The 283,835-nt window shown below is 40.1% G+C and overlaps 21 protein-coding genes and 1 long non-coding RNA gene across 44 annotated transcripts; 13 read left to right on the plus strand and 9 right to left on the minus strand.

The window, feature by feature from the left end:
* Positions 1-2,170: 2,170 nt before the first annotated feature.
* Positions 2,171-4,017, minus strand: mrm1 (mitochondrial rRNA methyltransferase 1 homolog (S. cerevisiae)). Its single transcript, XM_026178034.2, has one exon. The coding sequence runs from the start codon at positions 3,843-3,845 to the stop codon at positions 2,706-2,708; it is 1,140 nt and encodes a 379-aa protein (XP_026033819.1). The 5' UTR covers positions 3,846-4,017; the 3' UTR covers positions 2,171-2,705.
* Positions 4,018-4,642: 625 nt separating this feature from the next.
* chmp2a (charged multivesicular body protein 2A) lies at positions 4,643-8,766 on the plus strand. Its single transcript, XM_026178035.2, has 6 exons — positions 4,643-4,869; positions 6,057-6,224; positions 6,307-6,486; positions 6,590-6,720; positions 7,748-7,809; positions 7,891-8,766. Exons 2-6 carry the CDS (start codon positions 6,057-6,059, stop codon positions 8,010-8,012), a joined length of 663 nt encoding a protein of 220 aa, XP_026033820.1. The 5' UTR covers positions 4,643-4,869; the 3' UTR covers positions 8,013-8,766.
* Positions 8,767-10,489: 1,723 nt separating this feature from the next.
* msl1b (MSL complex subunit 1b) lies at positions 10,490-16,655 on the minus strand. Of its 2 annotated transcripts, none has more exons than XM_026178038.2 (9): positions 16,517-16,655; positions 15,325-15,996; positions 15,023-15,219; positions 14,385-14,698; positions 14,174-14,238; positions 14,005-14,072; positions 13,391-13,515; positions 13,232-13,304; positions 10,490-12,183 (listed from the first exon to the last, which is right to left on the minus strand). In XM_026178038.2, exons 2-9 carry the CDS (start codon positions 15,919-15,921, stop codon positions 12,093-12,095), a joined length of 1,530 nt encoding a protein of 509 aa, XP_026033823.2. In that variant the 5' UTR covers positions 15,922-15,996; positions 16,517-16,655; the 3' UTR covers positions 10,490-12,092. The 2 variants fall into 2 exon arrangements, with proteins under 2 accessions (XP_026033823.2, XP_026033822.2); XM_026178037.2 differs by having other exon boundaries at positions 14,343-14,698.
* A 6,513-nt stretch (positions 16,656-23,168) lies between these two features.
* On the plus strand, positions 23,169-29,071 carry LOC145430271 (uncharacterized). Of its 3 annotated transcripts, XM_080305003.1 has the most exons (8): positions 23,221-23,396; positions 23,548-23,703; positions 23,789-23,881; positions 24,692-24,806; positions 26,231-26,310; positions 28,287-28,418; positions 28,503-28,593; positions 28,884-29,071. In XM_080305003.1, exons 1-6 carry the CDS (start codon positions 23,358-23,360, stop codon positions 28,287-28,289), a joined length of 486 nt encoding a protein of 161 aa, XP_080161129.1. In that variant the 5' UTR covers positions 23,221-23,357; the 3' UTR covers positions 28,290-28,418; positions 28,503-28,593; positions 28,884-29,071. The 3 variants fall into 3 exon arrangements, with proteins under 3 accessions (XP_080161130.1, XP_080161129.1, XP_080161128.1); XM_080305004.1 differs by lacking the exons at positions 26,231-26,310; positions 28,287-28,418; positions 28,503-28,593; positions 28,884-29,071 and having other exon boundaries at positions 23,169-23,288; positions 24,692-25,411; XM_080305002.1 differs by lacking the exons at positions 26,231-26,310; positions 28,287-28,418; positions 28,503-28,593; positions 28,884-29,071 and having other exon boundaries at positions 23,232-23,396; positions 24,692-25,411.
* A 747-nt stretch (positions 29,072-29,818) lies between these two features.
* On the plus strand, positions 29,819-33,763 carry snf8 (SNF8 subunit of ESCRT-II). Its single transcript, XM_026178054.2, has 9 exons — positions 29,819-29,960; positions 30,130-30,201; positions 30,603-30,653; positions 31,158-31,296; positions 31,656-31,760; positions 32,225-32,297; positions 32,442-32,583; positions 32,992-33,066; positions 33,268-33,763. The coding sequence occupies exons 2-9, from the start codon at positions 30,151-30,153 to the stop codon at positions 33,403-33,405; spliced, it is 774 nt and encodes a 257-aa protein (XP_026033839.1). The 5' UTR covers positions 29,819-29,960; positions 30,130-30,150; the 3' UTR covers positions 33,406-33,763.
* Positions 33,707-49,407, minus strand: calcoco2 (calcium binding and coiled-coil domain 2). The gene is made up of 15 exons (XM_026178044.2): positions 49,275-49,407; positions 44,840-45,023; positions 44,647-44,749; positions 43,837-43,997; positions 39,018-39,143; positions 38,782-38,907; positions 38,614-38,706; positions 37,697-37,794; positions 37,552-37,621; positions 37,091-37,255; positions 36,811-36,999; positions 36,135-36,272; positions 35,910-36,039; positions 35,523-35,539; positions 33,707-35,224 (listed from the first exon to the last, which is right to left on the minus strand). Exons 2-15 carry the CDS (start codon positions 45,008-45,010, stop codon positions 35,069-35,071), a joined length of 1,743 nt encoding a protein of 580 aa, XP_026033829.2. The 5' UTR covers positions 45,011-45,023; positions 49,275-49,407; the 3' UTR covers positions 33,707-35,068.
* On the plus strand, positions 47,712-70,931 carry ttll6 (tubulin tyrosine ligase-like family, member 6). Of its 3 annotated transcripts, none has more exons than XM_080304999.1 (17): positions 47,712-47,854; positions 49,948-50,099; positions 53,428-53,604; positions 55,903-55,941; positions 56,776-56,894; positions 58,082-58,212; positions 58,605-58,761; positions 58,851-58,994; positions 59,299-59,384; positions 59,474-59,699; positions 60,597-60,775; positions 60,874-61,062; positions 67,640-67,799; positions 68,073-68,372; positions 68,468-68,524; positions 69,311-69,449; positions 70,084-70,931. In XM_080304999.1, the coding sequence occupies exons 3-17, from the start codon at positions 53,457-53,459 to the stop codon at positions 70,320-70,322; spliced, it is 2,313 nt and encodes a 770-aa protein (XP_080161125.1). In that variant the 5' UTR covers positions 47,712-47,854; positions 49,948-50,099; positions 53,428-53,456; the 3' UTR covers positions 70,323-70,931. The 3 variants fall into 3 exon arrangements, with proteins under 3 accessions (XP_080161125.1, XP_080161126.1, XP_026033828.1); XM_080305000.1 differs by having other exon boundaries at positions 58,082-58,197; XM_026178043.2 differs by lacking the exon at positions 47,712-47,854 and having other exon boundaries at positions 50,037-50,099; positions 53,428-53,605; positions 55,901-55,941.
* Positions 69,678-72,393, minus strand: LOC113028071 (uncharacterized). The gene is made up of 2 exons (XR_013910738.1): positions 72,211-72,393; positions 69,678-70,418 (listed from the first exon to the last, which is right to left on the minus strand). It is a non-coding gene; the product is annotated as an uncharacterized LOC113028071 (long non-coding RNA).
* A 254-nt stretch (positions 72,394-72,647) lies between these two features.
* Positions 72,648-77,301, plus strand: hoxb6b (homeobox B6b). Its single transcript, XM_026178055.2, has 3 exons — positions 72,648-72,905; positions 75,188-75,584; positions 76,410-77,301. Exons 1-3 carry the CDS (start codon positions 72,792-72,794, stop codon positions 76,664-76,666), a joined length of 768 nt encoding a protein of 255 aa, XP_026033840.1. The 5' UTR covers positions 72,648-72,791; the 3' UTR covers positions 76,667-77,301.
* Positions 77,302-77,777: 476 nt separating this feature from the next.
* hoxb5b (homeobox B5b) lies at positions 77,778-80,056 on the plus strand. Its single transcript, XM_026178053.2, has 2 exons — positions 77,778-78,576; positions 79,013-80,056. Exons 1-2 carry the CDS (start codon positions 77,943-77,945, stop codon positions 79,258-79,260), a joined length of 882 nt encoding a protein of 293 aa, XP_026033838.1. The 5' UTR covers positions 77,778-77,942; the 3' UTR covers positions 79,261-80,056.
* A 5,614-nt stretch (positions 80,057-85,670) lies between these two features.
* LOC113028066 (homeobox protein Hox-D3) lies at positions 85,671-92,351 on the plus strand. Of its 3 annotated transcripts, none has more exons than XM_026178052.2 (3): positions 85,671-85,824; positions 90,093-90,467; positions 91,606-92,351. In XM_026178052.2, the coding sequence occupies exons 2-3, from the start codon at positions 90,209-90,211 to the stop codon at positions 92,199-92,201; spliced, it is 855 nt and encodes a 284-aa protein (XP_026033837.1). In that variant the 5' UTR covers positions 85,671-85,824; positions 90,093-90,208; the 3' UTR covers positions 92,202-92,351. The 3 variants fall into 3 exon arrangements, with proteins under 3 accessions (XP_026033837.1, XP_026033836.1, XP_026033834.1); XM_026178051.2 differs by lacking the exon at positions 85,671-85,824 and adding an exon at positions 88,907-89,105; XM_026178049.2 differs by lacking the exon at positions 85,671-85,824 and having other exon boundaries at positions 89,885-90,467.
* Positions 92,352-93,342: 991 nt separating this feature from the next.
* Positions 93,343-95,047, plus strand: hoxb1b (homeobox B1b). Of its 2 annotated transcripts, none has more exons than XM_080305001.1 (2): positions 93,343-94,042; positions 94,300-95,047. In XM_080305001.1, the coding sequence occupies exons 1-2, from the start codon at positions 93,484-93,486 to the stop codon at positions 94,596-94,598; spliced, it is 858 nt and encodes a 285-aa protein (XP_080161127.1). In that variant the 5' UTR covers positions 93,343-93,483; the 3' UTR covers positions 94,599-95,047. The 2 variants fall into 2 exon arrangements, with proteins under 2 accessions (XP_080161127.1, XP_026034319.1); XM_026178534.2 differs by having other exon boundaries at positions 93,345-94,042; positions 94,297-95,047.
* Positions 95,048-101,337: 6,290 nt separating this feature from the next.
* Positions 101,338-140,645, plus strand: skap1 (src kinase associated phosphoprotein 1). 5 transcript variants are annotated; one of them, XM_026178057.2, is made up of 15 exons: positions 101,338-101,473; positions 103,113-103,241; positions 103,414-103,466; positions 106,035-106,140; positions 106,696-106,721; positions 106,854-106,970; positions 122,718-122,798; positions 122,921-123,004; positions 123,099-123,223; positions 124,786-124,849; positions 126,274-126,462; positions 131,392-131,445; positions 131,549-131,658; positions 139,012-139,114; positions 139,455-140,645. In XM_026178057.2, the coding sequence occupies exons 3-14, from the start codon at positions 103,427-103,429 to the stop codon at positions 139,102-139,104; spliced, it is 1,089 nt and encodes a 362-aa protein (XP_026033842.1). In that variant the 5' UTR covers positions 101,338-101,473; positions 103,113-103,241; positions 103,414-103,426; the 3' UTR covers positions 139,105-139,114; positions 139,455-140,645. The 5 variants fall into 5 exon arrangements, with proteins under 5 accessions (XP_026033842.1, XP_080161133.1, XP_080161134.1 ...); XM_080305007.1 differs by having other exon boundaries at positions 139,012-139,122; positions 139,455-139,594; XM_080305008.1 differs by lacking the exons at positions 139,012-139,114; positions 139,455-140,645 and adding an exon at positions 133,811-134,044.
* Positions 140,646-142,374: 1,729 nt separating this feature from the next.
* Positions 142,375-153,319, minus strand: snx11 (sorting nexin 11). Its single transcript, XM_026178058.2, has 7 exons — positions 153,097-153,319; positions 151,101-151,140; positions 150,768-150,854; positions 147,718-147,818; positions 146,256-146,351; positions 145,930-146,154; positions 142,375-144,015 (listed from the first exon to the last, which is right to left on the minus strand). Exons 2-7 carry the CDS (start codon positions 151,122-151,124, stop codon positions 142,827-142,829), a joined length of 1,722 nt encoding a protein of 573 aa, XP_026033843.1. The 5' UTR covers positions 151,125-151,140; positions 153,097-153,319; the 3' UTR covers positions 142,375-142,826.
* Positions 153,320-155,790: 2,471 nt separating this feature from the next.
* On the plus strand, positions 155,791-162,296 carry cbx1b (chromobox homolog 1b (HP1 beta homolog Drosophila)). 4 transcript variants are annotated; one of them, XM_026178061.2, is made up of 6 exons: positions 155,791-155,906; positions 157,896-157,977; positions 158,218-158,374; positions 160,272-160,425; positions 161,435-161,529; positions 161,628-162,296. In XM_026178061.2, the coding sequence occupies exons 2-6, from the start codon at positions 157,923-157,925 to the stop codon at positions 161,767-161,769; spliced, it is 603 nt and encodes a 200-aa protein (XP_026033846.1). In that variant the 5' UTR covers positions 155,791-155,906; positions 157,896-157,922; the 3' UTR covers positions 161,770-162,296. The 4 variants fall into 4 exon arrangements, with proteins under 4 accessions (XP_026033846.1, XP_026033845.1, XP_026033844.1 ...); XM_026178060.2 differs by having other exon boundaries at positions 155,807-156,023; XM_026178059.2 differs by having other exon boundaries at positions 155,808-156,034.
* A 4,134-nt stretch (positions 162,297-166,430) lies between these two features.
* Positions 166,431-174,554, minus strand: nfe2l1b (nfe2 like bZIP transcription factor 1b). The gene is made up of 6 exons (XM_026178062.2): positions 174,391-174,554; positions 172,592-173,418; positions 171,247-171,468; positions 168,633-168,722; positions 168,034-168,192; positions 166,431-167,881 (listed from the first exon to the last, which is right to left on the minus strand). Exons 2-6 carry the CDS (start codon positions 173,147-173,149, stop codon positions 166,502-166,504), a joined length of 2,409 nt encoding a protein of 802 aa, XP_026033847.1. The 5' UTR covers positions 173,150-173,418; positions 174,391-174,554; the 3' UTR covers positions 166,431-166,501.
* Positions 174,555-176,824: 2,270 nt separating this feature from the next.
* On the minus strand, positions 176,825-187,568 carry cdk5rap3 (CDK5 regulatory subunit associated protein 3). The gene is made up of 14 exons (XM_026178065.2): positions 187,385-187,568; positions 187,065-187,113; positions 186,780-186,911; positions 186,085-186,185; positions 185,936-185,984; positions 184,238-184,416; positions 183,852-183,988; positions 182,924-183,068; positions 182,595-182,702; positions 181,334-181,415; positions 181,135-181,223; positions 178,441-178,646; positions 177,209-177,380; positions 176,825-176,965 (listed from the first exon to the last, which is right to left on the minus strand). Exons 1-14 carry the CDS (start codon positions 187,388-187,390, stop codon positions 176,900-176,902), a joined length of 1,521 nt encoding a protein of 506 aa, XP_026033850.1. The 5' UTR covers positions 187,391-187,568; the 3' UTR covers positions 176,825-176,899.
* A 2,234-nt stretch (positions 187,569-189,802) lies between these two features.
* Positions 189,803-198,149, plus strand: prr15lb (proline rich 15 like b). The gene is made up of 2 exons (XM_026178484.2): positions 189,803-190,061; positions 196,103-198,149. The coding sequence occupies exon 2, from the start codon at positions 196,130-196,132 to the stop codon at positions 196,460-196,462; it is 333 nt and encodes a 110-aa protein (XP_026034269.1). The 5' UTR covers positions 189,803-190,061; positions 196,103-196,129; the 3' UTR covers positions 196,463-198,149.
* A 378-nt stretch (positions 198,150-198,527) lies between these two features.
* Positions 198,528-203,173, minus strand: pnpo (pyridoxamine 5'-phosphate oxidase). Its single transcript, XM_026178069.2, has 7 exons — positions 202,762-203,173; positions 201,435-201,559; positions 201,251-201,350; positions 200,233-200,286; positions 200,002-200,130; positions 199,850-199,920; positions 198,528-199,745 (listed from the first exon to the last, which is right to left on the minus strand). The coding sequence occupies exons 1-7, from the start codon at positions 203,023-203,025 to the stop codon at positions 199,580-199,582; spliced, it is 909 nt and encodes a 302-aa protein (XP_026033854.2). The 5' UTR covers positions 203,026-203,173; the 3' UTR covers positions 198,528-199,579.
* On the plus strand, positions 203,133-207,048 carry mrpl10 (mitochondrial ribosomal protein L10). Its single transcript, XM_026178070.2, has 5 exons — positions 203,133-203,475; positions 203,686-203,855; positions 205,056-205,220; positions 205,814-205,958; positions 206,535-207,048. The coding sequence occupies exons 1-5, from the start codon at positions 203,436-203,438 to the stop codon at positions 206,771-206,773; spliced, it is 759 nt and encodes a 252-aa protein (XP_026033855.1). The 5' UTR covers positions 203,133-203,435; the 3' UTR covers positions 206,774-207,048.
* A 1,013-nt stretch (positions 207,049-208,061) lies between these two features.
* On the plus strand, positions 208,062-228,156 carry osbpl7 (oxysterol binding protein-like 7). 8 transcript variants are annotated; one of them, XM_080305015.1, is made up of 22 exons: positions 208,062-208,276; positions 212,713-212,913; positions 213,344-213,487; positions 213,580-213,633; positions 213,789-214,055; positions 214,152-214,275; positions 215,240-215,358; positions 215,451-215,549; positions 215,729-215,752; positions 217,588-217,738; positions 217,891-217,997; positions 218,106-218,319; positions 218,585-218,731; positions 218,835-218,971; positions 219,525-219,662; positions 220,526-220,589; positions 220,731-220,809; positions 222,748-222,892; positions 222,965-223,115; positions 223,347-223,473; positions 224,994-225,116; positions 226,542-228,156. In XM_080305015.1, exons 2-22 carry the CDS (start codon positions 212,782-212,784, stop codon positions 226,648-226,650), a joined length of 2,655 nt encoding a protein of 884 aa, XP_080161141.1. In that variant the 5' UTR covers positions 208,062-208,276; positions 212,713-212,781; the 3' UTR covers positions 226,651-228,156. The 8 variants fall into 8 exon arrangements, with proteins under 8 accessions (XP_080161141.1, XP_080161142.1, XP_080161136.1 ...); XM_080305016.1 differs by having other exon boundaries at positions 215,451-215,540; XM_080305017.1 differs by having other exon boundaries at positions 208,063-208,276; positions 218,106-218,274.
* Positions 228,157-239,892: 11,736 nt separating this feature from the next.
* On the minus strand, positions 239,893-257,632 carry tbx21 (T-box transcription factor 21). Its single transcript, XM_026178071.2, has 6 exons — positions 256,787-257,632; positions 245,305-245,459; positions 242,574-242,695; positions 242,073-242,231; positions 241,382-241,443; positions 239,893-241,062 (listed from the first exon to the last, which is right to left on the minus strand). The coding sequence occupies exons 1-6, from the start codon at positions 257,332-257,334 to the stop codon at positions 240,243-240,245; spliced, it is 1,866 nt and encodes a 621-aa protein (XP_026033856.1). The 5' UTR covers positions 257,335-257,632; the 3' UTR covers positions 239,893-240,242.
* Positions 257,633-283,835: the final 26,203 nt, after the last annotated feature.

Genomic DNA, 283,835 nt, shown 5'->3' on the forward strand with positions numbered 1-283,835 from the left:
TTACCAAACTAAGTTTGACCTCTTAAGAGTGAGGATTGGTTTGGATGTAAATAGCTGTTATAGTGAAAGCTTGGAAAGCTTTTAGCTTTCTGGAAAAAATGTGGATCTTGGTGCAGTCCAAAAGGACTTAATTACCACCTGATGAAAAGTATCATTTAGGCACAGGTCGAACCTCCTGAGTAAATCACTGATGTGTGTAACTGATATGAAAGCCATTATATGAAAATAATAATAAAAAAATACTTTATTTATATAAAAATCTAGGAAATGACTGTGTCAGAGATGTCTGACAGCAGTCAGAATATGAAAAATTAACTTTTATGTATCTGTTTTGTTCTAGCTTTCATTATATTCTCTTCAAATGCTATTTTCTTTGCTAGATAATGAAAGTTGGTTTGTATTTGCAGTTTTAGTTGTAAAGGTTTAAACAAAAAAAATTCGTATATTTCCACAAACTTTTTATTTTTTCATTAATTTGTAAATGTCACTTTAAGTTTTCAGTTTCTACAAAAAAACGAAAAGTGTTTTTTAAATGGAGATCTTATCTCAGTAACATGACCAAAAGTATGTAGACATCTCCTACTGTCTTTCCTTTATTCTTAGGATTCTTGTTAATAGAAGTGTAAGAACTGCTTGTTTTTCCTGATAGTAAAGAAGAAGACAACACTCATGGGAACACACCTGTCACAGGAGATGAGCAAAACTATGAGCTTACAATCTGACAACCAATAAAAATTGTGCATTTGCCCTGGGCTTCAGTAAATAGTTTTACAGTTTGGTGAGGAAGAACCTGACAAGCTTGCATGGAGCCCTGACGTCACCCTTATTCATGCCTCCAAGATAAACTAAAGCAGCAGATGTGATCGACACCTTATCAGCCAGTATCAGTGCTGCACGTCACTGATGGTCTTGTGACTGATAAATTCCCCGCTGCTGTGATCATATGTTCACAAACCTTTGGACACGTAGTGTTTGATGTGAAGCGTAACCGCAGTCTTCTTTCCTCAGCGGACAGTCGGCATGTCTCAGCAGGAAAAGCACTGGTTTATTAATCAGGGCTGCATTCCACTTAGGGGAGGTCCTCCTACTGTGCTGTGCATGTCTACTCATTGTCATGGTGTACTGGGGCAGTAAATGCATATGAGTCATTATGGTGTCACTTATTCCACAGGTGTTTCTTTTCTTTGGTCAAGGGTCAACATGTGTACAATAAATAACGTGTAAGGCGAAGACAAAAGACAGCAGATAAAGAGAAAATTGAAATCAGTTGACTTAAAATGTAAGTTATATGCTGAAACATATATATATACATACATATATACATATGCACATTTTTGGAGGAATAGTCCGAAAAGTTATCTGCCATTCCCTACCCGCCACTTATCCAACCTAAAGTAGCGGGTAGGGGTTGGAACCTATCTGTTGTGATGGGAGACACCTCTGAGGTGGATGAGAATCTTGTGGGATACACAAGCAGCTGCTGGCCAACCAATCAGAGATAGCGGTGATTGCAAAAGAGCAGAAGACAGCAGCTGTGATAGATTGGGCAATAGCAGCTGACAGTAGCATTAGATAGAAGGGATATGAGATAATCAAGAATTCCCAGTGGCTCAAGGAACAACTGGAAGGTAAAATCAAAGCGTCCCACTGGTAACAGGAGCTGGAATCATGGCTCCAACAGTCTCTGGGAACAACATCAGAGGTCTCTGTTCAGGATGGTGCAGCCGAACCATCAAATCCTCAAACATCCAGGCCTCTGGAGGAGGACCAAAACTTAAACAAGAAACACTGTGTTACCAAATATTTTTTTGCAAATGCAGAAGAATCATAATTAGATTTACTGTATCATCACACAACCAAGGGTCTGTGAGGAGGACAGCAACATTTGTGAGGGGGATAAAAGAAACCTTGTGTGGAGCAAAACACAGTAAAAGTGTAGCTGTCACGCTTGGTCCTCATGCTTCAATTGTGCAATCAAAAGTTCCTCAAACTGACATGTGGAGGACATTTTGCACCTTGAAACTTTGGCGTACCCAAATCCATGTTTGATTATACAGAAACCTACCTTAAAATGTGAGCAAAAGACATAAAAATAATAGACACTACACAGTCCTGATGCTGGGCGACCAGGACGTACTCCGGTACTGAATCAAAACACACATGGATAAGGTTTGAAAATGTGGACGTTTACCTATGTTTAGTTTATTTATATAGCACATTTAATTGCAACAGTAGCGTTGACTAAAGTGCTGTACAAAGATACAAATTACACAGTAAGATGACTTAAAACATTGATATCAAGTAACAAGTATCAAATAACATCAATGCCAAATAACAGATAGCAGAGAAAATATAGTCAACAAATCCCAGGAAACAATCACGCAGAGACTTGGCTCAGAGCCTGTTGGTTTCCACTGACAACATCAATCTTGAAAATAGGCAATAAATAAATAATGTGTATTTATTTTAAAGGCTACGTAACTTCTTGAAACAGGTGGGTTGTGTTTTTTGTTTCCAGCAAATGCTACTCAGTCCTGTTTTCAGGAATAGTCGTTTTTAGACACAACAGCGGAGAAGAGTATGAGGGCTCTGGTTTGGTCTTCTATGAATTTGTACTCAAGATTACACTGAACTATTTATTCCTGTGGTTGGTTGTGTTGTCAGTGACCTTGCATCTTCATTTGGGAGGCTATTTGAGGTGGCTGTCATGTGGTCGAGCTCCTGGAGGACAGCAAAGAGTGCAGCAGGATGCCTGTGGCTACAGAAACGTTGAGAGACTCGATGCCAGGCACCAGCTCCCTGCCCGCTGGGATGGTGAGAAGTGTCTGACACGTGGAGAGCAGCTCCTTGGAGAGTCCTTCTCCTTCTCCTCCCATCAGCAGCAACGTGGGTTTGGTCATTTTAAAGTCTGAACACTTGGTGATGGGCATCTGCGACACTTCTGCTTCCTGTCCCACTGTGCCAACCACCTGCCAGCCCTGCTCCATCTTCAGCTTCAACATCTCTGCAAGGTTTTCATATCCATACACCCCCATCACCTCCATAATGCCCGAGCTCGCCTTGCTGACCACTGGAGACAGCGGGCAGGTGTAGCGAAGACTGCTGGCGACTCTGTCCACCCCGAGGAAATAAGCAGAGCGCAGGATGGCGCCGAGGTTCATGGGGTCGTGGATTCTCTCCAGAACGAGCCACAGTGGAGCATCTTTCCTGCTGGGTGCAGAGTCCTCGGTGAGGTAGCTCAGGGGACTGGCAAGCAGGCACACTCCCTGATGGACTCCCCCATTGGACATCTTGTCCAGCTCCTTCCTGCTGACCCGATGGACTCGAACTCCTCGCAGATGAGCCTCCTCGCACACCTTCAACACAGACGCCCTGTGAGAGGCCTCGCCATCTTTTACAAACAGCTTACGGACCCTCCTCCTTCCCTGAGTGAGAGCCAAGAAGCAGGGAGCAACGCCAAAAACAACCTCGCAGTCCTTAGATTTGGCTTCAGGTGCAGGTTTCTGCTTCACCTGCCTCTCCCTCTCTGCAGGGAAATCTTCCAAGCACAGTTTCCTGAGTTCAGGTGACACTCTGAAGTCATCTCCCCTCATCTGCTTCTGCAGCAGTGAGATCTCACTTTTAAACACTTTTCTTTGAGTTGACCCCTCATGCTCCTGCCCTTCTGCAGGCTTGTGCTGGACCCTGGAGCGCCCCCTCGCTACAGGGCTGACCTTGCTGTCCTTTGGGTTCAGGTGTGAAGCTGTTACGTAGTAAAAGGCAACCTGGGAGGCTGATAAAGGTGCGTGAAATCTTCTGTTCAATACAAGCAGCAACCTGTGCTGATTTGCAATAAATCCAGCCATATTTATACAAGGGGCAGCCTCTGCACTGGAGAAACTCGAATCAGCTTCCCGAGAAGTCCATCAATCCACAGATGTGTCAGAGACCTTCACTGATAATCTGTCACGATGAGTTAAAGAACCAACTTCCTATCTCAGCAGACATGCTTGTAGCCTTTACGCACATGTGCAATCCAGTCTCAGCAAGCAGCGGATATTATGACCTGACGTGGAGTCATTTACCCTACAAAATAAAAGCCTGAGACTGCTAGTCTGATGACAGGCGTCACCCAAAGCTGGAAATGTATGGAATTAAAATAATACATTTCGCATAAATAACATTTTTCTTACGGGGTCAAGTCTGACATGTACTTTTGTTGCTGTTGTAATATTTAGTTTCATTTTCGTACTGGTCATTAAACGTCTATTTCTATGGATAAACTGTTATTTAATTACTTTTCTGTTGTATTATCTATTTGGTTTTATTTGTATAATTTTATCGTTATTGCATGTTTTGCTTTGCTTTAATTTTAATCAGTATATTTTTCTATATGTTTTATTTCCCAACTTCCCAACTGTGACAAATATTTTTAAAAAGACAAAAATCAAAAAGAAAGAATTAGGGTGGGGCCAATAGCTTTATCACAGCACTGTATGGCTGTAAGATTCCTTTGTTACAGCTTGTTACAGCTTCCTTTGTTAAGAATTAAGTTAAACGCAAAAAATAAATAAATTAAATAAATAACAATAGCTTGTAGCTATCTTTTTAGCTAGCTTTACTGTATAAGAGTTCTCTAGCTTTTATTTTGAAATGTATGTCTGTCTTTCTCGGTGTCGACTGTCGGCACGTGACAAATGTGACGCCATGGTAAAACTGACGTCTGCCTGGGTGTGCGCGATGGCGTAATTTCCGGGAAGTAAAAGTCTAGCAACACGGAAGCGTAGGAAAGAAAACAAATAACCGTTTAAATTTGTTTCGAGCAGAAGTCTTAGCTGACGCCTCTTCGCGCCGTGTTCGCCGTCTGGACCCCCGTCTCCACCGCACACGGTGAGATTTAACCGCCGGCCTCACGCTGTGGTGGGGTTACCTGTTGGTTTTTGTTGCCCTGCCAGAGGGGGAGAACAACCGAGCTAAACAAGGCTGGATTTAGACTTCAGGCCTTTGGTCACATAACTGACTGCTGAGTAACCGTTCAGTAAACAGGGGCTCGTGACAGCCTGAGACGGCCTTAGAAACACGTTTATATGTGTAGAAAATGTCGCTGTAAATTTGTTTAGAGTGGGGGTTTTATTTGTACGGAAGGCAGAGAAGTTCAAATACAAACCCCCCTCCTCGTATTCTCACATCCACCAAATGACCAAATGTCAGGCATTTATTTATCAATTTATTGACACAGTAATGATGAAAAGCGATTTTAATAATTAATAATGTGTTTGTAAGCCAATGGAGTGAGCTCAGGTTTGAGTTAGGATTATGATGTCTGATATTTCAGGCTTAAAATAACCATTTATGTCCACTGTTATCGGTGTAAGTTTTAGTATTTTTAATTTTAATTATTTATATATTTACTTGGGGGTGGGGTGGGGGGGACTGGTGATCAGAATACACACCACAATATAAACACAGGAGTTTTTGAAGGGAGCTGATTCATAGTCATGTGGTCATCTCAGGTCTCAGGAAATGTGGAACAAAGCCTCACCAGGCTCACCGAGACTAAAACTGCAGACTGCATTGTCCATATTTTCATGTAATTTCAGTCTGCGTTTATCAAAATTTCAGTTACTTTTATTTTTCTCCATTCTAATTTTAAATTTTTATTAATCTTTTGTTTTTGTTACCTGTTTTTGTTATCTTGACCCACATGGATTTATTTTAACTCCATGTGTGACAGAGAAGCTCATCAGAGAAGAAAGGGAAATCCTTGACATTTTTTGTTTTGTGGAAGACTGTTACCTGTTGACCAACTGATTGATTAATCGAATAATGAACCAGATAAAAACGATTTAAAGGCACTGGCGTATTCGATAACCTATAGATAGATAGATAGATAGATAGATAGATTAATCTCACTTTATAACTGAAGGTAGAGGGTACTTTCAATGGTTCCTGTTGTTTCTTACTCAATCACCACATCATATGGCTACTGATCCCAGAGGACTGCAGGAATATAAAAAAGGAGCCATAACTGATATTTGTTTGATCAAATTTGATCCTCTGCTTATATCCACATCCAGATGGATTTCCTGTTTGGAAGGAGGAAGACTCCGGAGGAGATGCTGAGGCAGAATCAGCGGGCACTCAACCGAGCCATGCGAGAACTGGACCGGGAGCGAATGAAGCTGGAGCAGCAGGAGAAGAAGATTATCGCTGACATCAAGAAAATGGCCAAACAGGGGCAAATGGTGAGGCCGTGGGGCTTGTGAGCAGAGTTTCGTTTGTACCGGAAGAATGTTCACAGTGATTTTATCGTTTCGGTCTTTGCAGGACGCCGTCAAGATCATGGCCAAAGATTTAGTGCGCACTAGGCGCTACGTTAAGAAGTTCATCATGATGAAAGCCAACATTCAGGCGGTCAGCCTGAAGATACAGACACTGAAGTCCAACAACAGTATGGCGCAGGCGATGAAAGGCGTCACCAAAGCCATGGCCACCATGAACAGACAGGTCCGATAACCAGCAAACATTCTGTGATCCAGCTTTTAAAAAATAGTAATGCACCGTGCTCAACGTGCTGACAGACTCTCATTTATTCATCCCATCCCCACAGCTGAAACTGCCTCAGATCCAAAAGATCATGATGGAGTTTGAGCGACAGAGTGAAATCATGGACATGAAGGAAGAGATGATGAACGACGCCATCGACGACGCCATGGGAGACGAGGATGATGAGGAGGAGAGGTGAGGGATTCTCAGAGCATCGGAACATGACCAGACCAAAGTACTGAGCTGTTCAGTCTCTTAATCTTGGATCTCAGGTGTTTTCAGTCTCAATGCTACAGGTGTATAAATCAATCACCCAGGCCTGTGATTTATTTTTTACAAATATTTGTGAAACAAAGAGCTCAATGATTTCCAGCGTGGTACTGTAATAGGATGCCAGCATGGCACCAAGTCATGTGTTTAGGAACCAGAGAAACTCAACTAAAAAATGAAGCTACAGAGCGGGTCTAGAAGTTGCCAACGTTCTGCTGAGTTCATAACTGTAGAGCTCCAAACTTCCTCTAGCATTAACATCAGCACATAAACTGTGGATGTGGAGCTTCCTGACAATGGATTTCCAAGGCCAGGAAGCTCCTGTATTTGAGATCTTTTATTAAATTTTTAAAACATTAGAAACAAAACTAATAAAATATGAGAAAGGTGTAATATTGGACAACTATCGTTTGGAATAAACAGTTTAAAAGAAGGGTGCTAGTATATCAACAGCAGTATAGTACAGCATTTAAATCAAAGTATAAGATAAATTATGTGGAAGTAGAACCTTTGCATCTTTTAATTTCATCATATTTCCCATCATCTTTCGCAGCTGTGTAAAAATGAAGCTACAATAAGCAATTTAGCTGCTAATTTACATCCGTAGTGCCCGCCCCGACAGGTAGCATGAAACGAAGCTGACAGATATACAACAGAACACACTTACGGACAAAAGACAAATATGAGCTAAAAGTGATCACAGATCTGGTGTGTTTGAGATCTAGAACACTCTTTTATTCTATTACTTTTTTTTTTTAAGTTTTGTTTGTTTGTTTTTTATTGACAGTAGTGAGATACCCTCTCTGGTGGCCCTGCTGTCCTTTGATTTGATTAGATGATTTATTAAACAGTCTTCTTTAAAATCATTTAAAGAAGAAGTTTATCTGGCACCCAATATCAATACGACTGGCAGACTTCTGATTTACTCTCCATGTCTGTGCTTCCTACACAGCGACGCCATTGTGTCCCAAGTGCTGGATGAGCTGGGTCTGAACCTGTCCGATGAACTGTCAAGTAAGAAAAAAAAAAAACCCTTTTACGTTTTTTTCTTTGACTCTCTGGATATTTTCTTTTAACGCCCCGTGTTTATTTCAGGCTTGCCGAGCACTGGCGGAAGCCTGTCGGTGGCAGGAGGGAAGAAGGCGGAGCCTCAGGCGACCCTGGCCGACGCAGACGCAGACCTGGAGGAGCGTCTGAATAACCTTCGGAGAGATTGAGCGCTGTGGCGAAGCCTTTAATACAAACATACTCGAATCTCTGAGTCTAGATTCTATTGGAAGTAGAGCCAGCGGTACGCTGGTTTGTTGCAGCAGAACTCGGGTGTATGACAAAGGTGTATGGCTTTCTGTTTGAGGTGTTTTCTCATTATGTGTAATATGTATTTTATCCAAAAAAAAAAAAGCAAAAGGGTCATTATCCTTCATAGGTTTGGCAAATTGTTGCCTCATTTACGACTTTGCCAAATGACACAAGCTGACTTTATGTCACAGTCTGTAAATACTAACTCCTCCAGGCATGACGTTTTCACAAATTAAATTAACACTAATTATAAAACTGTTTAAGGAAATCCAAACGAAAGCTGGTAATATCACAAAAAATGACATTTTATATGGGTGACGTGAAGTTTTTCTTTTTTTTTTTGTACATGAGGCTGTTTTGGTGTTTGTATCACCATAATCATAATAATAATAATACACTTGTAGCCTTTTTTGTTTAGTAGATGGAATCTGCGGTTTGTCAGGGTTTACCTGAAGATGCTGTGCAGGAAGTTGAAATATCTGCATCTTTTGCAGCTGCATTCACAGATTTTACAGATTATATTTGGAAAGAAAGGTGAGGTCAGCTGACTTGGCACTCTTAAGATTTATTTCACCAAAATGTTAATAAAGAGTCAGTGGTGTTTATTTTTGACAAACTGTCCTGTTTTTTTTTTTTCTCTATTCAATAAACATTTTTTCCAGATTTAAATAACTGGCTGTGTGATCAGAGTGTTATTTTTAGCAGATTCTACCTGAACATCTCAGACAAAATTCCAGGGGAAAGATAAACTTCTTAATGTGAATTAAATCACAGCTGTTATTCGTTTATTTCAATTATTCAGTTTTCTGAAAAACTGCTTGAGATAGGTTTTCAATATCTGCTACTAAGGTTCTATGAACATGTGTAGTTAGTTTAGAGAACTGAGAAGAAGTCTGAAGTCTTGAGTCACGCATCATTTCTTTATATTTTCCTCAGCCATAAAAGGCTGATGGGGTATGTGCGTCACCCCACTGGGACACATTAATTTGTGAAGGCGATAACTCGAGAAGGAAGTCACTTAGGATTTTCAAATTGATACCACAGGTGCATCTACTACAAATCTTGGACAAGTTCGAATCTCACTGAGCTTGATGGCAAGGACAGAAAAGGCTTTCTGAAAATTACGTGAATGTGATAACTTGAGAACAAGGCAATGTAGGATTTTGAAACTGATACTATAAGTGTGTCTGCTGTGACATTGAGAGGCAGCACTGGTGGTTGCCAGTATTTTTTAAGGTGTTCTTCAGCACCAGTTCTCCAGGCCTTTCTCGATGTCTTTTAAAGTTTTTCTTTGGACATTGGCTGCTTTTTCACTCATTTTCCATCCAGTCCTTGTACCTGATCAATTGCAGAGGAATGTTTCTTCCTATGTTCACCCACTTAACACTGACCTATGAACCATGCAAGCATAAAAAAAGTCTCCTGATTCAGTGTTTACACAAAACACACAACAAAGAACCAGTTTTAAGTTGTATATTTAGGTACTTTGTTACTAGCAGTCATAAGATCAAAGACTTTGGTCCCATTTCTTTAGCTGAATCTACAAAGTACCAGAAACAACAGTTTGAGTGATATAAAATTTTATACCAACAAGGTGATTCCCAAAGAGCTACCAGCTGAAAACCTGGCATATCTGGGCATGGTGTGCAGCGTGTCTGTAAGAACAATGAGGAAAGTGGACAAGCGGTGCACAAAAGATGAAGTGGAAGGCCTAAAAATATCTGGCAGATAAAGGGAAAAGTCCACCTGATGCCAGACCTGAGAAATGACTCTGACCCTTCAGTTGATCCATCTACTCCAAGGGAGAAAAGGCAGATTACACAAGAACTGGGCTCAAAATCAGCAGGTCGTCTTACAGAGCGATTTTAAATATCTGAAGTTTTAGTCCAGACTGAGGTACAACTGTGAGTCTACAGTCATCTCTGAAACATGGTGGAGGCTCTGTGGTGGTTTGGGGATGAATTTCAGACAGTGGCGTTATAGATCTTGTGAAAATTGATGGAATTAAAAAAAGTACGGTCATTTTTTGATCCATGCAATATCATCTAGAACAGCTTCATTTGTAAGCATGACAATCATCCCAAACACACTGCTGGTGCAGTAAAAGGACCAGCCAGGGGTGGGATGATCATGAGAACGAACAGCCCAAAACTACATGGGAGGAGCTTGTTAATGACCTGTTAACACCTGGAAATTTTCAGTTATACTTCCTCTCTACTCCAGTCATCAGGATCACAGGCACAGATAAAGGAGATGAGGCTGAAGTTGTACACAGTTAAATCTAAACAGTTTTTGTGCTATGTATGGAAAAAATAGCTTTATGTATTTTTCATAAACAACCTCCTAGTGTACATTTGTACCCACTTCATCCCTATCAAATAACCACATCCACATATGATAGACATATTCATTTTATTCCAAAAAAAGTTTTACTTTCAAAACTGTCAATTTGTCAACTTACAATCATAGAACGATATTGATGTACTCAACACTTCCAACATTAAATAATAAAAAAATAACAGCAATGTTTTATGTACATTTGTTTCTGAAAGCTATGTACAGAAAAACAACAGGAAAAAACAAAAAACAAAAACTGACTTTGTATTTCCAGAATGTGCCGCATATGCAGGTGCACACTGAGCAGCTGAAAAAAATTGAAGCTGCAGAAAGCTGTTGCATCAAATGTAGAAGAGGCTGAGAGAACACAGCGAAGAGGAAAACCTGCAGAAACCAAACACTGCGACTGTGACTGAGATGAACTCGCAGAGGGAGAGATTAACTGGCAGCGTGTTAAAGAGCGCGCACAGACTACAGCTAGAAAGCTTCATTTTCTAAAACGGCTCCCGTGAACGTCAGGAGTCTGATGCGTACACCTAAATCGTATATTTACTGGACACAAGCTTTTTTTCTTTTTTTTTATTGGAAACAAAAGAGAAAAATCAAGATCAAAAATCAAACTTTGTTATTATCAGATCGGCCGAACTGAGCGGCCAAAGGTCATGCTTTCAAGACAGTATTTTTGTAGCCCAATGAGCAGAGATTATTCTCCATTTTGGGGCAAAGCCATGCTAATACCTTTTTATTTTTTATCATTTGGAAACAGCTAAAGAGAGTCCATGCATCTCACATAAAAAAAGGAACTAACAGAAACAAAACCAAAAAAAACAAAACAAGAACAAAAAAAGGGGACAGGTTACTGAATTCGACGCCAAGTTTACCACCCGAATAATTTCCTGTACCTTTGTTCTCAAACCCAATCATCTGATTGTTTACATTTTTCACCTTACACTGGATTGGCTCGATTATTTTATATATATATATGCATATATATGAAATCATGCTGGCTCAAAACTCCCAATAATCACACCTAACATCGATAAAATCTTAATGCAGTCGTGTGCAATCGATATAGGCAATACACAGCACGACATTGATGCGGGGAGAACAGGCGCGGTGACACGACCCAAGCGAAAAGGATGCAGCTGCATTGCTCGCGAAGCTCTATTTTCAGTCAAAGTGGCTTTAAATCGTTCCCTCTACACGTATGCACAAAGATTAGAGCTCCTCAGCTTGTCCCTTAATACTACCGACCCCATATAACACGACAGAAACACCACATCTGTTTGATTAAGTCTACGGGTCTTTTTTACGTCTGTGGTGCAGATCCACCAAAAAAGTATCAGGACATGCATGTAACTCTTGGTAAATGTGTAATTATGAACAGCTGCTGACTTGAGGGCTGTAATCTTCTGGCATGGAGGGCTCAGCCTCTCTTTTAAGAGACCGAAAACATCAAGGACACCCTGCCCTGCAGATATCGTCCATCCTTTACCAAAACTCAGGAGAGCAAAAGCAACAGTGACAGTTAAACAAAGCGACTAGTGATGCGACTCCCTGCCACACCAGCAAATTTTTTTGTTTTGTTTTTTTTAATCTGGGTGTGGAGCATCATCATAATCATCTTCTTCTCCCACCACTGCTGCTGTTTTTTAAGGGCTTCACTTCCTGCAGGTCCGGTGAGGCGTGTGTTTCTTGGGAACCTCAATGCGGCACCGGCTGCGGTCATCCAGCCAAGGCAGCTCAAAGTTCCTGGAGAGAAAACAACGGACAGTCGACCCTCAGTTCAAGAGTAAAGACGAGTGAAAATAACTGGAATGCTCCTGCTGCTTTTTCTCATTTTATATCATATATATGCTACACACACAGAGTTACAATGACAGATGCTGATATTAAAAACAGCTTCAGGTTCTTATAAAAGCATCGGCGTATACCAAAACTTCAAACCTTTTGTTTACGAAGGCCAGACAATATAGTGGTAAAACTACAATATTTATTAGAGACTAAATGTTGAAAAGATGAGATATGTGAGTGAATTGCACATAAAACAGATGCTTAATGGCCTTATCAACATACCATCACTGAATAATAATATTAAACCCTCTGGTGTCTGTTCATTTTTCACTGGAGTGGGGTGAGTGGTGTCCTTTAGCAGCTTTATTAAAATATAATTTATTTATTTAAAGTTTGTTTGTTTTGTTTATAATAATTATTTAACTCCTGGCTCAAAGGGAGCTTGTTTCAAACTGATGGGCTGCACCAAAGCACCGTATAAGATAAGGATATGTAACTGTTAATCATCAAAGCTACTGTGATAGTCCAAGGACAAAAAAAAAATATGGACTGCATTAGGTTCCATTTAAATCATTTTATCCCAGCTTTAAATGAATACAGGCCTGCAATAAATTACAGAAGAAATACAGCAGGGGAAGAGGTGGACTGTGAAAATGGCCTTAACTTCATTTGATGTTTTGTCTTAAATGAAACTCAGACTACACAAAGATTTTAGCTATGATGTTTGTTCAGTTAGAGGCAAATTTCTGTTACCATGTGAGCCAAACAGGCAGGTTGAACAGCAGGTGAGTGGGGCTGCTGTGCTCACTCAACCATATTAAGGATATATGACCCTACTGACACAGAAGCAAAGTAGTGCCTGAGCTTTAACCTCACAGAGAGCACTTGTACATATGCTGAGCTTGTTATTGGAAGCTTTGGCCATATTTAAAGATAATCCACCAATATTATTAACAGTTTGTATATTAATAAAGGAAAAGCCCAAAACAAAAAACTTTTAACTTACTGTTGTGAGAGTTTAGGCAGAGGCCGACCAAATGCAACCACAGGCAAGAAGGGAGTGATCACTATACTTTCAACTGGAAGAGAATTAAGAATTAAAATTAAGAATGAAAATCTCCTGGTTTGATTTAAGAATTACACTGCTCTAATACTGAAGATGTACCATCTTCGGTGTCGGGATAGAAGGACGACAACTCCGGCTCGGTCTCCTGGACAACTTTCTTCCTGTTCATGCGCTGCTGCAGACGCTGGAACATGCGCTGCTCTCTGATTCGCTGGATATCCCATCTAGAAACACGCAGGATTCGTTTACATGACAGGAAAAGTAAAGAGTGAGAGACAGGTGGTAGTGGGGCTGCTCAATTATGGCAAAAAATAAATAAATACATTAAAAAAAAAAAAAAATCACTATTTTGGTATGCAGATTGACATTATTTAATTTGATTTATATAAGCATTAAAAGCTCAACATCGCTGATAATATCACACCTTCAGCTTTCATTCATTAAAATGGGGTGGGGGATACTTTGGCATTCTTCAACAATGAGAGCAGAACAGACCTTGATGTTTATTCATACTCTGGTCTTTAATATTTAAATCCAGGGCTCAGTTTAGACCAAGTCTCCGAAAATACTCATCAAAACTATTTAATAATCAAAATTTAGATAAAATTTATCCAATACAGGTTGTTGCAGTTTACTCCAGCACCCATACCGCTCAACACTCAAGAAATGCATTTGTTAAAATGTTAAACCAAGTTTAAGTCAGCGACCGGTACCTTTTCCTCCTCTTCTCATCCAACTCGAGCTTTGAGTGACGTTTCAAAAACACGCCGTCGTCTAGCGGCTTGAGGGGAAACAGAAGTGAATTGTGAGTTAAAAATTCATTTGGATCTGATGTGAGTTCATTTTAGGAGGTACAAGTTTCTTTTCAGATGCATCTCTCACCTCAGGGGGATTAAAGGAGGAGTCTTCATTCAGCGGCTCTATTATATTTTCCCTCCAAGATGGGACTAGGAGGTGAACAGAAGCAGGGAGAAGAGTTTATTCATAGATATTTTGTTCAGGACACTTTGAAGGATAAAGTGATTGAAGGTGGGATATAGGTTAGGCTTACAAACAATCAGCATATCATGTACTACATGAGGAGTCCACTCACTGGCCACCTCTTCCTCCTTTTTCGGGGAAGTCTCACGCAGGGGGGACAGAGGAGGTTGGTTCCAGCAACACAGATACATCTCTGTCGTTGACATGAAGGGGAGATCCTCCATCTGGCAGCTCAGTTCAGCCTCCTCTTTGCAAAGGAGCAAACCGTCCCTTTCTGCCCTCGTGGGAACAGTCTTCTCTGGGGTTTCCTTGCTGCGTAGCTCTCTCTGATTAGGAGAGCCAGGCTCAATTTCGGGCTTCTGCGGGCTCAACTTGGCACTTTTACCTCGAGATTTTTGCCCTTTTGTATCACCAAAGCAAGATTTCCTAAAAATGAAAGACATAAAATGGAAATTGGCCTTTGGAAATGCAAGTGGTCTACATACAGTGCAGGCAACAAGTCTTCGGCATCTTATCTAACAGTATCAATTCCCCATTATTTCTGGATATTTAGGAAATAAATAATGGCAGTTTCCCTTTGGAGGACGGTTAAAATCTTTTTGGTCTTTCGTATGCAGAAAAATGTCACCTCATTTTCCTTTAATAACGTGGACAAAGTCTGAATAGACCAAATTATACAGAACATTTTTTCACTTTATTATGTGGAACAGGAACAAACACTTGTGCTGCCTCTGCTGGCGTTTATTGTACCTTTTATGACCTTTGCCACCCCGACTGAAGATGAGTGGCGTGGCTGGGTCAGGCTGTGGACTCTCGAGCTCCAGATCCCACATGTCCTCTTTGTCAGGGGTCCATGGCTCCAAGGGCTGGAAAAGGCGCTTATCACGGGGTGGGTCCTTCCTTGTGAGCTGAAGGCGGCGCTCCATTCGCTCAATACGTGCAAGCAGCTGCAAAAGAAGGAAGACATGAGTGTGGAAAAAAGCAACATTTCTGGGATAAAGAAGGAAAAAGTGACAGAAAACACATTAAGACGGGCCAAGACTTTAACGTACCGTCTCTTTGTCTGCTTTGAGCTCATCTATCTCCTTGTCCTTGGACTGGAGCTGTTGTTGCTGTTGTTCAATGAGGTCCAGCTGGAGGAGGAGAATCTGACGGAGGCAGTTGGCCTGTGTGTGAGGGTTGGCAGGGGTCTTCCTGATGTTCCTCCACTTACCCTCAGATGAGAGTTCGATGGATGCGGTGCCAAGCACTCCAGGTACAACCCCTTTCGCACTTTCATCAGCACCGGCATCCTTTGAGTTATTGTTCACAGGCATCTGAGGGTTTTCCATATTGTCAACAGAGAGGGGTTTACCTTTCACCGGGGTTCCCTCACCCCCCATTGGTCTGACAGGGGACAGTACCCCCACAGGTTTAGTGTCTCCTTGAACTACCTCTGCAACAGTGGCAGCGAGGGCAACCTTGCTTGTCATGTAATTCTGGTCTAAGTCCTTTGATTTGATTGGGATCTCGCCCCTCTGCACGTCTTGAACATCTATAACAAAGTCGCAGGACTCCCTCTTGAGGCTCACGGGGCTAACGGTGACGACCCCGGCATCAGCGTGCTGCCTGAATCGCGTGTTTGGATACAGCGTGGACCTCAGAGTCATGGCGAACACAACGACGACTTTTCATCCTGAGATTCAACCAGCAGCAACTTCACATGTGAACTCGAAGCTACTGTCCTGCAAAAACAAAGGACAAATTCATCCGTCTGGCTCCTCCTGTGTGTTTATTTCATAGAGTACACAGTCTTTGCGCTTGGGGTAAAAAACATACACGGGCTTGTAACGGTTGGACAAATCAAAGAGGACTACACGGTTAAACTGTATGATTTGGGGGCACATTTTACAAAAAAAAATGCTCGCCGGGTTTGAAAACTGAAGCTAAGCTATACTAGCACAGCAGTGCAAACACAGACACCCTGATTTGGTAACAAACTCGGGCGTTTGATGGGAATTTGACCCATTAATAATGCACCTGGGTCGACATTTCAGTGTGGAGGCTTCAAACAAGGACTCGGGAGTGGCTGTGTAGGACACTGGCATCAGCCATCTCCTCCATTTTGGTTCTCGCGGAATCACGAAAAAACAATAACAGCTAGCTAGGTGGCTAACGCTAACCGGTTAGTTAAACGGACAAACCGCGCGCCCGCAGAGGGCCGGCTGTAACGTACGCATTGTGATATTCATAATTCACACGTACCTGCTTTTTACCAACACGCTTTTATACGTTTTCAGCTTACATCGACTATTATTCAAGTCCACCTGCAACTGTCTTCACGTTCCCTCCTCAAGACTTGTTTTAAAGCGCTGACTACTGCGCATGCGTAATTTGTTGGATGGCCATTTCTTATGTTTTGGAGGTTTCCATCGGAAGGGCACCAGTAGGGGGCGCGAGAAAGCACAACGACGCTTTATACATGCATTAAACCAACATTAGATAATGAAATGGCGACATTTCGAGACCATTGTTAAACATTTTTCAAGTAAGTCGTTATAGACGCCGAGTATGTATTATTTGGAAGTGCATTTAGTCAAAGAGTAACTACTCCCTTTAGAGCTGCCTGAAAAGTCCCCCTGGATATTTAAAAAATGCAACCGAGTGAAGCAACCGGAAACAACGACTGAAGGGGCGTGTTCTAGTGTTACGTTGTTGTCACGTAAGAGGTCAACGTGTTACCTCCGTGGTTGGACGTCAATTTTTCAACTTTGAGCTGATAGAAACACTATGGACTTACATGAGAACTGTCTTTTGTTAAAAACTATAAATAAATAATTCATTTTAAATGTAAATTACAAAATAAATATAGATTACAGTTGAACACCATTTTAACCATTGTTTCTAACAGACAAAGGCTATTACTTCGAGGTTCAAATATGTAAAATACATAAGAAATTCCTGTCAGCAGATAGGCTGCTTTTTGCAAACGGACATCATACAGAGCAAAGAGTAGAAAAAATGTCTAAAACAGAGCTTTCAGAGTACTCTGAAGCCGGAGTTTTTGACCCACATGATTACCTACACAATTCGGCTTTTACACCACTCTGCATTAGTTATTATTAATCTCTGGCTCTCTTCCACAGCATTTCTTTGTCCTGTCTTCCTCCTCTCACCCCTAACTGGTCGCACTAGTTGGCTGCCCCTTTCCTGAGCCTTGTTCTGCTGGAGGTTTCTTCCTGTTAAAGAGGAGTTTTTCCTTCCCACTGCTGCCAAAGCACTTGCTCACAGGAAATTGTCTGATTTTTGTGTTTTTTTTTCTGTTTTCTCTGTATTATTGTAGCATCTGTACCTTACAATATAAAGTGCCTCGAGGCAACTGTTCTTGTGATTTGGCATTATAGAAACAAAATTTAAATGAAACTGAATTAACTATCTTAATATTTGAAAGCATCCACCCTATATATGATAGTAATGGGTCTTCTTTAAGCTATAATTTCAGTGTCACTGTGTGAGGGTTGCAATAGCTGAGGCTAAGGTGTTTTGTGAGAGGAGCAGTAGGTGTCATTACTTTGGAGAAAGTGCACTCAAAAAACAGATTCAGGTCCTCCTTTCAAAGAACACATGCAAATTATGTTAGTTGTTCACAAATGCAATTAAAAAATACCAAATTAATTTAATTTTCTTTGTGTAAACCTAAAATTATTCAAAACCAGCAGAGGCTGATTCTGAACACAAAATGAATGAGTTTGTTGGGGCACTGGGGGTAGGAGGAGTACATTTTTGCACTTAAGTATTTGTAAAGTCAAAGAAATAAATTCAAGCCCCTCTTTAAGCTTAAACATTATTTTTAATCTCATTCAACGCAAATGTAGCACTCCAGCGTTACTGCAATTATTATTCGTGTGGTGAACCTAAATTATTTTCTCTCAAAGCAGTCTTTGTCACAAGAACACAAAGTTATTGAGTTACACAACGGTCCGCCTTCTTTGAAAATTTTGCGCTCTTTCAGGATCACCTAAATGAATGCAGCTGCTCTTCGCCTCTCTGTACTTTTTGGATAAAACTACACCTTCAGGTAAGGTAACATATTATTTTTTCATATATCCAATTGTGTATTCCTTTATCAGCTAAATCTATGGCAATGCTGTTTATCACTTGTGTCAAGCCAGCCTCCAATTCGAGACTTGCAGTCAAGCCAGCCTCCAGTTTGTTTTACGTTCCCTGTGTATTCAAAGTATTACGGGAATGGATGTGGAAACCGGATTTCAAAATAAAAGCCAACTTCGAGTGAATTAACAGATATGTTAAGAACATAATAACATATAATTTAGGCTTTTTTTTTTTTTTTACAAACTCTAATGTTAGATCTATATGACACAGCCTTGTACCCTAATTGTGCCCTGTCACTATCAAGGCCATCTTATTTTGGATTTCAAAGTAAAAGCCCTGTGAATCTTCATTTTTGAACTACTCTTTCAATGACTTAATAATGCTCTTAAAAGCAAAAGTCGTATTTCCAAATACTATTTGAACTTTATATCAACACTTTCCAACCACAGTCTTTTTACAGTGATACCATATCAATATCAAGTCAGTCTGATTTTGCCTTTCATAGTAATGGCCCTTTGAAATTGTCCATAATTGACTTAATCTTCTAACGATTCAAAATGCTCTAAAATGAAAAATTCTTGTTTCCACAGGGTAATTCCACCTTAGATCAACAGTATACAGCCCCACAGTGATACCATATCAATATCAAGTCATTCTGATTATGCCTTCCAAAATAAAAGCCTTTTAAAATTGTCCATAATTGACCTAACTTTCAGTGATTTCAAAATGTTTTAAAATGGAAATTTCCTGTTTCCACAGGGTAATTCCACTCCAGATCAACAGTATACAACCTCACGATGTTACCATATCAATATCAAAACATTCTGATATTGCTTTAAAAAATAAAAGCATTTTCAAACTGCCCATATCTGAGTTGCTCCTGGAACAATTTCAAAATGCTCTAAAATGGCACATTCCTGTTTCCACAGGGTAATTCCACTTTAGATCAACAGTATACAGCCCCACAGTGATACCATATCAATATCAAGTCATTCTGATTTTGCTCTCAAAAATAAAAGCCTTTTCAAATTGTCCATAATTGACCTAACTTTCAGTGATTTCAAAATGCTCTAAAAAGGAAAATTCCTGTTTCCACAGGGTAATTCCACCTTAGATCAACAGTATACAGCCCCACAGTGATACCATATCAATATCAAGTCATTCTGATTATGCCTTCCAAAATAAAAGACTTTTTAAATTGTCCATAATTGACCTAACTTTCAGTGATTTCAAAATGCTCTAAAATGGAAATTTCCTGTTTCCACAGGGTAATTCCACTTTAGATCAACAGTATACAGCCCCACAGTGATACCATATTAATATCAAGTCATTCTGATTTTGCCTTCCAAAGTAAAAGCCTTTTCAAATTGCCAAGATACGACCTACTCTTTTAAAGATTTCAAAATGCTCTAAAAGTGAAAATTGCTGTTTCCACGGGATAATTTCACTTTAGGTCAACAGTATACAACCTCACGATGTTACCATATCAATTTCAAGTAATTCTGATTATGCCTTCCAAAATAATGGCCTGTTGAAAATGCCCATAATTTACCTAACTTTCAGTGATTTCAGAATGCTCTAAAAAGGAAGATTTCAGTTTCCACAGGGTAATTCCACTTTAGATCAACAGTATACAAGAATTGAATCATAAAGATGATGTAAAAGGAAGCTGAAATTGCCACTAGGTTGTAATTGATAGTATGTTTATATTTTAAGTCTGTGGAAAGATGTCATTCTAAATAAAGAAATTACAAAACAGCTTGCAAACCAACCATGACATCTTTCCACAGACTTAAAATATAATCTTTATGATTCAATTCTGTCATAATCAATTGAGTCTGATTTTGCTTTTCAAAATGAAAACCCAATATGTGTTGAAACAGCAATTTTCATTTTTAAAACATTCTGAAATAATTGAAAGAGTATATCACATATGGACAAATTCGACGGGCCATTAATTTGAAAGGCGAAATCAGACCAACATGAAATTTACATGGTTTTACTGTCGGGTTGGATACTGTTGATCTAAAGTGGAATTATCCTGTGGAAACAGCATCTTTCAATTTAAGAGCATTTTGAAATCGTTAAACGAGTAGGTCGTCTACCGGCAATTTGAAAATACTTTTATTTTGGAAGGCAAAATCAGAGTGACTTGATCTTAACATCGTATCTCTGTGGGGTTGTATACTGTTGATTTAAAGTGAAATTATTCTGTGGAAACAGAAAATTTCCTTTTTAGAGCATTCCGAAATCACTGAAAGTTAGGTAAGTTATTGGCATTTTCAACAGGCCATTATTTTGGAAGGCAAAATCAGAATGACTTGAAATTGAAGTAGTACCATGGTGTGGATGTACACTTTTGATCTAACATGGATTCATCCTGTGGAAAGAGCAAGTTTCGTTTTTAGAGCGTTCTGAATTCTTTAAAAGAGTAGGCCGTATATCGGCAATTTGAAAAGTCTTTTATTTTGGAAGGCAACATCAGACTGATTTGATATTGATATGGTATCACTGTGGGGTTGGATACTATTGATCTAAAGTGGAATTATGCTGTGGAAACAGCAATTTTCCATCTTAGAGCATTTTGAATTCGCTCCAAGAGTAAGTGATATATGGGCAAATTGAAAAAGCTTTTATTTTGAAAAGCAAAATCAGACTGACTTGAAATTGACATGGTAACATCGTGAGGTTGTATACTGTTGATCTAAAGTGGAATTACCCTGTGGAAACTGAAATCTTCCTTTTTAGAGCATTCTGAAATCACTGAAAGTTAGGTAAATTATGGGCATTTTCAACAGGCCATTATTTTGGAAGGCATAATCAGAATTACTTGAAATTGATATGGTAACATCGTGAGGTTGTATACTGTTGACCTAAAGTGAAATTATCCCGTGGAAACAGCAATTTTCACTTTTAGAGCATTTTGAAATCTTTAAAAGAGTAGGTCGTATCTTGGCAATTTGAAAAGTCTTTTATTTTGGAAGGCAAAATCAGAATGACTTGATATTAATATGGTATCACTGTGGGGCTGTATACTGTTGATCTGGAGTAGAATTATCCTGTGGAAACAGGAAATTTCCATTTTAGAGCATTTTGAAATCACTGAAAGTTAGGTCAATTGTGGACAATTTGAAAAGGCTTTTACTTTGGAAGGCAAAATCAGAATGACTTGATATTAATATGGTATCACTGTGGGGCTGTATACTGTTGATCTAAAGTGGAATTACCCTGTGGAAACAGGAAATTTCCATTTTAGAGCATTTTGAAATCACTGAAAGTTAGGTCAATTATGGACAATTTAAAAAGTCTTTTATTTTGGAAGGCATAATCAGAATGACTTGATATTGATATGGTATCACTGTGGGGCTGTATACTGTTGATCTAAGGTGGAATTACCCTGTGGAAACAGGAATTTTCCTTTTTAGAGCATTTTGAAATCACTGAAAGTTAGGTCAATTATGGACAATTTGAAAAGGCTTTTATTTTTGAGAGCAAAATCAGAATGACTTGATATTGATATGGTATCACTGTGGGGCTGTATACTGTTGATCTAAAGTGGAATTACCCTGTGGAAACAGGAATGTGCCATTTTAGAGCATTTTGAAATTGTTCCAGGAGCAACTCAGATATGGGCAGTTTGAAAATGCTTTTATTTTTTAAAGCAATATCAGAATGTTTTGATATTGATATGGTAACATCATGAGGTTGTATACTGTTGATCTGGAGTGGAATTACCCTGTGGAAACAGGAAATTTCCATTTTAAAACATTTTGAAATCACTGAAAGTTAGGTCAATTATGGACAATTTAAAAAGGCTTTTATTTTGGAAGGCATAATCAGAATGACTTGATATTGATATGGTATCACTGTGGGGCTGTATACTGTTGATCTAAGGTGGAATTACCCTGTGGAAACAAGAATTTTTCATTTTAGAGCATTTTGAATCGTTAGAAGATTAAGTCAATTATGGACAATTTCAAAGGGCCATTACTATGAAAGGCAAAATCAGACTGACTTGATATTGATATGGTATCACTGTAAAAAGACTGTGGTTGGAAAGTGTTGATATAAAGTTCAAATAGTATTTGGAAATACGACTTTTGCTTTTAAGAGCATTATTAAGTCATTGAAAGAGTAGTTCAAAAATGAAGATTCACAGGGCTTTTACTTTGAAATCCAAAATAAGATGGCCTTGATAGTGACAGGGCACAATTAGGGTACAAGGCTGTGTCATATAGATCTAACATTAGAGTTTGTAAAAAAAAAAAAGCCTAAATTATATGTTATTATGTTCTTAACATATCTGTTAATTCACTCGAAGTTGGCTTTTATTTTGAAATCCGGTTTCCACATCCATTCCCGTAATACTTTGAATACACAGGGAACGTAAAACAAACTGGAGGCTGGCTTGACTGCAAGTCTCCAATTGGAGGCTGGCTTGACACCAGTTATTTATCATAGAAGCTTGTAACAGTTGTTTTTTGAACTTTTGGTGGTGCTACCATTCTCTTCTCTGCTTGAATACTATTTTTTTTTGACAATATAGCCAGGTCTTTTCAAAAGTGCCTTGTTTTAGAGGAGAAATTGTGTAGCTGCCAACTTTTAAGTCGGAGCGTGTGCTAGCTTATTAGCAGCTAGCCATTGTGCTCAATGAAAGATGATGTCCTATAGCTAACTTCTTTCTTACTGTTTTCTTTTTATAATCTAAAAATATGGTATTCTGTGTTTATTATTATATGCCATTTTCTAGTAGAAAGTATCGTTTTGAGATGTCTTTAAAAGCACTACATAGTTTACTGAGGGTGCTACCAAAAGCGAACCATGTGGCCGGAAGAGTAACTGCAGGCAGCACAATGCGCACTCCCATGACGTTCAAACCTATTTCTTATTATAAAAGATTTCGGCTACGTCCACACTTACACAGGTATTTTTGAAAACGGAGATTTTCCGTTTTCGTTTTAAAAAATAATCCCGTCCACAGGTAAACGCAAAAATGAAGGAAAACGCTGCTAGGAACATGCCAAAGCAACAGGTGGCGATATATTCCTAAACTCAGCTAAAAACAGTTTAGGTCTTGACAAACTTCACTGATGGTTCAAATGTTTAGCAACTTTCAGTGTGTTGATTCAGCAGTCTGTATTTAAACTTCTAGTTTACTATATTTATGTATGTTTTATTTCCAGGTGAATGCAGAGTTCCTGCAGATCACTACAAAACCCCTGCAGGCGAAGTTCTTGGCTCAGCTGGACAATTTAACAGACAAGCTGATGCAAATTTTTCAGGGGAGCAAAGGAGCAAAGGGCCAAAAGATCAAGGATATCATGGCGATCAGTAGTTTGGTCGGTACTAATGATAAACCCATCAATTAAATGCAATCAATCAATTCCATTTTTTTCACCCTTTTTTTTTCCACCCTTGCATTAGTATGATGACATCGACATAAAGAGGGAGCATACTCTTAAAAGCCTGGTGATCTACTTTAATGAAGATCCAGACCTACTGTTCAAGGAGTATCTGGTACGCTTATCACACTTTCTTTTCTAGATTCAATTTGAGTTAGGTTCATCGCACACAAAATCCTCATATATTCAAAAGAGACAATATAATTGTGAAATATGTATTATTCTTAATAGTCATTGTTGAAACTTGCACTGGAGAGCACTTTTTAAGGGGACGGTTTCAGCAAAAATTCAATTGTTCATTCTTTTGGTGCTGCCATGTAGGTATCTACTGCCTCTATAAACACAGTAAATGTGGACAAAACATTCATCCATTTTCTGTCAGTGTTTCAATTCAGTTTATTTATATAGCGGTATATCACAACAACAGTCATCTCAAGGCACTTCAGAAAGTAAACACTCCAATGGAGTTCAGTTTATTATGCCAATTAGTAAAAAGTCTTCATTATAAGGAACACAGCAGATTGCATCAAGACACTAACTAGTGTCACTGCCATTACAGCAATCTCCTGGTTTCAGGAATAATGTGCATAAAACAAGCTGTTTCAAAAGGTTCCCAATTGTGATGGAATAAGGGAAATTGACCCAGCCCCCACACACACACACACACACACACACACACACACACACTGATAGACACTGGAGGAGCTGCTGCTCTATATCAAGCCCCTCCCAAAGGGAGGTACATAATACCTGAACCCAAACTATTGATAGGAAACAGATTGACGGGTTTTATTTATGTTTGGAGTGTTTATAGAGGCGGTAGAGACCTATGTTTCAGCACAAAATGATACAAAAGCTGAGTTTTGCATAATATGTCCCCTTCCAAGTGACAGAGCCCTTAAACCTGAAACAACCTGTTTTTCAGACCTCCTCCACTGAGGATGAACGGTTGAGGTCCACTGCAGCAACTGTCATGGGTATTTACACCATCAGAAGAGAAGGGATTCAGGAGCCAGAGGATGTTGGAGTTGTCACTGAAGGTACTACAGTTATGAACAACCTCGGTAGTGTCATCATGGCATTCATCGTCCTCTTTGGACTGATTTATGCACTTGATCTGAGCTATCCAAATGACCACAAGTACACGTTTGAGTTCTGTCAGAAGATTTTGATGAATCTGGATGGACAAAGGCTCAGTACAAAGATGCAGCAAATGAAAATGAAGATGTTTGCTTAGGCAAACAAGACCCAGCACAAAAGTTGATTTTGGCCTTTTTATATCTTTTGTTCAAACTGTGACCTTTTTTCCTTTCTTTTTTTTGGCCAAATGGAAGTTGTCTATTTTTGTCTGCTGTTCTGTTGTGAGTGATGTGACCTTTAATCTGTACTACTATAGATGGATGAAAGGACTGGGGATTTAGCTCAGAAAAAGTTTCATGGTTGTAACCACCATTTTCTTTTTGATTGCTTTTGGGATTTGCAAAGGTAATAGAAAAATGTTGACAAGTTTTGTGTCTTCCAGTGTTTTAAAGTTGGTCTTCCCGTTCTTATAAGCTTGTAAATGTTTACATGTAATTGGTTTTGGAGAAGTATAGTTGAAAGATTTTTTTTTATTAAAATACCTCCCCCTATGGTAACAGAAAAATGTTCTTCATGAAAACACACACACACACACACACACACACACACACACACACACACACACACATATATATATATATATATATATATATATATATATATATATATATATATATATATATACATATGTATGTATACATATGTATGTGTGTATATATATATACACACATACATGTGTGTGTATATATATATATATATATATATTCAATTTAATTGAATTGTCATGATGTATGTAGATTAGGTTGGACCAAAATAGATGTATTACGTGGAAAACCTGCCATCAGTCCAATTGAGTTCATCCAATGACTTATTTTTTTGAGTGTGTCATAGAGCAGAGGTTTCGCATTTTACGATAAGCATCAGTCAAACATCTTCACCGTATTTTCAACATGCTTTAATTTTCGCATTGCCACTTTTTCATTAGTTTAATGGCCCACGCATTTTCCCATTTAAAGTTTATTACGTCCCTCTTTATCAGTAGTCACCTGTGTGTGTATGTGTTTCATTAATGACTTAATGTGTTGGAACTAAACTGTTTTTGTAGCTTTGGCTCATATTATCTCAGTGAAAACTATATAAAAGCCCATTTTCTGAAAGCAACACATCGTAGTAAGCAGTCTACAAATTTCTCTGGAAATTTTTCCCCTCTGCCTGCTTTAAAGACGTTTTATTCAAAGGTGAGAAAATATACTTGAATGGATTTCATGTAACTGCTCACACACTTGGTTTGAGCTGCAGAATATGCTCACCTTTCCTCCAGGTTGCTTAAAGTTGTTGAACTAAGTGTGGACCTTTCTCCAACAATCTCTGTTTTTGCTTTCAGGTCATCATGAAGGCTTTGTTGTTCAAACTTCTGATCATCTGCCTGCTGGGAGCCCTGCATGCAAAACCAGAAGAGATGGCGTAAGTCTCATTGTATGCTTTACATGCTTGTTTCCCCTGAATATACTGAGTGATAATTGGATTTAACGGCAATATTTATAAGACAAGGCGGCTCAAAATTCCAATGATTTTAAAACTTTTTTACTTGCATTTACTTTATATATTTAATTTTAGAGAATTTTATAACATTGAATGCTTATAAATTAAACTTTGGAGTGAACTGTAGACTGTGTACAGTCTACTGTTTTGCTGTATTTGAACCCCACTGTTCTATAGGACAGTGAGGTTCAGATACAGCAAAACTCATATTTAGCTTGACTTAAAATGTAAAAGTTGGGATTAATAAAAGCAAAAAAGATATGATTATAAAATTGTAAAAATATTCATATATGTTTGTGTTTGCAGAGGAAAATAAATGTAAAGGCTTATAGTGGGGGATTATTTATCACAATATAGTGCATGGCAGGTCACAGCTGTGAAGACAAATCTTAAATGTTAGAAAATATTCTGAAAAAAAACCATCTTAAATTGGAATTTATACTTTTAATTGACTTGTGGGTTAAACATTTTAATGAATACAGTCTGAACGTGACAGTATGGGGTAGAAATGGGTTACTGTGGGGGGTACTTCAATCACAAAAGATTGGAAACCTTGCCTCAGTGCAGCAGGAAGTCCTTTTATCTGCATAATGAGCTTGAATTTAATATAATTATTTAAATGGCTTCCAAACTTTTCTCCGTGTGCTTAGCTGACTATTTTTCCCCCAGTATGTCAACACAATTTATAATAGCGTGACTCCTTAAATACATAATAATAAGTACTTTATACCACATTTTATTATATCTTTGATAATTCAGTTAAAATCAGTTCAGATTTATTTATATAGTGCGAAATCACACGAACAGTTTCCTCAAGGTGCTTTGAATTGTAAGGTAAAAACCTCACAATAATACAAGAAAAATGGAGAAAACCTAACAATCATATGACAAGGAAGCTATCAGGGTCCATATTCTGCTGCTATAATACAGTACACTGTAATAATGTGGCTGATGTGGACAAGTTAAATGGCTAATTGGTTAAAACTACAATTTTTATGATTAGTTGAGCTGCTTATTAATCAAATCTACAAAAAGGAAAATCCTCTGCTTCTTGGATGTGAGGATTTGACTCTTGGTCAGATAGAATTACACGTCTGGAAATCTTTTCATCATTTTCTTTAATTTTAGCAATCAAAAGGTTGAACAAATAACCAAAAAAATATAACAATAACAAAAGTCACCTTGAGAGGCCAAATAGTGTGAGACAAAGATCCTGCAATATTAGAGAAAAAGCAGGCGATCCCCTGTGAGCAGAGCTTGGTGACAGCGGGGAAGAAGAATGTGTATCCCAAACTGGGGAAATTCACTTGTTTGAGCAGCAGAAGGATCAGGAAGTGAATTGCAGATATATTAGAAAAATAAATATGTTTCTACTAAGCACAAATGGTTGTATGTATATATATATATATATATATATAGATATATATATATATATATATATATATATAGGGAGAAGCTCTGTTTGGATTATAAGTAGAGGTGGGCAGATCGATCCAAATATCGATCATACCAGTGCTAGTACTGGTATTGGACTGATACTAGCACGAGAGGATCGACACTGTCGCGTCTATTTTATTTATAGCCTACAGCCCAGTTAAACAACAGAAGTTGACCCAAAGGGATTTAGAGACAGGCAGATTTACAGGTCTCTAAAAACAAAAACAGCTTCAAAGTACATGACAAGCTGAAAGGTGTTACTGGTATCAGCAACACTGACTATGTATTTACTCGCTATCGGTTCGATACCAAAATTTCCAGTATCACAAAGCACTAATAATAAGATACTATTAAGTCTTTAAGATATGACAGGATCTGACCACTATTGAGTGTGAGGAGAGGGAATAAGAGGGTCAAAGAAATAATCTGATTTTTATATTTGTGTCTTTGTTGCCTCTCAGTGAAGACGAGCAGAACCCGAGGAAGAGGTACGCTGAGTCTACCATCGCCAGCGAATTCAGCAAAATCATGGATTCAATGGTGCAGAAAAACTTTATCAAGTTCTTGCTCAGCCAAAGGCAGAAGAAAACCAAGTGAGTCAGTGAATGAAGCACCAGATTAAAAGCAGAACAAAAGAACAGATTTATTTGATTGAAAGGTATTTTCTGTTCTCTCAGGCCTGCTGATGCTGGGAAGGATTTAGAGGAACATCAGTACAACGACTTGCTGAAGCTCAGCCTGCAGGAGAAGCAGGGGAGAAACATTTAGGTGTGCTTAAACTTATTCACGTGCAGAGGCACTACCTGTATTCTTTTCAAATGATGATGTGGCACAGACAATTTGAATATCTGGTTAGAAATAAGCATAATTCTATAATAAACATAACAAGGCTCAATGTCCCAGAGCCTCGTGTCTTCATGAGGACACAGGGCTCTGGGACATTTGAAGCAGCGTTTTCTCTCTATTTTGTGATAGACCAATGAATTAATTAAAAATCAAATCCAAAATCAATTTACTTTGCTGTGTTTAATATAAATAATCTGTCACACTGTTCTCAGGTTGTGAGGATCCAGAAGGATGCAGTGGCACTGTGGAGACCTCATCTCAACTCTTCTTCATCTTTAACTCTGTGATGGACAATCTGTAGGTCTACTAGTGTAAAACTGTGAATATTTGTCCCGTGCAAAAGCTCTATTTGTGTAATGCAGTCTTCACATAAATGAATAAAATTATTATCTAAAAATCACTGAATCACTGAATTGTACTTCTCAGAGTCTTTGAACCTGAAATGCTGGAGATACTATAACTATAACCATAACTATAACACCTATATAACAACTATAACTGTTTCAACTCCGTTTCAAAATAATTGTAGTCCTAAATCAATCAACACACTACTAATATCACGCTGTAACTCTTTACACTGCAAAACCTGTCACCTAACACCTGCTGATTGTTTTTTCCCCCCACGTTATTCAATAAATTTTATTTTTTCTGTTTTATTAAATGTCATATATTTTATTTTCTATGTTCATTAAAACATCATTAAAAATAAATATGTGTGTGTGAACTTGAAATAAAGCTGGTAATCTGTACGGTGTATTCTTTCTACATATCATTATATTGTATTGCTTTTAGAGTTTTACTTATTTAGGCTCCTTATTTTTTTATTATTATTATTTTGTTATTTAATTAAGCTTATTTTTAATTTTGTGTTTTATGTTGTTCAGATATATGTCTATATAGCTGCTTCTTTAATTTCTCTAATGCTATTTTTAAGGTTTTGTCTGCTGTAACAGCCAGAAATTCTTAATTTATAAGAATTTCTAATAAATAAAGTTAATTCTTCAAACATATAATATAAAGGGATCTCATGATGCAAAAAAGCAATTATTATTTGCTGATGAGGATAATTTTGATAATATATTCATAATAACTTTAAACGGATTAACGGCAACAAGCTGCTATATCCTCCCCAACACCAGGGGGCAGTGTTCAGTACACTGTTCAGCTGTTTACTTCCTTGTAAACAAAATGGAAGCAGTTGCAATCATTTAGCGTGAAACATCCCAGAAAAAACCCAGAAAACTTCACTTTTCAGCCGTTAAAATCGACAGGAGTTACAGATCGGTGATGTAAGAGCTAAATTTGTTCTTTGAGGTGAAATCAGGAAGAATTTATGAGCGACAATGCGTTAAATTAGGATTCGTTTAGCTTAGGTTAAGATTTTTACCTTAAATTGTGCAGAGGAGTCATTTTTGTGCCATAACCTCGTAGTTTCGAGTTTTAACCTTCCTCTTACAGTTTGGGACAAACATCACCAAAATGCGGAGAGGTGTCGGCGCCGGGGCGATCGCCAAAAAGAAGCTGGCTGAGGTAACGCTGTAACTCAAAGCGGTGATTCAAGAGGAGTTATTGCCTCACATTAGCCATATGTGTATTATCTTTATTCCAGCTGGCAGGAGGTATTTAAAAGCCAACGTGAGCCGCAGATATTTTTTATTGCCGTGGTTTAATTTTAGCAGAATACATCTGCAAAAGCCATTTACTGCTGCTTCATCATTTAGTAATGATGATACCAGGAATTAGTTTGTAATATGCAGGTTAATGTGGGCAAAAGTATCATAAATATCTCTAAATAATGTCAGCCTTTATTTAAATGCACTTGGTAAGCAGTTAACCCGTATTTACACACATTAAAACCGCCTGCCAATGATGAGTGTAGAAACTGGAGCAACATTTTTCTTATCTCACTTGTACTTTTTTTGTTTGTTAAGGCCAAATACAAAGAAAGAGGAAATGTTCTGGCTGAGGATCAAATAGTGCAGGTGAGTTTCTGTGAGTTTTGTCTGCGAAGTGAAACCATTGTCCGTAAATTAAACCATGAATTGTGTGATTATTTGTTTTCACCCTTGTGTTAAATTTAGTATAATTATTTATCTTACTGGCTTACTGACACACTCCTTTAATGCAAATTGGTGGCCTCAAATAGCAATAAATGCACTTAATTTATTCTAGATTGTCGCCTTTTGCTTACTGATTAATCAAAACATATATAATAATAATACTAAATAGTTTCTATTCTTTCCATTGAAAAGTTTTGCTTTGTCTTTTTTAATTTAATATTTTTGTTTTGGAGTTTTTGTTTCATTAAAATCAGATGGTATTGTAATTGGTTCAGATTCTGTGACCTTGTGGTGAGCTATTTTTTAATGTTTCAAAAATAAAATATTTTGAATAGGAAATTTGTTATCAGTACCAATAAATTATGAAAATAAGTCCCAATTGAAGCCCCAGTTTTACAACTGAACATTTTTTCCCTTTTTTGCTAGATGTCCAAGCAGCTAGAAACTTTCAAGACCCACCTGGAAGAATTTGCCAGCAAACATAAACAAGAGATCCGCAAGAACCCACAGTTCAGGGTCCAGTTTCAGGAAATGTGTGCCACCATCGGTGTTGACCCGCTTGCATGTGAGAATGATTTGGGATATAATCAGCATATGTTTTGGCATATTAGTGGCATTAGAAATAAATAAATAAATAAATAAATAAAGGGACTGGATGGGGATCCATTCAGAGAATATGGTCAGAACTTTAGAGATCAAAGTTGTAAATCTGAATGAAAAAAAAGTGAAGTTCACGATACAAAACTTGGAAAATTGTGTTCTTTTTCTACATAGACCCAAATTAATTCACTTTACAAGTTAAATTTGGAAAAAAAATCATGCTGTATGAGAGCAAAATTTTCAGGCTGTTTCAGGTCTGTTTTCTTCTGCTTATCCAAGTGACGTAACCTTTTCTGTGCTGTTTTTATTTTTTGTTTTCCACAGCTGGTAAAGGGTTTTGGTCTGAGATGCTCGGAGTTGGTGACTTCTACTATGAACTCGGTGTGCAGATCATTGAAGTGTGCCTTGCCCTGAAACATAGAAACGGAGGTTTGTATGCAGAGTAGCTGTGAATAGTCCCCCAAAAAACGTTTTTCTCAGCCTCAGTAGAAAACATAAGGTCAAGGAAATATCTGAAAGAGAACTTTTAAGGACTGAGAGAATCAGACTGCACTTACACAAGACTCCTTAATTATGTTGGGCCTGCTTTCATAAAGGCTAGTTCAGTGTATCCTCTGCTAAATGCGGTAAATAAGAAACACAGAAGCACCTTTTCCTAGTATTTAGAGGATTCTTATTACAGCTGCAGATACTCCTGGGTCACTCAGTTAGGACCCTTCCTATTCAACAGTAACCTGCATCTTTATTTACCTGCAGCAGTCTGCTGGCATTAATATCTTAGACATCAGAGGTAACAGTGAATTGCAGAAAATCAAATCATGAACTGAATCCGGTAATTATAACCCAGCTCTGAAATCACTAAATAAAGTCCCAATGTGTGTGTTTTCTTTCAGGGCTGATTACTCTGGATGAGCTCCATCAGAGAGTACTGAAAGGACGCGGTAAATACGCTCAGGAGGTTAGCCAGTAAGTATAACCAACCGAACGTGTTGTATAGTATAGAAACATGTGCTACTGATCGACATAAAATGCCTTAAAGATGTTTATTTTTGGATTATTTAATGCCTGGACATCAACTTTAAATCACGTGGCTGAATATGTGCTTCCCAGGGATGACTTGGTCAGAGCCATAAAGAAACTGAAGGTGATGGGGAATGGGTTTGGGATGATTCCCGTTGGTGGTTCTTACTTGGTTCAGTCAGTCCCGGCTGAGCTCAACATGGACCACACTGTGGTTCTTCAGCTGGCCGAGGTAAGACGAAGCCAGAGTTCAGCATAAAGCAATCAGCAGCCTTGAAAAATAATCAAGTGCTTGTTTTTACACCATCCTAAGGACTTCTTGTACTTTATCCTCCATCCTGAGGCCTTTATTACATTTTGGTTGTGTAACTTTCATGCCATTACATAATTCTTTTGGACAAACTCTACTTTGTTGCATAGTCCCATTTTTTTTATTTCCATGAAGGCAGTCCGCGAATGTGATGCAGTAAAATAAACTTCGAGCCTTTATTTTATTGCCACCATGTATTGAAGGATCACAGTAGGGAGAGGTAAAAGGACAATGTTGAGGATTTTGTGTCTGAGATAAGGGCTTTTATTCTGAAAGGTGAGATCCCAGCTGTTTCTGGTGCTCTAATGTCAGTCTTCTTTTTGTTTGCAGAAAAAGGGATACGTCACAGTGAGTGAGATCAAGGACAGTCTAAAATGGGAGAAGGAGCGAGCGTGTCACGTGCTGGTGAGTACACAGGTCACTTTAACTGTGTGAAAGCAGCCAGGATGGAGATTATATATCAAGGTCTGTGAGGAGCAGGGTACAGCCTGGCCATTGGCTGTTTCTTAATCATCCTTTAATCCTGCGCTACTTCAAACCGATCCGCTGTTTTCTTTTATTTGGGTTCTAAAATAACTGTTTCACTCTCCTTTGTCCTTTTCCCAGGATCACCTGCTGAAGGAAGGCCTGGCTTGGCTGGACTCTCAGGCAGCTGGAGAGGCACAGTACTGGCTGCCAGCGCTCTTCTCTGAGCTGACTTCCCGTGACGTCACACCGGAGGAGGCCAATCAGATGACACCTTAAGCTGTGGGAGGCCCCGGACCTGCAGCTTGAGGCTTGTTGGTAAACAAAATGTGCCCTGTGGGAGGAAGGTGGCTCATGTGACGGAGTTGGCTGAGGCTCTGGAGCTGGCGTGCAGCATGGACTCCCTCTGAGATCAGATTTTGGACATGTGGAGGGGAAACTTTCCAAAGAGTGCACTAATATTACCGCAGAGTCAGTGAAAGGGAGCTCCAGCCCACGGCAGAAGAATTCGGCTTATATTATCAAGGTTTTTGGGTGATTAGAAGAAAGTTCTTCCAAATGTATAAACGAGATAATTCTGTTTTGTTGCACATTTTTTATTATTCTGCAATAAAATGCACTTACATTTATTACTTGATATGACTTTTGACTCAAACTTGTTACATGTTCAAATCATCAGAAACCTGGTTAAATGACTTTGTTATAACTGATCATAATTTCCTCTTACAGATAAGTGCAAAGATAAATGAATAACTCCGGATAATATATTTAATATTTCATCAAGTTTCGATATTAACCTAAAATGCTATATTCATCAACTTCAAGGATCATTTAATAAAATCACACATTTTTCTGATGGCTATATTCAAAAGTAAAAACTTTAAAACTGACTTTCAATGTGAGAAACTAAAGACTACTAAGATTGAGACAAAGATGGGATCTTAAACTGCTAGTGGGGTCATTTTTTTTAAGATTATATCACATCCTGCTTGTGCTGGAAAGAAAAACAGCTTTTTTTTTTTTTTTTTTTTTTTTTTTTAAATCCTCCCCGATGATGTTCAGGTCAGGTAAACTAAGGTTTTATCATCTCTTCAGCAAATATGACAGAGTGGAGTCTTTATCTTAACTATACTTCTTCCGTTATACATGACTGATAATCTTTCCTGATTTCAGAAACTTAGGAGAACAAAAACGACATACTCTGATAGCACAATGTTAGGGTGACCAATGAGACCACTATCTGCCTCGAGGCTTCTGCAGCAGTGAAGCATCACATTATGATTACTGATTAGAGGACCGTTACAATACAGTTAAAGCCTATAATATTAAGAAACTTGAATTTCCACACAACTTTCCAATTTCTTCACCAAACCAGTGCCTGTGGAAAAACTTAAGAAAAGTGGGGGGAGAAGTAGACTCAAATTTGTGGTGCGAAACATTACATGTTTTGCATGTGGCAGGGGTTCAACATCAGTGTTTGTGTCCCTAAATATCTCCCATATTCATAATGTTTAGGATTTATTCACTAACCAGCCTTTAAATTCATGTGAAACCACCACGGGTGTGTCTTTATAACGCGTGTGTGTGTGTGTGAATTTTTCAGCGTGCATTCAGAAGTTTGCATGTCCTAAGTAGGTTTTAATGAGGCGTTTGACTGTAGTCTAGTTTAACTGACTTGTTTGACACTTCGTGTGTTAATACCAGCAGCAGAGCCAAATATCTGTGTGTGTGCGCATGTGCCAAAATGTAAGCAGAGAAGTTGTGCCGTCTACTTTTACGTTTTTATATTTAAATGCAATAACATAGGCCGCGAAGGATTATGTAACACAGGCAGGTTTCCAGTGTCTGCAGGCCAACATGTTGAAGCCAAGAAGTTACTTTTAAATGTATAACCACCCATCTCTTAAGACTTATTCAAACCACGCTGCTGCCGCTCTCTCTCCTAATGGCTGTAGACGTGATCTTCAAACGTGGCCTGGTCCATGTCGTCACAGATCATCGTGCAGAAGGGGCAGACGCGGTGACACTGCTCGTGCTGATCCAGTTCGTCCTGGGTGATGCCGGGGAAGCTCTCGCGGCAGTGACGACACACCAGCGACTGAAATGGAGACGGCAGCACATCAGGGGTCGTAATGGAATAGCGAGCGGATTAAGTTTTAAATCCGCTTCAAAAATAAACCCTAAACAGCCGAGTCACTCGAGGGAGGGGCGCTTTTCTCATTAATGTGTTTTGGAGGGGAGAGATGCCACGGGAGTCACTCTGTGGCAGCTTTAGTCAAGATATCTGCACCAAGGCTATCAGGAAAAAATAAATCCTAAACCAAAACCACTGTAGGTGTGAAGCTGGACTGAATTAAATATAAAAACTTAAATAAAAAGGAAAGTATTTGACTCACCTCCTCGTCCTCTGGTCCTGCAATGAGACAGAAGAAAAGCAGTGAGCGCCATATAAGGGGAATTTTTCACCTACACAGTGATACGAATCTTTAAATGAAAGCACGTTACAGGCATGAAATAAGTGCAGTTTTGCAAGATTGTTAAGAACTGCAACCAAAACAGAGTTTCATGATTTCATGCACACATGTCCTGTACACATGAAATTTTGAGTGCTTGGAAATGCTCGACAATTAACGGGAAGAACCACACTCCAAGTCGCCCCTCAGTACTTCGAGGGGCTGTAACATCAAGGTAAAAGTTTGTGTAAATAGCTAAATATACTAAATTTAGTATTTTCTTCAGATTTGGTAGGTTTTAGACAGTACATGTGTGAGACAGTTTCCCACCTATGGTTTCATAAACGTGGGTTGAAGCAGGTGGTGCGTCGTCATCTGGCTGCAAGTACAAAGGTTCTGCAGGAGTCGTAGGGGGTTCTGTGTAAAGTCTGCGCAGGTCCTGAATAGTTTCTTTGAGAGTCTGGCAAAATAAACACAGTTGAGGTGTCAACATTTTTTTTAAAGTGATTCTGAGTCTGAACATCTACCGAGTAGAGCCAGCGTTATTGTGTGTACCTGGTTTTCTCGAGCAAGCTCCTCCTTCTCTTGTGTCAGGAGTGTGAGCTGATTGTCTTTCCGATTTATGGTCGACTCCCTTTCATCTATGGCGATGTTCTTATCTGCCAACACTTCATTAACTTCAAGGATTTGCAGCTGAAAAATCAAAGAAAACCAAGTTCAATTTTCAGAAACGTCCAACAGACAAACTGCAGGTCAAAAATTCCAAAATGATAATAAACCACAGAATTAAAACACCTTAAGTCTAAAGAATTTCCAGCCTGTGTCGAACCCGCTGAGAACTTTAATGAGGTCCAATCCAAAAGGTGTCATATAGAGTCAAGTTCAGGGGCTCTTGGGGTTTGATATTTGCACATTTCTCACAAAGTATCAGATCAGCTAAATATTAAAAAAATAATAAGCTGAATTTTTAGTCTGTACCTTTATATTATATCATGAGTTTAGGCACTTAATTTCATGCACTCTGGACAGTAGCTCAGAGTTCAATATGCACATGATAAATATAGCATCATTTAATTTTCTCAGCTTTTCTTCTGTTTTTATTTAGTTATATTTATTTTAATGATTATCAGCTGATTTTTCTTGCTTGTTCTGATTTAGGTGGAGCTTGAGCAGGAAAAAAGAAAACCCAAAACAGATAAGAATTAAATCTTAAAATTTCACATCGATTCACCTCAAATTTGCTGCTCTTCCGTTTTTCGCCATCCAATGCTTTGCACACGCTCTCCAGCTGATCCCGGATTTGTTGCATCTCCGCCTCCAAATACTCATTACGTCTCTTGGCATTTCTGGTCTCCTCCTTTTCAGCTGCCAGCTTGGCCTGAGTCTCCTGTAGCTGTCTGGTAAGAGTCTGACACTGAAACTAAGAAGGAGACGCATCTTTAAGACATGAAATTAGGTACTTTTTAGGAGGTTACGATCCCCCTTTTTTTTTTTTTTAAACCTGTTCGCACCTTTAGGTCATCCGAAGGGCTCTGCTGAGTCTCCTGCACTGAAAGCCTCCTCTGTAAGTCCTGGTTCTCTCTCTGCATTTTGTCCACGTTGTAGGTGAGGCTCTGCAGTCTTTGCAGCTCTGCAGCGAGCCTCTCTTTCTCTTTCCTGCTGCTCTGAAGGTCCACCTGCCAGCATGCAATATATATTTTTGTATTTTTCTGGTTCCAAATAAATGACAACTGAATGAATGAACTCTCAGGCCAGCCCATTTAAAATGATCACAGCAGTACATAAAGTTAACTAAATGGTAAAATGGTAAATGGCCTGTATTTACATAGCGCTTTACTAGTCCCTAAGGACCCCAAAGCGCTTTACATATCCAGTCATCCACCCATTCACACACACATTCACACACTGGTGATGGCAAGCTACATTGTAGCCACAGCCACCCTGGGGCGCACTGACAGAGGTAAAGATTTACCTCGATGAGCTGGATGCCGTCCTTTGCTTTAAACAGCTCCCGTTCACCTTCTCTGACCTTTGTATTCAGCCTAAAACGCACAGATTTGAGCATCAGTAAGCAGATGCGTTCTAAAAGTTTTGGTTTGAAGTAGAAAATGACTCACTTGGAGATCTCCTCACTCTGGGCCTCAATCGCCTCCTTCAGCTTCTCACGCTCGTCTTTCAGCTGGTTGATCTTCTGCACAGCTCGATCGTATTTCTCCTGTAAAACAAGGAAGAGGTTTGTGGTGTGGGTGTGGTCTCTGGCCAGCTGCAGAGGAGGGGTGACGCAGTGAGCTCCCGGGGCGGCGCAGGGGCGGGGTGAACAGGTGTGCTGGGATCTGACAGTTATTGTGTCTCTATATGTTGGCAATGACAGTCGGAGGAGGGAAGCGGACGTGACAGCAGAGAGAGAGCGGGAGTGTCTATGTCCCAGTAAAAACCACAGTATTAAATAAAAGTTCTGCTGTCATCATATTCGCTCCAGCTTATGTTTCTTGGATCCAACGTTACAAGGTTACTGTAAGATTCAGATCAGCAGTCATAGGAGAAGGGTTCACTTGACATGTGAAACTGAGATTGAAAATGATGAAAATGGGAAAAAAGGAAAGAAAAACAACAATTTTACAAAACTATGACTGTGGTATCAAGATTTTTTATATCTGCCATTAGAGTGAAGTGTGGCAGTTTAAAAAAAAAAAAAAAAAGAAAAAAGTTTGTTTGCACACATAATTTGCACAAACACGGCTTGCATTGAGCAAACTGGCTCTACAGACGTCTTTATTTACTTTAAATTTAACCGGGAAATCACACTGAGACCTTTACAACTCAAAGCATATTAAAAATGCAACATAAACATCAAATATTACAGCTTATCACTTCAAATCCAGCATAACGCGATTTTCCTTTCAGCACTTTGGGAGCTGGACAGTGGATTAGTCCACATACAGCCCAGAACCAAACATCGGTGGTGTTCAAAGCTCCCACTTAACAAAGCTCACTTACTTTAGACCGTCTAACAGTGAGACAGAATCCATCTTACCTCGCTCGTTCTCGATGAACTCCGCTCCCTCCTCTCAGTGACGCTGTCCTGCTGTATCTCCATCTGCTTCGTCATCTGGATCACCATCTCCTCCTAACGTCAAACATAAGTTTTTACACAGATGTCAAAGTGCTGAATTTAGATGTAAAATGTCAAGCGAGGGCAAACCTTCAAGCTGTCATTTTCTTTCAGCTGCTGCTGCAAAGAGCTTCTCAGGTTTTTAATCTGTTGCTTGGTTTGATCCAGTTCAGTGGCCAGTTCGGCGTTTTCTTTCTCTTTTTGCTCATTCTGCCCCTGTGAGAGAATCAATAACACTGAGTCAGCTTACCAAAGTTCAGCTTACACTTTACCATTTTCTCTGTTGCACAAGACAAATGGCAGAGTGGAAAATAAGATAAGTGGACCTTTAAGCCGGCAGCTTGCTGCTGCTCCCTCAGCAGAGCACTCTTCAAGGTTTCATTTTCAGCTCTTATCTGATCCAGCTCTTTCTGCATTTCAGCTTTTTCGCGTAAGCTCTGCTCAACTTGGTCCTGGAAAAAGGAAAAACCAAATATGTCAATAAAAAGCTCTGTTTACTTTTCAGACACTGCGACCTGCTCTCATGTGTTATTGAAGAGACAAAAGTCAGAAGCAAGCACTGCATTTAACCCCTCTGAAGTATTAGAAGTATAATGGCGAGCAAAGACCTCTCAGGGATCACAGATACTTTTTTTTGGCTAAAAACAAACATCTTCAGAAGCTCTTCAATAGCCCAGATGCTCACTGACACGTGACTGCGAACAGTGTTTGTGATCTATTACGCTCACTGCAGAACTAAGCACTAAAGACCTAACCCTCTACGGACACTGAAAACAGTGGAATAAAATATTACAGAATCTGACAAAGTATAAAGACTGAATGTACACAGGGTTGAAAGGGGTGCAGGTGGAGATAAGGTGGGGAAGACGCTCACACAGGCGAGAATTCAGACAGGCAAAGATGAGACTTGGGGTAGGGGAAAACAAACAAACAAAAAAAAAAAAAAAACCACAACATCAAGGAATTAGGGGAAAAGACAAGTCAATTCACAGGAGGAAAGCAAGGCAAAACAATCATCAAAATAGACCGGAAGTGGAGTGAAGACAGGGGATACAGAGACAAAACAGAGGTGGACAAAGTCAAGAAAACCCTTCAAACAGCAGGAAAATGTGAACACATGAAAATATGAACACATGAAAAGGTCTAGGGGATGAGGGGAAGTAACAAAAAGGTTGAAAAAGGAGAGAAAGAGGTAAAACGGTTAAAAGGTTTTATTAACATTCCAACAAAACTCAGAGACGGTCAAGCTGCTGTCACCATTAAAAAAAAAGAAAAAGTAAACACAACTCAGTAGTTGGTCAAAACCCTGAAAAAATTAAGCAAAACAGAAGGTTAATCACCAAACCCACTCCTCTTCACTGAGCAGGAGTCAAGCCACACACACACACACACACACACACACACACACACACACACACACCAAAAACTTAAATCAAAGCCTGATAACTTTTATTCTCCGACTCCTTTTGCAATAACTTAATAAGATCCAATTTCAATAACCACATTTCCCTGAATTATGTTTCCCTATCAACAATAGTGTAGAATTCAATCCTGTATGTCCAAATCTCATTCTTGACACCACCTCCTCCTCCTCCTCCTCCTCCTCTCGCCTACTCCGTCCTGTGGCTCTCCTTTCTCCTACCCCCCTTGGAATTTTATAGAACCACCTTCCCCTCTTTTCTTCTTTGTTTTTGCCATCTAGCCCTCATTTCTAACTTTAAAATACTCTGAATCCGCTTGAACAAAACTCACCGCCAGATGATCTATCCTATGATAAGTGGCTTCCTTTGCCAACCTATCTGCTTCTTCATTCCCCCTCGCCCCATAGTGAGCCGGGACCCATACAAACACTACTAACAGACCCATCATATGTATTCTGAAAAGACTTTGCCGAATCTCTATTAAAATATCTGATCGACCTTCTGAATGACCGCTCTATGGACTGACCAAGGATGCTCTTGAATCTGAACAAATAATTGCTTTCAGTGGCCTCATCTCTTCCGCCCACTGAACCGCTAATAGAATTGCTATCATTTCTCCTGTAAACACAGACAAGCCATCATTTATTCTCTTCCCAATTTCTACCATAAAATCCAGAATCACCACTTCTACCCCCACTTGACTAGCTGGATTCGCATCTGTATATACTTGCACATACCCATAATACTGTTCAATGTAACCCTGAACTGAATGGGAGTACAGACCACCTGCCTATCCTTACTCTTCTTGTCCAATAATACAAAATCTACTACTGCTTCAGGAAGTATCCATGGAGGGATTGCAGGCCACGGCACTCGTTGACATGACTAACTGATCCAAATTAAATTCGCTAGCTCTCTCCCCCCCCCCCCCCCCCCCCCCCACCCCCACCCATCCAAAGCTCTTTAATTCCCTCCTTTCTCCCAGCAAGGTTTAAATACTTCTAGTGTAGGGTGATCCTGCCCCTGTAAATTTGCCCAATAATTCAATCCAAGATGTTCTCTCCTCAATCCTAGTGGCATCTCCCTCATCTCCATCTGCAAGGCTACAGTAGGCGTTGTTTTAAATGCCCCTGTACAAAGTCTTAACACCTGATACCAAATAACATCTGATTTCCCAAGAGTAGTGTCTGCTACCGAATTACATGCCACACAACCACAATCTAACATTGACCTCACCAACCCAGTGTATATGGCCCCCAAGGATTCGCTATTCGCTTCCCAATCCCTCCAAACTAAACACCTCAAAATATTTAAAACTTTTACACTTACCCACCAATTCCTGAATGTGTGCACCCCAAGTTACCCTCCCAGCCAACCACAAACCCAGAAACTTAAACTTCCTCACTCTTTCTAATTCCACGCCATATAGCTTCACCCAACTTCCTCACTAACCCCTTTGAAGCCCCACTTATACGACCACTCTTCAACTTTACCAACTGCTTCCTGCAGCTTCTTTACAATAAATTCTACATTCCTCTCTCTCCTCCATAAGGCTCCATCAAAAAGTGAACATCCCACCCCACGCTCTATATCATTAAACACATCATGAATCATTAGAGAAAATAACAAGGGACTCACTATGCTCCCTGAGGAGTCCCATTCTCTACAGAAAACCTCTCCTGAATAACTCTGTCATGTGAAGGCTGTGTGCAGGCAGGAAAAAGACCCAAAATCCAGACTCACGGAAACAAAAGGTGAACTTAAATACAGATTTAATGCTGGATGGCAAAACAAAAAACTGGCTGAACTAGAATACAAAATAAACTAATGCGGCAGCCTGGGAAACAGACCATACAGTACAATATGATGGTAGATTGCGACACTGACACAGAAACACAGGGCTTAAATACACAGAGGAGGCAATCAAAAGATGAGACAGGAGGGAAACACAGCTGGGACAAAACAGGGCTGACGAGACAAAGGAAGCAAAACTAGACGCATTAACATGAGATACGGACTTTCAAAGTAAAACAGGAAACACAGACTGAACTTATAGACACAGACTCACAAGCAGGCACTGTAACAGAGACGTGGGGCAGGCACAGACACTGACTGGACACAGAATAGATGGAGTATGGAACCAAACTTAAGAACTACAAAATCACACACCAAGAAGAACTGGGGGAAAAAATAGAAATGTAAAACAGAAACCAAATCCTTCACAAAAATAAACTAAGAAGAGAAACCAAATAAAGGGTACAAAACAGAAACCACTGGGTCAAAGACCCAGGAACCCTAACACTTTCCAATTCTCACTTGTATTTGCGTACCCTTTAAAAAAAATCCAAAATCCACCTATACATCCACCCCCTAACACCCAATTTATGGATTTTAATTAACAAACCTTCTCTCCACATCATATCATTAGCTTTCTCCATATTGAAAAACACTGCCACCGCACACACTTTATTTATCTGAGCCCTCCTAATTTCATGCTCCAAACACAATACTGGATCCATAGTACTTCTCCCTCTTCTAAATCCACTTTGATAGTTAGATAAATCCTCTACTTTCTACATAATATATTAATCTTACATTTATCATTCTCTCTATAACTTTACATATATGTGATGGTAAAGCTATCGGTCTATAGTTACCTGGCTTGGTTCTGGCCTAGAGCTCACCTATCCCTGGCCTTAAGTACCTCTAACTGCTGATGGGAGTCAGCTGTACCAAACGGACGGCACCTAGGCAGGGGGGCGAGAGACCACACCCACTCCAGGACAATGTCAGGAAGAGACCCTGCTAGGGCCGTAAGTCTTTTTAAAGGCTTTGTTATTAGAATGTATAACTTGTTTTTACCAGCTTAGACAGCAAAGCTTGTAATGCTTTCACTTTGAGTCTGTGTATGCATCATCATAACAAAGCACCTACTGCAGCAGAAAATGCCACAGAACTGGTTTAAATACTTCTGACGCGTTCATACTGCACGTTGGGCGTCTGTGGCTGGATTTTGTCAGTGTGACGGCGTTCCAGATGAGTCTTTTACATTTGTGAGGCTATGAAGGCGCTTTGAAGCTTGAAGAAGTAATTTGAAAGGTGGCGAGTGTATGTGGGCAAAAGGCTTTCTTTTTTTCATGCCGTTTTAAATTTTTGATTCATTAACGTGGCATATGAGGCGTCTTTATTTGCTGTACAGTCACAAAACTGAGCTCCATATTTTAAGATGGTTTTAAGGTGGTCCTGTTTTTTTTGTCTTGCAGCTTCATTTCTGGATGTCAGAAAACTTCCTACAGCTTAGTTACTCCAAATATAGGTACTTTTAGCTTTGTTATTTCCCACAGCAGATGGATTCACAAAGATTTGGAATAGCACTTGTGAACCTCTGAGGCTGTAAACCTCTTTTATTTGGCCTTACATACCTGACCTGCAGCTAGGAAATTAAAACAGGCCCTTCAACATCAAGCTCCGCCCACCATCTGGGTGTGATCTGTAACTCTGAGCTTTGCTTTGACATACATATCAACAAGGTGACGTTGCCATGCTTTCACCAAGTGAAAAATATTGCACAATTTATGCATCTTTTTCCTTGTCGTCATCTGCTGTAATACCCTCTAATCAGAGTCTCGAAACCTATCTCCAGCTTGTTCAACACCACATCACTCCTCACTACATTATCCTGGCTACCCTGCCGCTTCCTTTATGTCAGGTTTAAATCACTTACCTGTGTTGTGATAACCAGCAGGTCGTCGTCTGGGCTGATCTCCAGGCTTTGCTCCGCAGGGCTTCTGAAACAGAAAGGAGTGCTGGCTCCTCGTACCTGACCGGTGCTGTCGACGTAGCAGAACTGGTAGAACTCGATCTCATCTTTGGGCAGGTAGTAATCTGAAGGAAACGGATAACGAGATCTTGATGTCATGATGACTCAAAAACTCTCACTGCTCTTTGAAACGTTTATTATTTTGTTTCTCAATCAATAAAATGCTAAAAAATGTAAACAGATCCATATTACATTTTAAACTCCCCCAATAAACTGAACACACAAAAACCCTGAAGATGCCAGAATGATAGATTTGTTTTTACATGTTCTTGTAAAATTGGCTAAAAATGGTTTCTGATTGACAAGTTCAAAAAAAATCTAATATCAAGAAAAGTTTCATTATTATGAAAATAAGGCTCTCTAAAAGCTTAGATTTTGGTTATATAACATATTGACTTTCTTGTGTGCAAAACATGGGGTACTTTCACCTCTTTGAGTCATAAAATATGTGGATACTTTATTGTAAATCTGAAAAACCAGTGATGGATTGTTTGAGCTTCTGCCATTTTAACTGGACAAAAAACAAAAAGAAAAATAGGATTCTGTGGGTGAAACCTGGATATAATCATATCTGTCTGTGCAGATCATTGACACAGCAGCTCAGGAAAAACAGATTTAATCCTAAACTGTTTGCATTTAAGACACAACTAGGGTGTACACTACAAACACAGCCAAACACATTCACCTGGAAACAGAAGTGAAAGCATTTCTTACCCTTAAAGAAAGCTTGCCTTGTCACTGTCTGTTCCCCAACTACATCTATACATGGTTCCACCCACACAAAGGTATGATAATCCTTTGTTGTGGTCCACCCCACCTGGAAAAGGGTAGAAAAGCTTAAGAAGGACATTCTTTGATTTAACATTTATAAAAAAAAAAAGTTGAGGATTTAATTGATCCAACCCACCTTAAAGATGCCCACCCAGTCCCTAGGGTTGGGCTGGAAGGCCGCAGTGAGGGTGTAGCTGCAGGTGACGTGGGTGGACGGTGGGTATGACTGAGGGATGTCGATGAACACCACCTGGGAGAAGGTGCGCGCCAAGTGGTCTGCTACCTCTGTAGCAGTGTTGCTCTCCATGCTGAGATGCACTCTGCCAGAAAACATATAAAGGTCGATGATGAAACATTTCAGGACGCTGACAGATGAGAACAGGTACAGCAAGCTCTCGGTGTCAGGACAGAAAGCAGCAGCGGTGTTACAGGCCTCCTCCTGATGTTGTTGCTTATTTGCTTTTGCGCACTTACCATTGTTCTATTCTTTGACTGCTTACGCTCCAAAAACGATCTGAAAATCAACTTTCCTACAACTAAAATGACTTAAATGCTATTTTTAAGACATCCCCCTTGTCAGCCGATGACCTCAAATGTGTTTTATAAACTTTTGAAGGCCGTAAACTCACGATAGATCATTAAAAAAAAAAGAAAGAAGAAGAAATCGAAAGCAAAACAGCCTAAAAGACCGCACCCTGGACTTAACCGACGTCTTCCACGCATACAAGATAAAAACTACAACAGAAACTCTTCTAATAATCCTAAAATCGCAGTCAGATGTTCGGCTAAACACATGAAACTCACATATTTTCTGTCAGTACCTCGCTCCGACGTCTGCTGCTCAGGGAACTACCAGCTGAGTGCTGCCTTCACATGCTCGTCGGATATTTGTTTTGCATGCACGTAAACGTTACAAACCTCAGTGACGCAGAAGGGGCTTTTTTCGGGCATGTCACGTAAGAGCTGAAAACAATCTTTTAAAACCTCATGCCTGGGGGGGAAACTCAGAAAAACTTTTAAAGCTCTTTGCAGATGTCAGATATGAATGATTGTTATATTTGTGTAGTCCTGAGAACCTGAATAGTGCTTTAAAAAAACAACATTTATTTAAACAATACATTTTAAACATTGTTTTAACCCTTCCCTTCAGTTTTTCATATTTTGTAATTTGTACCTCCTCCAGGCTTTCTGAAGGTCGTTCAAATTGGATGCTTTTGCCCGATTTTAGTCCAGTCCTCGTACTTGATCATTCCTCATTTAGAGGAATGTTTTGTTTATTAACCCACTTAACACTGACCTATAACTCATTCAAGCTTGAAAGAAGCATGTAGCTGAAGTGATGAAACCATGTTGTCTACACATAACAGAAAACTGAGCAAAGAACCAATTTTAAACTGTATCTTTAGGCACTTTGTTACCATCGCAGAAACACATAATTTCTTGATATTTCTTTAGTGTGAGCTATGAAAAATACCAAAGATAACACAGTTTAACAGGTGTAAAATAGTACTTGTGCATCGACAAGATGCATATCTTATTGTAGTTTTCTCTATGTCCCTTAATTTGAGGAACGTGGAAAAGTGGAGGGTAAAGGAGACATAGCAGGTCTACACAAAAAAGATCTTTCTGACCTTTCAGTTGATTCATCTACTATTTACCGAATCCTCATCAGAAATGGTCTCAGTGTAAGGATGGCTGTCAAGAAGTCGTGCTTAATAAAGGGAAAGTGGGAGGAAGGGCAGAGGCATGCCAAATTACACCAGAGCTGGACTGAAATTCAGTGTTGACAGGTCTGATGAATCTGAACTTGAAATTAATGGACACAACCATTTGTAATACACAGTGGATGCTCTGTTTGGCGGTGGTGTTGGGATTTTGTCATCATTGTTGGAATTATGAATGCAAAGAAACAAGGTCAGATTTTGACTCACCATACAATACCATCTGGAAAGTGTCTGATTGGCAATAGTTTTATTTTTCAGCATGTCAATGGTCCCAAACACACAGCCAATGCAGTAAGACCATACAAGGAATGAAAAAAAATCACAGAGTGGAACACCATCACTCATGGACTGGCCTCCATGATTCATGGCGCCCGGACCTCAGCATTATTGAAGCAGTGTGTGATCATTCCAACAGAGAACAGAGCTAAAGACAGCCAACATCCAAAGAAGAGCGTTGAATGTCCTTCAAGACATCTCGAAAAATATTCCTGAAGACTCCTTAAAGAAATTACAAGAAAGCTGCATAAGTGTGTCAAACTGTGTGTGTATGTATGTATGTATAAATATAAATAAGTTATTCTTTTATAAGGTTGCAAGTTAAGATGAATAAAAACTACGGGCAGAATGCAATAAAATTCAAAATACAAAACTACCGAAACAGTAAGACATATAACTTATAGTCAGTATGCACAAAGGCTTGGACCTCTTGTTTCAGATTATCTGTGAAGGCATTCTAATGATGGCTGCATCTTGGGAAATGTAGTCCAATTTTAACACTTTGCTTACAACTAGAGATGGAAACACAAGAGGGAGCCAGGCTCTTTTTCTGTAGTTATGACTTTAAAACCTGCAAGACTCCCAACATTTTTTACTAGCTCTTGTCATACTTTTTTTTAAGAATTCAGTGGGTTTTCTTTTTAGCTTTTGCCACACTGAAATGTCTGTCTTTTACAAAATAACATCTCCTTCAAAATCCTTTTTTGCACATCTCTTTTTAAAAAACAATTTATTCGCTTTGAATACCTAAAACGATTAGGAATATACCGAAAATCTTCTATTATGTATTGTGACTGAAAACTTTTCTCTGAGTTCTGCAATAAAAACAACAACAAAAGAAAGCAAAACAAAGATTCCCAGTATTTCACGCATGGGATACGTGGTGCACCTGTTGATGCAGTTTTCCTCATCGGTGAAACAAACAACCAATCAGAAACGAGAACTCTCACACCCCGACTTGTGATTGGCTAAAAGTCTTAACAGGGTTTTCGTCTTCTTCTCGACTTCATTCATGTTTACATTTGTAGGTTATAGGGCTCCTCGGTCCTCCCAGCCAAGACCAAGAGCACGACACGCCAGCAACATTAACAATACGGAAGGCTGCTCGTTTAGTGTTACTCACCGATAACAAGAGGATACCACATCCATCGGTAAATTCACATTTTGTTTCCTTTTTAAAGCTTTTTAAAGCTGACCGAGCTGGGGAGAGGTCGGCGTTCTGTTGCCATAGAAACAACACGTCTAGCGTCAAGCTGTGCGGTCAGTTTTCTTTGCTAGACGTTTGCTTGATTTTAAAAGCACAGATAAACTTCTTTTGTTTTTGTTTTTTACTGCACTGGGAGAAACACTCGCAACCTATCACTGAAATTTAAATTTAGAGACGTTTTTGCTTAAAAATGGCTTGAGGATGGCTCCGAAAAGAGAAGCTCTGTAAGTCTGTGCCTCCTTTCTGCGTGAGCTTATCTTCACATTTCAAGTTAGCACCTCAACACCGTGGGTAGCTTAAATTAGAGAATAAACTTGATAACATACAATACTGTACCTTAAAGAAAATGTCCACCAATGCATTTTCTTTTGAATACTTTTTACTTTTGAAAAAAATAATAATAATAATAATAATTTGCGCCCTTTGTTTCATGCTAACCTTCAAAAAATACTTTCTAAACGTTACTGTTCCCGATCCACGCTTCTTTGCTACAAGTATAATCTAGGTGACATTTGCCAGTGGCAGTGCAGCATTTAAATGGTAATTGAAGGAATCAAAATAGTTACATTTGATGTAATGAAGCAAAACAAAAATATCTGTATCTGCAAAAAGAAGCTAAAGAAGATGCAAAATTAACACAAACGACTAAAATTTAATTATAACTAAAAAAGAAACCACAACAAGATTAGACAGCCTAAAAGGAAGTGCAAAATAAACATAAATAGCTTCAAAGAGAACAGGAACTGACTAAAAGTTACTATAAAGAGTTTGGCGTGTACTTGGTCAAAATATATATAGTCCTTATCAAAGCCACATTACAAAAGTGCTTTACAGGAGCAGCATACTACAGCAAGCATTGTGGGGAAACAGTTTGAGGACTAATCAGCTGTATGAAAAATGTACAGAAATTGTTTAGGGAATAAAAGATGGAACTTAGAAAGAAGTGACTGGCTTTTTTGATTTGATTTTCAGATTGTTCCAGAGACTCTTACTCTCATTTAATACATAGGTCAAATCCAGCCCAGTGGATGGACATTGGTTTTTACTGAACATTGTGTGGGTTATTGCTAGTTTTGCAGGCCCTTTTACTGACAAACTGAAGTAATATGTTTCTGATAAGGAATCGCCCTAAAGCTTTTCATTGTGATAACAGCAGGCTGACTGAATATGGAAAAACTCTTTATCCTTTTTGTATTGTAAATGTATGGGCCATAATTTATGTATATGTATTTCTTTGGTTTTATTGATCCACTAAAATTGGTTCCATGTGGCAAACAAACAAGCAGCTCGTCACCCCTGCATTAAACTATAATTTCCCATGAGGCTCACACACACACACACACACACACATATCAGTTAAATACCTTGAACAGCATGTGCAGTCACGACTCGTCAGTTCAGTCGCTTGAAGCTTAGCAGTAGATCTTTAAAGCATCATAACAAAGGCAGGACATAGATAAGTGAGTGTGGAAGGGAGTAAGATGTCAGCTGATTATTAATTAATGTTGATTGACTGATTAATCAAGGCGTCTGATCAGTGCCAGCTTGTAGCCTCACCAGATTTTGTGCTACTCTGTCACCTCATCATTATTGTCCAGGCCCGTTATGTCTAATTAAGACATGTTCAGTAGCAAGGTACAGTGTCGCGTTTCTACTTTTTATTCTTCTTTGCCAAATGTTTGGCCTACATCTTCTCTTCTGTCTTCATGCTCCGGCTGAAGGTGCTTCGTTTCAGCTTGGCCAGGAAGATCGATGTCCAGCCTGTTCACTTACACCACACACTGCTGCAGCTCTTTTCAGCACAGATTTAAATTTAACAAGTCGAGGCGTTGAAAAGCACCTCTCCTATTTCACCGAACAAATGTCAGGGATTATACCTCTCCACTTGCTCCCCACTAAGATCTCTCAATCTTTTCAGGAGGGATTGGGTTTTTTATTTTTTGTCCCCACTGTTTCTAATTGGTCACCAGATCCACTGCTTGAGTCAAACTAAGTAAGTCAATCTGAGCTGATGATACAAATCTGCTTTTTTTTAAGGCTCCAGAGGTACAGAGATGTGGCTCACCTGTTTGCTTGTTGAGGAGTGTGGCAGTGTCTTACGAAGCTCTTGAAGCTGAGATCCGTGATTCAAAGAGGTGTGGACAAAGGGGGAGCAACACCCTCTAATATCGATGACTTCACCAGTGCAGGTAAGTAAGAACTTTATCAAAGGATGATGAGACACTATTGAGCTGTCAGTTTATCAGATACACTAGCATAGAACTGAAAACGGTCAAATGCAACAGGTTTTGAGTGCTAAAAGCCCAAATATTAGTTGTCATTCAACAGAACCACAAACTTCACCTTAGAAATGACAAAAACTCAGCAGATTGTGTCAAGATATGTCCAATCATAATCAGGAAAGGCAAACTGGGGCGGTAGATTGCCACTCTCAAGGCTTCAGGTCTATGTCAGGGTGACGGACAGAATCATATGTCCCTTGGACAATCCTTGGATTCACGATTGCAGTTTTGTCCCAGCCCTATCTCCTCTCAGGGCTGTCTGAGGGCACATAAGAGTTTGCCCAACCCATCTATGTGAGTTTTGTAGGAAAAGACATTCGACCACATGCCTCTTTGTGGGTTGTAGTTTTCATGAGGTATTCAACCCCTGTTCCACCACAGTAAGAGCTTGGTTTGGATTAAATAAATCAGACTCATTACTGTAGATGTTGGACTTCACCAGGGCTTCCCTTTTTCAACAATTCTGTTCATAATTTTAGGATAGAATAGGTGCAGCCAAAGGTTGGAGGGTCTTGGGGTTTTATACAACGATGTTCTGTTGGTTTCATAGAGCAACAACCTGCAGCTTGTGCTGGGGTGGTTTATGAATTGGCTGGGATGAGAATTAACACCTCCATGTGCTAACAGGATGGAGTGTCCACTACAGGGCTAGAAGGAGTTTATGCTTCCAGTAGAGGAGTTTAAGTATCTCAGGGTTTCGTTCACAAGCGAGAGGAGATGAAAGCAGGAAGCTGACAGATGGAATGACACATTTGCAGTAATACAGATAATGTACTGATCTTATGTGATAGAGAAAAGTCAGAACGTGAAAGCAAAGCTGTCGACTTACTGGTCAGTCAAGGTCTGGGTCGACACACGACATAGTGGAGAGATTATGTCTCTCAGCTGGCCAGGGGATTACTTGGTATCCCCTCAGGAGAGCTGGAGGAGGTGGCTAAGGAGAGGCAGGTCTGGGTCTTTGTTCAGTCTGCTGCCCTCATGACCTGGATAAGTGTCAAAGTGTCTGAAAATGGATGGATGGCTGGATGGATGCACACGTGAATTATCCCAATACTGCTGAATTAAACTGGGTTAGTTTGAGTTACCATTCACCACCGAAATCAGTCAAGTGACAGAGTTCCTCTTTGAATCTTTTTGAACTGTTAGCAGTTTGTAGACTTGGATTTATTAGCTTGTGCAAATGATATAGACTTAATTTTGCATTTTTAATTAATTGAACTGAATTGAATTTACTTTATTTAAACAACTTGATACAATTGAGAAAGGGTTTTGCAGCCTGGTGCATGTGTATATGTGAAAAAATCCATATGAAGTTGTATGTATGTTTTTTTTTTCTATGTATACTTTTTCTCATTTGCATTGCAGTACCTGCTTTTGTTGAACACTGAAGGAGAGCCTTGGAGAAATCCTTCACGGGGCTGTAACTGAATCTGGGCTGAGGTCAGTGGGGTGTTTCAAGCCAGTGTAAAGCTCACAGTTCAGGGTCAGGATTATCCAGATCATTGGATCCGAGTGCTGTTACCTGGCACCGTAACCTCCCACTGTGTGTACCTGTGGTGTCCCTTTTTAATGCCACCAACCTGCAGTATTCTGTCACGATCATTACCAGGAGTTCACTTGAACTCACCTTGACCCTGTAAGACACCAGACAAGAGTCAGAGGCGAACGGCTGAGACGCTGCTGTGACAGTGACTCAGTTTAGGTCAGAATGCAGAAAGATGTTTACAGAAGAACACGTAAATAACCCGAGTTAAGACCTGTACATTGTCTTTGTGTATTTCACACAAAGCCACACTAATAGGATAGAATTATCCACGCTAAATGAATCGTATATTGTATACTGAGGACTAATTATAGACAACAGAGGTGTGTACTATGAACCAAGTTCAACATAGTAAGGCTTTCTTTTCATTGGCTTTCTTGACAAAAACAAGTCAGAGATAAGAGGTTATCAACAGTGTGTACTCCTCCTGACTGTTTCAAAATTGTGATTAAAGTCATAAAAACGACAATCCTTTTGCTATCAGGATGCGTCAGAACACTCTTCCTTGAAGAGATAAGCTTTTCAGAGTCAGTAAGTTTAAATCACCTCTGATTGTCTGATTTTAGTCTTATATTTTTAATCTTTATGTTTTGTAGTTTGTTTGTTTTTTTTAATATATGTGAATTGACATTTGGCTGTCTGGTTAAGTCTAAACTATCCTGCTTTCCGCTTCCTTCAAAGCAAGTTGTAAACCCCTTTAAATGTACTGCAGGAATAAAGTAAATTATTATTATTATTATTATTATTATTATTATCTTTTTTATTGTTATTTTAGATATAATGAAAAAACATTCAAAATGTTTGCTGATTGCTTTTAATTAGTAGTAGTAGTAGTAAATAATTTTCCTCTAAAAGTTATGTTTCTATGCAGCCTCTTTGCTTTTATTAAATTTCCCCCATATATCTCAGTTCAGGATTCTCTGAGTGCCATGTCTCTCTGCTTATACTTGCAGTGATACCTGCTACTTATATAAAATTACAAATAACTTGTGTGATGTTTATCTGGAAGAGTGTATTGGTGATCATTTCAGTGTGGTCATTTAGTAAAAGTGCTTTTAGGCTCGACAGTTTCCTGTCAAAAAACTTGATGATCAGGGTGATCGAGACAGCGAATGGTGCTTTGTGCTGCCTTTCTACTCCCAGTCGAAGGCAGGATGTTGTTGAGGAGATAAACTGTATAATATAAAAAGATAAATCTGTCACTTCAACAGGGAAAATGGGGAAGGGATACTACTAAAAGACAACATCTGAAGAATGAATAGACTGAGATATTTTCACTGGTGTCCATGTATTGCTTCCTTACACCACTTATGTGTATTTTTAATTTACGTTATAAAAAGCAGTAAAAGTAAAAAAGTGTCACACTTTAGCACTTCTGCTTGGTATTAGGATCATTTCCCCTCACTGTGGCTGTAGTATTACCCACTCCCTGTATCTGTACTGCCACAATAACCCTTGAATGCCAGCCTGTGACAGCACGCTGACAGCCAGAGCACTCACCTGATGAGAGAGATGGAAACAGAAACATGATTCCACGCGTGCACTTACAGCATGTAGTTTGTTCTATTTGATTGAATTTCATTGTGTGGCTGTATGGCACATACCATTCAGAATGAGAGATATGAGTGTTGGAAAATTGATCATTTTTCTGTTTGTGTCACAATTTCATGAAGTTTTTGGCATGCCTTGCAGGTCAGCTGAGCACATGTTTCTCATTCAGGATGGGTCTACCTCTGGACAGCCCAGAAAGAAACACCGACACACATAAATGTGAGCAGCGGGGTGAGGGAGAGGAGAGCGAAAGCCAAACTGAATCTTACAAATGCATGCCGCAACCCGTCAACAAGCAGAGAAGGAAAAGCAAGAAGAGGTACTTTACTGCAAGAGCTCGTCCATACGATGGCAATTCTGAAAAAGTTTGAACGCTGTATAAAATGTGAATGCAAGCAAAATGCAATGTTTTGCAAAGATCATAAACCTGTATTTTATTCACAAAAGAACATGAACTGAGAAAATGTGCCATTTTTTTTATAAAAATATTAGCGCTTTCTGAATTTGATGGCAGCAACATGTCTCAAAAAAGTTGGTAAGGGGCAACAAAAGGCTCAAATATATTCTTAAATTGGTAATCTTTCCAGAATTAAAATATTTATTGAATTTAATTACTATAATTAAAACAAAAGAGAGAAACTATAAATTAAAAATTAATCTAATATGTATACAGGTCATAAAATGATACCTTTGAAATGTTGGGTTAATTCTTTTCAAAGTTTTGTTAAGTGGGTGTAACTCACTATTCTGTAAAATTGGCTGCTTTGGCTCCTCCAACCAGACAAAATTCTTTCAAAAGAGTGTGTCCATTATTCAAATTGCACTTCCAACCTTACATGGGTTGATCGTGAACCTATGAGTTTTTAAGATGAGAAAAGTAATAATTAAGAAATGTCAACTTGGTAACTGAAGTTAAATGTTAATTTCCTTATTTTTGTCATGTGTTAATGTGTAGCTGCAGGGTGCAGACTCAGAGGCAGGACTGCACTCAAAACAGCTTTTAATACAAAAATACCAAAACTCAGACTACACAGAAATTAATTATATGGACAATATATGCACAGGAAGGAATCAGGGCAGAGAGGAAACACCTGGGCAACACGGGTGAAGAGAATCTAACTGATGAGAGACACATGAGAAAAGGGACTATCAAAAATAAGACATGAGGCCCAGACAAGACGCACAAACTTGACACAGGAACAGAGTAACAGAACACAGAGACATGACTGAAAGAGGACACAAGACTAATCTGAGAGAACAGACAACCACAGAGCACAGAGAGAGATCACAGATGAAGATAACCCAATATTACAAACTAAACAAAGAAGATAAACAGATACACACTATGACCTTGACATGAAACTGGACACAGACCAAAGGCAAACAAATACAGAGACAAAGACTGACTACTCACAGATACAGAACAAGGGTGACACAAGAGTGAAACTAACACTGATACAGAACTAAGGACCGGAAATATAAATAGCAAAACTTGGAAGTACAAGGAAAGCAACATTAAACTATAAAGACAACATGCCATGGAACAAGAAAAAATCCAAAAATAAACCAAAAAACATAAAACACATCACCTAAAAACCTAGGATGCTAACAGTTTTGAGTGTGGAGTAATTTAGAAGGATGTCACGTGAACTCAATATAAGTATTTGATGCCAAAAAGAAACATTTTACAAGTAATTAGCTTAATTAGCAACAAGTTGTTAACATGATGGGGCTGTAGAGAGAGGCTCACCTCAAAAAAGCGTGATTATAAATTGTGATACAGATATCAGGATATTGTTACGGTCAAAATCAACATTAGATGCCTGTGTGATCTTTGAGCCCTCAGGTGGCACGGCCTTAAAAACAGGCATGGTTTTGTCATTGAAATACACAGACTACACAGGCTCAGGGACACTTCCAGAAAACACTGTCTGTGAACACAGTTCACCGTATCATCCATGAATGGGATTAATCCATATGCTACCTATGTCCATTTAATTCTGGATCCCTTTTTGTAATCACCCAGCTGTGCTTGAATTAGAATATCCCCAGAAATGTGCTCTTAGATTTCCTTCCATCTTACTTTGTAATTTGAGTTGCAACAGCAAAATAGAGCCCCTAATTGTGCCAGAGTATAATAATCTTTTAATCACAGTAATGTAAGCTCTCCCTTTCTCTTTGCCAGTATAAGAGTTTGAAATCTTATTCTGGGTTTTTCCCTTGCCAACTGTAGCACAATAATAATTTCTCCCATTTACTGAACTGTTTGTCATTTATTTCTGTTGAGAGTGTTTGAAATAGATATAACATGTTTGATATGTTTTCAGTGTTCTATTGTGAATAAAATATGTATTTATGAGATTTGCATATCATTGCACTCTGTTTTCATTTACATTTTACACAGCATCAGTTTATCTGGGGTTGTACTTTTGCTGTTATCTCCCTTTGCAGGTATATTAACTGCCAAGCACCCTGTCAGTTATGATTCTATAACTCGTCCTGGAGGCTCTTAAGGTCTCTTTTCTCACTTATCCTCATCGTTCAGGAGAGCAAAACGAGGCACTGTGCAGCACAGCAGATGTCTGTCCCTCTTTCTGTCTCTCTTGTCTTTCAGATGACTGTGGATCAACCTCACCAACTGCAAATATGAAAGTGGTACGTCTGCTAGAGATCACTAAATCATGTATGTCCAATTTTAAGTTGTTTCTAGCTAGACAAGGCTGAATACAAATACTACAGATGTCAAATAGATAAAAGCATGTGGACAGTGCTTTTTCCATTTGGATCTCTGCTGTAAATCCTTATTTTCATCATATATACAGTATTATAGAGATGTATGATCATATTGAGCGTGGGCAAGTTTCAAATAATGAAGTCACAATGCACTAAAAGCTCACCCTGATTTCATCATTGAGTGTTTAGTGTTTAATGTTTCAGACAGCTCTAAACACTCAGTTTCATATTTTATATTCCTCCTCTCAGCGTGAGCAGGGAAACTTCAAATCTGCTATTTACGAGGGGCAGCCAATCAGAACAATCATGGCTGAAAGGTTTCAGGAAGTTGATTAACTGAGGGGTCACACAAGGCTCGATATAAAATAAATATATAAAATCCCAAATGTGAAATGTGAAATATTCACATGATTACTTAACAGACTTTGTAAAACACATCAAATTCACACAATACAAAACAAAAAGGTTCAGTAACAGATAAAGCATCTAATAACTGCACAGTAAAATACCACCAATAATCCAGTCCTACTTTTAAAACTGCCAGGAATAAAAAAAACAAAACAAAACAACAACATCTAAATAATAACGGTAATTTTTATAAAGTTTGTCTCACTCTATGTATTTCATTTTAAAAAAAACAGCTTCTTTTTTTTTACAATACACTTTAAAACACTGTACAAGCAGAGAGGGGCCTCTGGTTGCCTGTGGGAAACAGATGGAGCGCTGTTAAGATGCTAAATGCTTGATTTGTCACAGTGTGGCGAGCTGCTCGTAGATACGGCCTCAGAGAGGCGATGGACGGTGAAGATTGGACGCTGTTCTGGACCGACTGCTCAGTGTCTCTAGACCGTGTTAAGGACATGAAGCGTTACCAGGTAATCAATGCACCTAACTAACCTAACACCTCCATCACTGCCATCATCAGAAAAGATTATTGATGCTTCATTTGATTATTTATTGATTAAATGTGTGATTGTATTTGTGAAGCGGAAAATTCATCAGTTTCTTCAAACTATGACATTTTTCTAAATATCTTTACCAATGAAATGATGATGTACATGTCCTTTTTCAGTCCATGCTTTCAATTTGCCATCATACTGGGTAATTCGATGCAGTCAGCCTGACTCTCTTTGACCATGAGTAATTTATTAAAGTAGATTTGTTCGAGATCCTATCTATCTATCATACATTAGCTAGCCTACATTAATATTATTTAGGTTTCTCTTGTGTTGTCAAAACACTTCTGGCCTGTTGCAGCATGGATATTACACCACTGGAGTTGTGCGCTGGTGTCTAGCACTGGGACTTTGGTAGCGGTTGTGGGGTGGGAGCTCTGTGTATCAGACTTGTTTAAAAGATGTAACTAACTACTGTGATATCACCCAGTGTTTAGTGAAGTCTTGAGCTGAGTGTTTTTACCATCAACAGCGTGGTGTTTTTAAACCAGATGTTACAAAAAGCCATGGACATCTACGAGCTACTTTGGGTTGTTCCTCTATTTACAGGGGGTCACCGCAGTAGGTCACTCTGCATGTTTGATTTTCTAGATTTTTTTTATTTATTTATTTTTTCTTCCTGGTTGGGTTTTGCGTCTCCGTTTGGGAAACCTTTCACTTGTTTAAACCCATCCCAAAAAGAGCGATGAGGCCAAGGACTGTCTTCTCATAGACTTCTGTTCATCTTGAGCTGTTTGCAGTGCGAGTCATCACTCCCTGCTGGCTGTTAGAAATAATGCAGGTTTAAGGCACTTCTGCACAGGGTTCACTATTCAGGCTCTGGAGCTACATCTACTGCATCTGCTACACTGTTAGGTGTGTTCTTCTGTTGCTCAGTTGGGATCGGGGGAATTTGAAGTCTAGATCACAGATGTGGGCTCTTTGCCATGTTCCTCTTGATATTTCTGAGCAATATGTCTGAAAGCAACAGCAACATAAATGCCAGGACCTGAAATTCCAAGCAGAACACTCCATGATCAGTTCTTGTGATTTTAAATTGGTGACTGATTGTTTAATATATATTGTAGGCGACTGTCCTGTAATGCCGTGTAAACCTGTCTTTGCAGAAAATAAACCATTTCCCGGGGATGAGCGAGATCTGCCGCAAGGATTCTCTGGCCAGAAACATGAACCGCATGCTGAAGCTCTTTCCCAAAGATTACAACATCTTCCCCAGAACATGGTGCCTTCCTGCAGAGTCAGTCTGCACTTTCCACTCTGTTTTATTTCCTCCCAAAATCTATCTACCACATTTTTGAAAACTACAAAATAAAAATAAGAAAGACAAAAAACCCTCTAGTGCACAAATTCAACAAAACAAACAAAAACAGAAACAGGAGTTTTGTTTTTTTAATTATTATTCTGGCTCTAAATCTTCCACGTATTTTAAAAAGGATCACTAAACCTTTTCAAACACCTCTTATGTAACCTTCAGTATTAATATAATTCTTTCTCATCCAGTGCGTGACGTTAGATCTGTGAGGTTCCCCCCCCCCCCCCCCCCCCCCCCAAAACAATGTTGTTAATATTTAGGAATTAAAAAGATAATAGGTTCACTCATCTGTGTTCATCCCCTCTATCTCACTGCAGTTACAGCGACTTCCATGCTTACACCAGGGCCAAAAAACACAAGACGTATATCTGTAAGCCTGACACCGGTTGTCAAGGCAAAGGCATCTTCATCACCAAATCCAGTAAAGACATCAAACCTGGAGAACATATGATCTGCCAGGTTTACATCTCCAGGGTGAGCAAACGGGTGCAACGCATAAAACACCTGCAACAAAATGCACAGTGTATGATGCTTTTTCTGTTCTTTATAAATGACCTCTTCAGCCTTTCATCATTGATGGGTACAAGTTTGACCTGCGTGTCTACGTGCTCGTGACGTCATGTGACCCATTCAGCATTTTCATGTTCAAGGAGGGCCTGGCTCGCTTCTGCACCACAAAGTACAGTGAACCAATGCTCAGCAATGTGGTAAGAACTGTTAAAGATGGACTGACCGGTGCCTGGGCTGACTTATAGAGACACACTTATTTAGGTCCAGTTAACTCTGCATATATCTCTGGAAGTAAATCTATGGAGAATTTTCAGAATAAAAGCCCCAAGTTAGTGATAGGAATTTGGCAGAATAGTTAAAATGGTCAGTTTATCTGTTTGTTTTTGTTTTTTTTATATTTTGTATCATATTTTATTTTATTTTGATTTTATTGATTGTTGTATACGTGTTCCTGTGAGTTTAATTACTTAAATAAATAGTAACTAGTCTCTCTAACATTAGGATGACGTGTGTATGCATCTCACCAACTATTCCATCAACAAGCACAGCGAGAATTTTGTCCGTGATGAGGATTCTGGGAGCAAACGGTGAATACTGCTCACACTGAAGATGGTGCATGATGCGGTACATCGCCAACGCTCTTTAAAGAATCCGTGTTCATTGTTGTTCCGTTCAGAAAGCTGTCCGCCCTGAACAAGCTCCTGGAGTCCATGAACTACAGCACAGAGAAGATGTGGAGCGACATCGAGGACGTGATCATAAAGACTCTGATCTCGGCCCATCCCATACTCAAGCATAACTACCAAACGTGTTTCCCCAACCACACCACCGGCAGCGCATGCTTTGAGATCCTAGGCTTCGATGTACTGTTGGATCACCGGCTCAAACCCTGGGTGTTGGAGGTGACAGACCAGTTACACAATACTGTAAAACAAGCATATATGTGATTGTTACTCATTCAGCCTCACTTTCTCATGTTCTGGAAAGCCGTATGATTCTTGACTGAAAGGTTAGAAAAACATTATGGTCTATTTTCTCTGTCAGCTATCTCCAGGTCTTTACTGAAGCTTTATTCCATTAACTAAAATATAAGCCTAATGGAAATATTCTGCATGTGTTGTACCAAATATACCATTAATTTGTTGTCTTTGGGTCTTTGGTAGCCTGATTCATGGACATGTTTTAATCCACAAATCAATACAGTCTCTCAAGTAGTCTATTGGGATGCTTTTGGGTTTTTTACTACTCATATTATTTTCTTTAAAAGTCTGTCTTTTGACAAAATAGCCTTTATTTATTTTTAAATAAAGGCTATTAATCCCAGCTTTAATCCCAGCCCATTCTTCAATGGTCTCTCTCCCAAGCTTCTTGAGATTTGTTTGTCTTCTGGGGACAGACCTTGGTCTTAAGTTCACTTCACAGATTTTCAATGTGATTCAAGGCTTTTTTCCAGGCCAGTCAATAACATTCCCTTTGGTCTTCTGAAGGTAGTTCTTTACCAGATGAATGCCGGGACACGTATAAATGACACAAACACATCTGATCCCAAACAAATAATAACAGTCAAATTCTGTAATTAAAGAAAAAATAAAAGTTAGGGTATGTTTGTATTTTTGAAACAACAACTGGGTGTGAGGTCGACATTTGCATTGTGCCCTTTATAAATCTTATAGATCTTGAATTACAAAAAAGTTGGGTAAACATGAATTGGTGAATGGATTAAGTTAGCTTGAATTCAGCCAAATTTGTTCAGACCTGTGTGTGTGTGTGTGTGTGTGTCTGAATATATTTATGTCCAGGTGAATCACTCCCCAAGTTTTACCACTGACTCCCAGCTGGACCGCGAGGTGAAGGATGCTTTGCTGTACGACACTCTGGTTCTCATCAACCTGAGCGCTTGCGATCGTCGTAAGATTACTAAAGAGGAGAGACGCAAGGTGAAGGAAAGGCTGCAGCAGCACCGCTCCAGAGAGGCCAGGTACGGTGAACAGATATGGTGTGAAGTTTTCCCAAGGTCACACACACCACACATCTGTAGTGAAGGTTAGTGTTTCCGTGTGTGTATTTTATCGGCAGGTCAGAGGAGCTGCGTCAGTGCCAGGCAGCCACGGTGAAGCAGATGGAGAGGTACGAGGCCAAACACCTGGGAGGCTTCAAGAGGATTTATCCCAGAGAGGGAGGGGAGAAATACGACAAGTACTTTAAACACAGCAGCTCGCTCTTCCACGAGACGGCGGCATCAAAGGCCAGAGAGGAGTGTGCCAGGTACCTCCAGCGTGCTGTCAGTACACTCACAGACCGTTTCTGAAGTCATCCACACAGACACAAAGAAATAAGTAAAATAAAAAAGAAAGCAGAGGGAACACTCCAGTGCAGGGAGAACTGAATTATTCTGCCTAGTTTCCATATAAATACAGACACTTGGGTAATAATAATAATTTTTATTCATACAGCACTTCTAACATTTATGCAGGAGAACTAAATTAACATCTCTGCTGTTATTTAAAGGGATAGTACAGTGAGAAGACTTTATAAAATAATATTTATCATAAAAAGACCACAAAGATCGCAAAAAACTTAAATTTCTAGCTTAACCTGTGCGAGGTAATAATTTCTCATCTTGTGACAAGTGGTAGAAAAACTTAGCTGATTAGCAAGATGGATGATAAAATGAACATAATAAATAGGAAAATATAAATAATTGGGATTTATCATAAATCTTTTTAATCACTGTATGTGTGACGATGTCCGTGCAAAGTTTTTGTTCAGACTGGCTCGCTCAGTAACGAGGTATTAGGTTACATACAGGCATAGATGCATATAGGCTACAATCATTATAACAAGATATTTACTCCTTACAACTGATAAATTTTTATTAATAATTTACATTAAAAAATGCAAAAAGAATCTGGATCAAGTTTTTGTAATGTGAAGATCCAAATCATAATAAGTTTAATATTTTGTGATTTTGAATTCTTTGCTGGTAGATTTTTATGAGCTCTGTGAATTTTAATTTACATTTCAAGATGTAATCTTACAAATTGCTTGACTGATAAATAAAAACACTTACATTAAATACAAATATTAAATATTTTTGCAAATGTGTTTGCTGATTGGTAATAAAACACTGGACAAATATTCAAATATGCAGTGTGCTTACTTACTAAAATCTAAATTAAAGATAAATTGTGATTTATTTATTTATTTTTTTTTCCAATGAAGGAAAAGGAATAGACGACATTTTAAATATTTTATTTGGAATGTTGCCTAAAAAATGCATAGCAATTCATTTATCTATTTTCCGCACTATAAGGCACACTTAAAATCCTTGAATTTTCTCAAAAATCGGCAGTGCACCTTATAATCTGGTGGCCTTCTCTATGAATTCTGGCTGTGTTTACTGACCTCGAAACGATTTTATGTGGTACACGGCGCTCAAAAATCTGTCAAAAAATGTTTTAGGACTTTGCTAAGCTATGAAGCCTGATGGATTGTCTGAGCGTTATGGGTACTGTAGTCAGGAGCCTTGCGACTCATAGTAATCTGGGTCCAAAACTCAGTCGCGTCAGGCCCCAAACGAACACTGTGTAAATTATTTTATCTTTAATAAAAATGATCAGTGTCGCTGCTTTACCAGGTGTAACAATTAAGTTTAACATCCAGGCATCCATGAAAACAGAATTTATTAAATTTAACGGAGTTAGAAGTTAGCAGGAAGGTAGCAGAAAGTTAGCTCGCTAGTTACCTAAACATGTTACCAAGCATGTTCTGACTGAGAGATTTCTGGGCAAAAATAAAACGTACAGCTCTGCTATCACTTCCAACATGAATGAAAACAGAAAACTAAACAGCAGTGACGTTTGTAGGGTTACTGAAGTTGGACTAGCTGGTATATAATGCTGTGCTAGTGATCGCTAGCGACACAGCTATGTTAGCATATCAAAGCATAACACAGTGAACCTGGAGAATGAATGCTAACTTTTTTCCACTTGCTATAAGTTCCCGGTGTTTGTTTGTTTTGACAAATGCAATCACTTGGAAAATTGCTGTATACCAAATTTCAGTAGGGGAGAACAACTGAGATAATCCAGCCACAATATGAGGTTAGTCATTAATGTAAAATAAGATAACCTTTATTAGTCCCACACATGGGAAAATTTGTTTTGTTACAGCAGAAAGTGGACAGTGCAAAATTACATAGCAAAAATTAGAAAAACACTGGAACAACATATACTGTTGTTCCAGTGTTTATAGAGCAGCTACCAGAGAATTCAACATTAATGAATCAATGGTATGGAAGTGGAAGAAGCAAGAGGAATTAGTTGAGTAATGTTTGACTTATCTGACTGTTTTGTTTTGTTTAATGCGCTTTATAATCCGGCTTGCCTTATGTATGAAAACGGACCCGTTTGTCGACAGTGCACAGATCCCGTGCGCCTTATGGTCCGAAAAATACGGTACTATGATTGCAGTTCATTTAAAGAATTTTTAAATAATCAAATGAAAATCTTATAACATGAGACTAAAATGTGCCCCTAAGTGGTTCTCTGGTGACCTTTTTAAGAAAAATGTGACTGCATTTACATAAACATAACCTTTTAAGAATGTAGCTTCATATATTTTTGTAGCTTGCATCAAAGTATTTAAACCCAAGTTTTCAGAGTTCAGTGTGAGTAATGAGATACAGCTATTGTTAGAAAGTCGTGTATTTAAATGCAAGTAGAACTAAAGAACAAGACATCAGTGATTTAAAAAAAATAAAATAAAAACAGCAGACTGTGATAGGTGGATGAAAAAACATGCACATAAGTAGTATCACTAATAATTAAGCACAGACTAAACTGTACTACAGTACAAAAATACAGTACAGTACGAAGACTAGTAAAAGAAAAATGCGATTATTGTTTTCAGTTTTCTTAGTAGATGTTTCACATAGGTCTTAAAATATTCCAGATTCCAGGATCTGTGGAAGCCAGTTCAGGTGGTTGTGATCCTCAAATCATGACCTTGTTCTAAATCCAATCATTTTTATTGATGATGATGATGATGATGATGATGATGATGATGATGATGATGATAATAATAATAATAATAATAATAATAATAATAATAACAACAATATATGAATCAATAATGCAAATATGTTCTTCCAAATGTGGATTAATTTTGCCTTTTTAAAAGTGGAAAATATTCGTGTTCTGTATATAGACACAAATCAGTCAATCTATTACATACAGGTTGTCATGGCACCAAAATTGAAAGACAGCTAGAGAAAGTAATGACAAAGTGCTCAAAGTTTTTTCTGAGACTATTAATGCAATTGGGTCCTAGTTTCTATTAATTTTGGTTCCCTATTGTATTACTTGTTTTTTTTGTTTACTTATAAATTAGTTTAGTTGTATAAGTTCCCTTCTTGTTCCCCAAGTCTCTTCTCTGTGTTTTTTTTTTTTTTCTCCTTTTGTGTCTGCTTTGTGAAGTCAGTTGTGTCTTTGTGTTTATCTTTTTGTGTGTTTGTCTCAGTTTTAGGTTTCCTCTTTTATTTTTCTAGTCCCTTGTCTTACGTGCATTGTGTGAAGTTTTGTTTCCCTTTGTTGCATTATTAGATTCTGTTCACCTGTGTCTTTTTTACCCCAGATGTTTCCTCTCTCTTTACCTCATCTGTGTTTGTCTGTAAGTCCTCAGTTTTACTCAGTTCTTTGCCATGTCCTCCTTATCCCATGTGTTCCCCCTGGCGACTCCGTTGTGAATCCCTCGCCGCTGCTCTACATTAGTGTGTATTCTGTATTTTTGTCCTCAGCACTTCCTTCCTTAGGTCACATCTCTGTCTTAGGAGCGTTTGGGTCTGTCTCTTACCTCCCGTACAGATAATCCATGAAAGGCTGATGCAGAAAAAAGTTGAGGCCATCTCAGTTTTGATTTGTCGCTCCTGGAAATGATACGTAGCCAGTCGCTTCTTTGCCGGTAGTGTGATCACACTCAGCTGTACATGCAGACATGCCTCGGGGTGATTTAATATGTGCAAACATTATGGAATAATTGAACAAATTGAAGGATTTAAACCTGTCCTAATAAAACAGAATTTAATAGTGCGTAATCCTGCCACCAAATTATGTGCAGTCATGGAATAAATTTCCCTTTAAGACACTGATGACACTCCGCTGCATGTGCCTGTAATTCTCACGTTATTAAATTAAAAGGCCCCTGTGTCTGCCATGAAAAACTGGGTGTCACATCGTTTCCTGCTACTAACTATGATTAGCCAACAGTTTAGATAGCAGTTTGATCAAATAGTAGAGATTCTGGACAACTATGATTTCTCAAAGGGCAAGTGTTTGTCGTCGTGTTCGATCCTGCTCTCTGCTGTGATCGTCACATCGAAGACCACCTGTTTCCACCTACACGCTTAAATCTGCTCTGCTGTGTGCTCACTTTCATGCAGACTTCTCAGATATTTCCTAAAACAGTCTTCACTTGTCTTCATGACAGTTTAGTTGTTTTTGTACAGCAATGCCATGGTCTTTTTAGTGCAGTTTTCTGGTTTCTGTTTTTGTTAATACGCTCAGTCCCATATTTATCTCTCTACGATAGATACACCTTCAGCTTTCTTTGTATTTCTTGAGCTCTCAGCGAAGGCGGTCGCACTTTCTCCTCTCCTCCTCACCCTTATCTTCCCTGCTTCGTCTCTATGTCCTTGTCTTGTCTTGTGTGAATTTACTTTCCCTGGAACAGTCTCTCACTGTCGTTCTCTAAACCTAAAAGAGAATTATGGATTTGATCAACTGGTCTCTGAGTGCTATTGACACCCTTAATGAGAAGTCGGGGCTCGGGAGAGCCTGAGTGCCCTGGAGGGACTTTCCCTGCCGGTTACACGATGGACGGGTGGAGAACTGGAGGACCGTGTGCCTGGCGGGACTGTCGATCGAGGACGCTGAAGATATCTACCTATTCGGAACCATGATAACAGGGTTCATGCTGATCGGCGTTGGCTTAGCCCTGGTTTATCAGAGAAATAAGAAAGCGGAACCGGCTGTTCAAACCCCCACAAGGCTGTCCGCTGGATTCGAAGCGACGGGACGAGGTGCGACCTCTCACAACGAACGTAATATGGTCAACACCTTGGAGACGCTTACAGCTGCTGTGAAGGCTCAAAACAACACCATTGAGCGTATGAGGGGAAACATCAGAGAGAGGCCTGCTCAAAATGACACCCTTGAGCGACAGTTGGAAAACATCGCGGAACGGATCACTGCAGTTGTGAGGTCTCAGAATCAAAAGACTGACAACACCACGGAACAGAAGTTTAATACCATCATGGGGAGGCTCGCAGCTCTTCAACTGGAGATCGAGAGACCAGCCTCGGAGTGCTAGAATTGGAGCTGCTCACAAAGGAGAAATCAACAATATTCAACATTTGGACACCACGGCCCCAGCTGCAGGCCCAAGGCTGGAGCCCACCAAAACAACTCCCTGATAACGACTGTGTGATGACTATTCTTCCCGCCCCATGAAGGACACCTGGATTGGCTGGAGGACTGTTTACTTAGCCTGATAGGCCGAAGGACACTGTCTCAGCTAAACTATGGACACGCGCACACACACACACACTTACACTGATAAGCACTCACTCATCCCCCTCCCTTTCCAACGCCTTCGATGCTTGTGCCCTACCGGGGATGATAGCAGTCAACTGGACCAGCACAGATGCTGCAGGACCGGATGCGCTGTCTACGCCGGCTCTCTCTTACCCTTTACCCGCCCCTGTTGCTTGTCTCGTGTTTCTATGGTGTATTGATAGTCATGTGCTTTTGTGCTGAGGTGTTTTTTCTTTTATCAAACTGTTCTCCCACTAGGAGCTCAGTCTGAGTGGAGTTTTTTTTTTTCTCCTCCTCTTACCTCATGTAGTGTATTTTCGTTGTTTTTTTCCTATCAGCCTACCTTCTGACATGTCTGCCCAATGTGATGTTTGTGTAAAGTTGGTCAGAAGGTTCCTTTGTGAGTGCGCATGCGCCATTAGCGTGCTGCCTGCTGTAACCCCTAATTTCCCTCGGGATGAATAAAGGATTCTGATTCTGATTTTGGGTTACTATTCCAGCCGTGTCTCCATGTGAGTTTTTCACCTCTGTGTGTGGTTTGGTTCTTTTGTTATTTGGTGTTTTATTTTGGTAGTCATCATTTGTCATCTGTGCTTTGTATTTTTATTCCTCCCTTGTGATTGTGTTAATTAAGTTCCTGTTTCCTGCATTTCATGATAAAAAGGAACCAAATGCACAATATATATAAATATAAATAAAGCAAAACATTAATGGCTGATTCCACCTAAAAACTAATTTAAAAGTTGAAAACAAACATTCTGTCTTTTTATTTATTTATTTTTTAACAAAATAAAAATGGAAGATGAGGAAACTAAAATGTAGAGACAACAGAGTGCATCATGGAGACAGCAGGAAAATGTGAACAGGCAAAAATCTGTTTCAAAATAAAATACAAGACGGGAAACCAAAATAAGTTGTTCTCTGCATTAAAAAAAGAAAAAGAAAACAAACTAATAATAATACAATTATAAGTAAATGTGGATGAGACTTATCAGATTTAACTGGTTATTTTACAGAAGTGATCACTGGAGTTTAAGTTTTTATTTATTTATTCAAATTAAGATTAATGGACTTGCAGAAGGATCCGAGTTTCTTTTTCTACACTCAATATTTGTCCTCTGTGGGTTTTTAAAAAAAACAAACATCTAAAACAAGAGTACCATAATAAAGCTAAAAAAGTGATTTAATTTGTTTAAATACTTTAAATTATTCTCAAAGTGGTTCTGAAATGTGTGCTTTTATTCTTTTAGGCAACAGCTGCAGGAGCTGCGTCTGAAGCAGGAGCAGAATGAGCACTACCAAAGGAGAGGCCGGAGGAGAGACTCGCAGGGGGAGACTGCAGGGGAAGGAGTCAAACCACGAAGGGCCCCATCAGCCCCGACCCCCATTTCTAACTGCGACCCAGCATTGGTGAGGCTGTGTTTGAAGATGCAGTACCCAAATGTAACCACAAGAGGGAGACACAGCTTCAGTCCGTGATGAATGGCTTTGACTCTGGCTGGTCTTTCTGTCAGAGTATTCTTTAGATTATCTAAATAATATTCTTGATCATTTTATTCAGTTTTAAATAAACAGATTTTATTTTCAGTACAGCAAACCAATGATATTCTCATATATTTTAAAAACCTGCATATACATCTTAGCAATAAAAACTATTTGATTTAAATGTTCTTTCCCCTCCAGCCTCCTGTGTCCGGCCTGTCAGCAGCTCCGGAGTCTGCAGAGGTCCAAGAAGAGGAGCAGGAGCATCTGGATAAGGAGGAGGAGGAGGAGAAGGTGGTGGAAGAGAGGGAGGAGGAGAAAAAAGTGGTATTAATAGGCGACCACGAGCAGCTCGGCGTGCTGTACCAGAGGCAAAAACTATTGCAGGACCTCGGGGTGGTGAGCCAGATCCAGCAGCTGCTGCAGGGCCACAGAGAGGGAGGGGGAGCAAACGACTTCTGCTCCCAGCAGCAGAGAAATCATCAAAGGCAACACAGGAAGGTAAGGCCTGACCACCAGTCCATGCAAAATAAACCATTTCTCATTTATTGTGAGTATTATTAACTGACAGTTGCCATCATCCTTTTTTATTTCAGTTGGATTCACTGACACATTTTTGTCAAAGGACTAAAGAGCAGGACATACCTGTGCAGGTACTCTCCAGCCAAATGAATCCACTGCTCTTCTTTCTTTATTTTAAATCAGTGCTCATAATCTTAAGAAATTAATCATGTCAGCTGCCCTGTCTCTTTAACTTTCAACTTTAATAGGTGGTCAGCCTTTCTTCCTCAGTCTTAATAGAGAATTAAAGGAAAAAGAACATTTTCTATGATTGTTTTGTAGCTTCTCATTCCTCACCAGGACTGCAACAGCACTTATTTTCACTGCTTATTTTCAGTTTTTATTTTAAAGATTAATTTATTTGTCAGTGTATTAAAATATTAAAAAGAACACTTTTAGTTTATTATTATATATGATTAAAACCCCCAGCAAATTATCATTTATGAACAGCCTGAACCAGTGAAAACGTTTTATTTTTACTCTTATAATAATTAATAGTTGATTAAAATCCATGATAATTAATGTTGTTTTGAGCAACAAGTTGATTTAATCCGTTATTCTTTGCATGTCTGTTTGTAACACATAGTGTTATTCAGGCTTTGCTCTGGATTTTGAGTTGAAGAAACATTTTCCTCAGCATGCAAAGCTCAGGTTGTTTGTAAATTTGATGGTTTTTACCTCTGAAAGTGATGAAATCCAAAACACATCAGCGTCAGCGGTTCAGCAGCGGTTTGAATATATAAACAGCCAAAAATAATCATCAGAGGAGAATGAATGAAGTGGGTTAACAGTTCATAACCCTGACTGATAATTCACTGTGCTGAATAATCATTATGGCACAGAATCTAAACGGCATCGTTTTATCGCTGTGTTCGCAGCAGCTCGGGTCCGTCATGACTCAGCAGCGTTTCCTCCGGCCCACTGTGCACCGCAGCTGCCCGAACGGCGAGTCCAAGAGCCACGGCAGAGCGGGAGAAATACGCCGGATCGTCAGCCCCCAGCAGGCGTCCTGGCCAGGTAACCATACTGAGATCTCAGGTCAGCCACAGAGAGGTAACGCTGGTTCATTTTCAGCCTAACAGCCAGCTTCTGCAGGCTTTTCTCTCCAGCTCCTGCTTCCTGTTTACTAAGGAGGCTTTGGTACGACTGTAACACTGGAGATGTATAAATAATACTGAATTTAATGTCTTTTCCCCTCCTGCTGTTTTCTGTTTTCCGAAACATGAACATCACTTGAAGAAAATGTAGAAATACATTTTTTTTTAATCACCAAAAATGCATAAAAAATTAAAATACACGGGAGAAGTGTTTAAATCTACATAAAATTACCATCTACCATTAAAATTACCATGAAAATATTAAAACATTTATTTACTGTGTCCCATTTTGGGTTGTTTTTTTTTTAAACATTTTTATAAATAAATAATCAGGCTGTGCTATTAGTTTAGGAAAAAATCTGTTGATATTATTTCATTTGCAATAATTTCCACACACACATAATTAAAACATCAGAAAACACAATGGGCTCTTGTGGAAATGGTAATAGCATTTATACAGAGATTTCTTTCTTTTTTTTTATATATTAACTATTCAGAGTGGGGTGTGTGTGTGTGTGTGTGTGTGTGTGTGTGTGTGTGTGTGTTTGTCTCAGACTTCTTCTTTCTTCTGTTTTCAGTCAGCGACTCTCTGAGCAGCTTCTACACCGACGCCCGGTCCCGTCCTGGCATCCCGACCATAAACTGCATCTCCAAAGGAGGCCCTCGATGCACCAACGACGTGTCCCACGACCCCGACGCCCTGCGCAGCCTGCTCGTCATCTCCACGTGCGTCCCGCTGCTCCGGAGGCCTGGCTTCCCTCACAGAGCGACCCAGCACGGTAAAGGGCAGTGAGGGCAGCGGGACCGCCGACCTCACGAAGCCCCTCCGAGTCCAGACCTGCAGCTCTCACCTCACACTGAAGCTGCTCCACAGAGAAATACAAAGAGCCTTGAAGAGAGAAAATTCAGAAATACACAATGCCTTTGATAAACATGGATGTTTGTATATAGCTTTTATACCTGCAAACCAGCTGCCTGCCACTGAATGAGCTCCAGCTCAGTATTTTTTTTAAATACTGACTCTTTGTACTCAGATTTATCCATTAAATCTAACCTGATGCATAAATCTGAGATAGATGTTTAATATTTTTGCTCTGAGGATGAATTATTTCAAACAGAGTGCCAAAATAAAAGCATGCTGGGTTAACATGATATTGAAATCTTTTACTCTGGAAGAAAAAAATGTGATTCTAATAAACTCACTGATTTATATGAACACAAACTGGCTCAGCTAAACTGAAACTATTAAAGGTTCATTATTTAATATTAAATTTAGTTTGAAAAGCTTCACACTGGGGGACATTAAGGATAAAAGCCAGCTGCTCTCATGTTTGTGCAGTCAAGTATTGAAAATAACTTTATTTGCGCTGATGATCAATAAAATGTCTTTTTTTTCAAGTGATTTAGTTTAATCGTCTTTATTGTCACTTTCTGCAAAAAATAAGATTAAAAAAATCTACTTTTTAAAAGTAATAAATATTCTTTCTGTGATTACATTTTAACACATTTTTTTCTAAATAGTTTTAAATTTCTTTTTGATGGTGATTGCCTCCTTTCGTCTCGACGGCTTTCAGATAAGAGGCCATAAAGTTTTACAGCTTCTCTGGATCCGGTTTCTTTGTAGCTGGCTGAGAGCAAGGTACCAATAAACTAAAAAAAAGAAAAAGATCAAATGCGTTGAGAAATTATTCGATATTATTTTAAAATGTGAGGAAGTGTTTTCATTACTGATAAATATAAATATTTAGTATCGAGTCCACTTGCATTATAAAGCGCCTGAGCTGTTTTCTGCAAGCTCCTGTGAAACTCGGGGGTTTACAGACGAATTTAATTAATTATAATTATATTTATCTTTTAAAAAAAATTAAAATCTGGGGGGTAAATTTAGGAGTCAATAAAGGATTAAACTATGGCCTAAATAAGACGGTACCTGTGGAAGTGTTGGGTTTTTTTGTTTGTTTTTTTTGTTTTTTATTTTAGACTTTAATGAAATGAAAACGTTAATTCATATGTTTTAACATTTTGTGTTTAAATCTTAGCCTAAATTTTAATGAAAAGGCGCTATTATATTGGACTTTGCGTCTCTTTGAGGGAGAAAAATGAAAGCGATGGGGAGAATGTTTTGTATTTCAGGAATTTATGGTTTTATTGCGTCTATAAATGTCGGAAATCCTCTCTGTCAGTGTAAAACACCAGAATACCGACTGAAAGAATACTTTAAAAAAACAACAACAAATCAAATCGGAAATGACTCATTAGAAACAACAAGAAAAAAAGATGAATACGTTTTTAAGGCCCAAACGAGGGAAAGTTTCATTCTGAAGTTGGGCTGTTTCAAGTTTTTCTGACCTTAAAATCCGCCTCAGGATGGCAGTTAAGCTCATTCCCATCTTTGGCCAATTTGATCTGGAGGAATTTCTCCACATTTGGAGAGATTATAATAGTCTTAATGCAAATAATCTTCACGCCTGGAGCCTTTTTATTTTAGAAAAATAAGAAGACTCAATCACCCGCGTCTGCGGTTTGGAGATTACATGATTATTTTTTCCTGAAAGTGACACATTTGACAAAATGCAGGAGGAAGGACTGGAGCCAGATTCACTTCCTGTTATTCGATTTGAATTTTTGGGTACGCGAATAAGACCACTGCCGTGGTTAGAGATCAATAAGAAGCTACAAACCTTTCTCCAACCAGATGGATCAGAACCGAGAGCGCATCCTTCCCCGCAGACCACCCTCACACCTCCACATCTTGACCCGTTTCTACCATATTGACGCAAAATTTAAACATTTCATTCTTTGGGAGAAAATAAAGATGGCGGTGAGGAAAGCGCGTCCAAAGCACAAAAACGGCCGCTGTTTATGAAAATTTACAACTTTGCCTTGGAAGTTTACGACTCGCCTGGCTCGGGGATTGGTTGCTGAGGGGTCATGTGGACAGCAGGAATGGGAACTTATTTCCCATGAGGTTATATTGCAGCTGCTGTTTTCCAACCGCTCGTTCACTTAACACTTACTAACACAAGCTTTTTCTGGGCTCTTTGCATGTGCAGTGAGCGTTTGGAGTGTTGGTAAGAACAGCCGCTCGCGGTTTCGTGCGTAATTCCCCCCCTCTCCCTAAAAAAAAAAACAAAAAGTAGGCGATGGAGGCTCTGCGCAATTCCTGCGCCGTGCGCGCCTCGTTAATGTGGCTGTACTTGTGTGGCTTTATGTTCGTGAAAATGAGGGATCACCACACTCCTGGAATAGTGGGATTACTTTCATGAAATCACTTAAGCAAAGTGGGGATTTTTTTTTCTTTGTGGGGCTGACAGGAAGCGAAGAGGAGCTGCTGCGGAGTGGCACCCACACTGGAAATGACGGATTATCAACAAAGGTAAGGGCACCATGTTTCTGATATTCCTGCTGGTGCTGCTGCTGCTGCTGCTTCACTGTCACTGCAGGCCTGATGTTTACAAAGCTGGAAACGGGGAGATCTGTCTTTAAGAAAGGGAAATTACCCTCTCCAAAGCATTTTATTATTCCGCTTGCGCTGTTTGTGCTATTCACAACCAGTTGCTGCACTCTCTGTTTAACCCCTGAGGTGCTGCAATTCCTTCACACGCCAAATATTTTCCCTAAAATGGTGAAAAAAGACTCTTTTGCCGAGTCTGAGGCCTGCTGGCGACTGGTGTTGTATAACCAGGTGGCTTCAGGCCAGGCAAGCTTGACTTTGATGATGATGATGGTGATGGTAAAGGGCCTGTGCTACAGCTGAGTCATGTTTTTCTTGGGGGTAAAAAACAAAAAGATCTCCGGCTACACGTTTTTCACTCTGCTGATTGATTTATTCGGATTATTGTAATTCTTTTTTGTGCTTTTATTCTGAAGAAATCGATTTATGCTGATATTGCGCACCGTGTCCTAGTTGTATCTTTTCGCCTTTCTGCTTTTCCCCCCTCACATTTTTGATGTAGCTTTAAACAAATATTCGCTCTGATGCATCCTCGTCCTGATTTTGCACAAAACGCGGAGTCAATAATCACCGCTCTTCTCTTTTATCGATTTATTTTCTATTTCCGGCGCCTCTGCAGGGTGTTCTGCGTCCTTTTTGATGCTGGGAGTTTATGGCTGAGGCCATAACGTGACGGGAAAACACGGGATTGCCTCTTTGTTAGTCAGTGTTTCTCCAAATGTCCAGCAGCTGTCCAGCACCGGGCTGCAGGGACTGCGGCCTGGCGGAGAGGCGCCAATCCAGCTAAAGATTAAGATTTGATTTCATCTCAATTCTGATCGAAATATTAAAATATAAAATGTTTTCAAAGCAGACATGACGCAAACAGAAAATCTGTGGACCAAGGGCGCAAAATCAAAGACAAGAGGCGGATTATTCATTCCTGATTATTATTATTTTCCCTCCGTCTATGAAGCTCTTATACAATTTATGTGTTTTATACTCACGTTAGAATACTTTTAAAACTGCTTTTTTTCTGGGTTTTATTCAGAGTTATTGGCTTTTTTTTTTTAAAGGGAAACTAACTGAACAGAAGGAAATAGAATAATTTATTATAAATGCATTTTCCTTCCTTTTTGAACGAAATTCTGCAAACTTTACATTTCGAAAAGCGACTTAGCTTCAGAATGGAAGCAAAATTTGTATTTTATTAATTATAACAATCAATCAATACGAGTTAAATGATGGACAGAGAAGAAAAACACAGAAGACTAATAACAGTCGCCTTAATTTCCCTCCTCGTTTGCTCTTAAATACAAATTAGTTCATGGGTGAAAACAAAGAAACGAAAAGCAGGCTCCAGGCACCTGAGACGTCTTTCAACCCTTCATACTTACCAGTTTTTTTTTCTAAGTGTGAAATTGTTGTCCACTTCATCATGGTGTGTTAACGTGATGATGATGATGATGATTATGATGATCCTGAGTGCCGGCGCGTGTCCTCCCCGCTGCTCTCTGCACGTCTTCGTGGACTTCAGTCAGTCAGGGTTGAATCAGGATGAGGTCTCACCTTCGAAGAGTGAAATATATGCATCACTGACGCAGGTTTCTTGCGTCCATGTGGATCAGTTGGTGCTCGTTTTAAAGGGTTTACTGGCAGAAGAGTTTTATTCCAGACTTTGTTGGCTTTAGTGAATTATTAAAGGAGATGGAAGTGAAGGTTAGAGGCTGAGCGAGACTCAGGCTGTGCGTAAATGTTTTGCTTTTTTGCACCGTGTGTTTGTGTGTGACAGAGTGTGGGAGAGAGGGGGCTGGATTGCATGAAACAGGGGTTATATTTAGGCTTTAAAAAAAGTATAAATATATTTCTATGAGTCTTAGCGTCTGTGTGAGCGTGTGCGCGAGCGACAAGCTCGAGCGCTTCATTTCGATTCACCGGGGACTCCTGCGCGCAACAAGAGCCCCCCATGGGTGCAATAGTGCAAGCACAGACGGCGGTGATTGGCCAGAGGTTGATCAGATGGTACACTTCCCCTCTGTATTCAGTGGCACCTCACAACCCCCCCTTTCAGCAAAAACCAAATCTCCGATAAAGTAATGGCAAAACCACTTGGACTATAAAAGACAACAAATCATATTCCTCCGGAGTATATACACCCCGTTGTCCACCCAATGAGTTCCTATTTTGTTAACTCAACTTTTCCCGTGTCTCTGCCGGGAGGACAGGACTCTCTCCTGGGTCAGATACCGCTTTATTCCTCGGGATACACCGATCCGTTAAGACACTACTCCAACGCGGCCACATATGGAGCAGCCAACATGCAGGAGAAGGTTTACCCGGCGTCTTACTACCAGCAGACGGGCGCAGCGGCCGCGGCCATCTACGGCCGGGCCGGCGGCGGAGCGCCCTGCGACTACAATCCGGTCGGGACTTTCTACAAGGACGCGGAGGGCTCGTGCGCTTTCTCGAGCCGCGAGGACCAGCCGCTGTTTGTCACTCAGGAGCATCAGCAGCGCAAAGCGGAGTGCCCGGAGCAAGCTGTCAGCATGAGCAGCAGCATCGACGACAAGTCGTCCACGCTGATCTACCCGTGGATGCAGAGGATGAACGCCTGCTCCGCCGGTGAGTACTCACGGCCGTTAGAAGAGGCTACCTGCCAGGTGTGGAAAGCCTTTCAGATCATTGCGAGCAGCACAGCGCGCGGAGACAGAGCCGAGCGGGAAGTTTGTGTTTTTGGCGATTGCACACGGAGATTCGTGCGCCTTCGGGGCTTTTGGCTACTACTACATCATCAGCACAACACAGGCACGGGCTGCATACTCGCGCGCACACACACACATTCACTACATTGCGCGCACGCACACGCACGAACTCAGTGGGCCTACACCACCCGAGCTTCAACCCAAGAGCTCCCAGCTCGCGTCACATGGCCCCTTTTTGGATTTTTTAACGCGCCTTTTGGCTAAAAAACTTAATTTAACGTCCCAAACACGAACAAAAAAATATGAATTTCACTGCAAATTAAAGGAGAAAACAAGCCTGCCTCTGACTGCACGTGCACAATGCGTGCTTTAGATGACACAAGAGAGCCAGTGCATCATTTATTACACAGAGACTGCGCTGTACTAATGACACTTTTCTGAAAGGCTTACTGTAACAGGCGCCATGTGGGAAGTTTAAGAGATATAATGGGACTACTATCGTAATATCACATATATATGTGAACATTTTTTTTAAACAAGATAAATCTGCACCTACAGAAAGGAGAAAATATAAAATAAAAACATACATTTTGATTTTTTTCGGACTTTTGCGCAGAACGGTTTTATTTTGTTTATTTGTATTTACTTAATTATTTAATTTGGATGCATCACTGCACACAGTGAGTGCGTTTTCCTCCCACACTTAACATTTAATTATTAACACATGACTTCATTTTCATTGCAGGCCCGTTTGGCAGCAGCGGCCGCAGGGGCCGACAGACCTACACCCGCTACCAGACTCTGGAGCTGGAGAAGGAGTTCCACTTTAACCGCTACCTGACCAGGAGGCGCCGGATAGAGATCTCCCACGCCCTGTGCCTGACGGAGAGACAGATCAAAATCTGGTTTCAGAACCGCAGGATGAAGTGGAAAAAGGAGAACAAACTCCTCAACCCCTCAAAGACGCCCGAGGAGGAGGAACAGGCGGAGAAAAAGAGCTAAAAGGACACTTAAAATAAAATAAAATAAAATAAAAGGCATGTGTGTGTGTATGTGCACACTCCTGACATAAAAAAACAATGTATTATTCCTTTGTAGATACAAAGTGCTGCCAAATCACATGTTAGAGACGTGTAGAGTTTATTCCAGTATCTGCACAGTGACTGTGTCCGCATTAGGTTAAAAATCAGAAACCAGGTCCTCCTCTGTTTGTCCTGTGTGTGCTCGTGCGTTTATTTAGGGGACTATGCAAAAAAAAACAAAAAAAACAAAACCCCAAAAACAAATAAAATCAAATAATAATAAAAAAAATCCGCCAAAATGTAAATAATTTTTAGTGTTTGGTTCATGTTGTTACCTCATGATCGTGTAGGCCTACTGAGTTCCTTTCTTTGTTTTAATGTTGATTTTATTTTGACATTAAAAGAGGAGTTTTCGTCCTTTTAACTGTACATCCTGTGGCTGTGGTCGCTCTGTGATAGTCTGTAGGCTTGTTTTGTGCCATTAAAAAAGAAGAAAAGAAAGAAATTTGTACAGATGTTACATGTTATTTATTGTTGTCTTCGATGCACATCTGGATATTGTGTGCAATATTTTGTTTAGGAAATTGTACATAGAAATAAAGGCTTTTTGATGTATATTGGAAATTCTGGTTGTCTATTATTATTATTTGTACGAATATTATCAGCAGTAGCGGTGCCATTAGTAGTTTTAGTAGTAATGGTAGTGGCTCAGCGTCTGCTCAGCTTCTTAAGCCACAATAAAATCATATAATATGGCGTAAAAGTGAAAATTTCCCCCTTTTTTGGATACTTTTGGGTAAAGTGCGCGAGTTTGGCTGAGAGCTCGCTGTTTTGTGCTACCTGAGCCTTTTGTGGCCTGCGTTATGAGTGTTACATAAATGATGGATGACTCCGGGGGCCCTGACAGCGAGTCCCGGCGGGGTGCTACCGCAGCTGTCCGGAAGATGGCGCTCTCTGCCTGCGCGGCTCTCGGGGCGCAGCGGGGAGGCACCATTGACTGGAGCCCTAACGACCATTATTTCGTCATCATTTGTAACCATGGAGCATGAATTACCTCTTGAAGTCATCAGTGAGGATTTACGACTGGTCAACAAAGGCACGTGATTCCCGAACGCTCTCCCATATTTGGCCGCATACCTGGCAAAGTACAGTAGGGCTTCATTGCTTATAATTCATGATTGCATCCATAAATCGTGCAAGCACACAGGATTATAGCGACAAAGATCTACAAATCGAGGCTTTAAAAATCCAAGCAAATGAGCTCTTACTTTGTAAACTCGTTCTCAGGGCGCTATCCAAATGGCTCCGACTATCAGTTACTAAATTATGGGACTAACGGCGCTGTGAGCGGCTCCTTCAGAGACCCTGGCACCATGCACTCCGGGTCTTTCGGCTACAACTACAATGGCATGGACCTAACCGTGAACCGCACCAACACCGGCGGCCACTTCGGGGCTGTGAGGGAGGATGCCCGGGGATTTGGGGCGGACGCCCGCTACAGACAGACGCCCAACTGCTCGCTGTCGTCTCCAGACCCGGTGCAGCCGCCGCCGCCGTCGTGCGCCACAGCCAGCCGGGAGCAGCTGGAACTAAAAAGCCCCTCTCCTCCCTCTGACCGGAGCGCGACCTCGGGCGGCAGCAGCCTCAACAAAAGCAACAGCGCTCATTTCACGGAGATAGAGGACGCCACGGTCGCATCCGAGAGCGAGGAGGGCGCGCATAGCAGCGGCGGCGGAGGCGGCGGAGGCTCCTCCGGCACGGCACCGCGGGCGCAGCAGCAGCAGCAGCAGCAGCACCAGGAGCCCAACGCCACCTCCTCCACTCCCACAGCAAACGACTGCCAAACGCCACAAATATTCCCGTGGATGCGGAAGCTGCACATAAGCCATGGTAGATTTCCACCTCTCTTAATATTTAGTTTTGAAGGCTGTCACGCTGACGGTGTGCCATAAATCTGTCAGGTGTTGCATGAGTGCGCAGGCTGGCGTGGAAGGAAGAATTTAGAGGTAGAATCAGTAAGAGAAAAAAAAAATCTTTGTGGGGTTGTTTGCTTTAAATGCCGCTGGAGCCCGGAGGAGGTGTGGGGTGTAGTGAGCTGTGCTGGCCCAGAGCTGCAGAGGGAAGGCTGATTGTTGTGTTGTGTTATGTGTCGTGTTGGTTGCATGCTTCCACCCATTTCATGCTGTGTGACCCCCCCTCTCCGTCCATTAAATCACAGCGAAAAGCCCCCCCACATTAAAAAAAAGGGAGAAAAGACAGAAAAGAAAGTGTAGTTGTTGGTGTGCAGTGCGGTTGCTAATTTTCTGGATTTTCTGTAAAATTGTAGATATGACTGGACCTGATGGGAAAAGGGCCCGAACTGCGTACACCCGCTACCAGACGCTAGAGCTGGAGAAAGAGTTTCACTTCAATAGGTACCTAACCAGACGGCGGAGGATAGAGATAGCCCACGCCCTGTGTCTTTCCGAAAGACAGATCAAAATCTGGTTTCAGAACCGCAGGATGAAGTGGAAGAAGGACAATAAACTGAAAAGCATGAGCCTCGTAACGGGAGGGAGCGCCTTCCACAACTGAATAACTTTTTGGTGGAGTTAAAAAAAAACACAGAAAGAAAGAAAAAAAGAAAAACATAATAAGTTAAAAAAAAAAAAAGAGAACCCATGAGTACTGTAAAGCTATTTAAAGCGCAGCACCTTCCAGCATGCCATTGTGATAGAAAAAGAAGTATTCTGTGGTCTTAAAATGCCATTTTTAGTTCACTGTTGTTGTAGCTTAGATGTGGAAAATAAGATGTAAATATCGCAGGGCTGGGGAGTTATCTGTCCATCTCTCCTCTCTCTTTCTGTCTCTTTCTGTCTTTCTCTTGAAGGTGTTTCAACTTGAGCTCTTTATTGTAACTTCTCCGCGGTCTAACAGGAGTAAATTCATTGTACAGTAAAAACAAAACAAAACACACGTTTAAAAAAAGGAAAAGAAAAGAAGAAGTTTCCAAACCACATGCTGCTCTTCATTGAATGTAATGTATTCCGGGGGCCATTCAAAGCGCTTTAGTGTAACTTTTACTGCTATTTTTGATGGTTAACTTGTGGCCAAGATCCATAAACTTTCAAGCCAATGTGTAGCTCTAGGATATTTTGTGCATCTGTTATTATTATTATTATTATTATTATAATTATTATTATTATTACCATTGTTTAGGACTAATTATGAGCAATGCAAATGTATTCAACCTGTCAATGTGATAAATTTTTAGTGCAAAGGGTTATTCTGTGGATAGGCAGTGATGTAAGCTTTTTTCTCCAATAAGCTTTTTGTATTTGTAAGTGAACTCATAGCGCTTGAAAATAAAGTTTCTCTCAATTGCTTTGAACGTGTCTCGACTGTCTCATCGATTAGAATAAAAACAGATTAGGTTTTTCTTTTTAAAAAAAAGGCAGGCCATATTTAAGTGGAGATGCGCAACTTTTTCTGTGTGCGTGCGTGTGTATGTGAGTGTGTGTGTGGCTGCTTTTCACCCGCATTTAACTTATTAATGATTAACCTGAAGTATTTGTTAAAATGTCCCACACACAAACAAGATTTCGGGTCAATTTTTGACGCATTGTTTTTGGCGCAGACACAGTGAAAAAGAAGACTTTTTAAACACTTACCTCTCTGCAGCGAGATGTTTGCCATGTGGGAAAATATGTTGCTGATAAAATCCACCTTTAAAAAAAAAGAGGGGGTAAAGCTTTGGCTTTACAGGTATATAGGCAAGGCTGAAGTTGGTAAAAATCCCCCTTACCAAAGATTGTATAGGCCTATATTACTTACAGACTGTGAAAAGTCACGTGAGGTCCATAAAGTTGGTTTTATGGTTTTGGGGAGTAGACAATGTACTATATAATTCACAACCTTGAATGAAAGTGACGGCTTAACTGCGTGGATGGGACTGCAAAGGCTGGACTGGGGAAGGAAGTGGTGTCCACTCATGTTTAGTTAGTTTAAGCTGCTGCGCGAAAACTTCCAATAACTGTTACGCATTAAAAGAGTGTGGCTGCTAAAATGTTATTTTAAAAACAGTCTAAATATTAAGATTTAATTGCGCAAATTTTAGTTCTGATTTTGAGCCACAGAGCCACATTATTTGTCACTTTTATCATGAAAATCCTAAACGTTTTGCTGTTCGAACATCCTCATTTAGAGGCCCCTGTTTCTGCTCAGCGTGGACACATACTGGCCGATTTTCATACTTAAAAGAAAGTAATCCAAAGTTTCTTTTTCAAACACAAGCTGATTTTTAGGAGGGAAAATAAAATCTCTTGAAGGCTAATGAGAAGCTTTATAGAGCTGCCATGCAAAAACGAACTTGAGCGAGGTCCTGGAGTGATTTATCCGAATCTGTCAAGTCACCGAGCGGCCAAAGGTGAAGTCTCGGACAACTCTGAGCTGGACACAGGCTTCACTGACTTTACATAAAGAAAAGCCAGGCTATGTGGGTCCTGGAGTGCATTGTCTAGCGGCCACTAATAAAACATAATGATATTATGTGCAGGAAAGCAAAAGACTGCAAGAGACTTCTGCAATATTTCCAAAAGTATTTCCAAACTAATTTCAGGTTTAAGAAAAAAAAAGAGTAAAAAAGTAGTGGTGGGCTATATGGGTCCCAGACATTTTCCACATATTCATAACTATTAAGTGGCAATTTAGCCAGCGTAATGAGTATTGCATATTGATAGGGGTAATCTGTACCCGGATCTCATGCATAATTCATGGCGGCGGGGATCATCGCTGGGTCAGGAGACGGTAGAGACTGCAGCACGCAGATGCGTCAGGAGGAAGACTTTGCACTGTCACCACCGAGGCTCAGGAGCGCAATAACACGGTGCTTTTGCACAGGAGAGAAGAGGCTTCAATGCTTATATTTCTCATATTTTTCACAGTTTATAATCAGGGTTTCAATCACTCCAAAGCAGCTGCGTAAAATTAACAGAATTCAGCTCCACTTTGCGCTTTTGTTTGCGAGAAAACTGAGTTTAAAAAATGTGGCGATGCACGCTGAGTTATATATCTCCTGTATACATTTACAGAATTTAGAATTTAGCACAAATATTGAAGTCTTAGTTTCAAAATCAGCGAATAGAAATATATATATACATATAATGTTGTATACCTAATAATAGAGAGCGTAAACATAAGGAGTTTGTATTTATTTGCACATAAATGTTAAAATCAGCCAGTCACTGTGAACGACTTTAATCAAAATCATAAAATGCATGAAACCACCTTGAACATTTTTGTTTGTATGGGTGCTCAACATCTGGAAGGCTGTGTGTGACTTCACAGCTGCTGCGGTTTGTTTGTTTGTGTCCGTGAGGTCTCTGTAATGAGGCGGCTGTGCCAGCAGAGGGCGCCTCAGACCGAGCAGGCTGATGATGGATGAGGTTTCTTTCTGGGGTTTTTGCCTCCAGCTCGAGCTCTTATCATCGGGGGCATGTAAGTTACAGAGAAGAACAGAGAAAAAGACGAGCTTTGTTGATCTGTTATTTCTTTCGGTTTGATCAGGTCGAGTGGAGGGAAACACATTTAATCCTGCGCGCTCTGGGAGTGAAGCTGCTTTTTGATTTAAAAATAAAAATAATAATAATAATAAAAGGTTGGGTTCATTTTTCTTTACGTTAGCTGGAGAGGCAATAATCAGACTGACTTCATGTACTTTGTACTAGAGTATTTCTACTTTGTGTTATGCTCTAATCTGTATTCCATGTTATTCCAAAGGTATTGAGGCCTTTTTTACTGCACCATTTTTATCTGTATTTAAGATCCCAAACATTTTATAAAGTTTTATAAGGTGTTTTAAAAATTACTTTCTTAATGTGAAACTTCTCCTTTGTTTTTAGTTTAAATAACTTTTTAAAGCTCAAACCTGTTAAATTATTTTACATTTTACAGCAAAATAAGAAAAAAAAGCTTCTTTTTCTTTCTTTTTCTGCCGTTAATAACCCCATGGCCTCTCATGCTTATCTTATGACCCCTCTGAGGTCACACAATAACCTTCAATTAGGAAACACTGCCCTAAGCCAGCTGTGTGTCATGTAGTTACACATTTTAAGATGCTTTAATGCCAGCTGATGACCTTGCAGGATTTCTAGTGGTGAGTTCAAACTTCTAATGGAGGACTTTTTGTAATCTTTTGGTATTTACTCTGATTTGAGTGTCTGAGTTTCTCAAAGAGGAATCTGTAGCCTCTGACGGTGAAGTGCATTCAGTCATATCACTGTTATAAATGCTCACAATATTTAAGTCTTACTTCTTATTAGAGAAAGACAGCCATGAGGTCACTGCAGCTGTAAAACATTTGCCCAAACTCAAACCTCTGTGGGCATATTTTACAAAAATGTTTAGAGTTGGTGGCTTTCTAGCTAATAGTTAATAAATCATTAAGTTACTCTTATAGATTTATTATAAACCATAAATAATAACGTTTGGGTGTTAGGGCTGTAGAAGCTTCTTCGGGCTGGTTATAAGAACTGAGTGGATATTTTTTAGAAACTCCCTGCAGATGGTACGGACACAACATCCATTTAGTAACAACTTGTTAGCGTGTATAACTGTAGACCTACCATCAGAACCCATTTAATAATAACTCATTAACATTTATATCTCCAGACCTGATTCATCAAATCCTTTATTATTTGCACATTTCCATCTATAGTTTTTGGCAGTTAAACACATTTATTAATGAGTAAAGAAACCCTTATAACTCCAGGTGCTGTAGTCAATACTCCTTATTAACTTATATAATCACAAATACATTTAAAAAATTACTTTTTTTTAGTGATTTACCTCCTTTTTTAATGACTTATTACTTAGTACTGTTACTTTGAAACATCAATAAGTGCAGATTTGGTCACTTGGTGATCTGAGCAGGTTATCAAAACACCATAACAATGACTTATTCACATCCATGACTGCATGTGTTTGCTTTCAATGAATCTTAATAACCTTTTTATGTTTATAACTGGATACCTGATGTAATAAACCCCTAAGTGTTTGCATATTTCCATTTATAATCACATTCTTTGTGGTTTAACACCTTTATTAATGACACATAAACACTTATAACTGCAGGTATTGTGGTTAATGCTCCTTACTAATGACATTGTTGTTACTTTACTCCTTTAAAAAACGTATTAAGGTGTATACCTGCAGATTTTTTAACTAAAAGTATTTTAATAATGTAGTAACATAAAGTGTTGTTATGTCCAACCTTCTTCTAACGATAGCGTTCATCATTTAAAAGCTCAAACTTCTGTCTAATTTATATATATCCTCAGAACGGGTTATTATGAGCCCATATTAATGACTTATTAACTTTTATATCTGTTTTTAATGACTCGTTGAGTGTGTAACGTGTTGTATCATACCACTTGTCTCAATATTCTTATTATTGCAATTTTTATTATTTAAAAAAAATTGAAAACATCTTATTCATGTCTTAATAACAGCTGCTGGTTTTGCATTCAGCAAATTCTAATAACCTTTTTTAAAACTGGAAAGCTGAGACATTAAACCCCTTATTAATTTCTCATTTGCATTTATAATTCAATTCTTGGAAATTAACCTACCCCATCAACGAGATATAAACAGTTACAACTTCAGATTTTCATACAGTAATAACTTATTGGCATTAATAGCAATAAACTTTATTTTCAAACTTTATATTAAAACTAATCTCATCTATAAATGAATTTATAAGTTCTGAACTAAAGACTTGTTTTTGTGCATAAATTCCAGCAACATGCGTTGACCTTTATAAATCTACAAACATGTTGATGTTGTTGTTGTTGTTGTTTTTAAAAAAATAAATAAATAATAATAATGACATATCTGGCTGTCAGCTGAATGACTTGTTGATAATTAAATCTTTATCAGTAAGTCAGTAACATTAATAATTGCAGACTGCATGTATTACATTTCCTGTAATTGAAGACTGTGGTTTAAACACTTCCAGTATTACATATAACTAAATATTTTATAAATGAAGCCTTTTATCAATAGCTTGTTAACCAAATTTTCATCTTTATCTAATTAACCTGCAATTAATTGTACAGTAGTTTTTTTTATTGCAACCTTTTATTAATACGTTACTAATATTAAAAACTGCAGACTGCATGTATTAATCCTCTTTATTTGTGACTTATTAACATTTAACATGCTGCTCCATGTCTGAAACATTTGATAAATTACTTGTTAATGACTTATTAAAATCTATGAAGTATTTAATGTGGCTTTAATAGCCTGTTACATACATGACATACATAGATTTCCAGCATGCGATAGGGATAAACATCATAGACCCAGGGGTTTTTTCACAATCTGGCTTTTTTTTTTCTTATTGATGACTTAAACAGGTCAATAATATTTATTAATCACTAATGAAGCCTTTAGTATAACTTATGAAGGGTTTTTTTTAATTAAAAATTGCTGAATGTCCAGAAATATCCAGTGTCACGGTTCACAAAGTGAAAAGATCATGTTTAGATCTGATTTTTAAATTAGCTGACTTCATTCTTCCAGGCTTTTGTCCAAACGCCCGCAGAGACGGAGGATCTGTCACCTATATCCACCCTGTAGATCCGAATTTGTGTAAATACAGCAGCAGCCACAAATTCGCATCTTGGGGAGTATGTAGATGATGACACATCACCTAGAAGGGAAGAAAAACATTCGTCTAGAAGACAAGAAAATTCCTTTCTGTTTGTGTATCAGTGCAACATGAGCGCTACATTTGATATTTCGTGCTGGTGTGTGTGATTTTTTTTTTCTTTAGAGCTGCAGGCCTTCTGCTCAGTTTGGCTGGCTGTTTTCTCTCCTCTTTCCTCCCTTTTAGCGCCTCATTGTTGGGGAGGGTGGAGGGTAAAGAATATGACATCTGGGAAAGTTGCCGGACGAGCCTTGAATGTGGGCATTGTTCCGCACATCATTTGTCACGTCTCCTTTTCACTGCCACTGTCCGTATAGTCAAGGAGGAGTTGTAGTTTGCAGCCAGGGGGAAATGTGAGGAGGAGGACCTCAAACAAACATTTCCAACGGACCTGACTGGATGGAGAAGCCGGCCTGGTGAGGAAAAGCATGAGGCACCGGAGAAGGAAAAAAGTAAGTTCACCAAAGTTGGATTTTACGCACTCGCAGTGTGAGTTTGATTAAAGTTTTCGGGAGTAACGCGGTTATATTTAGCATTTCTAAGCAGCAAAGGCGACAAATGAATCAAAGGCGAAGACAGGAGGAGCTTTATTAATGCACATTATTTTTAAAAATCCTCCCGTAAAGACACATTATATATTGCGTAACATCTGTTCAGCCTGCGCTGTGCAGCTGTTGACAATTACCCAAACAAACACTTATACATATATATCTGCTGTTTGTTTACTGCTTATAGATGCCAAACAACATTTTTAAATCACGGTTATTTATGAGTATTTGTTTGGTTATCGACTCGCCCGTGTTGCCTGCGTGGGGAATCAAGCCTCTGCCACCGCCGATTCAAGAGAATTAATTCGGGGCAATAAATCCCCTCCTCTGCGCACACGTGGTTCCTGCAGCTAATTGACAGGAGCGGTTGCAGTGCGCTGCATTTGTCAGCAGGCCTGCAGACTGAGTGGAGGGCGGCTGGAGGTGGAGGTGGTGGGGGTATGTGGAGGGTGTGTGTTTGTGTGTGTCCATCAAACACCAGACAGAAGAAGAAGAAGAGAGAGAAGACGATGAGGAAGATCGCGAGTGATGGGCGTAAAGTGCAGCTCGGGGATGTTGTCATACATGAGTGATAACGACATTCCACGAGGATCAAACCTATTTGTATTTATATTTATTGTGCATGCGTTATTCAGTGGAAACTGACTTATCAGGTCAGTCCATCTGCACCTCCACCCCCATCACACACACACACACACACACACACACACACACACACACACACACACACACACACACACACACACACACACACACACACACACAGCCTCCACGTCTCATATATCAGAGGGCAGTTTTTGTCTAAACAGCGCACTTATTGCTGATTTTTCTTTGTGTGTTTATGGCGCTTTTTATAGGCTCTCAGGAGGATTTATGTTTATATGTGCACCTGTGTGCACCTGCAGTGCTTTACTCAAGTATTTCTGTCTACTTTCACTACATTTCAAAGGCAAATATTTGCTATTGTTTCTCTGATAACTTTGCAGAATAACAATAATTGTGTTAATGCATCCTATTAACAGAATAAAAAACTTTTTTATTGTGCTATAACCATATGTGTAACATTAAACTAATGCTTGCACGTTAATGCACCATCAGTTATAATCCGGTATTTTTTCTTCCTATGCCATCAGAATGATTTTTGTCTTTGAAATTCTGTTTGATAATGAGACGATAGTTCTAACAGACATAATCTTTTCTTTCTCAAAGGCACACATTAGGGTTAGACCTTACTTTGGGCACCTTTGAGGGTAATACTTTGCACTTTAGCACAAAGGGGTTAAGCAGGGTAGCTGCATGCTAGTTGTTAAGCAGTTATGGCTGAGGACTAAATCTCAGAAATTCAGTGCCACACAAATTGCAGCTTCGACTGATGGGAATGTCTTAGCACAAAGGCAGCTTGTAGTTGAACCTTCCAGGGCTATAAGCTACATCTGGTCGGATCCATCAGCATACATGGAGAGCTGTACAGCTGTTCAAGCAGACGGCACTCGGCAGACTTTCAGCGCTGACCAAAGCCACAAAAAACAAAAACAAAAGAAAAAACCTACATGTGGGGCACAGAGAATGTTTTGCAAGACTGAAATTTTGATAACTAACTTATTATCAAAATTTCAGCCGGGATAGGCTCAAGACCCTGAATTGGAGAAGCAGGCGAAAATTCAACTTAAACAAAATAAACCAAAACTAATCAGGTTAAAGATATGGAGCTGATAGTGTGAAGGGCAAGTGTGATATTTCATTCAAGTGCATTTAATCATCTGTGACTCTCAGCATGCATGGATCAACACATTTCCTGGTAAACTAGAGCCAATCAAAATGTGGAAAATGGTGGTGGTGGTGGTGAGGGGGGTGGTGGTGGGTCATCTCTTCTGCAGGTCTGCATGTTTTTTAACATTTTGGAGCAAACACAACACGTCACGCTTTTTTCTCCGTCTGCTAAATTCCACTTTTAACGTTTATTTTAATTCAGTCTTTGTTTAATCAGTAAAATGCGACTCGTGGAGCATAAATCTGGTTTCTCAGAGCGCTCTGGCCAAATATAGGAAGCAGTTTAATCAATTGCACAAAATAACTGCACCAGTGTGCGTGAGGTAAATCAGACCTTTTGGACAGAAGGCCCACGGCTTCCATGAGACATTTTTGTGGCACGCATCAAAGATCAAAGACGTCCATTTGCATTAATTAACGCCACTGAGTTAAATATTACCCTCAAGAGCCAATCAAAGAGATCGAGCAAAACGTGAAGACGAGAGATCAAAGCACCACCAATCGATCCGCTGCAGCGGTCACCAAAAACCAAAGCCAGCACAAGCCAGGCCTCGTTACAAGATTTTCTTTTCTTTTTCTAATGGATGCTGCTGTGCTGACCGCGGTCTGTCTCCACTTTGGTGCTTTGAAATGAACCTCTCTGATCTCTCTTTTAAATTAAGGAAGAAAGGATCCATTACGCAAAGAATGCATTTGGTATAAAGACTAAACACTGATAGCTTTCTTTGGCTGAGTAATTTACGGCATCTCTGGCATCATTCCTGAACTGGATGTCTGAATTTATTGTTACAGCAGCTGGACGACTTCCCAGGATTGTTTAAACAAGACGTGGCTGCCTGTGTGTTCATAGAAGTGTGATTTCTCTGCGCCCCGAAAGCTTCGCGGTGGAATTAAAAACTGGTAGCCTTTGGGTGTTTTTAATGCATGACAGTAGTGGTGGTGGAAGAGGTGGGAAGCATCTCCTTAACAGGCCATTTTCTTTATCTAAATCTACTTCAAATCGACTTCAGTGCCAAAAATATTTCAGCTCCCCCTGCCCTCTGCTGAGCCAACTTAATGTTTCTGGGTTTTCATTCTGCTCTAATTGCCGCAGAAACGTAGAGGAAGTCAATTTGCCATATAGAAAGACGTAAAAATCCCCTTTCTTATCTTTATCGCAGGCCTATTACCATACATGAAACTGAGCCTGCACGATCAGCAGAAAGGCTTCCTTTTTACGCGCACACACAGACACACACACATCCACACACACACACACGCCGATCCTGTGTGCAGAAATGCAACGCAGGGCGGTCTGCAGCTGCAGAAACACTGTCCACTCCTTCACCACTCAAAGCCACGTCGCGTGCACCTTAACGCACGAGAGCCGCGTGCTTCTGCTGGGATTATTCACTAATCCGGGAGGTTTTCCAAAGGTGAGAGGAGCCGGTGTGTTTTGTTTGCGTGCAGGATTGTTTCAGCAGCGGAATGAATGTAGGTTGTGAAGGTAAGGCAGCCGAGCTGTTGTACCGCGGACTGGGTTATGTGTCTTTATGATTTACGAGCCCGACTCCAGCCGCGGTTCAACCAGAGTTCATAAAGCTGCATGCCTCCAGTCTTATTCTCCCTCTCTCCCTTGCTCACTCCCTCTCCTCGTCCTTAAAACTGCGCCTTTAATAATTTCATTCTCTTTAATTTTGGAAGAAAAGTGAATTAAATTTAATTGCCCGAGAAGATGCGCACAAAACAGCCGCGGCGCACAAAGCACTTTTCTTTTATTTTGCGTTTAATTGATGGATTTTTCTTAGCAAACTGTGATGTAACGTTTAATTTTTTCCCCCTTAAAAAATGCCCAACGCAGGGCTATCCATTAACTGAACAAAGGCTGCTATTTATTAGCAGTCATACAGGCCTAATTTAATTTCCCGCAGCACCACTGAAAGCATGAATAAAAACACTGTTATTTGCTATATTTGTATTTAATGTATGGTTTTATATTTTAGCTATTTATATCTGTCAATTAGTATTATTTTTTTTCTCTTGCCCTGAATCTGAATCAAACAAAAGACTGCCTCCAATAAAGCTGCCCCTTTAATACTCTGCAATCCTTATATATTGCTTATGCTACTTACATAATTAAATGACAATAAAAGGAATTTGTAGGCCACTGAGGTCCATATTAATTGCAAAGGGTGAACAAGAGGATAATAATTGAATTTCTGCAGAGATTTTACAGGATTATCCTCCTCTTGGTGTGTTTTTTTTCTTTCTTTCTCCAGCACACTCTTCATTCTGCGTCGCCTCTCTGGCTTGGAGAGGCTTGCTATTCATGTCAGCATACTATTGAGTTGATAAGATGGATCATTTAGTCTCCTCCCTGATTCTGTCTCCGTCTTTTTTCTTTTTTTGCTGGATCGTCTCAGGCCAAGAAGCCCTCTGTGGAAACCTGCCATGTGACATTTGGCTGCCAGCGCTTCGCCACAAGGTCAAAAAGGGAGGGGAGGAGAGGAGGGGGAGGAGGAGACCCTGTGCACGTTTAATGGAAATGCAGAAAACCAGCAGCGCTTCACACAGCATCCACCATCATCACCATCACCACCGTGACCTCTTCAGCGAGTCTCCGGATGGTGTGAGCGGCTTTGAGTGTGCTCCTCAGCAGCAAGTGGAGGCGTCTGAGCATGGCACGTTTCCCCGGAGGTCAAAGCAGCAAAACCCAAAGTTTGCAATGAGCAGAAAGATTTTCCCCTGGATGAAAGAGTCCAGACACTCAAATCAGAAACCCGGGAGGAGAGTCGCAGGTCTGTATGACATAAACCAGCAGCAGCAGAGGATTTTAAATGAAGCCGTTTCCAATCATTTTCCCTTCAACGTAGCTCCTAATGTAGCGTATATTCCCTGCAGTTCAGCATTAAAGCTGCAATCAGGCATGCGAGGGGAAGGCCCTGGCTCAGGATTTAGGATGACATTTGTTTTAAGAATAAAACAGACCAAGCAATATAATTTAATTTCACATGTCATGTTTATTACATAGAAAAATATTCAGATTTAATCGATTTTGGGGGGACAGACGAAGCCGAGAGTAACAGGACACAGACAGAATGACTCATCAGCGCAGAAATGCTGCTTATTAAAACAGGAAACACACAGATATAGATGGCCCTCCTTCATTTAAACTCACGTTTTTATTCTTTGCAATTATCTTCCACTTTAAATACAGTTTCTCTGAACCTAAATCAGAGACTTTCATGATTTATGACAGAAAAAATATTTAAATAAAAGGCATAAGACAGTCAAATGTCCAGTATCAACTGACTTACCGAATTTCCCAGAGGAACCCACCCGAGGGATTAATAAAGTTTTATCTTATCTTATCTTATCTTACTTATTTGACATCAGACACACATAAACCAAACGAGAACGAGCCTGGACAGCACTTCTTCTTGTATATAAAAATGTATTTTTATATTTGGGTTTCATTTAGTAAATCATTAAACGCATAGAAATTGCCCCTCCCCCGCCACACACACACAAATAGTTAAAATCAACATCCTTGAAATGCGTAGACTTCTAACACAAACTCATCACCTGCATTTTAGCCTTGGAGCTTGCTGACTTTGCCCTTTAGCACATGCGTACTAACTTGCTCACAGAGCACCAGAGGCACCGCGAAGCTGTGGTAACGTTATGTGTCCTCTGCGCTGCTCCTTTATTCTGTTCTGCTGTTGATTTTATTTACTGATTAAACTTTAATTTGCTGTTTTTACTTTTGATCTTTTACTTTTTGCTTTTTTTTTATAATGGGGGGTGGGGGGGTCATAGCAGGAAGAGCAGGAATGAGACATAAGACTAAAACTAAAAGATGTGCAAACTTAAAGAGTTATTGAAGGGGAAGCTTCTAATTTGATCACGTTCCCGTGCACATTATTGTCTCTACAGACTGCCCCGTGAACGAGAAGAGTCCAAGCAGCGCGACCCCGGCCTCCAAGCGAACGCGCACCGCGTACACGAGCGCGCAACTGGTGGAGCTGGAGAAGGAGTTCCACTTCAGCCGCTACCTCTGCAGGCCGAGGCGCGTGGAGATGGCCGGCCTGCTCAACCTTCACGAGAGGCAGATCAAGATCTGGTTCCAGAACCGGAGGATGAAGCAGAAAAAGGACCAGCGAGGTCAGGGCCTCCCTCCAGCCATCACCACCTCCTCTTGCTCGCCCTCGTCCTCCCCCTCCGCCCCGGGAAGCCCCACTCTGTCGAGCCTGGGTTATGTCCATCTGGGAGGGGATTACCAACCGGCCTCCCCTCCGCTCAGGCCCCAGCTGCAGCAGGAGCAGCAGCCTGCGTACCCGGCAAACTACTCTAAATATCCAGTTTCAGGCTTCACGCATGGCCCGCAGTTTGATGTGCAGTACAGCACCCACACAAGCTCACACACACCAAACCCCAACCTGCGAGGAAACGACCTGAGCGGCTCGTATTTCTCACAGAGCTGCAGTCCTCAGGAAAGAATCATGCAAGCTCCCAAACTGACCCACCTGTAGCGCACGGTGTGGATTTATAAAGAAGCGCAATACTGATATATTTCCATGCATGCGTTATTTATTTATTTATTTGACTAATTAATCAGAATATTAGTCTCAAATGTTGTTGTTTTTTATCTGTATTTATAAATCATTTGCTGTGTGTTTTAAGTGCAAAGTTTCGGTTATTTTCTTTTCGACTTTAACTTTCGTTTAATAATTAAGACCTTAAATTAAAAAGGTTCACTGCTGTAATTTACCCAACATAATAATAATAATAATAATAATAATAATAATAATAATAATAATAATAATAATAATAATAATAATAATAATAATAATAATTTATTCCACCAGATTTGATCTCCAAAATAAAAGAGCCAAGCGCAAATTTCTCTCTTTTAATTAGAGCTTAGTTAGCGCCTGAGGTTTATAACCTTACATTAACTCTTATAAGAGGAGAGTGGAGCTTGTAGGCTTTGGAGGATTTTACCCTGTAAGTGTGAACAACTTTTAAGCAGAAAAAGAAAGACGCGGTGGAGAAAAAAAAGACTGTATATGGTTCTTAAACGTGTCTTTGTTCTTTTATGGGGGAAATGGGCCAAACAAGCTGTCAATCTTTTAAAAGGAGCCATGATGGATCACTGGAGTCACTGCAATGCCTTTCCCCCCTTGCCTGATTCGGTGTCTGTCTGCAGGGTTCACTCAGTCCGAACGTGTTTTAATAATAAGCCAGTTATTTAAGCAGCTACAAAAAGTTTATTTTCAGTATAGAAATTAGCTTCATTCATGTCATTTAGAACAGAGAATTAAACAAAGTGCATGAAAAACAAATGATATCACAATTAAAACAGCTGCAGGCCATAAATTAATAGAAAAGGTTATTTTATATTATTTGTTCAAGAGTAAAATAACTCGAAAAAAGTAACTTTTTTGTTATTATCATTTTTATTATCATTTTTTTCTCATATTCATTTATCATTTTTTCTTCCTGTAACACTGTGGCCTGAAAATGTGTCCTCCTGTTTGCCTTCCTATCAGATGGATGAGCGAGTTTGATTGAAGCATTTGTCATGTAAATGCGAGGCCGTTTGATGGACGAGTCTGCAGACTTGACAGAGTGCTGTAGGTCCCTTGCCATTGGCGTTTGGCGGGTCACATGGTGTGTCAGGAAGGTGATATGAGGGTGGAAGGCAGTTTTACAGCTTTGACATACTACCTAGAAGGTTAGGGCAAAGGGAGCACCGATTAATGACTGCACGGTCTTGATCAGTTCTGAACAAACGGCAGGCCCAGGTTCAGGATGAACTCATACTTAGATTACCCCGTATGCAACCGGGGAGCAAATATTTTCAGCGCAAAGGCCGGATACCACAACTTAAACCATGGATATACATCCTCCAACTCTTGCGCAACAAGTGATAGTTACGCACCGGACGGACGTGTAATGGTCGCAACTTCGGCGCCCCACCAGACTCCGAGCCTCCCTCTGCACCACCAGAACCACGTAGGCTTGGACATGCCGTTCGCGGGACCGGGCAACTCCGTGTATGGCTCACCTCTGGAGTACGGACATCACCAGTACGGCCTCGCCCCCGAGCAGGACCGGAGCTTTATCCATGCACAAGTCTCACCCCTCGCCACAAACATGGCTCCCTATACCGGGGACAGTTGTGGGCCTGGGGTTGCACCGGGAGGCCAGTATCTGCATTTTGGCAGCGGGGATCAGAGGCAGCAAGAATATTCAGAAAGTGTTTACGCAAGGTTACCGCCTCCATGTAAGGAAAGGGATTTGGAGCATGTAGAGGAAACTTCGAAAACTTTCGACTGGATGAAAGTGAAGAGGAATCCTCCCAAAACAGGTCTGTTATGAGGAAATCAGAGCTAAGAAATGCAGTTTAGAAACCAAACGGGATCTGTTTCCCGTGCGTAAAACCCCCATCCAGCTGATATAATTAGACCAAATTGTTTTAGATTGTCCTCAAATGATTTGGCAGCTAATATTTCACGCATTTCTTCTGTTCACGCTGACATTTTCATCGTCATTAAAGCCCACTCTTTAGCCCCACGACTTTCATTTTCCTCTATCATCCCATTCATCCATTTCTCTCCACAGCAGTCGTGTCGGAGTTCGGTGTTCCCGGCCAGCACAACGTGATCCGCACTAACTTCACCACCAAGCAGCTGACCGAGCTGGAGAAGGAATTCCACTTCAACAAATACCTATCGCGGGCAAGGCGGGTGGAGGTGGCGGCCAGCCTGGAGCTCAATGAGACGCAGGTGAAAATCTGGTTTCAGAACCGGAGGATGAAGCAGAAGAAACGGGAGAAACTGGGCTGTGTTTTAGTCAACACCCCGGCACCAACGGAGAAACTTTCCACCTCTGAAGCCTCCCCAAAGACACAAGAGAAAAACTAAACAGTGACTACAAATATAACTGGAGGCCCGAGCAGAGTTTTTCACATTTTCCCCAAAGTTGCACCATTCCAGAAAAAACTGAAAATTGCTTGTGGACTTGTGAACTATACAGGGTAGGCAGTGTCTGCTTGTAGTCATTTAATCTTTCTATTACACACCTCCATGCTGTTTTTTCTTTGTTTGTTGCCGCACTGATGTACTCAGTGTTACCGTTTGCACTATTTATTTACAGGGTATTTTCCAACAGTTGTTGAAACAATTTAGCTTAATAAAGTCTATAAAATGCAATAAGAGTTGTATTTGTTGCGTGTGTGAGTGTGCAATAAAATAAAAACAAAAAAAGAGTATCCAGATTATTCTGATTCAGTCCAATCAAACTTTAAATTCTGATAAAGAATTTGTTCTGTTTCACTGTGTAAAATAAAGTTATGTGTGGTTTTAAAAACTTATTCCCCCCCCCCCCTGTATGTTTACCTCTATTATTAGTCCCCTTGCATAATGTGACAAGAGGAATCTTTCACAACACATGGGGTGGTTCTCAGTGACCTTTTCACCTCGAAATACCTCCAGGGGCTCTAAACATGACAACAAACTCCAGGGAGGCAGGTCTCAGGCTCGATTTGTTACCCAAATTCTGCCGGGACACAGGTTGTCACAGGTTGTCACTGAAGTCCATTTGTATCTTATAAAATTTAACAATCTTTCTTTTAAAATGATGAAATCAATTAACCTCTCAGCGCTTACTCTGGTTTCACCTTGAGTCAAAGGCTCGCCGGACCTGACCGCCTACTTTCTTGTGATGTTGAAGGGGCAGCAGTTTCAATATTTGCACTGGGTGTTAGGTTTGCACACAGTTTCTGCCCCAACAGCACTGGCCTGTTGCTGCCCCTTTCCCCAAAGCTAAGGTTCACACAGAGTTCAGGCACAAATGAATGCAGAGTCAATCTGTCAAGACACCAGAGAGGCTCAGAGAAGTGCGCTCTAAGTCTCTCAGATCTTTGCAGGTATTGCTTTTAATATTGAGACTAATAAGGTTGTAGGTCATTTAGGTTGTGCTCCAGATTGTGCAAACTTTAATCTCTCCGAGGCTGCTCAAAAACAAGTTTTAAGGAAATGGAAATCATTTGAAATATATCTGCATGAGTATGCAGTCCTCTGACAACTATATTAAAAATTGATACAGTCCTACGAATAGAAGTTACAGTTGAAATACCATACGGCCCATTACTGTAAATTAGAAAAGGAGCAGAGAGGTTTGGTGACATGCATTTCTTTACAAACCAACAGCCTGCTCTTCAGATGAGTCGCAAGGCCAAGGACTGGGAAGGCGATAATCTATAAGGTGAATAGTGACAGATTCAACAACAAAAAAGGGGGACGGTGTGGAAAACAAGTGTGGGACTTCATTCCAGAGGTGCGATCTCTGCCATCTCTGTAGGTAATACCTCAGCGCTCCCAGTGGGCTCTCCATCTGGAGGTGTCAGAGTCGGTGCTGCAGCCAACACCACGGAGACAGATGTTCAGCTGGGGGAGAGGAGAAAGGAGGAGGATGTTTTTCACCTTCGGATCAGTTCAGCCCTCTTCGCCTTCGCCCGGGGAATGTAGGACAGCGAGAGGAGAGGAGCACAGAATGGTTAATGAACACAAAAGGAACACAAAGAAGAAACTGTTACAGGCGCAAATATAGTCGAAACTATTAATAGCTCCAGCAAAAACAGCCTCCTTTTCTTTCCTCAGATGTCTTTAGCCGGCACGTCCGCCCCCCTCCCTGCACTTTGCTTGAGGTCAACCCAGTGCTGTTTGTACCCCATGCTGCTTGCAGTTGTTGCAGGCTCTTTTACAAGTCTATTGCCAGGCTCACTTCCTTGGTTTTCTACCAGTTCCTCTGTCGCATGTCACTCTGCAGGGTCCCCGGGCTTCAAAGGAAAACTAGATACAGTATTCATGGCATAACCGGGGGTTGGTCATCCAAAAGATACCACAGAGGGAAGATATCAAACACAGCTTTGAGGGATAACACCATTTTATCTTGTACTGTAAGACACAGACATCAAAATAAATGGATGAAAGAAATTTGGTTCTGTTCAGTTTCTTGAAAACTTCTTAGAATATTTATCAAACCTAACAAATTACAGTTCAAACAAGGACTCATTTTCCATCTTTGTCCTGTTTTTTTTTTTTTTTTTAAATGCTATTGACCTTTATTAATGTCTAACCAAAGAAATGGAAGAACTAAAAATAGGTGTATGGAATCAGAAACTTAAGGGGAAACAGCTCTGTGCACTGAATCTTCTTTTATTTATTATTTGAAATAAATATAAACATCTTCAGTTTTAACATTTCTTAACTTTCTCTGTCAGTCTGGCACTACAATGAATTTGTTCGGCTTTTGTGCTGCTGGCTACACAAAATAAGACATTTGATGTCATCTCTGTGGGATATGTGAAATTAGAAAAAGCATTTTTCTCCATATAAAACGTCTGTTTGGTTTCCCATTGGCTCTGAGAGGGGTCTCTCCTCCTCCTTAGTTTATGAGGACTGTTTGGGGGCAGTTTCTCTCTTAAGCTCATCCATCCTTGAAACTTATTAATTTACCGATTCAAAAAAAAATCTACAGCTTAATAGATTGTTTGCATATGTAATTTTCACTTCATGATTGTATCAGTTAATGGTGTTGTCACAGTATCTTTAGCATCAATGCAATAAGACAGATTTGTTGCGTTTTGTATTTTCTGGCAAACAATTAAGAATGAAAGCATTACAGAGGTGGAACTATAACTGTAGAAAGAGCAGATAAAAATAATAATTACACAGTTATTAGCAGTGTTATATGTGCATTATTAACACAGTGTTTCACCCCTAATATGAAGCACGACTCTTGGACGCTGAGGTGAAATGCTTTGATGACATCACTCCGTGTGCAGACATAACTGGGTTTAAATGTAACACGCATATTTTTATAATTAGCAATGATGAGAAAAACAGACTTTTAAACACTTCTTAAAAAGGTGTTTAAAGAAATTAAAACCAAACTTGCATATGCATTTTTTTTTATTGTTATCAAAAGTCATTTGAGGTGTTTGGTCTGTGAAATTCAGTAGTTTTTTTCCCTTTTTAAAAAAAATTATGTTGGTGTTTATACCCTCATTGCTGTAGGAGGGAAACAAAATTATGATAAACAATTACATTTGAAAGTCTTATAATCTGAGTAGATATGGGTTGGTACCAGTGTACTGCCGTACCCCTAATTCTTTTTATTTTCATGATTTCTTTCACAGTTTTTGAGGTTTGTGGAGAGGGGCTGCCTGGGTATGAGTGGCACGCTCTTTGTTTTGGCACTGAGGCTCTTTATAGCCAAGCCTGAGACATTCTTGACAACCATCCCCCATCCGAGTCAGGCTCGATTGGATCTGGAGGCGCTGGCCGACCTGAAGCTCCCGTCTCCCGGGTCCCACTGCGACTGCATCCTTTCCCCACTCCATCAGCATGGTAACTGAGAGAGACAAGTGACTTGGCCAGGGTTAACGTCTTAATACTCCCCGGGATTGCCTCCAGGATCCAAATGGCTACCCCTAATAGTTTTCCTCCTCTGTGTGCCTGTCAGACCGCCATGACTATATGCCGTAAGAAAAACAAGACTAGCTGAGAGGCAGCGTAACGAGGCAGCACGATGAAATAATGAGGGGTGGTGAGGAAGAAGAGAAAGCTTTGGTGTAAAGACGCAGGTACGAAGCGCTGCCTGATACTTTGCATGGAAAGCTTGCACACTTGAAATTAAACCAGCTCTTTTCCTTAAAGCCCAGGAGGGGGGAAACCAGAACTCAATCAGTGTCACGTCACATGGTTCAAAGCGGCCAATTCGATGCTGCCAGGAGGCTGAGAAATGCAAGGTGACAGTTCATTTTACCAGTGACAGTGTGTCGGTCTCGCTTGCTGGTTCCACAGTCAATTCCCAGCGAGCAGTGAAGGTTGAGTGTTGCTGTAGACAGACAGCAGCTTACCACCCTCCCCTCACACCACCACCTTCCTCCTCCTCTTCCTCCTCACCGCCGCTCTCTCATCGACCCTGCTCTGCTTTGTATTCCAATTAACTGGACAGAGGGAGAGGCGGCAGCGTTGCCGGATCACAAGCAAAGGCAGACACATTCTTCTGGCGTCCTTCCAGTCTCTCAATCCCACCACTATCAATAGTGCTGTGCTTCCCTTTTTCCCCCTTCACTTTCCCTCTCCTCTCGGCTTATGACAAGGGCCAGTTGTTCCAGAGGGGTAATTCATGGATTCTTCTTTAACAACTGCCTCTAGGGACAAAGTCCTGGTAATGAAAAATAGGTCCCTCGCTCACACATTCATACATCACATGTAATAGAGGTGTGCAATCACTCAGTCGAGTCAACGCACTGCTAGCTGTAACTGCTGTCCTTAACAGACACCTCAAATAATGCTGAATTAATATTTTGAAACGGCTCATATATCCTAACATAATACAATTTGAATGATTTTCTATTCAATGCTCTCAGGGCTAACATTGATTGGAGCACAAGCTGAGGTAACTCTCCGAGTCAGTCAATGTGAGGCTGACTGAAGGTTGTAGATTTAGCACAGCACATTTGCTCTCTTCTGTCTTTCGTGTCCTCAATCTATCATCACTTTTTTTTAACTTCGCCCCCCCCTGCACTGACATATGTTTGAGCAATGGGTGGGTTGGGAATTCAATGATTCGGAGGAAATCTGAAGAGTAAACTACATCTTTTTTTATCTCCTTGAGCAACACAAACATTTACAAGAGACCGTCAAGAATCAGGCCAAACACCTTTTTTTTTTTTTAAATGAATGCATTTAAATTTGCGCACCATCTTGAGATATATTCTATTTTGAAAGGTGAAGGAGTGACTTTAAGCTATTTTTGTGGCCAATTTGTTTGAAGGTGAGTGTCGCTTTCTTTTTAAACTACTTCCTTTTCCTCTTCTAAACTAAAGACAAACAGAGCTCGACAGACAGGTGTGGGTGCCTCTTTATTTGCCCCTCTGGACTGCCTATCTGGAGAATGCAGTGTTGTGTGTTTGCAGGACAGGATACACACACACACACACACACACACACACACACACACACACACACACACACACACACACACACACACACACACACACTCAAACACATACCCTTCATGCCCTGAGGAGCCTCCTGACTCTCTCTCTTCTGGCTCTATCAGATCAGAGAGACCTGCTGTCCCTCCCCACACCGCAATGCAAATGAAAAGGAATGCGCTGATAAAAGGCCAGATCCCGGAGATGAGAGAGGGCAGAAGGAGGACAGAGGCAGCAAATGCTGAAGGGGGTGAGAGCCTCTTGGGGAGATGAGAGGCAGCAGAGGAGTCAGTGTTGGTAGTAGTGGGAGATCATAGTCTTGCTCCCCCTCGGCGGCGTTTGATACAGGGCTTTTGTCGCTCTTTCAGCAGTGCATTGTTGGGTGGTGTAATCCCCGTTGGATTACAAAGGGCTTCCCTTTTCATATGGGGCTGACCCAGCAGGCAGGTGGCTGGGGCTCTGTGGAGCTGTCAAGGGGAGGGAACCTCTTTTCCAGGGGAGGGGACCCCCAGTTCCTCTTACCTTCACAGGGGCTTTTTGCTGGAAGGCCAGTCAGGCACAGGTCAGTGTGGGGACAATCCTGACATGGGATTCAACTCGCCCTGACCCCACGGGTTCTTGTGGAGAAGTGACAAGGAAGGACTCCATCATGAGACAGAATTTAACATGAAAACATGTGAAAACACGTGAAAGTATTGTTTGGTGATCAAAAAAAACACGATTTTTAAATAAAAACAGGATCATCGCAGCTGCAACGATTAAGATTAGAGTCAACATGCTGCATTAAGAGTTAAAAAATGCAAGTTTAAGATCTGAAATAATAAAAATCTTGTCTATAGTTTAAAATATGGTATCAGCCATACATCACTTGATTGATACGTCGTGTTTTCTGTCAATGTGAGCTGTGTCTGATTGAGCTTTGCTTATTTGATGGCTTTCCTCACACGCTTTCAGTAATAGAGGATCAATAACACAATAGCAACAACCACCAATATTTCTATTTCTAATATAGCTACTACCACAGCCTCCTCTGCTCATTTCAGCTGAGCCCAGTCCAATCCAGGTCATCCTCTGCTGGCAAACGTAACCATTCATCCAGGCCCTGTCAAATAGTGAGGGGCCAATTTAGTGAAGCTGCATTCATTTATTGTCATAAATATACTAATTAGTTTTTCAGCCAAAACCAAAGACCCATGAAAGTGTCATATTTAAGCAGTGAAACTGAGAATTTATGATACCCGCTTTGCCAAGATGTGCTATTTATGCAGAAGGTAATGTTTAACCAGTTAAATTCAGATTCAGTAACAAAGCTATATGTTAACTGCATCCCTGTTGATATTTATATTCTCATCTTAAAAAAAAAAGAAAAAAGAAAGACAGATTCAGAACTCAATATCTACTAGAGGGAAAGCATTAGACATCCCCATTAGGTTATTACTTCCTAAAAAAATCTCTCCTGCTACAAATTAAATTTACCATTTTAAAGATTGAAAGACTGGGCGTACTTGAACTCAGCATTTGCACAAAAACAAAAAGCGGTCAGTAAAATAAAACTTTAAAAAATTATCTTTCTGTGAAAGGTCGAGGAATTGTAGCTCACCTTTATCAGAATATGGTTCTGAAACGCTTTTATAACCACATTGGTAGTTCAGGATGAGGTTCAGGTTCAGTAGCAAAAACGGAAAACATACGCACTTGAAAGCCGCACGCAGGGAGAAGACTTACATAAAGATCGCTATCTAAAATCACATTTAAAATAGCTTCCCACCTTTATTTCCACGTTAACTGGTAAGTATATAACCTTAACAGGAAAAATGATAGAAGATAAACATTGAAGGGCCATTTAGCTGACTTTAAAGAAGCCAAAATTAGCTAATAAACGCCTATCAACGATTGTAGCGAAGTTAGGCTAACTTAACTTAGCCTAGCATGCTAAATTAGGCTAATATAAAACTTGCATGGACAGCTAGACAAATTAAACAGCAGTTACTTTCATTATGAGAATAATAGTGCTAAGTTTTAGTTCTGGCCTGTGACTCCAGCTGTGCAGTATGTGCACTGAAGGCGACATAACAACAACAAGGTTTTCTAAATACTTCCTCCAGTTAATTAAAAAGCCAAGCACTGTCACCAGACTTTATTTAGCTAAATTAAACTTAGCTACTCTGGAGGTATATCATGATACATTTTTCATGTGTGTATTATCAATTTACCTAAATATTTTTTAAGGTAAATTAATCGGTTTACAGAGCTACGGTCAATGCTAGTAAATCCTATCACGATTAAAGTACACACAAGCTGTACTTTGGGCTGTAAATACCACAATTACAATCCTGTATACCTATAAGCCACAATATAAAATGAAGACTGACACCAGAGTTTTTAGAAACATGGGTTTTATTTTAATTTACAAGATAACCCAAGTAAGTCAAGTGCACAATTGCATTCTTGAGAGCACAAACAGGTCTGGCAGGAAGTAGCCTTTACTCTTACCTTACAATGTGTGGACAAGACCCAACAACTCTTTCACTGCCTCTGTGAAAGAGGCCAGCAGAGGTTGCAGAGCAGTGTAACACAAGTTATTGAATCATGTTACCTTGATATTTTGAGTTTTCTTAACTGTTGGATCAAACATCTAGGTTACCAATGCTTCCTTTAAGTCAGCTGCCTTAAAATGGAGGAGTTTTGCTGCTGACACTGTGATATATAAGTGTTGTAGAAAAAATTTGTGTAGAAAAAAAACCAAGAATTTTGCCCCAGATTGTGAGACTTGGTGTGGGCGTAAAAATGTGTTAAGTTGCAGTTTCTAGCAGAGTTTAAATGTGTTTTTTCAGCTGAAAAAAATAAGGCAAATTAAAAAGTGCTAGATTTTGATAACCCAGATGCACTAGGAGGGCCTGTAATTAAAAAAATATTTGTAATATGAAGGTAAAGTTTTACATGGTTTCATTAAATATGCTAGAGCAGGGGTGTCAAACATAAGACTCCAGTCTGGCCCAATGGGGGGCTTTGGAATTTTAACTGTATTTTCATTTGTTTCCACTGATAAAGACCTCACCTGTAGCCATTCATATTACAACAAAGTAATTAAGTAACCAATAAATAAATATGAATTATTAAGAGTTTTACTAGCCTGGCCCTCTTAAGATCAAACTGGGCTGTATGTGGTCCATGATGGTCCTGTGCTAGAGTCTGAAAAATAAATGCTTATTCTGAGAGGGTCAGGTGGGAACCTTTTCCAGATTTGTTGATTTTTATGTGGAATAACTTTGCATTAGTTTCTAGTTTGCTTGTCTAGACGTGGTTGTGCATTTACCACATGCAGTTTTGTAATAACACCGGCAGGCAGCAGCTCATGTACATGACCTACTAAGCCTTATAAGCCAGACAGCGGTGGGTTTTTTTTTTTTTTTTGTCTCATTGTCAGGCAGAGCTTCTTTGCTCTCAGCTGAGAAACCAGAATGCAGAGGAAGTTGTCATTTGTGCACCTGCTCCTCCCCGTTTTGTGCAAATGTTGATGCATGCACGGAAGTTTCATTGCAAAAGGCCACAGGTGGTGAGTTGATCTACAGTGTATGTGTGCCGGGTTCCTTTTTAAGTCTCATTGAGCTGTAACGGTACGTTAAAGACTGGAGCTACGTAGGCTACATTGTGGAGTAAAACCCAAAGCCTAAAGGAGCTGAATAAGTCTGATAAATCATCAAATTGAAGTTTTATTTTTTGGATAGGTGAACCAAAGGAATGGGGACAAATGTGGACGACTTCACGAGGCTTCTGTATGGTAATATCTTTATTTATTTTTTTACATTTAACATATCTTTCTTTCCCCATAGACAAGTTTAACTTTAAAGTCAGTTTAAGTAGGCACTCTTTAGAGTTGAGCTCCCACCTGTTGAGCACACAGTGTTATAGAGAACTTTTAACACTGCATCTTAACAATTTTCATAGATCTTCACTGCTGCCGTGACATTTACTACATTTGCATCCACTGCTAAGCCAGCCAACAGGCTTTTGGAAGAACATTTGCATGGGCCAGAACATCTCTGTAGAATATGAGTGGGTGCATCATGAAATTGAATCAGATAAGTGATGTTGACCGACCTGTTCTGGCCTTCATTATCATAAAGATTGGTGTCACATTTCTCTGTAATGTTTCCACCTCATCAAATCAAGTTTGCAGTTTACTTTAGAGGGATATGATAGCCTTACGTGTTTGCCCTTTTTTTTCTTTTAGTAAGTAAGTAGAAGGAAAGCATAAAGTATTGAGGTGCAGGTGACTAGTTGAAGGAAATATCTAAACTCTTGACCCAGACAGAGATGGCATCTCATGGTATTGTTTTGCTGGCTTGGTTTGAGTCACGTCTTTACTTAGAGTATTGCTGTTAAATATGCAACCCGGGGGCCAGAAGCAGCCAGTCAGAGTGTCAACTCTGACCTCGTGGATGGTTTGTTACCTATTGAGGTGAGATCAACATTACCACATTACCTAACAGGACTGAAAATGTATAGAAACCTAAATGTATTTCTAGATTTGGACAAGTTGTTAAGTGAGTTTCATTACATGACTAATCCAAGTAATCCAAACCATAGCGACATATTAATTACTAACCTTGTGTTACTGATGTATTGTCTCAGACGTTCTTCTGGATGAAATTTTATCCATTTTCGGCGTTTTCTTCCTGCCATGTGATGGCGATTGTTTCTGGCTTTCAGGGACCCACAACTTTAATTGAGAAAAATTTAACGCTCATTCTACATCTTAATTCTGCTAATGTGTTTGTGTTATCCTAACATAGCTTTGAGCTAGCCAACAAGTAGTGGATCATATGTCAGCTAACCCAACTTCACAAACATTGCTAATATTTAGTTTTCTATTAGCCAGCTAACTTAGCCAGCTAAACCTTGGAAATCCTTTCCTTCATGGATGTCTGCATTTTAAGCCTGTGTGAACACCCCGAGTGATCATTTATATTAAGTTCAATGTTTAAACTCTCAGTGGTTTCTCCCCATTTGTTTGACTTGGGGAACTGAAGAATTATTTGGACCTGAAAATGGCTAATGACATCAGACTTAACAGGTCAATAGTTTTTTCGTTCCTCAAAAATCTACATGTGGAGTTTCCGCAGCAAAACCAATACAAAGTTTTTCCTGGGTGATGATTTGCATTGTGATGGGAGTGGTCTCTACCAGTATAAGAAGTTATTAAAGGCTCACCGGATGGTTTGATAAGGTGAGTCATATGCTGTGGTCTTTGCAGTAACGATATCTTAACCATCTCACACCTGTGAGATTTTGGACTGGTGTTACAGTATTTGCACTGTCCTCCATTAAAACACCAGTGGGTGAAAGGCTTTTTGGAAGAGCTATGCTCAGCCCTCCTTTAGAGTTCCTAAAAAGTGGAGATTTAAGGCATACTGAAGCTGTCAGCACGTGGTGGTTTTTCCTTTAATGTGTCAAACATCTTCATGAGCTCAGCACAAAGAGAGGACTGTGAAACATAAAGCAATATTTTATAAAAGAGAAAACTTGATGCGAGATTTGTGAGTGATAAACTAGGAACAAAGATATGAAAGTACCAGATAGAAAGTATTCTTAAAGTTTATTGTCTGGATGCCAGTTTGGAAGCTAGTGTAATTGAGGCTCCCACATTAAACACTTTCAGTTATTGTTTATAATGTCTCTGTTCATCAGATGGTGGTTTATGCTGGTAATTATCATTTTTGTGCTGGTTTATTGTTGTTTAACCGCATGCGAGATGGCTCTTGGCATTTCTTAACACCAGCTGTATTTGTCAAAGTTAGGAAGGTTTAATCTGCCATCATGGCTACAATAAAAGTGTTGAAATTGCAGAGAAATGCTCCCTCGGTTTCATTTTGCGCTGTTATATCACAGTATGCCATGAACTGTTGCGTTCCTTTTTTTTTTTGTTACGCTCCGGGGCCACGTAAAATGCTCCCGAGGGTCGCCTCTGCTGTGCAGGCCGCACTTCGAGAGTCATGGAGGTACGCTAACACAGACTGCAGGGTTTGCTTTGTTTGAGTGCATTGTAGTGCATTATTCTGTGTAAGCGCTTCATGATCGTGACCCTTTAGTCACTCATAACCCTCAGTGCTTAATTTATTTTTTTTATTTTTTATGTTTGTGGTTATTTAACAGGGACAGTGCATGCTAATTAGCACAAGGATAAAAATATAGCATGTAAACATGTCAGATTGAAGCAAAACTGCTAATTTACATCTGTAGTTTCTGTTATATATACAACATGCATAACAGAAGACTGAAGAACAATACAGGAAATGCACAATGCCAAGGTTGCTTTAATTTAGCATAGATGGTTTGCTGCCCTCAGACTGCGAGCTGTTTGTGACAGAGATTCTTCATGGTGAGAACCTGAGTGAATCTGCAGAAGAGACACGAGAGGTTCTGCTGAATAACTTCAGGGTCGTCCATTCAAGGTATGATTTTATCCTTTCGAAGAAGCTCTAAATCTGAGGCCCAGAAACCCACTTTTAAAAGTAATTTCAAAGACTCCGTTATCTAATTTTAGCTGATAATGCCACACAAAACCTTTAATTGTTGCTGTAATTGCTTTAAACACAGTTTGCATGATTACATTTGAAGGAGCTGATTAAGTCTAATGGTGTCACCTTCGAGACCTAATTCTTGCTCTTATTGTTAAAACAGCTTTTAAAGATCTCGTGCAATAATCTTTTCTTGATTGAGACAATTAAATGTGATTTAATTCTTGAGCACGAGCCCAAAAAAGTCAACCTCTTGTATGAAGTACTGGTGACAGCTTACTCCGGAAGTCGGCACTGCCTGCACTGCATGATAAGAGACACAAGCTCTGCTATAGAATCCTTGTGGTTTTGTGGTCTTCTGCTTAAGAAACAATTACTGAATTTCAGAAGTAATGCTGGAGCGAAGCTGTCTGAAAATGAAAGCACAGAAACCTTTGCAAGTCACTGCAAAAATGTAGTTTTTGATTTGTACCTGTTTTGGTTTTGCAGAAACCCCGAGGAGTTTCCTATAAGATGTAAGTAACAATCTCTTAATCTCCATCACATACTGTGTAGTTTTTAAAGATGAGGCCATAAAGTCTGTTGTTAATTATCTCTCTTAGTGACATTTCCTTTATCTCTCTGTTTCACACAATCACTACCACCAGCGGATTTAAGGGAAGATGAAGGCTCTGATGACAACCGCAGTTCCAGCCTGGGTCGCTCGGCCCCTTCAGACGACGCCTCAGTAGTGTCTGACTACCAGGAAGATGGAGTGGCTGACTGTAAGTTAACAGCAGTCCTGATGGCTGGTTCCTCCTTTGTGTGGGCTATTGTAGGTGCACTGCAGAGATTTGTGAGAGATGTGTGTGTTTGTCTGTGCACGGCAAGAACAAAACAAAACAACAGCAAAAAACTGTTCACTTTAGTTTATGGGCCACATACAGCCCAAGTTCATCTAAACTAGACCTGACTAGTAAAGTCACTGAATAATAATATATTATTTTTGTTTTCTTCAAGAAACATTAAAAATGCAAAATGTATATATTTTGCATTTCCCTTAATTTTCTAAATAATGGCTGTGCAACAGAAGGTAGGCCAAACAGATACCACCTTACATATCTTAAAAATAGATTTAATTTAATCGCAGTCATTCCACATTTGTTGGGTCTACTCTTTTTATGTGTACATTACAGTTTACAGATCATAGTATAAAGACATAACACCTTCACAGAGGGTGTTTTGTCTACGTTTTAACAACCACCAAAGTATTACATTTCACCCTGAGCGTTACGTGACTATTTGTGTTTCTGCTAAAAGGCTATAAGTTGCTTTAAACAAAAGGCAAAGAGGAGTTGTCACTGTGTTGTGCCCTTCTTTGTCATGAGTGCAGGCGTTCCACAGGATTCATTCTTTGACCTCTTCTACTGACCATATTTAGCATAAATATTGACATTATCATATCTTCCACCCAAATCTGTGACAGGTATTGGGGGGAAATTTGGACTATTGGGAGTAGTCATAGCAAGCCTGAAATGAGAAGTTTGTCTTTGTGTGTCTATGTAATTATTGCATGAATGAATCAGTCGAGTGACTTTGGTTACAAAAATATTGCTGAGGCTGCTGCCACTTCTACCTTTCACTTTACAAACGATGTAAAATTGTTTAGTTTGCTCAGACTCGCTTTTTCAGCGTAGCTAATTTATTTCATGTGGCCAATGCAAATGTGCACCTTGAATCATGTCTTTCCTCAAGAAAGCGTCAAAAAAGAAAAGGAAGAAAGGAGAGGGAGCAAACTGAGGAAAGTCTGTTGTTAATGCGTTTCTTTCAAAAGAAAAGTGAGCTGCACGACTACCAGGTTAGCAAGGGTTTAGCTAACAGCAGGTGGTAAAGACAGCGAGCCAGTGTTAGACCGAGCACAAGTTAAAACCATGAAACTGATGGCCCTTAATTTCAGAAACGGCCAGAAAAGCAGCAGCAGGTGCGTCTCCAAATGAAAGCTTAGCAGCACTGACATCAGGCAGCATTATCCTTTATTGTATGTTGCACCAATGGTTCTCATGGCGGTGCGCCATGGGGTGAGCAGGGCATTTTTGTACAAGCCTGTTTGTTTCAGGCTGATGAAATATAATTTTAGCACAATGATAATGCCTCTTAATTTGAAAATTTTTACTTGTGTTGCGATGGGGTCATTTATTCAGCCTTTGCAGTTCTAATGAAGCACACCATCAGGCAGCACACCAACATACCTGTGTACACTCTCAGAAACATTTTCATGTATTATTAAATCACCCAGTTTATATCAGCCACCATTAGAGTGCCGTATCTCTAACTTTCGTGTTTGATCATTTAAAAAAACGTTAACAGAAAACAGCTGTTATGTCAGTTCATTGCACATATCATAAATCTAATTTATTCTTATTAATTTTAGCCATTATTAAGCTTGCTCAACCACAAGCTGCTGCAGTTTCAGTGTTACAGTTATATAAACACCAATCGGTTTGGACTATTAATTAAACTTTAACAATTATCAAGATAATTGCATTACTTACAATTATTATGATGTGCCTTGAAGATCTGGTTTGACCTCCGAAAGCAAAACTCATTTAACCATAAAGTAATCATAGACTAAAGTATGGAGAAATGTGTGGAGATTTCAAACTATGCATGAATGCATCATACGGACAGTTCATTACAGGCTAGCCTAATGACCACTAGACATTGTTGTAAATAGCCGTCAGCTCAATTGTTTATTTAAAAAATATGCACGAGAGATACGGATGGCCCACAGAGATCGCTTATGAATAGTGCCTGGAGTTCTGCGCGCTAAACCCCTGAAATGTAGTGTTTACACAGACGATACCACTTTATGTGTGTAACAGTGCTTTAAGAGCACCTTTATCCTGCCATTGTTATTTTGGTACCCTGACTGACAAATACAGTATATACAGTATTAAGCAGATGGAAGAGAGCAGCACTTCATGGTGTTTAGTTATAAGGCTCTCATTCTCATGTCTGATGCCTTGTTGCACTTAAACACAGTACTTGTTATGTCGGATCACGTGGACGTTTAGTCACTAGCTGTAGCTCTTTTTCACACTGTACTTGAAAAGATGGTTTAAATGCTTTGCAGCCTACAAACAGACCGAAGCTACGTTCTTACAGCTACAGTGAAATCTTAAATATGATTTAATAATAACTGTGACAGGAAACAATGCAATTTTAACACACTATCCCCCGGCATTCTCACTGACACACCTACACCTCACCACAGGATGCGTAGGTTTCTCTACTTTGGCGCTCGCCCTTTTTAATTAGAACAGAATAGACCACATGTGTAAAATTTTCCTCCTTGCTGGTGTCCTACCTCTCTGCCAGGCTCCTTTAGCTCCTCCTTCCTCTGCTCTTCCTCCCTTGGTAGTGTGCAGGTAAGGCCATGCTGATGCTGGTGAAAAAAACAGTGTGGGGGGTTGTGGTGGCTGCAAAAGCCTGAATGGTGACCTAGAGCTCCCTCCAGTGGCGGCTCCTGGGCTCCGCTCCCGATCCTTGCATGTGTGTACTATGGGAGGTGTTGAGGCTGCCCACACAGAGAGGAGGCTTTGTAGCTGCAGGCTAATGCAGTGATTGATAGAAGCTGAGCCCCTCTATTCTTCCACAACCGGGTTTGAAATACAACACTGTACCTGAGGGGCCATGAGTGTTCCATCCCTCTCTCCCTGTATCAATCTTTCTTTCTATCTTCCCTTCTCTGATTCGCCTCCCTCCCATTCAGAGTTTTTGTATTTCTGACGCTATGTGCCAGCTAATAGCCCTTGACATGACATGCCGCAGGTGGGCATTATTGCCTCTGCTGCCTCAGGTGCCCATCTCCGCTGCTGTTTTAGCGTCTTTCTTGAGATAAAGCAGGGACGCATGTGGAAATTCCCAGTCGAGAAACAGGAATATTTCCAATCATTTTGGCGATACCGGTATTTAATGCCAGCTGGATGAAGTCGAGCACAAACCCCCCCGTTTATTTATTTGTAAACGGCTTAATGAGCTCTTCTGCTCACAGAAGAGTAACCGTCGCCTTTACTGGGCAACTTTGGAAAAATCGAGAAAACAAATCACGGCAGATGGCGCGAAGATAGCCAACAATAAGACCGCGATAATTCATTTTTTGAAATTGTTCATTTTACAATAAACAAGAGGACATTTGCTTTGTGGGAAACAAACAAAATCAAAGTATGAAATGCTTAAAAAAATTTTCCCTTAAGGCTATAATTGTAACACACCAAACTACAAACGGCACCGTCTGTTGCTGCGGAAAGCGATAGTTGTTACAGCTCGAAAACGCAGTCACGCCATTGTCTGTGTTGAATGTGAGAAGGAGCCAATTATCCCGAATTGCCGTAATCAGTTTTTTAATCCCCTGTTTGTATTTTGCTTTGATTTAAAAAAAAACCAAAAAAAACCGCACACACATTGTACTGTCAGATCGATAATCATAACATTTGACTTTGTAAGACAAATGTTCACCTTGCAGCGCTCCGTCTTTTATTGCTGGGGGACGGCGACCATGTTAGCATAGTGAATGGCCTGTGTCCTCAGTAAAAGGGCATGCGGAGTTCATAGTTCATTCTCTGTTCACTGCCAGCTGAAAGAAATGGTTCGCACTTCTCTGCCGGGCGGTCTGAAATAATGGCGCTGGCGCTTAATGAAATCAGCCACATTTTAGGAGGAACAGTTAACCATGATATTCGAACTTTCTTTTCATTCAGAGGAACTGAAAATTAATGATAATTTTGTGGGATTCAGAGAGTAGCGATAAGGAGAAGGGAAGGTAGAAAATTGAGTTTTCTCTCTTGAGTTTAATTGTGTCATTCTTTTTTTTCTTTTTTTTTTTTTAAATCCTACTGTACACAATGGAGACTTTGTGACTTGGAGGATGTATTATCCGTGGTAATCGACTGCCTGCCTTCGCCTCTCTGTGTTCCCTAACCAGAGAGTGAGTGAGTGTGAAGTCGATGGCTGCTTCTACACGCAGGAGGAGCCTGTGCCGTTTGATTAGATGCGGTGGCCTGTTGTCTTCAGCGGACTGGGTGACACCAGATTTGTAATCGCTGACAGGAACAGATGGAGCCTCCATTGTTAGCCCGGGTTGTCTGCATGGTAATGTGAACTGAGTTTCACCCGCCGACCGCACCGGTGACCTGACCGCGCCTGCAGCCTCACCCCATCTACGTCTGCCCGCTTCAGCACCCTCCACCCTTCTCTCTCTCTCGATGCTGTTTGAGGCTCAAACACCATTCCAGCACATTATGCATACATAAACAAATATAGGCACAAAATTTCCCCCTCTGGCGCGCAAAAATCTCTTTAACACACTCACTTAGACCCCAGGAGACGGTGTGTGATGTGGGGCTTTTAGCCCTGTCATGCTGTTTGCAGGTCAAGTTTACGAAGTCGAAATCGCCTGTTTGTTTTTCTTTGATTGGGGAGCACCGCTGGGCGCTCGGGGATGTTTGCTGGGAAGCTGCTGCGATGACAGAGCACTGCAGAAAGAGCTTTGTTTCAGGAGGCGTGCAGGAAAAAGATGGCGCTTTTGATACGTATCCCTTGTCTTCTTTGTGATTGTGATGATTTTAGTTTGATGTGCCGTACAGCCTGCATTATCTCAGGTGTGGCAATAAACATTTTAAATTTTAAGATTATTTAATTTGAAATGTAGACAGGAAGGGCGGCAGCTTGTTTTCTAAAGAAAAAAAAATAGGAGGGAATTAGCTTTTTTTTGATCAGGCAGCTAAAGTTTTCAGGTCTACAGTCACATTAGACGAAGAATGGGAAAGCTGGAACAAGAGGAGCTTCTGTTTTCAGTCGATAAATTGATTAATGAACTGATAGTTTTGGCTGCAAACGCAGGTGTGCTCTTATGGCCAGTGTTAAGAATGAAGGAAGGTGACTCGTGTTAGCGATCGCTGCGCTGGCCCAATTTCCTAAACCAATTACTGGCACAAGAATGCGGTAGGATAACCAATTTGAAGTTATGTCTCACTGCTGTCGCCTATTTCTCATTTGAATATGAGGAGCCAAGTGCACAGTAACAACATTATTACACGGTGCCAGTAAATAGAATATTAAATCTGAATTCTGTCATTTTGGCCGAAGCTGGAAAAAAGCTGTGTAACGTGCAGTGTGTTTGAGGAGGGTGCAGCGTGCCCTGCTCGGTCCCTTGGCTTGTGAGGTAGAAGAAAAGCGATGCCAGCTGACGGATTGATGCCCCATTAGGGGGTTAATCAGCAATGTTTAATGTGCCAACTGGCCCTTGTCTGTGTTCGAAATGAAGTCACGGGGAAGGAGGAGGTTTGTGGGCAAATGTTGAAATATGGCTGCTGAGCTGCTTCATAGCAGTTTCTCTTCTTTCTTTTAAATCCACCTGGAAAGTATTTCGGGTCTGCATACGTGACCTGCTTGCAGGTTTGTTGGCCTGTCTGCCCACTCACTGAACTTTTGACCTTTGGCCTCTTTGCTTGGCCAACCCGTGACCCGTCTGCGCGTGTGAATAATCGCCCACGCCGTCTCAGAGCACACAGAGTTTCTTCAGACGTAGCCGTGCGCTGTCTGTCCGTCAGAATATCCGCCCGGAGATCCATTTTTCAGCGCGTTCATCGGCGTATGGATTTTGTGACATTTGGGTAGCGGCTGCTCGTTTGCGAGGAAGCGAGGAATATGCTAATGACCCTCCCCTCTTCCTCCTTGTTCTCCGTCACTCTCTTTTCCTCTCCTTCAGTTGGTGTCTGTGTGCTTTTCTAGAAGCACACACACTCACACACACATTACGAGGCAGGCGCAGGCTCTGTGCATCGCTGCGACTGCTCGCCATCAGGGTTCAAAAGTTCACGCTATTCCCCGAGGGCTACTGTGCTGCTGCAGATGCTGATAGTCTTTTCTTTCTCCCTCTCTCCTGGCTGCCTTTCTTTCCCTCTCTCCCTCGCTGTTTACACTATTAATCTTGTACACTCTCTCTCACACACTCACTCACGCTGCCTGGCAAGAAGAGAGCGGCTTGAAGGGGGGATTTGGACGTATTTAACCGAAGGGCATCCATCACTCTCATCTCCGGCTTTAACCCCCCCCACACACACACACATCACCACCACCAAAAGCCTCACGGTGTAGTTTTCTGCATCCTCCTGGTTTGAAAGCCCCGTGATGCAGCTCTCCTCTCATTTGCTTTGTTTTATTGTCGCACGGCATATAATTACATCCCTTCGTTGCCTCTGGTGCGGCAGTGCCGTGCTGAAACCTAGGGAAAACAGGCGAAGGTAAATGTGCAGCAGTCCATCTGTAAAGAGGCGCATAGGCAGAATGCAAAGTGGGAAGCCGGGGCAGGGTGGCTCCTAATCTCCCCCAGAGCTGTCAATGTCACAGACAAATAGCAAAACTATCAGATGCGGCGGGTTCACCCAGAGGTTAGCGTTCCCAGGTACCTCCTGCATTCACTCCCTCTCTTTTTCCCCCTTCCTTGCAAATGAGAATTTGATTTTGCCCTCCACTGGAATCCATTTCTGGAGATGAATGAAGTTTCAATGCCAAGCCCAGGTGGCCCCGCTGATTTCTTAGGGAAATAAATGGGGATGGGAGAGATGTGTTGGCCTGTACACAGACAGTGACACGGCGGCTCCCGGTGCCTCTGGGATCCTTGTGTTTAATTGTTGCTGTAATGTAGCACTTTAAGGTCATTAACTTGCCCTTGTGGAGTTATCCGAGCATGTCGAGGATGCATCCCTCTTTACTCCGAGCTCTGCGCACGGCTGGGAGAAGTCACCGCTCTGAGCGTGTGCCAAGTGGGACAGGGGCTGCTGTGGGCTTGTATGCTGTTTTAAGATCGCTTATCTACAATGGTAATTTTTCACCCCTGAGTTACAGCAGCCTTTCCCGTGAGTTGGCTCATCTGAAAGAAATCAGGAGTCGAATGGAAACACATGTAATTACACAGGAACTTGGTCCTGTGTGGCAGTACGGATGCAGTAATTACTTAAATTTAGTCAGTTAACTTTAAAATATAAATTCCCTCCAGTACTAATCACAGTTAAAATGAAAACTTTTTTATGAGATGTAAAATAAACATAATTTTTTACGTTTTTAGGCTGTTTTGCGTAATTTAATATGCTGAGTGTAATTTTGGTTGTCGCTTGGAAAAATAGCTAAAAACTGAGGGCAAACATTATTTTAAAACTTGACCAATACTGCAGAAACATTCGCTGAATAATGATCATCCTTACTGTTTTATATTATATTATTTTTTTATGAGTTCATTTGTATATTGTCAAAAAAATTAGTTTTAAATGACTTCCGCGGCAGTTACTGTCACGGAGGCTGATTTACCGTTTCCCTGCGAATGAAGCTCGACTGACGTGGTTTTGGCTTTTTTTTTTCTTATTTGGTCTTTTTCTTTCTTTTTTTGGTTTATTTTTTTAATATTACAATATTATAAAGAAATTCAAAAAGATAAGAGCAACAAAAAAGTTTTAAAAAGTTTGTAAATGATTTAAAAAAAAAAAGAAATCTAGTTGATAGTTATATAATTACTTGGCTTTGTTTTTAAGAAGCTTTTAATGTTTTAAATAAATTTGAATCATTTAGCTGCTGCCATGATAAATTATTTTTTTTATTATTATTTGTTGTTTTCTTCAGCAAAAAAAAATGTTTTTAATCCTTAAAAAGTGTCAAAATCCTTCAAAAGAAATCTTCATTTATGGGTCATTCTTCTTTATGAAAGACTGAATTATTGAAACCCTAAAACATAATATATCAGAGTTAGGTTTTGCTGTTCATCAACAAAATTTAAAGGATAACCCAAACTAAAAAAAAGTTTCTGTTTGAAAAACCTGCTCATTATTATTAATAAATAGTAGTATTAATTTCATTATTAATTAATGTGAACAGTTGTTTTGATTTAAATGAATCCACATGAGCTAGAACAATCACTACTTTGGTCCTCTAAAATAATTTAAACTAAAAAAACATTTTTATTTTAATTATAAGTCAATAAATCAAATTTGATTAAGACGTTTTTTAACAAGCGTTCAGTCTCATTTTCCTCCACAGAATCATTTTTCCATCACACCTGTTGCCAGCTGGATTTGCCGGTGATTTATGATCGGAAATCATAAAATATAACTTTATTTATTGACATGGTGTTTAACAACAGTGGCTATAAATAGGAGTGCTTTATATAAAATGGTAATAGGTGTGAGATATTGCTCTAAAATCGTGGTCCTTTCTTTAAAATTACATTTAAAGCATTTAAGCGGCGATCACAGGAGCATTTTAAAGGTGCAATAACTGTACATTCAGAGGGCAAGTGTGCTGATTTTTTTGTGAGTGTTTTTCCCTCCAGGCTCTGCCTTTGATTGCGCTGTATCCCATTTTTATCACTGAGACGCAGGCTCCTCTGTGGGCCCGAACTCCTCCATTGTTGGTATTTATATTCTTACGACTGTTTCTTTCTTTTTCTTTTTTTTTTTTGGTCTCTGTCAGCGAAGCAGCTGAAAACCATCCCCAGCGATTAGAGGATCATTGTATCTGCAGTTAAGCATTTGAATAGTGGTAGTAAATCTAGAAAAGGGAAATTCAGGGTCGCTGTAGACGCTGCTTATGGCTGCCCAGGGGGAAGCCGATGTCACATAGTAAATTTAGCCCCTTAGTGTCTTTACAGTGGCCGGCCCGTGATGTTTGAATGTAGGAGTGGAGCAAAACCGAGAATGACTTAACATCTATTCCCGAGTACGGGCAATACATAAATATAAATATATATTTTTTTGTTCACAGTTACAGAAAAACAGAAACAGTAGATAACTCTCTGCAGATGCAGCCTAAGCGAATGTCCTGAATCAAAATCAGTCAAGAAGTGCAATTAAATATTTGCAGGAAAGTTTTTATTCTGTTCTGTTGCTCAGATCTCGAGTCAGATTTTTTTATTAAGACCTGACTCATATAAAAAAAGAAAACCTTGATCACTCCTGCATACATTTCTGATCCTTTTAAGTATTATTAGACGGTGATACAGCTGTGATATAATGATCTGTGTGTTTTCTTCGGTTCAAACACATGCATTAGGAGGTTCTAAACATGGTTTATGTATCGATGACTGAAGTCCTAATCAAATCAGGGGGAGGGAAGGAGGGCAGGGAAGACACTGTGCCCTTAACCTCAGTGCCTCTCAGTTTCTCTCCTCCCTTCTGACGGCCGGCTCGCTGGAGGGATGTACTGCAAAGGCCTCCTACTGTAATGAGGAAAAATGTATCAATTTAGCCTGGCGTGTGCGCAGATTGAGCGCCAGGCGGGTGAAGGTGCACCGAGTGAATCCTTTTTCCTAATCAAGGACGGTATCGAAGAGGTTGCGGTCTCGTTCCCTTTCGTCTGTGGAATCAGCAGCATTCCTCCCCGTAGCCCCCTCAGGGCCGGGGAGCCTCTCTCTGCCTTCTGTTTCACCTCATCAGCAGAGTTCACCCGGGGGTCAGGTCCTGCCCCCCTGATGCTGCATTCACTGCAATACCTCTTGCATCGTAAGGCGCTGTGAAAGCACCTCGTGCTCAAGGACTGAGTGGAGGAGAAGGGAGGCATATGACAACTTTCTGCCCTTATTTTACACCTGTGCTTCTAGGTGGGTCATCATGCACAGATACGTATTAATCCCAATGTGACAGATATTTTACCCCAAAATAACAAGTAAACACTGGGATTTTCAGGCAGTTTGTTGTCTCTGTACCTTCTGTTATTTAGTTGTAAGGGATGAGATGTATGAAATCACATCAGGGTGGTGTAAAAATGACCGGATTTGAGCAAAAGTCTATGATGGGAAGCTGATGTTAAGGATTAAAAGCAGATGCCCATTTCTTAATTGTAAAACAAGTAGATGAATTTGTAGAAACCAGTAAAAGAGCTCGCATTGAGGCATGAAAAAGAAAAATACATACAGTTATAAAAAAATATGTAACAAAATTGAATATTTTTGTGCAATGAAATACATTTTACAAACAAAAGGAAATGATCAGTAACCAATGAGCAGATGTTAATTAATTAACTGTTCAATTTAAAGCTGAAATGCCACTTGGTTTTATCGGCCATTTATAATAGCAAAACTCATTATTTTATAATTGTAATACAATAAAAAACACGTTTTTCACTCTTTTATTACTCTTTTGTTTTATAGGGTAATAACCGACAAGCAAGAAACAGTCAACAAATGAGTCAGTAGCAGTGAATCAATAATTTTTTTTAGTTATAGGCAAGTTAATTAGATTAAAGGAAACAAGCAAGTCAGTAATCAGATATTTGTTTTATTAACTGTCTTGTCTGAGGTAAATAATAATAATAATACTAGTATAGAAACTGAAATTTGGAACAGTATGAGAATCGTTTTACAACGAGGAACAAACAAGTCAGTGAGCAAATGTAAGAATTGAAACACCATTTGGTTTTTACCGGTAATTTATAATATCAAAACTGTTATTTTTCAAGCACATAAGAAGGATTTTGCCTTGTTTTAAAACATTTTATAGTCTGAAAATCTAAATCTATATAATAATCACCAATAATCACCAAATTAATTGTAAATGGCAATATTTATTAGTTGCAGACAAGCTGATGTTCAGTATTAAAAGAAAAAAAAAAAACGAGCCAGTGACTGGAAATTGAATAATTAATTAATTTGTTGTTTATAGCAGAAAAGCTGGACTGTATAGGAAATATTTTTAGTATTTTATGACATCATATAGACCAGAAATGAATCGATATTGACAATATTTGTCAGTTTCAGGCAGGACTAACGTTAGGATTAAAGAAATGAACGAGTTGCATTAAGATTAATAAATAATTGCCATGTTTAAAGTGGAAACACCGCCTGGTTTTATTGCTCATTTAATAAAGCAAAAATTACATCTTTGGACAGCGTAAGAAGCTTTTTTTTATTACCCAAAGTATTAATACAAAATCTACAAATAATCAACAAATTAATCAGTATTGACAATGTTTGTTAGTTGCAGACAGATTGATGTTCAGGATTTAAAACAAACAAGCTAGCGATCAAACAATTATTCATTAATGGCCACATTTAAAGCTAAAACACTACCTGATTTTATTGGTCGTTTTTAATACTGTCTTGTAACGTTATACATCATGGGGTTTGATCTACAGTCAAGAAATAATCAACAAGTTGATCAATCAGTCAAGCCAATAATGATAGAATAATTGATGAACTGGTTGTTTATAACAGCAAAGATGCATTTTTCACTATTTCATGATATTGTATTGGCCAGTATTTTGCAATCAGACATAAATGAATAATTAATCATTAATGACAGTTTTGAGCTCACACAGTCAAATACAACAGAAATGGAAAGAAAAGAAAATCCCCATTAGAAATGTAACAGCCACAGATGTACAGTAAAACCTCTGCAGCACGAGGGACTACAGTAATAAAGCCCACGCATGACACACACCCTCACTTAAATAAAGACAGAGCAGGCACATAAGGCAGCCATTATTAGACATCACAGGCATGCAGTATTGATGGACAGGGAAAAATATTATCAGTTAATTTTTAATTCCACGTCTTTCCAAACGTTTTTAGATCCCACTCTCAGTTACAACACACTGCTTCCACGTGAAAGTAAGGCATGTTTTTATGTGCAAAAAAACAAGACTGAATAGCATTTTGCCTGATTTAAGGCTTTTCCCCCTCATCTCACTGTGTTTCTCTCCATGTAACCGGCCATTTTATAGTAATGGTTAGAGTGGAGCCTCTGAAGTACACGTCTCCATGCTGGGACCGAGTCCCGCCGCTGCCGTCGCCGCTCCCTGCCACCCAGCACTCTCAGAGAAGAGGCGCTAAGGGGACCTCTGGCTTTGCTTTCCATCTTCTGGAGCACCATCAACATCTTCAGAGCATTTTTGTGTTTTCATAGCATCTTTGGCGCATTATGACCACCGTTAGATCTAATGTAACGTATTAGTCCTCCCACCCGACCATTTCCCTTCATTTTGATTCACTCTCTATCCAGGCTTTGATTGACTTTCAGCCTAACTAAAGTGGATTTTAATGAGAGAATACATTAACTCCCTCTGGTCATGCTAACATAAATCAGCCTTTTCTTGCGGGATCAACTGCTGAGCTCATAACACCATGCTGGGAGAGTGTGAATAACCAAATGAGAGATTGTGGCTTTGGCAAACCGCTGGCAGCTTGGATGCATTGTTATGTATTCATGTATCCCCTCTGAGTTTTAACACGACTTCAGGAAGGCAGCAGAATGGAGCACTTATCGGCACGCAGGTCGGCTAGCTTATGGAAACGTTCCTTTGTCGGAATCAATTAAACACATATCTCTGGTCAATTTTCCATTGATTATCTCCTTACATTTGGATCTTTTCATACTGATGACCGCTGAGAGCCGTTAGATTCAGTTAGCGCGGCCAGTAGCAACTCCTCACCTTGATTTACGAAACACGGGATGCGACTCTAACGCCACATCTATCTGCTTCTCTTTGTTGGTAATTGCACTCAGCTAAATAGGTTATGCTGAATATCAATAAATTGCCATCAAATTAATGTCAATACCAAAGCTGTGGATGGTGCTAATTAAAACGCAAAAGGGATGAAAATGAAGTCATGGCATTGCCCTGAATAATTGATAACGCAATTTATGATTTTTATGAAAGAGTGCCGTCTGTCTGCGATTTTGATGAGGCCTTAATTAGATGCATTAATGTGTCTCTCTGTGCCTGTACTCAAACTCAAACACCATGATGATTTTGGAGTTTTTTTAACACCCTAAATTACACATTTTCAAATAACATTACCTCAGAATATCCTCTTAAAAAAAACACAAAAGAGGTGTTAGTGTGTAATTCTCATTAAAGGAGGCATTGTTAACTCAGGACCAATCAGAGTCTGCTTATTTTAGGGTGGGATCAAGCGGCATTGGACAGCGAGAGGCTTTTAGGTTGTGCCGCTACCCTGTGGATGAATCTCGAGCTATTGTTTCGCCGCAGTCGATGTTTGCAGCCGTGTTCACGATGCATGCAAGGATAGTCAAGTGGAGGTCAGGTCACCTGGCGTTAAAGTGTTAAGCACGCACGAATGTGTAATGTTTATTGACTCAAGTAGATCAGAGTGATCCTGTGTTGATTTTGCACCTCCTCATCTATTAGCCGGGCCGACTTTGCAGATAAATGAAGAGCGAGGGAAGCAGACGGATGAGGGGATTAGAAGTGGGCCGCAACAGGGAAGCAGGACCAGAAAAAAAAATGGACGGACTGCCGGCGGATAGATGAGGTGGAGGAGCATAATGACCGCTGTTTGTTATGATGTACCGAATCAGGTTCTCTTTGACAAAACAGTCCTTAGCACCTCTGTATTTATAGTGTCACCGGTCAGTCCATCCACAAAGGCAGGCTGATGATATGTGAGCGTGTTAGTGCTGTGAGGTGTCTGGGGCTCAGCTCCGGAATGACCCGCTCATCTGTCAGGACCGCAAACCGAAGCCACGAGGGGTTATCAGATCACACACAGGTTTGTGGTGAACTTAAATCTCAGAGATGTTGGCCTAGCAAAATGAATAAATAAATAAATAAAACAGTAATAGCTCTATTTCGCTCTCTGGAGCTGAGTTGTTTAGATGAAACTCGCTGCGAATAGATGGCAAATAATAAGTTCAGGAGTGGCCATTCAGCTGGGCTAATACCCACTTAGTTTTCTCCTTGTTGGTGATTTTTATGAATGACACAGAGGTTCCTGTTTGTCTAACGTTGGGGGATGCTCTTTGTTTGACCCAGAGGAGCCAGTTGTGGGTTGACATGTTTGGTTTTTCCCAGCAGTTAAACAGGCCCTCTCTGAGGGGGATGGACTCCAGGCATTCCCCCTGTCATCGCTGCTCTGAATGGGGGTGTCACACGGACTCGTGTAAATGGTCTTTGAATTGTTCCTGTGTTTCAGACTAAAAAGGGAGCTCCTTCTCTTCCTCTGCTCCTCCAATCCCCGTTGACTAATGAACTCAGAGGAAGCTGAGCTTTGTTTTTGACATGTAGAAAAGCCAGGTACTCCCACTGAAACACAGGGAGGAGGATGGTCTATGAGGTCGATGTAAGGTCAAGTTCCTCTCTAACAGCTAAAGGCTAGAAAATGGGAAAATACTTTGATTTTCTTCTGACAGGTTCAACAATAACTTCAACATGGAGCAGCTGGTTTAAATTGCATCTCTTCAGGCAACTTGCTGTGGAGTGTTTATCTCATATAACTGCAGCATTATAACAAAGAGAAATGTTAAAGCTACTCTCACTGTTCTGAAAAGGTCACTATTCAGTGTTAGTCATGTTTTTTACCTGCAACAGAAACATTATTTCAGATACTTCAATAGTTGTTTGAGTGGTTTTGATCAGGCTTAAATTACCAGATAACATTTTATATATAAAATTTCTCTATACTATTTATATATCTACAGATAAACTGTTTCTAATGGGTATCTCATTGTGTGGTGCATGTCTCAATGGAAACATGTTTCCTACATGCTGACACTTTTTACCCACATTTAGATATAAAGTCTTTTCAACAATCTGAGAAAACAGCCTTTCACTTTTCACTCTCCAGTCAAATCTCAACGTTGTTTAACCCTCCGGAGTGAATGTCTGATTTAAAATGACCCTGAGCAAGACACAGCCGGGCCGAGTCTTCATTTCAGCTTGTGTTGAAAGTGCCGACTTCAAACTATATACCAGTTTTTACTCCTAACGGTGCGGAGATCTGGATTTTATTGACAGACTGATCCTTATAAGTCCTACAACAACAGAAATGGACGCTAACAAAATAACTATGCTTACAATATCTATGTTTTAAATGTAAATAACAGAAGCTTTCTAGATATTTTATGATTTGATAATGATGCGTTAAACTATGTAAAATAATGCATACATAATTAAACGTGTTCTGAAGCACGTTTAGTGTTATATTTCAGATCATCTCAGTAGATATTTGGGGTTCAAGTATTTATTTTAGTTTGATATTGCAAAGGTAATTGATCATAACCTAACTATCATCCTGTCATGTTTAAATTTTGACTCTGCACTCTGACGAGAGGTTTTTAATCCCCACAGGAAGTTTCCTCTCATTAAAATGCAATGTGAGCAGATGAATGGAGTGCAGTGCTCAGCAGCACTGTAGAAGTATTGATCCCAGTTTCCTAAAGACTAGCAGGGATGTATTTGATCCACGGGGATAGAGACTTTATATTCTGATGTGTGTGAAGTGCCTTGAGGGAAAAAGGGAAGTGTATGTGTAGCTTATAAGGAGTTAGTGAGGAAACAATTAGTTGTTTTGTCAATTAGCTGATTCACTGGAAAAAAATGTTAACAAAGCTTGAAGTCGTTTTTCAAGAAGGAAATTCTCAGATTTCAGCTTCTCTCATGTGAGGAACTGTTTCTTTTTCATTTGTGATTATAAATTGATTTTAGACAGACATAACAAGATGTTTCACGTCTGGTTGCTCTCACAGACGATGAGGATATCCTTCCAGTGGCAGCCTATGAGCTCACCAACATCCTGAAGCAAGGTTACTTGGAAAAGAAACGAAAAGGTACGACAACAGATAGACTATTAACAGTCTCTCTTTCATTTGTCCCGCTTTTTGATCTGTTTACACACAGAGAATTGGTTTCCTGTGAATAATTTCCTTTTTTTGCTTTGTTTTTTCGTTAGACCACAGCTTCTTTGGACCAGAGTGGCAGAAGAGATGGTGCATCCTGAACAATTCGATATTCTACTACTTTGGGAGTGAAAAAGGTTTGTTTTCAAATGCCACCATGTGGAAACATCGCAGCTGCATAATTTTAAATTGGATTTCATCCCACTGCGTGTTCTCCTCTCCCCCCTACAGATAAACAGCAGAAGGGTTCATTTTATATCAATGACTACACTGTACAGATGGTGACCAACCTGAGAAAAGACTCCAAAAGAAAAGCCTGTTTTGAGCTCAGTGCTCCCGGAAAACGGCCCTTCCAGGTCTGTATTATCTCTGTATTATTATTATTAAAGAAATAAACTCCAGTAAAATCATGTCTTATTAAGAGCTGACATGATTTCTTCTGGCAGTTCTTCACTCGTCTTCTAGGGCTCAGAAAAAAAAAAAAAATTATATATACTATAGTTTGATGGAGTCCTGCAACGATTTTGCAAAGGTTTTTGTAGGCCAATCCAAAAATTAGCATTGCCCTGGTTCCTTAGACAATAGGCTGGTTGGATTTTAACATTAGTTTTTTTGGATTATTTCGGAATTTCAGTGGGAAAGAAAAAGCTTATATAAATAAGCTTAAATAAAGCTTTATGTCACCACCATCCTTTGTCCAGGATATCCACTCCTCCTCTGCACATGGCCAAACCAGCTGGTTTTAACCATCTAACCATCAACCATCATGTAACCTGTTTAAAAGACCCCATTGACTTTTGAGTTCAGGAAACTTGAAGAGCAAAATGTTAATGTAATTTCTGGGTCTTAGGATTCATTCTTTTGGCACTTTATCGAGACTTTTGGGGATTGTAAAAGGGTGCTTAAACATATTTGGTCTCTGAATTAAAACTAAACTGCAGTAAAAATACATTTTACTGAAATGATATCGTCAGAGCATACTTAGTCCCCCACAAACTTCTGAAAAGTTTATTTTTCTCCTGTAAAATGTCACTGTGCGTCACATTGTCTGTGCCTATAAAAGGTTGACATTCATCCTCTCACGCACACTAAGACCACTAAAACAATCGGTGAGACCCATGAGGGCAGGTATCGAGCTGCTGACCCTGTAATTATTGGGCATCCCACTCCACCATCAAAGTCACAGCTGCCTCAAACATTATCAGATCATCTAGACTAATACAATTTTGCCTTTTTTGCTTTTTTATTGTTGTATCCCTGGTTCTGTTTATTAGGTTTTTATTGTAATCCTCAGGTCTTGATTTTCCTTCTTCTGCCTCCTATATTCCCATCGGTCTCATCATCTCTACATCTCTTTCAGTTTATTTCCTGTTTTATTTTGAAGGTTAGATATTCAGGTGATTTTCTGTAGTTTTACTTCCTTCCTTTGTTCTTTTTCCTGCTCTCGTTAGTGTCTGATTACCTGTTTCTTATTACCCTTCTCTCCTTGTGTCTAGTCTGTCTTTAAAGTCTTACGTTTTCTTATTTGAAGATTTAAACTATTTAGTTTTTTTTAACCTCTTATTATCGTACAGACCTCTAAGTTTCTAAGTTTGAATTGAAGAATGTCGCCCCAGCTTCAGCCTGGTTTTCAGTCTGTGTTTGGGTTGAATGTGTTTTTTGTGACATTTATAAACTAAAGATGTAGTTTGATAAATGTACACGTGGAATGCGTTTTTGTTTTCCAAGTCATTTAATTTTTAGTTAGATTCAGATATTTTTTTTTAACATTTCACAGCTATTTTAAAAAGAGCAATATCTGTTCTTTCTTTTTCTCTCCTCTTATATGGCTAGAAATAAAAATGAATAAAAATCCAGGCACATAAATGCACGTTTAAATTATAATCACAGTATTATTATTGCCGCTCTCTCCTTCCAGTTCACTGCCAGCAGCCCTCAAGAGGCCAGAGAATGGGTGGACCAAATCAATTTTGTACTTAGAGGTAAGCCAGCTTCTCTCTCTCTTTTTCTTTTTTCTTTATTTTACTTTTTCTGACTTATTGCATATGACTCATTATGGAAAACCACTCCCTGCCTTGTTTTCCTCCTTTCTCTCTGCACTGTTCAATGATAGCCCATTCTTAAGACAAATATATATTGTTATATATAAATAAAATTGACTTGGCTTTTTAAAAGTCACATAGGTTAAGTGGAAAATACAGTTAAAGCAGTATAAATGTTCTAAAAAATGTTCTTTTGTACTAAAGTTTTCTTGTGTTTTCGAGGGGCAGAAAGGTCAGAAGTGCAAGGGAGTTCTTTGTCATCTCTGACTCATACGAAAACCGCCCCATCCATCACTAACTACACAGCTGAACACAAGAGTCCTGAATCACCTCATTCGACATGTCACCCACCATGTCATGTGCACCATCGTGTAGCTCTGGTTCTCCTCCACTCCTCCCCTAACCCTCCTACCGAATTCCAACTTACAGGAAATTGATTGGTAGATGTTCTGGTTATCCTCCAGTGACATTGATTTCTGCTTGGCTGCTGGTGTACGGCAGAGGACCTGATACCCTGTGTTGCAATGGCCAGTCGCCTGCAATGAGACAGCTCCTCCATCTGAGCGAGCAGTCGTGCCTCGTCTACGCTAAAATGGGCTCGGGCCGGGCCACTGATTTGCGGGAAGTAACGGACACTCGGCAGTTTGTCTTACTTCCTCCCACCCCCCACGCCTTTTTTTTTTTACTACAAAAAAAACAGAGCATGCAAATGATTATTTATCCTCTTCACCTTCAAATTCATCTGAGTGCATCGGCACGCTTTCCAGAACGTTTTGCCTTAAATGCAAGGACAGAGAAAGAGAGAGAGAGGGGGCGTATGAGATGCAACAAAAGATGCAGTTAGATGGGATGCGTCTTCATCTGTAGGACGACCCAGAATGAATATGATAAACAGATGGTAAGCAGGAACCACAGGGATGATGTGAGAGGGAGAGGCTTCTTATTGGATTGTGGAAAATTATAAAGTGAAAATCAACAACAACCGATAACTTATTAACATCTGCTAGATCTGACCTTTCAAATGTGCTTTCCCCTTTGTGTTTTATCCTTTTCCTCTAGGTCTGAGCTGTCAGACAAAATGGAAATTATAACCGCTTTTTTTCTCTGGCGTTTTAACAATAATTTATTGCTTAGTTGAAAACAATATAAAGGCTAACAGCTAATGAGCATGATAACGGTTTGCAGCATGTTTCGGGGGCACCAGTGTTTGTCACCGCTGCTGTTTGGCACGTGTCTCGGCCCCGTTGTGCAGCGAGGACGTGGCGGACATTTCTCTTACTTTAGCCCTTAATGCATGTCTCTGTCTTTTGTGCCACGCTGTGACGCTAACACTTTCTATCACATTGTTTCCCCTTCCCTCGTAGATCTCAGCTCCAACTTCATCCCCGTCGATGACGAGGAGGAGGACGAGGATACCTACGATGACATCGAGGGGGTGGCCAACGAAACCCCAACTCGGCCGACCCTGGCCTCCCGGGGAGGAGGAGTAGGCAGAGGACAGGAGATAGAGGAGGAGGATGACGAGGAAGAAGATATCTACGAGGAGCTGCCAGGTATGAGGATGTGGTTGGACACACACTTGCGCAGATAAATAAACAGAGAAGTGACGCACACACAAAACCCCTCATGATACTCAGTCAGACAGACGCTCAAACCCTGGGGGATTTTTGCAACATGAAATATCTGCCATCTTTCCCTGCTGCGAAATTTGTGTTGCCAGGTTCCTCCAGACTGATCGCTCATTTTAAATCAAGCAACACTAATAAGCTTGTCAGCACCGGGGTGGCTGCTGCAGGACAGGAAGAGGAAGATTCACTTACACCTACTCCAAATCTGCTCCCTCCTTATCTCTCTGAACAAGTTATGTTGTTGAAATCAGCGAGAGCTGGCTAGTTTCGCTCCGTCATAGACCGTCCAATTAGCTAATGTTGCCAGGCAACAAATGGCCCACAGTTCAATCCACTAAGCAAGAGTTTTGGCTAAAATTGCCTGGCAACAGCAATTTAGATGAAAGGAAGTAAAAACTGCATCTCGCAGAGCTTAAAATAGATCTGAAGCTCTTAATGTCACATCTTTAATAGAAATTAGAGTTTGACCGACGAGACCCCATGACTGTGTGTGTGTGTGTGAGTGTGTGTGTGAGAGACAGTCCCATGGCTACAAGATCCCAAGAAGGACAAAAGGGGGTGATCCGATCTTCTCAGGGCCGTCGTCCATCACTCGTTCTATTAGATAAGATACATCAAGATTCAGTTTCACTCAGTGAGTACATTACCTTTGCCAAAATCACTGGTGAGAGGGGAATCAGTCTTCAAACTGTCACGCCGGCGTTCAGAGCCATCTGGGAAGAGGTACCGACCCTGACCACAGATGGCATATCGAATGACGGGCTCTTTCGTTCACTTTCTCACCCCTTCGCTTATCAGTCATGCTGCACCTCCCTCTGCTCGGCTTTTACACAGTGATTACAGACTGTTCAATAATTCAATTTGGGAGTAATTTTCACTGATCAGCTGCCATGTTTGCATTTAGGAACCTTTCTATCTCTGCAAATAGAAGCATTTATTCCATTTGTAATTAGTAAAAAATGTCTTCATATAGCACACGTTTACTTTTAGGTTTTTTTCCCCCTGACCTTAAAATAAACAAATTATTGTGACACTTGTGAAAGCTGTGTATGATTTAAAAATAGTGCTGTTTAATAGTAAATTAAAGCAACTATCTAAAACAGAACAACAAAACATTACAGCTTAGAAATAACATGATAGAGGGTTAAGAGTGATAAAAATTACGGTAAAACCACAGTAATAACCTAGCTTGGTATCATCAACAGATAATATGAAACTGAAATCTATATTTCGGGATAAAAGCAGGCAAAAACAAAAGGAGGGTGAAAACTGCCTCTGCATAATGGCATGAATTAAGTCCCTGCATCCAGAAAGATCTGGATTAGTTTCTGACGTTGGATGCATTTGTGAGGGCATGGCCCCAAATTTCCATTTTCTTTACAACCACATCCAAATCTGGATTCCCACTGACTCTAGAAGTTAATCATTAACTTCATAATTTCTCAGTTGAGCAAAGACCCACCTCAAATCCTCTCCAAGTAGTCCTACTAAAAACAAACAAACAGAACAAACAGAAACAATCTCACAACCTCCTTCCTGAATGTAATAATAAGGAAACACATTTAAGGATGGCTTAATAATAATTTAATGATCCAGTTTTGTTACCAGTCTTGTATATTAAATGTAATATTTGATTAATCCATGCTTTACCCTTTGTTACATACAGACTAATACAGCTAGATGTAGCTTTTGTTAATATGATGCTATTACCTGATTATTACTGATATTACTATGATATGGAAACACTTGTGGGTTGTACTGATTATTCATGGGTCACTTGCTTTAGTATTATTGTAGGCTCTTTACCTTACAAGATAAAGCACCTTGAGGCAGCTACATAAATAAAACTGAATCCAACTGAATTAACCTTGGTGGCATGCATTCCTCGTGCGCCATACTCATCGATGCGCTCGGGTTCGATACTGTCTGCCCACCTTCCTGTCATCTCTTACTGCCTAATAAAAGCAAAAAAGCCAGAGATGATTCTAAAAAATATACAATTTTATTCATTTCTAGTCACGTTATTTGTTCTAATATGGCCGGGGCTGCAGCTCCAGCAGATGGAGGCATGGTTCTCCTTTTGTGTGATGAAAGTTATTAAACGACATAAAACCAGCGCTGTTCTGCTGCACTTTGGTTTAGAAAATGCCGTCTGCGACCGAATAAACTGATGTATAACCACTCAACCTGAGCAACATGTAACCACCAGCCGGTTTTCGTGGTGCTAATGTTAGCAGCAGGAAAGAAAGGAAAGAGGTCTGAACACGTTTCAGCTCCAGTTTTGTAATCTAATTCTTAAAATGTTTATTCAGAGGCAGCTTTTGGATCTGTAGGCTCTTCAGACTTGTCTGTGCAGACCTGACAAGAGACTTGACAAGTTTTGCCTAGATATACTCGCATGCTTGCTGTAGTAGTAACCTCAGTTTTTTTAATGTTTTATGATTGCTATGCTAGCTGATTATTTTAATTCTATTCTATTCTATTTATATAGCGCCAAATCACCACAACAGTTGCCTCGAGGTGGTTCACATTGCAAGGTAAAGACCCTAAAATAGTTACAATAGATTAGTAACCTTTTAGTGACTTTAACCAGGAAGAGAGAGGAAGAACGTCCTGTGAGAGTGTCCTGGGTGGAGAGGATAAACTGTCTCCTGTAGGGCAGGAGAGAAAAGGCGCTCCTGGAGAAAGCCCTGTTAGTGCTAACCGCTGAGCCACCAGGCTCCCAGCTGTCACCGGTGTCGTAACATGGTACTACCGATGAAGTTTTAAAAGGGACCTCCACTCGTGTTCTTAAATTGGAATGCAAAGGAAGTCTCACAATGTCTTATTTGATAGTTTCCTTCTGATGTGTTTCGAGTGCTGACGGCAGTGAAGTTTGCAAACTTGCAAAATGACATCCGTGAATGCAGCATCCATTTTTAGGCGATGTCAGTTTTGTCGCAGCAAAACTCAGTTGCAGGCAGAATGCAGAGCAGCGGCTGGTATTGGCTCTGATGCTGATGACTGATTTTATTGACTGGAAAATTAAATCACTTTGATATAGAAACCGTTGGCCCATAGCGGTGGCCTCTCGATGGAACGATGCTCGCAGTCGAAGAGCACCAAACAAATGTTTGGACCCGCTGCGAGCACATTTAAAATCTCATTTTTTTATCTTTTGGATCATTTGGTGTAGGAACAAAGTGCCGCAGTTTGTACTTTTTTAAATGTATTATTTTTTTTTTTTTAAAGAAAGCTGTGATTATCTGTTTGAAGAAAGAAAGCAACGGGGAAAGACAAAGGCATCCCTCATGTATACATAAACTAAACTTTTTACATTCAAGCTGGACACATGGTGTGTGTCTGTTTGTGTATGTGTGTGCATGTGTGTGTGGTTCGTGTTTCCTGCTCTTCCTGGAAGCAGAGGTGCAGCCTGTGCTGGAAGGTGGATAGTGTTGCTGGGTTGTGGCGTTGCTGTCAGCTGGTTTGTGTGGAGGATGGATGTGGGAGACAGAGGGCAGGCATATCACCGTGTCACCTCTCAGACCACCGGGTGCCACGCCCCGCAGTCAATGACATGTCCGCCTCCGCGTGGCTTAAAAAAAACTCTTCTTCTTTAACATTTCCCGCCTGCGGTTTAATAGGCTGATCCTCACGCCAGAGTTCATCCTAGTTAAAGAAGAATTAACAGCTTGTGTCATGCTGAGATTCATCAGGGATTTGCAAATGATCCAGTTTATTAATTTTTCTGTTTGTCTGGCTCTATCATAATTTCTTTGCTGTTCATTTCTCGTTAACACGTGGGACAAATATAAATTATTTATAAACTATAGTTGTTAAAGTCAGGCCACCAGCAGGTAATGCCTTTTATTATTATTAAAAATTAAATGTATTTCTTTTAGACACTGATATTAAAATATTTAGGTTCTGGATAGGGCTGCACACTTTGTCGAATTTTTAATTTAAATATCAATTTTGGCTTCAAGCAATTAATAAAACAAGATGAGCAATATAAAATGTTTAACACGGATTCTTTGGTTTTGCCTTTCAGCACATCTGCCTCTGCAAAGACTTGGTTCAGTTTTGCATTAATTTATTTAGTTTTTGGTTGAAGTTAAAATTCAAGTGGCTGAGTGGGGTCAGTCATGTATTTTAATGCACTGTTGTGATGTTTTATTCATTTAAAATGTTTGCTACTGTAATTCTGTTAATCTACCTCTCCTGCTATTAATTATTTACAGTAATTTTTTAATGGAAGTTTCTGTTCTGGTGATTTTTAATATTATAAGCTTTGATTTTAGTGTAACTTTCCCCTGCACTGTCATGTTTTCCACGGCTAATGGCCTAGAACAAGATTCAGAGATAACCTGGAGTACTTGGGGTTTGACCAGCCAGTGCAGACATGCATGTGGACAGCCTTTCAGGGATATTAGGATCAGCTAATAGATCCCATCCAAACCAGACAAATGTCACATACATACTTTGTTACATACAGACTAATACAGCCACATATAGCTTTTGTTAATATGACACTATTACCTGATTATTACTGATAATTAGATCCCATCTAAACGTGACATGAAGAGTAGGTGGAACTGCAATCTCTGAACTTCTTTCAGCAAAATAAAATCTTATAAAACACAATTAATTACATTCAATTTGTAAAATGTCTTTCATAGGTAAAGGAAGCCATACAGGTATAATATACACTAAAAAATAATGTCATATTTTTGTTACGTGAGGGTTAAAAAGACAAGTTTCTTCTTTGATGATTAAATCATGATTTGAGCATTGACCAAAGTAATTGTGATTATGAGTAATCCTACTTCTACACCTGTGATAAATACTCTTGTTCTTCCTTTTTTGTTTGTTTAGACGAAGAACTTGGAAATCCAGGTGATGAGAGCGACGAGAAGAGCAGCAAACAAGGTTTCCGCCTCCGTCTAGTAACTTATTTATTCCAGCCTAAAGTTTCCCTGCATCTACGTCCTGCTTTCTTCTATTTAAATGTGTTCCCTGTGCTTCCTTTCAGTTTGGTCCTCAGATTATTCCAACTACTACCAGGGTTTGTGGGATTGCCAGGGCGACGAGTCAGACGAACTGACCTTCGAGAGAGGAGATCTCATCTACATCATCAGCAAGGTCAGCATCGCCATCAGCACAAAATAACCCGAGGGCTTATTTAGGCTTTTTTCACAACTCTTTGTTTTTCCCCTCGATCGTCCCTAATGGAAATCCGTCCCCGATTGCACGCTTGACTCGTAGATATAATTACTGGACCAATTACAGTAGTTTAGGATAGGATGCAGTTGTGTAAAACGTGCAATTATTTAAGGGTTAAACAACATCAACTCCAGTAATCACCTCGTCCTCATTTACTTTCTGAACATGCTGATATCTCCAGCATCTAGATTTGTCCGTTAGCATCTTGGTGCAGCACCAACAGCGGTGCTGTCTGTTCGCGGGCCACTAGGGTGAAGTGCCATTCGGGTGCTGCGTAATGGTGCTGTTGTTCATTACGGCGCCTCCATCACAGGGGTTAATTGAGTAGGCAGCCATGCGAGGCTCTTCCTTTTCTGTCTGACGTGAAACTGCAGGTGAAGCCATCCTGCATCTCAGCTCTTTTCCTTCAATCTATTTCCTTGTGTTTTATGGCCATCGTGTAGTTACATGCGGAGTATCTACCAGGAAAAAGACATCCTACTGGAAATCGATGGCTTGTAATTTGGGTACTTTTACTCTGCTGCGTGCAGGGACTTGTCTCCACACTGTTGCTATTGGTTGGTTTCAAATTGAATCATCATGTTGTGTGTTTAGACTAAATTATCTGAAGAGGAGAGGCAGGAAGAAGGAACTCTTTTTTTTTTCTTTTGTAAGTAATTATGAGCTTAGAGATGAGGAAATTATGTATTTAGTGTCATGATTTCTTGCATCTTTAATCACCAGTAGATTGTGGTGAATTTTGAGTATTTGTCCTTTTTTGGTTAACAACAGTTTCAGTGCAACAATCCTTTCAAAGAGGTCAGGGTTTTGGATTTTGATGTATGAATTGTGTCAGCTTGTGTTGAAGGAATGTGAGCCTCCTCTTTATAACAACAGATAAAGCACAGGTGAAAAATGCCCCTCGCAGAAGATGGACTTATAATTGCAGTTCTTTTGGCAGTGGCAGATTAATGAGATGCCAGGCTCGTCTGTCTGCGTGTGCTGCTTGATAGGGGGAAATGTCAAAACAGCCACATCAATTTTTCACAGCGATGACAAAAGCACTGTACTCGGGGAGACAAAGGGGTCCTGGCTCTGGGCTTCAGATCCGCCTCAGATGGCCTCGGCCCCACTCGCCGTTATTACTTTTCACTGTATGCATCAGATTACTGCCTCGCCAAAGACCTTAAAGGCAAACTAAGTCCAGGTTGGAGGCAGGAGTTTGCTGTTGTATCTCACAATCTTAATGACAGAGATTACTCTTGTTTTGTCAAACTGGACGCTGGAGTCATAACAAGGTGACAGACCACGAGAGAGCGCCCTAACTGCCTCCTAATAGACTTCAAGCGAGCATTGTAAATTATTTAAAGGTGATGCCCGCACGACTTCCGAATGTTTGGTTTACTGTGACGACACGACTCCACCCGTGTCCCATTCTGCGTCCTAATAGCATCACATTCACCTCATGAATAGCATTATTTGGATTATAGCCTGTAATCGCCTATTCATTTTAATGAGCCCTCGGGGAGGGCTTCCCTGTGCCTTCTGTATGTACACGCAGACCCCCAGCGGCATTCAGTTTTACGGGGGGAATTCCTAAGGACCCTGACCTCGATGAGTGAAATACGGGCCCTTGGCTAGAACTCAAGCCCGTCGCTTAACGGGGGACCCAGGCACACGAAATGGCCGTAATAAAACCAGGGCCCATAAATTCTCTCAGAGGGTGGGAGGCCTGGTTGTCTGTGCTGTTATGTCAACACTGACCATAATTACAAGGTAATAAGGACACGCTCTAAGTGCTAAATCAATGGTGCTAACAAACTGTTATTTTTAAAGCTGCGATGTGATTGACTGCTGAAGTGCAGAATGGGATAGCCACAGGCGTGGTGTCATATGGCTGTGAACTGAGGAGAACATGCCGATTGTATAAAAGGCCCTCATCCATCATTATTGATCTCTCACTTACTGTAAAGTGGGAGCATTTTTACTGTATTTGTGTTTTTCCTCCCTCTTGTGTGTTGCTCTGTGTGTGTGTGTATCACTGACAAAGTAAATAAATTAGAAACCTCACAACTCATATGAATCCCATTAGTTCAACAGAATTAATCTCGCAGACCGTGCCGCCTGGTTTCAGCGATGCCTAACTCTGCCCTCCGCCGATGCTCAGCCCGCTGAAACATGAGGTAGAAACGCACGCTGAAATCCATCATGTGATTTTTTTTTTTTTTTTTTGCTCTGGCATTTCATTTCTGAGAGCTTGCATTTTTCTGATGCACATTATGGCTTTACGCTGGCATTTTAGTGTGTGATGACAAATACGGGTGAGCGCAGTTCTTTTTTTTTGCAGTATCACACTCTCCAATTTTAGATTTAAATTGCAAAGATGTTTCAGCCACATCAGGAGCGCTGTAACGGCATCATCGCCTCGCCGGCGTCATGCAAAGGGATATTATTTGTAGTAGGATTTAAAATGTGTTAAATTTATTGTTCCACTTCCCGCTGACACATGTAGTACCTGTAGTGCTTTGTCTCTAAAGCCATAAGGTGCATTCTTGCCCTCTAATTTATGGATCCACAATCAAAAGACGTGGGCTCTACAGGTCAGCTGTCACATTCCTGTATTCCCACAGGCACTCATGGAGAACGGCGGGATGGAGTGGGAAGAGATTTATGGCACAAACCCATCCAGGGTCCTTAAAACTCTGGCAAGTGCTGCCCCTGCTGCTGCTGCTGCCGCCGCCACCACCACCTCTCTTCCTCCATCCCGTCCAACCAAAATCCAGAGAGAGGGCGGCCGGCCAGCCAATCCGGTGCGGCTCCCAAAGAAAAGCGTCACTGCACATTTGGCCAAAGTGTTCAGCTTGTTAGAGACAATGAGAACGTGGACACCACTGACACCTTGTGGTGGTTTTTAATCGCTTTTTTTTAATGAAAACTTTTACAACCACTGAAAGCTGATTTACGTCCTTATAGATGTACTTGTTGAGGGGTATAATCGCGTAAAACTCAAGCTCGGATATTCACAATTTAAATTATATATTCCATGTTGTGTCCTTGCTAGCCGGGACAGTTTTTCGTCATGTTGCCTTCATGTTCTCTTTTGGCCCTCTGCGTGCAAGCCACACCAACTGAAAGCAAGTGAAGAAAAGGAAAAGTGGTCAAATAATCAGATGGGAAAAGTCAAGCCAGGGAGACAAAGAGGAGGGGATCCCTTTATTCTTTTGTGTGAACCCTGTCCACCGCCCCCCCTCTCTCTTTCTCCTTTTCGCTGTCACACAGCCATTTAAAGACCCCTAGCTGCTATTGTGGCCATAGACACCAAGACGCTATAGACAGGCAGAGACATCCTATTTACCACCCAAAGTAGCAGGGGGTGAGTCTGGGGTTTGGGGTCATGCAGGAGGCAGCGGTCATCCCCCGGTCAACTACAGTAGGTCATTATTCAGCCCAAGCCAATAGCCCAGAACAGCGTCCGAGCAGCCCACCCCCCAATCCATTCTGCTTAATTATTATAAATGAGGGGCGGCGTAAACAGCCATCATTACAGACACTCAGTGGCATACACAAATCCACTTTAAATTGCTATTAAGTTAAGGAGCTATCTGTAATCCCAGGCGTGCATTAGAAAGGAGCGAGTAGGTTTTCTTTTTATTAAATCTCATCGTCCCTGAGATATTTTCAAACGTTCTCATGCTCTGTCATGTTTCCAATTTGAAGCCAATTCGCTGATTTAATTAAAAGCCCACTTGGAAAAAAATGGACACCAAGTAGCCATTTCCATCTCTGGTTAAGCCGAGTTATCATCCGTGTTTCCGAGTAGATTTCGACCTCCCCACCCCATCAAAATAAAGAGAAGATCCTTCTACCCTGAAGTTTCAGGTGTTATCAGTTGTGAAGTGTACCTGTGTGAGCGGCAAGGAGGGCTTGCTAACCTGATAACAGGTTACAGATGGTGTGCTTGTGCCTGGCTGAGGTGTCCATGTTTCTTTATTAGGGTCAGCAGTGATGGAAGAACTGCAGAGAGCTGCAGTGCATGTGGAGGAGAGCGGGGAATAAAAACAGAGAGGATGCAGGCGGAAAGGTTGCTACAGGAGAGACGTGGAAGAGAGGAAAAAGAGGAGGTGGAGGAGGGGGTTGGAAATGGGGAAGGAGGGAGGGAGGGAGAGATTGTAACACCCAGGCGGCGGGTTCAGCGGCAGGGCAATGAGAGACTTCCTGCGCTCCATCATGCCCAAGGCCTGCCTCAGTCAGCTGGTGGCCGAGGAAAGATGCCTCATGTGTCAGGCTTATTAGCACTCCCCCTAGTTTGTATGCATTTGGGATTGCACGAGTGTGTGTGTGTGTGTGTGTTTCATGTGTGTGAGGAAAACATGTGGTCAGGATCCGTGCAGATTTTTACACGTGAAAAAGGTGATTTTTTTTTCTTACCTGACACGAATATTGAAGATGTGTTTTGTTTAGGCGGATAATGGTGGCGTGACACGACACCTGCCTTCGCCCACCGCCCTCTGTCTGTCTCTCTCGGTCGCCACATCCAGCCAACCTCGACTCACCTTCTCCCCGCTTCGAGGCTCGGGGTAGCTGTCAATCTGTCCTGCGGGTCGGGGAGCCGTGAGCGATGGGCCTATCAGAATGCCACCATTAGCCAGCCCCCTGAGTGGTAAATAAACGATTGCGCCGGTACACTGCAGGTGTTGTCATGGCAACCCACTCTCAGTGCCAGCCCCGCCCACACCCGTTCTCCCCCACCGCCACCCCACCTCTCCTCTTGGTGGAGGAGTCACCGGGAGGTCAGCGAGTCAGCGTGCCGCAGCCGCCACGACACGGCGCTGTTTGCCCCCCACCACCACCACCACCTCTCCTCCCCTTTCAATTTGCGCCCAGGTTGCAGCAAACACAGCCTCGGATACGTGTCACCTCAGCACACGTTTCCCAGAAGTCAGACCCCTCAGGGAAACCTTATTTTTCCCCCTCACAGGGAACATCTTCCATTTTAGTCCCGAGCCCAAACGTTTATCTGTGCCCCGTTTGTGAGTTTCACGGCCTGAAAGCCAAAAAAACCAGAGGAAAACAAACAGAAGGGTGGGGAGTGGGGGCATTGAGGAGCCTAGTTTTTGTCATTTGGATAATTTAGTCTGCAAGCCTTTTGGAATGTCCCTATTACAGCAGGTGTACTCTGGATGAACCCATTTCAAGTGTGAGGAAGATGGACTCTGCACGCCTGACAGACTTCTACCGCCATTGGCACCCACTCCGTGATGTAGCAGTTGTATTAAAATGGCGACGCTGATAATCCAAAAGACCTTTCTCAGGGAGAATTTGAGACCGACTGCACAGATGGGCCGCGGAGATAAATAAAACTCTCTGTCACTACGGTTGGTGGAATAGTGCTGCGACGCCCCCAAGGGAGAGAAAAACTGTTTCGCTCCCTCTCTCCGATGCCTCCCCCCACCGTCCGTCTGTCTGCCCTCTCCTCCTCCTCTCCTCACGTTCTCCGAATGGGAACCGGAGCCAGCTTTCCGCAACCGGGCTTTTCCCTGCACGGTCTTATGGGGAGCATAAAAAGGCCATTTCGGCCCTAACTTTCCCCTTCATTATGAGCTCAGACACAGCGAACTGTCAGTTTGTCAGAGAGCCAAGCACACTGGAGCATCCCAGTCAGAGCTGTCAGAGAGGTTTGTAGGGGGAAAACGATGAGGCCTGGGTGGACAATCTGCTTATTGTGGGTACCTGTTTGTGCTGTTAGAACACTTGAGCCTTGTGGTTTATTACCGTCTAAGCGGTTCATCCATCCTCGCTGTCCAAACACCGCTCATTAGCTGCAGGCCTCATTCCTCTGGCTGCAGAGAGGTGTCAGGTCCGGATGATCGGCTAAACCTCCTACACGATGCTTTTCATCATGTCAACAGAGTGCGCGTGAACCAGAACCTGAATCTGAGGCATGCACTCAGCGGAAAAAACCCACCAATTTATTTTACATATGTGTCTGCACGTGTGTGATAAACTGTCCGCACAATCGCGTCGGGTCTGAAAAAGAGGAGAGATGAGTGGCACTGGGGTTTCTGCTCCAGCAGGGTGGCTTGTGCCCCCACTGCCAAGCCGATCGCTTTCCAAATATTGATCCAGTACAGATCTACTCATAGCCCGGCTGCTGTGATCAGATCATCATGCAGCGGTTCAGTCATGTTCGTTAAATGCTTGAAGCAGATTAAATAAGCAGCTTCATTATTTCAATGTACAGGTCTGGAAGCAGTGCAAACTGCTGTGTTCCCTGTATAAGTGTATATCAATTAACTTACTTACATTTGATTCGGCTTAGAGTTAACTGCGATTCTTTCAGCTACAAATAAACACACACAAAAAAATCCCTGTTTTCATAGAGATTCTAGTAGATTTCCTCCATGATAACCAAAGCATATGTTCAACCTCTATTTATTAATTTTTAAAGCCAAATTTTAGCCTCAAATAAATTTGTCTACATTATATTTTTAGGGTTTTTCTTCTAGGATGTTTTCTTTCAGTTCAGCAGATGAAAAATCAACATTTCTGGGGTTTCTTATCTGCACAGACTCATATGGTTTTCAGTCACAATACATCCTCCAGATCGATATTTATTGTTTGTTCTTAGCTTGTTTCAGGTTTTTTTTAAATCCCCATTATTATGCTTCTGAACTGTCCTAATTGTAAATAAAAGCTGTAATCATAAGTAATGAAAAAAACTGGTGTTTATGGGATTTTTTTTGAGGCACAGTGGATTTAATCGGTCACCTTCAACCAGCATTTATATTTTCTCTGAACATGCGCGTGAAATAATCCGTCTTTTTTGTGTTGTTTTTTTAATCACAGTACAGAAATGAACCCTCGTTATAATTAGTCTGGGGAAACGGGCCAGCTGTGGCGATGGCTTTGGAGCGGTTAAAAAAAGCTGTTTTATTGTAGACACTCGCTGTCTCGATAGCCTTGTTTACCGTTTGCCTCATTTTTTAATGAAAACCCTGGAGGCTAATACACCAAAAGTGTCCATTAGGAGTGTTGCGCATGGCTCTTTGTGGACGGGACCACGCTCGCCTGGATTTCCTGCGCCAGAGTTGACTTTAAGCATTTGTAACCTGATAGTTTTTCTCTGGGTTTCTGTGTTAAAATAATTCAAATGTCTCCTCTTGTGTTCAGTGGTGTGTCAAATCAGTATCAGTATCAAAGTGCAGGTTTTATGCCTGATCCCGCTTTGTTTACCTGTTCCTAGACGCCCTTTGAGCCTCACCGCTCTGTTTCTTCTTTTTTTTTGGGGCCCAGGAGTACAACATTCACGGGTGGTGGGTCGGCGAGCTAAACGGCACCGTGGGCATCGTCCCCAAGGACTTCCTGCAGCCTGCCTACATCCTCTGAGCTCCAACAGGTACCGAGGTACTCTCTTATCATCAGCATTATGGACCATTACTGTGGCCTAATACACAGAAACGGTCCCCCTGGTACTCATCCAGATTGCCACTGAGGTATATGCAGTCGTTGACCTGCCATTTATGGCATCTGCTGGCTGGAAGAAGTACTGCATAAAGCAATCCGAGCGCTGCAATGGGCAATGGGCGAGGATAAATATATGCAACAGAGGCATGATTACAGCGTCAGTTGTCCTATTTAAGAAAATGATTCCCTAATGCAGTCAGATAGGTGCAGCTTAAAATGAACACTGAATTATTAATGCGTCCTTCTCTGATACGGTTTCTTTTTCTTCACAGCGCTGCGGCTGCCAGCACGTCCTGCCATGAATTACTCTTGACACATCTGTCAGATAAGCGTTTGGCATTTCAAAATTATTCCCCTTTTATACCAATGTAAATTATTATATTATCACCTAAACCTGCTGCAGCTGTACTTACTCTTGTACACTATAAGCCATTTATAAAAGCCTGTTTAAAGAAAAAAAAAATCTAAGTGCACACTAGAGCTGGAGTAATTAGTCTGTTTATCAGTTTTGATAAGTGATCAATCGTCCTAAATGTGAGATTTCTCATTTTCTTTATAAGTCTCAACCACTGTGTAGAAAATTCAGAGAAGTGCCAAACTAAACAGTGAATGTGTTAATTCAAATAAAATGACAGACACATCAATAATTAAAAGCACCATTAGCTGCACTTTTGAGTGATTAAGAATGTTGCATGCATGCATTTATGAATCCACTGGATAAATCTGAAAACAGGACGTTGATTGTTAGTTTATAAATAATTTTCTCATAACTGACATAAGAAACAGTAATGTAAAGTATTTTAATGTAAACTCTGCTCAGAAATACTAAAAATAAAATATTGTGTGCTTTTGTTTCTGTTCTAAAGAAAAAGGGGGATTTTTAAAACTGTTTATTTGGAGCCACTAGGTGGCAGGCTTGCTTCAATGTCTTGAGTCATGTGTAAAAAGCTGTTTAATAACATGTCGTGACAGTAAAGAGGACAAGGTTTTATTGAAATAAAATAAAATAATCATGTGCACATGTACATGGATACCATCACTCACATTACCCTCGTACTCTTTTACATCCGTATTTAAACAAAACTCAAAATAAACCCCTGTAGTTATTACCAGGAACAAAACCAGTGAAACGTTAAAATCCCTCCACAGCTTAGATGCAAACAGCTTATTAAAATAAAGTCTGATTTCTGTGCGAAACCTCACAAATAGAACCTGCCGGTCCCTTTTAAATGCAGCTTAAAAGAAGCAGAAGTGTTGTGGGAACAACGTCGCTGCCAAGATGCAGACAGGTTACAGGCAAGACGACCAGAATTTCCACAGCAGGCATTCAGGATGTGTTTGAACTCGCTCATTACGATGCCAGAGGACGACGGCACGATCACACTGGACGTTTCAGTGATCAAACAGGCTTAAAAATTTTGATATAACTGATAAATTACAGGATTTCTTTTAGTGATAACTCAGTTATTGTACCTTTGTATTTTTATTTAGCTTTTACTAGAATTTATTTTTAGCTTCCAGATTAGGTTTGCTTTGTTTTTCCTTTCTTTTTTTTTGTTAATTGAGGTTAAGTAAAATAAATATTAATATTAATTTATATAAATAAAATTCTATATTCATATTCTAATCATATTCTATGATTAACCCAAGGTTGTTAGTTTTAACTAAAACTCTGTGTAATAAAATCAAGACTAACTGAAATTATATTGATAATGATGATTAAAATGAAATAGAAATAAAAAGAAAATTACTTTAACTTCAGTGTTTGTCTGGTAAACTTTTTGTTGTTTGAGATTTAGGATGTCTAACTGCCTCAAAAGGGAAAAGTTTGTACTGTAAAACCAAAAAAAAAATTTGACCAATGACAAATATCCTTTATATTTTAATATTTAAGTAAACTAAAATCAACACTGACACTAATAAAAACTGAAGTGAACATTTTCAAACCCACTCTGGGAATCAACAAATTGCACTGAAAAGGAAAGAAAATTGAAATAAAAATGAATTCGAAAATACAAAACTGCTGTATTTTAAGTGCATTGTGTAGCATGCAATAATACTCTTTACATGCAGATAGATGGAAAATCCATCATAAAATCCAGTGCATACAGAGTAATGAGTGATTTCAGACACACCGAGTTGTGGAGAGAGGAAAACACACAGGTGTGTTAATCATGGCTACATTTCACGCAGGGCAGGTCCTCTTTTTGGATGAACCTCAGTTGACGTGTTTCACAGGTGTCTGCTGTGGAAAAAGGCCCGCTGGAGTTAAAGCTCACATGTGTGAGGAAGAGTAAACTATTCTTAAAAATAACCTGTGCCCATCTTGCCTGAATGGAGTGTATAAATTATAAGTAAAAACTCTTAGTGTGTGTAAAACCATGTCATGGCCCTAAAGGTGCAAGGCATCCATTTCTACTTCATGAAGCTGTATAAACACAAAACAGGAATCACATTGTTACAGATCAGAAGTTCAAACAGGAGCCTCTGTGCATTTCACAGGTTGACTTAAGTGTGTTTTTTCCCCTCTCATCCTTCAGTAATAAATACCAGTTTAACACATGATCAGAGACGTGTGTACGGGGACTGAACTATGCGTATGCTTGTTCTCAGCCCGAGTATCATCCTGCGTTAGTGACCAGCACAGTGAAAGCTGTGAAGAATTAATATAAGCCGGGTATAACAGAACTATTTAACAGCATGTGAAGCACATTTAAAGAGCAGTTAGGTCTCATTTGAGGCTCCAAATGTGACGAGGAACTCTAGATTTAGAGAAAAGTTCACTTCGTTCAATGTCTGTCGTGAAAGAAAAATGTGTCCACTGATTATTTATTTTAGTGGCTTTCACCATTCCTCCTCTCCTTATTGGGAATTTAGAGATCCCCTTTTCAAAGAGATTTAAATAAAGGTTTTTCACATTGATCTTTTAAGTGCTGAATTTCCACTCTCTCTGTCCACTGTAGGAAGCAGTGTTGTGTTTACAAGTTAACCCCCTCCAGGGTTTTTCTAGGCTCAAAATGGGCCTCAAGAGTCAAAGTCAATGCAAAGACTCTGTGTTAACATGCTTTAACTTACCGTACAAAAAGAAAGAAAAAAGTCACAGTTCTGGTGATTTTGCTTTAGTAGAAAGCCAAAATCAATTTAGTGGGCACTAATTTTTTCATATGCAAGAAAAACCCCGACCTTGTGTTAGCATTTTTGGTTGTTTTTTTCTTTAATTAAATCAGGAAAACGTCTCTTGATGGTCAGTATGAACAGGAACCACAAATTTCACTAAGTTTCAATACAGACACAAAGGAATGTGAACTTATCCTTTAATTTAGGTGGATATTTTTGCCTAAATTCAGCCCCAGCTGTTTCCTTACTGAAAGGCCTCAGAGTATGAACCTAAACTTAACTCGAGCACCTTCTGCTGTTCACTGAAGCCAAATGGAGAAGTGAAGCAGTCAGGAGGGAAATCAGATCCGGTACATAACAGAGAAATTCTAATGTTAGATTCATGCTGTTTTGGAAGTGTTATACCTACATGACTGAGAGTGTGAGGTGTGTCTCGTAACCCTGACGATATGAAGACGCTGTGTACGATGGGCAGAGTTTGGAACCGAGCGTTTGATTCAGTGGATCTATATTAGAGGAAGACTTAACTAATGCACCTCCACCTCCTGAGTCTCCTCTGAAGGTGAGAGCGTGGCTTCCTCCTCGGTACATCTACCGTCACCCAATCCACGAGCGTGGCTGGTTGCTAAGATACTAAAGTCTCCATTTTCAGTCAGATATCCTGCAGTTACAGCAGAGTTAAGGTCTGCAGATTTACTCAGGTCACTGAGGGTGTATTGCAGGTCCTCATCCTCCTGGGCAGAAAGGTGCAGTTTTTCATCAGGATATCCGTTCACCTGCAGGTCCATGATGTTCCTGCTGGATGCCTCCACATCTGACCAGCGAGTGGCGTCTTCAGGAGGAGTCTTCACAAAGTCGTTTGCAACCTGGATCGAGTCGTCTGCCTCCTCACAAACGCTTTCCTCATCACTGACCTTCACGATGCTGTCGTTGGAAGATGGCAGAGAGGAGCTGACCGTGTCGCACTCGTCGCTTTCATCTTTGTTGCCAGCAAAATCCACTTCCTGTGTGTCATCACCATCCTGTACCACCGCAGATACACCGTTCAACATGTGGGCCTCGTCACTGATTTCTGATTCGAGCAGTGTTTCCTCGTTACCTCCTGCTTTGTTGCCTTTTTGGTCGTCTGCGTTGACTTCTAGAACATGAACCTCATTAACCTCAGAGATGACGGGATTCTCGGTACAGATGTTTTCCATAGCTTCCTGAGATCTGGCATCACTTCCTAAAATGTGTTCATCACAGTTATTTTCCTTAAAATCTAAAATCTTCTCAGAATCATCACATTTTTCAGGCTCACAGTTGACTTTTCCTTCATGAGCATCCTCATTACTCTCCTGCAGCTCCACCTTTTCTTCTTCACCTGGAGGTAAAACAATCTTCCCATCGATCACACTGTCCTCAAAGCCGATCCCCGTGAACGTGTGCACCTCCACCGGAGTCTGTAACCTCTGCTGGATCTGCTCAGCAGAGCTAAGACTCTCTGGACTGTCCCCCAGATAAAAGGTTGCCTCTGATGGGCCGCTGTCCTCAAGAACCGTTTCAAGAACGGCCTCAAGATGGTTGCTCTTCTGGGAAATCCTTACTGAGCATTTCTTCCTATGGTCCTGATCATGGACCTCCAGTAAACCTTCTAGAGGGTCAGCGTCACCACATGAGACGAGCTCCGGGCTGATGGTCTCATTAGGTTGTTGGCAAGGTTGATGAGGAGCCGGGCTGTGGAGGAAAACGGGAACAAGGGTTTAGAAATTGTTCAGTTTAAACATTTTATACATTTAATGAGGAGTTGATACGTTGCTACTAAAGGGGAGAGGTGTAAGGAAAAGCTCTAGAATACGGAGACTATGCTGGTTAGCTCAGCTTAGCACAAAAACTCCAGAATGGAGAAGTAATCATCCAATAAATAAATAAATAAATCACAAAATCAATCATCCAATCCCAACAATTTCCATCTTTTTTTTTGTAATGTGTTAAACAAGATAAAGAAGAAAGGGCTCTATATAACTGCCAACATTCAGCCGAATTAAGAACAAGCAGCAACATGTAGGGCTAAAAATCTGCAGTTCCTGTTATCCGATTGTTCAGTCTGACGTCACTAGCCGTGTCTGGGTCTAAACTCCGCTGCAGGTCCATATATCAAACGATCACTATGGCATTACTGAGAGTTGAAAAACTGTCTAAAGTCTTTCATCTTTAATAAAATGATCAGCGTTCTGCTCTACCAGGTGTAACAATTGAGTTTAACATCCAGGCATCCATGAAAACGGAATTTATGACATTTAACGGAGTTAGAAGTTAGCAGGGAGTTAGCTCGCTAGCTTCTATCTAAATACAATATAGCATGTCCTGACTGCGGGGTTTTGGAAACAAATTAAAACGTACAGCTCTGTTATCACTTCCAGCATAAATGAAGACAGAAAACTAAACAGCAGGGACGTTTGTAGGGTTACTGAAGTTGGGCTAGCTGGTATATAATGCTGTGCTACGTGACCGCTAGCGACACAGCTATGTTAGCATAATATAAACAAGCTAACTTTTTTTCCCCACTCGATAAAAGTTAACGTGAGTGTTCTCGGTGGTCAGGAACAAATGTAATCGCATGGCAGGATGCTGTAAAAGGACCAAACTTCAGCCAGGAGAACAACTGAGATAATCCATCCACAATACCAGGTTAGTCATTCATATACTGCTGCATGGGCTGGGCTGTAGTTACATCCTAAGGTTTTAAAAACTGAGCTTAAATAAATGATTAGTGGTAATAAAAGCCAAGGGAGGTCAACAGTGATCACTGACTGTTTTAGGAGCTTTTTGAGATCAAATAGAAGAAAATACAAAACATTAAACATGTTAACAATACAAAAGCCATATTAAACGCAGACTACTTTAGACCCGGAAGTAGGATTCGTCACGTCATCACTTAACAACCGGATGGCCACTTGAGGCTGGCTGCAAATGAGTCAGTCCCCCATAGACATTGTTAAAATGCCCAACTTTACTACAGAAAAAAAAATACAATGGTCTAATACAAAAAAAAGGTTTTGGCCTCTTTGGGTAATTTTTTTTTTAACTCATCGATTTGGAAACTTCTAGACTTCACCTGGCCTTCTCCACCATATTTGTAGTACTTTTGGAGTATTTTTAAAGTGATCTGTTAATATTGTCTGCTTTGTGTTTAACTGAGCTAATAAGTTTGTGACTTTTGGTAAGTGAAATTCTGGATTTTTTTATTGGTTATTTAGGAAAACTTAAAATTCAATCCTCTTGTGCAAATATGGATGCTGCTGGCTTAAAAAACAACAACAACATCAACGATGACAACAACAACAACAACATGGTAGCTGCTAAATGTTAATGCTGAGGCTTCAAATGTCTCAGTTGGTGAATATAAATAGTCTATTGTTTACAATCATAGACTGTATATAAATGATGGACAAACATATAGACATGTTATATCTACTCTCAGGTTTTAACATGGAAGTCTATTAGATTGGCTCACTTTTGGAGTGAGCCTCAAGTGGGCATTAGAGGTACTGCAGTCATTGTTTTTAGCCTGTGACATTGGTTGCTGTTTGCAATACACCCGTATGCATAATCATCTCTGTAGGTACCGTTCTGATCTTTTTCACTTACCTTTCCATTGATTCGTAAGAAATGGTCAAACATGGCTCCTTGATCAAATCGTCCTCCTGTGCCTGAGCTAGTCCCTGATTGGACGAGGCATACGTGAGGATGGCATCTGTCACGGAGTAAGGGGTGTGGCCTTGGACACAGTCCTGGATGTGACCGACTGGCAGCTGGGTCTGTAGAAAGAGGTGGAGCTGGCTGTCTGACAGACAGACGGTCATGTGCACCACTCTACAAAAAAACAAAAAGAAAAAAAATGACAGAGGTAAAACAAGATTAGAAAATGCTTGTTTAGACGATCAAATACTGATTTTAGAAGAAGGAGAACTGACTTGTCCAAGAAAATCTGAAGTCCCTTTCTTCTCTTCTCCAAAAAGTCCTCATTGTTGAAGGAGAAGAAGGATTTCCCTGGAAGATCTGGGACTGGTCTGTAAGGATAAATAATAATAATAATTATCCATGTCTGTGGAGATAATTATGTTAAATCTGGCATAGAAACACTGCTCCAGAGGTGCATCCTCATATTTGAGGTCACTGTTTCTATAAGCAATCCCAGTGAACCAAAGCACTCAGTCGCACTTTTTTTTCTGGTTGGTTCTGTGTGTCATCACTGAAGAAACCTGAGATTAAAGGATCTTTCAGACATATCTGTGAATCACACAAAGCTTATCTCATAAAGTCCAACAATAAAAACATGGAGCTGGAAATGAGCAGAGTAGAATCACGTTAAAGCAGATGAGTTTCCTGTTCAGTCCCGTTTTAATTTTGTTTCAGTAAATATCTGGCTCTTAGCTGCTAAATGCTCCACACAGAGCAGCTAATGTACATCCATTTATTTTCTTAACCGTTTAACCACTAACATGGGCTGAAGCGTATCCGGCTATCACAGAGAAATAGGCAGGTACACCTCAGATAGGACTCCAGTCTATCACAGGCCTAACCCTCTAATCAGAATCACCAGTTAACACATGCAAATCCAGTGAGTGTACAGTCAGAGGAAAGGAGGAACATGCTTCACAGAGCTAAATGGAGTCTTGTTTCAGGCATCCCTCTACTAGATGAGACACAATTCATCTTTGTAAAAGACAGCCTTAGATCACTAACAGACATTTACACAAAATGTTTAATTGTTGTTGCTTTTTGTTTCTCCAGACTTTTTTTTTTTTTAAAGTCCCAAATAAGTCATCCACGTTGATTCCATGTCCATTTCTCTAAATAAGGTTTGTACATCTTGTTATAGAGAAGGGGGGTGGGGGTTAACTGACTCTGTTGTGTAAAGCACTTTAAAAGAAACAACACAAATATTCTTATTTTAAGCATTCTGGAAATCCAGGATGCTTAAAAGTCTTTTCCTGATTGTTATTTTGGGATTAATAAACCCTGGGTGGCGACCTGCTTTCATCTCCATCTTTGTCATATCTCGTCTATAATATCCAGACAATAACTTGAACCTGGTATTCAATACCGCTGCACAATCCACTTTGTATTGTCTCTGTCCTGTCTTTGTTTATCGTACAGTTAATATTGTATAGTTATCATTATAGTATTGTATAGTTACTAATTAATACCTTTTTAATCCCTTTATTGTACCGAAATTTAGCACGTTATTTATTTTATAATGTCTAGTTTTATATCTCTTGGAGATATATCTTTTATATACTAATAAATGCACCGTGGGAGGCTTGAGGTGAATTTCGGTACACTGTACACTGTGTATACTTCTGTATTGACAATAAAGCTCTTGAATCTCTATGAGGACCAAAGAACAGAACAAAACTGGACCAGCTGACTTACACCAAACCGGCGTTCTTCTGCAGCTTCTTCTTGAGCCACACAAACTCACTGTACCGCCGCCGCACACAGGATGTCTTGGCTGTGAAGGCTTTACTGTTGGTCTGAGAAAAAAAAAAAAAAAAAGTATTAAAAATGGGAACGTTGGTGATATTTTGAGGGCTTTTTTCATAATATAATTAAAATCAAAAGGCACAATAGCCTGACGCCAATAGAAAGAGAAGGGGGAAAGAGGTGTTGTTCTCTGTGCCGGAAATATTCAAAACTACATGAAATGCAGATTCTTTCAAAACAGAAAATAATAATCCCCAAATATTTCACTTAGTCCTGCCTAAAAACATAATAAAGAGTCAGATATTTTTAGGCCAGTGGCTGGGTTACATACGGGCCAGGTTTTTAGTAAACTCATGCCACTGATGATCACACTCATGCTGTGACTTTAGTGAGTCATGTTGCAGCTGGTGAAACTGCTGCTGAGCTTATGAAGTTATCACATGTCTGATTTGTTCCAGTAACATGTGACACTTTCTAGTCATGTCTACATAACAACGAGGTCCGTGGTTTTTAAAGAAATAACAAATAGAATCCAAATTCATGCTTTTTAAGATGTAAAATAAAATTGAATTAGGAGCAAACAATGTCAAAACTACAAGTTTAGAGAAAGAAGAACGGAAGCGCTACAAGGTCCTGACATCTGATCCCACAGCACGCTTTGGTGATGCAGGTAGGATTACAAAGGTCATGGAAAATGTGATAAATATCATCTGCAAGTATACCCTCAGGGAAAAAGAAAAAGCAAAACAAAACAAGGTATTGTGGTAAAATGATATTTTAACTTTGGTCGTTTCTTTAATCCAAATTAGTTAAAGAATAATGTGTTCGTCTTAAAAATGTATTATTCATTCATTCATTAATAAGCAATCTACCAACACCTGTGACCTGGTACATTCTAATCACCTCTGTCAATTCTTGATATATATTATTATGTATTTTTTATATATTGTGCTATTTCTTAAATGTGTAAATCTGTAACATTTTGTAGTGTTAAATAGTCGACTCTGTTACTGTTACTGTACTGGAGCAACTGTAACCCACATAATTTCCTTAGGGATTAATAAAGTATGCTGATTCTGATATAAAACACCGAGGGTGATCAATGGGCTAAAATTTTTAAATTTCAACCAACAGGTGAACAAAAGTGCTGCTAAAGATCTAAACTTCTTAAAGATGATAAGAGAAAGACTTTAGACCTTTCTGCCGCCTGCCTAACAATAATGTGTCGCCTCCTGCATCTCCCCATTAGGTATCCTTTATATTGGCCTTCTACAGATAAAGGTCGTGTTTAACACATGTAAAGTCCTCACGCTTTCCAGAGTTAACACCCAGAAGACCCCTTGGGACCTTAAAAGTAATAGTTGAGCGGGGAAATTATGAATTATGCATGAAATTAGGACAAAGAATGCGCTTTGTCCACTTAAATTTACAGAGATCTGTGCATTCGCTTTTACTTTCAGCCACTTGGAATGTATTTCAAGCGTCTACTTAAATTAAATCCCATTTATAGAAAAATGCACAGCACTTGTGATTTCCCTTTGTTGGAAAGTCAGAACCTCTGGTGGGTCGCAAAAATGTTTATATGCAGGAAAACCCCTGGTTAGATTTAGACACAGAGAGAGCTTAGGCAGTTAAATGTTGGACAGGTTTATAGTTCCTGTGAAGTAAGAGGCAATAAAAGTGCTAACTTTTGTCCTAAAAAAAGTATTCTTGAGGAAACTGTCTCACCTATGCAACACAATAACATGTCGACAACAAACAAACCCATGTAAGATCATGTGAGGTTGCATAGTTTTAGCCAATATCATGAGTCAGCTCCCACAAACACACAGACACAGAGAGGAAATCCGCCCAGGCATGAAGCCTTGCTGCTGAAACAGCATTCCTCGGCACGGCTGGTGTCTCCATAACAACGTGAAACTCCTCCCCCCCTAAAAAAAAAAAAAACATTCAAGGAGCGGTAAAGCCCCGACTCTTTTATACTCTTATCTGTTAAAAAAGTTTGCGGAAATCCTTGAGGTGTTGTTTCAGGGAGAAATGTCTTTATGTGTCACAGACTATTTAACATTCAAGTCTGTGTATTTTTTGCATTTTATCTGCACTGTAATCACTGCAAACAGTTAGTTTGCAGTACTCCATCCATCCACGCAGGCATGCATGCATGCATGCAGTGAAGCCAAAACCTCCAAAACTCCTGGGAGGACTCATGCATGTGTTGAGTTTGCCTCTTCATTGTTGGACACCAGCACCCAGGAGGCATCCTAGTGAGACAGTGCACCACCTCAGCTGGCTCCTTTCAATATGGTGGAGTAGCGGCTACATTCTGAGTCCTTCTCAAATGACCGAGCTCCTAACCCTAGCTCTAACGGAGGCACTTGCAGCAACAACTCATCCCTGACCTGTAGTGGGTTCTGTGAACCAGCTGAGAACTATGACCTCAAACTTGGAGGTGCCAATTCTCATAGCTGCGACTTGGCTACACCCAGAAATCCTGTCCATACAATTTTGATCCCAATCAGTGAAAAAAAATTAAGTCCAGTGAAGTCCAACACCTACCGGGAATGAGTACAACCTATTACCGGCAATGAGGACCAATGGATTCAAACCAACAATTTTCCTGCTCTGAGGCAGCAGTGCTTAAACACACATTCACTTTGAATTATGACTCTGGTTTAATTAGTTGATATAACCTAGTTTAAACTACACATTTCTGCTTATAAATGATTATCAAAAGACAATTAATTTTTTTTAATGTGTTAACAGTCAAACGGAGACGTATGTTGACATAAAACTACTTGTAATGCTCATCTGTTATCTGCACTATAATCACTACTACAATTAAAGTGTGGAAAGAAAACCCTGTGATGTCCCAGAACTGTACGTGTTCTCTTCAGGTGTTTATGTTTTTTGGTCCAAAACTTTAACCTGAATGAAAATCTTTAATCACCCACAAACGCTGTGGCCAAACATTTCTGCTGCTGGTTCATTTTCATACTCACATGCAGGAATATTTTATAATCCACATAGGAGTTCCAGGAGCCTTCGTTCTGAATGCGGGGATCTTGAACCCGCACTGCCACAAACTCCTGAAAGATAGACACACAAAGCGTGTCAGCAGTGCTGTTTGCATGTGTGTTGTGTCATTATTGTGAAACCACCACACTGTTGGCACGACACAGGCCTCTTCTGCAAACTTTGTTTTTTACAGAGGCTTTTACCCATCAGTCTGTTGTTCTCCAGTTTAGCTAAAGGCTAGTGTGAACATGTGTAGAAAGCAGAACTTGTGTTGAAAATTAAAACATTTAAATAAGAGAGAGAAAAAAGGTACTTACATCTTCTTCGTGATTACTGATCATCCTACCGAGTGCTGCACTGCAAAGAGAGGAGCAAACAATCAGATCAGCTGCGTCAAAACCTTTTGAACATTGAGAAAGTTTCACCAGTGGCGTCATGAGCTCATGAATCACCCTTTGAAAGAGAAGCTGGGCAGCTCAGCCTAACTGAGTCACTCTCACACTTCTATTTACCATGAGTAGCCCGCAGCCACTCTTCCACAGAGGGGAGCATGTGTGAAGTGAGATTAACATGCAAGCTTAAAGTCACAGTTTTTTTGCTCTCTTTTTACCCTGACAGAGAAATGAATACATTAACTGGTTTAAAATAAGCTGCAAGCACCACATTTTCACTGATTCTTTTAATTTACAGTACAATCCAAGAGTGATACAGATTCTCCACTGAGGAATACCTTTTAAATGCAACCTGCTGAGTTGCATCTTACTAACAAGCCCAAAGGAAGCTGTGGAGACATGTTACAGCAGCATTTCTATTCCACTGCTGATGCAGAAAGTGCATCAATTTTTTTTCCTGCTTGCTCCTAATATAGATGCCAAGTGCATTTTACACTGCTGGGAAATGCAGATAATAGTACACCCATAATTTTCAATTAATACAACTAATCTCACTTTGATCTAATCAAAAACTAAAGTGATTTCCATGTCTTCTTTGTTAGGCTACATGGCAGTGCTGGAGCTAAAGGTGCTAAGCTTAAAGCGATCCAGTTTAACCAGCTGCAGTGTCAATGTGCAGATGTCATGTTAGAAATGAATGCATAACCGATTTGCAGCACCAATGTTACCTTTTGTATTTTATTTTATTTGTAATAGGCCATACTCAGTCGGTCCAATTTGTGCAAAAATAACACCCTGCTGTTTACGTGAGAGAGCTCACAGCCTAAAGCAGGCAGCCCGAGTTAACCAATAACGCTGATAATCACCATCATGACACCCGTTAACGCCAACTGGGGTTTCAGGTTTTTGTTGACACAAGGAAACCCCAGCTATGTTGAATTTTCTTCATAGTACACCTCACAGGACTAAAAGTATGCTGTTTAGTCTGTTTCCTGCTTTGCAAGCTTCCCTGTTATCAGTAACCAAATACTGGAAGTTGGTTAAACCACTGTCAGTTCAATTCTTTAATTTAACTTTGACTGACTGGTTTCTTCCACCAGTTCTTAAAACTAGTTTGAAAATGACATAACACTGTCTGAGTGACACCTACACGAAACCCAAAAGTGTCCACGTGTATTGAGTCTTGTGAAAGTTCAAAGCAACTGAAAAAGGGTATTGATACTCAGCACAAAGTGTAAACTATGACTGCATCCAAATATCAGCTGAATATCAGGACCAAAATCCACCACGAAATTGGTTATTGGTCTAATTTAGTATTGATATCACCTCAGAATTTGCCAGTCAGCGCTTCCTTATTGTAAACAATATGTACACGGGGGTTTTCAGGCAAAAATCAGACAATATGTGACAAAGAACATGCTCTTAATTTTTTTTGGCCTAAAAAAATTTCCCCATGTAATGGTGGTTTTGTGGCCAGTCTTAAATATAGATTCCTCTTATAAAGTGCACTAGCAAATAAGCTATAAATAACACACAAGCAGGATGCGTAGAGTTCAGCAAAAGAAAAAAAAAACGATTTAAAAAAGCCAGGATGATCCACATGTACATAGCTAGTCTCAAAACAATCAACACAACAGGGACAATCACTTTAAATCTCCTTTTACTGTTACAGACACTTTTAACAGCTATTCTCCACCAGAAACACCGCGTAAATGTGTTTTTCTCTGCTTTAGCTGGCATTTCTTGAACCAGTTTGATAACAATCGAAAACAACCACATATGAGCACCCACTTGGAAGAGGTGAAGACTTAACAACAACGTGTTTCGTTTAGTTTCCTGGCCTGACTAATTGTACTTTTCAACAAGGTGGCTAACAAACAAACACCAGCTGAAGGGCTAGCTCCAGCTAGCAGGTACTTACTTTCATACGTTGGCTGCTGTGGTCTCGCCCGGTCGGCTGTGATCGACGTTGCTGGTTTCGTTTGTCGATATTTCTGCTCGATTTGGCAACAAATTCTTCAAACACAGAGGACTGTGTTCACCGGTAGCTCCTATCTCCATTTCGCAAGTCACAAGCTCCACCCCTGCGCGTCACGTTTTTACGTCACCGCGTAGTGCAAGGTAGCACGTAAAGAGGGAGGGGCGTGAACAAAAACCCGCTGGCTTTGAAAAGCTAGCGGGGTTGTTTTCTTTTTCTGTTTATTAGTAAAAACAGCAAACGATGATCAAATTGTTTTAATGTAATGCTCAGTTTGCTTAAATATTATGAGTAAAAGTTTAAAGCGGGTAAATTTGGCTCTGTGGATGCGGTACTGTCCTGAGATAACTGAAATACTGATTATATGTAATTCTTTAAAATATTTAATACCTCTATTCTTAAACAGTTTTTTGAAAGATATTTGTCAGGCACAATGAAGTTTTATTTACATCTCAGTCAGTCAAATAAATGCTGCTTGACTGTTGTTGTTGTGTGGTAGGTATGGTCAAACGGAAAATACTTTTTTTTATGGAAGCATTTTTTTCCACCACAGAAATTTTTTACCACATCAAAATTACTCAAAATCTTATTATCTCGACATTTCAACTTAATAATTCAAAGTTAGGGTTAGTGATTAAGATTAGGGTTGTCTGGGGCTTACTAACTCTTCTCAACATTTGAGAAAATAACTCAAAACTTACCCCCAAAAAAAGGGTAAAACTCCGACATTTAAAGTTCTTGACTCAAAATTTAGACTTAAAAATGGCAAAAAAAAAAAAAAAAAAAGTCAAAATACTGTGGTGAAAACACACTTCCACAATTTCTGACATCTTTCTAAAAGCACTACTTTTCATACTTTATATAAACGTAACTAAAATACTTATTTCTTATAATTGGTAATTTATTTCAACATGTGAACAATATACAAGTACATTTAGAAAAGAAAATAAGAGAGAGAAAAAAATACTATACAAATTACATACAAAAAAAAAAACAATCAGTACTTGTGCTCAGTGCTGAGCAAGAGCCTGGATCCACTGCTCATTTCTTTATATATATTTTAATTCTTTAATACAATCTGAACTCTAGGAAAGCGTTTAATATAGTTTTAAGTAGTTTGCAGGAACAGTTCCCTAATCTTTTTTGAGGACTTTCTAAGCTCATCTTTGGATGCTGGTTGGTTTTTCTTCTGTTCTTTGTCATGATGATGCCACACTGCTTCACTAATCAGAAAATCTGGATCTTTTATTATGATTCTGCCAAAAGCACATCAGAATTATATGCTGTCCCATTCACTGCAAAGAAAGCACTCTGACCATTCAAAAAATACTAAAATAAGAGTTTCTAATAAATACAGTATAAAAATATAAATGTGTACAAATGTGTGTGTGTGTGTGTCTGCCTGAGTCATTGTAGAGTGCACTGTAAAGTGTACTGTTTGTTTCAGCTTTTATTATCCTGTACTGCCTTCCTGATGCTAATAGCTGGAACAGGTGATGTCCTGGGTGGGATGCGTCCTTCAGGATGCTGTGGGCTTTACTTTGGCAGTGGGACCTTAGAGATCCTTAAGGAGAGAAGAGCACAGCTGATGATCTTCTGTGCTGTGCTGATGACCCTCTGGAGTGCTGTCTTTTCTTGAGCAGTGCAGCTGACAAACCCCACTGGCATGCAATATGTCAATACACTCTCAACAGAACATCTATAGAAGGACATCAGCAGCTCCTTGACTATAGGGTGTTGTTTTAGTACGAAGCAGAACGCCTGCTATTCCTTCAGTAAGATTGAGGTCCGTGCTTCCAGGAGGCCAGTGCATGACTGATAGAGTTGCATTGTGTGTTTTTCTATCCAGGTATGCTTTTACTGCATTGGCAGTGTTTTGGGATGATTGCAAAATGAAGCCATTGCCTATCAGATGCTAGATGGCAGGACATCAAAACCTGATGGTAGTTTTCTGCATTCATAATTCCATCAGTTTTTAAAAGTTCCCCAACACCACTGGCTGAAGTACAGCACCAAACCATGACATAGTAGTTATGTTAGCAACCCAGTCCCTAAAAGTAAAAAGCAGCCAAAGGGAAAATATATGAAAGACCCCCAGAAAGCCTGGAGAACTAATTCTAAAAATTACAAGACAGTCTGGGTCCATGGAAGCAAAATATATGGATATAATCAGTGGCACATTAATGTGTATGTACATTTATTATTAATGAGATGTAAACATTTTTCATGACACAAAACTATAATAATTTATGGTCTTTCGCGCTCAATTTTGGTCCCTTATCGTTGCAGTTTTATTTGTCTAATCATTTTTCATCTTTATCTTTTTATGTATTTATTTCGTGTATTTTTCTGTGATATAAAGAACACTGTATTTAAACAGGGTTAGCTCAGGACGCCCGCCGCCTCCCTGGGACCCCGGCAGTACCGCTTGGTAGTCCTCCCCGCCTGGGTATTTATCCAGCTGTGCACAGATTTATAAAGCACCTCGAGCATCTATAACCTGTGTTTATAACGCAGGGAGGTCCGCTTCGTTCATCTCCAGCCCGCCGTTTGCGCGCATGCTGCTTCCGTAGATCTGTATATCGTCCGCACTGAGCGCGAGTGGCGCGTGCTGGCGCCGAGCGTTCCATCCGCGTGCTTCGCGGTCTGCGGAGGGGCTCCTCCTCGCGCTCCAGCGGGCGTTCCCCCCTCCTTCTTCTGCTCCCTTCACACCAGACGAAGGGGCGGAAACGACACATTTCGCCGTGGAGAAGGTAGCGGCTCTGTGTTTCGACAACAAACCGACACAAACGTTATTACCGTAAACCTGCGATAGCCGTAGCTGTTTCATTTCGGCTCGGGCGGAAGTTTTAAAACAAACCGATTACACTGTAAGTCATCGGTGAGTTCCATTTTTTCACCCTCCTCCTTCCAAAGGTGCTCTAACGCTGGATTGTGCATGAGGCTAACGTTAGCTAGCTGGGAGGTTTATTTTAAGTCAGTATTAAAAAGACACCTGCTCAGGAGACTAGCTCCGCATACTGCGCGGTTATTCGCGGTGTTTACATCCGACAGGCATCCCTGAGCCGCTACATTAGTTGCTACCACGAAGGCAATATGGAGGAATCGCCAGCTAGCAGTACACTGTGGGTCCCTGCAAGGCTTTTGTCGTGCGCTCTTTTCTTCTGCCTCTCGCTCTCTGCTAACGTTAAAAATAATCCCTTCTACACTGAGCACAGAGGAGTATTTTACACCGCGACGACGCCCCTTTCCCCCAAAGTAGTCCAGTTTCTTTTTTAATTAGCCCCTCCACGCTGCTGCTCAGCCGCCGCCAGGTGTTGCAAATCTCACGTTGTTGATGCTGATTGCTACATGTACGGCCATAGATGCCTCCCTACTCTGCCTCCGCTTTATTATTAATCGACTAAATTATGAATAAAGCCAGAAATGTTGGAATCGACATACTGGGAGGATGCATACTCATTTTTTGTTGAACCTAGAATAAAATATATAACACATATGGTAAAATCTATTGTTCTTTAATAGCTGGACAACCTGTTCTCATGAAGCACACACCAAACACATTCAATGGGATTATTTTAATCAATGGGAAATGAAAAATGTGGAATCAATAACAAAAACATCACAATTTTAGTACTCTTAATTCTTTGAGGCATGAGTAAGATCTGACAGATCAGCTTTGCAGAATGAACCATTACTTCCTTCAGTTTCCACCATACATTTGATGTACCTCGTCCCTGAAGTGAAAAACCTTTAACACTCTTTCCTCAGTGGCAGGTTGCACACCTTATCATTACCAAAACCTTTCATCACGGAATGAGAAAAGTCCCAAATCTGAGCATACACCTGTCCAGTTACTGTTACTGCCGCCTCCTCTTGTTCTCCACCTGTCCTCCAACCCCATACCATGAATGAGTGGGGATATTTGCTTGTTTTCTTCAGGCAAAAGTTCCAGCATCACCTTCTTGACCAGCCCAGATTCATCACTGAACATCTCTTTAATCCAATAATCCACCACCCATGATTGTTTTTTTTTTGTTAGCCCACTCTGAGCTTGTTTTATTTTCCTGTATGGAAATCCCATTTCAATCAGCCTCTCTTCCACTTCTGTCACAAACATTAAATAGTTTTTCTTCTTTTTTTGCTTGTTGCTGTGCATTTCTATCATGAGTTTTCTGTTTGAATGATCCAAATTGTAGACACAACTGAGAACAACCTCTTTAGTCAGATTCCCTCTTTAAGCTCATTAGGGTCACGCTTCACCATCAACAGCTTTTGCAGACTTTTGCATATGTACATTTACTATGGTTATGCTACTTGAGCTGGAAAAAATGCAATTTATTAAGGTAATGAAGCCAGAATATCAGAGATTTGTTTATTTGCAGCAAAGTGAGAAAAGAGAGAGAAAAAAAGCTGAATGAACATCCTCCAAGTGTGGTGATTCCATCATTTTTGCTGGGGCTTGTATATGCAATTGTCTTACTTTGCACTCGGCAGAAGCACATGGAAATACCATTCTGTGAGCTTATATCATGTCATATAAGGTTATAAATCATGGTTAACATGAGGCAATGTAGATTAGACAATCACTTCTTTGACAGAAAAGCTCTTAAACCTTTAAAAAAAACCCACAATCATAGGCTGATTGTAATAATCGGCATTGCCTCTCATGCTTCTCGTCATTGAATCCCATTCTCCAATGCTGTTTTTTTCCAACATGCAACAATCTTGACGTTGACCAGGCACCTGCGGGTCCCCAGGTCTACCTGATGAGTATGAGCCTGACTACAGAACCCTCTAACGATGGTCCCACTGTTACAGAAGGTTTTAAACATCATTATTTCCTAACATGAATTTCTGTTTCACTTGTCGTTGTGCGATTAAGGTGTCTATCAAGAAATGAATCGTGTACGTGACTCTATAAGTGTTTGTGATGCCATTTGAACTCGGCAGACACATGTCAGCGTCTTTAACTCTGCAGGCAGTAAGAGTTCTCAGTTTCAAGCCACTGAGGCATCTGGGGCCACAGATGTGTTCTCATTTCCCCTGTTTGCAAACCGACAGAGAGCAAAATGACTTCGGCTGAGAAGAAGGACAAGAAGCCAGATGAAGTGGCCGAGGAAGAAGAAGAGGAGGAAGAATATGTGGTGGAAAAGGTTCTGAATCGACGGGTGGTGAAAGGCAAAGTAGAGTACCTTCTTAAGTGGAAAGGCTTCTCTAAGTAAGTGTTTAAAAAATTAATTCATGGGTCACTGGTTGGCTCATGTGAGCTCATTCACACTTTTATCTTCACCTGACAACCCAGATTTGCCAAACAAACGCCAGATGAACGATGCACTTCTTAACATGAGCTATGCAAAAGTTAAGGTTCCTGCTAGGGCTGTTCGATATAACGATATATATCGATGACGATATAAAAACGTCTATCGTTTCATTTTACGCTATCGTTTGTTTCGTGGTGTCGCAAAATAAACTGTTTTCGGCAATATTTTTTCATCGTTTTGATGGTCACTGTAGTGGCTATATTAATTTCTCTCTTTCTCTTATATTTAATATAACCACACAGACGGACAAGCGCCTGTTTTTATGCGTTGTCGTTAGCATCAACAACAGTAACAGCATCGCGTGTCCGCTTGTTTATGTTCCACATAAACCTTTCACAATGAAGCTCAAGATCCTGTTGAGACTTTTCAAAATAAACTGAATAACGTGAAAGAGCAGATTATTTACGGATGAGAAGTAAAAAAGAGCCGCCAGGTGCTAAAAAATAAACCTTAGACTCAAACGTTAGAACAGGCTTTTCCCCGCAGCACACCGTGTAATAAATACTCACAAAGAAAACGGCGGCAGTTACAACTTATGTCTAAAAATGTATCGTTTCATGCATCAGTTAAAACACTTGACTCCAGCTACATGACGCGCAGCTGGAAAAACTTCCCGCAAGTCGAGCTGCCCGAGATTCACAGAATTTACAGAAAATGTTACATTTTTGTGATTTATATCGTTATCGGGACGATAGAATTCTTATATCGGGATATGAGATTTTGGTCATATCGCACAGCCCTAGTTCCTGCTGTTGTTGGTTTTCTGTAAAGGGTTTTTAATGTTTTTCTAGCATCATTAAAGGTTTCGAGTATCTGGTACTACGGCAGCGCGGTCTGCTAGATCGGATTCAGATCTAACAGGTGTTTTTAATGGAGATAGAGTCATATGTGCCTCAAAGTTTTAATGAACATATTTGTTTCAAAGGTTCACGTCTGTGGTGTGGGAACGTGAACTCTAAGGAGCCACATGTTGACTTTGAAAACAGCTGCTATAAGAGTTAGATGTCATTACATGCAGCTTAAAATCAAATCATTTAAAAAAAATGCCAAAGAAAACACAGTTTTACTCACATTAGTGTTTTTGTACCAACAAAGAGATTTCTAAAGAACTATTAGCCAGAAAATCGGCATATATTGCCACGGGTGGGTCCTTAAAAAGTCTGATCTGATCTATCTGCTGTTCTCTGATGCCTTCATAGGAGGCATCAGAGAAGGGAAGCAGGCCGACTTACCAAAATACTCTAAAACTGGACTGAAAATCAGTGGTAACAGGTGTTGTGGAGTGATGAATCCAAAAATTGAAATTTTTGGATCAAATTGATGTCAGTATGTACGGATAAGTGTCTACAGCCCACCGTTAAAACACGGTGGAGGTTCAGTCATGGTGTAGGGCTGCATTTGAATCACTGATGTTGGGAATTTTGTCAAAATATCTGGACTCAATATCTGCCCCCACCCACCCAAACATCAGATCTTTGATCTGACATGCAATCTGACTGGCAGTGGCCTAATTTTTCAGCAAGACGATGCCAAAAACACAGCAAATACCTGTATTAAAAATGGACTGGCCTCCCCAGAGCCATTGTGTGAGGGAAAGTTATTGTATAGCTTGTGTAAGTATCTTTGCAAAAAGTGAGAAAAACATCAGGACTCTATGTTATCAGACTCCAGTGATACTCAGCTGGACTCTGGAAGCAGCTTTCGCATGATGATAGTGGAGAATATTTTGACTGTAAACATCACAAGCAACTAAATGAGGAGTTAAATCATATTTTCGTGTATTTAAATCTACAGTGAAGATAACACGTGGGAACCAGAAGACAACCTGGACTGTCCAGATTTGATTGCAGAGTTCCTGCAGTCCCAGAAATCAGCACATGATGGAAAAAGGAAGGCAGCCGGAGAAGCAGGAGACGACGACAGTAAATCAAAGAAGAAGAAAGATGATGTGAGTCCCAATTTTTCCATGAGTCTCGTTTAATGCCAAGTTATCTAAAAATACACTTCACTGTTAAGAAAAAATGAAAGGAGCACTTAACCTGATATACCAAAAAGTCAGGATGTTGTGTAAAATGTAAATAAAAACTCAATGCCGCGATAAAATTCAAAACAAGCTAATTTTTTTTGTGTTCTGTTGTCAATAAAATATAGGTTTGTGAGATTTGCAAATTACTGTGTTTCATTTTTATTTACATTTTACACAACATACCAACTTTTTAGGAAATAGTTTCTAATTTCTTGAGAACAAAATGATGTGATAACAGTGGAAACCAGGATAACCAGTGATGACAGGATTAGTTCCTGTATGCATTCCCAACAACATCTGGGCATGCTTCTTCACCTCCTCCTAGACCTGAATCATCAGTCTGTGCTGCTGTTTAGCCCCATTTGATGTACCAATAGTGTCCCAGAGGTTCTCTGTTGGATTCAGGTCAGAACATGAGGGGCTTTCCGTGGCTTCCATGCCTTCAACGTTTAGGACTATGAGGCTGGGCAGGACAAACCCTGGGCTCTCTGCACCAGCTTAAGGTGGTTTGACACCAGGTGTGAGGATTCCATTCCAGTACCTTTAACCCAGAAGTCCCCCCTATAATCATTGTTGACCCACTTCTCAAGACTCTCACATCTATCAAACATGCTCAGTGTAAACCTCTTCCTCTTATCTGTGAAGAGAGCAGGGTGCCAGTTGTGGACCTGCCAGTTCTAATGTGTTTTTCTTGTGAATACCAGTCAAACTGCAGTGCTGGGCTCTGAGTTAGGTCAGAGCCGTGTACATGAGTAACCAGCTGGAGGTTGTTTTGTTGGGCTCTGGTAGTGTTCCCCCTGTTCCTCCCAGGACCTACCAGAAATGTCTTGTATGATTGATTAGAAATCTTTTTGTCTCCGATTTGACGGTTTTTCTGTGGGCATCCTGTATTAGGATGGATTTAAGTTTTATTTTGTTTCTTGATCCTCAGACAGAGAAGTTAAGGGGCTTTGCTCGAGGTCTGGATCCAGAAAGGATTATCGGTGCCACAGATTCCACAGGAGAACTCATGTTCCTCATGAAATGGTGTGTAAGTGTTGCCCCACACGTTGGGGAATTCAAATGTGCCATTAAATGCGTTTCTACAGTAGGTTAAATGACTTTTTCCTTTGCCCTTTTTAAAGGAAAAATTCAGATGAAGCGGACCTTGTGCCGGCGAAAGAGGCCAACGTCAAGTGTCCGCAAGTGGTCATCTCTTTCTATGAAGAACGGCTCACCTGGCACTCGTACCCCTCCGAAGACGAGAAGAAGGATGAGAAAAACTAGCACAGGGCGAAGGGGCAGGAGGAGAAGAAATGTCATTTTGAACTTCTGTGTACTTTCCATGAGGGAGGGGAGGGGAGGCGAAGAAGGGGGATGGGCCAGAGGCAAGCAAGACATCCTGGACTCATTAGTCTTCTTGGCGTAGTATCACTCATTCGATTCTACTTTTATCCAGATCAAATCTCCATGTAAATATCCTTCAGATTTGCTTGACAAAAACCAGCTCAAACAAAGCAGTGTTAATTTTCCCTTCACCAGGCTTTCGATGTCCTTTCCACATCTGGCTCATCTTGCAATGACATCGTATCAGTGAGGTGATGTTTTCATTTCTTTCGCGTGCCATTGTTTTTACTCCGTTTATCAGCGCTCTCCGGGGCCAAAACTGTGTTCATTTTAGGCGTTTCCTTAGCATCCGTATTGATGTACGGTTATGAACAACTTCTGTAATATTTTGTTCTTTGGTAATCTTTGTAGTGTTTGTCACGTCTTGCTTGTCGCTTTTGGAGAATAAACCACTTTTTGTTACAGTGGCTTTGTGTCACTTTAAATTTGAAGATAATTATCATCTTTATATTCTGGTTAATTTATCAGACTGGCTAAAAATGTTGTTTTATTTCAAGGTAACGTGTCTGTCTGTAGTTTAGATGCCTGAATTTTTCTGATTTTCTTTATCACATGCAGGTTAAAAGTCACTGTTGAGAGAAAAAGTTGGATTGCATTTCAATAAATGCCACGATGTAAAACTGAGACCAGAGCAGGAAGTCAAACAGCGTTTCTGCTGTCTGGATAGCCGGTTACTTCAAGGTAAACCATTGTTCGAGGTATAATAACTGAAGGGGACCGATTAGGGCTTTCTTTATTTTCTGGCAATTATATTTGCATGACAAGCATAAAATTGCTGGTTTGACTTCGGCTGGAGACACAAATCCCCTCTGGGGTTGAATAAGGAAGGGCATCCGGTGTAAAACATGCTGCAGCGACCCCTTGTGACGAGGAAGCGGCTGAAAGTAAACATTGACCGACTTTCTAACAATATGTGAGATCTCAAAGGTGAGCGCGTGCACGCACCTCAGCACCATTTCAAGCAGGTTTTTCCCTACTCTTGACCATTTATGATGTCAAAGAGTAAATATTTCTAATCTGATCATCTCAGGCACAGCAGGAGTCCCACCCATGTGCTGTTCGAACAGGGCACATCAAGCTGCAAAACCAAACTTGGAATACAAGTGCATGGAAATGTTGAGGTAATCTGTCAGCTCTACAGAAGCATAAAGAAAAAACAAAGGAAGGCAAAGTTGGTGATTTACATTCCTACCTCACCTATTGCTCTGGGTAGTGTCCGAAAGAATGAGATCGCAGATACAAGCGGCCAAAATGAGCTTCGTCTGGAGGATGTCTGGGCTCAGCATTACAGATCAGGAGAGGGGCTCAGAGCAGAGCTCGACACTGAAAGGAGCCAGCTGGAGTGGTTCGAGTATCTGACCATGCCTCTTGGATGCATCCCAGGTGAGATGTCTCAGGCATGCCCTACAGGGAGGACACGCTGGTGAATGATATCTCTCAAGAACACCTCGGTATCTCCCTCCAGAAGAGCTGCGGGAGTTCCCTGAATTATTGATGTTTTAACACGCCACATCCAAACCTTGTTTGCAAGCAGCAGAAAGGTGGCTTAAAGGGAGGAGATGACCTGAGGGGCTGGTCAGTATTAGATAAATAGGGGTTATTTTGAGCTGTGGATCAAGCAAAGTTACTCTAAAAGAAACCAAAAATAATAGAAAAAAAGGAAGCTGAAAATAAACCTTTTTCAGGTTGTTCATGGTCAAGGTATCTAGTGCCTTCGCCGACTGGAAGCCTGAAACATGGACAACTAGAACACAAGAGTCACAGGTGAAAATAAAAACACTTTATTAATCAATAAAAACAATTCTTGATTGCCAGCAAATACCTCAAAACGGAGGGAACTACATCCAAACTCAAAGCAGAGGGTGTGACCGTTAATGGAGACGTTTTTAAACAGACTACATAAAATCATAACAAACACAAACATGAAAATATTTACAGAACAAGACAGACAAAAAAAGTGCACTAAGTAGTAGCAGTACTAAGTAGTTGGTGTTACACTGAAGTGAATGTTAACCAGAGGTTCATGCCTGAATATCACATTTAATGAGGACACTTCTCCGTTCAAAACTGTTTTTTTTGGACATCATCTTAATGTTGCGAGTTCTGTTCAGCCTCTTGGAAAAAGATCTAGCCTATCTCCTATCTCAGCTGACACAACGGACCTATTTTATTTATTTTTTTAAGAAGGTGATATAACACATGTACTGACAAACTTCATTCAAATAGACAAGTAATAGCACTTCTACTTTGAGAACATTTTTTTAAAATCCCTCCTCTCTTCGGTTCTCAAAACCCATAAAAGTGACGGAAACGTTAAATAAAGGCATTCAGATCAAAGTGGCCACGACACGTGTCGTCATTTCACACATTCGAGTTGCTTTTGCGTTATCAGTCGCGTGGCTCGCTCTGTTATAAACACAAAAACTTGATTGAAGCCAACACTTTGGCTTTACAGCAGTTTAAAAAAAAAAATCCTCAAGTGGTTTTTCGTACAGTCGCAACGCCGTACCAGGGTCGTTCAAAGTAAAACAAAATCTACAGGGCGAGGAGAATCAGGCAACTCGATTTAAACTGCAATTATAGAGAACTCTAAAACATTTCCAAGAAAAAAAATTGGCAAATATGAGTAGAAACTGAATAGAAACTCGCAAAGTAGTTTTTTTGTTTTTGGTCATTTTTTTAGTCAAGCAACCTTATCTAACCAAAAAAAACAACCTGTTTTCTTGTTACAGCTTTATGTTTTTGAATTGATCTTTTCTTTTTCTTTTTCCACAATTTCCTTTTTGCTTTGTTAATTTACATATTCTTTTCTCATTCATTTGCAACTAGTTTTCTATGAAATTTGCATTTTTTCTTGTGAATTGCCTGTTTTTTCTCATAAATTTTCTTTACAACAGACTTTTTACTTTTTTTTTTAAACTGTGAATTTTCATTTCATTTTCTTGATAATTTTCTGCAGTTTTAATGTAAATTTCCATTTTTTTCCTCATGAATTTGCCTGTTTTGTTTTCCTAAAATATCTCTTTCGACTGTAAATATTCTCCTAATTCTTTTTCTCTTAAATTTTTCAGGTCTTCTTCCCATAAATTTGCCAGTTTGTTTCTTGTTTCTGGTTTTGAAATAATAAACAGGTTTTTTCTCCTCAATTTGAGGTTAAAGCAAAACAATTCTGAGAAAACAAAGAAACAACAACAACAACAGCAACAAAAATCTCTATTCTTTTGTCTCAGGCCTTCACCTCAGCTTCGCCAAGCTTTTTAAATTGTTTTCGCCCTTAACCGGCCCTAATACACTGTTGTATTTAACATTTGGCGCGTATGTTACTTGAAAGGGAAGTTGCTACACCCCAGCGTCAACTGAGCCTGCCTTCTGTTAATGCTAAAAATGGGGCATCCAAGAAAACTGAATGACTTTGACTCAAGACTGCCTGGAGTTGGTTTTAATAATGCACTACTCTCTGGAGCTCCTGGCCCATCACCGTTATCTTGAATTCTTCCTTTAACTACAGGCTCAGAATTTAGAATTCAACAAAAAGGGTGTAGGCGTCTATGTAAAGCTGATGTGGCTAGACCTATAACCTTGCTTATACTACAGATTATGAACAGTTAATAAGAGCCTTCCTAAACGCAGCTCCCGTATTTAATCCTGCAGCGAAGGAATAGCGACAGACACGGCAAAATGCATACAGCCAAGCCTTTTAAAGACAAATTACAGTGCTATGTATAATTTATAAGGAAGTCGATACATTTTGCAATGCAGCGTGCCTCCTCCCTAAATCTGCTCCCCTTCAAAGACTTCACCTCCAGGCCTCTTTCAGCAGTGACCAGCGCAAGAATGCTCTCAGCCTCCCACTCCTCTCATCTCAACATCCACCTTCCACACATCAAACCCGATCTATTTATGGCCTTCTAAACTTAGATGCCACCTGACTCGAAAACTGGAACCTACAGAATTAGAGTGCAGTGTTGGAGCATTTAAGATGTATACAGATCATGTGATGTGCACCAAATACAACCTTTGGTTAGTATAGGTGTTAATTGGCATCCTAAAATAATGGACTTCCTTTTGGCCTTTGGTATCTAAACTCACAACCATCGATGCATTTCTTTGCAACTTAAAAGCCTCAGTGACTATGAAAATCACCAAAAGTCTCCAGGGTGGGATGTGATCTGATAGTCCTTTAAAACCTTCGGTGCATAGGTATTCCAAACATCCTCGACAGTGTTCTTGTACTCCCCCAGTCCCTTCTTTCACCCTGCGAAACTCCTCCATCCTCAGTGGTTTGGTGCAAAAGGATCAAGAGCAGCTAATTTTTTTTCCTTCTTCCTAATAGCTCGTTTTATGTCCTTTTATATCCCTCTTCTCCTCGTCTAAATAATTAAATCTCAGTACTCGAACGAAGAGCTACTTCTGCGTCAAAGTTGTTTCCAGGAACAAAAATTGTAGGAACAGAATGAAACGGGAGAAACTAATGCAGGAAGAGTAGTCAACAATGCCATTTTTCTACTCACCACAATCTTCTTAAAGGAAATAAGGACATCTCTCTCGTGTCTGCAGAAATCTTTCTTACTGACTTAGCAAAGTTATAGAATAAACAGCAGTTTGTGCTCCCTCACTTCTTTTTGTCCTTCTGTTTTTTCTCTGGCTTTCGGTTCTGCTCGGCGGTCGTCACGCTGCGGGGCATGATGAGCACGCTGCCGTCGGCGCTGTACTGCAGCGAGTACTCGCTGGGAGGATAGGGCCGGCCCTCCTCGTCCCGCAACTGAGTGAACACCTCTTGGTACAAGCTTTGCATCTTCTGCTTCATTTGCCGGATGGAGCGAATGAATTCCATCTTCTCCTTCAGCAGGCGGGCCTTGTCGCGCCTCAGATCTTGGACGCCCTGCTCCAGCTTTATGATGGTGTCCAGCTTGCGTTTGCGGCAGTTCTGGGCTGCCATCTTGTTCTTCCCGCGCCTGCGGATGTCACGGATAAGGGCCAGCTGGGCTTCGCTCAGGTGGTGCTTGGCTAGCAGCTCGTTGAACTCTTCCACAGGCAAGTTGATGATCTTTTCGTTGGAGAAGGGGATTTTCATGGCCCGGGCTCTGCGCTCGTCGCGGCTTGAGTGCTTGTCGAGCAGGTCCTGAGGAGGCTGAGGCTTTGAGTTCTGTTTGTCACGGACAGTCTTCTTCCCGACCGAAATGGGGAGCTCTGGGTGCTCAGAGAAGGCAGAGGAAAGCGGCAGGTTGTAGGTATGATTATGGCTGATGCTGTCAAGTTGAGGGAGAGTGTGGAACTGGGAGGGGTCCTGATAGCTCATACGGCAGAGCTTGCTATATTCAGGCTGGTAACCTCCAACAGCTCCTTCCTCTGTCTCTACAGTGGCCACCTCAGAGTCAGTGCTGTAGCCCACAGCTCCTTCCTCCGAGAAAGTGGCAGACGTTGAAGAGGAGGAAGCTGCAGATGAGCAGGAGGTTTCTGAGCTGCTTGGGGAGGCCGGGCTGTGGCTGGAGTCCAGGGAAAGACCAGAATCTGAGTCAAGCTCATCCTCCAACTGGGACGCCTGGGCCTGACTGAAGCCCTCCTCCATGGCGAGGTCCAACAGGCTGATTTCGTCAAGCATCGACTCCTCCAGCAGGGTGCTGAAAGGATCGGGGAGGACAGGGGTGGAAGTAACGTTGTTACTGGAACTGTTCACGTGTGGCGGGAGAAAGATCCCAGTTAGGTTGGTGGCTCCGAATGTGGAGTTGATGTTAGTGGAGTTGCTGGAGGAGGGTCTAAGTGTGGCGGTTCTTGGGGCAATGCTTGCCGAGTCCAGCTGAGGGTTAAAAATCTGAGGGAAGTCTTGGCTGCAGCTGGGGAGGGAAGCCTGATGAAGGCTGACATCCTGGTTTATTGGTGTCGAGCGAGTAGACAATTCAAAGTTTCCCGCAGTGCTTGACTCAGTTGTCCCACTTATGGCACTTACGCTGCTTGAATTGGTGTGGAGAGAAGTGTTGTTCACTTCCATTGCCTTTAAAAAACGAGTTTAAAGAGAAAAATGCATTATTTTAAAACAATGTTAAAATAATTTCAGTATTTTGAATTTAATGTAGACCTGAAGGTGTCTGGTGTTACAAAATATACTTCACAAGCAATCATGAGGACAAAACAAAAACATCTTACTTGTAGCTCCATGATGGCCATGATGTCTTGCCACTGCTGCTCCAGGTCTAACTGTGGTTCTGCTGAGGGCAGCTGTGGCACCAGAGGGAGGCCCTGAGATGTAGAAGGAACTTCTTCATTGGAAACGGCAATTTCTGGGCTGACAACCGGGGCTGGAAACTGATTAAAAATATCACATAAATTAAAAAATAACTTGATTTTACATTATATGTAGCTTATTGTGCCAATTTATCCAATTTAAAATATGAGACTGTAGGTCTGATTTATCTTTCAGCTGCACTAAAGTAAGAACTGCTCAAGTTTTGAGAAAAGGGGAGTGCATCGTATCTCATCAGTCAAATCCAAGGCATCCTGCTTAGGCTGCTCTAGCCTGCCTTGAATTACTGCTTCCTCCACCCCAACTCCTCACACTTGTCAATATCATATTTGCTTTTCCTGATGGCTGGTCTGTTCTGTTCCCTAGTTAGTGGTTTCTGCTGCTGCTCTCACTGCCTTAGGCTTTCCGCACATGTATGTGGGGGGGAGGGGAAGGAGCGATGCCACCAAAAAAATAAAATATGTGGCCATGACAATTTCAACAGCAGATTTTTCTTTGTTACCTCAGTTTCTTCTCCAAAAGGGAATGTGGCCTCCAATAGCCTCAAGCATTCTTGTAGAGACAGTGAGGTCTGTGTGCCGAGAGCTGGAAGCTGGTAACACCGAAGAAAAAAAAAAAAAGAAAGGTAATAATCTTAAAGTGTTTTCACAAGAGAAGCTCTTATATTTTATTTGTCCAGACAAAATGGCTTTTTTTGTACACACATGAAGAAGTTCATATATATGAATTGGTATTGGGGATTGCTGCCTAAATTTGAATAATTATCCAGGGTATAAACCAGGGCTTCCCTCACCAAAGACATTCCTAGTTGACAAGTAGTTGCCATTTTAGGTCAGCAATTCTTAAACTGTGGGGCACACAACCAGGGAAAAAAATATGGAGTAGAACTTAGTTAATTGAAGGTCGGCTTTTTACTGCATATTCAGAACTCTGGTGCTCACTAAAGTGGCTGCAGCCATCCCGTCAGAGGAAAATCACCAGGACGATTAAAAAAAAAAAAAAAAAAAATCAGATACAAATATTTTTAACCAGCTATTTTTACAAGGGTTTTTACTGGGGCTTCTGAAAAGCCAGAAAAAAAAGGTGTGAGAACCACTGTTTTAGGTCATTTGTTAACTCTTTGTTACATCTTTTTAATTCACTTACACATATGCTTTTTGGGGGGGAATCAAAAAATGTTTTTTTTACTTAATTAATTAATAAATTTTTTACTTCCAGGTAGGAGAAGAAAATCTAATCAACACTTACATTACAAAGAAATACAACAGCGAAGTTTAAAAGCAAAAATATACATTTTACAAAAACATGTGCACCCAGCCAGGACAGCTCCTAATCTAAGAGTGGTCCATTGTGGCTAACATTAGGCTACATGCACGTTTAAACAGTAAATCAGTGCTTGAGGTTAACAACTGACTCACCTGAGGGGTTTCCGGGCACATTATTGAGGTCATCCTTTACCGTCTTTAAATGATATCACACTTTGGATTTATAGCCCAAAAACTATGCAAATGATTTTGTCAGTTTGTGAGCGGTTTTATTTTTTTTACGCAGCCAATCAACCAACTCAAACCCGATCATGGCTTCTTAGTCACTAACTTTGCCAATAGAAATCAAGACATTGCTTTCTTAACAGTGCTTGTGATTGTTTCACATCACAAGCAAACTCCAGCAGATTCTGCTTGGAAGCAGACTTGAGACCCTCCTTTTTTGAGGGCTCTCCTTTGGGCTTTCACACCCTGCCCATATTAGCTCAAACAGTTTAAGGCTGTAAGCATCAGTCATTCCGACAGTCCAGCTCAGGGGTGTCCAACATGTGGCCCAAGGGCCAAAAATGTCTCCCAATGTGGGGGTTTAAATTATTATTATTATTATTTTTTTTTTTTTTAAGGCAGAAATTTGTGACTTTTCACTGTATTTTTCTCTTTAAGGAAAGATAACCTCATGAAAGTCTGAACTGTTAACCTGAGGCAGAGATCTGAGTAATCGTCATTTTTACAACCTTCTTACTAACAAAGAAATCACCCATAGCATACAATACTAGGCCAAAAAAGTACCGGATAAAGAAAAACAAAACAAAAAATAAACCCAACAGGTGGGGTTTTTTTGGGTTTGTTTTACTATTACTTTCATTATATATCAGAAAAAGTGTGTGTGTGTGTGTGTGTGTGTGTGTGTGTGTGTGTGTGTGTGTGTGTGTTGGGGAGAGGGGGGGGATTTCTGTGAATTAACAGAAAACTTCTGTTTTATTTTACAGGACAAAGTCCAGGAAACGAGCTGTCAATACTTTTTCTGTAATTTTACCATGCAGCCAGTTTCCTTTGATTTACTGCAGCAGCATTTCTTTGTAATGTGGAAAAACAGACAGTCAGAAATGCACTTACTTTTCTAAATACGTCTCGATCTGGGCATAATTGGTTTAAAAACAAACAAACCCCAACCCCTTCTTTTAAGTCTAGCTGCTGAAATTTTAAGGCCTAAACAGACAAATTCCTGTAATCTCTCATTTGTTTCTTGGACTATTAATGCAGTTAGTTAATACTCTGTGTATTTGTCAAGTCAATCCCCAGCTAATGTATCTAATCAATATTTAACACAAATTTCTTTTGCTTTTGATTTCGTTATGGGTTTGTATAAACCCTGTGCTTGACACTATGCGTCTCTATGCAGTTGTACTTTTATGGTGGGTAACATGATCTTGTGATTCTGAACTGCCTCTGGTTCGCTGGAAAATTCTCTTGGATGGGAAGCCTTAAAATAAATGCAATACAGTCATGTGTGTCTCTGTGAAATGAACTTCTACCTTAATCTAACTGCAACGGCTTGATGTGCTTTATATTACCGGCTTGTGTGACTCAACAACGAGATGATGCTATTACATACATGCGGAGCAATTTTGATTTTGAGCACAAATTTTTAAACTTGCAACATCTTGGTCAAATGCAGCAAAGAAACTAAGTGGAAAGTCTCTACATTTATAAAATTAATACTGAGCAGAGAAAATTTCCTTTTTATCACCAGTGTACAGCTCCTATTTTTAAGTTTCCTTTTTATGTCTTAAAAGGCAGGCGTCCGACTAAAAACAATAGCATATAATGAAAGGCTTGGTGTTAACAAACCTGCTCAGGAATGCTCTCTCCAGTCTCTCCATCCACTGGTGGAGCCCCTTGTAAGTTCACACCATTTCTCCAGCTTTCTTGTTCCTCATTCCTGTCTTTGTTCTCCTGTGGGCTGGGCTTCTCCTCCTCGTTTTCCTTCTGACGGTTGCTGTAGTTAAAAACTTCTCTTCCTGCGCCAAGATCAATGTCCTGTCGCCATAGGATGTCAATCAAGTCAATGTCCTGAAAAAACACAGAGCAACCATTGAAAAATGGCCCTGTATAGAGAGGAAAGGTACTTTAATAGCCACATACTGACTATCAACATATTTGGCATGTGCACAACTAAAAATATGACCTAATATTTGATAAATCGTCACTTTTTATTAAACCTTTTATATGGGCTGTTTTCATCTGAGAGTGGATATAACACAAATCAGATGATGTAACCGTGACATAAACACTTGGGCACGGTAGTTATCATGTGATCAGAAAGAAGTCTTGCTTTATTGCAATCCAATAATGACTGTGAACTCGATCTCCACAGTGTCAATATGGCCATTGTGTGTTGAGAATACTTCACATAATAGTTAATGTGAGAAATAACAACACATAAACACTAAACGTAAAAGAAACAAACAAAAAGATTGTATAGTTATCATGTCTTTCGTTCCATTTTAAGGTAAGGAAGTAAACTTGGGGGGGGGGGGCTGCTCGCCATGCATTTCAAAGTTGGAGAATGTTAAATATGGCCAGAACCACAGCTGTATTAAATGTGACTCAACTGGTTCGACTAAAAATATCACACACTGATAAAAGACCTAGGGTGGAGGCTGTTTTTATTACTCACCGTAAAGCTATGTTGAATGAACTTTTTTGTATTTATTTTTAGTGGAAACGGATACTAAATACTGGATTTATTAATAAATACATATATACAATGTTTTCAGGTAACAAAAAAAGCATTTTTTCCTCTCTTCTTTCTTTTTTTATATTTTTTTTTTACTTTGCTAGGCTAGACTACTCTTAAATCTGCCATTCACAACATAAACACACATTCACACACACACACACATATATATATATATATATATATATATATATATATATATATATATATATATATATATATATATGTGTATATATATATATATATATATATGATTTTATATGGCCTATATGTATCATAGTTACTGTAATTATTTAAATTATTTTGCTTTATGCTGCGTTTAATTTTTGGCTTCTGTAACAAACAAATTTACTCATTTGTTGAAAAAAATTCTCTTTTAACATAACTCAAATCCATAAATTCTGCTAAACGGAGAGCATCTACATTTTGATTGATGCTCTCCTGGTGGAAACATACCTCTTTTGTGAGATCATCATTGCCATCCCTGTTGCCGTGCTCCTGGTTGCCCTCGGGGGCCACAGCTCCCAGGCTGCTGTCCGCTGTGTTCAGACTGTATGTGGATTCAGGCGCTCCACTTCCTCCCCTCATGGCCGGGGTAGCGTCAGGGTTGTTAACGTCCTCTAGGCCGGCCCCATTGTCCAGGGTGATGGTGGGGCTGGACTGGCTGCTGGCGGACACCACAGTATCAGAGTCACGATGCACTAGCCAGGTGTTGAGCTCTGTACTGGGCACGAAGAGGCGATCCAGCTGGCGCACCTGGTTTAGCAGTCGTCTAGTGGTGAAGAAACGATCGAGGTCCACACTTTTTGGATGGATGCCATAGCCGTCCAGCGTGTTGCGCAGGTTGTGAAACTGTGTCTGGGTGTAGGCTGAGCTAGGCCCCAGGATGATCTCTCTCAGTGGGGGCAGCTGATTGTTTAGGTAGGTGTCAACGTCCACCCGCACCCCAATGAGACTCAGAAGGATGGTGAACTGAATCAGGCCCTCTGTGAAGTACTTTTTCAGGTAAAGCATTTCTTTACAAAGGAACAAAAGGTGAAAGTAAAAAACAAAAACAAAAAGGGGGCCAACTTTCTTGGATCAATAGTTCTCCACTACCACTAAAAGACTGAGATAGATACATGAACATAAAAACCAGTTAAATATAGCAAAAGGGGAGGGTTGTCAACAGGATTATCTATGTCAAAAAGCTGTATAGGATCCAAGATGAGGTTTTCACTTTTTTAGAGAGTCCAGTTTAAAGTCAAAGCTCTGCTCTTCAAAAGAGTGTCATCATCCCATTCCTGGCAAAAGTGAGAAATAAATGTGTTAATGCTCTTTTGCAATAAAATTAAACATTACAATACATTCAGCCCTGAAGCACGCCAAGCCTTACCTACCTACATTTGCTTTAGGCACATGTTAATGAAAACAGGACTTGCTAGCCCATTGCAACCACTCCATCCTCTAAAGACTAAATAAGTGATGTCGGTTCGCAACGCGCAATGCCTCCTCATTGCTGGACATTCAGCAGCCCAGAGATGGTGAAGAGAGAGCTCCAGGCATCACCCCACCCTTGACAGGACAACTACTTCGTGTGGGTGCTGCTGAAGGTGAATGAGGGAGTCCAGAAAGCTCGCTGGGCTGCTAGCATACGCACCAATGTTAGGTGGATGGCACGGTCCCTCCCTCCTTTCGTCCTTACGACGTTAGCTGTTAGCTGCCCTGTCTCTTAAAATCCGGCTATCGGTACTACGCATTACCTTATTACACAAGACAAAGTAGCTGTGATGCGTTTTATCCACTTACCCTTAAATAAATGACAGCTTTCTCTGTTTATATTTTAATTTTAGGACTGCCTACTTCCGCTGTAGCTAGCATCAACAATCTCCCTAGCAACAAGTGGTGAAAAGGTGATTGACAGAAAGTACAGCCATCCACATGCTTTGGGCGCAGCGACGACACATGACTCCAGTTACTCCCGACCAATAAGAATAGGGCAAGGGCGGGGTTGACAGAAAATGCCCAACTACTATTGGAGCTCAAAACGTACACTGTGCTAGCCTTATGAGCTAGTTTTCTTCTAACTACCTAAACAATTCAGTTAGTTTTAAAAGTAACGTAAACAAGATACACCACTATGTTCATTGCCCTCCCGTAAACATCACTTTTATTAATTTACGTGTCTGCTAACGTTAGCTTGCGCCGTAAGTCAATGCGGTTTCGCCGCACAGTATTACTTATTTAATTTAAAACCTTTTGATTGCAATACTTACGCATGAAGATTTTGCAAGTGTGCCTTCATGCCTCAAAGTCAGCTTAGAATAGTAACAAGTCCTTTTTCATTAAAAGTTCCACAGTGATGCCAGATACAGCACTCTCCAGCCTTTCCTCATTGAATGGCCCACCATGACTTGCAAAATTGCTAGCTAGCCCGGCTAGCCTAGCAGCGCCGCTTGACACCAAAACACGCTTTCACACAGAGCATGCGTAGAACATTCTAGTGGCAAGCAAGCTTTCATCAGCCGACTGAAAATTCCCCCGCTGGTAATCTTCCACAAGTATACGACGGCAAAATAAAGATAATAATAATAATAATAATGATGATAATGAAAAAAGGTCAAGGGTGAGGACATGCATGTAAAATTTCGAAATAAAAAATATTTTGTAATGTTTTGATTTACAAGAATTAAAAGTAAATATTACGGGAAAAACACGCAAAATTACGTGAAAAGGGGGAAGTTAGTTTACTTAAAATATAATTGGAACATTTAGGAAATCTTGGATTTCCTTTCTTTTTCGTTTTTTGAGTCAATTATCGGCAGCTTTACTTATCAAGGTTCAAGCTGGGGAGAAATTCAGTGCATTCTACAATTGCAGGCCATTTTCTGGCCCAGCCATGAATTTGAAAACAATATGCACAAAATATTTTAAAAAACATCTGTCCTGAGACTAAATGTAAACCTAGTTGTTGAAAAGTGGTTTCAAAATATAATTTTAAATACAAAATAGCTCTCCAGAACCCAGAAAAAAAATCAGTGTTAAGTTATAAATCCACGTTTTTGTTTTGATTTTATTGACCTCTCTTGGAACTTTTAAACCATTTTTATTTTTATTTTGTAATTGTCCATAGCAGGTTGTGCCTCACAGCATATGTGCAATGCTGTTACTGAAACCTTTTTAGCCTGTTAAACAAGAACTAGTGGTAACACTGTGTCATCATTCATATGCTTTGTATTTTTCCGACCCTTTTTTGCATTGGGACAGTCTAAAAAGTGCAGAACGGGAAAGCACATTGCATGCATATTAAGTAATAACTTTACAGCCAAAGTGTCCTTTTCATAAAACACAGCGGCCCTTTATTCTGCTGTAATATTGTTGGAAATATTGAGGGAATCACTTTGTTACAGTTGGTTACTGCACTTTTCAGCTAAACAAAGTGGTAATGTTGAGCTGAATTAGTCATATTTTAGTCATATTTGTTATGACTAATGTCATTGACTAATTTTCATTTTCCGTTTTTCCCCTCATATATTTATGAGGACTTTTTTTTTTAGGTAAAAATATTCATTTTTATTTAGCTAAGTTTTGACATAAATTTGACCTTTTTCTTAGTGTTTTCTTGTAAATTTACAACTTAAATATTGTAAATTCTTGATTTACAAGAATTTGTAAATCAAGAATGATGAGTTGGGGGTGATTTAATCACCTTCACCCAGTCTTTTAAATTTCAAATATTTAGTTTTTTAATTATAGTGAGTCTTGAAAGCAATGACAATGCTTTTCAATGATAATAAAATGAAAATGTATTTATATTATAAATATATTTAAAGAGGTTTGTAAGGTTCCTTTGCAGTCATAATAACATATAGAAGTCAAAGTATGACATTCATATTATGGATGCATAGTCTAAAGAAACAAAACACACATACGGAAAAACAAAATAAACCAGAAAATTCTGGCAAACATCAGCGACAAAGAAGATCTTGTTCTTCAGCCAGTGGTCATGAAAAGTTTTCATCATTTCCGACGCGGCTTCAGTGAATAGTACATGGCTCAGCTGAAGGTCCAGATGCATCTCTCAGGTCTTTGATGGATTTATTCCTATTTCTTAATGACATGACCTTCAGATACTGTTCATCTGCTGTTTTTCAAAAATGTTTTCAAGTCTGTCGCTCCTTTTGCCCCAAACTTGTCCAGTTTCCTCAAATTTCTTAAGGTCACACTGCACGCTACGCAGTGTGTTTGTTTTTTGGCCAATAGCTTTTTTAGAATCACCTTGTTGGTGCAAATATACCAGTTTATAACTGCAAATCAGTGTTGTCTTTGGCATTTTTCAAGCATTCCTCTGAAAATGGTTAGGTACAAGGACTGGACTGAAAATGAGTGAAAAAGCAGTCAATGTCCAAAGAAAAACTTCAGAGGTCCACTTTAGAAAAATTTCAAGAAAATCAGGTTTCTTGGAAGCGAAATATAAAGAAATGAGTGGTGGCTCCGGACTCTTGGACAGTAATATATTTTGTTTTAATACAGGGGCATCAAAACTTGAAACCTGCTTAAAATCCAGTTTTATTCCCTGGTTTTAAACCAATCCTAACAATACACAAGTTATTTTTATCACGTTTTAGTATTTTCAACATTGTTTGTTTCTTTATCTCTACAGCAGTTATACAAAAACGCAAAGAACAAAAAAAAAAAACCCAACAAAAGTTTACATTAAATATCACTTTTTTAATTTCTGTTGTAGATCATGACAAAATATTTTCAGTGACTGTCTGAAGTTCACTAAATATTAACCCCCATCAGGTTCACAGGCCTGTTGTGGTATCGCTTTGAAATGTCTGCCTCGATCTGTGAAAACAAACATAACAATCATCAGTTACTTCTGAGAACATTGTCGGCGTAACACTTAGAATTTGTACCGTTTCCATGTCACATAGAATATGAATACCTTTATGTGTCTGCTCATATTTAAACAGAGATCTCACAATGACAGTTTTCAGTATTTTCTGCTTCCTGCAGCCTCCTCATTTGACATAGTTAGTAAATTATCCACCGTGCCAACAGAAACAAATACAAAAAATAATGCTGTACCAGCTTCTGGAGTTCCCGGGTGCATCCTGCCAGCAGGTCAACACGAGGCTCCAGCCTGGACTGCTCCTGCAGGGCTTCCTGCCTCTTCTCTGCCATTGTGGCTCCTTTCAGCACCAGAATGTCAGCCTGCTTCATTTTCTGTCTCAGCATCTCTGACACGCGCTCAACATACCTGAACACGCACATCACATTAAAAATAATGAACAAAAGGTGCAACATTTCTGATGCATACAAAGGGGTTTTTCCACTTTATTTAAAGACTGATGCTCATGATAGAAATGATTTATGTCATTTATACTGAATAAGTGGCTCTGTATTGTAGCGGTTAACTTATTTGCCTAACAAGCAAAAGAGCCCCAGTTTGAGCCCACAAGGAGTCACAGAGGGGTTTGTGTCAGGAAGGGCATCTGGTGTAAAAATCTGCCAAATCAAATATGCAGAGCTACCCGCTGTGAATAAGTGAGCAGCTCAAAGTAGCTTATATTATTTATACAGAATAAAATGTATTGTCAGTGTACTTTACATAAAAAAGGACCTGCTACAAGGCAATTAATTAAGCATTCTATACTTTAATTTCCCTTCTACAGAAGAGAGACAGAATAATAAAAGTTAACTGTCTCTTAAATCACAGCCAGTTATGGTAGAAATGAATCACAGAGCTAATCACACTAACCACAGACATGAATGTCAAGGTAATATCAGGCTTGCAATTGTTTATCTGCAAAGGTTTTTTCTGGGTCTGATTGGAGAAAGGGGATCCTTAAGAGTACAGAAACTCCAGATTTTGTGGCACAAATTCTAACTTTCACTTTCTGAAATAAGCACAGGGATGGGGAACTCCAGGTCTCAACGGCCGGCGTCCTGCAGGGTTTAGATGTGTCCTTGATCCAACACGGGTGATTTAAATGGTTAAACGACCTCCTCAACATGTCTTGAAGTTCTCCAGAGGCCTGGTAATGAACTAATCATTTGATTCAGGTGTGGTGACGCAGGGTGAGATCTAAAACCTGCAGGACACCGGCCCTCAAGGCCTGGAGTTCCCCACCCTTGCTCTAAGCTATAAACTTGTTAAGCTATTATATACAAAAGTCACAATAAAGTGCTAAAAGAGAAGTTTGAAATGATAGTTCTTCATCTTATGTGTGTTATTTTACAACAAGGTCATGTATTCACATTGTTTCCTGAAATAGAGCTCAGTGGTGATCATGCTGATATTCTGGCGACCATCATACCGTGGAGAGGCGTGAATCATGAACAGGTGCTGCATCCGGAGAGAGGTGAGCCTCCCCAGAAGGTCCTGCACCTCAGACAGCATCGCCTGGATGTGTTCGCAGGTTTGGCCTTGGATGACCGAGGGGGCCTGCTGGAACTGGCTCATAGCTACCACATCGCCCTCTTCTCTCATCTCACTCAGACGCTGAGTCAGGAACACCTCCAGCTGCACCAACAAATGAAGCCAGAGTCATGCGTTAGTGACAGAAAACCAAATCTGGCATTCAAACACTTATATATAAATATCACAGTAAAAAATGCAATTGCACCTCAACAGTGGGAGCATTCCTTCAGGTGAAATATTGTTAAACTGAGATCCTAATCTTCTGTTATGTCTGAATGCATAAGACCATATCAGCTAAACATTTATCAGGACCAGATTTTTCTATTTAATCCACGTAAAAGATTATGAAATCACACCATCTGCCTTTATTGCCTCTTTCCTGAATTTCTGCAGTTCTCTCTGTGCAGAGGTCTTCCTTATCGCACCAGCAGCTGTTTAACCATGCAGCAGAGACACTCCTGACTAGTACCAAACACCGAAACCATGACCCAATTCCAATCCTTTTCACTTCATCTGGAGTATAAAGTGGCCGCCTCTGCATTTCACTGTTGCTATGCATTCGTCTTGATTCAGTGCTACAACTAGAAACTGTTTGACCTCAATCTTGGCGTTCTTTTTTCACCATTTTAACTTCATTCTTGCAGCTTTGTTGCCATCTCTTTTGAGCTTATCTAAAACTTTATAATGACATGTAGCCGCTGTGCTCACAAGAACGTCAGGCTGCTTGTTAGTGGTCTCAAAGCCTTCACCTTGATAACACACTGCAGCTACTTTATTCAGCTTTCTTGTTTTCTTTCTTCTTGGTTGACTTCGTCCTGACTGGATTGCTTACCTGCCAACATATGTATGTTTCTACAATCTGAAATAACCTTCTTAAAGGCATTTGAATTACATACACCAGCAATTTTCAGCTGCAGCTGTGTCTTTATTCTTACTTAGCCACTGCTACAGAGAAGAGACACACAAGGAGATTCTTCAAATCTGAAGTTATACTTTGAATACTACATTACACTTTACTGCACTATTATTCATGTTCAGTAGTACCTAAAACATGTGAATTACTGCAACCTGTTTGCAGTGTGCTCTGCCTCCAGACAAAAATCAAATGAGGCAGGCTTCAGACACCCCCTGTACCCACTTAATTAAAAGTACAGATAGATGTGTGCTGCTCTGATGGCCTTGGGAATAAAATGTTTTGATTTGGATTAAATAATAAGTATGGTGCACACAACTACATGGATTGACTGCTAAAAACTGAGTCAACTCTTGAGTTTGGCTGTTAACGCAAACCTTGGACATTTTACCTTTTGTTCCACAACATGAAACACATGTAAATAGCTCACTGGTTAATATATTATGTGTACTAGAGAAGATGCTTACTGGCAAATGGCTAAATAAGACTGCAGATAAGTCGTCATCAAAGTGAATGCAGGAGGTGATGGTGAAGTCATAAGACTATGGCGTACTTTATTTGTAGCCTAATGGCAGAAATACCTTTGGTGGCTACAGTCATGTTTCAGACATCAAGATTTTTCTTGCGTCATCCCAACATTTACAGTCCCTCCTCTCACCCTCCACACTCCCTGCCTTTCCTTCTCTCTCGCTGCCTCCTAACATGCCTTCCCCCTTTCCTCTTCCTTTGCATTCGCCAACAGTAGCAAAGCTTTCACCAGCACTCTGACGAACATTCAGCACTGAAGGTGGTCTTCGTTAACCTGGGCTCTGACTGATCCAGTATGGAAATCTCATTCTTCATGATCCACATGTTTGATTTTGGCCAAGATTTTATGCCAGATGCTCTTTCTGACACAACCCTTCCCATTTATCTGGGCTCGGGACCAGCATTACACATACACTGGCTTGTGGACCCTCGCACAGTTGTGTTCCAACAAAACCTGTAGACGACATAAGCTTTAACCTTCCAGGAACAGGGTGTTCCTAACTTTTTGGGTGGCCAAGAAAAAACCCCAAAAGCATTTCCCCGGCACTTCTATCTGAAACTAAGCAGTTCAATTAGACCTTTTTCCTTAATTTAAATAGATTTAATGGCTTAGTGAGGAGACCTGTGGGACTAAATGATATTTACAAATTTTCATCATCAATAATTTTGTCCAGAACATTTTACAATCATCACACAACCTTAAGTTAAAATACAAATGTTCAACCTAAAAAACTGAGCAACACTTAGCTAGTCACTGAAAGGTCACTCCTTCTATCCTTCAAAATGTTAGTTTTTAAAAACTGCAATAAATATAAACAACAACAAAAGACTAAAACCATACAAATACAAATAAAATAAAAAATTACAAAATGTCCTCCGTGTCAGTCTGTGGAACTGTTACCTTACACGTTTTTGTCTGAAAGTTAAAACTGATGCTGTTAAATGCTTTTCACTATCATTCACTCCAAACACACCAGCAAACCTGGTGTGTTTGGAGTAAAACAAAAAGTTTTTAACAACACACTCTCCCTCTAAGCTGCTTAATGCTCCACTTGTGTGTTCTGCCTATAGCTTTATATCATTAGGCTATATACAAATATATGTGGGTCTTCTTGAAGTAATTTGAGATCGAATGACTGTAGTCTTTACCTCCATCAACTCGTCAATGAACCGGCTGCGTGACAGAGGGTTTTCCAGTATAGTTAGAGCATCTTCACCCCTTGCCACTCCCTCAGGGCCTTCAAAATAAAATGAGTCTTTTTTAGCAAATGGACATTTCAGCAGCTGAGCATGTGACAGCTGCAAACATAAAAAGGATTAGAAGGGGGAAAAAAAAAAAGTTTCTCACAGTCTGTGCCCACATCCACAATTTCAATTTCAATGGGAGCTTCTGCGCTGTCACCCCAGTCGATACCGCCTGCCCCGGGGTCCTGATGAGGGAGACGGAGAGAGAATAGTTCAGCCTTTTACCTCCCATTACTCAACTGACTACCTTCTCCCAAAAAGTAATCAACACTGTGGTTTATTACAGCTTTTTCTGCCTGGCATAGCTCTACAGTACTTTTAGACATTTTCACCCAATATATTCTGTAGTTCCGCAATCATGTAACCATATACTTTTACTTTATCCAGCAGTTCTCAAACTTTTTCTGGCATATTCCCTTCAGAACCTGAGAGATTGCACCAAACAGAACAAAATGTATTATCAAGCATTAACAATTATAATGAAAGAACAAAAAAACAAACCAAATTTAATTTGACTTTATTAAAAGTTAACAAAAATGCCATTAAAGCGTTTTTAATATTTTATGGTGCAATGTTTTTGACCATTCATTCATAGCGCCTGTATATTCCAAGCAACTATACAGTAAGATATCTATTTTGACCATTTATCCATTAATCTGAGGTTATGCTTGACTCAATGGCCACTTCCTACACACACTGATGTTGCAACACAATACATCACCACAACATTGTATACGTCACTCACTGCAGTCTCCTGAAATTAATTGTGTCTCTGCAGGGAAAAATATACCTGGTAGTGCGTCACTCAAACAAAAACAAAAAAAGTGTCTTTTATTTTCAATTTTTTTCTAATTTTCTTGAACCCCCCACCCCACTCCCAAACACCTCTACTGGTTCTGTTCACTTGCAGGACCCTGCACTGATAGACTGTGGAGATGCAATTTTCCACACCATTGGTTGTGCCAAAGAGCTGGAGTTGCATGCCAGCAGTAATGGCACAAATTATGTTGCAAATTGCTGCACATAAGGGGGACAATAGCGAGCAAGCAACTTTGCTTTAGTGGAACCTACACAATGAAAAAAAGTTTTCATTATTATTGTTGTTATTATTTTACCAGGCTTCATATGTACGATTTACCTTGTAGTTTTAGCCAGTTATTTTTGGCCATTTGTATGTTAACTTGTGACCTATTTGGTGTTAATCAGCTTGCTAACATGTTTTCACACACACTGAATTTCTGCTGCAAAATTCAGGCACTGCAGCTGGTTTAAGATGAGGATGTACCTTTAAAAAAAAAATCACTATATCATATATCATTGTTTTAGAGAAAAGGATGCAACGCAGACGTGTTCAGACGCCCTACCTTGGAGTTCGGCTCCAGGCTGATTCCCCAGTCTATTCCATCCTCGGCTGTGATGCCTGAACTCACACCCAGGGAATCTGATACTTTGCCAAAGTCGCCCCAGTCGATCTAAAACAGATTTTAGAAGACGAAGCAAAAACAGCGGTAAGAAAGGACTCCTGCTGTGAGTGGACATTTGGAATCACTTTGAAACATGCAGGCATTTACTGATAATTTCAATTATGGCCCAGTTTACATAGTGAACTGCATTAAGATAGAATAATGAATGGTTCTTACTAGTTTTAATTATATGAGCACAACAACAAGAATACACATGCAGTAAAACTAACCGTGTCCTCTGTGATGGTATCAGGTGGTGATTCACCCACAACTGGCCTTTCAACAACTGTGGGAACTTTCCCCGTTCTCCACTCATAAAATGTTGCATTCCCTCTTTTTTGGGCAAATGTCAGCATAGGGAGTACTGGCTCAGACCTACAAATGACAACATGTGAGCTCATGTGACCCAGCACAAACATTATCTATGGTTTATGTAGTTAAACAGAACAGAAAGTGTTTCTTTCAAGTTTACTTTCTTAGTTTTTTGTGAACTGCTCTAATGGATATACACCGATGTTTGAGCTGTATCTGCAAAAATATACATTTGAGTGAAACTGCGACAAAACAAAACATAATATTTTAAGTCTGGATGATAAACTGGATTTCAGTTACAACTGAAAATAATTTAGCTTCCAATATTATGAAAACACAAAGTTTTTACACTGAAAGCTGCAGTTGCCCAGTCACAGATGCATTTATAAAGGCCTTTCATGCTTTTTTGGTCCAAGCACACATCAACATGTGGACTGGAAGAGTCAACCACTTTACCTCTGATTAGCAAAGGAGCTGCTTTAACTCATGAGTGAGCCTTTGGACAACCTGGTCTATCTTGAACGAGTTAGGATCATGAAACTTGAAGGATCATTAACAGTTGCCTGCAGCCGGCTTTGTCTTTTTAACTCAGATTGTCTCTCATCCCATCTGTTTTTGGCTCACTCTTCACAGAATGGCCCATCTTTTATAACTCAATTATTAACTTGTTTTCAGTTTGAACGACATTTAAAGTTCAAGGAGATTCCCCGTGAAAAGTTTTTAACCATTTGTTAAGTTTGTAACTAACCAATTTTAAATACTTAAGATTTCAATATTGCCCAAAATAACAGAAATTATGTTTTTTTCCCCCCATAACATGGCATCTCTACTGTATCCCTTACTCACCAGTCACAGACAAAGTTTGTAAAGGCAGCATAAAGTTGTATTTGCTCTTCGAGCCTCGCAGCATCCTTCCCGACTTCGTCAAGAACCGCTGGCAAGTCCTTCACCAGAGCCTGAAGCTCTCGAGGAACATTTTCACCCTGTAAGAAGCAAATAAGTCAATCAAAGGCTCAGAAATCCTCACATAGCACACGATTGTTAAAGCTTTTCCACCAGTTTAGATTTGAGTTTAAAATCTTTGTTCTTACATTCATGGCCTTACAGGGTGAGGCCCCCGCCTAAGGTTACTGCTTTCTGTTCACATTCGCATCAATCAGTTAATAAAATGCGTAACTCTGAGTGTTTGTGTCTGAATATTCTCCTAGAGGTGTGCACGTTCTTGCACTTACTGTGATGCCATACTGTTTGCAGGCAGCATAGTAGCGTTCCCTCAAGTCTGCAGCTGAGCTCTGGCACTCCACCTCCCGCCTGCTCAGCTCCTGCTGCAGCTGCTGAGCTTTGGCCAGCTGCCTCCTCAGAGCCGGGCCTTCGTAGCTCACGTTGCGGCTCAGCAAGCTGGCCAACTCCACTGGGACACACAAACACATTTTTTATCATTCAGCACATGCAATTATTTTGTTTCTTCAGCTGGATTTTGTGGTCGATATCCTAAGCTACACAAATGCAGCAGCAAAATTAACACTTATAACCTTCCTGCTTTAAAAGAGGGAGCCTACAGGTATAAGCAAGTTAAATCTTGACTTAAATCAAGACTTCAGGAACTTTAACATATCTTAGACTAAATTTAAGGGCTGGAAAAATACACCAAAAACCACAGACTGTATAACAGATACAGCATAGCTTCAAGATCTGAAACAGCAATGGGAAGTGCTTTAATGCTGCATTCTTTCCATCCAGCAGGGGGCGACTCCTCTACAGCCACCAATTACATACAGTCTATGGTGAAAATACACTCTTTTAAAGTAAAGTTAAAAATAATCACCAAGACAAAATATAAGGTGGTTCATGTTGCTAGATGTCAGTTTTAGCTGCTAATTTAAAGTTTTCTAACCATAGTGAAGTGACTTCTATATTCCTCTACATCAGCTGTATTTGATATTCACGTGTTAGACTTTGTACATCCACGAGGCCCTACTTGGGAAACTTGATCATTAGAAGGTGCACATAGAGCTCTAGAATTTAAAGAAGTTCTCTTGGACTTGCTTCGTGCTGCTATATAAGCAATCTGTACATGGAAAGTTTTACATTTTAGTCCCCAACACCGGATGATTAAACTGTTTTTCTGTTAAGGCAGCAGAGTTGTGAAATTTGTGACCACAGAACATCAGAAAACGCGGTTGAAAGAGTCGCAGTTCTGCAGACAGCAAACTGTGTGAAAATGAACTTTGGTTAACATGGTTGAAATTTATTTGCACTAAAGAATGCTTTTATATTTACTGATCCGGTTCATCTGTCTAAAAACTACAGATGAAAGTGAGCTTTTAGGTCAAATATATGCCTTGTTTATTGTCCCTACAAAATAAACAAGCTAAAAAAATAAAAATAGACAATATGACATAAAGTGACAACAAACGGTCTCATAAGCACTTTGTGTAAACAAGTAGACTCGTCTTCTTTGCCTTTTCCACCAGTATGTTACAAGGTCAGCATCCAACTGGGCCTAAACCAATTTCCCACCTGGACCCAAGTACAGGGGTCCCTATATTTAAGACATTCTTTTAGGCATAAGCTACAATAATTAGGTTAACCAGATACATTATCTCATTGCTAACTGGTTTAAAGCATATTAAACAGCATGAAAGTCTTAGCTGAACTATAAAGCATTAACACATGTTTGTACACAGTCGCATTTCACGACCTAAATGTTTAAATGGGACAAAAATAGCAGCACTGAGAGATGGAAATTTGCACATTAAGAAGACAAAAAACACTTAAAACTCATCCATACTGTCAGTAAATATGAATTAAAGATATTTTAAGATTTATTTTCAAAGGAGCCAAAGATACGTAGCTGTGTTCACAGGTGTTTTTATACTATAAAGAAGACATATTGATATGTCTTTCCCTTATTTTCCTAACACACTTACCCAAATAGACATTATCTGCTTCATAAAGAGACACAATCTCCTGCCAGTCCTATGAAAACAAAACCACAAGGGAGAAAGTTTTACAGCAGAAAACCCAAATAAAAAAAATCCCCTTAACATGTGACATTGACATGTATGAATCCTCTCACCTTCATCCTCTGTGATGAGTATCTGCCAAAGATGTTCTTGGAGGAAGCCTCAGTTCCCTTCAGGATCTCCACGATCCTCAAGCAGTGAAAGTAGTGAATGTCTGTCAGTGAAAGTAAACAAAGCACAGAAATAGATGAAGATTTAAAAACAGTGCATATTAACAGCTGCTTAAAATACAATAAACACCAAAGCCATGCTCCTCTGCAACCCCTGCTGGTGTTGCAGTAGCAGTGCAAGAGTCTTTGGGAGTTGCCTGAGGTTAACTGCTAGTTGTCCAAAAGTTGTGCAAAAGCATGCCTGAGGTTGGCTTGGGAGGGACAGCACTTATTGCTAAACCCTGTGATGCTCTCCTGACTACCATTATTAGCTTAGATTAGACAGTATTTTAAAATAAGACCATTAAAAAACTCCAATGTTAGTCTCCACTTTGTTGCAGTCATTAGCAGGGTTGTAACACCACCTTAAAATAAGAATAATGATAACAACAAGAAAAAAAAAAACATTAATAAAGTTGTGAAGTGGGGTTTAAGCCTGCATTGATGATTATAAAGTAACCCAAAACCTATATCTGGTTGGAAAGGGGAGTCCCTGAGAAGAGTAGAAATGGTGCTAAATAGCCTGCTGGGTCCATAATAGATTCATCTCTCAGAGAAGTGGAAGGATGGGTGGGTGTATTGAGTTGTAGGGGACCTACAAGAGCCGGAGAGGAGCGCCTTGATCTCCTCGTTCTCCGGCATGTCCTGGATGGCAGCATTGATCTTCTCCCTGATCACCTTCACTGCACTTTGCCATTTCAGGTTACAGTGCCTCCGATCCACCAGCCAGTCTGCAACCACACAGAGCAAGTTTACGTCTGTAACATCTGTTTCAGCCAGCAGGCTAAAGGACTACAGAGCTGTATTAGCTGCTTGTAGCTCAGCTGCAGAGGAACACATAGAAAAGCAAGTGCTTGTTTTAAATGTGCGTGTTTTTGTCTTACCTAAAAGTTTGCTGGTCTGTATGTCGATGGGAAGGTTCTGAATGTTCCGCTGAAGGGAGACAGCCAATAGATTTTGTTATTTACACCTTATTTAACTAACGTAAAGGACAATATCACATTAAACCGTTAGGAAGACATTGTGAATAAGTATCTTAAAAAATGTCATAGGACAGACTGTTTTCTTTGCTAACTTAAACTCAGTGTAAAGTGTTCATTTCTCTGTCACTTAAGTGGACTTTTGACTGTGTCAGCTAGCTAGCGTTAGCTCGCAGGCTAGTTTTTAAAGCCAGCTCGGAAAAAAAAACTAAATTTAATCTCACCTCCATTATTTCCTTTTCTTTTTAAAAACGTTTCCGACCATTCAGGGCTTCATTATACGATTATATTCCGGTTTATATCCAGGATTATCATCACCATCCGGAGCTTTCCTGTTTATGACACGTTAGGAGAAAGAGAGCCAATAGGAGGAGGCGATGTTGCCATGTCGATAGCTGCATTTGGATTGGTGAATCGTCGTGGCCCCTGATTGGTGCAACTAATGAGACTGTCGCTAGAGGGCGGTAGTGTCACTTTACTTAAGGTCAGTTGTTCCCAAACTAAGAGTAGCCCATGAAAAATGTGGAAGAATACCTGGAAAATGTTGACCATTTCTTGTTATGGGTCAGTCATTTGTTAAAAAAAAAAGGTCTCATGATATTTCTTGCACAGTTAAATAAACATAAATGTGGTTTACCTTCAGAAAAGGAAATCTACATCTATCTATCTAGACAGTTATTACCTGCAAGCCTGTTAAAATAAAAACATTTGACACAGTTGTAACAAATGTGCTCCAATTTCTTTAAAAATGTATTTAAATTATTCTGGTTCTGTGTCTACATCTCATTTATATCTCTCTTTATTTGTTTATTTCATGCTTTCCTATATACTTATTACTCTATTATCCAAGCACACTATTGTAAGTATGCTATTTCTTTGCACTTAATGCTTTGCATGTTTAAATTCATGCACAAAATTGAGGGGAAAAGAATCAGAACATTAATCCAAAGTTTTATATCCACAAATAGGAAATTTTGAATTCTAAACTTAAATTTATTGTTTAAAAAAACTTAAAAAATGAAATTTGTTGAAATGAGACGATGAAATGATGAGAAATGGGCTAGTGGAACAAGAAGCTCAGACGTGGACATGGGATGAGAACATGGCGCTGTTGGAATGCCACTATGCAATTAACCCCAACAGAAAGGGTTAAATGAAGAGGATGTGGGACCTCTGGACTTTTTGATGCCCAACATCTAGACCAACGGTGAAAGAACTAGTAACTCAGTGTTCCAGCATTCGGAAGAAGCAACTGCTATCACAGCTGGAGATTGATGAGGTACAACACAAATGCTACAGCAAGGGGGAGCCAGGATGTCAGGTCAGGAGGGAGATCATCACCCCCACCCGAGATGTGGTACCAAGCCCAACAACTGGTGTGTTGAAGTCATTGAGTGAGACCTCAGCGATTAGTAGATCTAAGACCACAGCAACCTTCCTGAACAGGGTTTATAGTAACCATTACAGTGGCAGACATCCCAGAAAGGGTCTCCAGTATGAAGAGTCGGACAGGCCCCCGACATGATTCACTCCTGCTAGCTGAAGAAGCTAACTGCACAAAGGAACCAACTGCTAATAAAAGAGGCACAAGATCCCTGAGGATCCCCAGAAGGGACCAGTCCCATCCAACTACCAGCCAATAACCTGCCTCAGTACCACATGGAAGCTCCTGGCGGGCATCATATCGGCTAAGATGAACAGGCATGTGGCTCAATACATGAGCGGGGCACAGAAAGGAACTGGCGGAAACACCAGACACCAATTAACGTCACATTTTATGTCCATCTGTTATATTTTATACATTTGATAAGATATCATTATCTCATCAAATGTATAAAAAGGTTGCTCATAGGGGGTCATATGATTGTTGGGTTTTTCTCTGTATCTATGAAGCGCCTCGAGGCGACTTTTGTTGTGATTTGGCGCTATATAAATAAAATTGAATTGAATTGAATCATTATTAATACTTATTTATTTATGTTTGATTTTGGCCGTTCAGTGATCAATAACTAAACATTAAACTTTGTTAACTAAACTATTAACAAAACATTTATTTACTAAACACGTTTTTTAAACAGTTAAATGTGTCGTTACAGTTTTATTTTGTTCATTATGTAACATAATTTTAAATATGAGAAAACAGAGACTGACACAGTGTATTATTGTTATTGAAAAAAGTGATATGGGTGAAAAACAACAGTAATAATTCAACAATTTGGCTTCTTGTGAACTCCAGACTGGACAAACCTGAAAACACAAGCATTAAATCCCTGCAGCAACAGAGTTTCTGTAGTGGCCTAATTTCAGTTCATTTGAATGGTGACCTAACTTGCAAATTCAGCGTCTATTCACTGTCTGTGATTTTAAACAAGCCATGCAAAGCAGCTCGATTGCTCTCGTTCTCTCCCTCCAGCTTAAAGCCATCACAAAGACTTATGTAAGAGAAAATGCTCAGTGAAAGGTGACTTTATTCTGACTCCAAAGTCCACATTAAAACAATACTTGGATTTAAAGTGAGACTGATAACGGGGGTTTTATTTACAGTTTGGAAAGCCAATCACCTCTCAGGTTCACATTAGCCCTGATGTCAGAGATCTTGATATGGGACTGAGCTGAAAATCACATGGCTGCAACATTTACTCAGTCATGCACTCAGCTGGGCGGGCTCTAGGTGTGTGTGTATGTGTGTGTTTGAGGAGGGTGTGTGCTAAAGAGGAGTGCAGAGGGACAAGGTAAGAGGGAGAGGCAGAGGGAGAGAGATGCTGCACCTGTGCACGCTCACCTGAGGAGAGGAAAAAGATTCCACAGAAAAACAAAGAGAGGAGATAGAAAGTTTGTAAGCATGGTGAGACAGTGTCGCATGTGAGAGAGTCCCCTTTCAGCCAGCACACTGTGAACAAGGTAAGAGAACGAGCGCACCTGAAAGCCTCCAATGAACTGCAGTGGAAACTAGACTTTTATCTGTGCAAGAAATACACATTTAACTCTAATTACAAAAATCAACATGCTACTTCCATCTTTTTCGCTGGTATTTCCACAGCTCAGCAACCCTGATCAACATATTAGAACTGCAGTACTGTATTTGTATAGCCAAACAACAGCTAAAGTCAAATTTCCAAGTGAAAATGTCAAAAGTTTTTTGTTTCTAGATCCTTAAGTTGGAGAAACGACTTTAGTTTTTCACAGTATGTAGATGCAAACTGGATATTTTTGAGTTTTTCAGGGACAAAAACAATAAATATGGAGACATTAGCTTGGGTAACTTGAGGTGAGTGCTGTGTTTTAACAGTCAAATTATGGCTGAAGTAAAATTCTTTGGAAAAGAGGCCTGACTTTCGATGATTTCAGCCTCTCAAAAGTGAAAACTTGGGGTTTTTACTTGTCTTATATCAAACAAATTCAGAGTTTGAGAGCTTTTGATTTACAGAAGAAAACATTGGAAGAAATCAGCTTGAGCTGGACAAACTGTGACACATTTTGACCTTTGCCACTGTTTTTAAAGACAGTTAATTGAATAATTAAAAAGGGTTGAAGCCTGAAGGAGACACTAATGCATTATCTTACATCAGAAAATATTAGGAGGCCCACAGGGTTACTATGCATGCTAAATAACATAGTGCAGATATGTTTTAACATGATTTTATTTGTCATGTTTGAGCTGGTTAGAATAACACTAAGTCATAAAAGAGCTACAGTCACAAATTAACCTTTTTGGACTTTGCACCTGTGTGAAGTTTACAATTCAATCAGCCTGTGGATTTTTGTGACCTTTGAGAAGGCAGGAAGGCCTCTGGAACAAATGACTAAAAGACATTTTTATTAATGGAAATAATCAGACGAGCCAAAAAAACTTTGCTGCTAGGGGTCAACAGCAAGTCTGGTACAAGGGATGAAACCTGAGAATCTAGTGAACCTTCAGTTTAAGTTACGAGGGCAGCAAAGCCCTCGGTGCCCTTGGAGGCTCCTCTCTGTCTTTCTGCGGCTCAAAAGTTATTCTTTTCAAAGACTTTGCAGGTCGTTAGTGATTTCTGATTGTGCGCCACAGTTCCTGCTGTGATCTCTGAGGCTTTGCTTGGGCGGCTCACCCACACATAACAGAATACATGGTAACTTATTAAAATGGAGGGCCTCCTTTGTGTCAACAGGAGTTTTTGTCTCAAAGGTCATATCTAAGTCAAACACGGCATTCTTTTGGAAATATGTGTGCATATCGACAAGCTGTCTTACTTAACATGGTGTGAAAGTGCCGAGAAGGTATTCTGTCTTGTAGAAGCTGTTTTGATGGCGAGTCAAGAAAATTATGCAAATGCTCTGTAAATGTTTGCTATGAAGAAACCTGTCCTTTTTGTGTAGGAATAAACAAACAGATGATGAAACAGAGAGAAAAAATGCTAAAATCTGAGGAATGTGACATAAAAGAAGCTATGGAAACCCAAGTAAACACATTGAAGTGGTTCAGACCCTTGTAAAAGCTCTTCTTGGTGAGCAACTATCTGTTACCTGAGCATCTGTGAAAACCACACACCCAGGTTATTAAGCAAAGAGCAACCCCGGGTCCAGAGGAATAAATGTAAAAGGTGCCTGCATTGCTGTTTCCAAAACTTAAAATCAAAGAACCTTTGCACTCTTCGTTCGTGCCATTTGCCAAACATCACATGGGTCAGATAAGAGTAGGATGAGTGTTTCTGCAAAGGGCATAGACTCTTTATTTGCATAGGTGCTACATGATAAAATAACCACACCAAAGGGCCTGACTTCCTGTCAGCCATCATAAAAGAGAGCGATATGGCTGTGTTTGTGAAAGTCATAAAATCTGGTTTATGAGCCACGCTTTTATCTAAACACTTTTTTTAAATGTTTCATCCCAACCTTCAAGTTTAAGTTTTAAATGTTGCAGTGAGAGGTGGGGTTAATCTAAAATACTTAATAAACTGCTCACTATGTGTTTATCGCACATTCACGTTTTCATTGAATCTATCTGGTCCCCGCTTTAGTAAAGTAGCTCAACAAAATTCCTCTAAATTCTGGTAAAACTAAAATAAAAAGACCTCAGAGCTGGACTTACCATAATAGTCTCACTGATTGTGCTTACAACTACAGTAAAAATGCTATTATTTACAAGTTCACAGCTTATTTTGTGGTTTTGAGGACATGATGCACTGCTTTAAACGTGAAACTTACAAAATTCAGTTTAAAATATGTAAAGTAATTTCTGACTTTTTGTATTTTGGCAGTTTTACTTGGAAATAAACCATCAGAACAGTTGCAGGTTAGCTTTCTGTCAAGCAAAGGATCAATTTGAAAACTGTAAAGCCAAGCAAACACGCCTGCAGTTAAATGCAGTAAAATAATAATAAAAATATTCCTCAGAGATTTTGGTTCATGTTGACATGACAGCATCACACAGTTGCTGCACATCCATGATGTGAATCTCCTGCACCATTGCATCTCAAAGATGCTCTAATAGATTGAGAACTGGTGACGTTTGACATCATTTGAGCTTTGTGACATGGTGCGTTATCATCTTCCAACAACCAGCAGCAATATTCAAGCAGGCTTTGGCTTTTAAACAATGCTCAGTTGTTACCAAGAGGCCCAAAATATGCCAAGAAAATATCACCCACAGCATTACACCTCCGGCAGCCTGAGCCATTGATAGACTAATTTTGCTGCAGAAATTAAGACTCATCAGACCAGGCAAAGATTTTCCAGTCTTCTGTTTTGCAGTTTTGGGGATCCCTTGTTAACTGTAGCCTCAGTTTCCTGTTCTTAGCTGACAGCAGCGTTACCCCGTGTGGTCTTCTGCTGCTGTATCCTATCTGCTTCAAGGTTTAACATGTTACATAATCAGAGATGCTCTTCTGCATACTTTGGCTGTAGGAAGTGGCCATTTGAGTTTCTGTTTTCTTCCTATCAGCTCAAAGCAGTCTGGTCATCCTTTGCCCTCTGACATCATAGGGATTTTAATTATGTGGGAAAATCCCAGCTGATCAGCAGTTTCTGAGAAACTCAGATCAGCCCATCTGGCACCAGCAACCATTCCACGTTCAGTGTCACTTGAATCACCTTTCCTTCCAATTCTGATTATGGTCATCGTGACCAAGTCTAAATGCTGCCATGTGATTGGCTGATTAGATACTGAGGTTTAGGAGAAGCTGAGCAGGTGCACCTAATAAAGTGGCTGTAAGTGTATATTCTTTACAGACATAAGAATATATTAAAAGAAGGTGGAAGAAATAGAAAAATAAAGACACAAAACATATTTTCTGTGTGTATTCAAGATGATTTATGTAAGGCATGATCCGACCCATGAACATGTTTATGACCTCTTTGATACGATAAAAGAGTTGGCATGAAAGAGTCAGCGATTGCTCCATAAGGAAGTTATTTGACCTGTTTGGTTACCAGGTGACCGAGGACCACAGAGACCTGGGTGTATTATTCTGTTATCGTTACCTGTGTATGTATCCATACACCTGAAATAATACAGATGATATCACTTGATGAGAAAACCCAGAGGCTTTTGGTCATGTTGTGATTCTTAAGTGAACAACAGAAAGACACCCTTTGTCATTATGTAACACGTTTCCAAACTCCTGGTTCAGCATCGGGACGACAGCTTGCTTCCCCAGTATTTGCTTTCCTGACTTTATATCAGATCACATGCGAGCGATAGAGGATCCTGTGCAGATAATCATTAATTTATCAGCTGAGAGCAGAGTGTCAGGTGTTGCTCCCCCATTGGGTTACACCTCGTAATCACGGAGATGTGCACTGGATGAAGTAAGCCAGCCGTAGTATCGTCTGCTTTCTACAAACTAGTCCTGCACAGAGCAGCGGAGTAAACAGTGTTGTTTGTCTTTTTGAACTGGTTCACCAACAATGAGAGAATGATATAACATTAAAGGCATGATGTTCAGTGCAGACTGAGATTAATTTGAATGCAAATCTGCAGCAGAAAATTTGTACAAGTGAAAAATTTGCATCTACTTTTTGACATTAAATGTAAGTAATTGGAGCTATAGTTATTGTAAGTTAGCAGAACTTCAAATATTAATGCATTTTCCCTTTAAAAACCTTATAAATGAATTTCAGAATTTAAATCTTTTGATTACATGCTATATGTATAATTTAACTTCAGATCAATTAAAGTTCTTATCAAAGAACTTCAGTCACAGTTTTACAGCTTTGCTGTTCTCGCATGAATGTAAATAAAGGACATCCTGAGCAAATGAACTAAAACACAGAGGAACAAATATAAAACAATGAAGTGTGGCAGAGCATGTATAAATTTAACTAACATCCATAAATGACTGTTGCAAATCTCTGGGTTTTCCTACACTGTAATATCATTGCTTTAATCTTTATTAAACCCGGAAGCAAAACTGCTGAGATTAAAGGAGAATGCCCTGGGGCAATAGAGGTGGTACTAATTTAACATGTTTTTCAATAGCAGGAGAAACCAGAGCTACCTGGGGAAACAAGCGCAGCAGCATAGACAACACTCAAAATTCACACAGAAGCAGCTGCTTGGGGGCCCCCACATCAGCAGAGGGCCCCCAATTAATTTAATAAATATGTTAACTGACCGGTTTAATCATTCACTGTGAGCGCTGAGCTTTTGCAAGTTATTTATTATTAACATTCACTAACAATAACAACAATAACAGAAATGTCAAGGGGTGGTGAGCTCAGGGGATATTGTATGGAAACAGCAATTACAGTGTTAACCTATTTTTACTCTCTAGACAGTTAGTTTCCATTTAATTTATTTAACACTGTTTTTAAATTTGCGCTGTTACATAAAATAATATTTCGGTCTGTGGTAAATTCTTTGTGACTGTGCTGCCCTTTTGCACAATTTAAAAAAAATTTAAACAGTGAACTTGTTTTAAAAATCATCATCTGCTTGTTTATTGTATTTCTTTCCAGCACAGAATAACTAAGCCATTAGAATTGTTGTGTTAGATGCGTAATGCAGAAATGGTTTGGCAAGGGCAATATAGCTAATAGTGGCTTTGCTGACGTGGGTGGCTGAGGGCCTTTAATCAAATCCTGCTTAAGGCCTTGTAAAACTTTAGGCCACCTCTGTGTACGAGGCTTTGCAATTTACCACATAAAATCACCTTTAAATGATTTTAATTAATTCAAAATGGAAAAAAAAACAAGTAAGTGGAACTGGAGTTTATTTTATACAAACTACTGAATTACTTCTTAAAGTACATTTTGAGTTATGATAATCTAATCCAATGTTTTGTATTTTTATATTAAAACCTGAATTTTATTGACGTTAGCAAAAACAATTTGACAGAAAAAACATGGCTGATAATGGCGTCTCTCAGGGATCAACACCGGGCCCACTGTTAATTACTTTCAAAGTGCATTTATTCAGTGTAATTTCCCACTCAGAAGTGTAATGTACATTTTTATGCTGATGATGCTGTCTTGACTGCCACTACCAAACTTTCTCCAGCTTAGCCTTTCATGATTTCAGACCTTTAAATTAAAACTGGTTGCAAGTGATACATTAAAGTTTCATAAATACTTGGCTATTCAGTTGATTCGTAACACTACAAAGCTCTTATTTATATTGTTGACCAGGTATGAATAAATGTAAATGTTTGACTGGTTTCAAATCTTCCTCTGGTCAAATGATAGTGATAAAGAGACTCGGTATATTTCAAAATTCTACCAAGTTTTGATCTAGCTGTACATACTGTAGTTTTTTTGTGGCCTAGACCCTTTCCTGACTACATTTAGATATGCATTTATAGATGGAAATAAAAAGACTTTTTGTATAGATAAAGACTGACTAACATGTCTGCATTAAAACTGACAGAATAAATGCTGTTTTGAAGTGTACAAAGTAATGCTAAAACACTTTATTTACCTAGAATTCTTTGCTATTGCTCACCACACGCTAAGATCTCTGAACTTTACAGGTTGATCCTCCAGTCTCTGTTGGTGCCATGGCTGACTCAAGCTGGTGGAGGCTGACCTTCTCACGCAAGAAGAAGTCTGAATCCAAGGTTCTGTATGAAATCCCAGCAGAGCATGGCAGTAACACTGGGAACAAAGACCACCCGAGTAGTAACGGCTCTCCAGAACTGGACAGCCAGTTGAATGCCAAACTGGAGAAAATCGTCGATAAATCTGCCACCAAAGGACGCCACGTCAAGGTCTCCAACTCCGGCCGCTACAAGGAGAAGAAGAGGGTCCGCGTCACGCTGGCCGAGAACCCAAATCTGTTTGCAGACAACAACCTCAGTCAAGAGAATCATAAAAAGAAGACAGAGAAATAGCACAGAAAATGCACATACTTGATCAGTAATGTGTCATATACACATAAGAAGCTTCAAAGATGGCTTGAATGTATGCAAACACCACCATGTTGTCCTACATGTACTACTACTGTGCTACTATTCACCACACACAGGAAAACACAAGAAAAAAGACACTTAAATAAACAACGAGGTGTCAAAATTTAAAGATCCACCCGGCAGACGGGAACTAAACACAGTCCTGGACACATTTTTCTCCAGATTTTCTGTCTTTTAACTTTTATATTTACTTCCTTGTGCTCACGCTGTTGTTTTATATTTTCAAAAATGACATGAAGGAAAATTTGGGGAATTCTCGCCTCATGATTCAAATGTAACATTGGTGTCATTTAAGTTTTCATTTTTTAATGTTGTAGATGTAATGTTATGTTTCAGGTTTTTATGTTTTGTTAAATGTCAAAGGAAATTTTTATTACATTTTTATGACCAAAGACTTGACGTCACTGATTACATCTGAAACATTATGGTGGATGCTTTCAAATATAAAGGCCCCCAAAAGTATCAAGTCATCATTGAAAAGACTTGAATTTCTCAGCTCTAAGAAACAAAATGTTAAAGTAAATGTATTTATTTATATATCTATATACACTTGTCAAGTAAAATATCCCCAAACGGGGAAGGACAAACATCTTTCGTCCATCCTTGTTTCCACATGTTCTTAAATGAAAATTATAGATTGTATATGAAAGATTAATGTAACCATTAACGATCACCATGTTGATCTTGTCATCCAAACATGCAACAATGTCAACTTTTTCTCGAGGCAACAGTCAGTTTGACAACATATTTTGCAGCCACAAATATTAAACGTTTACTTGTGAGGAATACATGTGCAAATTACAGCTCTCATTGTCATGAATTCTAAGTTGACACCCTGAAAAATGCTCTCATGTTTCACATATGAAAACATCTAAATTCACGTTGGTTTCCTTGGATGTAGAAGTTGGATAAGAGGGTGGAGTTCTAAATTATCAGCTAGCCCTAGAAAGCCTGATTAGATAGGTGCAGTCATAAACCGCAGAGTTTCGATAATGTTCAGTATCGGTCAGTACAGCTGATCACACAGGAAGAAAAGTGGCAGAAATTCCTTTAAAATGCTCTAAAAGGCACCAACATGGTTTAGATGTTTTGAAATGTACATGGCAAGCTACAGTTGCCTATATCAATGTCTGTCACTCCAGCCACAACCGTAATAATGCAAGCTTTAAGCCTTAATATGCTTTAAAAAAGTCAGTTCTTTAAAAGAAAATCATCCTCTCATAGTTGCTGTTAAGGGGGGAATTAGCTACAGGGACAAAATTCAAGCTGTAAATTCAGACTGACTCATATCTGGAGCCAGGCTTTTAGAGGAACTGCAGGTTTTGGCTTTATTTTTCGAGCCTGGAGGTTGCCCCAGGTGACCGCGGTACAGTTTATGGATACAATCATATCAGAAAACATGACTTGGGTATGCTAATTGTGCTTTTGTACGAATCAAATATCTGTTTATGTCATTGTGAAATAACTTCATGCTGTTTTGTTGGTTTAACTGTCCAAATAACTCCTGCAGCCATTGCATGTGACACATCAACAACAAGAAATGCTGTCTGTAATTTTTTTCTGAGATGCTTTTTTGTTTGTAATAAATATAAAAGTTGTTAACATGTAAGATTTTCTTCTGTTTGTGCTGGAGTCTACAGTGAGGAGAGCTTTTAACATGCAGATGGTGGCCTGTTTAAACGCGATGATCTTGGTCGTTCTTTGGGGTTAGTGAGCTGTTCAGCCTGTTTTGTTGACATGGTGATAGTAAGCAGGGTGATATTTGACACCCTGTGGTCTGCTTCTGCATTTTGTAGTGGAGCTGCCCTGCTGTTAGCTGAGAAAATGACAGATATCATCGAGTGATTCACAGAAATCCACAAGTCAACAGTTAATCCATGAGAATATTGCATGTTTCTAGTGATTCTGAGTGATCGTGTTTCGCTGAATCTTGGTGTTTGTGTTAGCTGTGCTACTGACATCTGCTGGTCAAACGCACACTCTGTCCTCAGTTACAAATTAAAACTTTATTAATAGCTATTTTCCCACATTTACTTCAAGCTATATACCACAATTTCATCCTCAAACAATACAGGACACACAACAGTTGGCACAAATGACATCACGTGCTCTTTTAATCTCACTATTAAAAGGCAGTCACTGCCATAGATTTAAGCCTGATACAATCAATTTAAATTAAGTTAACCACCAGTACAGGTCACATATTTTCCATTTGTAAGTGTAAAATCATATTTGTCACCAATTAGAAGAAAAATATACTTTAGTTGTTCAGTTAACAGACTTGTGATTTTTTCACGAGTTGCTAACACGACTGAGGCAGTAAACTCTGTCTAGAGACAACAATGAATTTGAAACAAATATTAGTTTTCTCATGAGGAACAAGCTCTCTTTGTCATAAATTCTAAGATGACACATTGAGCATGCTCTCATATTCCCCATATAAAAGCCTCTAAATTCATTTTTATATTTATTGTTCAGGTTATGGCCAAAGATGATGTTCTGAATCCATAATTAGCAAAACAGTCACACTTTTCTTTCTTTCTCAAGCAATTGTCTCAATTTTCCATATTTTCTTTAGAAAACTACACACCTGTACAGAAATAATCACACCAATGGAGAAGAACAGCAGCTAAGTGTTGATGAGTGGAACAGATTGTGCTTTTTAAGAAATAAGAAACAGTTTTCATGTCCTAGAAGGTCAACGACTGCACTGTTAAACAACCACAGCCATACTGTTAATCATTATTTTGAGTGGGTAAAGTTTGCTCCACTTTTTCAGGCCAGTGCCCTTTTTCCATTACAAAGCATGGAAAACTCAAAAGTTGCACAGTCAGATTGTGCCACGCTGCTCCACTTATCCACTTAGCACACATGGTTCACCTCAAAAACAGCACAGTGACATTTGGCTTGTTGATAAACTGCGCACAACAGCACCTATGCAAGGTTATTAATGTGAGGTAAAGATGGTGATCTTTTTAAATCAGTGATAGTCGAGATGAAACATGTCCTCTCCTTTATTTCACAGCCTGCTGATGCTCCTCATGGGGACAGTCGCTGGTACACCCAGCCTCCCTCTGCAGCGTGCTGAAACTCTCCCAGCTCGGACTCTCCGTCCTTCAGCTTGGTGAAGACGATGCGGTCGTGAAGTCTGTTTGTCTGTCCCTGCCAGAACTCTATTGAAAAAGGCTTTACGATGTAGCCGCCCCTATTGGAAAAGAAAATCATGGGACAGTTAAAGGCAACGAACCGAAAAAGCTTTAAGAAGCCGTACCAACATGTTATTAACTTTAATTAAGAGCAAAGGTTTACCAGTAATCAGGCATAGGCACCTCTGTGTCCTTGTACTTCTCCTCCAGTTCTGCATTTTTCTGCCTCAGATACTGAAAGAAATTGTGAAAACTGAGACTTAGACATTGTACGCATTACCTACAACGTGCAGGTGGAGCAGCTTCGGCGCTTACATCTCTGTTAGGCACAGTAGTGCTTTGTCGGCTCACGACAGCGCCGACCTGGCTGCTCTTTGGCCGGGAGTGGAAATAATCGCAGGAGCTCTGGTAGGGGATCCGCTCCACGGTGCCTTCAATGCGAATCTGAAAATCAAAATTAAATTTAACTTACATTTACTATGAAAATAAAAAGTTTAAAGAAGAACGTAATATTAAAACGTAATAGTAAAATTAAGGTTTCTGCACCTGTCTGTTCAGTGGTTCCCAGTAGAAGACCAGGCATGCATGCGGATTGCTCTCCTGTGAAGAAGAAAGTGATCAGAGGACCCGACAACACGGAAGAAGCCTTAAAGATTCATGGATGAAGTGAAGGAGGACATGCATAGGGTTGTTGTGACAGTGGAGGATGCTGGACACAGGGTGAGATGGAGGCAGACTTTATCAACAAGGGGCGACAAGTGTCAGTATTTGATTTAAGACAAAAAGAAGACAATGCATATCAAAATTCATGCAAAACATTTGAAACCTGATGAATAAAAAATTCCCGCGATATAATTTTTATTTAGAATAATAAAAACAAAGTCTTCAGAAAGCAATATGTACTTATCAGTAAAAGTATCAGTAAAAGCCAAAGAATAAAAATGCATTTTCAAATGTTTTTTTTAAAGATGTCTAAAATCAGTGGATCACCTGCTTCCATCTCACCCTATAACTGGCATCTAACATGAACCTTCTGTGTGGTCTTCTTCTCTTCTTCCTGCCTGGCAGCTCCATAGTCATTATATTTTGTCCATTATATCCACTATCCCTCGTCTGTGCACGCTAAAACCATCTCAGCCTTGGCTCATGAAGGCATCAAAAACCCTTTGAAACTCTAAAGCAAAGAAATGGCTTGATAACGTGTTCTGCATAAATTATGGGCAAAAATCCAAAGATAAAGAGTTTATTGTCCCCAAAGTCATAGAAATGTATTTCCAAAGCTCAAACCAGTGAATTGGTGCCATTTTTGTTTGTATGACTGATACAGATGTTGATTTGTAATTTTTTGTGCCTGCTAACTACTCGCTTAAGAAATACATTATTGATAAAAGCAAAAGAGCTGGACTCAATAATAGCATTTAAACACAGTAATGCACTATCTGTGAGACAATAACACAGGAAACAGGAAGAATTACACATTTATTCAAAACCACCTGAGGGCAAAAGAAGCAGAGCATGGATGTAGACGGCTGCTGACAGAGTCAGCGATAAAGATGCTTCTTACCAGCTCGCAGCCCTTTCTGCTCTCATAGTTGGTGAAGAAACGGAAACCTTCACTGCTGTAACCTTTCAGGAGGACCATGCGAGCGGACGGACGTCCATCCCTGAGTACACAACAGATACGATTAATTGTACAAAACTGTGAAAAGAAATCAGCTCCAATCTGTTCGGGGGGCAGCGTTTCTTACTTGGTGGCAGTGGCGAGGCACATAGCATTGGACTCTCCTATTTCAGGACACTTGGTGGCTTCATCAAACCAGTTTCCAAACTGCTTGATGGGGTCGAGAGACACGAGCTGACTCTCCTCAAAGCACTGGAAACAAAACAACCGATACAGATGTAAAAAAACACAGGAAAACAGCCACTTTTACATAATGCAGGATTCAAATGATTCACTGATGCTTTTGGATTATAGTGAGTACAGGCTGTAGGCAGTATAATTACGATTTAATTAATTATTCAATTGTGTTTATCACTTTTAAACATGCCAGAGAAATATGTCCTATTTAGAGGTCAAAGCTGAGGTGTGAAACATCTGGGGAACACCTGCTTTCTCCAGCTGTATACAGCGTGACCAGATGCAAACTTCCTAAAAGTAAATTTGTGTGGGACAATAATTACACAGCCTTTTATCTGAATGCAACTTTCCAAACAATAAGAATAAAAGGAAGATTTTTGCTTGATAGTATTCTTAAATCCATATTATTTCACAGGCTTGACCCACTCAGTAGTTTTTCCTTCTCTTTTTGGTAGTTTCTATACATCATATCCTGCAGAAATCTGCAGAGCTCATGACTTTGTAGTGACTTCCCTTGCACTTTTCCCTGTTAAGCATGGGATAAGTGAAAAAAACTGTTAACTGGCACTTTATCCGGGAAGATATAAGCCAGATTTTATGGGTAATGGTTTTAAATACTAGAGCCAACCAATATGTGGGATATCATCTGAATATGTGGGATGAGGGACAAAGGATAAAAGTGTGTGGCATCATCTACAGCTACAGCTAGGATGTCCCATTTTAATGGTGGTGACAGCACACCATTCATCAATTTTTTGTTGTTGTTGTGGTCATTTTTCAGTACTACTCAGGGGTGTGTGTTTCATTAAATGATATCAGTTCATATGAATCTCACACGAAACGTGCTTAAAAACAAAAACAAGGATAGCAGTGTCCCTCACAGCAATAACTTCCCTGTTTTGAACCTCCTGGGGCTTTTCTGTGTTAAGTCTCAATGACCTCAATGTGCCTGCGTGGCTTTTTATCCAGGTACTCCGGTACTTCACTGAAGTAAGACGCAACCCATACGGAAACATTTAACGCAGTGGGATCTGGTCACAGACTCTATCCATGGCAGCCAGATTACATTCCAGCTGTGCACACTCACTGTATTTTTTTTGCACATCTAATTCAGGGTTCATAAAGTGACCTTGCATTTGCACAGCACTGACAGAGTGGCTTCAGTTACATGACTCAATACACTGTATCCCAACGCAGGTAACTCAGCAGTTTCTCACCTCCAGATCTCCTTTGTACCTCTTCCTCATGTTACTCAGGTCCATACTGGTTCCGCTGCAGTATTTCGAGGTAAAAACGCGCGGCAGCCCTACTATCCTAGTGGCACGAGAGGGCAGATTTCCTCCAATAAAGCAAATATGTCTCAATATAATCGTACTGAGTATGCGCCTCATGCCTGTAAAACACACGCTGACGTAACGCTCCCTTACGTAAAATGTTACGCAAAAGAATGCTGTAAGAAAATCATCGATTTTAAAAATCATTTTACTCTACTTATTTAGAAACTATGTAATCTACGGATTTATTTTCATATGAACTAAAAATGCAAACAAAAACAAAACAAAAAAAACCCGAACGTCGGTAATTGTGCGTCATTACGCTAGGACGCGTTCGCGTACAAGCCCACTCGGAGTCTCTTCTCCGGCATTGCAGCAATTTGCTTATTATTTTAGCCAAATTATTTAGATAATACGTATATGGATACAGGTTATCGGTTTTTAAATGTTTTCCGACGTGTTCGTCACAAAGCACAGCTTCATTTAGGTAATTTTGTTTTCTTTTTACGCTTAAAGTTTGTTAAATATGAGGAAGGTTTTCTTTTTGCCGACATGTCAGTAAACGCAGCACGCATGCGTTCGTCACTTTCCTGAATAACGACGTTTTCCTGTGAAAGATGGCGGCGACCTTGTGTTCGAAATTGCTGCCAAAACATGGTAAAGTACTATACTTATACCATTACTTTTTCTTTTTTAAACATTGCGGTTCTGGTTAGTCTGTCTAATTTTCAGCAACTAGCTACTGTTAGTAGCGTTAGCGGGGACTCCGTCTTTAGCTGTTATTACGCTCAGTTAGTCGATGTTAGCTCCGCAGCGCTCACTGACAGGTTGTACAGCAGACATTTACCTGACATTTGTGGCTTTCAGGATGGCTTCCCCTCACACAGAGTGTCCGACACGGGTCCAAGGCTGTGACCCGCCACAGGAAGCCTCTGCACATCCAGAAACAGAAGCTGCTAGCGGTTACTCAGTACATCCCCCCCGCACGGGAGTTTCCTCCAGGCGCTTACCCGTCCCAGACCAAACACGTCCAGGAGGTAACACACCAGCATGTTCAGCCTTTTACTGAAAGCCTGCACGATCGGAACAAGTCTCACTTCATATAGGACTGCTCAGCATTGTGTGCTTATTTCTTGGATTGGCTTAGGTTTACAAAACCTTTGAAATATGTTGCTTAAAAACAGGCATTTGACATTGCATCCTAAACAACTTTTACCAGGCAGTCAGCAGCTGATGGAGCAGTTTAATAACTGTTGCAAAAGAAATGGGAATATACAACAGTGTTTGTACACGTGCTTAAGGACATGATAAACTTTATCTTCCACATCTGCACTTTGTATTTAATTTGCAAGGTAATTGGAAAAGTTGGTTTCATTTAAATATTTGCAATATTGTCATATTTATTTTTCGCTTGGTCATTATGAAACCTTTAACTTGCACGGTTACCCTACCCTATCCCATGATGTGACAGAGCATTCTCCTCTGTCACACCAACCCTCTTCATGTCCTCCTTCACTAATTGTCTCTGTGCTCTCCCTCTTTTCTTCTTGCTTGCAGCTCCATCTTCACGATCCTTTGTTCAGTATATCCACTATCCCACCTCTAAACATGTCCAAACCTTCTTACCCTTACCCCTCTAAGTTGTCCTTCCCATGCACTCATTTCTAATCCTGTCCATCCCGCTCATTCCCAATGAAAATCTTTACATCTTAAACTTGGCGTCCTGTCTTTTTGTCAGTACTATAGTGTCCAAACCATACATCATAGCAGGTCTCACTAACCTCTTTAAAATCTTACCTTTTACTTGTACTGCTATGCTTCTGTCACCTCGACACATGTCGCCACCCTGCCTGCACTCTTGTCTGTTGCTTTGGATGTCTTTTTTAAAAAGTAGCATAACAACTGTGTATACAACTCTGATAGATGTAAAGCTTATTCAGAACTTTAGCTACTCTTACCATTTTCAAAGATGAGGTTATTTTTACCTGAAAGCTTCATCTTTTACAGTAAAATACGATATATTTTCTGCTGCTCAGTAGGTAAATGATAAAAACATTTTTTGGAACCAGAATTTTACACATTACAGAATTAATTGGGCTTTTATTTTGTTACTTCAAGCAGATTTTGAAAGTATGCACTTATGTCCTTTTGTTCAAGTAGTAGTCTTTTTTTTCCTGGTTTGGTCTGCAGGTCTCGTGCTTTACTGAGTGTCAATCTCTTCCGTCTCATTCCTTCAGGATAATGATTTGACCTTACTAATGAAGAGGGAGTTGAAGAAGTTGTTTGAGGATTGTAAAATGATCGCCGTGGTCCAGAACAGCAGCAGCAGTGCTGAAGACATGATGACTCTCAGGCACAGACTTTATAAACACAACATCACAGTCAAGTTCTTCCCCAACAAGGTAAGACTGACGTTGTTGATTCTGTGACATTTCCTATTTATCGGGAATCAAATACGTTTGAGATGTTTCTGAATAATAACATAATAAAACAGCTTTCATTAATCCAAATCTAAGTAATAGACAGTGTTTTTGGTAACATTTTTAGGGTCAGAAAGGACAACAAAGTGTGGATTATATTCTCTTGAATGTTGACAGCTGCACACTCCATGGATGAGTAGTCCTGTAATACTTCTAATGTGTGATTTAGACTTCTGTGGCGAATCTATGTCATAACTTACTTAACCACGCCTTAACCTTCCACGTAACCTGATGTGCACCTTCTGAAAAGTGTAACCAATGTCAAGTCGACGCCCAGCGTAACGACTGAATTTGTTCACTGTCTGATGGCACCCAGGACCATCCCTTATACTTTACATAAACTATAACAGCAACAATAAATCATTTTCTGATGATACATAAGACGATAAACTTTGAGTTGTTGTTTCTGTCTGCAGCTTTTTAGCTCACAGCGTCCTTCATATAGAAGAACATCCTGCTGCACAATTTCACATCAAGGATCATTAATCTTCTAATTCACAGTTGTTTGTTTTCAGGTCGTGCGGTCGTTCCTGAGTGACTCCATTTACTGCAACATGGGTCTTCTGTTCGTCGGCCCAACGGTTATGTTTGTTAGCAAAGAGCCGAAGGTGAAAGAGATGCTGACGACTCTGAGGGGCAGCCCACAGATGACACTTCTGGGTACGTTTATCCACGTGCGAGGAATAATTAGCATTGGATATTGTTATGATGCCTCGGGAACCATGAAATGAGTTCAGGAAAAGTTGAGCTAAATTGTCTTCTAAATTAACTCGTCAATCTTCTGCTGGTGACAGTTTGGGGCTGTGGGTTGAGATAAGGTTCCACAACCTGCTTGTGTCTAACCTTGGAGCACAATCGGTTGGTAGATGAAGTTAGGGATCCAGTTAGTTGGGATAAGCAGTTACTGCCTCTCATCTAGAAAATGCCAAGTGTACTGTGAGTGTACACAAGGATACTGTGGCCCAAATTCAGTCTGTCCTCTACAGACGTTCGCTTTGTCTGCATGTTCACTTCCTTAAATGGAAGTGTGTTTTCAAACCCTCCAACACTGAATCTGCACCAAATCACGCTTATTAACCCAAGTTTGTGAACCGGTGTTAAAAACTGTTTGTAAAATTAAACAGATAATATTTTGCCAGCTGAAGCCTGTCTCTGTAAAACAGATTTCAGATCAGTCCAGAAATGGAAGGAATCCACTGCAAATATCTGTAATGATCTTTGCTCTTCTTTCATCAGGAGCCTGCATAGACAACACGCTGCTGAGTGCACAGGGCATCGTGAGCTACTCCAAACTGCCGTCAATGACTGTCATCCAGGGCGAGGTGGTGAGCGGGCTCTCCATGCTGACTTCTCACACAGCTTACCTGCTGCAGCGCCACCCGGCCCACCTGTCACAGCTGCTCCAGCAGTATATCAAACAGCAGAGCTCGGATGGAAGCGCAGAGGCAGCTCCTAAAGCAGAGGAGGCCACGTAGAGCTACAGAGGACATTACTGGGACTGGTGACTTTCAGATCGAGAGCCAAGTGGAACAGCAAACGACTGTAAATGGACTGGATGCAGTCTTTGTTTTAATTTGGCATCAATCAGACTTTAAAGATTGAAAAGAAAGTCTTGAGTGAAAGAGATAAATTGGTGACACAGTGAGCGTCCACCTTTCGGACACCTCAGCCTGGAGATGTCTGGAGTTATTGGATAAATAATGCTTCAAATGGCTTTATTTAAGTGTTTAATAAATGACTTCAGCGCTTACTTTGGCTCATGTTGTTTCTATGAAGACTTTCTGTTACTGAGGGAACAGTGCGAACAAAGAACAGTGTGAGATAGCATACTTCTGCCACGGTTAAAAGCACACTCCACACCATACATCAGTCAAGTCTTTGGATTTAGAAGGACTAGGATCGCTTGTGATATTCTTCCTATTTCAGGGTGACGGGCATTTGTGATGATATGGTGCAAAATGTCCAATTATTGGGCAAAATCTTTCTCGCACTTTCATGCAAATCTGGGCAGAACTTTTTCACAGACACTACCAATCACATATTCCCATTGGTTGGGGTTATAATGCTTCTGTTTACATTTCAGGAGATTTTGTTTAGTACAGTGCCAGATGGAGTTGTGACCAAGTGGCATAATAAAAACAGCTCCAGCCATAATAAACACAACTGGTCACAGATCTGATGAGTTAATCTCCATGTTACAGATTACAGCATGCTAATCTGGGTCAAATGGGAGAGATGCATATTACTCATTTTCACTTCAACAGTATGCACCTCTGCACAAGATCAGGCAAACAGTAGTACAACAATGTAATTTAGAGTGCAGAAAAAAAGGAACCGTATTAAAAAAATTTAAGATTTTATTAACAAAACGACAGAAACTGCAGAACTGAATCTATTAAAATAAGATATAATATTAAAGAAATGGTAAATCATGGTTTATTGTGAATTATTAAGAATTAAGAAGGCCATATCAAGACATTCTGGTGTTCTCCTGGAAGTTATTAACATATAAAGGTCATTAATATCCCCTAAAATACTGTATTAATAAGTTTGTGTGAAGAGGCTTCAGGTTTTGTCCATTTAATCTCTGCTTCAACCTAAAAATGAGTAAACCGAGTGTTCAGAGAGAGGAGCCTGCTTAGATTCACTCTCCACTACAGCCCTAGACTCTCAGTGTAATTCCAGCTAATGCGGATAATGGGCAGGACACATTGCGCATGGTGCGCGCCGCCTGCGACGCACGGCCCTCCTTGGATTTGAGGGAGCTGCTGTCACCCGCCGCAGAGAGGGCACGGTGGGTGAGATTATGTGATTGTCTCTGGATAAAGCATGCAGTCTGACTTCTTTTGTTTCAACGTTTGTCGCTATTTTTTCATCGAAATGCTGAGTTTTCACAGATTATTAAACGCCAAATGAGACTTTTGTCGGATTAATCAGACGCGGAAGGACAGACGATGAGAGTCGGAGGTGGATTTCAGGTGGGAGTTTTTAAAAATTGCTTTTCCAAAATAGATTTGAAAATACCAGACAAGCAATGTGAAAGTTTGGGCTAAATCTTAATGGAAAACACAGAATATAACCACCAGTATTCTGTGTAATTCAGCAGTTATGTGTGGTCTAATCTGGACAGCGAATGCGTCATGGGAATATGTTAATCTGCACATACATATATATATATGTATGAAACAACACTAAAAGCATTTGATTAAAATGAAAGTAACCTTTACTTGTCGTTGTGCTGAGGCAGTAGTATATTAATCCAGATTAGACCCTATGCAGACTTCAGTAGTTTACAGGTGAAACAAAGGACTTGTTAACCAAGGATGTGAAGTGATCAGGACAAGAATCTACCTTTAAAACTGTTTCACTGCCCTTTGTAATGTTTTGTGTTTTAAAAAAAATTCCCTCTGAGTTTGGAGTCCAAAAACGTGCTCAGCATTTAGTCTTTTTGATGTAAGTTGCACGTTTTCTTGTATATACTAGCGTCCTGAACACTATTGGTAAGAGTATTTTATTCCACACAAGAGATTATAACAGTCATAATCTGTGCATCTTAACTCCACCCTCAGGCATGATGCATGAAGTCTCCACCTTGGCTGACTTGTTGTGTTGACCACCATTCCCCCCCCCCCCCCCCCGTGAGCTCATTAAATCACTCATCCATCTGCATGCACATTGTTTTAGAATCAGAATCAGAATACTTTATTAATCCCGAAGGAAATTATAGGTTACAGCAGGCAGCACGCTAATGGCGCATGCGTCATTAGCGTGCATTATCTAGGTTTTCTGGGTCAAATGAGGTCAAACAGTAGTCCAGCAAATAACCATTCATCATCTTTGAGTTATTTATTGTTTTATTGCAGTTCGGAAGTTGAGTTAAATGAACTGGAGTGTGAGTGGTTTAAATGTATGCAACTATGATATTTACACTGTAAGGATAACTTCTAAACATGGGAGATACACAGAGGTTTTTTATTTTTCTGTGTCTAGAACATGAAACCAAAATAAAATGTGAGTGGAAATCATAATCAAACTCAGTGCGGACTATTGTGCATGAACCTTTCTGACTAAGCAAGCTCAGAAACCTGCAAATCCTTTCATCCTGTTTCCACCACAGGCTTTCAGTACTGAGGTCAGTTACTCTCATCCTCTCTTGCCCTTACATAACAGCAAGGCAGGCTGCTTCTGGATAGATTTAGACAGAAATCAAATTGAATGCACTGACTTAGCATCCCAGTACTGGCAAAATTACTTACTACAGTGTATTGGAAAGATTTGTAAAGCATTTTGTTGCACCCGAGAAACTTTCTTTAAGTCAGTCAGGTCAAAAAATATAAATATGAAAGTTATATTCCCACAACTGTACAGTGATTCTGCAGACTGACGCTGTGATGTCTGTGTTAAAATGCAAATTTTAACACAACGAATATTAGTAGCTTGTTCTCAGACTCACAAATTAAACGCAAATACATAAAACACACATAAACACATACACATAAAATACGACAAATAGAAGAGTTTTCTTTGGAAAAAAAGTATTTCTTTTCTGCAGCTCTTGAAAGTCATAAAACATTCTAAGTAAAACAAACCATGGCATATATTTATATTAAGTGTATAGAAGTGTTATTCTGTGGTAATCATGATTAATATTATTGTGTCAGTGCTCTCCGTCTTCAGATCGAGTTACTCCGTGTCCAGGTTACTCTAAGTAGCTAAAAACATCTCTTGAAAAACCAATTAAGAAGAGGTAATCCTCTCCTTGCAGACGGTATTGGCCATGGTGCCACACACTGCACAAGAGTGGATTACCAACAAGGCAAACTGCACGGGGATCCCCCAGAAGCCACAGATTCACCCACCTCCAGTAGTTTTAGCAGTTTAATTAGCTACATATGTGTTAAGTTGCTTAAACAGCTAATTACCCAAAATTAATTAGGCTAAATATTTGGAGATCCTCAGTCCATCTGAGAGTTTTTCTAAAGATTCATATTGCTAAAGAGGTGTGTCATCAAATGACTCCAAACTGATGCAGGATTGTTTGATGTGTGGTTTGTATTTAGATTAAGGGGGAGGGCCAGAAGGAGCCCTTAACACAGGGGTGGGCAATTCCAGGCCCCAAGGGCCGGTGTCCTGCAGATTTTAGATCTCACCTTGGGTCAACACACCTGAATCACATGATTAGTTCATTACCAGGCCTCTGGAGAACTTCAGGACATGTTGAGGAGCTAATTTAGCCATTTAAATCAGCTGTGTTGGTTCAAGGACACATCTAAAACCTGCAGGGACACCGGCCCTCGAGGCCTGGAATTGCCCACCCCTGCCTTAACAGATCAATCCAGTCATAGTCATACAGTAGCTGTTAAACCAGCCCGTGCAAATAATTACGTCTGCACAGGCTGATTAAAATGTCAATTAAGATTTTCTTGGCCTATTAAATATCAGCAAATGAAAGCTTAAAAAACCATCAGCCTCAAACCCAAAGTAATAAATTTACTGCCACAGATGTCTAAGGATGTGCACACATTTAAAGATCTGGAACCAGGTACATCTGCTTTTTTAATCAAACAAATTTAAAATGTTGCATCTGCTACAAAATAAACTTGTTAAATTAGAAATCTGCTTTCGCTCTTGTGTCTTTGTAAATAAAATAATAAAATAATAATTTAAGACATATAATGTTATTTTATTTATATTTGTACAACTAAACCTGCCTTTTGTGAAACTTAAAAACTTTGATTTAAAAGACAAAATTAAAATCATTTTGCTATAAGAACAACAATAAAAACATGTCAGGAATGAAGACCCAAATATAGACTCAACTGGGACTATATGTATATACACACACGGACACACAGAGGGCGATCACGGGAAGAGGAAGCAGGTGGGGAAATAGGAACAGCTAGCCTTATTGAGCTAAACATACAAACTTTAAAACTGTTAGTTAAAGTTAAAACTGTTAATAATAAATTGTCACATATTTCCCCCCAAATCTGTGCACCTTAAAGCGTGATGTATTCATTATGATAAGATAAAACATAACATATTCTTAGATAAATCTTCCAACTTTGGCTTTGGTTTTTGGTCAGTAAAATGCTCTAAATCAGTGTGCTTGACTCTAGGATCCAGAGTGATCTGGTTGGAGGATTCAGGTGTGCTGTGCTATATCCAGGTAGCATTTATGATAGCAGGCTTGAACCAAGAGCTCAGCTCTCACCTGTGTTAGGTAACTGGATTACTTCGATTCCTTCCTTGTCTCCTGCTCTGCTCAGTCTGTTAAACACTTTCACTTGTTGCTCATGGAACTTTCTCACCTTTCACAGCTCTTCATACAGGACTAAATTAAACTGACCTAATGCAAGATTTGGTGAAAATAAGACATCAAGGTAGAAATGTATCAATATATTTAAAGTTTTTGTTTGTTTGTTCATGCAGGATTGTTTGCCAACTTATTGTTCACTTAAGTCCTGACTTTTTAAAGGCTCATAATTATGTTTATTTTTATTATTCATAGTGCTAGCGGGTATACAGGCAGGAAACGGGAAGGTGTCAAAGGAAGGAATGATATGTGACACAGTTAATATCACAGGTCTCAATGAGAAGTTTAATAATCAGAGGAACATATCAGTTTTCACCTGTCACTGATTAGTTGATCAATTATATTTTTTAAACCACTGGAATTTAAATATGTTTTAAGAACACAGTTTAAGCAAATGAGCTTCGACAGCTGATGGTGTTTGAGGTGCCAGAATCTTAAACACTCAAATGATAATTTTTCTCAGATTTGTTTAGATTTGTCGCCCAGAACATTAAGGTTATGAGAAAAAAATTGACCTTTTGTCTGATATTTAGAAGACTAATAAAAAAAATAATTATGCACATCCAGTTAAGAGGCTGTCTGCCTTACTTTGGCTAAAATAGATTTTTGTTGCAGCTAAAATAAGTGTGCACTAACTCTTTGCTAAAGGGCTGGTGTTACCTTTTAAAGGCCAGTTTGGATCAGGCGGAAATAAATGGGAAACAGGCTTATTGTACATGGAAGTGTCTCCAAGCCCAGTGTTCACTGATTTGGTTTAAAGGTTTGGTGCCGTTTTTTGTTTTTGATATTATAGGATAGTAGATTTTCTCTGGCAAGTGAAAATGTAAATGTTTGAGAAATCACTACTTAAGAAGTCTTGTGATGGTTATTTCAGTTATTTTTTGATTAGACTTTGACTGCTGTGGATGTGTGATGTGCTTTTCAGTTTTATGTTTATGTGGCTAAGAACAATGGGCCTGCATTGATTCATCAGATGTGGCATTCATTTCTGTTTTAAATTCTGCTTTATAACAGCTTAAAAATGGAAATAATTATAAGGAAGTAGGCACTTGTACTCTCAGAATAACCATCATCTCCTTGGTCTTCCTTTGATTTCAGGGGGATTTTGGTAGATCGCAGCAGAACTCGCTCACAACAAGAAGGGGAGTCTGAGGTCGGCGCTCTGAGATGGACCTGTCTGGATCTTCACTCAATCGCAGCCAATCGCTGGCAAGCGGCCTGGAGAAGACTTCCCACACCTGGAACAAGCCAGCCCACTCTCAGAGCAGCAGCACTCTGTCATCTCGCCACTCCAGACAGGTCAGACAGTTTGGTCTATGAAAACATGAAAATAAATAATATTCATCAACTCCACATTTCCTCTCGATCATCCCCATCCTCCCAGACGTTTTGAGACTGCTGAAGTTATATATATGTTTAAAAAGTCACATAACTTAATCAGTCTAATAAACAATCAAAAAACAATCAAAAAAGAACAGTTTATATGATCAGATGCAGCAAAAAAGCCACAAATCTTCAAATATATTTGGAATTTTTGCCTTAAAAAGTATTAAAGCGGTTAATCGGTTATCAAAATAGTTGCAGATTGATTTTCTTCAATTTACAACTTTAGGATATTTCCATTCATCCATTTAAACTTTCATCTTTATCCATTTATTTACACTGTAAGCAAGAAACGACAATTTTCCTGTTGAATCGGACACTTAATTTTTCTTCATACTTTCCACAGATTATCAAAGACTGGGAAGTAATTGACGACCTTCAGGTTGAAATGCAGGGAGCAGGTGACGATCCTCAAGACAGGACCGCCCCGGGAATCTGTGAAGGATATCTTCTCAAGAGGAGGAAATGGCCACTTAAAGGCTGGCACAAGGTGAGAAGTCAGTGCACTCATTCACAATGCTGCTCAAACGTCGGGTCTCTTTAAAATCCGTCAGTTTCAAAAAAAGATGATCTCTTTTTCAGCGGTACTTCGTCTTGGAAGGAGGGATCTTACGCTACTCCAAAAATCAACAAGATGTAAGTGAAATTTTATGTTTGTCCAGACAATGCAAGGATTGACCTTTCAAACCAAACCACACCACCTCTAACCCAACTTTAATGTGATGTCTGATTTATTCAGTGTCAGTAAATAATCTTAATAACAAGCTTTCATATCACTTTGTTTTTGACAGGTGGCCAGGGGACGAGTCCAGGGCTCGCTAGATGTTAGCCTCGCAGTAATATCGATAAACAAGAAATCAAATCGGATTGATTTGGATGCAGAGGACATTCTGTATCATATGAAGGCAAAGAGTCATGAACTCTTCTACATCTGGGTAACCAAGCTACAAGCTCACCGCCTGTACAAGAAGAATGAGGCGGCTCATCTTCACAGCAGCGTCCTCCACACTTTGTCCCTTCCCACTGCGGCTGAACAAGCTCAGGGAAATGGAGATTTGGTAATAATGGAGTAAGAAAGTGACGTCAGACTGAAAGCCACAGTTGTTACAGGCCACCGAGAGTAACCCGGTGTTCTCTTGCCTCTAATTTATCAGAGCGCCACGGGGATGGCAGATTCAGCTGGAGTGTCAGGCGTGCTGCCGTCAGCTAACACAGCCGTGAACACGAAGGTGTCTGCCTGGCTGCAACAAAGCCACAATCCAGACATCTGTGTTCAAGGTATTTGTCTAATAATCCTAGCTGCAACGACAAAACTGAACAGGTGATTCTAAAAGTGGCAGTTTGTTGAGTACAGTCTTCAAGTTTCAGCATTAGGTTATATTGCCTGACATCCTCTGTTCTTCAACTTGGTTTTCTCTTTTTGATAATATATAATAATTGAGTGTCCATATAAAACACCCACAAATAGTATTTACAGAAAAGAAGACTTAAAGTAGGTGACTTAAAAATGACCAATGTGTCCTATGTGACTATTATTAGATTATTTATTAGGTGTGCAAAATGTCTAACTAACATTTGCTTTTGAGGTTGGTTGGAGTTCAGGTATTTTTCCGACTGTTCCAATAAGACAAGTGTTATTTACTAAATTCATTGAATTACTGATTGATAAAATGGTGAAAGAAACCTAATACAATTATCCAGAGTTTCGTCAGACCTATTAAAATCACATTCACATCTCAAATATTACAAATGTTGAAAAGAAAAAGCTGGAACATTAAAATTAATATTAGTTATCATTAATAATGTATGTACTGTTGGATAGTTTGATTTAAATCAAAGTATATTGTAAACTTTTTATATCTTACATTTTGTATGCAAATTCTTTAGGCATGAAAAATAGCAAGCAACAATAACAATGAGGTAAAAGTACAATAAGTTTACTTAAATGTATTTTACTGTGTCCCGTTACTGTTTAGAGTTAAATTGGGGAAAATATAGTTAAATTTTCTTTTTTGTTGTTGTTGTCATTTTAACATGCTAACACCATTTAATAGGGGATAGTCATCTGCATAAAACTTGATAAACATCAAGTTGTTGTCTCAGTCCACCAGATTTAAAGAAAAAGGTGTTTTTCTTGCGCTCACAGTGCAACGGCTATTTCTGTATATTAGCTCTGTGGCCAGCAGGACTCTTTTGTGATTAATTAGTTAAAAAAATTTGCTTCCTTGATATTTCCTGCCAGAGCTGAACCGTTGTCATCTGGACCTTTCTGAGCTAAACCGCTTAATCCAGAGGCTGCAGGCACTGGAGGTGGGGCAGGCCTTTACTAATGGAGACCTGCAACGGATCATCAGCATACAGGTGCATATAGGCTGATCATTCAAGCATGTTGTACATACTGCATTATGTCTCCAGCAATAATCACATGAGAAAATAAACCTTTTTTGGTGCAGAATCTGTCACTGGAGAAACCGAAGAAGCCGAAATCAGGGAAGATCTGGGGTCATTCCCGCACACTGTCCAGAGTGGAGGCCCTGGGAATGGTAAGAATGGTCTGTAACCTTCACTTTCTTAAAAAGGACACGATCAACAAGATTGCTAAATGTTCATGTTCAATTTGACATATAGTACATCTTGGTTTTTGAATTTATACATTGAGTCAGCATATTGGGTTTATGAAATCCCAATTCTTCAGTAACATTTTGGGACCTTTCTCTAATCTAATCCAAAGCCTATTCGTGGGATTACTAAATCGGTGAGTCACTATTAGTACATGAGACAACTTCATGCTTAAAAATGTTTGAATGTTCTTCAGTCACACTCTACAGCAGACTTCCTAACCATGAATTATAACTTCATGAATGATGTTTTTTTTCCAGGGTAAAAAGGAAAACAGCACTGCCAGTGTAACCCATATTCTCTACTGTGTTGAGACTTCCTTAGTTATACATATGAGGACTAAGGTGCTGCTTGTGCACCTCTCGATTTTTGTAATCTGGCGTATGATCATCGTGGTTTTTGCTAACATTTTAATGATATAAAAGTACAAAAGCTCAAAGATGATATAGGAGTTGTTGCAACTGCTTGGAAAGATTTTGTGGACAAAATGTTGAAAAAACCCCCCAAAAACTCAGCAATTTCTTTGATCCTGGTTTGGCCTCCTCTCCTTCTATACCAGCGCTGATATTGAACTCCAATTGTTCAGGAGAATACTGCAGTTACCTGTGCTGTAACATAACGTGAGCATAAATGGGTGTGACTGTGTGATGTCATCGCTGTTGCTCAAAGCGACCAATGCAGCAGGTAGCGGCAACCGAAGATGTGTCACCTATGGTGTTCACGCTGTGGCTGTATAAGCACAATGTATGAGTGGTTTCTTGTGTTAATCTTGACTGGAACATATTTCTTAGAGCCCTGGAGGTGGAGAAAGAGTCTCTCCACTCTAGGTTACAATGTAATCAACCGTTTTGCACAAAAAAGAGCATAACAATGGCATGACTGTAAGATGTACGAACAAACTTGTTTACAGCAAATCTGCTTTTCCTGTCTCCAGTAATGTCAGCTGTCTATTCTACAGCTTTGTAGGTTTTCTTTCTTACCAAACAACAGGAAGTGATCAAACTAAAAAATGGCAAATTAATGCATTTGTAAGCAGCTTGTAAGACAGACTGTGGTAGCAGACATCCACATTTAAGACATTAATATGTCACTGATTAGAATGTTGTAATTTTATAGATTACACTCCTAGCCATGTCTTTATATTAGCCAGAAGCATAGGAGTATTTAATAACAATAATAAAAATTCGGTGCAATTCAGCCATCATCTTAACTAACTAACATCATGTGTAACACCCAAAAGCTCCAGATTTTATTCTAGTTTGTACAAATACATGTTAATGTAGATAAATAGGCTCAATAAAGAAACAAAAAGCAAGCTTTATTAGGAACAATTACAGAATACTGCAAAAACCTAATGTATGAAATCCACACAATCACAGACAATCAGACAGGGAAAAGGATACAGAGGGAAAAATGACTATATATACACACACACAATGTGGACAATTACGTAAGAAGACTTATGTAGCGAAATAAGACAAAGGTGTAAGAAATCAACAGCAGGTGAAGACAATGATGGGAGTCTACTCATCCAACTCATCTAAAAGAGCACACATTTCCCCAATATTAAACTATTCTTTCCGCTCCGTTGTAGGTGCTTTTGTAGTCTCTGTTAACCCCTAACATTAGAGGTCTTCACAAACCCAAAGAGGCCTAAAGGTGACATGCAAATACAACACACAGATGTCCCAAATAGACCCAAAGATCATTTGGATCCTCTCAGATGTTCTGTAAGCACAAACCTGAGATGGGCAGTAAAACAGGACTCCCACTTTCAGCAGTACTAGTAAGATTTGTGAAGATCTCTGTATGTTGGTGGTGCATTCCCATTCCCTGGTATAAACATTGGGACTTCCCTTCATAGTGCTAGTTAAACCTCTGCTGGATAACACAACACAACAGTGACATCTACTCACACAAAGATAGATAGCAAGGGAATCAACCACAGTCCTTCCTCTGTTCACTTCACAGCTGTCCTCAAGTCACCTGAGCAACTCGGCCCACCTCGGTGCATCGGTCCCGTGTATCCCCGACTACGTGTACTCTCAGCTCTCCCCTTCCACGGTCAATTCGCCCGAAGGGAAGAAAATCCAACAGGACATCTACGCTATGTCTCAACGAGGTCAGAGAAACATATAAACACAAATATGTCATCTACCGGTAGACAAAAGTTAATTTGAGCACATTTATCCTGGGAATCGCTTTATTGCAAAATATGTAAATGCCACAGATACCTTCCTGTTCAACAGAAACTGTTGTTTAATGCTCCTTTAGTGCTCAACTCTCTGAAGTCGGTGCATGAGACTCTGTCCCAGGAGAGGCAGAAGCTGCAGGCAGTCTGGGACGCTAACAACATGCACCAGTCTAACACATTAGCTCAGGTTAGATTTGTCATCTGGACTCTCTGTCCCACTTTATCCTGTTTGGTTTTTTATACTTGGTGGCTGATTTTCTTTGTTCATTCCTTTTTTTTCTTCCCCTGGTGCCAGCCTGAGGCAGTGAGGCATTCATCCCAAGGACCTCCTTCAGTGGCAGACTCTGCTGCAGAATATTTTGATGCCAGTGATGACATCCTGTGGGGCAGCTCCTCTGAGGTGTCTGATGAATCCGGACTAAGTGACGGAAGCACCACCAATTCTGAGCCGGAGGAAGGACACAGTGGGTACACCAGTATCAGTGACCAGGGTTTAAAGTGTATAAAAAGTCAGTGGGTTTTTTTTATATCCTAAAAAAAATAGCTTTAATGTACTTGAATAGTATTGCTGAATAGTTCTACCTACTCTTCTTTCTGTATCTACTCTTTGATGTGAATATTGTACTAACTAAAACAACAATTCACACTATGTACAACCTGAAAACCACTGGCACTGATGCAGACTCTTATTCTTGTTATTGCCTGAATAGAAACATCCAGCCGTACTTTTATTCTTGATAATAATAATATTATTTTCTTTAATCAACATTGCAGCATCAGCTACCCGGAAGTACCGTGCCAGCATTTCCAGGACTCCCAACAGTGTTGTTCCCAAGAGCACTGGACGTCGAACAAAACTGCCTGTTCACTGTCCTGACAATAGCCACGTGGGGCTCGTGGCCATACTCTATAACAACATAGGTAAGAACCAGGAATCCAGACTTACTCAGTACTCGAATTGATAATATGCAAGAAAAGAGTCTTCGTGGCAGTTTTCAGAGCCCTCTGTTTTGTTTCTTCACAGGTAAAGACTTGGCTCGAGTGTCCATGCCAGCTGTTCTCAATGAGCCCATTAACCTGCTGCAGAGGCTGTGTGAAGAGCTGGAGTACAGTGAGCTGCTGGATACTGCCAACAACACATCAGACCCCTACCAGAGGATGGTAAGTCTGTCCACACTTAAAACGAGTTAACATACCATAAGATATACGTCCAGCTCAATGTGTGTAGTAAAAGATTAAAGGAAGTGCCTTAAAACTGCATTCTTTGTGATGGCCAGCAAGAGGCGGCTGTTCTGTTTGCAAAAAGACCTCTGCCTACATATCAGCCTATAAAAAAACAGCCCTCAGCTTTCTCACACTGTGACCTAAGTTAAAACTCTCACTTCGCTATGAACTGGTATTTTCCACATTAACACAAGCTTTGTATATCACTTACTCTACTCATCAAATCGAACTTTCTGTCAGTTACCCAAAATGAAATTTTGACAGAGTGGGGCAGATCCAGCATGCACTCCAGGTGGACAAGTGCAGGTGGTTAGAACTTACAGGGGCCTTTGAAGTGATCCAGAGATGCACAAGGAGATGACCTTAAAGGGGAAATATTTAAAATCGCAAGAGAAAGAAAATATAGCATAGAAAGCAATAACTAAATAAAATTATTTTACATGGGGATAAACAAAGCGACCTTTTATGTTTTGTGTTTTATCTCGTTTAGGTTTACATTGCTGCCTTCGCTATCTCTGGCTACTCCACTGCGACGTTCAGGAACCGCTACAAGCCCGTTAACCCGATTCTGGGGGAGACCTACGAGTGTATCAGAGAGGACCGAGGTTTCCGCCTCATCAGTGAGCAGGTATCTTAATCAGGTGTATCATGGTTATCTTTATACGCGGAAAACACTCAGTTACCTAGAAGGGATATTTATACAGCTGAACAGATATAGAAAAGTAGGAAAAGATGAATTAGGAAGGATAATCTAATTAATTAATAATAGATAATCATAGAGCTAATGATTATTCTTTTTAATTTAGAGAACTCCAGTGTTCCAGCTTATATTTGGGTATAAAAAATGCATGCAGTTTGTCTAAGCCTATCAATAATAATTTTTTACTTTTGAACAGGTTTTTGACAGATCTCTGAAATATCTCTTTAAATATCTTTGTAAAATCGAATAAATTTGTTATGCATCGTACGGTTGATACAAAATCCCACCGCATACCTCAACTTGCCTCAGGTCACACCGTTTGGGAAACGCTTTCTTAGAGCATGAACCATACCATGAAGTGCAGCAAATGAAAGGCTGATACTAACACTAGTGCTGGTGCGGCATTAGTTCTGCCTTGGTGCTTTTTAAGAACCACATATTCAACAGACAGTGTTAATTAGCAATCCTAATCTGAATTAGAAATCTAGGTAATTTCAATGGTAAGAGGATCGGGGTAGAGTCTTTAGTCTGGGCTGTCAATTTTCTAGTTTTTTGGATTGAATGCATGGAACCGGCTCTAGATTGGTTGGTGGCAAAGTGTCGGTGGAATAGGATTTGGTTTTGTAGTGCATACAGGTAAAATTGCTGCAGGTAAATCTGTTGGTTTAATGAGGAAGATGTATTAAATGGACACAATGTTTCCTGCTTTTTTAACTTGGGAACTTTGTTTCATTGTTGAGGATGAAATAGTTAAGACATAATTTTGTGATGAAGTCTCTGTACTTGCCCAGGTCTGCCACCATCCTCCCATCTCTGCCTGCCATGCTGACTCAGAGAACTTCTCCTTCTGGCAAGGTGAACAACTTCTTTTATCAAACCAGCACACTCTCTTTATCTGTTGTAACTAGCTGTTTCTGTCTTCTGACTTAATTATGCTTTTAGGAAGGATGTGAGTATATTGTATAGTGTCACCAATACTTTCTTACATCTGAACAGACCAGCGATGGAAAAATAAATTCTGGGGAAAGTCGCTGGAGATCCTGCCAACAGGAATGGTAAACGTGACTCTGCCGAGGTAAACGATCTGGCTTTATTTTCAATTTTTCCTCTCTGGCTGACATATTATAAAAGAACCCAACCAGCGATTGTTGATATTTGAAAATTTTGTTGGTAGATTTAAATGTTTAGCTAAAATGAGATGCAATGAGAAGCTCCTGATATAAAATACAAAGATAAGATAAGATAACCTTTATTAGTCCCACACATGGGAAGTGTGGGTGGTGTGGTGTGACTTAGACATCTGGGCCCGTATCCCTAAAGAATCTTTGTGCAAAAAGTGGCTCCTAGCGGCCAAATTCTAAGAAAATTCTCAGAGTCATGACGTTTTCTTAGAATTTCCCCTAAAAGTGACACGACAATCCCAGTTAATATAAAAGCTATTCCTCAAGATTCCTAATGCTTAAAAGGGCTCCTAAGGCGAGATCTGCTAAGAGCAGGGAAGAGGACTTTTAGTGGCTTAGGAGTTCCCCTAAGCAGCTGCACAAAATGGCCAACAGAAGAGGCAGGAGAGATGTCCTGCAAACACTGGATGACAGGGAATTATTGAGACGCTACAGATTGGATCGTGCAGGAATCATGTTTGTGGTGGATCTCCTTAGAGATGCAATTACTTCACCAACTCGACGCCACAACACTATTACACCGGAGACGAAAGTAATCACAACCCCGAGGTATTTGGCATCCGGGAAAATGCAACAATGCAGCAGTGATGACTTGGGTCTGCAATCACAGACATTGCTAAAAGCTGAGCCGTGTTACCCTCGTTAAGACCACACTGGACTTGTAACGTTGTGATTTCTACTTCATTAAGGACAGCCCCTTGAGATAGGCCATCTTGTTTTCAACAGGGTCCATATGGGAGTGAAAGTACAAAATATGTCAGCTAGGATATTAATATGAGCAAATAAGACACAAATCATTATTTGAACAGGGTGTAATGAGTTTAAGTTTTCACATATTTTAGATTCTAATGTTAGGCTATAACCCCTACAGCTTACTATTCATTTTCCAGATATTTTCTTGAATGTGAAATATTATTTACAATTACAGTCAGCATAAGATTAGAGTGTATAATTATGTTTATTGATTTGAGGGTATATCCTTTGCTCATTATCACCAAAAGCTCATTTCCATCAAACTTGTAGGATCAACCAATCACGGCTTTTGAAATGATGACTCATACCTAGCAACGGGGTCAACCACACCTCCTCACTAAGATAGGATTTTCCATCCATTCCTTGCTCAGAGTTCACTGAAAATGTTCTGGAATCACTTCTAAGCTAAAACTCCTGGCAAGGAATTTTTAGGTTAAGTTAGGAGCTCTCTGAGAGGATTCTCAGAATCTTTAGGGATACGGGCCCTGGATGCTACCCACTTCCAGGTGGGGCATAGCAGCTTTTTGTGAGACCATTTACACTAGCACATCTGCGTCTTTCCCACTGTGTCAGAAAGGTAGCTTTCCAACTAAAATTCCATTTTAGGGGCAATAATATAGCCAGAAAATTGAATGAGTAGAGTATTCAGTGAACAGCAGTTGGTTTGGCTTTGTAAAGAAAGTGATTTCAAAGCACTGAGCTGGCACACCATCTGAGGTGCCATAATTCCAGTGGTTCACCCTCAGGGCCACACCTTAGGATGGTAGTTAAGCTTTACATTGCCATGAGAAAAACTTCTTAAACGAAAAAGAATAAAACACTTGGTCATACCCGTGAATTGTTTCGCCACAGTCTGGATACTGTGGACTCCTGTGCTGTGTCTAAACTCAGTGTCGCTGCTGGAAACTGATTTTTTTTTTTAAATTACACATGTTCAAAACCTTAAAAAACCCAAATAAAAGTATGAATCCTCACTTTTGAAAAGTTGCAATCAGAATTATTTGCCATCTTTTTTTATTTAAAATTGACCATCTGTGTCAGTGATGACCAAATATTCTGCATTTGTGGGTTTTCCTCAGGTATGCTGACCACTATGAGTGGAACAAAGTAGCGACTTGCATCCATAACGTCTTCAGCCAGCAGCGCTATCTGGAGCATTATGGAGAGGTCATCATCAAAAACCTCAAAAGTAACATCTGCACATGCAAGATTACTTTTGTCAAGGTGAGGGACCACTCAGCGCTCGTGTCTTACACTCTTTAGATGCGAGATTAACAGGTTTTTCTTCTGCCGCAGTCTCGTTATTGGGGTTCAGAAACGAATAAGAATGAGGTTCAGGGTGTGGTGTTGGACCAAAGTGGGAGTGCCATTCACCGGTTTGGAGGTCTGTGGCATGAAGGCATCTTCTGTGACACTCTGCCGACTCCAAAATGCATCTGGAAGCCAAGTGAGTCCTAAATAACTAAGACATGCTTCCTTAAATGTTGTCTGTTTAGTTTTGACCATCATTTCTTTTTAGTCTGAGTCACGTGGTGGGTGCAAAAACGTCTCTTTAGAAGTTTAAATGGAGGTTAAGTGAGATGATTAGGTACTCTTTCTACCAAAATAGCTAATCAGGATAAAGCCAAGTGTCACGTTTGTGCCTCAGTTCACCTAAGAGGCTTCTATCACCCCACAGATCAACAGCCAAAGGATTACCTGCTGTATTATGGTTTCTCCAGCTTTGCCATGGAGTTGAATGAACTCCCTTCAGACTTGAAGCCTCTTCTGCCTCCTACAGATACGCGCCTGCGCCCAGACCAAAGGTCAGAAATCTTTCCAATGCAAAAAATAAAAAGGGAAAACCAAAACAATACTAGATGGGATTTGAACACAGCTGTGGTCCATTACAATGCTCTGGAATATTATCTATCTACAAGTAGATAGATCCATGTACTGCCCACTTTATTAGGCATACCTGTTCAACTGCTCCTTAACAGAAATAAATATCTAAAAAGCCAATCACATGGGAGCAACTCGGGGCATTTAGGCATGCAGTTATAGTCAAGACGACCAGCTGAAGTTCAAACCCAGCATCAGAATGGGGAAGAAATGTGATTTAAGCACTGGGTATTTAAGAACAACTCTGTGACACTGGGTTCAGAAACTGACTCCTAGTCACAGAGAATATTATACAAATTGTTAAAACCAAGGTAGGCAGAAGTGCATCTCTGAAATCATAACATGTTTAATCTTGAAGCAGATGGTCTACACCACAGGTGTCGAACTCCAGGCCTCGAGGGCCGGTGTCCTGCAAGTTATAGATGTGTTCTTGATCCAACACAGCTGATTTAAATGGCCAAATTGCCTCCTCAACATGTCTTGAAGTTCCCCAGAAGCCTGGTAATGAACTAATCATTTGATTCAGGTGCGTTGACCCAGGGTGATATCTAAAACCTGCAGGACACTGGCCCTCGAAGCCTGGAATTCGACACCCCTGGTCTACAGCAACAGAAAACTACACTGGGTGCCCCTCCTGTCAGCTAAGAACAGGAAACAGATCACACAGACTCCCCAGAATTGGACAACAGTAGATTGGGAAAGTTCATTACCAGGCCTCTGGAGAACTTCAACACATGTTGAGGAAGTAATTTAGCCATTTAAATCAGCTGTGTTGGATCAAGGACACATCTAAAACCTGCAGGACACCGGCCCTCGAGGCCTGGAGTTCCACACCTGTGGTATAGATCCATCCTGTCTTACATCAACAGTTCAAGCTGCTGCTGGTGTGGGGGATATTTTCCTGACACACTTTAGGCCTGCTGACCATCATTTAAACACCACAGCCTAAACAAGTATTGTTCCTGCCCATGTCCATCCCTTTATGACCACACTGTACCCATCTTCTGATGGCTGCTTCCTGCTGAATAACACACCAGGTCACAAAGCTCACAACAATTTAAAACTGGTTTCTTTAACATGAAAGTGAGTTCAAATGGCCTCAAGTGGCCTTCACAGTCACCAGATCCCACTCCAACAGAGCATCTTTGGGATGTGGATGAAGAGGAGATTCACATCAAGGATGTGTAGCTGTTGTCACATGACAAACAGAAAACTCCCCTAGCACTTTAAAGTCCTTCTGTGCATTCAGGGGAAAGAGAGCAATGGCTGTAAAGGCCATAATGGTTGTTTTCACAACTACGTAGGAGGAGCCAGGTAAGAGTGGCTTTGTATGTAAAAGTCAGCACTCCTCTGCAATACTGTACAGACTATAGTGTGGCACAAGCTAAAATCATCCAGAAACACGGAGTAAATATGGTGTAAGCTTGATGTCACCTTCTTGCAGAATGCTGGAGGATGGAAGGGTGGATGAAGCTGACAAAAAGAAGGACGAGATTGAAGAAATGCAGAGAGAGCGGAGAAAAGAGCTCGGCAAAAGGGGTGAAGAGCATGTTCCTCGTTTTTTCAAGTAAGTCAATTCCCTTTAAAATCCAGGTTCATTGATAATTTCCATTTATCTTAATTGTAGTCTTCCAACCTTGATATTTGGTTATATCTTTGTGTCTGTATATTTGAAGTAATTGTACAGTTCAGGTTATTTGTGTGCCACATTTAAAAACAACTGCTTTTAGAGGAAAAAGCAGGCAGCTCCATAGACTGAAATTTGCTTTAGTACATGGATAAATCACAGAGGTGGGACCAAGTCATTGTTTTGCAAGTCTCAAGTAAGTCTCAAGTCTTTATCCTCAAGTCTCAAGTAATGTCAGGCAAGTCAGAGTCAAGTCTCAAGTCACTGGTGTAAAAGTCCGAGTAAAGTCACAAGTCTGAAACTTTGAATTTCAAGTCCTTTCGAGTCCTTTAAAAAAAACAAAAAAAAAAACGAAAAAAAAAATGTCGCAGTTATATGCTAAATGTAAATATTAGACCATGTGATTTTTAAATCTGTTTTTCTCAACACATGACGAAATAGTGAACTTAGAAAATATACACAAATTGTGAAATTGCACCTCTATAAAATGCAGCTCAAATAAACTTAGCTCCAAGAATAATTTTCACCGACAATTCTGAGATAAGCTGCATGTTATTCTTGGATGCGCTTGTAGGACCGGCTTTAAAATAGCATGACAAAAATATCATACACATTAAAGTTAGTTGACATCACAAAGTTAGATGAAGTCAGCTATCTCATCGTAGCAAAAGAGAAGCACCACCTACCGTTCTTTATGCAACTTCAACTGTCGGACAAAGTTGGAAGTTGTTCCATCGCTGTCTGTGATTCTCTGCTTGCATGTTTTGCATATTGCATTTCGTTTTTTTGTTGACTACTTCATAGTTTATGTACCTGAAAATAATAACTCCTTGCAGCATTTTTGAGCGTTTGTTTTCTTCTTAAAAAAAAATCTGGTTAATTTGATTTGCTGTGCTACAGCTCATGCACACATACGTACGGAGTGTGGTTGGAATAAATGAATGAATGAATTGAATTAATGGTGCACACTTTCTATATAATATGTGTGTTAAATTTTAGATTTGGGGTGAAATATCAAGTCTTTTCAAGTAAACCGGTTCAAGTCCAATTCAAGTCCCAGGTCACTGGTGTAAAAGTCCAAGTTAAGTCACAGTCTTAGAACATTTTTTCAAGTCAAGTCTAAAGTCATAAAATTAATGACTCGAGTCCAAGTCATGTGACTCGAGTCCACACCTCTGATAAATCATTCAGTAAAAATACTTACAGTCCATTCAGTTCTTGCAGCTTTATATGGTAACTTTGTAACTTCAGTAACATTATTTAAACATTTAAAATCATTTCTGCCATCAACAACATGCAAATTCATGAACTGTAGAAATGCCGGTGTGCAAATTATTATTCTTTATGGTTATTTTACATCATCAGGAGATCCAAAGATTCCTCTGGACGGGACGTGTGGTTGACAAACGGGACTTACTGGAAACTTCGAGAGAATCCAGGGTTTGCTAATCTTGAAAACTTAACTCTGTGGTGATGAGATGAGACTGCAGAAATGAGTGGACAAAACCACATGAAAGGACAAGATCATGGATATTCAGCCGTGGATATTCTGGACAGCACATATGAACCACTCGGAGAGTGAAGATAGTGCTGCGGATCTGTTCTTGATTCTTCTGCACACCCGTGACTGGCTCATGGGAATCCTCAGATACCCAACAAACATTAATGGAAATACAATAAAATCTTATTCATTTAATTTTTTAGATTACTTAAATCAATATGCTGTTTTTATGTGAATTTCTTTTTTCCCCCAACAAACTCTAAACTCTTTAAGACTTAAAAATTGCTTTTCTCTGTGGTGTTTCTATCAGGATGCTGCTTTGTGATAGTTTGATCTATTGCAATTGAGTTTGAGAAAAAATTTGGTGGAGTGGTGGAGACCAAAATAGAGCAAAAAGAGTGTAAAGAATATATACATATATATAGTTCTAGAAACTGGAAAAACACATGACTTTAAATATAAAAAACAGTGTCCTTAACTGCTATGTGTGCAAATGTTCTATATTGAGTATAGAATTTGATTCCAATGGTTCAAAACTTTTGAACATCTAAGCAGACCTTTAATTCAGACACACCTACACACACACAGACACAGGGACCACCTACAAGGTGCATTACTATCCATTACAATCTAGGTTTAGATAGTAATGGACAAAAACAGCTGGTTCTATTGATTCCCATCTGTGCTCAGTTTTCATTGACACTCCACAATTTTATGGATAATAGAAAAATACTGTGTGTATCCTTTGGCACACCCTGACTCCACTGGAGAACCACTGTGAAACCTCAGTTTATATGTTACAACAGACTCTTTATCCAGGCAAATCTAACTTCAGGCTACACCAGGGGTGGGCAACTCCAGGCCTCAAGGGCCGGTGTCCTGCAGGTTTTAGGTATCACCCTGATCAACACACCTAAATGAAATGATTAGTTCATTACCAGGCCTCTGGAGAACTTCAAGATATGTTGAAGAGGTAATTTAGTCATTGAAATCAGCTGTGTTGGACACATCTAAAACCTGCAGGACACTGGCCCTCGAGGCCTGGGGTTGCCCCTGGGCTACACTATACAACATATTTAACTGTCCAAAAAATGAAGTACTCCAACTTGATATCTGTTGCTTCCTCTTTATGAGAACGTTTGCCTATCGTGGCTCAGGACATTCTGGCATAAGAGATTCTTGATTGAGAATTTCAATTCCTTTTGCCTAACTAAAGTCAAAGACAGAATTTGTCTGCTTTAGTTATGTTATCATTGAAATGTTTTTTTTCCAAAAAATATATATTATTAACATTTTTGTATGTGTTTTTGACCTGTAATCTAAATAAGAGTTACAAATGTTCAGTAATCACATATTTAAAAGAGGAGATAATATATTATCCTTTGTTTATATGTCATTTAATAGGAAAATGAGTATCCAGCTGGTTGGAAACCTGCACATACTGTATTTATACATTACATTAAACTGGTGATATCATGACTGTGTTTTTACTGGGACTGCATTTATTATGAGATGCCCTTTCTTTTAAAAGACCACTGGAAGTTTCTGGACATAAAAGAAGAAATAGACTTGAGATTGTTTATAATTAAGCAAGGCTTTTACTGCACTTCTTTTGCAGCAGGGGAAGGAGCTTAAAAGATGCTTTCCATAATACGACTATACCATAACACTTGGAAGATGTGTGACACACAGCTGGAATATTTCCTTCTCCTCTTCACTTCTGCTGCCCCCTGAACACGAAGGATGTTATGAGCATAAAAGAAAACATGCCGCAGTAGGAGAAACTATTTTCTCACCTTAAAACCAAGTGTTTACTATTAACCAGGTGTCTGAAGGGGTGTGAAAAAAATAGTCTTTTATTTGTGCCTTTGGTTTCCTGTGATAAATGATGCAGTTTCCTTCTTCGAACCACTCATGTTGAATGGAGAAAGTTGCAACCTATAATCAGCATGTTCTGCACATCTCATTAATCAAATTAAATGTGCACAACCTGTAGGTCTCCTTAGTGTCTCCTTATAGATGCCCTGTTTTTGAAACACTGTACTTTAGCTATCTGAAAAACTGTCCATCCAAACCACTTCAAACTTGGCACTTGTACAGCTGGGGTCATAGTGAATTCAGCATTACACACTGCACAAACATCCATTCTCTCGTGTTTCTGGAGTCTAGCCTGGCTATCAAAGGACAGGAGGGTACACCCTGGTTGCATATCGTTTTACTGTGGGAGGAAGCCGGAGTACCCAGAGAGAACCCATGCAAGCAGAGGGAGAACATGTAGAAAGGTCCCGGCCAGATAGTGGAGTCAAACTCAAGGCCTTAACTTCATCATTGTGGCTGCAGCTCAGGAGGTAGAGCAGGTCACCTACTGATCAGGTTAGTGGTTTGATCCCTGGCTCCTCGTCTGCATGTCAAGTATCCTTGGGCAAGAAAAAAATGTATCTTTTTTCACTAGTTTTGCTTTTGGCTAGGGGCAGTGTCACTACTGGTATAACGAGATGATACCTGGCCCCTGCAGAGATTACACAGGTAGTCCAACATCAATATGTGCCACTGGCAGAAGATTTCCTGAAGGAGATTCCAGGAGATAAGCAGCTACTCTACGAGGGCTGGACAGGGCCGTAGAAAACCCTTAACCATCAGAAGGACCAGTATCTGCTCCTTTGTGCAAGGACGAACAGGATGAGCACTACCATAACTACAAAGCAGGACACTAACGTGAATGGTTCTGACCAAACAATCAGAAACAGACTTCATGAGGGTGGCCTGAGGACTTAACGTCCTCTAGAGGGCCCTGTGCTCACTTCCCGGCACTGTGTTGCCAGACTGGATTTTGCCATAGAATACCAGAATTGGCAGGCCCACCACTGGCGACCTGTGCTTTTCGCAGATGAGAGCAAGTTCACCCTGAGCACATATGACAGACGTCAAAGGGTCTGGAGAAGCAACATTCCTGATGCATGACAATGCCCAGCCTCATATGGCAAATAGGCAGTTCCTGGAGGATTAAAGAATTGATAACACTGACTGGACCCCACAAGCCTGACCTAAATCAACAGAGCACCATTGTGTTTTGGTCCATTCTACACTGCCAGGTTGTGTCTCAGTGATGCCCTGGTCCAGATCTGGGAGGATATCCCCAGGACTAGGGATGGGAATTGATAAGAATTTTGCATATTTGAAAAAGGGGAGACACTATTTAAATAGCTGTGCCTGTTCAAAACATGACTGTGGAGGACTTGCAAACTCTAGGTTGCAGCTTTCTCAACATGAGTGAGTGACTAATATCATTTGTCACAGGAAACCAAAGAGAAAAAATAAAATATTTTTCACACCCCTTCAGACACCTGTTTAATGAACTTGTTGTTCAGGTTAGAGTTAGAATGAGGTTCAGGGTAAGGTTTTGGTTTGACACTTACACTTAATTTAAAGCACACTGTGCAATCCCTAGCAAAGTGGAAAACTTCATTGTTTAGTTCTTTACACATGAAAGTTATTGCAGACCTTTTATAGTTGTTAAAGTATGGATTTCTGCAACATGCCATTAGACTTCTGGGAAGGTGGATGTTAGACTATGGCCTAGATTTAACATAGTACTATAACTCAGACTTTAGTTGCTGTGCTTAAACTGACATTTAAGCATTATGACTGCTTACGTTAAAACTCTCAATAGATTCATATCTGTGACTGTCTTCTCAGAGATAGGGAGAGAGGTACACATGCATACAGATGCAGGCATGTATGTTTGGCTATCTCTGACATAGACGATGGTCTCTCGTAATAAAGAAAAGCTATTACGAGAGAGTCCTGGTAATAGCTTTTAGGACCCACTAATCCAAAGGATCCCAAGCTAATACTGTACTTCCTCAGACCCTGGTAGTACAAGTGCCAATTTCGAAGTGGATTGGAAGGACAGGTTTTGAGGTAGAAAAGAAGAGATGTTTCAAAAGATGGCAACTTTAGGGAGATACTAATGTAATGTACAGATTGTGCAGATTTGATTTGATTTTAAAAAAAAAATGTGTAAATTGTAGGTTGCAGTCTTCACCATTCAAAAATGAGTGGGTCATAGGAAAAAGCTGTATCATTGGTCACAGGAAACCAAAGAAACAAATAAAAAAACTATTTTTCACACCCCTTCAGACACCCAGTTAATGGTAAGGAGTTGGTTTTAAGGTGAGAGAATTAGTTTCAGGTCAAGGTATGGTTTGGTCAATTTATAGCGGTGCATACAATCTTTCCCATAGTGGGTGACTTCAGTGTTTGCATTTATACTTGCAGTGGATCTGCGTCACAGAGCTGTGAAAGTGAGCTGAACACGTCGGTCACATTACTTTCACTGACATACAGAGAAAAGGCCTTAACTGACACTCAGTTCATATGCATATTGTCAGAACTATGAAAAGAGAAAGCAGCATATGTCTACACTGGCAGAATACTAGCTATTGCATTAACTTATGAACAAGATAGATGGACTTAGGCCCAATTACTTTGTGATAAAGTTATTATCTTAGTGCTAATCAATTTACTGTGGATACACTGCATATTGATGCCAAATCTGCTTTTCACAGGTCTGCATCTCTGTTACATGTAGTTATAATTCTGGGAAGGTGGATGTCATACTATGGTGCGAATTTAACATCTAAATCAGGCATTAGTTGTGATTCTTAAACTGAAAGGTAAGATGTCTATTAAAGATATTTAATGTCCTCTTAAAGATAGTCAAACATGTCGATGTATCCGTCTAACAGAGATAAACTTTCAAGTGAAATATAAGACCTGCTCATCTAACGTTCCTGAATGTTATCATGCTGTATATCTATACTGATGTGGACATGGCAATGTGTTAGAAAGGAGAGGAAGTGACATCATTTGATAGAAATGGCAATTATCCTATGGCACCCTGATGAGCTGAGGACTCATATACACGTGGTTTTCGACAGTGCGCATACGTGGGCATGCGAATTAACGCATTGCATGGCCCTGACATGTATGCAGAAATGTCAACACAGCGGGTACACCGAGAAGTGCAATCAGCGAGCAAAGCAGATGTCGCCAAAATGCGATCAGTGCTATTTTACGCAATAAAATATTTGCGCTTTTCCAAAAACAATCAAACAGTTTACAACATGCGTGTCACACCAAAAACAGCAGTTTCTTACCGAAGACGATTGGAAACCCTAACATCCATTAGCATTTCCGCAAGGGAAAAAAATCTCCATGTTACAATCTCCTTCACTTACATTTGGGCTTTGCTTCTCCTCACTTCTAATATGAAGTAATCCGCTCAGTGAGATGATGGGAGAAAAAAAACACATAAGGTCCCCAAAATTGTAGTAACTTTTCCTCGGAGAGTCCGCCCCCCCTTCGCACACATCGACCTACTTTCCCTGCATGGGGTCTGATGGGATTCCCGATCCTGCTTCGGTAAGAAACTTGGTTATATTTCTGGTGTGGTGTGCATGTAGGGGGATGTTATGTTGTGAACTGTCTTGATATGCTTGAGTAGAGAAAGATTATTTTATTGCATAAAATAGCACTGATCCTCTGCCAGAGGAGGAAAAATCCGTTTCTGTGGGTCCGTGAACCACCTGTCACCTGGCTCAAAGACTCTACACACTCTTCTTACTTTTAAATAGCTTTACAACACAGAACATTACGGCTAACAGCTGGATTTTCCCGTATAGGTGCAGCTAGCCCAGAGGTGGGCAATTCCAGGCCTCGAGGGCCGGTGTCCTGCAGGTTTTATATCTCACCTTGGGTCAACACACCTGAATCACATGATTAGTTCGTTACCAGGCCTCTGGAGAACTTCAGGACATGTCGAGGAGCTAATTTAGCCATTTAAATCAGCTGTGTTGGTTCAAGGACACATCTTAAACCTGCAGGGACACCGGCCCTTGAGGCCTGGAGTGTCCACCCCTGACAGCGACCAGCCACTTACTGCTGAAGAGACAGTCAGTGAAAGTGGACAGTATATCCTGGGTTTTAACACAAAACTCATTGTTGCAGCACCAAAGTGATCCCCTTAAACTGACTTTTCATTTTAGTGTCTTTATTTTCCTCCGAGTTATCGATTCTGCCACTAGTTAGCTAACATAAGCACAAGTTCTTTTTCCTCCAACTTTATTTCAAGAGGAACAATAACAACAAATGTAATACATGGAGGAGACAATGTACAATTTTACTGCAAAATTATTATAAACTAATGTAAATCTATTAGCTGCAACCAACCACGTGATGTCATGTTCCATACTGACAGAAGATAGCACTAAACATGTTTTTAAAACTTTAACTGTAAGCACTTATTTTTTAAAATCTGGCTTCACAGACAGAGTTACATGTATGTCATCTTTTGAGAGCAGGGCTCAGTGGTGTAAATTAGCCTTTATATGTGTAGCATTTCATGCACCCTCATTGTTTGGTCAGAGACATTCACACCAGTGGCCTGCTGGAGGGCTTTCACCACATGCTAAATCTTGACAAATCTACGAATCCTTCCAATCAAAACTTGTGGCCACACATAACTCATGAACACTCACACAAGAGTGAGACCATTCTGTCCTTGAATTCCCACTGAAGAGAGCAGAGCCCACTTCGCACACCTATTTCATTTTCAAGATTCATCTGCCAATCAGACAACAGAGGGCAGCAAACTGCCAGGTGGCACTGACACACTTAATTTTTTTGAACAGTGTGTTTTGCTTCCTGTGAGACAGGAAAGTGTTCTGAAGGTCCCTCCTTTTACCTGATTATTTTCAGAGAAATGTTTTATTTTTTTTAAAAAATGCCGTTAAGCCGCTGAACACTGACCTTTAAACTGCTCAAGCATAAAAAGGCTCATAACTGAAGGAGTGAATCAGTGTCAAAACAAACAACTTTTAAATTGCATCTAAAATAACTTTCTTCTTTTGGATGCTCACAGCCTGTCACAAAAACACACCTTTGTTCTGATTTCTTTGGTGACACTATAGAAAATGTCAAAGATAAAACAGTTTGATAGGCATAAAGTAGTATTTTTGGCAGTGGCAACAGGTCTGATGGAGTGATAAATCCAAATTTTAAATCATTGGATCAAATTTTTCAGTATGTACTGAAGAGGTCAGGACAGCGGTACAACAGTGATTGTCTACAGGCATCTCTAAAACATGGTGGAGGCTCTGTCATAGTTTGGGTTTGCATTTCAGCCAGAAAGTGTTGGTGATCTTGTTGGTGATTGATGAAATAGTGAATGCAGAAAAGCACCATCAGATTTTGATTCACCTTGCAATATCATCTGGAAAGCATCTGACTGACAATAGACAGAAAAAAAAAGTCATTTTCCCTGTTTTTCTGTCTGACTGTAAAATTGTAGTTGGTTAAATACTTACTCTCTGATCGTCTACAGTGCTGTACTTGTTTACTTATCTCAAAAACTGTCCACTCAATCTACTTCGTACCTGGATGGTGTTCTGCTGAGGGATCGGGTAACCGCAGCACTGCCTCTGAGATCATTTGGATGAGTGCATCTTACATTTTCCCTAAAAGTTTTTCTCAGTTTGAGGGACAGACATTTTCTTGGGAGAGGGGCACACATACACAAAGGCATGCATCTTTGTTAACTTTGAGAGGACATCCCATGACATTAAAGCACTCACAAATATCTTACCCCTCAATTTATTATTTGCTGAATCTGCTACAGAATCCACCTTCCCAGAAATGTAAATCCAGAAACAAAGACCTTATTAGCCTGTGATAACTTTCGCTTGTGATGGCAGAGCAATGAATACACACCACACGTATAAATGCAAACAATTAAGTTATCCACTATTGCAAAGATTGTATGCAGCATTCTAAATTAAGTTTAAGTATATCAAACCCATCTCACCCTAACCCAGCGGTCCCCAAGCTTTTTTGCGCCACGGACCAGTTTAACGTCAGACAAACCGGCCTTTAAGGTGTCGTGGATAAATACAACAAAATAAAACGATATGACCAAGACAAAAACTGGTATTTTGTGGTTTATTTTGTTTATTAGCAGCGTCCTCCTGAAGTGCGCCAACAACATTGAGAGTAACATCCTCCTCTCTGCCACTTAATGCTCTCTGGTCGCTATGGTAATGTTTAAATATTTCTTTCAAAATAAGACACACAGCTACAACACGGGAAAAGACCCAGTGAAACCGAGTTAACAATAAAAACCCCAGGGGTTGGGGACCACTGCCCTAACTGAACACTAATGCTACCTCTGACACTGACACCAAGGTCATTAAACAAACAGTTGGAGGGGTGTGAAAGAGATCTTTTTATTTATTGTCATTGGTTTCCTGTGATAAATGATGTTAGCCACTTACTTGTGTTTTTTGAACACGGCATCCTAAAGTCTGCATCTTCTGCACAGCCAAATTTAATTAACGTCTCTTCTTTTGTGAAGTACATAATTCATTATTGTTCTGCATTTAAGGGAAGTTTGTAAATGATAGCGACCAAAAACATTTGTTACACTGTCCCCAAAAAGTTGCTGCATCAGTTGAATAAAAGGACAACATCAACACGGCAGAGACTGTTCATGTATAAGCTTTAATTTTAATTAATTAAAAAACATTTACAATAAACCTATTCGACATTTAATAAATAAGAATTTCCCTAGCAGAAATCTTTCTTCTTATTTCTTCTTGTATTGCAGTTCAAAAGCTCTTAAATAAAGGATGATCGGTTCAGTGCACAGGGGTCATACTCAAAAATTTACATGCTTGTTGCTTGAGTTGTCTGAGCTCCATCCTTCACACCATTGCATTACAGTAACATCTCTGGAAATACAGTTCCCAAACACTAAGAGAAATGTGCTTTCAAGGTGAACGCGGACTGAGGGGAAACAGAGGTATGAGTGGTCCAACACCAGGGGTCAGGGTGAAGCTGGTTGTAATATCTGCAGTATCCAGCAGGGGTCTTTCCTTTGCCACCTGAAAGCATTTCTCTGCTGTTTGATGTGAGATCATACACTCATGTGGTGCAGTAGCATTCAGTGTACTATATTAACAAGAGCTCCATAACTCAAACTGTCAACATAAAACTCTTCTCTCGTTGTTCTCGCCACAACATCCTTAAATCTAAGCTAATTTTTGTTCTATTAATTGCACTTAAAATATGAACTGGCGATTGTACAGCTTTGTTAATGTGAGAGCACCCTTTTTCTGACAGATGTCAACAAAAACATTAAATACTACATCTTTTGGAAATGCTACACAAGCTACTTTTTCTTCAGTTCATACCGATTCAGTTTTTAGCTCTTCGTAACCAGTTTTTTAGTTTTGTTAATGTCCTGGTGAAGGGACGATTTGTTCTTGAACGTTATGTGTTTATTATTGTTTATGAGATCCGGTGGATCCAATAAATTTCAGGGGTCAAAGGCAGGATTTATACAGCAACAGGCCTTTTCACAGTCACACTAGGAAAAGCAAAGGTGCTCCCAGGGACATTAATCACCTTAAAGATCTCATTTTTTACATCCGCACTTATACAGCGACATGTCTCCTGAGAAAGAAAGCCCATATAAAGTCAGGAGTCCAACTCATCTAACTAATAATGATGATTTTACATTTTATTATCAGCTAATTGAACTGTTTCTGCAGACATTTATGTCCCAATACAGTCCACAAGGAAAGCACATTTTGCTGTAAGTTTGCCAAACATGCATATATATAATCTATATACATGTTTCAAAGTCTCTTGCAGTGCAATTTTTTCTGTTTTTTGCATCAGTTAAACATGATTTACACAAAACACAGCCTCAGCATCGGCCTCATTTGATTATTTTACAGTCAAGCTTGGCTCGTGTGAAAGAATTGGCCTGGATTTTTGGAAATATAAAACTTGATTAGGGTTAAGCAGCTTCTGCATGTAGTCGGCCTGGTGCTGTCTGAAGGTGAAGAAAATCTGACTAGTAGCTCCTCTAAGCACACTTTTGTATGTTCGTTAACCTTTACAATAACCTTTACAATTCATTTATTAAAATAAATACGTTTTTAACCCCTGGAGGGTCCTAGAAAAATGCATACACTATTGGGCTTAGAGCCACAAATCGACCCAAGACCCTCCAGGGGTTAATTTAGTAGACGAAGCTTAAACATTGTAGCACACATGCCTACATTAGTGCAGTGCATGTGTTTTGGTTTTGAACTTTTAGCTAAATCTAACGAAACTGTGCCACTAAGAGCCTTAGTGCCACTCTCTTTGAATAAAAACTAAAAACTATCCAAATAGTCTACAAGGAAAGCATGTTTTGCTGTAGCTTTCTTGTTCAGTTCAACAAACTTTTTTTAATGAAATAAATGTTATATTCAGTTCAATAAAACTACCAGGGTGGGAGCCAGGCCTCTGTCAGCCGGCGTCACCACATGATAGGCCCAAAGACTGCATTTTAGAGAGGCTACAGTTAATGGTGCTCTGCTCTGCTTTGTGTAATTTGATGAAAAAATAGACAATTTTGTTTATGAGGTGAGGAAAATGTAGAAAAAAAGCCAGAATCAAGTCTGAATATTCATTAGACATAAAGGAAGTGACTATCCGTTGGTCTCAGGATGGTAAACCGAGGACTTCATTTTACGTATTTAAAGTCTTTTCAGATTCAGTCACACATATGTAAAGAGACTCAACTTCATCTCTCGATCTGTAGAGACTTGTTTGACACCGAGTGCCTGCCTGTCGCCCGTAGTGTTGTCTGAGGCCATTAGCACACCTAGTGAGGAATGAGGAGCAGACCTCTGATCAGCGCCGACTGGTGCCTCACTCTTCATTTCTGTCACCAGGGTGGGAGCCAGGCCTCTGTCAGCCGGCGTCACCACATGATAGGCCCAAAGACTAGGGGGGAAATTCAGAGTGTCTGTCTGGTCACTTTGTGCTTCCTGTTTATTGTGGTCTGAAGGTGACAGCACCTTGTCTCTTTAAGTACAGGTGCGTGTGGTCATCCTCTATGACCCACTTTAATGGTCTACTCCAATTTATGGCAGCAGATTGAGGAAAACCTGGAGAACTACGGCAAGAATCCCCAGTCTTACTACTGAGGCAACAATACAAATTCTCATTTAGAATTTTGGAGCACACTAAATGTCTGCTGCGTGGTTTAAGTGCTCACGTTTCCCCTCACCTGGTCCTGTTTCATCAATATCAGTGCTGTTATTGATTGTGGGCTGTAGCCATGTGTGGATAGGAGCATTTTGAAGTCAGCTGAAGGAAGCAGGGTGCTCGGCCTTTGTCATATATATTTTTTAATCCAAGCAAAGTAGGGTGCAGCTGGGTTTGTGTAAATCTGCTGCTGAAAAGTTTAGCCTTGCTGAAATCACTCATCAGTGCTTCTAAATCGCCCAAAAGCTAAAACTAAAAAAAAGTGATGTTGATGGAACTGATTAAAACGGAGGGATTTTCCAAACGCTATGACAAACCGTTGCAGCTATGAAACTGCTGCTGAAAACAAACTGATACCGAATAATTTGCTACAAACTTCCCTTAATGCGAACATGTTGCCACTTTTCTTTCATATTATCTATAAAAACAGCAATAATTTTCTGGATTGTGACGCTATGATTGCAGCGAGGGACTTTTCTGACTGATGCAACGTCGACACATTGTGAGGTAAGGACTAGCTTCACGCTTAAAAGCTCTTGGTATGCTTCTTCAGAACAGTCAGATCGCCTTGGAAACTCCCTCCTCCTACATGCCCATCACACATCAGATCGAAGGAGTGCTGTGTCCAGCAATTTCAGTAACTTTCAAAACCAAATCTGATGTTCAGATTCATCACTTCACATAAAAAAATGCCCATTTGTATGGAAGTGAAACTTAAACAATCTTAACAAATGTATTACTTTGAAAGCCTACATGTGCACACCAAGATCTTTATTTCTATATTTAAACAAATACCAAAACTTGGAGCTATTAAATTAACCCAGATCCTCAAAATTATGACACTGTTATATGGAAAACATGGCAATTTGTTTAGTTAAACATAAAGAGTTTAATGCTTATGTACCTTTGAGGTTTTTCCAATATGCAACATAAGCCATAATGGAGTTTCTGGTATCATTTAAACCAAAAACCTTGATGGCACTGTTGTGTTGATTGGTTTCAGGGGAATAATTTGAACCGATTGGAAATACCCTGCAATATGTGTTCCCATGAGCATGCTACGGACAAAATATGGCCCCACTTATTAGAATATTGCTTCACAGTGCATTGAGAGGTCAGTATCTTGCTTTAAGACCTACATGCACACTGCAAACTCAATAGAAATCACAAGCACCATCCCAAATGAACTCATGTGAAAAATTCAGCCAGAGTCAGTACAACACTTTGTAAACCATGCAGATCTCTGCTGCTACATCCTGCGAAACCCTCAAAACAGTGTTTGCATCAGCAGGAATTCCTCAAATTGGAGAATTTTGTTAACTAGGAGTCAGTGTACAGTGAGAAAACAATACAGGACAGAAAACATCTCCATCTTAATTGAGGAATCCAACGACTAGGAAATGAACTGTGGGTAGTGCAGATGCATGAGATGTGACTGACAGATTCAAAAGCACAAACTCTTTTATAATACTCCCCCCAAAATTCAGCTTACTAATGTTTGACAAAGTGAACCACATCCTGGTGGGTTGATCAGTTTTGATTAAAACCTGACTGCGACAGTTACTGAAATTGACGAAGGTGGTTCTGTATTACCTGCGTCTGGGTTTGGACTTAGAGTGGCATACAGGGTTACAGTAAAGTACAAAGAGGTGTCACAATAAATTGAATAACTTTTAACATTAAATATTACTCAAACAGCTTTGCTTTCAAACCAGTAAGATATGTTGGATTGCCTGCAGGCGTGTGGACCTGCGATTTTTGCTGTGGTTGGAAAAATCTCGGCAGATGTAGAGGAACACACAGAAAATGTCGGGCTAATATGTATGAGGAAGGTTCCCCTTCTAGAACACAAGCCTGCTGTCACTTCATGGCCTACAGCGCTTCACTGTGGCCGCTAGGTGGTGTTGCACTAATTAGATAGAGGACACTGTGAAAAGCCATAATTTCTGCTCAGAATCGTCATGGGAAATGAACATGAACATATTGCAAAGATGTGTGAATGGTTGATGGTGAGAACTGACGTAGATGAGACCAAAGGAGACATGGTGAGAGTGTTTGATGCAGAAAGAACAGACAATTGCTGCAGGCGTCTGTCAGCAAGCAGATATGCACATCTTTTTTTTTTTTGTTTCGTTGTTTTTTTTACAAATCTCCAGATGTTTCAAAGGCCTAAGCCACAGGTCTTTATGTCTGTTTGGTGTTTATGTCACTTTAGGCCAGCGTTCCAGTCACTTCCACTCTGTTCGACACCAACCTTGACACTAACTTTGAAAGTTCCTGTAGTCGTCTGACACTTTGAGGGGCTGGTCACTGTCCTTCTCTACGTTCTGCAGTTTGTCTGTAGCAAAACCAGAGACTGTTCCAGCCCGTCATCGTTATCCTGGACAGACAGTAAATGTGTCAATGAGGGCAGTGTGGGAAGGTGTTGGGAGACACTGTGGCAACCATGATAATGTGTGAGGTCTTCAGTGGGTGTAATAACCATAATAGTCTGCATCGCTGTTGCTGTCTTTTTCACAGACCTCTCCACTGCGCGGGGGTGGGGAGTTTTCAGTGCTGGACGTATATGGCGACACCCTCCTCTTCTTGTTTTCACCCACACCTCCCTCAAACAGGCTAGAGTCGCCTGAGTCCGCTGATTTCACAGAAGGTGGTTCGAGCCAAGGCTCCTCTTGCACTACGCCCACAGTGTCTTTGGGCTTGTCCTGCAGCAAGGGCGGCTGAAAAGAGTCCAGGAGTGGAGGAGGGTGCAGCCTGGGGTTCCCAGGGGATGTCGAAGATGAGGAGGAGGAAGAGGAGGATGATATGGGTCTAAACCACCCAAGAGTGGGGCCGGATTTAGTGGGGTGACCGAGGTACTGTGGGGTGGGCCGGCTGGCGCTCCAACCTGCTGAGGCGGCTCCTGATACAGACACGCTTGTAGACGCAAAAGGATGATCTGAATAGTAGCTGAGAGCATGGTGAGCAGATGTCTGCAAGGGGAAGGGCTTGTAGAAACCATTTCCAGAGAAGTCCCCCTCATAGGAGGAAGTGAAGTCAAGCCGATTTGGGGCCACGCCTTGCTGAGGTGACAGGTACCAGCGGCTGTGGGGACCGGGGGTTGCGGATGGGTCTTTGTGCTGCTGGCCCATACCAATGTGCTCGCGGCCATAGAAGCGGCTCTGGGGCAGGGGGCTCATGTACTGTTCAGAGAGGTAGCCTTGGGCGTAGCAGCTCCCTGGCAGCAGCTGCTGGCCCTCTGTAGGGGAGGGGGTGAGGCGATCAGAGTCGGGAGGAGCGTACAGCCTAGGCAGGAGGGAGGAGGAGGAGGGGAAGAGAAGCGAGTGTGAGAAGAAGAGGAAAAAAAGAAGGTGTTATTTCCTGCCCAAACCTCAAACAACTATCAAACATCTCACAGCCCCTCACACCCTTTCACTGCAGCATGCTCAGCAGCAGCAAGTAATTGCATCTTTTCCAATATTAAAAGGCTGACACGAGCACTCAGGACATTCAAGTGCCAGCAGTGACCCAGTCTCATTATTAATGCTGAGAGAACGCAGGGTTCACACTGAGAACAGAAGAGGATTTGCTTTTTGTAAATACAGACATTTTTGAAATTACTTACGTGTCATAATTGTCACGGAAACCTTTAGCGAACGGGTTATGGTCTATTTTCAGCTGAGTGATCTGTGTAGGGAATAAGAGGAGGGCAATGAGAGAACGTAGGCAAAGGAAAAAAGAGAAGGAGTGAGTAACCACATTGAAGAAACAAGAGCGCAGAAAGAGAACTAACCGACTAATAATTAATGAGGCTACACTGCAGTTTTATCTCTTATTGGAAAGATTTCATCTTAAAAACCACAAAGGGGAGGAACACAAATGTAAAATTGGGAGAGTATATCTTGCATGGAGTAACTGTTCCACAGTTTATTTGAACAGCCGTAAAAAATACACCGCACACAAGAGAGATGTGAGCTACGGTGCTCAGGTCAGCCGAGGTGAAGCGACTCTTGAAGGTTGCAGAAATGTAAGTTGGTGTGTCTGCATTTTTGATGCATGCATGCATAAATCAGTAAAACATGTCGCTGACATGAATCATTGATCTCTCAACATCATTAAAGCTGTGCAATCGAAGTTATAAGAGGTGTTTTTGTGGGCCAGTTGTGGAAGGTTGTTGCCAAATACAATACAATAAATATGCAAACATGGTAGAATAGCATGTCAGTGGTCTGCAACACAGGCTGCGGTTCACACCTTAAAACATATTTTTAAAGCATACAAATCTCATCTTCATCTTTGTGTCTGAGGTGACTTACATCTGCATTTTGATAAGCAGTAACAGCGATGAACTGAGTCTCCGGGAAGATGAACGTCTGAGCTTTAGAAGAGAGGAAGGGGTCCTCCGTGCCATCCTCCTTTACCTGCACGATGTGAAGACGAGGCTGGTATTTATGGAGGGACTGGAGAACTATCATCTGGAGAAAGGGAGATGTAATATTATGGTCATTTGGCTGCTAAAGATTAAGAGCAGGAAACAAAGATACCTTTATTTTACCGATAAGCGAGAAAAATAAAGGCAGGAAATGAGCAGGCAGAAATTGAGTGTTTGCAGATGGTTTCCATCGCGACACTCATAATGTGGTTAATGTTTTCATATATCAAGAATACGAAAGGAAATGATTAAAGTAGTGTAAAATATAAGCAGAAGGTGACAGTTATTGCATTCATCGATATGTTTCAGCCACTCACTGACCACGCGAGCGTATTCACAGACAGATTTGTAGATAGAAAGCAAATTAGAGGCAAAAGCACGGTACCTGTGCCACATTGTTGGTGCTTCCCTTGTTGTTGGTGAGCTTGAGCTTGCTAAACGACACCTCTTGTCTCATCCAGTGAGCTCCTGTGTTGGGAGAGTCGGGGTGCATGTACATCCTGTTCCCTGCAATCACCGAAGCACATGGCGAGCAGCGCATGTAGTTATGAATAAGGGCTGCACGCTTTGTTTTATTTATTTATTTTCACAGTTTTGGCTTCAAGCTATCACAAAAACAAGAGAACAGGAATATCGTGCTGCAGCGAGTTTTGCTTTGATTCTCACTTTTTCTCTTCTGCACCATTTCCTTTACAGCTGTGTTTTATTCAGCTGGTTTTTTTTTTTTGTTTTTTTAAAGCTCTCAGTAATGAACAGACTAACTGTGATTAGATTTCTTCCCATAACTCAGCAGCTTTTCCATGAATCCTCCACCTGTTAACCCAGACGGTCAATGCGCTGAGACCAAGCAGTTTCAAAATGTAACCTGCCACTAACACTATGACTAAAACAGGTGCATCATGACACGCTTCATTTCTGTAGCGTCGAATTTGGTAAATTTTGAAATGAGACTTTTTAGGACAGTTTCAGTAATATCAGTGTTTTCTGAGTCATTTTTAAAATGCTGCTATTCACTTTCTGTTTTGCTGATTAGGCAGAGGGAAACAACATTTTGCTGGAGCCCCTCAGGTGTAAATTTACAAAAAACAACTTTGGCTTAAGGACTTAAAATCTTCTCTGATCTAAAGTCAATTTTATAGAGATTTACATGAATTCAAGTTGAATTTGATGCGATTAAAAATTATATTTTCTGCAAATCATCAGCAAGCACTATAAAATATTTATGGCACAAAAGTTAATGGATATTAATAATAAGTTACTGTCTGTAGGCCACTTCAGTTGAATACAAGGGAAGATGAAAAACGTCTTAAAACGCCACTTTTCCATCAGGTATTTCCCCTGCAAACTGGGATGGCTCTGTTTTCCTTCCTTTAATATTTTAATATATTCCTAGAGCAGCCAAGATTTCTCACAACATTACCACAACGACCTGCTAACCTTATTTTTGCACACCACATAAGGGTAATATTAAATCTAATTGAGTGAAGTTGTTTCACCACAAATTCCACAACTGTAGCACATCAGCAGTCACCTTTCCACAACACCTGGCATATGTGTGACAGCACCTTGCAGTTTCTCTCATTTATATATTTGTGGTTTGTCTATCATCAATCACACATAAAATGAAATCTCGGTTAACTTGCTATTGTTATGCTTAGTTTTTTCTTTTTTTTTCTGAAGTGTGAACAGGAGGAAATACTGAATGAAAGGTTGTGGAGAGAACAGGGCGTAGAAATGTAAATGTAACGTGTTAAATAATTACTTCTATGCTTGATGTTGAACACGTCTTTACAAGAAAAGACGAGAGAAGTGGCTGAAATGAACTCTGATGTATAACGAGATACTTGGGGAGAAGCACGATTGGAGGTACATCTGGTGAGTAATTCAGACACTCTTGGATGCCACGGAAGATCAAAGCGGGACCCGGAGAGCTTTGATAGGTGCTGGAGAAACTGTGAGTGCAATTGTTAGTCATATTCAAAGTGATCAAATTACTGGACATGTTTTTAGTGGGTTTAAAGAGGGGTTAAAGATGGCATAATATTCCTAAAGATTTTATTGTCGTACTTTGTAGATGGAGGCTGACTAAAAAAAATACTCCAAATTTCCAAAGTACAAATTTTCCGCGTCTTAAAAATGTTTGAGTGTATTTTTCTGGTAAGTAAATTGGTTTTTAGGATTCGTCTCGGCTCAACAAAAATGCATTCCTGTTTAAGTCAGTTATTATAGCTCCTTAAACCAAGGAACATCAGGCAATCTTTGAAAAAATTGCAAAACATGTTGTGAAGCTGCTGACTGAAAACCTCTCAGACCAAGTGTGCATCTTAATGCACGTTTTGGTTTCCCTACTGTATGCATCTAGGTTTGCTACAATACTGCTAAATAAACCACTTCCTCAGGCTCTTCCAGGCAGCACACTGAGTGAAGTCTCCTGCTTGACTGACCCAAGTTTATTTTCGATGGCGGGTTTAAATCATAAACTTCGCATTAGAATCTAGTGTAGGAAGCCCCAGGAAGATTGTGGGTTTGAACTGTTTACCGGCTACTGGTGGTAAATGCACGATGAGAAGAAAATAGCTATTTTCAATGAGTAGTAGACATTTTTTTTTCACAGGTGGAAGAGCTGTTCTTACGTATTAGGAGTACTAGTAAAACTCGTGAATCCAAAATTGCAATATTTGTCGTCCAGAATAGCCGGTTTCATTATATTACATGCATTTATGTATGTATCAGTGCAAATGCTAATCCAACTACGTTCCTTTGATATAATGCAACAGTTTATTTTAAGGTTTTAACTATAGTGGAGTTAATATAAAGCATTTTAAGTGAAATCGGTCAAGTAAAGTACAATTACTTTGGTGGTGTACGTCATCCCTTTTATATCCTTTTGCATTTTTACATCTGCTATATATAAAAGTTATAATCTTAGTCGCTTATCGTTTTTATCAGTGTGTTCAAAGTCTTTTTCAATAGACGCTGCAGCACTCTTTTTTTCTTCTTTTTTTAGTATTTGTGAATGTAAATGTAGTTGTTTGATCAGCGTACCAAATCTTGGTTTCTAACAGTCATAAAGGCAGCCCCAGGGTTTTACATTCTGTGCTATAGTTTCAGTGTACCTGGCATGTTCCCTTCTGCCTTCCCACACTGGACCCACTTGCCGCCCTGGTATCTCCAGTGGTGCTGATCAGCTAGAACGACGTCCACATAGACGTTATAGTGGGCAGTAGGATCCAGAACACTGATATTGAAGCTCAGAAAGGGGAACATCCTCCTGGAGAGACATAAGAGAAATTTATTTGTTAAAAAAACAACCCAAAAACGTTGTTTATACCTTTGTTCACATATTGTAGAGGTTTATGGATCAACTACGCCCACGTCCAAGGTGCACAGAGAAGCAGATAAAATCTCGAGAGGTTATGACTTTTTTTGTTATCACGATTATTCTGATGACAGTTACAAAATGCATCAAAGTGCTGACAGATCTCAATGTTAAACACATCTATCTATAATTGAAAATGTCTATCCAGCAAACATATCTGTCTTCAAAGTTAACAGAAAACAGCCATGTGAGGCTGCTGCCCCTGAGTTTTTAAAATAATGTGCATGTGAGTAGCGACTGAAACCCATATTACACTTTATCCATATTAGCCCTGCACATGGTTAGTGTGTTGAAAAAACAGGAGATGAGTTTTTATTCCGTATAAAAGGTTTATGTTATATTTCCAAATATTAAAACTTAGACTCCAGTAACTTGGATCACTATTCAAAATCAGCTTTATTGGTGTAGACCATTAGTTCATCCTCTGTCTAAAACAAGCCACTTTGGCTCCTCTTGCTTTAAGTCAGCTTTCTTCTCACAAACCGGAGATTTGAACAGCAGGTGGAGAGTGGAAAGTAGACCCTGATGTCTGTTGATTACATGCATATACACTGACATCATTGCATGAAACTTTATGTAACAGAATAATAATGGATTGCATTTATATAGCGCTTTTCAAGGCACCCAAAGCGCTTTACAATGCCACTATTCATTCACTCTCACATTCATACACTGGTGGAGGCAGCTACAGTTGTAGCCACAGCTGCCCTGGGGCAGACTGACAGAAGCGAGGCTGCCATATCGCGCCATCGGCCCCTCTGGCCAAGACCAGTAGGCAAGTAGGGTAAAGTGTCTTGCCCAGGGACACAACGACCAGGACAGAGAGCCCTGGGATCGAACCGGCGACCTTCCGGTTACAGATGCGATTCCCAACCCCCTGACCCACGGTACAAACAGTACAAAATAAGTTCAGCTGTCAGAAACAACTGACATTTCTCTCTTTTGAATCACACAGCCTCTAAAAATTATGGATTCCATTAAAATAATCTGTTGTTGAAAACTGAACTATTGTAAATTTTCTCAACAGTGCATGTACGTAAGCTGTTGAGATGATTCATGTTTGGCCTTTCAAACTGTAATCCTCGGTTTCCTAAGCAGCTAAAGGAGTCATGAGAGGTGGAGAGGACAGCTGACACTTGAGCTCAATATTTAATGCTGCTTTTAATAAAAGATGCCCCAGAAGATGCTCTTGATTGCTGGAGCTTTGCATGTTCAACTCGTTTTGATCACTTCAGTGAGACGAGGTAACTGGGAGGTCAGGTTGTCCCCTGGCTGGACGACCCGGGAACGGAGAGGGAGAAGCTGGGTTAAATTAAAATTAAAGAGACACACACAAACATATAAGAAATGGACTCTGAACACACAACGGCAGATAAACCCTGCTGACATTCACGTGTGCGCCAAATATCCGGAGTGCATGTCGACGCGAAACACTTACTGTAGTGATTCAGAATTACTAACCCTACTGAGTTGTAGTTCACACTTTACATTATAGCGCAACATGTAACACACAAATGTTAGTCATTCTCTGGGGGAAATCCACTTAAGGGAAATTAGTTGGACAATCATGTCCTTTAATATTCATTTTCCCAAATGACTGATAGGTGAGAAAAAGTTTGATGGAGATTTAATCGACAAGGCTTTTATTAAACTGATTTTTCCCCCCACCTAGTTTCATATTATTTCCTGGTTAAGTTAGACATCAACACGGCTTCGTGAGCTTTAGGAAAAGACCCCTTTCACAGCCACGTTAGAGGCCTGTCCTCTGCTTTGTGGCTTGTAATAATAGTTTACTTGATGAGGTGCTAAAGGTAGACTATAGATAGCAAAGATGTGCTGCTTGCAATGTTTTTGTGAGCAAATGTTCTCAAGCAGAAAAAGTATTTCCTTGAGATTTAACTGAGAATGCCCTTTAATATTATGAGACTGAAGAAATGCTCAAACTAAATGGTGATATTAGCTGTACGCGGCAAGCATCTGAAATGACTCATGTAGGTGTTTCTAAAATGCCATCTAGCAAATGACTGACTGACGTCATATTAGCATGCAAACTCAGAAGAGGTGGCATGAAAACTTTAAAGAAGCCTGGAGTTTGAATCTCATCTCGATTTACTAATTACTATTACGGATTTATTTGGTTAGGTTTAGGAAAAGCTTGTGGTTTGGGTTAACATGAAAATAAAGATGTGAATAACAGTTTGCAAAAACCTAATCTTTCTTAGAGGAAGACAGTCTAGCGATATGTAAATTTTAGGAAAGATGGCATTAACACATTGCAGAACTCCGTAGGATGTGGCCACTCGTGACCTTGAGCTTCTCTATAAAACCAAATCATTACTGAGAAATTTCAGACTGAACCACAGAGTCCTTCAAGAGACTGAAATTGACGTTTCTGGAGATATAATGACTAAAAATTTGCCTCACAACTCACCTTCCCCTAAAGATCACTGCATGCAAAAAATGATCTCATTTGTTTTATCATTACAGAAACTCAGTGATTTAAAGGAAGACCTGAGCTTTTCCTGATAATGCCACCAAATCTCATGTTCATTCATTTCTGTCTCTTTATTGCCATGGCATGCTTATAAATACCCCTGCGATGAACTCTGGGTCCATATGAGGTCACCAGAGTGTAGCTGGTGTAAATAAAGGCATTGTGTTTGACACCAGCTAAAAGCTCCTCAGGCTATGGAGCATTTGTAATGACTGACATTCAGCTCCCGCTGCCCACCCCTGCCACTTAGATTTGTTCGGTATTAAAAGTGCACAAGTGGTTTTAAACCTACAAATGTAAATAGAATAAAAACATGCCTTTGTCTATTTTTCTTCAAATAATAGATTTGGCTAAAAAAGAGCTGAAAGTGTGTAAAAGTATAGATGGTTATAATGAGTTCTATGAAAAGCATGTCGTAGTCACTTTAAGAGGGCAAAGTGCGCACAAAAACAGAAAAAATAGCTCTTCGAGAAACACCCTTTACTTTCTTGTCTAAAACATTTTGATGTGGGTGGAAAAGATAGATAAGGTCTCATGTCTATTTGATCACCGCACACTGCGCAAACTGCGCGCGCACACACACACACGTTAGAAATGAAAGTTAGACATATAGCCTAAATATAATTCAGTCAGTTAAAGTTTGTGCCGAGAACATGATACTACATGTTGGCAGCATCGTTTTGGTAAACTACAAAACCTGTTATCTCTTCTCGATCGAAACTGACCTCATCTAAAATCAGCTGGGTGATTTAGGGGTGCAAAAACAAGACAGGTGTGTAACGAGACAATGAGTAAGAGGCTACTGTTAGCGACGGCCCGAGGGCCCGTCCGTGCTGATGAGGATTTCATGTGTGTAGCCTGAATCTGCGTACATCGTTTGTACGGGAAATTAAGAGATGCATAAAGTTACTTTTACATTTGTCACATGGTATTACGATGGGGCACTTTACTTTGTGTTTAAACTGTATAATATACAAAATGAGCAACAGTGCTAGAAATAACTGTAAATAACTAAAAGCTGTGATACTGTGGTTCACTAAGCATAACTGACAGCTGAGCATAATCGTTAAGAATAAATCGATTATTCAAAACTTTTAAAAAATTATTCAGCCAGTTTTGAATAATCGATTCACTCTTAATGATTGTTACAATTATGCTTAGTGAACCACAGTATGACATCCATTTATCCCAACTACTGACTTACTGTTCTAACCAGTAGTTCACTGCTGTTAGGAAATAGCCCAATCTATTAATAAAAAATAGACAGTTCTATCTACCAGTATTTACACGGTGCATATATTATGTTTAAAATAAGAGCAAGTGTGTGAGACCAAAAAGATCCATATTATTTGTGGTAAAAAAAAAAGTGACTTTCTTTCTGCAGACTTTTATTAATAACTTTATCAAGCTTTATTTTAAGTGTTTATCATTTTTAATCTGTTTTCCATACCGTTACTGAACATTTGTAGCTGTTAGCCATATTCTTATCTAGCGGTATCAACTATTTGTTAAATTTCTTGTTACAATGAATTAAATTACTTTAATTAAACTGTAATTTCTACTGTTTCTTTTCAGATTAGTGTGGTTCAGATTTCCAATTACCCCCCTGGCAATTGCAGAAGCACCCCCTGGGCTACTCGAGCTCCCGGTTTAGGTTCACTGGCTTATGGGAATGCTCTGCAGAGAGAAAGCACAGATGCTGTGATGTTTCACATTATGCATTTATTGCTCATTAGACCTCTCAAAAGGCTGAGCTGCAACATACAGCCACTGGCTGTGAGCACAGCTGCAGCTCCAAATCAGCTTTGGCAGTGGTCAATGAGCAAACTGGTACACCAGCTCCTCTGGTTATCTTTCTGACTGTAAGGCTACAGACTTGCAACTGAGCAGCCACAGCTGAGGGTATGCAGACTGGCTGTGGCCACAGCCAACGGCAGTGTGTGTATCATAATACAGCTCAGCATTTCTTTATGAATCAGAGGAAATGCAAAAGTTATTTTCGGGTAGTGCAAAAGAAGTCTTGAATAAATTCCTGATGTGACCTGATGTACTGCTCACATATGTACCCATATTGTTTAATAACAATGCTGAAGGGTTAAAATTACTACAAAAATCGTGGTAATTCGCATTTGCATTGATTTGTAGACTAAAGGTACTTTACTTTAAATTTGGATATATAAATGCAAGCTTTGTGTCCAGTTTTCAAAAACACATCTCTATTGATTATAAAAAGAACGGCAAAAGCTGGACTTTTCCTTAATTCATGTAAAGAAAAAGTTCAGATGATCAAATGTTTTCCAGTTTGTCTCTTTGACTGTTGGCTCTTTAAGACGGCAGCACATACACACGCCCTCCTTGCTCACTAGTAAGACAAAACCCTACGCTGAACCGTCCCAGTTGGGGTTTTCTGGCTACAAGGCGAGTCCAGTTTAACAATCAATCATAGTTCTCGGTGAAACACAATCGTGGCAGCAGCTCTTTAGTGGCTCGCAAAGAACAGGTGAAAGGGCTCTTCTTCCGCAGCAGTATTTAATACAAGCGAAAACAGAAACTTGGCTGTTGAGCTCATGAATGGATTGATCCACCTACACTGAGTGAGAGTAATCTAGAAAGAAGTAGAATTGTTATAATTTTTTTTTTACCCCATTCATATTATCAGTTTACTTATAGTAGAGCCTTTTATAGGAAATCAGAACTTGAGAAGGGGAGAAACCAAAGAAAACACAACACAGAGGGGTATTTGCATGTGTGGGAGGCTCTTTGTGTTCAAAGTTCACTCAGAGACGCTGAAAAGCACTACATACATACATGATAGTGTGCAGTTATTTTCAGTGTGGTGGCGTTGTGGTAATTAAGGGCATGGTAGCTGTCATGTCTAGAGTGTCACACAAACATGATTTTACTTTTACATGGCAGATACAGTCACAAGGAAAGCACCTCTGTCTGTTGCAGTTTGGAAAATGATGATACACAGACACATGAAGTCGCTTTAACACAATAGGAAATCACAATTTCAGTTACCCAGCTACCAGACAGGCTAACTAATAAACCTGCCAGCGTGCCACTGAATTATAGAAACAGTAACGGCAAATGTCTATTTCTGAGCACGCCGTGTACGAACATGAAGAGTCATAACTGTAGTCGTTTTTAAGGCAAAATACCATAGAAGAAGATGAGTGTGGTGAACCAGTCACTAATATAGAGACAGTGACATTTAAAAGAAAAAAAAAATCAAAATAAACTGTGTGGATGTTGGAGAGCGAGGAATGGGAGGGCACAGGAGGGGAAACTGTGGGGGGGAGATGGAGGTTGGAGAAAGGGAAAAGGAAAGAGCAGAGGGTGGAGTGAAGAGAGGGAAGGAGGGAGAGGAGAGGAGAGGTGGGGTGGGGAAGGGTGGGGGTTTTGTCCTGGGGATGCGAGGCAGAAGCTTGAGCGGAGAAGAGGAACTGGGTATTCACCAGGGAGAAGACTTTTCCACATGAGCGCACCCGCTGATTCATCTGGACAGGAGTTCAGGTCCAGTTTTTGTCACCGCGCGTACGCTTGATCATCTGTGACGAAAACATGCCAGTCTACAGCTGCTGCCGGACACAAGGACTCTTTAGCACATGGACACCCTTGTTTGTGTATTGACTTATGGCAGAGGAATTCAGCCACTATAAGTGCTGAAATGTCCATTTTGGGGGGTAGTAGTCAGGGGTAGTCACCTGATACTGTGGACTTCATGCTTCAGACCTCATAAAGGATAATGCTGCTGTTAATCTGGATTTTTATCATAAACAAAGCCTTCGGACAGACTAAAAGCAGTTGTAGTTTAGTCTGCTTTCCAACACATCCAGCTTCTTGTCTATCAAACACGACACAAGGCCATTAGTTTCTACAGTGAGGAATTAGGAACAAATTTCAGGAGCACATTAATTCCCATTTGTTGGGGTTGGTGTACTGGTGTGTGCTTGTTTATGCTTGGGCCTCGCTAATGTTTCTTTCAGTAGCTTTTGGACAATCAAACAGTCTGGTAAAGATCCTATCAGCCACAACATTATAACCACACACTGTACAGAGAAGATAAATGTAGACACGCCCTAGCACATCCAGCTTTATCATCAAATGAGTAGTAAAGTCATTTTTTAAAAGACCTCGGTATGAACGAACTGAGTAGCCCCCTGTTGGCCATTACAAGAAATGCAAGTTTACCGTGTTTTGACATTAGCTTAACTTCTCAGATCCAGAATGTATAATTAAAAACACATGTTTGGAGATCAGTCGATGCTCCGGGTTCGGTGTTGTCTTCCTCGTGCCATTCCTGAGGAGTTTTTGGATTATCCTGCAGAGGGAGGCTGCAGCCATCAGGGAGCATCTGCGATAACGTTTAGGTGTGCGGTATGTGTCATTATGCCAAGTAGCAAAGTAGCATCGCGATGAATAGTGATACTGACTTCACCTATCAGCAGTTATAATGTTGTGGCTGATCAATGTATATATTAGTATTTATCAGTATACAGTCCATTTATAACAGTGGAATCAAATCATTGTTAACAATGAACTTGCCAGCAATAGAAAACAAATAGGGAAGTAGATACAATTTATATTTCTTTATCTAATTAGTCCCACAACCAGTCAGCAGCCTATCTTCATGTTCAATTAGTAACAGTATTTTTTAATCAAACTTTTTGGGAACCAAATATAGAGCTATAAAGTTAAAAAAAATATGTCAAGTGTGTCAGTAATAAGCCTAAGGCTCCAAATGCGGTGGACATTACTCACTTTGAAGAGGAGCTTAATTACACGGTATGAGGAAGTACTTGTATAGCTGTCTAAAATATTGGCACTAGATGTTTCTGCGAAAAGCTACATAGGCACACATAAACAGCTGAACAGGAAGTGACAGGTCATACTGTCAAAACCTTGAAATAGTCCCACTTCTGCTTTCAGAGAGAGAGAGAGAGAATGCGAGCAAAAACGAATACATACGACTTCTAAACATTCACCAAAAAGGCAGCTCGTGATGCAATTCTTAAATATGTTTTTCTGATATGTTAATTTCAGCATTAACTTCTTTAAATTTCTAGAGCAAGCTGCCCTTCTAAAGACACCCACTCTTATTTCCTTGGTGATGTGAAGTGATAATTTCCACAACATGAGAAGCCTACTTTGGAAATAAAGCTGGTTATTACCTAAATCATTTGATGAATTCATAGAAAAACAGCATTTTCACCAATGGGCTGCAGTATATTAGAAGAATAAAAACCACATTTCATTTTCATTGTGTGTTAATAAAAAAGCACCAGAACGGTTTATTAAGAACAGATACAGGAACCTAAAACTCATCATACGCGGCGATTACCGTTTCTGAGCGCTCATTCTACTCAAAACACAGCAGCACCATCTATTCTTGGGAACAAAATAAATCAAAGGATTGTTTCCTCTCAAAAAACTACAGGATGTCAGACTGATACAGTTTACAGTTTGCAGTCAGTGGAGCAGAGAGGGCAGATGAGCATGATTCCTCCGAGTCTGAACTTTAGTTTTACATTATTTCCCTAAAAGGTGTTTTTACGCTGAGAACTTAGTCAGTACTTTCTCCTTCCTAGAACACACACTGCATGGCCGAGCAAGACTTTCTTTGTAAGTTATGTGCTGTAATTAAAGCGAATTATTTCCTCTTTGAAAACTACCAGAGGATCGTTCAATTAGAGGCACATTTCGAGGTGATTTCCTACAAATTCAAACGCGGCCTAACCCTTTTAACAAAAAATGAAGCTGCTTTCTACTGCAGTTTCCCAAAAAAAGTCCCCACGAATGCATGTACTTCTTGGAAACAGCTGCAGGGAAAAGTTTGCCTTTTTGACTCATATCTGCACCAAGAGTACCACAGGTGTAGGATCCCTGGTCAAACAAATGAATAAGGAAGAAAGCTTCACTTTCTCTTTTCAAATTTAGTCATTTGATTTCTTTTAAATCACAAAATATCCCCTTTTTCCCATTTTCTACCACAATTTGTTCGACCCCTTGGATCATCGCGGTAACACGGTTGCGCTGACACAAACTTCGTCTTAGCCGAGGACAGCCTGTGCCATGGTATCAGCTAGTGAGGTGAATCTGAATTTAGCTCATGAGAAGTGCAGATGAATTCGCCCCCACCCTTCGCTACAGGCCGAGAAAATGTGTCTAGATTTCAAAGCCCAGGTGTGCTACATGAGCTTCTGAGAGATCTGTCAGGCTGTACACCCACCGTCTAGTGGAGGCTGAAGAAAGAAGAAAAAAAAAGAGAACCTAGTCTTTTACTTCCTGAACATCAAAGGTGCCTCACCTCCTCAGTGTGGCCATCTAAAGCTTCAGTAATGTTTGACCCTTCACTTCATTTCTCTAGAGTTTCTTTCACCCTTTCGCCTACTGATACCGAGGTTTTGATTAACATTGCAGACCCCCGGACTCCTCTCTTAAAATCACACCAAAATTATTGTGGAAGCCTGAAACCAAGATGAAAATTTTAAGAAGGATATTGCCTCTGATATTGAAAGTTTTTTCTTCTTTTTTAGTGTTTCTCTGCTCACCTTCTTCAAAATCTTGTAGGATTTTTTCTTTTTTTATGTTACAAAAAAGTGTGAGTGTCAGAAACAGGGGTAAAGATAAAAGACAGAACATTTTCATCGCCAGGATTTCACATTTTCACAATATGAGGTTTGTGGTTTTTGCACAACAAGAAAATTTGCTTTTTGTCACATGTGGAAGGATAACACCTCTGCACTCACCGACCCTATTATTATTGCGGGTAGTCTTTGACTTTTTCTTTGCTCTGAGGGAAGCTGAAATTAGCTGGAGCAAAATAAAAGTGTACTGCATGCATTTTAATTACGTGACCTGATATATGATGCTACTTACCACAGTGAGTTTGTCTACAGAGGAAACTGCCAGGAATTGCTACGTCAAATAATAGAAGATGCACGCACACACACACACACACACACACACACACTCGCACACACACACACACGCACACACACACACACACGCACACACACTTGGATAAAAACGTAATAAAATACTACATTTTTAACACTAAAATCCCCAAATCATTGGCTAATTCTGCAAAACCTGTGCGCACCATAAAATGAATTACAAGGCATTGAAGGGAATTTCTAAAACGATCCATTTGTGAACCATGTGAACAGTTAAATGTGCAATTTGTGATCAGGTTTAGCAGATAAAAGGCAAGAAAGTATATCAAAAGTCTATCTAAAAGGAGTATTTCTTACCCCCAAAACCGTAAGTGTACTGCACTCAGAATAACTTTCAGTAGTAAACCAGAAGGCAAAGAAGCCATGCAGGTCAAAGGGGAATATTTTGCAAGAACATAAGCTGCACCTACCAAACTGAAATTCATCTGTTTCAAAAAACCACAAAACGCCACATGCAACAACAACAACACCACACACACAACCTTAGATATATAGATTAAAATGGCTTGAGTAAACTTTGTGAATTTTTACTCAAGCCATTTTAATACAAAAATTTTGAGTTTCAGCCGACAAACCGAGTGAAGCCACTGGAAATATCAGTGTCATATTATGTGACAGCGCAATTGTTTCCCGTGCACAGATCCGAGCCATGAGAAACCTATGGCCTGAAACCTTGTGTCAAACACAAGTGTCGCATATTAGTGAATTAATCCTCATCGACGTGACTGCATCTTAATGCTCGGTGACCTATCAAGAGAGGCCCGGCAGCGCCGTCTCTTCCCCTCTCAGGCCATGAGCTGTGTGCGCTGCAGACAGCTGCCTGCGCGAGCCCACATGTTTTTTTAATCACAATTTCGATATCGTCATTTTTTTTAAAGCTTCCCACTTAAGAGTATCGCTATGAGGGTTGTTTTTGACTCTTGTTTTAGATTTCTTCCTCGCTGTCTGCACGAACAAGAATTTGATTAGCTCCCAAATTGAGTTTTGTAACGTCGATTATTGCCAATGACGGATGGTCAAAAAGATGACGTAACTTTTTTTTTTTTTTTTTTTTTTAAAGATTACCGCTTTCTCTGATGGTTCGAAAAACTGTAAAATTTCCTTTTTGGCAGCTGAAGAGGTGCTGATATAAAGTGAAGGCACCCAAGAGACTTTATAGGTCAAAGAACAGCTCAGCCTGCAGCTGAGACTCCACTTTGCAGTTTGTTTGCCTCTTCAACAACTTTTTAATTCGGTTGTAATTCCTTGCATAGTAACAAACCTTTGAGATGCCTCTCAGTAAAATGACATAGTGGCCTTCTGTGCGTACCCTAATAAATTTCAAATTTAAAACTCAATTCTTTAGAAACTGTCGTACTTTCACATCCTTTAAGTAGGCAACAGCTCGGATGAGGCAAATTTTGCGCAAAACTTTGCACCTTTCGATCATTATCCCAGAAAAACTCCCAACAACCACGTCACCTGAGCAGAGACGTGTTGGTGATGCCTGCACAGTCTGCAGAGCTGGAAGACGACCGCCATTCAACTCTCGGAAACAGAAAAATAAAACTGGTTTTAGACGTGAATTGAAGTGCGCTCTTGTGGCGTAGCGGAGGCTGCTCATGGTAAAGATAAGACAGGTGAGTGAGTAAATTAGAAAGTGTAAAAACCAAAGGGCAGCGGTGTGAAATTCACGCTTTCTATGACCCCCTCTTTGCTCCATTAAATGTGCTAATCGACAGCGGAGGAAACAATGTGTAGTTTTTCTGTTTTTCTGTGAGACTCACCTCCCCTGCTTGGTGATTATCATCTCGGTTTGGAACTTGTGGAACTTGGCCCACAGCGGGTAGTTATTGAGCAGAGCCTGAGTCTTCCCGCACACCTGTAGCCCAGGTAAAGGGTAGAGAGGCTGCCGCTGGAACCCGTGCTGAAAGCTCGCTGGGTAATTCTCCGGAGAAGGGGAGTACACGTCTTTACCGCCCGTGGGAAACCCGTCTCCTGCCGTCGGGATGTAAGCCTGCCCGGCTCCGCTTCTCGGCGGAGAGCGCACGCTGCCGTACGGGCAGCTGCTGAGGGTCTGTGCGTAAAACCTGCCGGGTTGCGCTCCGTATCCTCCTACCGCCTGGTCCGAGTGGTAGGGCAGCGGCAGCGCGTCCTGCCCGCTCTGAACAGAGTCCGAGTAGTAAAACCTCGCGTCCTGAATCCCCATTTTGAACTCGGCTAGATCCTTGCCGCCGCGGTGGAAGTGACTGCTGATGTCGGCGTTCTTTCCGAAAGTTTGCGTTTCAGTCCCATTCAACATGCTGAGGTAGAGGTTGCCACCTATGCCGCCCATTTGCAGCCCCGCTCCCAGGCTGTGTCAAATGTCATAAGTTTGCGCTCCGTTTGAGTAAAAACATGTACGATGATAATCATAAAAACCAAGACCAAAAAACAACAAAGTCACTTGCCCTCAACTACGACTCAAAACGCACCGACATGAATTTTTAACTCGGTGTCTCCGCCGCTCAGAGGTTCAGATATAAAAACATCCCTCACGCCTCATTAGTCTGTTCATCGATAAACTTTTATTATTGCCAGAGTTGGTGTTTGTCTTTTTTGACGTGTGGAGTCGCTAGCAGTAACTCAAACACATGCTCGCTTTTCTAACCTATGATATATACATTTTGTAGGTGGTCATATTTTGGAGGTGTGTCAGAGGCAGGGGAGGGCGCGATAGGCTCCAGATATGAAAGAGAACATCCCCTCAGTAGAGACACGAGATTACACCCACACACACAGACACGCACGCAGAGACCTTTGGGGAAAAAGAGGAGTAGAGTGTAGTCTTCTGCTTTAAAATTAAAATATGGACACAGCAGAAATGTTTTAGAAGTGACAGCAAATAAAAAATTTATGTTATAATTTTAATTGTCTCTGATGCTATTTTGCGCCTTTTGGTTCATTTGCGCACATTAAAACCTGCTGTCATGATTTTGTTTAAGAGAAAATAGGTAATAATAATTTAATGAAGTTAGTCAGAGGTGGAATTCAATTAAAGGCCTGCAGAGGTTTTTAATAATTAGAGTAATAACACTGATAATTTTGACAAAGCAACAATCATTCGCAGATGTTAAGTCCCACACGTTAAATTCGCATTTAATTTAGCGATAAAATAAACAATGGTGCAGTCGGTTCATATAAGACGAGTTTATTAATTTTATGTATTTCTACTTTTTAATAAGACTGAATAAAACTACTTAAAATGTACTTTTATCTCCTACCAGCTCGACACACCGTGCTTCTTTCAAACGTTAAAGTTTATCCGTTAACGTGTGTGATTTATTGTAATTTAGCTGAAACATATATTTACAAAAACAAGTCTATTAAAGTATTACTCACTCTGTGTCACAGGGTTTCAGGTTTTTTTGTCACCATAAACTAGTTCACATTTTGAATCAGCAACACGATTTTATTTTCATTTTCAGTCTCAATCACGAAACACGTCAAAATGTACAAGTTTATTTTTTATTTTATTATTTTTTACAGTAAGAAAAAAAATCAACAACGAGACTGACTGTTTTAGCAGCTTCAGAGAGCTCACTGTGTTATAGAAATTATTTAAAAATAAAGCCCAGTGAAATGTATCATATTTTATAGGAAATTGATTATATTTTTATATTTTTTAAAATAATATTTTGGGTTATTTTTTATGTTAAATATATTTGTAATCTTAAAAAATGATTTCCAGTACATAAAAATACATTGTACCCATTATTTGAGCAATAATCTTAAAAATAATACACTTAAAAAAACAAACCTGTGTCTATATTCAGAATATAAATAAAAATCTATGCGTTTAAGTCAAGTGACAACAAAGAGAGACTCTTACTGAGGCTAAAAATGATAAAAATTTACCTTTAACTCGAACCATTCCCCCTCCAAGCAGAGTCTTGTTTAAGGCCCTGATAATGGCATGTTTAAATGGGTCTTACTGCTGGACTGACACTACATTTTCAGTACTCAGTATGGGTATTATATAATGTTGTTATGACTTGGTTTTTTAACATGTGCGCCCTGTGGCGGCAGAACACCTCAGACAGCATCAGGTACAGTTTCAGTCCCAATATGCAAAATTAACTTTCACATATGTTTCCTGAAACTGTCAAAGCGTCACCGTTTGTAACCAATCACACATCATTTGCTTCCAAAGCTGGATGAAACAGGAAGCTGGCTGTCACACAGCAGCAGGCTCTTCTATTAAATAAGACCTCTTAGTGTTTGTGTGTCACTGGTCAGCGAGCCCGGCCTGCACGGGGGATCTGCTTTATAAACACAGATGAAAGAGATAACCCTGGGGTATTAACAGCTGCATGTGTGTGACCATACACATGCACACACATTAATAGATGAAACCCCCCTCCAGTGCAGGTATGACACAGTTATCCCCATCGACGCTGTCACTACTCTAATCCCACTTCCTGCGTCTCTCCTAGCAAGGTGAGCTCACAAGGGCGCACGCTGAAGTCATCAGTGTTGACACGGGTGGTGAGAGGGCCACAGTGTGAGCGGCACCCCTCCCCACACACACACACACACACACACCTCCACCTCCACCCATCTCGCTCACCCCTGGAGTCACCACTTCCTCTTCTATCCTCTTCTTGCTTCCGGTTAGAGCCTCAGGCCATCACCTTCTGTGGCACAAATCAGCTTTCATTTTCTGTTAAGAGCAGGTCAGGTGGCCCTCATGTGCTCATGTGCACAGGAGCATAACTTGGAATATATTGCGAGCAGGATAAAGTGTTTGTAATCCTGGTGGAGCCCGTACAATATCAGCCTATTCTGCCGGATTCTAAACTTTCCACCGATACCTGAACGTAAGCCAGTGGATAAAAGTGGGTGAGAAGGAGTTATAAATAGTGAATTATAACCGCGCTCGTACTCAGAGCTATGCGGTAACTGGAAACTGAAGTAAAATCTTGATGACTTCAAAAGAATGCAGTAAAAGCAAGTGTGGTTAACTTGTCCACGGCTTCTGTGGGTTGACAAATTTAGAGGTGATAGACGGGCACATCATCAGATGTCTTCATTAAAGGAAGGTGATGATTATGAGATAGCTAGAATTACAGCATGAAATAATTCGCTGTGCTTTGAAATATAACTGAAATATGAAAGTGAGATGTTTGATTTGGCCTGTAATTAATGACACAGTGGCTCACGTTAAAGGCCCCAGTATTATCCACATTTTCAGATGATTTACAATCTTTTTAAAATCTTGTAAATGTCCAAGACATTTCTGTTTGAATTTTTCTACCAATTAGGTTTTTCTAAACCTAATCAAACCCTGGATTATGTTGCCAAGAACGGCTTTAAAGAAACAAAATAAAATGTCACACTTGGGGGCACTGATATGTAAATATAGGTATTTTTCTCCAATTTACAGTGTTGTTTAACCGTGCATGGTTTGGTTAGATTAAGGCAGACAAAAACTTAATGAATGACAATGTGAAAAACAATATGACACTGCGAAAGGTGTTGCTTGTAAATGAGCCTACACAGACTTTTCAGCTCCATTATGGCACTCCATAATGAGTTTCAGGTCCTTGTTAAGCTTTGCTAGTCAGGTTCACCGCTCATTGTGCTGTTTTCAACCACAGCACGTAGTTGTTTTGGTGAAAAAGTTGTAGAAAACTCTCTATACCATAAATGCTCTTCGCTGAACATCAGAAAAACATGGTTAGTGAGAACAGTAGTGCAATCATCATGTAAACAAATGTGTTATTGCCCCAAGAGAAACCAAAAATGACAGCGCATATCTGATAAATCAAGCCGAAAATGAATCATGAAGCTCCAGAATGATAACGACATGTTTTCCGTAGCCACTTAAAAGATGATGACATATCAGTGTTGGGTTACTTCTGCTCCTCCATGCGGCCGTTGCAGGCTTACAGTCAGAGAACCTTCAGAACCACTTCATTAAGATTAGAAATAAGAAAGCAGAACAGTGATCTTCCAAGACAAAGTTCAATATTTTGTTGACGCATCCATCCACCCCCATCGCTTTCCTACATAGAGTTTGCCATTCTGTAAGAGCAGAATAACCAACAGGTGTTCATACCAAACCTAAAGGAAAGAATTATTCCATTCCCAGTGGTTCCTAAATTTACAAATTGTCAATTTTAAGCCCAAAACAGGCAATATCAAGGCCAGCTATCAAGAATATGCAGCAAATTTAACATGGCTTTAATTCAAAAATTTGTTTTAAATTTGTGCCCCATGTGGAAGCAGTGTTCACTTTCTACTCGTGGTTTTCTGTTATTACTTTGCTTTACAGTCGGGCCTAAATCACACTTTGAGAAAGACAGAAGTAACTTTAAGGCGTAAAGACCAGCCTGGAGTGCCTTAAACTTGCATTCTTCCTAATGACCAGCAGTGGATGACTACACTGTTTGCAAAAAGAATGCAATCTCATAGGAATCTATGGGAAAATGATCCTCCTGCTGTCTTCATTAAATATCACATTAAATATTATGCTAATGGTGTCATGGCCTTAATCTTATTTAATACAGCATAATGTTCGATTTGTATGTTGTGATTCAATTGAGACTAAAAGAGACAGTAAAGTAGTGTATGCTGTAAGCTGTTGTTGCTTTGCTGCACTCCTTACTCAGCACATCTGTCTTTAAAATAACAAGATGGTAATGGAAATACTCCTCAGCTCAAGTCTTTTTGATAAGACTTCACTAACCAGTGAGTAGCTAGATCGATATTTCACATATGACATATGAAAAGGTTTTACAGGTAATTCAACGAGGTAATTACTCAGAGAGCCGCAAGACGTCATCTACTTTAACCATATGGTAAATGGCCTGTATTTATATAGCGCTTTTCTAGTCCCTAAGGACCCCAAAGCACTTTACATATCCAGTCATCCACATTCACACAAGCTACATTGTAGCCACAGCCACCCTGGGGCGCACTGACAGAGGCGAGGCTGCCGGACACTGGCGCCACCGGGCCCTCTGACCACCACCAGTAGGCAACGGGTGAAGTGTCTTGCCCAAGGACACAACGACCGAGACTGTCCAAGCCGGGGCTCGAACCGGCAACATTCCGATTACAAGGCGAACGCCCAACTCTTGAGCCACGATCGCCCCATGCTAAAAATATCAACGGCTATTGTAGTTCTTCTCATGAGTTCGGGATGGGATTAACATGCAAACACATGGATGACTCTTTCTCCCTTTTCATGTGTTCAAATGAGATTTAATTTATCTTAATCGCACTGAAACCCTTAAAGCAGGTATAACACTTACGAGCGGACACCACAGATATAGTTTACAGTTTGCTCCCGCTCAATCTGCACTGGAAAGGCCCACCCTCCCCCCACCTGAAACCCAAGGAGGCTTCATGTTGCTCTAACTCATGACCAAAATGTTCACTATGTCAAACTCCTATACTTGTCATTAACATCCACATCCTACAGTATTTGAGCCACATCTGTCCAAAACTGAACCTTCATTGGAGCTTTGAAATAATATTGACTCTAGAATGACTGTGTCATTTATTTTTCTTCCTTCATTGTTCTAAGTCAGCTTTGTTTTGGGTGCTTAACCCCCTCAGCCATAAATATCTGGTCTTGACATTGTGCCGATGTGGGTGGGCAAGGCATGCCTGACAAAGAGTTCACAAATCAAACCCACTGTACAGGCTGAGCCGCGGCATTCATTTCATTTCAACTCTATTTTCAAGCAGTTTCAAGCATCTCTGCATGTGTTGTCATCACATGGAGAGATGAGTACGAGATTATTGTTTACCTACGATAAAAATTTACTTGACATGAATTTGTTGTCATTTAGAACATTTATGAGCAAATGTTTAAAAATCTGAAATTAGACAACTTTTTAGTTTTTTGTGATGATTTAGAACCATCAGTGCTTCTCATTCGGGTTTCCTTGGAGTTCTGAGCAGTGTGCCAGAAAACACGTTGTACCATTCAAATAGTCTGAAGAGGTAAAACTGAGGATCAAGCAAAGGTATTTTGATTCAAAGAAAATCAGCAGAGAGATGTGTTTGGAAAATATTATTGGTCAAATAGCACAGACGGTAAATAAAAGACGGACATGACCATAAGAATTTGTGACTGGGCCAACAGAGGACCGGAAAAGTAAGTAACATTGAAAAGAAACAGCTGTAGGTACATTTGCAAAATATCAAGTTATTCAGAGACGGGTCAGTGATATTACTGGGTATAAAAAGAGCATAGAGAGGCAGTATTTGTCAGAAGAATTTGAACATATTAACATCTACAGTACATATAAACAAATATCAAACTATTCAGAGAATCTGTAGAAAGGTCTGTGTACAGGGTGTAAGGCCAAAAATCAATATGGGATGCTCACTAAGCACACTATGGAAATCAGAGCATGGGCTCATGGACACTTTCAGAAATTATTTTCTATGGACGCAGTCTGTCATTCTATCCACAAATGCAGGTTTCCAGAGTGAAAAGAAGAAGCCATATGTGAACATTGCTGTTTTCTTAACACCAAAGCTCCTTTAAAATGCACTGGGGCAAAGCAGGAAACGATACTGTGGTCAGATAAACCAAAATCTTTTTGGAAAACATGGAGATCCAATGCACTAAAGAGGAGAGGGACTATTTAGCTTGTTATCAGCACTCAATTCAAAAGCATGTCTGATGATATGCAGGTGTGATGGAAATGCCAGCTTGCACATTTGGAAAGGCTGAGCGGCATTGCAGGCAATGCTGAAAGGTAAATTCAGGTTTTAGAGCAACATATCCTCCCATCTAGGCAATGTCTTTTTCGGGGAGGACCTTGCATATTTCAGCAAGAAAATCCTAAAATGTATAATAGATTTCCAACAGCATAGCTTCACAGAAGAGTCCCGGTGCTGAACTGACCTGCCTGCAGTCCAGATCTTTCACCAACTGAAAACATTTGGTTTTCAGCAGCTATGTCAGACAAGAATGGCACTACTTATTGGTTTATGAGATGTGCAATTTATTGCATTTGACTCTTTTCTGGAACTGGAGTTGCACTTTCCTGGTACACATTAATAAGACTTATTGCATATGTTATAGAGGCTGTACTATGATAGGCAGCTCTTTTCCTACACGACGCTGACAAGTTTATTAAGTTTGTAATAAAAATGAATATTGTGACGAAGCTTGGCTTTAGTTTTGGCGAGCCTGTGCTGGGAGCAGGTGTTTGGGAGCTGTGAGAAGCACGAGTGAGGACATCCCTCATAATCACTGTGCAAACGTTTCTCATTAGATCGACTTAGCTGGAGCTCAGACCCTCCATAGCAGCTTCTAAAAAACGCCTTCCTGTCTGAAGCACCATGGCAGTGGTTCATAATTAACGCAACATATGTTTATTCAAATCTCTGAACAGGGTGTGAAAGAGGGCTTCAGGAGGCACCACCCACAGAGGCTGTGAAAACAGAGGGTGGTGGAATTAAGTGAGGAAAGAGAGAATGGAGAGATCTTGTGAAGTCAAGACAGAAGTGAGACAGAAAAGATAGCACTTAGTGCTCAGCGGAATTCGCACCCGATAGCTCATGAACTCTTGGTGAAGTGCAAATGTATTCCTCAGCAACCCAGAAACAAACAAGCTGCCACTTCCTTAGTCTATAATTAGCTGGTAATCAATGCTGGGTGGTTTTCTGTCCTGTCAGACGTCCCCAGCCATCGTGGGGCAACATTAGACCTGCAGCTGTACTCTCAGGTCTCAGATGACGATCCAACATAGAGAGCATTAAGCCTTGTTTTCGGAAAGTGTTCCCAGCATATTTGGGCTACCTGACAAAACATGGAAACAGGATGTTCAATTTATAATTTTGATGCAAGTTCAAGGGTGAGCAGTGACCTTTCCGAGGGTGTTTTGAAAAAAAGAAAAACCTAAGGGGGACGAAGAGAAAAATCAAATATGTCTTTGAAATGATGCCATGTCCCCAGGGAGTTCAAAAACAGCTCTATTGGCACAAGCTGTGTTGTGACACTTCCCACTTTCTCTTACCAGAGCTTGCTTGGGATGGGAGAGTGTTGCGGTGGGAGAGTAATGGGATGGTTATCACTCTGTAGTTGACCTCTGAACTCTCTCTAACCCCTATAAAGTCAGAGAAAGTAAACCTAAGATGACAAGTTGTCAACTTCTCAGTCCTGGCTTTATACTCCACCGCTGAAATTAAATTATTTAAAGCTATCATAGTTTTCAAGATCAACACATGATCGTTTTTACTGAGAGCTCCAAGTGGTTGAATTTAAAATTTACAGACAAATGTATTTTTGCAGGACCTTTGCCTTTATGGTGCTGCTTTGCTTTAACAGTGTTTTTGACACCCATCATATTGTTTCCATGACTTCATATGAGTTTTGGATACAGTGTTGGTAAACAGTAACCAAGTAACCCAAACTTAATGACATATTGTAGCTGTCATGAGTTTCTGGAGAATCCAAATATATGATTCTCCAACTTTGATGATTTAATGTATCTACCTGGTGCAAAGATGGGTTGGCCATAAGATCAGGCTTGATTATACAGGAGTGTGTGAAGCTAAACCTCTATATCAAGAAAGATTAACAGAATACAGAAAGGGCACGCTTTTAGGTGACTCAAATATAAAGTTTATACAAAAATGCATTTTTGATATTCTGAAATATTATTTAAACATTAGAAAAACGATTTTAGGCAACTACTGCTTGCTTAAAGGAATCCTTTAAATTATATAAGAAAAGGAGAGATGGTAATGTGTCCAAGGTGACACACTGAATTAGCTAATAGAGCCAAAACTGAGGTGTCGCTCAAATACATCACATACTTCAAAACCTACATTTTACAAAGACTCTTTGTTTTTAAATTTGAGAGATTAAGCAAGTGTTTAATTATATTTAGAGCTAAATACAACCAACTATAGGAAGAAAAGAGGTCTGTTCTGTTCGTATACGTACTGCAGTACTGTTGTTATCTGGCTATATTATCCACCCTGAAAACACCAGCCACACATCACACTGCTTGTGTTGGTTTCATTGTAAGCACAGTGATAGATCTGACAGCGTGATGAGCCACAACTAAAATAAACTATGACTGATGGCCAGTGCTGCTTTCAAGCCCAGACTCCGCTTCACTGGCTGGTGCCCTGTATATGTACGCTCGTGCTGGGCTGTGCATCTGGGGCCTGCAGTTCCACGGGAGGTCCTGCACATGAACACACAACACTGGCAGCTTTATGTTACTCAGACAGCACAGCGCGCAGCTATGACAAAACTGGGCAGCTGTGCATTTCCCCCACATTCCTCTGGCCTACTCCATGAACACAGATCAACCCCAGGGCGCCCCTCAACCACCTCCCCTTACGGACGCCATACCTCCCAACTTGCGCTCTTCACCAAGACCCAACGTATACGGAGACAGTCTTTCTGTCTCTGCCACTGTTTACTTGCTGTGCTCTGCGACTACATTCAGAAATCATCATACTTCTCAGGGCAGGGCTGATCCCGCTATGCCAAATGCTACTGTCAGGGTCAGCTGGCTTTAGGTCAGCTACACGGCTGCAGCTATTTGGGACTTAATTCCAGGCAAAGCATTGAGTTTACAGCAGATTAACCATAAAGACCTTTATGGAATCTAGTTGCTGCCTATCAGCGTTTTAAATTTCATCTCCAGACATTTTCTATGCATTACTGAAATTGTGAATGAGTTGTGGTTCTGTGGTTGTGTCTCTAGTGGCGGTGGTCCCTACAGTATATTCCCGGCACATTGCCAAGTTCTGAAACTTATATTTATGAGTAATATCGAGATTATGGAAGTGAAACTGCTGTTTCTAATACTCAATTTTATTTAGAACCTAAGCAAGCAGAAGCTACTGGATAAAGCAGTTTTTACTTTAGGTTGTATATGATAGAATGAAGGATTAAAGGATACAGTTGCGTTCCTAAAACTGAGAAAAAAGCAGCGCTTCAATGGGGACACAGACTGTGCAAAGCCGACAAACAGCATCTATTAGCCCTTTGAAAACTTGCTGATTAAGATATTTTATCTTACTTTAGCTTAAAGAATGGAAACAGTACGATCCAGGTCACAAAAGTATAATGTGCTTTTTTCAGCAGGCCGTGTTATTGATGTGTGGAGGCAACAACTACTACATCTACTAAACCAACTCATCCTGATTCCCTAAATCTAATTAGCAAGTTTAAATGAAAATAAAATTTGTGAGGAAAAAAATAAAAACTTTCTCCTTTCTCTGTTCCCCCAGCCTTCTAATGTTGAGTTTGTAGCTATCTTTAAAAGATACCTACAAATCAAAGTCCAATATTGACATGGTCGGTCCATTGATGCACTTAAACCCAGCGTCATCATGTGGGTCTGTGCAACACCTGCAGCATGCACACTTTTGGGGGTGATAACTGGTTCAATGGTCTGTAGGTGCTGTGTCCAAAAAAAATATGTGGCTCATTTCCCTCTACACCTCATTTTATTAATTAATTTTAGAATAGTGTTGATCAGTGTAAATCTGTGAAGACTTTCTACAATATGTGAATAAATAATAAAAGATAATAAAATAATGTAATAAATTTAACATAGACTGAGACAAAGTAGAAAACCGTTCTGTGAACAGGTGACTTAAGATTTGAAATTCTTTTTGGAAAACATGGACATGGTGCATCCTGTGGACTAAAGATGAAAGGGACTATCCGGCTTCTTTGCAGCACTGAATTCAAAAGCCTGATGTTTGGGCCCATCAGTTCATACAGAATTAGCTGCTTGCACATCTGGAAAGGCACCATCAAAGTTTAAAGGTATATACATGTTTTAGAGCAACATAAACCCATCCAGGTAAAATCTTTTTTATTTATTTATTTGTTTTTTCCCAGGTCAGTTTCAAAAAAAGCTAGAAAACAGGGATGAGACATGCAGGGCAAAGATTAGCCTCTTTAATAGCCTTAGCCTGAGCTAGTTTTCTCGCATATTTCGAAACCACATACCTCATATATTACAACAGCATAGGTTCATAATAGAGGAGTGTGGTTCTCACTGCAGTCCAGAAATTTAACTAGCTGAAAGCATTTTGCACATTATGAAATAAAAAAGACAACAAGTCAACAACAAGTCCCCGAACTGTTGAGCAGCTAAAATCCTACATCACAAAAATATGGGATAACCTTCCTCCCAGAAGTCCAGCAACTGCTCCCGGTTCCCAGACATTTATGGATTGTTGTAAAACACACAGGGAATGCCACACAGTCATATGAGCACATAGTTGTGTCCCAACTTTTTTTTAACAAGTCGCTGCCAACCAATTCAAAAAGAACAAATTTTATTCTGAAAATGGTACTTTTATTCTAAACATTTGATATATTTTCTGTTTTCTATTGTGAATAAAATATGAATTTATGAGATTTAAAATTCATTGCATTCTGTTTTTATTTCATACGGTGTCTCAGTCTTATTAGAGTTGGAGTAATTTTGTTGTGTCACCAGTAAAAATGCACAAAGAGAACTAACATATTTTGCATTTAACTAAACAAAAAAAAAATGTAATTTATGCTGAAAACTTTATCTAGGTTTTTGGGTTTTTATTTATAAGATTGTTGTTTTTTTTCTGATGTTTGGCTCACATTTAAAGGGCATGGAAAAAAACCCTATGTCTTCCTTCAATGACAAGCTTAGCTGTTTCTGTCTATCCAGAGTAGCAACTGTACATCAGCTGCCTTTCTGGATAGGCTCTCCTTTTAATGCCTAATTATGAGGCTATAAATCCTCCTGAACAAGGTGTCAGGTGCTGCCAATTCAGCCAAGGATTTCCACTGGCTTGAGACACGTCTCCTCACAGAGGCACAGTGTGTTCATTTAATAATTGTTCAGCTCTCATAAAGGGTCGGGGCATGCAGACGGCCAGCATGGTTTCTGTTGTGTCTCAGTGCCTGCCCAGCTTTCTAATCCCACACTGACACTTGAGGGATGGCTTCATTATCCTTGACGTTACTGTAACTTGAGAGGAATTTAGCGGATGTCCGTGAATACCGCAGCAGAAATACGAGATGAAATCTGGCAGTGGAATATTTGTGAATTTAACATGCTTCTTTCTGTTGAGTTTGCCTCGTATCAAGCATAACCAACTGCCTTTCTCCCACAGCCTGTGAGTTGAAACACTTGAGCCATCCTCACTCTGACACTGACCCACTTAGTCAGCTTCCCTTGCTTCTCACTGTCTACCTGGCACTTCTTGGTTCTTGTGTTTGGTTGCAGCAGTGATGAAGCACTGGAAAGTGGCGCTTTGCTGCTGCCGAAACAGTAAAAAGATCACATAAATATGAACCCACGGTTTTAAAGTTTTAAAGAAAATGAAAAAAATTATTTATATATCATGCACTTCAAAGAACGACAAAAACACTAAGTTGATTGCATGCTGATGTGCTAGTGGGCCATGCCATAGCCCAGTATAAAAACTCCAGCTTTATCACCTTCCAGTCCAATGTCCACTTAAAACCTCATGCCTCTCCCACTCTAACTCAGGCTTTGAAAAACACTTCATAAGAAAGTGCAGCAGAAAATTACTTTTGAAGGAAATTTGATCTGAATGGTGTATTAAAATAATCCTGCCCCCTTACTCCCCAACATCCTGCAATCTTGATGCTGGCGGCCTTGATATTACAATCATTGTAATGAAGCCGCTATTGATTGAATGATTGGCAGCTTAAGACATGTGTAATGAATGACCTGAGCTGCAGATTTACACAGTGATGGACACGGTGTTCCGGGGGATGTGAAGCCTTGGAAAGTGCAGCAGAATTAAAGCACAAGCGGCTGAAGTCTGAAGTGTGTATATGTGTGTGTGGGAGGACGCTGGAGTGTGGTAGCCCCTGTTTGTTTCACTTGCTCCTGGGTGAGTGCTGGCATTTGTTTGCAATGTGTGTGATGTGAATGCGGATATTTGTGTCTATAGTTTGATTGGCAGGGGGCAGAGGGGCGCTGCTAGGGGTGGTCAAACACAACAAGTGCAGGGGGGGCGGGGGGCGCTGGCATCGAGGTGGTACATGCATGTGTGTATTGGGATTCAGATGAGACGCGTTTGAGCCGGACACGCTCGCTTTAAGCGGCGTTTCAACTGACAACAGCTTGCCAACCACAGGTCTTGCCTGCCACCGCCACCACCTAAGCCCTCTGATTCGTCTGCTGCTATCTGTATCAATCATTAAAAATCATTTATTTTTAGTGGGATGTGGCCTCTCGCCCTCCTCCGTGCCCTCTTGCCCCCTGCGGGCCCTCTCTGCCTCGGAGCCCCTCACTAATGAGTGTCAATCTGGAGGGCTGTGGCACTTTTACTGCAGACACCTCCCCTGACAAACGCAGGGCTTCAGTCAACATGAATCATGTGAATGGACACCAGCTAAAGTGACAGCCATGCCATCCACTGACAAACCCCTCGCTCGTTTCCTCCCTGGCCTTTTAAAAGTTTGATTATGAATAAGAGAACTTCTTTTTGTTTTTCCTTTTGATGCTTTTTTACTGCTTGAAGTTTAAAAGATTAAATGTGTCTGAAATCAAACCCCACTGACTACAAAGTGCAATATTTATAAGCTTTTAATCATTAAATTCTTGCACAAAACAGTGTAAACACATGTATGCTAGTTTCTAACAATTCAGTAGTTAAATGTGTTACTTTAGAGAGATGTGAAAGTCACCTATTAGAAATGACTAGAAGTCTGAAATCTCATTATACTGTTTGCTGGAATTTCTAAGCAAAATGCAAATGCTAACATACCCGCAGTGCCCACACTGCACAACACTGTAGCCTAAATCTATGCAAAGGCACTGGGACAATAATCTGAGGGAGTCATGGTCTTGTGGTTTTCTGAGACTTTTAAGATAAGATATTTGAATTAGTATTTCTGTTTGACTATTTTTCTAGTTTTGAATGACATCTTTAAGGTCATAACAAAGCATCTTAATCTGATTTGAGTCATTGCTCCACTCAACAACCTTTATTTTCTTAATTTTTTCTGAGGCATTCAGATCTGGGTGCTGGTGTGTTTCAGATCATTGTCCTGCTGCATCACCAAAGTGAGCTTCAGGGCACAAACTGATAGTCGGAAATTTGCCTTGTGGATTTTCCAGTAGAGAGCATAATTCAAAGTTCCGTAAATTCTTCCAGGTCATGAAGCAGCAAAGCAGCCCCAGACCATCACACTACCACCACCATGTTTGACTGTTGATGTTCTCTTCATGAAATTCTGTTTTAGTTTTACGCCAGATGTGATCTGACACAAAGCTGCCGACAAGTTCGCTAATTTTTTTCACCTTATGAAATTGAATCATGATTTTAAAACTGCATTTTGCATTTACTTGAGTCATCTTTGTCTGATATTAAAATCTGCTCAATGATCTGATCCCTGTTTTCACTGTATGTTGTGAGTCTTAATTTGATTTTCAGTCTTGTATTCCCGATTTTACTTCATGCTTATTCTAGTGATGTGTTTTCAGCGTTGCATTCTGCTCACGTGTTGATTTATAGTTTTAGTTCCCTCATTGTTTGCCTGTTTATTCCTGCATCTGTCTCTTTTATCTTGTCTAGTGTGACATTCGTATCTTTTTTTTTTACTTACTATTTTACTTTGAAGGTTGGTTTCCTTTCACACCTTGTATTCAGTTGACTTTCTCCTGAGTGTCCTGATTGTCTTGATCTGTCTGTAATCACTTTCACATGTCTTGTCTTGTTGTTTCTGATTCACAGTCAGACCTCAGTATATAAAAGGCCTGTTTCCCTCTTTTGTGCTTTTCAGATTGTCTGTTATACTCCCTGTTTGGGTCTCCCTGTGTTCAGATTTTTCTGTTTCATTTTCATTTATTAATGTTTCACTGTTTGCATTTGCCTAAACCAATCTGCTGGTGTCCTCCCTTTGGATCCTACCTCTCCTCAACCCAGCCAGCCATGCACTGACTCTGGTTACTGGACTGGTTTGGGACGAATTCTTGGTGTCAATCAATCCAATAATTCAGGAGTGGGAAAGTAATTTTCCCCAAGAGTCTAAATGAGCAGCTGGGATTGTTTCTGACGGCTGCACCAGCAAACAGAGATAAAAATTAATATTGAGCAGAACTGAAGTCAAGCTTATTGGGCCTCAGTAACTGCCCACCCCTGCAACAGATACTCAGACTAGATAACTTTGACCTCCTGGTGGTGCTTTTAAAGAATTAGTAGCTCATCAGTGTCATTAAGATTCATCTCATGGATGACATACATATTTGTTCTGGATTTCATGCAATATTTACTGAGACACTTTAGTACCTAAATAAAAGGAACTACCGATGCTCTCACTGGAATCACAGCGGCAGGCTACAATAACATACAGAGTTGGTCTTTCTTTTTATAGACTATGATGTGTGCTTTTATATTAGCGATCAGAAAAACCAGGTTAACAGCTGTGGAAGATATTGGCTGACGTACAGTAGGCCATCCACATCTTTAGATGAGTACTGTTGCCATTTGTATTGATAGTATTGATATGGGTAATTAGCATATGGAGGTCAAAGTCTGGTCACTTTTCAGACCACAGTCGCTCCCTTCCCCCACACTCAGCTCTTATGTGTGACATCGCTATTTAAAGGCTCCTTTTCTGCGTAATGTTGTCATGTACCTTTGAACACTCTTTGTCATGGCCGCATACATATGTATATCTCTCTGTGGTTCTTTTGTATAAAGAAATATGTCTGTGTTTTATTTATGTACACCTTTCTACGTGTCTATTCTGCATGTTCCTTTGATTCTTGGGACACTGGCGTATTCTAGTAATCAGGCGGACGTCACAGATCTATTCTAGACGTCCAGCGCAACAGCCGGCCAGCAACAGCAGCAGCAGCAGGGGGAAGGAATGCCGTCTGTCCGGAGTCCTGGGCACAGTGAAGGCTGATCCTGGGGAGGAAGCCGAGATGGCGGTTCTCCTGTTTCATGGGTTGTAGAAAAGAGAGTGAGAGAGATAGGTGGGGGGGGGGGGGGGGGGGGGAAGTAAGGGTAGGAGAGGGGTGCTCGTGGTGCTGGTTGGGCGGGGGGCTGAAGGCATTTGGTTTGGTGCCAGTCAAGCCAGCTCTCTGGCATGCTGCATTCCAGAAGATCAGCACCACAGTGTTTCCTTTCACCCACATCCACCACCCTGGAGCTCACCACAATCTCTGCACCAATTCTTTGTAATAACAAGACAATCAAACCAATAACGTGTTGTCATTTGTGTAACAAACAAAAAACTAAAAGTGAAACAATTAAGGCTGTCGTTTTATGTGTGTAATAATGAACTAATATTTACTCAGACCTCATGAAATAAGACACACAGGCCCAGAATACGACAGTAAAAACAAGAGTCAGGATGTTAAAGTTGGTGTCCTGATATAAATCAGAAACAGAAATGATAAATTATACACTCAGGTGTTCTGATAAAACAAGTCAATTTGCCATTATGAAGATATTCTACCGTTAACCCTTATATTTGATTTATGGCAACGTTTTTATCTACTCTGACTTTATCTTGGGATAAGCTAGAAGAAGACCCCTGTGAACTCTAAAATACTTATTAATATAGTTAATAAATATAGTTTCCTCAAAGGGCTCTGTGAACCCTCCTCAATCATTAAGTAGCTTTTCTGTTATGCTTGTTAGAAATGCTGGCTGCTCCTTATGGTGCTGGCTTTTAGTAGGGTGATGAGACAGAGGATGATCAATACATCAGCAGATGATTTTCACTCATCCAAACCCATGTCATGGAAAGATGTTAATCTTACAATGACATAACTAATGTCACTGACATTAGTGTTGGAAGGACTTTGGAAGGACTTGGAAATTGTTCAAGACTTGCAATTTCTTTCCTAATTTACTAGTTGGCACATCTTGTGGATCTCACGGCTGATATGAAAGGAGTCCATGGTCAGTCTCTGTCACACGCCAGCCCACCCACACTCCTCTGTCTCTCTCTCCTTAATGGATAGAGTCTCCAGTCATGCTAACAGTGCTAGAAGCTGCACAACAGTGCTTAGGGCTAAATGCAAATGTCAGCATGCTTAGGATGACAACATGCTAACATTCTTATGTTTAGTAGGTATAATGTTAATCATGTTTACAATTTTAGTGTAGTGTGTTAACACGATAATTAGCACAGTTTTCAAAGTACACTTGAGACTGCTGGGAATGCCTTTAGACTTTCAGGTATTTTATTATAAATCAAATCTGTACATAAGGTGTGTGGAGTCCTTACACATGAAACCTCTTACTTATGGTTCACTTTTCAGACCCTAACACTTCTAGACCCTTTAAGGTCTAAATGTGCCCCATTAAAAATAAATTAGAATTCAGATACATTGTGATTGACAAGGCCTTACTGTATGAGCATCGGAGAAGGGCAGTAACGCGTTACTGTAATCTGATTACTTTTTTTAGTAACAAGTAAAGTAAGGGATTACTATCGCAAAAACGGTAGATTACCGTTACTTTCCTACAGGGGCGGAGCGTGGGGGTGGCTTACGGGGCTTAAGCCCGGGTTGTTTTGTCAGAAGCCCGGGGTATTTTGGAGTGTAATTTTTTCATAGTTAGATGCCTGGCTGACAACTGTATAAAACAAAAAGTACACACAATATTCGAAGCACATAGTGCACACTGTGGGAATTTACGACTGTGCGTGAATCCCCCCCTGATATTGGTATGATCCAAGCTCAGGCACTAAGCGACTGAGCGAGGGGGCGGGGCAGCTGCTGCCCGTGAGTGCGCTGTTGGAGAGACGGAGCCAGCCATACTAAGGAGAGCTTAAGTTTGACCAGGTACCAAAGCAAATCATTCGTACTGTACAAATAATGTAAATATGACGGTGCATCACGAAAGATTGATATGAAACTGATCACTTGACCAATATTACGTTACTTGCTCTTCAAGTGAATCAACAAATGGCAAAATGAAAAGCCGAACAAATGCTATTTTTTTTAGAGTCTTAGCTTACGTGTGTTTATTTCATATTTTCAGTTCTTACCCTCCCCGACTAAATCGGTTTCAGTTATGTACTGAAACATAAGAATGGACATTAGAGGGTTCTTTCAAAGAAAAAACTCAGGTAAATGTTATTTTATATATTATGCTTTGTATGTTGTTCAGTATATTTCTATGCAAAACAAGAGGGATTTCAGTACACAGCAGGATATTCACATTTGTAACCAGATATTTACATACACTTTAGGGAGAAAACATAAAACATTTTTACTGTACAACATCAAAACTTTTGTTTTAGATAAATATTGAAATATATTTTGAATTAGTTAAATGTCAGAATAAAGAGAGACAGAGCTTTCTATTTTTTATCACTTTCATTAAATTTAGGAGTACATATACACTAAGTTTATTGTTAATTAATAAGAAAACTCCAGAGGATTCCATTCTGAGCTGAAGAAGCTTCTGATAGGTTAGTAGAGTCCATGTGAGTAAATTGGTGGCACAGCTGTGGATGCATATAAGGCAAAACACAGAGCCTGTTTCTGTGACATGGGAAAATCAAGAGATGTCAACCAAAACACCAGGAAAAGAACTGTGGAGCTCCATAAGTGTGGCTCAGTTTGAATACAATTTGGTGCCATTTGCAATTAAAAAACACAGACAGTTTCTCTCTTTACTCTTAAAGTTAACAAATATGTTTTTATATTTATCAATCTAAAAAAATAAACATTTAGTCTGATTTGATGTTACAATTAAAAAAGTGTTTGTGTTTTTATCTGAAGAGTTTGTGAATATCTGGTTTCAACTGTATATTTGATGATTGTCAGCACAAAGAGAGAGAGAGAGGAGCAGAGATTGAGATGGAGAATGAGGACAGAACAGAGATGAACAAGAGCAGGTGAGACACACATGTTAGTCAAATGGTTGCTTACTAAAAGTATCACTGTATCATAGGTACTCATGTATCTCGTACCTAGTGTTTCTTTTTAGGTTTGCTATTTTTCAAATTCTATATTTATTAAGTTCTGCAGGCTTGTTTGCACAACAAGGCTAAATAATTATATAAACTTTTCTCAATCTAAATATTGTACTTTGGTAGAATTAAATAAATAAGTGTAGTGCAGGTCTATGATGATTTTTAGTGCTATCATCTAGTTCTGATTGTGGTTATGTCTTGGTTAAGTCCTCAGTAGTCCTGATTTTGAACTGTTGTAGTCCTGTTTTAATTCTGGATCAGTTCTGGGTCTAGTTGAATTGGGGTTTAGTCCCTGTGTCTTGATACAGCCCCGACTTCGTTCTGTCTTGCTGCTTAATTAAAAAACTAGTTTAAGGTGTCCTGCATGTGTGATATATATATTTCCCTATATGAAGTCATTCTTTTTTGAACAAAACTCAAAACAGAGCCAATTAATCTTTCAGTCATTTCTACACCCCCCCCCCCCCCCTCAAAAAAAAAAAAAAAAAAAATCCCACATGCATACTACCCTTTAGGGCTAAGCCCCGGGTGTTTCAAATGTCTGGCTCCTCCTCTGCTTTCCTATAGGAACGCTGCGTTACTGCGTTACTAAAACCGTGATTTTTTTGCGAGAATGTCTCATGACAGTGACGTAAGCGAGTGCGACGTTCGTGACAACAGCTGTGTGCAGATCAACAATGGATATTAAATCGATTGTGGGAGAGAGTATGAGCGTGCAGCGTTTAAAGCGTGGAAGTACTGACCTTACTTTGAGTTTGATTCCATAAAAAGTGACAAAAACATTAGTGTCCGTTGTGCGTGGGAAGAAAACTTCTTTTTACAGCGGGAAAAAAAACCCCTAAACAAGCACCAAGTGCGCAACGAGGTAATGGGAAATTCACAGAGAAACTCGCGGATTCTTCCACTGACCGCAGCACACCTGCAACAGGGCACACCTCCGCCTACCCCACTCCTGCTTTACAGGTGAAAATAGAGCAACAGGACCGCTAGTCTTTGACTTTATTTATTTTCTGCTGTGTTTTACTTGCATCTATTTGAAAGAGTGAGTGTAAACACACAAAATATTTTATTTTATGTGCTGGAATGTGCAGAAAATAAGTTTAAATGTTAAACTAATTTCTTCCAGTCAGAGAATGGTGCATATAATTTAATTTTTACTTGATGCATAAAGTTAAAAGATTAAAACTGATAAAACAAGTTAAAAAAAAAGAGACTTTTCCATTTGATTACATTTTGTATGATGGATTATGGAGAAAAAGTAGAATTGGGCTGAAAGATCTATCGCTTTATCACCTCTTCAGGTTGTAAATCATGTTTTTTAAGTAACTAAGTAATTAATTACTTTTGAAAATAAGTAATCAGTAAAGTAACGGGATTACTTTTTTGGGGAAGTAATCAGTAATTAGTAACTTGACCAACACTGATGAGCATGCATATAATTTCTCAGGCTTGACCAAAACATTTAAAACGTTTTAGTCAGATAACATCTGGAAAGTCTAGAGAAGTCTTTTGATTTGATTTTATCCCTTGCGGAGCATGTGGCATCCTCCACAATTATATGGATGTACTTTCATTATTTGTTGCCAGTATGCTCAGCTTGAGTTGATGCTCAGGTTATAGTCAGTATTTGTGAGTTAAAATGTTAGAAAGAAATGAGTTGAGCTGTTGCAATGTACAACTTTAATAGCAGTTAAACATCACCTTTCTCTTGTTGTACATTGTTAATAGCTGTTTTGGTAGTAGTCAGTAGGTTATTCACAAAGCACCTTGGACAGATCTTGTTTTGCTTAAATATAGTATATGATCTGGTTGAGGGTACATAGTATTTTTAGTTATGATAACACTGAGATGTTAACATGTTTAGGATCTGTTTTACTTAACGTGACTGGCTTAAATGCTGCAAGGTGTTGCCTCAATGGTACTGTATGAAACATGCTGGAAATGCCACCAATGATGTTAGCATCAAAACAGCTTTAGACAAGGTTTTTATTCATGTGGAACACTGATGCCCACTAATGACTCAGATGGCTTGATCTGAAGTGACATTTTGAAGTGACATTTTAAACTTCAGGGAACATTATGCTCCATGCGCCTGCCTGGTGTTACACCTTTGCCTTCCACCATCACTGCCTGCAAGCGCCCTTGAGCAATGCACCGAATCCCAGCCTGCTGTGGATTTTATCATGGCTGTATCTAAGGAAATGTGTGTCCTCAGCTGGACTCTGTTGATTCAAATGTGGTACTTCACAGTTAACACTGTCGGGTTTATATTAAACTGTAAATATAATATAGGATTACGTCATATCTGAAGAGAACCATCCACTGTAAACCGCAAACAACAGATGAGATGTTGATGTTGAGGAGTTCTTAAGTTCTCAGATTTAGAAAAAAAAAGCAGTGCACTTCAGTAGAGTGAACAGTTTCCACTCTGTTTCTAATCTGGTTTCTAACCACATGATGCTCACATGAACATGCTGGGTGTGAAAACCATCACATCCCCTCAGTCATTTGCCCCTTTTTATTTATGTCAATGTGAAATGCATTTTACTGTTGATGTAAACAGCAAGGCAGTAGACGGAGCAAAATGCACAGTGTTATATGTGCATATATTTGCCCTTACCTGATTACCTAGATTTAATTAACTTCACAGAAGAATATCAGCCCATCTTTCTGGTGACTCAAAACTGTTGAATAGATTGGTGTTAAGGCATTCATATTCCAGTGGATAGCATGAGTGGGGCTTTTCTGTGAGAAGTTTGGATTTTCTCATGTCTGAGCAGGTTTCTTCTGGGTGCTCTGGTTTCCTACCACAGTCCAAAGTCATTCATGTTAGGTTAAGTGGTATTCTATAATGGTTTTAGGTGTGAACTGCTGCCTGTCTTTATATGTTGGCACTGTAATGGTGACCTGTCCAGGGTGAACTCTGCCTCTGTGCAACCCTATCTGCATAAGAGCATTAAGAGGATGGATGGATGGATGGGAAACAGACACCCTCTCAAATTGACTGGGGCTGAAATTTTCCTTTTTAATAAAGCTTATAGTTGGGGCTGGATCAGGTGACCCTGAATCCTCTATTAGTTACTGTACTGCACTGTACTTTCTCTGTGTTTTTACACCACTTTGCATTTAATTATTACTTATTATTAATTTCTTGCTCTCTTCCACAGTGTGTCTTTTGTTCTGTCTTCCTCCAATCACCCCCGAGGTGGATGCAACTCCCTACGCCTGGTTCTGGTGGAGGTTTTTTTGCTGTTAAAGGGGAGTTTTTCCTTCCCACTGTTGCCAAGTGCTTTCTCATAGGGGTCATCTGATTGTTGGGGTTTTCTCTGCATTATTCAAGGGTCTCTACCTTCCAATATTAAGCACCTTGAGGTGACTCTTGTTGTGATTTGGCGATATATGAATACAACTGAACTGAAATCTCCTGGCACCTCTTTGAGACTGACATTGGTGATTTTAAGTAAGTAGTAGTAGTGGCTATTTCATGGCTAACTATTGGGCTAAATTATTTTGGACATTATTTCTTCACTTGATAATATATTTTTTCATCACTTTGGTTTTTATAACCAAATACTTTCAAAATTGAAAGTAAATTTCATTTACTAATGAAATTTTAAAGACCAGAGGATTTTGAAGCAATCAAGTCACTGGTCACAATACTGCAGAATTTTAACAGATGAAGGCATCAAAGCTCAATAGTAATTTATAATATGAATAATTTGTCCAGGTGCAGGTCAGGCTGTGGTAGCCGGGATTAGTATCAAATCAGGTCAAGAGTAGAAGTTATCACTTAAATTAAGCTCATTTTCAAGTCCAGATTCTTATTCTTCATTTCCTGTACATACACACAGACATCATTATGTTTGCCATAAGCATCCATTACTGGAACATTATAACATTTGCTGATTTTTTATAGGATGCAAGTCGTTTTTTCCCCCATTGCACCACTACAGTGGATTTTATGGTTTCCCACCTCCCGATCCCACTTTAGCCAAAAGCAGTTTTTTTTCGTGTTGGAGAGTTTTTGTATAAACTTTCCTTTTTATTTCAGTTTGGTTCTTTTATAAGTTTCAGCACTCAAGTCTTATTCACAGTGGAACCGTTGTATTTTTAGTGTATATGTGTGAACCGCCCGTTGGTCTTGTTTTTATGAACTACTGAGTAAAAAAAATCAAAATATTAAGAAAGTTAGCACAACTTATAAAAGTAATATAAGAATTCAAATGTACACATGTGCTTTATTTTTTTTTCTAATGATCATTCTGGCTGTGTGTGTGTGTTTGAGTTAGACTGTGCTTTTCTGTATACAAGAAGGTGGTTTTGTGTGGCTTTGGGTATTTTTATGAACTCATGTGTGTGTATTCGTATGTGCATGTGTGCATCTTTATGAACTGGTGGGTGTGTGAGGACGTGCACGCTTCTGTGAGTGCAGCTTGGTGGACAATCTGTCAGCTCAGGTTAACCTGATGCTGAGTGGCCACACCTCGGGGGTGTGCAGGCCTGCGAGGCAGGCTCTCTCTCATCAGCAGCATTAGGCCGCCGTGTGTGATGGCTGCTGACCCCCGGCGGAGCATTGGCCGTGATGGTCGGCCGGTGTTGGGCACCAATGATGCCAGGTTCTGGGCTCACTTCCTGCCAGGAGCAGCCCTCACTCTCCTGCTGTCAAATAGTAAGTGGCGATGGGAAAGATGGCACTTTGGGTAATATTTGCTGGGCCTCATCAAGGACACCTTGTTACAATGGATTAGAGGGGGGAGTGGGAAATAGTTTGCAGAACACTTTGAGGGAGAATTAAAAGATAATTAAGGCTCATTTAATTTTCGGCCCTAACTTTTGTAGGTTTGGGGATTTTTGGATTTTTAAAAAAGTAGCTTAGCTTAGAAAAAAAGAAGCAGAACTAAAATTATGACCCATTATGGTGTATTATAAACATCATTAAAAGGCCAACTTCCTTCAACTTTGTTCAAATGCCTTTTTTGTAGCTGTGATTAAACCTATAAATAAAGTACTTTAGATAATCTTACTAAACGGCATCACCAGAGATTTTTTTTTAAAGAAAGCAACAAATATTGCTTTAAGGTGACTTTACACATGATTCCTTTTATTGGTATCATTCTCTAGCAGCACTGAAGGTTTGCTAGATCGAGCTCAGAGCTATAACCTGTGAATGGAGACGTTTGGCTCCTTGTTGTGTGATGGTCAACAACGGCAGCAGGTGCACCATAGGGAAGAACAACAGGGAAGCAGGGCCACCATCAGGAAATGACCCCTGCCACAGAAACAACAATGAAAAATCCAGGGTTTTGGAGCTTTGAAAATATGAAGTGACAAAGGGTGCCCTTTGTGTGGGAATTGACGTGGCACAAGGCTGACACTGTGCAGCCTCTAGGGGTTGATCTTCCAGTCAGGATCAAATGCCAAAACTAGGTCAGGGGGAAGAGAGAAAAAGAGACAGGGTGGGGGGATTGGTAATATTGAGATATTTAAAAAAACAAAAACAAAAGAAAAATGTGTCACATTATTTAAGTTTTCAACAACTTAAACAAAAGAAATTGTAAAGTGTATCAAGTTCGTCTTTATCACCCACTCATCTACCACTGTCAAGCATTTCTACTGTACCAAAAGAAAACATGGCCATTTCATCAGACAGACAACATCAGCAGTCAGTAGACAATCACAGACTTGTGGTTTCATTGTCAGTGCTGGTTTGGTCCTAACTGCTGAAGACACCTGTGGTTGCTACCGCAGGATCTCCACAATCTCGCAAACAGAGGGCAACTGATAATGACACGAGCAACAAATGAACTTTAAAGAGTTGCATAATTCAGATGCTTTGCAGGAAGGTATCCAGTAGCCGTAATGAGCAGCATCTGTCACTGCTAGTGCTGAATATCTCACTTCAGTGCTATTTTGGGACCCTATTAATATGGAACAGAATTGGCATCAGATATTGGGGATGGACCTTACTTGCTTACTCTTAAATTAGATGATTTCTGTTCCTGGAGCGGCCACTTAAGGCTGGCTCCAAAACACAGATGGTATCAAAGATGGAGCAGCTTCCAAGTCTAAAAAGTGAATCTAGCGCAGAACTTGCACCCTTTTTAGTGGCCACCAGTGGATATAGTCTTGTTTGCAGAAAGACTTCTTGTTCTATAGAAGTGTAGGGGAAAACAGCCCTTGAACTCTGTAAATGGTTTCCTGGAAGTCTCATTTCCCGGTTTTAAAACAGGAATCAGTGGGTGATGTCAAGGTTGTTGTGGCCATCTTCTTTATGGTCCATCCTGTGGATTGATCCCTGTGGACCCCCATGTTAAAATATTGAATTTAAGGACTGAAATGAGAATGTTTGACTGCCTTAAAAAGCATTTTGATCCCAGGTTGTGGAAGGAAGCCAGGCAGGCACAGGGAAAATGTGCAGTAAGGCTGCAGCTGCCTGGCAGGTGCAAACCAGGAACTGTATGCCACCTTTATAATATCGATAAAGGTGGCATACAGCGATAATATCACTTACAGTGGCTTGTGGAATATAATTTATCCGATTGACTTCTTGCATCGATGTTCTCTCCCCTTTTGCACAGTCGAGGAGCGTGTCAGGATACATTTCACTGCGTGTTGTACTTGTATAACTATGCATGTGACGAATAAAGAATCTTCAATCTTGAAAAATGCTCGTGAAGTCAGACTGCATGGCTAGGTGCTTGATTTTACAGACTTTTAGAAATGGGACAGAAAACTCCAGAATTAAAAAATTAAGAGTCTGTGTGGCCCAGTCCTTTCTCCATACACTTTATGTTTTTCCTGGTGCTGATTTAATGTACTCATTAGAAAGTGGAGTAAAAACCAAAAACCTCTCCAATCTGCAAAATACTAAAAAGATCAATTTTAAAAATCTCTGTATTTATAGTTATTTTTATTACATTTTTGTCAGCAAACAATAGACATCTTGTATTTAGCCAGTAATCTTTATCAAATTAATTGATATCACAGCAACATAAACCATATTTTCAAACATTTCCACCTTAAAACATGGCTTATAGTCCATATTAAAAAGTCATGCTAACAAGGCAAGAAGACGGCCTCTTTTTTCCTTCCTCTGCATTTCTGCCTACCAGCCATCACTTGCCTGCAAATTTCTCATTCTGGAATGAGGGGATTTAGCATTGTGAGATGAACAGCAGTAGTATTAACAACAACTGGCCTGATATTCCCCTCCAGAGGAACGGGGGTCTGGCTGGTCCAAGCGCACCAGCACACCGACCCTCCCTCTGGCCCATGTTTGTCACAAGCTGACCCTTCCGTTTAATTAATTAAAATTAGCATCTGTCCCCTTGGCATTGACTTGTTACGTCAGATAGAATCAGCTTTTGTACCAGTGGGTCCCTGGGGATGTTGGCCTTAACGAGGCCCAAGATCCTAATTAGACAATGCAAAAGGGGAGGGGGGGGGGGGGGTAAGAGGGAGCTGGACAAGGAGGGCTGGGGAGGGAGGGTCTGAGCAGGGGGGCAGAGAGAGTCCTGCTGGGCTGAGCTGGCCCAAAGGGAAATGAGGTATTTATACACCCAGCACCTACACATGATGGAGCGAGGGAGGCGGAGGAGATGAGCAGCCCTGATTCTTTCGCTGTCTGTTGTACATCCTCTCCCTTTCTCTGTTTACCTTCCTCTGTCTTTGTCCGGTATGTCTCAGCATTTGTCTCTTTCTGCCTCCCACTCACTTGTTCTCACCCCCGTAGTCACAGTAAAACAAGAAATATAGGTACAGACAAGAATCTGCAATCACAGATTCGACAACAAGCCCATCAGTTTCTTGCAAGCCCTCTGATTTACAAAAGAACATTTTTCAAGCAAATATATATAAGGAGATTTTAGAGTTTCATGAGAGCTGGTATG

The sequence above is a fragment of the Astatotilapia calliptera genome, chromosome 8 (genome assembly GCF_964374335.1).
Source record: "Astatotilapia calliptera chromosome 8, fAstCal68.1, whole genome shotgun sequence".
NCBI lineage: Eukaryota > Metazoa > Chordata > Actinopteri > Cichliformes > Cichlidae > Astatotilapia > Astatotilapia calliptera.

Coding starts and splice junctions, on each gene's coding strand:
- mrm1 (XM_026178034.2), bottom strand. CDS start 3,845: ATGGCTGGATTTATTGCAAATCAGCACAGGTTGCTGCTTGTATTGAAC.
- chmp2a (XM_026178035.2), top strand. CDS start 6,057: ATGGATTTCCTGTTTGGAAGGAGGAAGACTCCGGAGGAGATGCTGAGG. Junction 6,225..6,306: donor TGGCCAAACAGGGGCAAATG/GTGAGGCCGTGG, acceptor CGGTCTTTGCAG/GACGCCGTCAAGATCATGGC. Junction 6,487..6,589: donor TGGCCACCATGAACAGACAG/GTCCGATAACCA, acceptor CCATCCCCACAG/CTGAAACTGCCTCAGATCCA.
- msl1b (XM_026178037.2), bottom strand. CDS start 15,921: ATGACTCTGAGGTCCACGCTGTATCCAAACACGCGATTCAGGCAGCAC. Junction 15,220..15,324: donor TCAAAGCAGACAAAGAGACG/GTACGTTAAAGT, acceptor CTTCTTTTGCAG/CTGCTTGCACGTATTGAGCG. Junction 13,305..13,390: donor CTATCCCGACACCGAAGATG/GTACATCTTCAG, acceptor ATTCTCTTCCAG/TTGAAAGTATAGTGATCACT.
- LOC145430271 (XM_080305002.1), top strand. CDS start 23,358: ATGAAGGAAAACGCTGCTAGGAACATGCCAAAGCAACAG. Junction 23,397..23,547: donor GGAACATGCCAAAGCAACAG/GTGGCGATATAT, acceptor TTTTATTTCCAG/GTGAATGCAGAGTTCCTGCA. Junction 23,704..23,788: donor TCATGGCGATCAGTAGTTTG/GTCGGTACTAAT, acceptor CCCTTGCATTAG/TATGATGACATCGACATAAA.
- snf8 (XM_026178054.2), top strand. CDS start 30,151: ATGCGGAGAGGTGTCGGCGCCGGGGCGATCGCCAAAAAGAAGCTGGCT. Junction 31,761..32,224: donor CCTGAAACATAGAAACGGAG/GTTTGTATGCAG, acceptor GTTTTCTTTCAG/GGCTGATTACTCTGGATGAG. Junction 32,584..32,991: donor TGGTTCTTCAGCTGGCCGAG/GTAAGACGAAGC, acceptor TTTTGTTTGCAG/AAAAAGGGATACGTCACAGT.
- calcoco2 (XM_026178044.2), bottom strand. CDS start 45,010: ATGGAGAGCAACACTGCTACAGAGGTAGCAGACCACTTGGCGCGCACC. Junction 44,750..44,839: donor ACTGGGTGGGCATCTTTAAG/GTGGGTTGGATC, acceptor ACCCTTTTCCAG/GTGGGGTGGACCACAACAAA. Junction 43,998..44,646: donor AAGGCAAGCTTTCTTTAAGG/GTAAGAAATGCT, acceptor CGTTTCCTTCAG/ATTACTACCTGCCCAAAGAT.
- ttll6 (XM_080304999.1), top strand. CDS start 53,457: ATGGGTCTACCTCTGGACAGCCCAGAAAGAAACACCGACACACATAAA. Junction 59,385..59,473: donor GAGGATTCTGGGAGCAAACG/GTGAATACTGCT, acceptor TGTTCCGTTCAG/AAAGCTGTCCGCCCTGAACA. Junction 67,800..68,072: donor CTAACTGCGACCCAGCATTG/GTGAGGCTGTGT, acceptor TTTCCCCTCCAG/CCTCCTGTGTCCGGCCTGTC.
- hoxb6b (XM_026178055.2), top strand. CDS start 72,792: ATGAAATCACTTAAGCAAAGTGGGGATTTTTTTTTCTTTGTGGGGCTG. Junction 72,906..75,187: donor ATGACGGATTATCAACAAAG/GTAAGGGCACCA, acceptor CCGGGAGGACAG/GACTCTCTCCTGGGTCAGAT. Junction 75,585..76,409: donor GATGAACGCCTGCTCCGCCG/GTGAGTACTCAC, acceptor TTTTCATTGCAG/GCCCGTTTGGCAGCAGCGGC.
- hoxb5b (XM_026178053.2), top strand. CDS start 77,943: ATGAGCTCTTACTTTGTAAACTCGTTCTCAGGGCGCTATCCAAATGGC. Junction 78,577..79,012: donor GAAGCTGCACATAAGCCATG/GTAGATTTCCAC, acceptor GTAAAATTGTAG/ATATGACTGGACCTGATGGG.
- LOC113028066 (XM_026178049.2), top strand. CDS start 90,026: ATGGATCATTTAGTCTCCTCCCTGATTCTGTCTCCGTCTTTTTTCTTT. Junction 90,468..91,605: donor ACCCGGGAGGAGAGTCGCAG/GTCTGTATGACA, acceptor TTGTCTCTACAG/ACTGCCCCGTGAACGAGAAG.
- hoxb1b (XM_026178534.2), top strand. CDS start 93,484: ATGAACTCATACTTAGATTACCCCGTATGCAACCGGGGAGCAAATATT. Junction 94,043..94,296: donor GAGGAATCCTCCCAAAACAG/GTCTGTTATGAG, acceptor TTCTCTCCACAG/CAGTCGTGTCGGAGTTCGGT.
- skap1 (XM_026178057.2), top strand. CDS start 103,427: ATGGGGACAAATGTGGACGACTTCACGAGGCTTCTGTATG. Junction 106,722..106,853: donor CGAGGAGTTTCCTATAAGAT/GTAAGTAACAAT, acceptor CACTACCACCAG/CGGATTTAAGGGAAGATGAA. Junction 126,463..131,391: donor TATCTACGAGGAGCTGCCAG/GTATGAGGATGT, acceptor TTGTTTGTTTAG/ACGAAGAACTTGGAAATCCA.
- snx11 (XM_026178058.2), bottom strand. CDS start 151,124: ATGATCAGTAATCACGAAGAAGAT. Junction 146,155..146,255: donor CTTCAGATTTTCTTGGACAA/GTCAGTTCTCCT, acceptor GTTTTTTTGTAG/AGTGGTGCACATGACCGTCT. Junction 144,016..145,929: donor TCTTACGAATCAATGGAAAG/GTAAGTGAAAAA, acceptor TTTCCTCCACAG/CCCGGCTCCTCATCAACCTT.
- cbx1b (XM_026178061.2), top strand. CDS start 157,923: ATGAGTATGAGCCTGACTACAGAACCCTCTAACGATGGTCCCACTGTT. Junction 158,375..160,271: donor AAGTGGAAAGGCTTCTCTAA/GTAAGTGTTTAA, acceptor TTAAATCTACAG/TGAAGATAACACGTGGGAAC. Junction 160,426..161,434: donor CAAAGAAGAAGAAAGATGAT/GTGAGTCCCAAT, acceptor CTTGATCCTCAG/ACAGAGAAGTTAAGGGGCTT.
- nfe2l1b (XM_026178062.2), bottom strand. CDS start 173,149: ATGCTTTACCTGAAAAAGTACTTCACAGAGGGCCTGATTCAGTTCACC. Junction 171,469..172,591: donor ATGATGATCTCACAAAAGAG/GTATGTTTCCAC, acceptor GTGTTTTTTCAG/GACATTGACTTGATTGACAT. Junction 168,193..168,632: donor CTTTTGGAGAAGAAACTGAG/GTAACAAAGAAA, acceptor ATTTTTAATCAG/TTTCCAGCCCCGGTTGTCAG.
- cdk5rap3 (XM_026178065.2), bottom strand. Junction 184,417..185,935: donor AGCAGATAATGTCTATTTGG/GTAAGTGTGTTA, acceptor TGTGTGTCCCAG/TGGAGTTGGCCAGCTTGCTG. Junction 177,381..178,440: donor ATGATTCACGCCTCTCCACG/GTATGATGGTCG, acceptor GTGCGTGTTCAG/GTATGTTGAGCGCGTGTCAG.
- prr15lb (XM_026178484.2), top strand. CDS start 196,130: ATGGCTGACTCAAGCTGGTGGAGGCTGACCTTCTCACGCAAGAAGAAG.
- pnpo (XM_026178069.2), bottom strand. CDS start 203,025: ATGATTTTTAAAATCGATGATTTTCTTACAGCATTCTTTTGCGTAACA. Junction 200,287..201,250: donor GCAGAAAGGGCTGCGAGCTG/GTAAGAAGCATC, acceptor TCTTCTTCACAG/GAGAGCAATCCGCATGCATG. Junction 200,131..200,232: donor GGGAACCACTGAACAGACAG/GTGCAGAAACCT, acceptor TTTGATTTTCAG/ATTCGCATTGAAGGCACCGT.
- mrpl10 (XM_026178070.2), top strand. CDS start 203,436: ATGGCGGCGACCTTGTGTTCGAAATTGCTGCCAAAACATG. Junction 203,856..205,055: donor AGACCAAACACGTCCAGGAG/GTAACACACCAG, acceptor TCATTCCTTCAG/GATAATGATTTGACCTTACT. Junction 205,959..206,534: donor CCCACAGATGACACTTCTGG/GTACGTTTATCC, acceptor TTCTTTCATCAG/GAGCCTGCATAGACAACACG.
- osbpl7 (XM_080305010.1), top strand. CDS start 212,782: ATGGACCTGTCTGGATCTTCACTCAATCGCAGCCAATCGCTGGCAAGC. Junction 222,893..222,964: donor GCAAGATTACTTTTGTCAAG/GTGAGGGACCAC, acceptor CTTCTGCCGCAG/TCTCGTTATTGGGGTTCAGA. Junction 223,116..223,346: donor AAAATGCATCTGGAAGCCAA/GTGAGTCCTAAA, acceptor ATCACCCCACAG/ATCAACAGCCAAAGGATTAC.
- tbx21 (XM_026178071.2), bottom strand. CDS start 257,334: ATGGGCGGCATAGGTGGCAACCTCTACCTCAGCATGTTGAATGGGACT. Junction 242,232..242,573: donor GCACCAACAATGTGGCACAG/GTACCGTGCTTT, acceptor CCCTTTCTCCAG/ATGATAGTTCTCCAGTCCCT. Junction 241,063..241,381: donor TTCCGTGACAATTATGACAC/GTAAGTAATTTC, acceptor CCTCCTGCCTAG/GCTGTACGCTCCTCCCGACT.